Genomic DNA, 227,596 nt, shown 5'->3' on the forward strand with positions numbered 1-227,596 from the left:
CAATTTCGATCTGCCCATCATCGAATCTAACTGGAAAGTAGATCCTGTAGATGGTGCCACAACTGGACAATGGAATACCCAATGGCAGCACCATGGCGTTAGAGCGTCAAGAGGCGTAATCTCAATTCTAATCCCTTATTATCCACAAATTAAATTTTAACATTAAATCCGAGTAGAAAGGGAAGTAACGGTCATGCCACATAGGACGGAGCCTACGAAATTACTTCGTCCATCTAATAATTTATATTCTTTATCACTTCAGGTGCTATTATCTAAATAAAAAACCAATTAACGTAATTAATAATTTATTGTGATTTTACAAATTTAGCAATTCACTTACAAACTATAATATACAAAGAAATTTTAGTTACCACAGACTATTATTTACAAATATTTTTTATTAGTCAAGTCCGCATTCCATTATTATGATTATACCTATTATAAATGTTAACCCTTAAATGCTCATTGTCCCAAAATTGAAAATTGCATTAATTATTTTACTATTTTAATTTATCGATTTGATGGTTTTAATATTATATTAGTTGTATATTAAGGGAAGTGACTTAGCCATCGATCTTAGGTAAAGGATTGGTCTCCGCTGCGCTCCAACTAGATACCGCAGGCGTAGTCGCAAAGTGCGGGCAACTGCTAGAAGTATATGATAGGTAAGGTTCAAAAAAGAAAGGTTCTATCACTCGCCCAAAAGTTGTGAAAGAATACAACGACCATATGAGGAGTGTGTATCTCATGAATTCCTTTCTAGGCAGGTACGGAATATGGATGAAACGCGAAAGTGGTACATGCGCACAACGGCGCCTATTTCAGCCGTGAAGCAGTAAAGTTAGTGAAATTACTGGGCAAATGAGACTTGACAAAACTTATGTCTCAAGGTATTAGCGCAGTTGTAGTGCCGCTCAGAAGTTTTGGGTTTTTCAATAATCCTGAGCGGCGCTGCATTGTAATGGGCAGGGCGTAGGCCAACAGCTGTACATTCTGCTCGTCTCGTCCCTTAATGTCATTAAAAAAATGCACATATTTCATCACCTCCTTGATTTACTTTACTGCCATAAACGCCTGGGTTCTGTACATAGTTGCAATACCTACTGCAAAAAGGGTCATATACCAATTCTTGATTAATCTTGCAGCAGTCAGATTAGAAATAGCTGATAGTTTATGCAACTACGGTACTGTCAGACAACTTACAAAAGAGCGTCCCAGTAATAGGTGAATAGGGCGGAACCAGCTTCTTAAAAAAAGTGTGTGTACTTATGTTTGCACGCAAGAAGTTAAACTTCTTTTGCCTAACGAAGAAAAAATCATTAAAATGATTTATTCCTCGTGCTATTCTACGTTTTTAGAAAGAACAATTTTGTAAAAATCTTGCAAAGATGGCTTTGACAATTAATTATTAAATAATAAATACGGGTGTATAGGCTTAAACCCTTTGCCTGTCCTAATAATGGATGAAAAACCAAAAAAAAACGTCAAAAATTTTTAGGAACCAACTTCAACCTGTTACTTTTGTGTTACAGTGATGCGCGCGCATCTTAAAACTTCACTCTCATCATTTTTTCATTATGCGCCTAAAGAAGTATAACTTCATTAAAATGTTCTTGCCTCGTGTTCGCGTCCACCCGCGTTCTAGTGCATGACTTAGTGTTGCTACTTCCAATGAGCGTATAGCGTATAGAGCGACTTTGATCATTACTGGCACGAAATAAGGTGTCGATTTGAATGAATGTTTACTGTTATCTGTCAAGTTTAAACTAATTTATACGTACCTATATACAAGGCCGCTCGGACATTTTTGACGACCTTTTAATATTCGATTGTCTTGTATAAGTATAAATATTTTCGTAGAACATAATACTTAGGTATTCATATTGCATGTACCCACACAAGCCACAAATTATGATATAACCTATAACCACAGACACAGTTAATTAAAATGACAAACACTGACCCTTTGTATTAAAAAAATAACAACAAAAATATATAATTTATTTTTCAAACTACATTTTCTTGTAAAATTATATCACTAAAATCTAATATATATAATTATAACTGCATATTAGACATAAATTAAATCAAAGCGTTAGTTAACTGCATTCATACAGGTTATCACTTATTACACTTGGGAGTACACAGGTGTTCAAAAATGCTATCTAACCTTTAATCTTGGACGAATTAATTGCAGGACACGTTTCGAGGACCGGTTACTGAGCCTAATAGCCCCAGTAATAAAAATAGTATGACACGAGATTGGTGCACTTTTGTGTTAAAAAATGTGAATTGCCACATGTAAGTACAATTTCAACCCAATATATAAGCAATCTTTCGAAAAAATAAATAAAAGTTTATTTATCGCATATTTAAAAAGTATATGTACACAGTAACTTTTTATACTAACCCCCATACTAGGCGTTGCCTGTGTCGTGGGGGAAATAGTTAAATTAACAAAAAATATACAAGCGGCTAGTGACAACAAGCTGATTACTAAAACTTAACCAAAGAAATTAAGAAATAAACTCCAAGTAGTAACTAAACAAATATTAATTCTGTATTTGTATGAATACTTTCGTTTTCCATATTTAAGAATAAATGCTACAGTAAAAATAATATATCATATTTAGTTTTCAAAAATCTGCGTAAGCTGCGCGGCGCGGCGGCTCAAACGAATAAGGCGGGCGTTTATTATTAATACAAAACTTTCGTTTTTGCCGCCGCCCGCCCGCCCCTTCTCATGGTACATGAATGAAATGGGTGTGTGGGCAAAGAATAATTAAAATGGCTGCAGGCCAACTTTTTTTATGTCCTGATTTCCTGAAAATCAATATTTATTTGATACATGATACCAATATACGCCTTAAGATGTAGTACAGGATTTTTTTAAAGTCCTGTATAATTGCGTACGCTAGCACGGTATTTGTATCGAGAGTGCAATTTAGGTTGGATTATATGATTAGATTATTCACTTGTCATTTTTTATTCGTTATTTAGATTTGAAAGAGCGACATCTCTAGTTAATTTCCAAATATGCAAATATTGGACTTGAAAAGGTTATCAATTACTGTAAAGAAGATCCTGTAGATGTGATTTTAGACTTGGAATAACTTTACATCGGGTTTTTAAATAAGACAGCTTGGGTTGCGTGTAGTGCTTAATTCGTCCAAGACCATATCCCTGCGAAAGTTAGACCTACCCTCAAAATGAAAAAAGTGAACCCGACCAATCAGCTGACCTTCCCGATGATATTTCCCAAAATGAAACTGACACACAACAAAATGCCGACATATGTCACAATTTGATTGGCTGGATGAGTGGGGATTTGGTTTATCTCCCAGTGTTTCTGTTCCTCGTCTAACTCGTGGTGGACGTCTGACAGCGCTTTGGCCAATTCGGCGTCAGAATTTGCGCTGCTCTGGGCAGAGGCTGCGATAAGCTTCTTTAAGTCCCTTATTTGTGTTGCTATTGCATGCTCTTGGTGATGTATGTGCTCTGAAAATAGATAAAACATAAGCTGTGTTATTACAAAAGAGTTACACATGTGTTGAACACTCGTATTAGTAAAGTTATATCACAAATCTGTATCTTTCTGCTTTTTAGCGTTCAAAAATCTAATAATGCTTGTCTAAGTTGTATCTAACCGCTAGCGGATAGATTATATTCATTTTTAGATTTAGGTTATATGACAGATAGATGACAGCTGTCAAAAAATGCGTTCCGTTCCGTTCCTTTATTTGTTCCTGTATACTTCAGTTTATATTGTGCTTAGTGACATTTTAGTTAAACACAAGCTAAACACTGTTTCGTAATAGAAAAAGATAAACTCCATTTTAGACATCGTTATTGTTAGGTCACTCACGTTGTTATAGTTTGATCACTGTTTATCAAAACACGAGTCTAAGCCATTTTTTTTTGTAATAACATAGAAAAGGTGTTATTTTTTTTCAGTTTTACAGAAATGTAATCTATCTCCCTCTCCTTTGAACACTGATACAGTTACACAAATAAAACTGAAAGCAAAATTTTATGAACGATGCGGAACTCGAACATGCGACCTCTGGCGTTCCGTGCCAGTGCTTTGCCAACTGAGCCAACCGTTCGAGTGACGTATCGTTGATAAAATCTTGTATGCTTTGTTCAACTGATTAAGCCAAAATCTGAGAGTTCTGAGAGAGAAGAAGCGGCGCAAGAAACTCTCGTACACAATATTACGTAAACATGTACGTTGTTAAACACTTATCTGGTTCTCAATCTGCGTTAGTCAAATAAGTAGTTTTTGTGGTGTTAATAAATAAAAAAAAACATACTAACCTATAAGGCAAGACTGCTTACTGACGAGATTATTAATATTTTCCTGCATCAAACTTAAATTACTGGCAAGTTGTTCCTAAAACAAAAAAAAACACTTTAATATACAATATTTTTTTTCTAGTTCTTCTTTGTACTATCGACGAAATTGAATTGTGGCCCACTTAAATGTTATTTTCCTACAGTCATAATATACAAGTAGGTCGAAATTACCTTGAACATACATTTCCTAAGAAAATACATTTACTTACTACTCGGTTACATTATCTCTGGTCGATGACGTCACATCGTCGGTTTGTTACGGTGTGCAAAACAAGCATCACTAGGATATAATTATTAATAAATAAACTACGATTTAATTTTTCCGTATTATTTATTTATATAAAGGTGTTATGTTGTGATGCTGATTTTATTATTATAATGATGAAAAATCAATGAAAGAATCTGGGTCTTAACCAGTTTTACTTATAAAAAAAAAATATTTTTCTTGCAGCACTATTATAGTTACTGATCACCACCTACTGTCAATCCTTTTATACGAGTAACTTGTGGGTGAAGTAAAAAAAGAAGGAATCGGTGTCACCTTACATAACATACAGTGAAGCACCAAAACAAATCCGGTTAACGTGTAAATACATAGCCCTACTTATAAATACTAATACAAGCCGATCCGCAGCCATTATGAGATTTGCCATCGTCTGTGACAGATTAGTTTGCGTCGCAATAAAATATTTTAAAAATGCCGTTGTGAAAAAGTGTAAAAACAATAAGTATTATAAGTATTTGTGGCCATATAGGGAGAAAACTTCAAAAACAAAGCAGTGATAGCATGAAAATATCACGACATGTACCTAATGGTAATGAAGCTGCAAACCGTACTGATGCAACGGGACGAGTGTGAGGGGGTGAAAGGGGAACGGGAGGGGGCTTCACGTTCCATCAAGATTCAAAGATATTATGGTCGTGTAGTAACTGTTATAATTTTATTTGCCACTGACAGTCCACTGTTATACAATATTTTTCGTGCAAACATAAGTCTCTCAAAATATAGCATACATAGATATAATCTCAACTATAATGAAACGTGGATCACATTTTGTTCTTCAGTTGAGACCTTTAATACTTCTTCTTTAAGTCTACTTTTTACAATATTCTACCCCCTTAAATTCCCCGTCCTACCGTCCGTACGAAAGAGCGTACAGGTCACGACGCTTGCTGTCTTCGGCAGTCGAAGCAGCAGCCCCAGCACCAACTGACGTAACTTGGACATGAGAAGGAGCCAGAGTGTCGACGCAAGTCGGTTCCCACACCAGCGCCATTTCCTTCCCCGTGCCCAAAAGCCACCAGGGTCATTCCATCAGGACGCTTGCCATCGCGGTGGTTTTTTTATGGAAAAAGGAGGACACACCGCCTCCTATATTCTCTTGCAACACTAGAAGAAAAGCAAGACCTTTGCCGGCCCTTTAAATTGTACTCGGTTTTTTTGAATGTCGTATCGTTCCGGAAACACCGCACAAGGAAGCTCATTCCACAGCTTGTTTCACACGGAAGAAAGTACCTTGAAAACCGTACACATCCAGATAATAGGGATGATATTCTAATTTGCGGAGTATCGTGCGAAGGTGGAATTCGGCGGCAGGAATCAGGTGGAACAGCTCTTCGAAACACTGACCTGATAAGCATACTCAGTTTTCATAGCTGCCGTGATGTCCACACTGTTAGTGTTGCCACCGCCCGCTATTGAGTACAACACGCTCGCACTTCGCGCCATCTGTTGTTCCATCATCTCTCTAAACTCCGCCATCTTGAGTCTGTTGTTTATGGTCGAACCCGCTATACCCAGCACTGTGCCTGAAATAAAGCATATTTATTCACTTGTGTATGACTGGGGTCTGTATTTGTGTACTACAAAAAAACGTGCACGTTTTGCGTAAAATTTTTACATTAAAATTTCCTACCTAGGTATTTATTTCCTATATACTAAGTAGGTTTGATTATGTCGTGGCATACATTACTATCTGCAACTAATGTAGGTTTGACAACGAAATAATATTGATTTAATATTACGATAACATACCTATTTAGACTAAAGAAAATACTGAGCATACTTATAAGATGACCTTATATTAGGTGGGTACAGTTTTAGGTAAAGAAGTCAACCCTAATGTCGTCAGAAGAGGTAAGCGTCACGCGATAGAAAGAGAGCCAAATCATTTCACTTTGTTCATTCTATTCTATTCTTCCTACTGTTTTTTCTGTGTAAGTTATACCACAAGTATGCCAATGTCACGTTAAGGTAAACCACCAAGCTAAGAGTATTTGTTTACTAATTTTAATGGTAGTGATCGGTGCTAAAGATTGAAACAAGTTTTATTTTCTTATACCTGAAACAAATATACATGCTGTTAAGACTATAAAGGACATACACAAATTACTTAAACAATTACATATAAGTACTTAGTGATATTTACAACTTAATCTTATTTATTTTAATATATTTACACAAAATCTATACAAAAAAACTAGGGAGAGGAGACATTTAAAGGAAGTTGGGCGGGGAACTTCAGGAGGTATAAAATTGTATAAAGAAGGTTGCATTAAAGGGCAATTGAAGAATAAATGATCCACATTTCCTTCATCTAGACCACATTCACAAAGGGAATTGTCCCTAATTCTTAGTTTAGCTAAAAATACTGGAGTACAAGCATGATTAAAACGTAAACGACAAAGAGTTGATATCACTGACTTCTTGGGAATTTTAAATTTGGAGAACCAAGATTTCTGAGGAATTACAGGTTCTAGATCTCCATAAAATTTGCGTTTAGAGTTTTTGGAAACTTGCCATATGTTGGACCAACTCTCATGCATCTTGGGTTTCAGGATGGTAGAAAATTTTAGAATATTGGAGGGAACCTGTTGCAGTAGCTGACCTCGGACAGGCATCTGCATTTTCATTACCAAGGATGGCTGAATGACCTGGAATCCATGGTAAAACAATGTTAATATTGAGGTCGAGCATTCTTTCAAAGATTCTCTTATTTTAAGTATAATTGGAAACTGACTTTTTGACCTAAATGGATTTGATAGTATTGATTGACAGCAACTTTTGGAGTCTGAAAGAATAATAGAATTGTTCATGCCATGAGACTTAACAAACAAAATAGCTTCAACTATTTTGTTTGTTAAGTATGGCAATTGATTCCCCAGTGAAAACAGAAGTGATAGATGGGCAGCTGTAACTGAGTATAATTCTTGTTGAAGGAATCCATGCTGCAGCACAAACCGGACTCATGTGTGTTTTTGAAGCATCAGTGTAGATTTTATGCATGTATCAGACTACATTATCTGAGAAAAAGTTTTATTGGCTTCTATGGAAATTTATCTATGCCTAAGTTTAAAATTACAGATGATTGGAAAGTGAGTGCATTACAAGGCATCGTAAATAGAGGCAATTTAGAATATTGGAAGAGGGGGTTAGAGAGGTGGGAGAATAGTAAGTAACTGTGGAGAATGCAAGGTCTTTTGTCTTCAGAAATACTATTATTATTGTACAAAGCAAATAGTTGGTCAAATTTTTGAAGCAAGGGATGCCAACAACATTGAGAAAAAAATTATTAGCAAGAAATTGACGGCGAAGTGAAAGGGGAGGTTCCATACACTCTACTTGAATGGCATTAATGGATTTCATGGCTCCTAATATTATGTGTAAGCATTTAGCCTGAAACTTTGTCCATTTTATTCAGACCTGCTTTATTTCCTGGGATCAAGAACATAGTGCCGTAATCCATGTGGCTGTGAATGATTGCATTGTACAATAATTTTTGGGTAAAGGGGTGAGCTCCCCAACAGACACAAGATACAGAGCGCAGGATATTAATGTAATTCTCACATTTCTGTGACACATAATCAAAATACTTTATGCCTGATAATTTTTGATCTAACCGAACCCCCAGAAACTTAACATTGGTAGCAATTGTCTCCCGCCGCCATGTCAGTGCTCATGTAGTGTATTATTTACATGTTTCACCCACCCGTTTTGAGGTTAGAATTTTATTGGTTATTTTCTTGAAAACTGTGCAGTACCTTGTAATAAGAGTGGCAGTATTGTAATCGTGGACCAAAGCTCTAGCAACTACATCTTTTTTTAGCTTTAAATTCGTGCTAAGAGCTAAGTCTGTAAGCTGAGCTAAGTTTGGTAAAATTAAATGAGTCACCTAATATAGACGCGACGATGTACCAGTACTTGTTCCTCTCAGCATGAGCCCTTTCCCGCTCGTGGCCCAACTTCACAGCGGCGGACATCGTCGCGAATAGCTCCCTCTCTTCTCTCTCTGCTTTTGAGAAGAGGCTGCGTATCGCTCGCTCTTGTATTATCAGCTGTGAAAAATATACTATATATGCACCATATTATGCATATCAAATGAAAGGTTTTGCTGAGAAGACGACAAAAAACAATAAAAAACTAACTTTCTACCAAAGTTTTTAGAAGGTAGAACACACAAAATGTTTTTGAAGTTGTACTGTGTCTAAGTGTCTTTGGGCGTGTTATGAAAACATGATGAGAGTGAAATTTTAAGATGTGCATCACTGTAACAAAAATGTAACAGGTTGAAGGTGGTTCCTAAAATTAACTGATGTTTGCATCATCCATTATTTTTTTTTGGTTTCTTCATCCATTGTTAGGGCAGGCAAAGGGATCAAGCCCATAAGCCATTCTTTCTAAGATTTCTACAAAATTGTTCTAAAAATGTAGAATAGCATGAGGAATAAATCTTTTTAATGATTTTTGCTTTGTTAGGCCAAAGAAGTTTATCTTCTTGTGTGCATACATAAGTACACAGACACTTTAAAATTCCTGCCTACCATAGAATATTAATAGCACTACTATATAGAAGGATCACTCCCAAACAAAGGCACAAGTTTAGGTATAGAATATTTCCTACTGTCACAACACTTACGTAAAATTAAATCTTATATTGTGACTTGAGTGTTCACATTCTCTTGGACCTAAGCAGCTTCCAAATCAGTTTGCCCTAGCCGCTGATATAGAAAGGTTGGATGGTAAAATTTAAACATAAATCTAATTCACAAATAAAATTTTTAAAAACTAAATTTTATGAACTATGAGGAATTCGAACCCACGACCTCTGGCGTTCTGTGCCGGTGCTCTGACCAACTGAGCTAACCGTTTGAGTACCGCCTCGTTATAAAATTCTGTTTGCTTGGTCAATTTCCTAATACGTAAATATTGGGGTTGAGCAGGTTATCAACTGTAAAGTAGATCCTGTTGATGAAGTCACAACCTGAGAGTTGAACAAAGCAAACAGAATTTTATAACGAAGCTGTACTCGAACGGTTAGCTCAGTTGGTCAGAGTACCGGCACGGAACGCCGGAGGTCGTGGGTTCGAATCCCGCATCTCTCAATAAATTTAGTGTTTTTCAAATTTTATTTGTGTATTAATCCTAGAAGTGAGGAGTATCACTTTAAAAAAAAATAACATATTGTTTACAGAAATCGAATTGTATATATAAGTAATGTGTGTATAAATTCAATAAACAATCTTTAATTTTATCTTTTATGATTTACTTTTGATGTTTTAATCAAACAGTTAAAATTATAAATATATTATATATACCTTATGTTCCTCTGTACATAAATGAAGATATTTGTCATCGCCTTTCATAGTGTTCTGCATTTCTGCATGCAGTTCTTTAAGCCTGGACTCAATTGTTGCCAACTCCCGCCCGAGTTCACGCCTTCTATCCTGAGCACCCACAAACCTGTCCTGAACTGTTTATATTAGCATATTTGTGACAAGGCTTAGAAAATCTAATGAAACCAATCTAAAAGTGGGTGGAAAAGCATCTTTACAACCTATCATAAGTCATGGATCTGTAAAGATCAGAAGCTGCGCTAATATTAAGAGATGGGTAACTTTTTACTGTAAAAGCTGGGAGTTTTGTATATGTTCTTCTCCCCATGTGAAAGCCCCTTTACAAACTGATATAGCTTCACAATGTTTACCAAGTGTTGTTGCAATATGTTATGTTATTATCACTCCCTATGGTAATTAGAGGGGAATAAACAAGCAAATGGGTCACCCAATGTTAAGTGATCAACACCACCTACAATCTTCTACAACACAAGAGGATTCAAAGGAGTTTTGCCAGTCTTTTTTTACTCATAAGTATAGATTAAACAGTATCAGATGGAAATGGGTTCAGGCCACATTTCACTTTATGCAGATAATAGGTGGATAATTCGGGCATCTAGCATGGACCTGTTGACAAAAGGTGTCAAGGTAGACCCAAAAGATAATGGAAAGATGATATTGTGGTTGTTGCTGGAAATAACTGGCTTGAGGGAACAGGTGACGGAGAGAAATGGAGGAGGCTTTCACCCAGTAAGGTTCTAGGATTCCATAGAAAAAAAAAAGGGTTTTCTCTTAAATCTTCATTAATTCAAAGCTTCATTATTATTATAAGTATAGGATGAACAGTTTTGGTTGTGCTATTGCTACCTTCAATCAGGTGTCCCTCTGATTGAAGGCAACTATAGTGTATTCAAATTTAAATGTTTCCACTCACACAGTTGAGTTCAAATATGAGGAAAATAGCATGTGAATACCCATTCTATCTCATTTGAATGGGTAATAGTAAATAATCGAGTTAAGAGTATTGGTGACATACAAAGCAACATGGAAGTCTCATATCACATTATATTTGTAGCAGCAGTACAGATAATTAACCTATTTATAAGATTTTCTGTTACATATTATTAACTTAAAGTGTCATTATTTATTTTTTGTTTTATTGCATCATACATAAGAATCAAAAATAAAGTCAAACTATGTACTGCGTACTCTGATGATGATCAATCTAAGTCTGTGATAAAGAAGCTAACAGATGTTTTACTAACCTGAGCTTCCACAACAGTGTTTTGTATAGCCATTATCTCTTCAATACCTGTAAACTTCTCATATTTGGAGACTAATTCCTTCACTTTGGTCGTGATACTTTCATGCTTAAATTTTTCAGCAATCTCGGATACTTTATTAGCCGGCACATATTTGGTTAGGAGTTGATCCACCTTTTCTCTACTACTTGCATTTAATTGTGATATATGAATTTTGTCTTTCACCTGTTGGGCTATTTTCCGGAGGCGCTCAGCCATGATGTCATATTTTCAGTCGATGTATTATGTATCTATAGTTTTCAGTCTATTTGAAACGATTGAAATACATTGCAAATTGCGGATTCATCTTAACTTTCGGATAAAAATTAAAAATAACGTAATGTCAATTGTCAAAGTCATGCTAGAAATTAGAAATTTGACGTTATCTTAATTTTTTTTATTGCTTGAGATGGATGGACTGACAAGACAGGACTGGAATAATTTATTAGCAACTCGATTAAAATAAAATCTACCTAACCAAAGTAGGTACAAAGTGGAAGAAATTAAACGACTAAATATTATATTAGCCACTCAAAGAAAGTCTTGTATGCATTCATTAGGCATTCTCGATTCGAGTCGAATCTAATAGAATTATCTCGTTGTTTATAATGCAGTAAAAATTCAGTAAGCCAAAAAAAATGTATGAAGCGGAAATTTCCAGACATTAAATATTCTGCGATTGTTTTCTCATATTTTTTTTCTGTGAAATTCTGTTTTACTTTTTCAAGGTTTTATTTTACGACTTGATTCAGATATTTTTTAACTGAGTAACGTAGCGTTACCTCTGTCTGAATTTTTTTTTGTAAAATCTTCAAGTGCATTTGTTTCTATATCTGCAAAATTATGGAGAGCATAATTATCCGCCACTTCTTGGTATACCAAGAAGGTGACCAGCTGATCAACGACCGACAGTACGGCTTACGACATGGTCGGTCGGCAGGCGATCTTCTGGTATACAAAACACATAGATGGGAGGCGGCTATTGAAAGCATGGGGAAGGCCTGGCAGTTAGCCTAGATATAGCGAGAGCCTTTGATCGTGTATGGCACAAGGCGCTTCTCTCAAAACTTCTATCATTTGGGCTTCCCGAGAGCTTATACAAGTAGACCTCCAGCTTCGTCACTGGGCGCAGCATAAGGGTCGTTGTTGACGGTTATTGCTCGAACCCGGAGCCCGTGAACGCTGGAATGCCCCAAGGCTGTGTGCTATCTCCCACGCTGTTCCATCAGCATGTCAATGATATATTGGAAAACTCCGACATACGTTGTTATGCAGACGACAGCACTGGTGATGCCGTATGCACGGGCCATGCAGGTCTCTCTCAGGAAATCGTTGACCAGTGCCGGGAGAAACTTGTGTCTTCTATCGAGTCCTATCTTGAGAAGGTCGCGGAATAGGGTAAATTGAACATCAACAAACCAGAAGACTCAAGTTTGCGCGTTTACCACTAAAAAAACCCCATTTGTCGTATCACCGCTCTTCGACAACACTTCCCTTAAAGCCTCGCCTAGAATCGGAATACTGGGTCTCGAAATCTCGAGCAATTGCCAATTCCGTGGCCATCTGGAGGGCAAAGCCAAATTGGCTTCGAAGAAACTGGGCCCCATTAATAGAGCACAGCCATACTTCAAGCCGGCCCACACTCTAGCGCTCTACAAAGCGCAGGTCCGGCCACACATGGAGTATAGCTGTAATCTCTAGTCTGGCGCACCCCAATATCAGCTCGATCCATTTGACCGGGTGCAACGCAGAGCAGCTCCAATTGTCGAGAACCCAGTGCTCTGTGAACGTCTGGATCACTTAGCATTGCGTAGAGACGTCGCTTCATTGTGTGTCTCCTACCGTATTTATAACGGGGAGTGTGAGAGGTTTTTAACCTGATTCCTGTCGCCAAATTCCACCGTCGCACGACACGCCACAAGTTAGGATATAATCCCCCCCATCTGGATATGTGGCGGTCCTCCACAGTGCGGTTTCCAAGGAGCTTCCTTCCACGTACTACAAAGCTGTGGAATGAACTTCCTTGTGCGGTGTTTTCGGGATGATACGACATGGGTAAAGAAAGCGCTTATATCTTCCTTAAAGCCCGGCAACGCTCCTGTGAGTTCTCTGGTGTTGCAACAGAATGTGGGTGAATGCATTGATCACTTACATCAGGTGACCCATGCGCCCGTTTGTCCTCCTATTCCATAAAAAAAATATTATCTTTGTAATAAATAAATGATTTATAGTGTTTTCAGGATTTTTTAGACGTTTGCTACGTTCTTAATCAATAACAACGCTATATTGACATGTTCTAATAATGTAAGTTTTCAAAGTTAGGTGGTATACTTCTTTTGGTTAGTTAGGGAAAAACTAAAATTATCAGATGGAATTATTACGATGCGCGCGCACACCGTCATGCAAATTCGACACCCTGACGTAAGCTTGTAAAGTGGACGATTTGAAGACCATTTGTATCATACTTCAGTCTCTCGTAACTCATATGTAAATGTAGTGTTTAAATTCTCTTTGCTAATACATCATCATCATCTACTGAACCAATGGACGAGAATTAAATATTTTTCTTTCTTTTTTTTTAATGAAAATAAGGGACAAGACGAGCAGGACGTTCAGCTGATGGTAATTGATACGCCCTGCCCATTACAATGTAGTGCCGCTCAGGATTCTTGAAAAACCCCAAAAATTCTGAGTGGCACTACAACTGCGCTCGTCACCTTGAGACAAGATGTTAAGTCTCATTTGCCCAGTAATTTCACTAGCTACGTCGCCCTTCAGACCGAAACACAGTATTGCTTACACATTACTGCTTCACGGCAGAAATAGGCGCCGTTTTGGGACCCATAATCTAGCCGGCATCCTGTGCAAAGGAGCGTCCCACGGAGATATATAAGCTGAGAAGAGCATAATTTATGACTTTACAACTCAACTTTTAGTCATGATACTGCATTTTACAGTAGCAAAGTTATCATGTTTATATAAGTATACTTAGAATAGCTTTGCATTATAAAATCGTACAATAAAATTTATTATCTAACAGCCTGTGGGCGGTCGCTCCATTCCCAATCTGTGGTATGATTAAGTAAGTCTTTTTTTACAAGTAATCTTTACCACACAAACGTTATTTAACAATTCCTTTGAATTTCGTAAATACAATTATTTTTTAATATTTTCTGGAATCTTGTTGTAAAAGCATATACAACGCCCCACAAAATACTCGAGTAAGTTAAGTTTATTTTCTTCATGGTGTTTAATATTATGGTTATGAATTATTAGTGAGAGAGATTAATTTCTAACAAACTCACTTAAGTGCCTATGTACATACATAACATTATCAAGAATATATTGAGAGGCAACAGTCAAGATGTTTATTTCTTTAAACTTTTCTCTCAATGGTTCTTTAGTTACTCCTAGGTTATAAATAGCGCGAATAGCCCTCTTTTGTAGCACAAACATGGTATTGATATCGGCAGCATTGTCCCATAGCAATATACCATAGAACATAATATTATGCAAATAGCTAAAGTAAACTAGTCGCGCCGTTTCTACGTTTAATTGTCTTATTTTTTAAGTGCGTATACTGCAGAACTAAGTCTTTTAGCCAATCCTTCAATATGTACATCCCATTGTAATTTGGAATCCAGAGTATTGCAAGGAAATATAGCAGATTCTACCGGTAATATCACCTCTCCGTTTAAATAAAACTGATGAATAGTATGATACGTAAATAATGTGAATGATGGATCTCAAATGAATGTGGTGACTACTGAAATAACCATTGACAAGACAATAGGCAATGACGCCATTTTATGAAACAAGGGACGTCGTATAGATTATAGGGCTGTATTATTAACCTCGACAAATTGCTTATTAAACACACTTTCTCATCTGCGTACTGTTATATTTTTTTTTTCAGAAAATGCTGCAGGCTATTTACAAATTTTCACTTATAGATTATTACTGAAAATGGAACTGAAGATTTACTTTTCTTAATTAATTTAATTCTATTTTCCTTTAAGTATTTATTTTTATAAATATATCTTCTCAATAAATATAATTAAATATATTAAATATAATTGACTTGATAATTAGCCCTCACGCTTTCAAAATAAACACTACTTGACAATAAAACGTAGTTTCCAAGAGATAATTACAATTTGCCTTTTTATAATCATTATCCGTCTATGGATGGATATGACTTTTGAACTTGACCCAAGCTGAGTAGAAAATACACAGCAATTAAGTATAACACAACTGCATAACATAATGTAAATCGATTGAGTCTAACAAGCAGCGACAAACAGACCTGATCAAATAGAACAGACAGAAAGATTTTTTGCTATTTGATTTCAAATAGAACAACTCGAGGCAATTCGTAAACTAGTACCTACAGAGGGTACAGTGTTTCCAGTAACCCGTTTTGTTACGAGAATAGGATCGAAGCTACCTTATGTCAAAGAATAAATCTGTGCTCTGGTGCTAAAAAGGCCAATATCAATTTTTAACCGACTAAAAAGGAGGAGGTTCTCAATGCGTCGGTATTTTTATGTTTGTTACCTCAAAACTTTCGACTGGGTGAACCGATTTTGATAATTCTTTTTTTATTTGAAAGCTGGTACTTCCCGTATGGTACAATCTAACAATGGCATCTATGAGAAAACCATAAAAGTCTTAAATTTGCTATACGTATGTGGACGATAAATTTACGAATAACTCAATATCGAGCCAACCGATTTCGATGATTCTTTTTTTATTGGAAAGGATATACTTCAAAGTTTGGTTGGGTTCTGATTAAGGAATCCATGACAAAGTAACGGAACTCTTCAATTCTTAGGAGAATTAACGATCTTCGGCCGAATCTTTTTTAAGTCAATACTATGTCATCTACCGTAACGTAGTTATGGTCAAGTAATTGTCGTAGTCGAATATGATGATCAATGGAACTCCTTAACGACTTACAGAAAGGGTACTAAGTTTACAGTAACAAAATTGCAAAGCGCTTACGTTCGTTGCTGCATTGAACTTCAAATTCAGTAAAAATCAAAAAATAAAAAAATATCCCAATAAACAACCGACTTTAAAACACTATTCCAAAACAATAGATATAATATGCACTAAAAAGTATTAAAATAATTGCGTATCTTTATACAATCTAATTAATTACTTAATCTAATTCTAGTTACGATTATTGAAATTTTTGGAGTCGGTGTCAGCCAAGACAGGTTTGTAACTAGGTGAGATGTTCTGAGTCGTGAAGAGGCGAGAGGCGAGAGCGGGTCGTGGCGAAAGGACACCAATTCCAAAAATAACAATAATCTTAACTAGAATTAGATTAATTAATTAGATTGTATAAAAATACGCAATAATTTTTATACTTTTTAGTGCATATTATATTATAATTGGAATAGTGTTTTGAAGTCGGTTGTTTTTTGATAAATTTTTTTTTGCTCATAATAGTGACTTTTAATTAATAATTTTATTTGTAGATCACAATTACTAAATCGCGATTGAGACTTTATAATAGAAATGTATGTATTCACCCTTGGGAGCTGTTATTTTCTAGTGTTATAACAATTAGAGACACCAGTAAGAGGATTAATTGATAGTGACCATTTCAGCTCCAGACTACAGAAATAATAGTACAAGTGCTTATCCAAGTGTTTTCAGTTTTCTCAAGTGTTAATTCCGCCAATATTTGTCTTTTAAAGAATTCGACACGAGGCATCCTCAGGACATGTTGACTCGCCAAAATCGAGAAAGTCAGTCTCGTGCCAGATTTTTTAAAAGACAAATACTGGCGGAATTAACACTAAAGAAAACTCATAACATTTGGATAGATATAGTTTTCCGCAAAGTATGCTTAAAGTGCTTATGTCAAAAAAGTACATTTTGTATTCATGTATTAAAACAATTTTTTATTTTTTTAAAGTGTCTCACTCACTTCTAGGATTAAATACACAAGTTAAATTTGGAAACAAAATTTTTGAACGATGGGGTCTCCAACGCGCGACCTCTCGCGTTCCGTGCGAGCGTTCTTCCACTGAGCCAACCGTTTGAGTGACGTAACTTCATAAATCTTCATAATATTATGTCTATGTTCAACTATCAGGTTATGGCTTCATCTAGAGAATTTACAGTTGAAAAGCTGCTCAACCCCAATATTTGCATCTTAGGAAATTGAATTCATATATATTTTTATTATGAGAATTGTTATTTTTTTAAAGTAATAATCCTCACTTCTGGGATTCACACTCTCACAAGCCACAGCCTGATAAGAGTTCAAGTAATCAAAGTTCGATGAAAGAAGGTATTGGGGATCGCTCGCCCAGAGGTGAGAACAGTACTCCAACGATGGAACATTTCGGAGTAGCAAGTGAAAAACCATATTATGAACACGGACTAGTAAAAAAAGAAGGACTCTGCGCCGTGATATTAGCAAGTGAAGCACCGTTATGCTAGTGTGTGTGCGGTTACGGGGGATACTTGTTACACAACATTTTCTCCCTTAAATAATCATATATGGCCACAAATACTTATAAAGTATCGTTTTTACACTTTTTCACAACGCACGACGGCATTTATAAAATATTTAATTGAGACGCAAACTCATCTGTCACAGACGATGACAATTCTCATAATAGCCGCCTATCGGCCTGTAGTAGTGTAAGTGTGTGCGTGGGGCTATGTATTTACACGTTAATCGGCTTGTTTTGGTGCTACACTATTATGTAAGGTGACACGGAGTCCTTATTTTTTTACTAGTCCGTGATTATGAAATATGTTTTTGTGTAACCGAAAACCTTTCTAGAGTTCCCGAGAAAGCGTAATACTAAGTTGCTATACTTGTCCATTTTAAAGCAAACACATTAGAAAAAATCTGTAATCTTAAAAAATATGAAAATGTTTAATGCAGTAAGCTACACTTATGTTCGTACTCATCACCTTGAACTTGGCAGTCGCACAAGAGATAACTTATCTTCTGCTTGTATCAATCAACTATCACGTGTCTTCCGAGTGTTTCAATGCAGTTTCCTTTAGTTATATTAATAGCTTACTTACTATTTATACAAGTTAAAATTAACTCGAAATAGTATCGCCTGTGGAAGCTGTGAAAATATCAAGCCTCTTGATAAACGTAATCAAAAGATAAGGAATTAAGAAGATACATTAGTGGACTTTCCATACAAACTTTCTAGACTCTTTTCTTTTTGGTTTTTGGCTTTGGATCAAAATTATTTTCAAGTGTGGGCAGGGCTCATAATACGACGGACAGATGGCCGGTGGGGCAGTAGAGTCCTTGAATGGCGACCACGTACCGGAAGACGCAGTGTTGGTAGGCTAAACAAGATGGACACGATCTGCGGGCAACCTAAAATGAACTGTTTTGCTATTTCATCCCACGACGTCGTTAGAGCTATCCAATTTAGGTTGACATCAAATCAAGTTGCAAATTGAATCGCAATCTGTTTTAGTTCGTTGATGATTCGCACCACGAGGTAATATATCAACCAAAATTGTATAGCTTAAGTGTCAAAGTGAGCAAATCAAACAAAGTTGCTACTTTCTTAGCGGAAAGTGAATTGTGTTAATAACTTTTAAAAAATATTGAAAACATATATAAATCAAGGTATTTCAGTTGAATATTTTGTTTTTATGTGTCAATATGCAACTGTTGTGTAATGAGGGGTATTAAACATGAATGTGGGTTTATCTACACGAGGCGAAGCCGAGTGTAATAATAGTATCGTATGAGTGTTTTAATACCTAATTATCAGTATTATTATGCACTAGTTGCATACAAGAATTTATCTACACCCATAATATGAATCCTCTAAAAGATTCTGACACAGTTAGCTTACTGCTAACATTAAAACAGCCAGTTCTAATAGTAACCTTATATCATCCATTACTGATTATATACAAATAAATTAAGTATTAATGAAATAATTATTTATTTTAGTAGTTTTAGTAGGCATTTTGTGTAGTGCAATTATTAAAATGCACTTGAATATTATGTGCAGCGTTTAAAATATCCGGTGGTGTTCTGTCAAAACTTGAATCGCTCATATTTTCACGAAAAATGGCGGCGATTCGAATTATCTACTTTTTTTACGGCACGAGACGTTCTGGTAGTGTTGAACACGCGTAAACGAAAAAGTTATTTTTTTGAAATTCATACAGATACCACGCATCGAGCAAAAAGAATGTGGCTGTCTGTTGAAACTCTTTGCGCATGAAGGGATCGAAAAAAAAAACATAGGAGTGTTGTTATGAAATTCAGTACAACATTACAACAATCGTTTGGATGATGTAATGGTTATTAGGACTATGGGTGTTTTAATGTTGGCAATAAGCTAACTGTTTCAGAATCTTTAATAGAGGATTTAAAGCTTGGGTGTAGATAAAAATTATTACATAATAAACACAACAAGACGTATAACACGGGAACAATCGGATCCATTTGATTTGGAATTAATTCATCGCATATGGTTCGAGTTAGAGAGACAGACTTACGCAACGACTGTATAGCGTCATCTCTTCCCCACACCGCGGACCACAGACAAATTTCATTCGTTCATTCCTCCATAAGCGATTCAAACGCCTTTCTGTAATAGGCACGAATCTTAGCGATTCAGTGTAGGCACCATAACTGAATAGCTAATTAAAAGTTGATGGTAGGCCTTCTGGTCAAGATCGCCGGAATATATTGGATGAGGGCAGCGCAGAACCGATCGTCGTGGAGATCTTTGGGGGAGGCCTTCGTCCAGCAGTGGACGTCTTCCGGCTGATGATGATGATGAAGATCATTAACATCATTATCTGTGTTGATTTTTTTATTTTTTTTTTAATAGAGTACCTACTTCAAAAAGTGCTTAAAACGGCTTTATCTTATAGAATGCAAACAGAGGCCTTGTATACAAATCCGAAAGCAAATTGTTAAAAAATCAAAACTGTCCGATACAAAATATTTCCTACCCAATGACTTGTCAATATTGCAATCAGAGCTTCAAAGAGAGCCTTTTTATGCTATCACCCTGTTAAACCTATCTAAAAAAGGTTTTTGAATTGAAACTTCTTCAGAATCGTTGTGATTTCAAACCGGATGCAAAGAAAAAAACGACAGGTAAGAGACACAAATACAAAAATGTGTAGGATGAAGCCGGCAAAGAATGAGACAGAAATATGCATACTATTTTATTTTTATGTATGACGCGAGTAGGTATACCTTAATATATTCTTATGTAATACGCACGACTTATAACTGCATAGACACCAGGACAACATAAATATGGTAGCGGTGTTAGTAAAGTCTTTCATAGCGGTTGAAATCATGTGTCATTCTAGCAACATGTACCAGGACTTCATATGCAGTTTAGAGGTTCATGCAGGTTTCACTTCTGACATGTGTACTTTGTACACAAGCAATTTTTTTAAATAAATATCTTTGATTTCTCAATTACGATACACAGATAAATTCTCACAGTTCAAGTCTCAAGAACATATATTTTAGCCGCTCATGTCAAGGTAAATATGAAGTTACCAATAATAACTCAATGAAAGAGTGATTAGTTAGTATGTTCGCGTCATAAATAGTTATTATGATAAGGTATAAAGAGCCGAAATCATTAAAACGTATTATAATATAAATATGATTAGAAAAAACTGTTAAGATTTGAAAGAGCGACATCTCAAGTTATTTTTTGTATCATCATCATCAGCCGGAAGACGTTCACTGCTGGACAACATTGGTTCTCCTCCTACGTATCTCCTCATTTCTAATAATTTTAATAATAATTATATACTGATATATATTAAATACTCCGAACATAGCCCAATTGCCCTCTGAGAGAACATGAGCTTTTTATCAGGCCCATAGTTAGCGGCCACGTCTGCGTACCGTAAGTCATAACTGGCAACACACTGGTTGAAAACCTTCGTCTTCAGACACTGGTATTTGGGACGAGAAGATTTACGGAGCTTCCCGAACGCTGCCCATCCGAGTTGGATTCGACGAGTGACCTCATTCCCTCTTTTAATATTTTTTGTATACATAATCAAGTCAAGGATGTCACTTTAAAAAATAACAAAACTGTAGAAAAGGCGAAAGAGAATTATCTGCTGCAACCTGACACACTGAATTAATGTTAAGGCGCGGTCATACGTCAATATCCACAAAAATTGGTTTCTTAGTGAGTCGATTACAACATAACGCAATGAAAATATTCCGACGAAAAAAGTACAGTGCACGAAGAAGGACTTAACGAAAAATTTGAACCGAATAGAATATTAATATATAATTTGTAATATCAAATTACAAATTTGGAAGTTCGTATTCGAAAAATAAACTTTGGAGTCGAAAATCTCCGAATTTCTAGCTATAACGACATTCTTTTTTTAAAGAATTTAATAGAATTAGTACTTTTCTAAAACTTAAACCGAACAATTCAATATGTAAATTTTGAATAAACAAAAGAAAACCTGTAAAATAAATACCCATTTACAGCTTAGCCACATGATCAACACAAATATTGTACGGTTGGTTGTAGAGTTTACAATCCTAGTCAGTCCGCGCTTTATAATGATTGCGTTATTATAACAATAATGAAAAGACAGCTAGTGTTTGTCACTGTAGAACCACTGTGTACCAAAAAAACTGCCATGTGTGTAAATATATTTAATAAATTACCAAAAGAAATAAGAGAGAAGACAGTGTTAAATAGATTTAAATTATTAACGCTATTAAAAATATTGTTTTTACAGTTTAATACATGAAGTGGTAACTGGCACCAATACTATTTTTAATATTAAGTATACTTTTTTTATGATTATTTTTACTACATTATCTCTTAATATTATATATATATATATATATATATATATATATATATATATATATATATATATATATATATATATATATATATTATAATATTATAAAACGAAACCGCTAAAATATTTGCATGTCTGTCAAGACGAAACATGTGCCTACTCTTAAATTTGTAACAACTTTACTTGCGAAGGTTTCTGGCAAATGAAGAACTTACTTTGACTTTGTCCAACTCTGCGTAAACAAACGTAAAAAGCCTAATTCCGTTGTCCTTTCATCCCCTCGCGCCCGTCCTTTTGCGTCAGTACGGTTTGCAGTTTCATTACTGTTAGATACATTTTGTGATATTTTTGTGCTGTTTTGAAGTTTTCATAGTTACGTTCTTTTTAAGGAAAAGGAGGACAAACGAGCGTACGGGTCACCTGGTGTTAACTGATCACCGCCGCCTATATTCTCTTGCAACACCAGAAGAATCACAGGAGCGTTGCCGGCCTTTATGGAAGGTGTACGCGCTTTTTTTTTGATGGTACCCATGTCGTATCGTGGGGATGACATCCTAATATGTGGCGTGTCGTGCGAAGGTGGAATTCGGCGGTAGCAATCAGGGGTTTTAAACTTTTGTTGTTTACTGTACTTTCTGTTGTTCTGTGTCGTTATGATAGTACTGACAGAAATTTTAATAATATTTTTACTAAATCCACATTCTTTCATTGAATTTCATCATTATCTTAAATAATAATCAGTAACACAATACAACACCTTTACATCAATCTTTTTTTGTCCGCGATGGACTCCTAAACTAATGAACGGATTTTAATGGGGATTACTCCATGGAGTACAACTTGAGAGATATGGATAGTTTTATTTTCGATTTGGGACGCATAATTATTTTTATTTTCAATATCTGTTTTGTATGGAAATATTTTCTATGAGAGAATTTAGTGACGCAAGATTTGACAGTTCCGCTGTGAAACAATTAATGTTTTGAAATATTATTGGCAAATCTCTATAAAACAGTTTTTTTTTTATTATCTACAGAACAATGTCTGTCGGGGCAGATAGTTAATTATAAAATCGTTGGGATTCCGTTATTGGCAAAAAGTAAACGCTATTGCCAAAAGAAGAAAAAAAAAAAAAAAAAAATCATTGGGATGATTGTTTAACACCGGGTCCAAAGATAATAGAACCGGGTTGCAACTTTGTGTCACATTGAGGAATTTAACACTAATAAGAATAATGTTAACACGAGGAACAAACATAAACATGTTATGCCTACTACTCGGTTAAGTCGAGTTAGTAAGTCTTTTATTGGGCAATGTATATCTTTTTACAATATGATCCCAGAAAATGTACAAACGAATGTGTCACGAAATTTAAAAGAATTGTTAAAAAACGTCATTGTGGAAAAGGTGACTATAACATAAAAGATTTTCTTAATGATACCACTGACTGGAAATGAAGCGAGCACCCTCAGGCTCTTTAATTATAAATGTTTATTGTACGATATTACATTGAAATCCATATTTATTTAAGGCGCGGGCTGACTTAGATTGTAAACGCTACATCCAATAGTACATTATTTGTGTTGATCATGTGGCTAAGCTGCAAATGGGCATTTATTTTATTGGTTTTTTTTTGTTTATTTAAAATATACTTATTAAATTGAATAATTGTTCGGTTAAAGTTTTTGAAAAATACTAATTCTATTAAATTCGGCACTGCATTGTAATGAACAGGGCGTATCAATTACCATCAGCTGAACCTCCAGCTCATCTTGTCCCTTATTTTTATAAAAAAAAGTAGGTAATGCACTTTCCAACTATTTATATACTCCAGTAGGGTTACATTTCATAGGATTAGGTTTATCGATATCTTGCAATCGAAGAAGGTTCATCCCCTTTCCTGCCATCCACTGAACTTATCCCTGGGGATGTTGCAACTGCAACACCAGGGATGCGTCGGGATGCTCGACATCGTTAGTTTCCAAGTCCGTTGATCGTATCATTCTGTATTTTTTTTATGACAACAAGGCACGAGACTAGCAGGATGTTCAACTGATGGTAATTGATACGCCCTGCCCATTACATTGTAGTGACGCTCAGGATTCTTGAAAAGTCCAATAACTCTACGTGTCACTTTAACTGCGCTCGTCACCTTGAGACATAAGATGTTCAGTCTCATTTGCCCAGTAATTTTACTAGCTACAGCGCCCTTCAGACCGATACACAATAATGTTTACACATTACTGTTTCACGACAGAAAAAGGCGCCACTATATTATGGGTACCACACCCATAATCTAGCCGGCATCCTGTACAAAGGAGCCTCCCACTGGTAAATTCCATCCCATTGGTAAATTTCAATCTCATTCAGATCATCCATACATTTTTACTTTGTCAGCAGGCAGAACATCGTATCTTTACGGGAAATAACTGAACTTCGCCCCGTGGTCCTGCTAAAGAGAGAATACATGATCGTTACCCACGTGAGCTACCAACACAGGAGTAACTAAACCTTGCCTCCTTCTCCATTTAACTTCCAGAACTCCGAACTGGATGCTATATAGTCTCGCGATTGTCATCCACTGGCAACCCGTAGAACCGGGCAGAGTTTTCTATTGGCTCGCTAGCCATTAATAGCTATTGAATCGCTCCGGCTTCTGTTTTGCGCCATAATATGACAAATTCAAATATTTTTATTCAAAATATGACTCAAAATCACTTATTGAATATCAAAAACTACCATTAATTCAAAATGGTATGCCTCAGACCTGAACGGGCGCAAGAGACTCAGCGGGCTTTTTTTAAAAAAAAATAAAAATATGGATTTCAATGTAATATCGTACAATAAACACTTATAATTAAAGAGCCTGAGGGTGCTCGTTTCATTTCCAGTCAGTGGTATCATTAAGAAAATCGTTTATGTTATAGTCACCTTTTCCACACAAACGTTTTTTAACAATTCTTTTAAATTTCGTGACACATTCGTTGTACACTTTCTGGGATTATATTGTAAAAAATATACATTGCCCAATAAAAGACTTACTAACTCGACTTAAACGAGTAGTAGGCATAAAATGTTTATGTTTGTTCCTCGTGTTAACATTATGATTGTCAAAGTTTCTAGCTAATTCCTCAATGTGACACAAATTTACAACCCGGTTATAAATAAATAAATTTCGTTTATTTCAAAGATAATATACATTTTTTAGTGGTTGAGACTTCCCAGTAAGTTGTCTTAGGACACTGCCCCAAAAGATGCCACTTCGTGATGACCACGACCGCTCTGCCAAGAGTGTAATTATGTGTCGGAATTGCGTAAAACAATTACAGGACGAGGGCTCTCTCGTCTAGCTTCGAAGAAACTCATTGCCACTCTTTTAAATCAACATTTACAGCTGCATCGTTGTACAAAACATTCTAATTTAGTACAATATATTATGTAACGTGAACAACAAATATACTAAAATCATTTATACGCCTAGATAGACCATGACAGCTTTGAAAATGTCGACAAAAATTGACTTACTAACCTCTACTTTGAGCAATTCAGGCACACTAACACAAAGTGACATACAAATCGCGAGTGTAATACGTAGCTTGTCACGCACACTAAACTAATATTCCTGTTCAGTTTTTATCGGTTGTCTAACAGCAAGAGACTCTATCTAGACGTATAAATTATCTAAGACTCGAACGTCAAATAGGCAATGCTTAACACGAGTAAGTTAATCTAATACATATTACAAGTAATTAAAATATTCGATAAGTTCTTATATCGTATGTGTGCAAATATTTTTTTAATTAGGTGAAACATTCTTAAATTTGGTACAGCGATAGACTGGTGCTTGGGAAGGGACATACATTATAGGCTACATTTTATCCCGGAAATATCCATGGTTCTCCCGGGATTTGTGAAAAACCGAAATTCACGTATATCAGGTATAACTATTTACTATACCCATAGTAATTTTAATTTGCCATAGCAATCATCTTCGAAATAACATTCATATAACATATTATAGTTGGGAACGGGAGCGAGAACGGGAACCAGAACTGGAATAGGACATGAGATAATCTTCAATTTCAAACTTGCTTGTTCTTTTTAAAATCCCTTTTACGCGGATGAAGTCGCGGGCATCAGCTTGTATATACATATATCGTACGCGTCCAGTAGGCCTAAATGGAAAATATTCCATTTAGATTTTAGGCCTACAGAGCGCGTTACTATAAAAGCCAGCTAATTACTACTACTTAATTATTCCTGTTGCGAAGTTAGTGGGAAAATAGAAGGCAGAAGACATTATCGCTTCGATACACGCGGCCCTGGGTAATCAGATGAACGTCGCCTCAGCTTAAGGTTATACGCGTTTCGTAAGACGCGAGTTTGCGCGGGAAAGGCGCGCATTTTACGTGTCAAACGTCAAATTTGATTTATTTTTCAAGTGTTTCATTTGAGTGGACTTTAATTGTTTGTGATTATTGTTTTTGTCTATGGTAAGTTTATTTATGATTTTTAAAAGATTTTTAATTGATTTTTTTTATAACTTCAATTTATAATTATTTACATTTAACTGTAAAAATAAACACGCTTATCAGCTCACAATAATATAATGGAGCGGTTATTGACTTATTGTAAAGAAACACATTTAAATAAAAAACTATAAAATTGCATGTTATTATTGAGTTTTATCGTTAATTATAACGGCTATAAGACGTAATTAACTATCAATAAATAATAAATTATTAAGACTAGCTCAGTCTGAATTTCTGGATAATAGACAATCATATTAATTTTGTTTTATAAATAATTTTGATTATTAATAATTACTTTTAATAATATTCAACTGGGATTTATCCTTATAGTATTAGTTTCATAGAAATATTGATCATTTCTCTTCTGATAAGATTACATGGAAATTGCTTGCAGAATATTCATTAATATGTGTTAACTATTATTATGTTTGCTACTCATAGTCTAGACAAAGTCTCTTGCTGTTAACGAAAGCATGACAATAGGCCAGGTTTATTAATTTAGTGTGCATGACAATTAGGTACGTCTTACATCCGCGGTACGTATGCCACTTTGTTTAAGTGAGCGTGCGTTGCTGAAAATAGAGGTTAGCACTTCGCCGCTATTTTTTTCTGTCACGGCCCATCTAAAATCTAGATGTACAAATTATCTAAGATTTGACCTTATATGTTTCCTATCTACTGCACAAAAGATGGAAAAATTGTGCGCAAAATGTAAAGAAGTACCAGGATATTTTCGCCACTTTTCAACCGCACCATTTACAGATTCTGTATTTTACAAACTATTTAAAAGGTCATACAACAAAATTCATATAAAATTTTAGAAGAATTTAATAATTAAAATATTAAGTACTAACAAAAGAACCGGTGCGCTTCGCTTTTTTTGACAGTTAGGGACGAGACGAGCAGGAGGTTCAGCTGATGATAATTGATATGCCCTGCCCATTACAATGCAGAGCCACTCAGGATTCTTGAAAAACCTAAAAATTCTGAGCGGCACTACAATAATTGCGCTCGTCACCTTAAGACATAAGATGTTATGTCTCATTTGCCCAGTAATTTCACTAGCTACGGCGCCCTTCAGCCCGAAATTCAATAATGCTTACACATTACTGATTCACTGCAGAAATAGGCGCCGTTGTGGTACCCATAATCTAGCCAGCATCCTGTGCAAAGGAGCCTGGTAAATGCTCTAAGCCTCCCACTGGTAAAAACCACGCTTCACCTAGAGAAATGCATAATATATAAAATTTCGTACCAATAACAAAAATTTGATTTTTTTTTAACTTTAACTTTAATTATTACAGATTATATTACTTACTAAATAACTCTTTAATTTTTTTCTGTCTTTGTAATGAAATAAAAAATAATAATAAAACAAATAAAATTTGAAATAAGAAAATATAAAAAGTCACGAATCGAAATAAAAGCTAATCAATCTATCAAGTTTGATCAAATTGCATACAGTGTTCAAAATTTGTTTAAAATCGGTTCAGTAGTTTAGGACTTCATCGTGGACAAACAACGTGACACGTAATTTATATAATTATATTAAGATTAAATAAAAAATGTGTTTGTACGTTTGTACACGCGTCAGAAGTTATACTTTTTTTTGTAAAACACTTAAGTCGCAAAAGTGATAAAGTGATCGAAGAAAAACATTATATTTTTAAACAGTAAAAAGAAAAACAAGAAATGATAACAATCACTCAGTTTACAATAAACATTAAATTTAACAAGTTAAAAAAAAACAAGTTTAAAACTTGTAAACAATAAAAAGAGTACTTTCTGACAATTAAAAACAAATGCTTATAATAATTTGTTATATTTTTAATGCGATAGCCCTCACTTCTGGGATTTATTACACAAATACAGTTTGAAAATCAAATTTAATGAACGAAGCGGAATTCGAACCCGCGACCTCTAGCGTTCCGTGCGAGCGCTCTTTCCAACTGAGCCAACAGTTCGAATGACGTATCATTGATAAATCTTGTATGCTTTGTTCAACTCTCAGGTTGTGGCTTCATCTACAGAATCTACTTTACTGTTGATAACCTGCTCAACCCCAGTAATTAGATCTTAGGAAATTGACTTCAGATGTCGCTTTTGCAAATATAAACAATTTGTTATGTGTTTAAAGTGATAACCCTCATGAAAACACTTTAGAATGTAAAGAACCTTTTTTTCTGACTGTACAAGGAAATTCAAAATCAAGTTGAGAATTTACTGTAAATATACAAGTACTACTACAAATGCAAAAACGTCTCGAAAATAATTTACCTGTACCCGGTTACATTATCTATGGACCTGACGTCGATGACGTCACATCTTCGCTTTGGTACGGTGTGCAAAACAAGAGTCACTAAGATATTATTATTAATTAATAAACAGCGATTTATTTTTTCTGTATTATCATTGATGGAATGGTGTTGTGATGCCGATTATTATTATAATAATTAAAAACCAAAGAAATATCACTTATCACGGGGAGTGTTCCGAAGAGCTGTTTAACCTGATTCCTGCCGCCGAATCCCACCTTCGCACAACACGCCACAAGTTAGGATATCATCCTCACCATCTGGATGTGTGGCGATCCTCCACAGAGCGGTTTTCAAGGAAGGAAAGCTGTGGAATGAGCTGCCTTGTGCGGTGTTTCCGGGACGATACGACATGGGTACCTTCAAAAAAAGCGCGTACACCTTCCTTAAAGGCCGGCAACACTCCTGTGATTCCTCTGGTGTTGCAAGAAATTGTGGGCGGTGGTGATCACTTATCAACACGTGACCCGTACGCTTGTTTGTCCTCCTATTACATAAAAAAAAATAGTCTGGGTTAAGTACAAGAAGTAATTATTTTTCTATTATATATATGATCATATCTCTTATAGCGCCTCAGAACAACAGAAACTGCAGAATTAATAAGTTCTGCAGTTCTGTTTGTAGTTATTACTACAAAAGTCAAATCGTAACAATAAAAACTTCAAAAACAAAGCTATGATAACGCGAAAATATCACGACATGTACCTAAGGGTAATGAAACTGCAAACCGTACTGTCGTAACAGGGCGAGCGTGAGGGGGTGAACGGGGCACGTGAGGGGGCTTCAAGTTAAAGCGAGGTCCAGATATAGACTGCGTTTCCACCAGAGATGTGCGAGGGAAATGTGTCGTACGAGGATGTCTAGCTATGCTGTGAAAATGTGTGGAGGTTTCCACCAAAGCTGTGCGAGGAAAATGTGTTGTACGAGGATGTGAAGCGAAGCTGTGAAATGTGTCGACGGGGGGCGATGTAGTATTCTGACTGGTACAGTATATAGCAAACCACGCAACACAATACTCGCACACATCCCTCGCACACTTCCCTCTAACACATCCCTCGCTTGTTTTGTATGCGCAAAAATCTAGCTCCGCTGTGCCGTTTCCACCAAAACTGTGCTGACCGAGACAAGGTAAATGAAGCGATAGCATTGGCTCTTTACAAACACATCCCTCACTACGCATCCTCACACATCTCTGGTGGAAAAGCAGCAATAATGTGGGCAGATATAACATAACTCTAGATGCAGACATAGTACTTTTGCTGTTTATATCGTCGTCGCGGACGATGTTAGCGGTAAATGATAAAGCCAGTAAACAATAATGATAATAAACTCATTATAAGAAATGTTTAATAAACTATTAACTGTTTTTTACTCTTAAGGTTAATGAATCGTGTGGCCATTAATATATTTATAAATAACGCGGACAATCACAGAGACATAACACAATAGTCTATACCTATTATCGAACATTACAAACAATTTTTTTGTTTGAGTTGAAGCGATAGGGAATAAAATGCGCATGTTTTTGAAGTTAAACTTGTTTTGGCGCGTTACGGGAAAAATTATCAGAGTGAATTTAACAATGCGCGCGAACAACGCAAATTGGACACCCTGACGTTAGCTGCTGAACTAGACCATTTGTATCATACTTCAGCCACCAAGCCTCTTGTAACTCATATGTCTACTGAACCACAACGAATGGACGAGAATTAAATAATTTCAATTTATATATTATACAAGTTTATAAAAATAATTTAATGATTTTATATTACACTTTATATGCGGTATATTATTATTTTCATTGGTTGTGCCAATGCCATCTTTATTTAATTAATAGTAATAATATTGACACACTTTTTACACAAATTATCATGCCCCAAATTAGGCCTGTGTTATGGGTAATAATGGTAATGAATTTTCTATAACGTAAAATAGCAAGAGGATTAACTTTTTTAAGGGTTTTTGTTTCACCAAAGTGGTGGTGCTCCACGTGGTTTTCAAGGAGCTTTCTTCCACGTACTACAAAGCTGTGGAATGAGCTTCCTTGTGCGGTGTTTCCGGGACGATACGACATGGTTACCTTAAAAAAAGCGCGTACACCTTCCTTAAAGGCCGGCAACGCTCTTATGATTCCTCTGGTGTTGCAAGAGAATGTGGGCGGCGGTGATCACTTAACAGGTGACCTGTACGCTCGTTTGTCCTGCTATTCCATAAAACAAAAGATGAATACCTTCTTGCGTGCGTACACAAGTAAATACAATTTTTTATACATATAAGAGGGGCAAACGGGTATGAGGCTCACATGATGATAGGAGGTGGTGAAGCAACCGCCCACGCACATCCGCAAGAACAGAGGTCAAGAGAAGTGTTGCCGGCCTTTATAGTGGGGGTATGGTCTATACTCTATGCTCTAAATAATAAAAATCTCACAAAATACCTTTATTATATTATTTACGGTGTGTGTGGATTGATGCATCTACTCAGGGGCGTGCATTGGTTTTCTAGAAAGGTAGGTTGTGGCTTCATCTACAGTACCTACTTTACTGTTGAAAACCTGCTCAACCCCAATAATTGGTTAGTAAGAAATTGACTTGAGATGTCGCTGTTTCAAATCAAAACAATTTAAATTAAACTAAATCAACATTAACACTAGTGCTATATTTATTTCGGTTTTTATGCACGCCTAGAATCTACTGTACTCAATAACTCTTTTTTTTACGTATAAATTTAAATTTACTTTCTTGACTTACTCGTGTATTGGCAAGGCATTGAGTATATTTTGACGTTTGAGTATTTTGGTTAAATAATTTTACATAATATATTGTTAGTGAAATGATTTGAAAAATGGTGAAGCTGTTTTAGATCGTTTATACGTCTAGATAGACTATGACAGCTGTGAAGCTTAGAACTAACCTCTATTTTGAGCAATTCACGCACACTAACACAAAGTGTCATACAAATCGCGAGTGTAGGACGTAGCTTGTCACGCACACTAAACCAATATTCCTGGCCCGTTTTCATCGGTTGTCTAACAGCAAGAGACTCTATCTAGACATATATATTATATGAGGAAGCTGTAAGTGTTGATTTGAAAGAGTGGCACCGAGTTTCTTGCCAATTCTTTTGACACTTTCCGAGGTGGTGGTAAATATTAAAAGAAAAGAAAACTTTTGACATTAATATTAATAAGTGTCATTTCCTTGACGAACATCAATAAAGTGATTTTGATTTTATTTATGCTAAGCGGAGGATTTACAATAGGGGCAGTTGGGGCAAGTGCCCAGGGCGGCAAATTTATTAGGGTGGCAAAATTTTGAAAGTGAAAAAAATTTTTTTAGTCTTACCAAGATTGCTCAATATACTTAATTAATTCTTGAGTTATTTAATAATTTTTGGTTATAATAATGTTTCTGCAATAAATCAGTTATTTTAGTTTTCAAAAATAAAATATATAAACTATAAGTTCAAGTAAAATTCCAGTAGCGGATTTTTTTCCGGTGCCCAGGGGTGCCATTAAGTTTAAATCCAGCCCTGTTTATGCTTGACAGTTCCTAAGTCGTATCGGTTCAGGAAACCCGATATTAATTGATTCCACTTAATACACGGTTTGAGAATGCGAGACGTCAATATGTTGCGGTTGGAATTTCGTATTTTGACGTAATTTCCGGTGGTGGAATTCTACTGCTGGTGTTAACCCAAACGAATTCTCTGAACACTATTAAAATTATGTTATTATTAAAACTCTTGCTATGTACGAGTAATTAATATACAACATATTTATTTAATATTTATTGGGTACCTTAGAAAAAAGTGCGTACACCTTCCTTAAAGGCCGATAACGCTCCTATAATTCCTCTGGTGTTGCAAGAGAATGTGGGCGGCGGTGATCACTTAACACCAGGTGACTCGTACGCTCGGTTGTCCTCATTGTTCCATAAAAAAAAGTTTTTACATGATACCTGTTAGAAAGTATACAACTTTACAACTGAGACAACCGTTCGAGTGACGCAACAACGATAAATTTTGTATGATTTGTTCAACCCTCAGGTTGTGGCTTCATCTACAGGATCTACTTAACAGTTGATAACCTGCTCAACCCCAATATTTGCATATTAGGAAATTGACTTGAAATGTCGCTCTTGCATATTAATATGTATACATAAAATTTTAGTAATAACCTAACCTTTTCTCAAGTTAAACAATTTCAATGTTAAATAGTTCAACTTAGATTTAACTTCTCATTCAATCTAAGTTTCTTGCGCCCATTCTTCTCAGGTCTGAGGCAGTCTATATTGAATGGGTGGTAGTTTTTGACGTTCAATAAGTGATTTTAAATCCTATTTTGAATAAAAATATTTGAATTTGAATTGTTTCTTGTGAGACGCAGAAAGTTTTTTTAAGGCTATTTAAACTTTGATAATGTTATGCCCATTTTCGAAACGCACAGTCCGTAGTATTTTAAAGTACAACCAGGCCTGTCTCACTCCCCAGTCCCCGTATAGGTCGAATCTCGTATATATCGAAATCGTAAGTAAGCGCTGAGGCCTCTGCAGAGAGGCTATTCGATAAGGATGAACGTACGAGCTTTGTTCGTCACCTACTTCACTGGTGTGACCCAATGACGTTCTATATGTCATTGGTCTGACCGATCATTAACAAATGGACAGACATAAAAAAGCAAAGCATATAATTGCGATCCAAAGTTATTTTTTAAACCTTCTAAAAATGCTGTTTCAATCTAATTTATAGTGTTTATTATAATTATTATAATGAAATTACCATTTTTTTACTAAGTCGTGGTCTCCCAACACATGTATACTATCTGCAACTAATGTAGGTTTGACAAAGAATATTGATTTATAATAACGATTAGATACCTATTTATATTACAAATAGAACAGAACAGAACAAACTTAGTTATTTTTATAAGATGATCTTATACCAGGTAGGTACAGTTTTAGATAGAGAGGACAACACTAATGTCGTCAGAAGAGGTAAGAGTCACGCGATAGAAAGAGAGGCAACTTCTAGGTGAATTAATAACACTGTGCCATATTGTATAGCCGCAAGAGTCCTATTTCTTTAATTGTTTTTGCGGAGTGGGACTTCTGTACTTGTAGTATTGCATATTCTGTGGCACAAATTAACGTTTTTAATATTTATATGCTTGAAATACGATAAGTTTAAGAAATACGGACAAAATTAATTATTCTTGGCACACATTACACGGTGTTACGTTTTGCGCAATATCTAGTTATTATTTTTATCTTTTACTTAATACAATTTCAATGGCGGAAGTTTGGTTTGTACTTACATGCTATTGTAATGTTTTTTTTTGTTAAAAAACAGCGTTGTATAAGGCCTATAGATAGAAGCCGTATTTATTTATTACATCTTATAGCTCAAGTATAAGTTCGATATATTTATTTATGAAATCGAAATCACTTTATTCATGTAGGTCACGGAAATGACACTTATGCATGTCCAAAAAAATTCTTATTAAATTTACCGCTACTTCGTAAAGGGTTAATGCTAATGAGAAGAAGTAGCAACTCACTTGTCACTCTTTTAAATCAAAATTTACATTTTCATTGTCGTACAAATCATTTCAATTACAATATAATATGTAAAATGATGCAACAAATATACTCAAACGCCAAATAGTCAATGCCTATAACAGTGCCGCTCAGAATTCTTGAAAAACCCACAAATTCTGAGCGGCACTACAATTGCGCTATAAAATAGGATTCAAAATCACTTATTCAACGTCAAAAACTATCACCCATTGAAAATAGACTGCCTCAGACCTGAGAAGAACGGGCGCAAGAAACTCAGCGGGTTTCTTTTTAATAAAAATAAGGTTTAAAATGTTTAAAGAGCCTGAGCCGTTCAATTCCCACTCTGTGGTATCTGTGGCACCGGCACGGAACGCCGGAGGTGGTGCGTTCGAATCCCGCATCGTTCATAAAATTTGTACATTATCTGGGATCACGTTGTAAAAGCATATACATCGCCCAATAAAAGTCTTACTAACTCGACTTAAGTAGTAGGCAAATTAAAATAACAAATTTTTGTTTGTTCCTCGTGTTAACATTATGATTGTCACAGTTTCTATGCAAATGCTTATGACCATATACAACATAATCAAATATATATTGAAATGTAACAGTTAAAATGTTTCTCTCAATTTTTGTTCTTTAGGACCTAGGTTATAAATAGCGCGAATAGCCCTCTTCTGCAGCACAAAGATGTTATTAATATCAGCTACGCATAATAATATATAATAGGACATTATACTGTGCAAATAACTCAGCTTGAGACATAAAATATTAAGTCTCATTTGCCCAACATTGAAACACAATAGTACTTACACATTAATGCTTAACGGCACAAAATGGCGCCGTTGTGGTACCCTTATTCTAGCCCGCATACAACAAATAAACTTTTTGACGTTATACTTCTTTAGGTGCGTTATGAAAAAATTATGAGAGTGAATCACTGTAATACAAAAGTAACAGGATGAAGTTGGTTCCTAAAATTTTCTGACGTTTGCGTCATTCGTTATTTTTTTTGTTTCTTCGTCCATTATTAGGACAGGCAAAGGGTTCAAGCCCATACAGCCGTATTAATTATTGAATAATTAATTGTCAAAGCCATCAATGCAAGATTTTTACAAAATTTTTCTTTCTAAAAACGTAGAATAGCACGAGAAATAAATCATTTTATGATTTTTTGCTTCGTTAGGCCAAAGAAGTATAACTTCTTGCGTGCATACATGAGTACACACACACTTTTTTTTAAGTATTAAAGTTTATTCGACTTTGACTTATACATTTTACACAAATAAAATTTGAAAAACAAAATTTTATGAACGATGCGGGATTCGAACCCACGACCTCCGGCGTTCCGTGCCGGTGCCCTAACCAACTGAATTAACCGTTTGAAAAATTTTGTTTTTCAAATTTTATTTGAGTATTAATCCTAGAAGTGAGGGTTATCACTTTAAAAACAAACATAATGTTTATACATTTTATTCAAGAGTCTTCTTCGCTCTAACCAAAAGGTCGCTACAATAAAGGAAGTTAAAAAAGAAATCCACTGTGTTTTAGTAATTAGGAGTTTATTATTGGTATAAAACCTTCATTTATAGTTCGTCTCGCAGTAAATGGTTTTGTATTTTAGTTTGTTTGATGAACCTCTTCGATAAAGTCTCAAGATTATTAGCATTGACTACAACCTTGTCCGTCAGTCAGTAAGTGTTTAATAATAATGTTTTCGAATAATTGAATGTTATACTTTCAAGGGTATTGGATACTTACTCTTTGTACCACAAATTGTTAACTTCCGTACCTGAAAAAAAAAGAACCCAAGAGAATGAATTCCTGGTCCGGTAAATGTGCTACGTTCGAGAAAAGCAGTAGCGAAAAAATAAAAAGTCGCAACTTAATGACAGCGGGCCAAGTATACACAAATCAGACAAATAAAGCGTGTTTTTAATATAATTATACATGTGCGCTGTATATGCTTTAACAACATGATCCCAGAAAATGTACATGTGTTACGTAATTTAAAAGAATTTAAAAAGAACCATTGCGTGTCATTGTATTCAAAGCGTGGTCGAAACACAACTGAACGAAAACTCTGCCTAACAGACAAGTAGACAGTATTACTTCAGTCAATTTTTGAGCGATTCTAGTTGTTTATAATACGTAAACGATTTTCATCCACAATGTTTTAAGCACTCGCATTTTTCAGAAATCATTTGGCATCACTGATTTGAACCCAAGACCTTCCATCGTTATGGAGATAATTACCTCTCACCAACTCGTCATGACGGTTAAATTACGATTTAAGTGAATTAGGTCAAGTTTTTCCGCTTATTCTTATATTAAACGCCATCCGTTAAGTGAACGTGTAAGTGAGGACATCTAAATACAATATAAGTTAAAGATAAATCAACGACATTAACCATAATGATATGAAAATTTATTGAAGTAGGCGTTACTTTGCGGAAATCCATAATTATACAAATGATTTGAGTTTTCTTTAGTGTTAACTCCGCCAATATTTGTCTTTAAACAATTCGACACGTGTTTATAATAATATGATCCAGACGATAATTATAAAGAATAAAATAATTTTTATTTAGTCCCAGAAGTGAAAGTTTTCACTTTAAATCTAACAAATTGTCCTTGAGCTCCCAGACTTTGATGGGTCTCAGGACACGCAGGGATCGAAGGAAATGAATGCGCAGATGAACTTGCAACAGACTTGCAATAGGTGCCAAAAGCACTTAATTTGGCCCTGAACTCCTTTGTGGTTTTTTTAATGAAATAAAATATTAAGGGGTGAGACGAGCAGGACGTTCAGCTGATGGTAATTGATACGACTTACCCATTACTATGCAGTGCCGCTCAGGATTCTTGAAAAACCCAAATATTCTAAGCGGCAGTACAATTGCGACATAAGATGTTAAGTCTCATTTGCCCTGTAATTTCACTAGCTACGGCGCCCTTTAGACCGAAACACAGTAATGTTTAGGTACACATTACTGCTTCACGGCAGAAATAAACGCCGTTGTAGTACCCATAAACTAGCCGGCTTACTGTGCAAAGGAGCTTCCCACTGGTGTCCCAAGGAGTCTTGGTAAAGCAACTTCGACTCAAAATTATCATTAATTATAAAGTCTGGACCTACACTACGAGTTTTATCCATGCCAAATCCTTATTCTAGGTCTAAATAGAGAAAACTTACGTATTCTAATCAGAACACTGACGGGGCACTAAAATACCGTTACACATTCGCTCTGACTGGGGTCCTTTTATACGTTAACATAGCATCTCTTTGGGTAGTCCAATTCTTCAACCACTTGAGATATGTCAGTTCACTGCAAAAGATGTAATAAGATTCATGAAAAGAATTAATATTAGCAGTGAACTTTAGTTAACTGTGACTATCACAATAGATCACATTGGTCTCAGTGAAACAGGGCTGCACCGAACTGTACTAAATCCGCTTTACCAACCATAACCAAAGAGCTTCCAGATTCAATTTCCTGAAGCTTATAATATATGCAGAAAGTACATCCCTACCTCTCCCTCCCGTTCGGCTTAGAATTAGGGGTTGAACTTTCGATTGTAATCTGAAACCCTGTTGATAACAATGTTGATAACTTAGATTAAGGATTGGTCTCCGATGCGCTCCAACTAGACACCGCAGGCATTGTCGCAAACTGCGGCAACTTTTCTACTCCCAAATGAGCGAGGCATTCTCGGACAATGTGTGACGTTGACGTGCCACATGTTCTGTAAAACTTTGCTGATTGAAACTTAAATGCCAGGTTGCGCAGTAAAACTTTGTAAAAATAATACTACAAGAAATAAGAAAGACACTGGGATCATATATCATCAGTAAGTATTGTGTATTATTAATTTCGATGTAAAATAACACGAAGCATATGTTAAGAAATTTTAAAGATGCCATTGAGTGTCAAGATGCCACGCACACAAGCATTTAATAGTTGCCGCAATAAAGAATCTGTTGTTCTTAGGTAGGCAGTATCTAGTTTAAGCGCTGAGACCAATCCTAAATCTAAGGTTGGTAATTTTGAGAGAGCTTTGTTGACGAAGCCCGGCTTCGATTCAGTTAACGTTCTAGGTAAATGATAGGAGAATACCAATCTAGAGCAAAACTGGGATAGGATCGAACTTGACGTAAAAGATTTGGAAATTACACTGATTGCACTGGTCACGCCCTTAGCCAATGAGCAAGGTAACTGGCATGTATTAATGCCATAAGCAAATTTAACTCGGTGACTCGAGTACAATAACATACAAATCAAACGAAAAAAAAACATGTTGTTTTTATGTACTGTAACGAACATTTTCTCGCTTTGTCCAATAATATTTTTACGACTATCGTGTACGGAAGTACTACGCTTTTATTATCTGTTACCAGGGAATTCGTCGCATTTACCAGTGTAAAAATTTGTTGGTTTTCCAATGCTGCCACTTGCCTATATACAAAACATTCATATTTTTATGCAATGCGGGACGCATCGTTCATAAATTTTATTTTCAAATTTAATTTGTGTAATTAATCCCAGAAGGGAGGTGATGGTTATGACTTTAAAACATAACAAATTGCTCAGATTTGAAAGAGCGACATCTCAAGGCAATTTCCTAATATGCAAATATTGGGGTTGAGCGTGAAGTAGACCCTGTAGATGAAGCCGCAACCTGACAGTTGAACATAATTTAATTTGGGTCATATTTTTATTATAGTTGGCACAGTTGATAAGAGCGCTCGGACGGAACCCGAGAGCCGCCAATTTTGGTTAAAAATTACTATTATCGGAGATCTGTATACATTTCTAACCATTCCACTAAAAATATAAAAATATATATAAATATTAAGCGAAGTTTAGTTATATCTAACATGGGTGTACGTTATCAGGGCTATTTACCCTGAACTTAGGCTTACTACATTCACTGACGTCGATTCATTGTAGGGTGTCCATGAATTATTTAATTTGTTACAATAATTCTTCGTTCATTTATAACTGTGTACAAAAATATGTACCATTATTGAAGTAAAACTTCTTTAACTCTTGCGATTTGAGGGTAACTCAGATATTTAAAAAAAATACAATCAAACAATCATTTTACCGTTAGAATAAACGGTTTTAAAAAAGATATTTTAAATTGCTCAGTAATATATTATGAAAATCTCCAAGTATATTTGTTTATTTATAACTATTTTTGTATATGAAGTTTTCAGAAATTTTCTGACATGTGCTAATATTCAATTTCCTAGTATCAATTATTTTATTTAAAAAAAAAACATACCGCCAAATTGAGAACCTCCTCCTCCTTTTTTGAAGTCAGTTAATGAGTAAAAATTTTTAAAATGTGAAAGTGGTGTTAATGAATTTAATATATAAACATATTTATATTTATCTAATGATCAGTTAAATGTAAGGGCGTATTTTTATTTAATTTTTTATGGAATAGGAGGACAAACGAGCGTACGGGTCACCAAGTGTTAAGTGATCACCGCCGCCCATAATCTCTTGCAACACCAGAGGAATCACAGGAGCGTTGCCGGCCTTGTCGTATCGTCCCGAAAACAAGGAAGCTCATTCCACATTGCAGTACTGTAGTACGTGGAAGAAAGCTCTTTGAAAACCGCACTGTGGAAGACCGCCACACAACCAGATGGTGGGAATGATATCCTAACTTGTGGCGTGTCGTGCGAAGGTGGAATTCGGCGGCAGGAATCAGGTTAAACAGCTCTTCGGAACACTCCCCGTGATAAATGCATAAATTGTAGTCTGTTGCTGCTAGACAAACGATAAAAACAGGCCAGGTTTAATATTTTAGTGTGCGTGACAAGCTACGTCTTACACTCGCGATTTGTATGACACTTTGTGTTAGTGTGCGTGAATTGCTCAAAATAGAGGTTAGTTTTAGTATTCTATTTTTTTCGACGTTTTCACAGCTGTCTATCTAGACGTATAAATGATCAAAGCATAAACCAATGTCTTTATTTTGGGAAGAGAAAAGAGGAGTTCAACGAGCGTACTGGTCACCCGAACTGAGGTGATCACCGTATGATATTATATACAAATATACGTTATTATATTATATTTAATGAAATACATTAATTCTTCTTGTGTTTCAACTTTTTAAGAATAATTATTTACTAAATATATCTTAATATCTATAATAATTCCTAAAGTTAATTATTATTAAGTGTTACTTTAATCGCACGTAAAAATTACACGCACACACTCCTTTTAGTGAAGCTACATCAGTTCATAAAGGGGCTTTGCAATGGGGAGAAGAACTGCTAAGAAACTCCCTGCCCATCTTTGTTGATTGAGATCCAATTGATAGACTTACTCGTTTGCCCTGTCTGATAATAATATGGAAAAAAACTGTTAGACGTGAAACCTGCATTGTGCATGAACCTCTAAACTACATATGAAGTCCTGGTACATGTTGCTAGGTTGACGCATGATTTCAACGGCTATGAATGACATTACTATCACCGCTACCATATTTATGTTGTCGGTGTGAAGTAGTAATACATCCTGCGCATGACGTCAGAATATATTAAGGTATACTCGCGTCATACATAAGACAATCTCTTCTTCAACTATGATCGCCTGGTACCAAAACACTAAATAATGCTTCCTGTCTCATTTTCTCCTACGTTAAAAGTTACGAATTTATGTGTCAGTCTCTCTTTTTATTGTCGCTTTTTCGTTTCATCGACTTTCAAATCACAACGATGCTAAAGAAGTTTTCATTTCCAAAACCAAATACATATTTGTATTATAAGCCATAATGGTGTTTTGTTCGGGGCAATTTTATTAAGTGAAAACTTTTTGAACGCGTTGAGAGATTTTTGGTAGGAGAAAAATATATTGGTTCGCGTCACCGTTGACCCTACATGCTTTGACATACTATTATGAAAAACTTGCTGACCCAGCAAACGTTGTGTTGCCGATATTAAAATCGCGATACAAAAGTAACTGTTGATCGTAGATGGGTGAAAATTTGAAGATGTATGTATTTTTTAGATGCTGACTCATAATCAAACAAATTTAAAAAAAAATAAAAAAAAAATTTGGCGTGGACCACCCGTAACATTTAGGGAGATGAAAAATAGATGTTGTCCGATTCTCAGACCTACCCAATATGCACTCAAAATTTCATGAGAATCGGTCAAGCTATTTCGAAGGAGTTTAACTACAAACACCGCGACATGACAATTTTATATATTAGACTAGCTGACCCGACAGACGTTGTTCTGTATAGAATAAATAAAATAATGTTTTTATATGAATTTGTCAATAATATATCATAACATCAAAAATTATTTCGTAAAATATGCACCCAGCTGTCGTAATGAAATTGTTTCACAGCAGAACTGTCAAACGGTGCGTCAATAAATTCTCTCATAGAAATTATGTATGGACACATCAAAGGAAAAACAAAATTCTTGTTTTTATTTAATTTAGCAGCATTTTCCTATTTATTCACCTTTTAAACTTTCTCTGGACTTCCACAAATAATTCAAGACCAAAATTAGCCAAATCGGTCCAGCCGTTCTCGAGTTTTAGCGAGACTTACGAACAGCAATTCATTTTTATATATATAGATTTACTGCCGCTTTGTGTAATTCAATATAGTTCACGTCTCGCTTTTGGTGTTGAATAGGAACTTGCATTATTGCGTCTTCTTTCTATATCTATGGGTAGTAATTGTACTTCCCTACTAATATGATATAACCTAATAATGTGAGTTTGTTTGTTAAACTTATTTTTCGCTTTCACGCCTAAACCACCTAACCGGTTCTGATAAAATTAAGTACAGAGATAGACTAGAGCTTGAAAAAGACATAGAGGACCTATTATTGCAAAAAAAATGGAGGGATTGAAATAGGGGATCGCAGTTTGTATGAAAATTCGTCATTATCGAAGATAAAACCATGAAACTTTGTATTTAGGCACTTGGGAATAATTTATAATAATTTGTTCGAGCATTTTTGAAACTTACATGGGGTGAAATAGGAGATTAAAGTTCACATGGAAACTATTAAAGAGACTATCCACATTGACAAGGGATATGCACTGTATCATAGAAGAGCGCTGCCAGCAGCGGAAAGATCAGTTTGTGTGTGTATTATTTGAAAAGTATCCTATAAGATACAAAAAAATTGCCCAAAGTCACGTTAGTCACAAGTTAGTACTTAATAATATTTGAGTGGTGGTGGTTTGTTATCAATAAATTTTTATTCCTTTCTAATTCCTACAATTCCTAGATACTTATGTCACCTTACGTCATGTCATACTAAATCGAATCGAATACGAAATCGAATCTTCGGAGTCCGTTTTATTTTCGGCCTAAACCGAACCTTTTAAAGACATGTTAAAATCTATTGTTTACTGATAGTTTGCTTATTTTACCACTTAACAGACAGTTACAACTTAAAACGTGATAAATGAAATAAAAAATAATTGCTGTTAGTGTACTGCTTTTTACATAGCCTTGTCAATTTTAACTTAATAGCGGTAAGTTTTTAATTTGCATAAAAATAATTTGGAGGCTTTTTAAGGAAATAGCAAAAAGGTTAGTCGACATCACAGTAGACCGAAGATCTGGCAGCTATCTCGGACAAAAATAAGTCTAGCTATTCCAAGTAAAATTTGGATAGCTAGGCTTATCCGTTGACCGAAATAGCTGCCAGCGCTTGGATTTCCTAATGAGGAGTGTAGATATTAAAAAATTTATTGAATTAGGCGTTACTTTGCGGAAATCCATAATTATACAAATGATTTAAGTTTTCTGTAGTGTTAATTCCGCCAATATTTGTTTTTAAAACAATTCGACACGTGTTTCGCCTCTACACGATGCATCCTCAGGACGTGTTGTCTCGCCAAAATCTGGCACGAGACTCGTAAACAAATATTGGCGGAATTAACACTAATTAAAAGTTAAATCATTTGTAGCGTAGATAGTACTTTGTACATTCTCCGTTTCATTATAACAATAGGGCGCATATTTTACGAAGTAATTCTTGATGTTATGAAATATTATTTACAAAACAACATTTTATTCATTACTAGCTGACCCGGCAAACGTTGTTTTGCCATATAAATTAATTATTTTTAGAGTTAGTTTCTTGAACATTGCAACATTACTTTATTTTTCTAAAATAAAAGATTTTTTCTTAACTAAACGAAGCCTAAGGTACTCCTTATTACATCAGCTACCTGCCAATAAAAGTCCCGTCAAAATCGGTCCAGCTATTTCAGAACAACCAGACAGACAGAATTGTAAAAAAAAATATTTTTGTGTATATATACCGTATATATATTTATGGTGTGTGTGGATGATGCAGCTACTGTACTCAATAACTTTTGTATTAATTTACATTTACTTTTTTGACTTACTCGTTTAAGACATTGACTATTTGACGTTTGAGTGTGTCTGTTGCATAATTTTACATATTATATTGTAATTTGAAATTATTTGTAAATCGATGTACTTAAATGTAAATCTTGATATAAAAGAGTGGCAATGGGTATCTTGCTAATTCTTCTCATTAGCTCAACCCTTTACGAAGTAGCGGTAGATTCAATAAGAAATTTGTTTTCTTTGACATTCATAAGTGTCATTTCCGTGACCTACGTGAATAAACTGATTTTGATTTGATTTGATTTATTCAAATACATGTAGTAAAAAACACTCCCATTTTATTTATATGTATAGATGTACGGAACAACGTCTGTCGGGTTAGCTAGAATTAATTAATTTAAATATAAAACTAGCTTACCATTAGCTAACTGACCGGCTGAATGGAATATTGATTGCTCTAATATGACAAGGAAAACTATAAGCCGATTCAACGTTTAACTGTTTCATCAGATTCTTATAGAGGTCAGCTATTATTTTTAACACGACGATATATGGTGCGGTGTAATAGAGCACACTAATGCCAGTCATTAGTTATGAATCACGTAACAAAAGTAATCTACTTTTTAACCGACTTCCAAAAGGAGGAGGTGCTCAATTCGATCGGTATTTTTTTTTTCGTTTTTACACCGATTACTCTAAGAAATATAATCAGGTTTACGTAATTCTTCTTTAGTTCGATGCAAAATTGATGCCAATTGGTTCCATAAAAATTTTGACATAGTTTGGCCCAGTAGTTTTTATTTTATAATGATTTTTTTATGAAAATTTTTTTCTACCTGGATGATATAATTGTTTTTTGTGTACAGCTTTTTTAGGAGTTTTCATTCAGGTTAATTATATTATATTATTACTAGCTGACCCAGCAAACGTTGTATTGCCGATATTAAAATCGCGATACAAAAGTAACTGTTGATCGTAGATGGGTGAAAATTTGAAGTTCTATGTATTTTTTAATGCTGACTAATCATAATCAAACAAATTTAAAAAAAAATGTCAAAAACATTAAAAAAAAAATTGGCGTGGACCACCGTTAACATTTTGGGGGATGAAAAATAGATGTTGTCCGATTCTCAGACCTACCCAATATGCACTCAAAATTTCATGAGAATCGGTCAAGCCGTTTCGAAGGAGTTTAACTACAAACACCGCGACATGACAATTTTATATAATTATGTCTACCCATTAATGTACCAACCATCCTACTGTAAAATGTGACTTGCAATAAAATATTTTGATTTGATTTGATTTGATTTGATTTATATATTAGATTATTAACTGGCACTAAAAAGTAACAAGCCAAATTTAATAATAGGTATATTTAATAACTCGCCAAACTCTGGCACGAGACTCACTTCAATAAAATTAAACAGTGAGTTGAACTAACTCACCCCAACTTCAATAATATTTCTTTTAGAATTCTTTTTAATGTCATTTCTAATATGCTAGATACTATACTATATATACGATACTATACTACCGCTTTGGAAACAAATGGCGCTCTGAGAGAGAAGAAGCGGCGCATGAAGCTCTCCCAGCATTCTTTTTTTGTGCTCTTTTTAAGCAAATATACAATATTGTACTGTCATTACTATCGCTATAAAATAATCATAATCTAGTCCCAGGCTGTCGGATCACTTAGATATTCATCTGTAGAGTAGAAGGATTTACGACAGCATCACAGCCATTTTTTTTAGTAAAACAGTTAAATTTATTTATAGATAATGCCTGAACAGTGGATGGGACTATATTATAAAAGTGTATACATTTACTCTTAAAGCTATTATGTATCTTATGAAGCCTACTAAAATTAGTTAAAAGCAATCTCTTATTTCTAGTGTTAAAATAATGAAAATCACTAAAAAGGTATGGTATTGTGTGCTCATCAAGAAATTTGGTTAAAAACAAACTTAGGTTAGGTTATGTATACAATATAATTTTAATAGTTTTACACTGAGATAATTTATACATCTAAATAGACTGTGACAGCTGGAACTTGTCCGAAAAAAATAGCGGTGAACAGTTAACCTCTATTTTCAGCAACGGACTTACTCTAAAAGTGTCATACGAATCGTGATTATTATACGATTAGTAATGAACCTGGCCTGGTCAAATAGCTGTGACATAATTTCTATTTACGTTGCTAAAACAGGAATATAATTAGGACTAAGCCTATTAAATATTAAAATTAATTACAACATGGAGTATTGCTGTCATCTCCGGTCTGGCGCACCCCAGTATCAGCTCAATCCATTTGACCGCGTGCAACGCAGAGCTGCTCGAATTGTCGGGGACCCAGTGCTCTGTGAACGGCTGGATCACGTGGCGTTGCGTAGAGACGTCGCTTCATTGTGTGTCTTCTACCGCATTTATCACGGGGAGTGTTCCGAAGAGCTGTTTAACCTGATTCCTGCCGCCGAACTCCACCTTCGCACGACACGCCACATGTTACGATATCATCCTCACCATCTGGATGTGTGGCGGTCCTCCACAGTGCGGTTTTCTAGGAGCTTTCTTCCACGTACTACAAAGCTGTGGAATGAGCTTCTTTGTGCGGTGTTTCAGGGACGATACGACATGGATACCTTCAAACAAAGCGCGTACACCTTCCTTAAAGGCCGGCAACGCTCCTGTGATTCCTCTGGTGTTGCAAGAGATTGTGGGCGGCGGTGATCACTTAACAACAGGTGACCCGTACGCTCGTTTGTCCTCCTATTCCATAAAAAAAAAAAAAAACAACAAAACCAGTTAATGGTGATTTCGTGGTGATTTCCAATTCATTAACGTTTGTGTTAAGATTTGCTTTATTTTGAATTTGTAAGTTTAAATATCAATAACATAATATCTTCAAATAATCCTTAATGTGTTTTAAAAACTATTTCGCTACAATGATAACGTAAACAGTAATTATTATCTTAATATATATAAATTACGTGACACGTTGTTTGCGATGGACTCCTAAACTAATGAACGGATTTAAATGGGGATTACTTCATGGAGTGCAGTTTGGTCCAACTTGAGAGATAGGATAGTTTTTTTTTCGATTTGGGTTCATAATTATTTTTATTTTCAATATTTGTTTTGTATGAAAATATTTTCTATGAGAGAATTATGTGACGCACGGTTTGACAGTTCCGCTGTGAAACAATCATTTCATTATAACGACAGGGAGCATTTTTTAAGAAATAATTCTTGATGTTTTGAATTATTATTGGCAAATTCCTATAAAACAGTATTTTTTTATCATCTACAGAACAACGTCTGTCGGGTTAGCTTGTCTTAATATATATAAATTACGTGACACGTTGTTTGTCCGCGATGGACTCCTAAACTAATGAACGGATTTTAATTGGGATTACTTCATGGAGTGCAGTTTGGTCCAACTTGAGAGATAGGATACTTTTTATTTCGGTTTGGGACCCATAATTATTTTTATTTCCAATATTTGTTTTGTATATACATATTTTCTGCGAGAGAATTTAATGACGCACGGTTTGACAGTTCTGCTGTGAAACAATTTCAATATAACAAGAAGGAGCATACGTTACGAAATAATTCTTGATGTTATGAAAAATTATTGACAAATACATAAATAAAAATATTTTTTTATATCTACAGAACAACGTCTGTCGGGTCAGCTAGTATTAGTATAAAATTAAAAGTATGTATTCGTTTTTATTTGATTAAAACTGTATTTATAATAAAGACCAAACAACTATTCAAATCAAAATCACTTTTTCCATTCACTTTTGACATTCATAAGTGTCCATGGCCAGTTATGAATGTCAAAACTTTTTTTCTTTTGAGCTGTATAAATGACAAGAGTCTCATTGCCACCAATATTGCCACTCCATTAACGGCCGTTCCCTATATACTATCCACAGATAGAGATAAATTACTGCCGTATACTGTCAGTAATAAGCTGTCAACAATCTGAAGATGTCCCAATATACCCGATAAGTCATTCTTATCGCTTTATATTGGGACGCGTGTAAATTTGCATACAAACTTCTATAGCTGGTAAACTATACGCCGTCCCATTGACAGATAGCATGTAAGGATAAGGTGAGTTACGTCGATTAGTTTATTGGGACAGAAATGTCAACAATAGCTACGATTTTTATCTCAAGTAAGAGATAGACTGAATATTGGGAACGGCCGTAAATCAACATTTACAGCTTCATCGTTGTACAAATTGTTTGAAATACAATAGAAGTATATATAGCAACTGATGCATCAAAAATACGCAAACGTCAAATAGTAAATAGCTTTTTTTTTGAAACAATAAGGGACGAGACGAGCAGGACAGTCAGCTGATGATAATTGATACGCCCCGCCCATTACAATGTAGTGCCGCTCGGGATTCTTGAAAACCCCAAAAACTCTGAGCGGCACTAAGACTGCGCTCGTCACATATTTGCCCAGTAATTTCACTAGCTTCGGCGCCCTTCAGACTGAAACACAGTAATGTTTATATATTACTGCTTCACGGCAGAAATAGGCGCCGTAGTGATACCCATAATCTAGCCGGCATCCTGTGCAAAGGTGCATCCCTCTATTAAAACACGAGTAATTAAAAAAAACTTAAATTAATAAATAACAAAAACTCGAGTTATTGAGTACAGTAGATGCATCAATCATCACACACTGTGAATTAATTAAGGTATTTATATTAGCGATTATAGAAAAAGTATATTACATAACTTTTATTTTAAGAACATCCCTACTAATATTATAAATGTGAATGTAAGATTGTTTGTTACGCATTTACATTTACTGTTACTGAACCGATGTTGATGAAATTTGGAACAGCGATAGAGTTTGGGAAGGGACACAGGCTGCATTTTATCCCGGAAAACTCCATGGTTCCCGCGGGATGAAAAACTGAAATTCCCCTCGATGAGCTATAACTATACCTACAGTAGGCTTAGTTTTCCAATAGCAATCTTCCTCGAAATAACATTCATATAATATGTTGGGAAAGGGAGCGAAAACGGGAATCGGAACTGGAATAGGACATGAGATAATAGTAAAATTTATTGAAGTAGGGCGTAACTTTGCGGAAATCCATAATTATCCAAATAATATCATTTGTATATTATTCAAACAAAACAAATCTTAGAACTATACAATACTAGAACTACATAACTATCATTACAATATAAAGACATAATATCATGTCTCGTGCCAGAGTTTGGCGAGTCAACATCTTCTGAGGATGCCTCGTGTGAGGAGGCGAAACACGTGTCGAATTCTCTAAAGACAAATATTGGCTGAATTAACACGAAAGAAAACTCAAAACTTGGATCTGAGATAATTATCAGTTCCAAACTCGCTTATTATTTTTAAAACCCTTTATCTTCGCGGACGAAGTCGCGGGCATCTGCTAGTGCAATATACATATATTGATATGTACTATTCTAATTATGCGAGTACACCTCAAATCTGTCAGTAAATAGATTGGTTTCCGGGTGGGCTTCTACGAGGCGATTAAAACAATTTAATGACTCGCGCCGCACGTGCTCGTCGCATACTCAGGCAACGCAAGCAGATGATGATTTGTATTACGAGTGTAATAGTCAGGGATATACACTCAAATCAGCTCATTATTATAAATCTACACTAACATTATAAAGCTGCAGTGTTTGTTTGTTTGTTTGAACGCGCTAATCTCTGGTACTACTGGTCCGATTTGAATGATTCTTTCAGTGTTGGGTAGTCTATTTATCGAGGAAGGCTTGAAGAATGTTTTTTTTTTTCAAAATTAGGGATCCGTAATAAAATTGCTATTTTGTAACACAAGGTGTAAAATGGAAAACCTATTTTTGCGTGCGCTGCAAAAACTATTGACAATAGAACAAAATGATGTACAGGCTATAATATAGGCAATATTTTATTACTTATAAAACTATCGCGTGAATTATACTTTATATGGCAAAACAACGTTTGCCGGGTCAGCTAGTATCATATAAATCCATTAAACTGCATCTCTAGTAGTCTCTCCTTTGCACAGGATGCCGGCTAGATTATGGGTACGACAACGGCGCCTATTTCTGCCGTGAAGCAGTAATGTGTGTATCGGTTTGAAGGGCGCCATAGCTAGTGAAATTACTGGGCAAATGAGACTTAACATCTTATGTCTCAAGGTGACGAGCGTATTTGTAGTGCCACTCAGAATTTTTGGGTTTTTCAAGAATCCTGAGCGGCATTTCATTGTAATGGGCAGGGCGTATCAATTACCATCAGCTGAACGTTCTGCTCGTCTCGTCCCTTATTTTCATAAAAAAAATATTGAGGTTCTTGCTTGGTTGAGAGCCCGTCTAATTTGTACCCAAGGCAACCGATGAGATACACCGTTGGGTACAAGTACGGATTATAACCTATATATGAGATAGATTGGTGAGATGTCGCATTCGACAAAAAGCGTTTTGCGGGATTGAAGTCGGTTTCATTTTTCATCCCCATTGATAAACTAATTGGATGCTCATATAGAATTTAAGGTCATCCACGTTGATGAGACACTGATAATATTAAAGGTCCTAGGATTGCACCTTGATAAGCCCAGGTTGGGTATGAGAGGAGTTTGACCAATAAATACTAAGTCTCGCGGACTGGTTTCGATAGCGGAGATAGTCAGCCAAGAGATTAAGAAACTATGAACAGCAGCCTAGTAAAAATAACTATAACAATCAGGATGTCGTGTTTACCTTGTCGAAAGCTTTACGAAAATCGAAATAAAGCACGTCTTCTCGTAATCGCATATCTAATTGTGTTGATATGAATTCTGTTACTTTTAATAAATTGGAATTATTGACCTTCTGCATCTAAAATCTCACTGAGCATTATTAAGATGTTTGTCTACTTCAAATTAAATTAGTCTTTGTGCGAACATTTTCAAATATTTTAGCTGGTCAAGTTGGAAATCTTAAGTACAGGAGTAATGCGTTGTTTTCCATTGGAGAGGATAAGTACTGATATTTTGGAAAGATACATTTAAAAGCAATGCATTTCTTTAAGTCCTTTAAAAGGGAGGCTGGTCGGGTACGAAAGACGAAGAACAAGAAGATTTTAATGTATTGGTTTGTTTTATATTATCTTATATCCTAAAACGACTCTAAAAAGAGTGACGACTAAGTAGAATTATCATTCGCTTATCAGGTAAATGTACATTATGCGAGTATTATATCACTATAATGAGATAAAATCAACAGAAATTTTTAACTTTAAATTTAATATCCAAAATAAAAGTCCCCAACTGCATTTACACAATAAACGGCGTCTGATCATCAGACAGTTATCACTTTCCTCATATATATTTTAGGGAAGGTAAAGACCCTCCTCATGACGATACAACGAACAAGCGTAACACTATAACAAAAATTTTGCACTTCTAGATATAAGCACACCAAAAATTAATCATTTTAAGATGGCAATGATCTATGATTTAAGTGCTCAGTGAATGTATTAACCGTCTGATGTTTGTCTAGGCTTACGAATCCGCTTCTGTGTACAATTGACCTTACTTTGTGCTGAGTCATAGCACTTAAAGTTTTTAATAGGGTTGTCAATTGCAACACTTTAACTCCCTTATTCATAACAGTCTACTAACTTAAAGCATTGCTAATTCTCACTCTGTCTTCTTCTATTGACCTAAGTCAGAATGAGAAAAAACACCACTAAGCGGCTGTTTAAAGTTAGCGGACCATTATGAATAAGGGGTTAAGAGTGTAGCAAAGTAAACTACATGACTAGTTGGGGAAAATAGTACCAAAGTGAATTATTTAGCAATACCGTTAAATTATCGGTAGGTAGGTAGTTATAGGTAGTATAGTGTGAAGCGATATCTGGATTCGAGATATTTTGTTTACCGTCTACTGTCAGTACAAGTATGAGTTGCAAAAGCCTAGGGTTTGGCGAGGTGGAGCCACTGCTCAATTCCCCATTAGTTAGGAATTACTACGTCCGGTCCCTGCGTCAACTCGTGAACGGGTGCTGCTCGTGGTACCAGGTCGACCTGTTAGAGTTAATAAATCATTGTATTTGTTGAATGCAATTACTAGTTATGACAGTAATCACGACCATCATGCTCGCGAAGCATCCTTAGACTAACAATAAATACAAGGTCTAAAGGTTGATGCATCCAATACGATAATTTATATTTATACAGTTTATTCATTATTTTTTTTAAGAAATATTTTTTATATTCAAACACGATTCATATATTTAATGCAGCACTTTACAAACTAATTTGTTATGTATATTACAGCCATTGTAAAATACTATATTTGATTGAAATAAGTGGCCGTTCAGTATCTTGTATGTTTTTCTCGAGCTCAACTTTTTACGAATATAATTAGGGTAAAATCAGTAATTTAAATGAAATGAATAGCCACTATAAAGAATATTCAAAAGTGGTTAGTTTAAGCCTAATTAAATAAAGTTTATTTGAATTTGACATTGACTTTAGTGCTACCTATTTTATTGAATATAAACACCGATCATAACCGTTAAAAACTAGAATATTATTTATAATTAACGTACAAAAAAAACACTCCATAATCGAAGGCCTACCACAACCTGACATTGGCTAAATTGTGGTAACCCTTCCGCAAAAGCCACAATAAAAATAATAGAATAGATCTGTCCTTACTTCTTGATGAAGCTTCTCACGTTAGTTTGCAATTTGCATCATTAATATTAAAGCTACTTACGTTTTTGCAGTGTTAACTTCTTTTGCATGTTGTTTTGCACTTTTTATATGGGAAAAACTTAATGAAATGGCGTTATGGTTACACGAAAGAGACTGAAATCTATGAAGTAACTATAGCAGACAACACTTAGAATTAGTCAATACCTGGGGGTCTACTCTCTTCCTCTGAAACGAAACTTCGTAAACGAACGAAATTTAAACGAAGCTTCGGGAGTGACCCTACTCTATTTTGCTTTCGGACACATAGACGAAGTTCGGGAGAATAGACAATATTCGTGAACGAATGGTGAACGATTGGAATGAACATTATTTTAATCCAACTAATTTGAATAGTTCTATTTCATGCCAACGTTGGGTAGTAACTAATGACAACCAAATATATCTGTATTACAGACGCAATGTAAACATTTTATGGTATCCGGTTATTTAAGTCATGTACCATAACATAGTTATGGCCAAGTAATTGTCGTAGTCGAATATTATGATCAATGGGACTCCTTAACGACTTACAGTAAGGGTGCAATATGTGGCAGAATTTCTTACTGTCTGTAATCAAATTACGAAGCGCTTACGTTCATTGCTGCATTGAAAAATTTTGTATATCTACACATATTTAGCCAAATTGTTAGTTAGTGTACTTCAAATTCACTAAAAATCATAAAATAAAAAAATGACACCGACTCCAAAAATGAAAATAATCGTAACTTGAATTAAATTAATTAATTAGATTGTAAAAAAATACGCTATTATTTTATACTTTTTTAGTGCATATTATATATATTGTTTTGAAGTCGGTTGTTTTTTTGTTAAAAATTTTAAAATTGCTGTAAGTACCACTTCCACTTATATTCTGTAATTTCCTACAAACTCTTAAGTAGGGAATTTCACTAATATTAAATTGATTGCATCTTGATATTCTTCACGTAGAGCAGCCTCGATTAATAGCATTCTTGAAACCATTTAAGCAAATTTGCAACCAAATACACACAAACGAAAATCATTCTTGAAAAACATCTTTGGTTTCGTCAAATTGACGTTAAAATTCCGAACAAACAGCTGTCATCTTCATATTCGTTCGGAATGTAAATGAATTAGAGTAGGTTTATAAATTCGAAATGTCAAGCAATGACATTCGGGACGAAACTTCGAAACGAATGGAACCGTAGTAGGAAACATCCGAAACTTCAATCGAAACTTCGTTTTTCGTTGAATTAGAGTAGACCTCCTGCTTATACATATATGTCGTAGGTATATTGTCAAAGCCGTGATATTATAAATTCACTTAATTTAACACAGTGATAATATTATAATTTAACATTAGATTGTGCATCGACTTCATTCTTTACAATTTAACGGCCTGGTTTTAGTGACATTGCAATGCCATTGGACATCTGTCCGACGAGCTATGTGCACTGCCCTGCCTTCAGTTTCGCATTCGTTGGGGCTATGTCGGTGACTTTGTTCTTCTACAGATCCTCCTCACGTCCTTACACCGTGTTCATGAACTGGTGGTGCTGTTGCCACGGTGCCTCCAGTTCGGTTCTCATTTTAAGAATAGTTTATATTAGTATTGGCCTCTACAAAAGACACCTAATATTTTTTTCATTCAAAGTAGTAACAACACAGATTATAATTATAATACTTAGGTACACTATAATCCAAGAAAATAGAAATTTAATTCAAAACAACCGGTCCAAAACCCTCATAATATTACATCTGTTTATTTCAATCAAAGAATGAATTTAACAAATATGTGATATTAAGATCCTTAAAAATAAAGTTAAATATTGAATTTAATTAGATATTTAATAAAATAAAAATATAAGACATGGCGATCGGTTAAATTATCTGAAGTACGCATGACGACACGCATGTTGATAATTTGCTTGTTTTACAACGCGATATTATTGATTATCTATGATTTCTGAGGCTTATGTCATAGCAGGCCTCCATGACACCGACCGCGACGCGCGTTTTCGCGCGTTTAGCGAGACACTTGACCGTGAGGCTCAGAGACGCGGATAATGTACAAAATACTATCTTCACGCTTCAATAGGGCTACTGGAAACTGAAGTGCTGGCATGTATATCATTCAACGGTCCCTGCTTCCCCGTATGAATGTAATTATACTATTCTTTTCTTTATTGTTCACAATTAAAAGTATTACAGAGAAAATACATATAAAGTCACCCACAAGAAACCATGTAAGGTTTATCCGTGGGGACGAGATCGCTCTTAATTACTAACATTAGTATATTAAATTCTTATACTAATTATATTAACACGCCTTATAATATACATAATTACATTAAAAATTGGTTGGTTAATAAATACTTTGCCTTTTCCGGTTTTTTCTCAATACTTTCTAAAACGTTTGCTAAAGATATACATTGAAAATTACGTTTTAATTAAGTTTTCTCCTAAAACACAATTTTATGGCTACTCTACATACAGACTATAAAGTGGCTTTACGTGTTTCGGTTCGGTTCGAAGGCGCAACGAGAAATGTGTGTCATAACTGGATATTGCAAAACTCTTGTACACTTGCCGCTATCCTGCCTAACCATGTTTTAGTTTTTTTTTAAACGGTTATTGAACATAAGTAAAGCTTTGGATTTACTAGGTGTTTAATTCTGCTGATATTAATATCATTTTTAAGCTCTTTTCAGACTACGCTATACTATTGTAATATATAGTAGAGGAAAGGTACCAAATATGGAATACAGTAATATTTCTAAAACTTAGGTGTATGTTTGGAGCGAATTCTCCTATTCCTAGGCTGTGCAAGATGGTAAACATATATAGCGATTACATCGATATTAATTTCACGACTTCTGTCCATACAGTTCGTAAATTATTTGTATGTAATAATTATATTTTTTAGTTTTCTAATATATATAATAATCTTAAATAATAACAATTTAAAACCAAATCATTTAGCCATTATTACTTGTTAGCATATATTTTTTTTCGTCTTAAACTAATATTTACTTTGTGAAAATTATAAAAGCATGTAGTGAAATTGTTTGTTACATTAAGTACATTATATTTAGTCTGTATTATTAATATATAACGCATCAATGTAAACAAATGTTGGTATTTCTAAATAAATAAGTAAGCATCAAGAATAGACAATATGTTGTTACCCCTCCTGGTAACCTCGTTCGACGGCCAGCGCGCGAGCGGCGCGGCGTTCAGCGAACTAGATGCAAATGAGAGTAGGTACGTTACACTGTTGACGCAAATTCGATTGAATATTTAGTTAAGTTGTACGTAATTTTTTTCGTATTATTCTTAAATGAATATCGTAGAATCAGTTGTTGAGTATATAAGCAAGGTATGTAGTATTTAATTGGTATTGTTCTTTCACGAATATTTAAAAATAAAAAAAGTTACATTCATTTTCCTCCTACCATCATATTGTTCGTAATAGTATTCCATATTAAGACATCAACTATATTATATTAATATTTAGTATGTCATAAGTATGTTTTTACATTGGTGATTGATTAGTATTTATCTCTTTTGCAGTTTTTTATATTTGTAATTAACATTGCCCCACCAAAACCGAAAAGCATGGGACAGTCTCAATCAGAAAAATGCTTTTGAAGCCGCGAAAACCTAAACAATGGGTTATAAGAAAACTGCGCAAATCTAATAATAGTTAATCTCGGACTACCCTCTTTCTGTTTTGTCATACTAACGTACCAAATAAGGAATGGGCGTAAAACAATTTTAGAACCTGACATTGAATATATTTGTTACTATAATCAAGGGCGGATCCAGCTTTCGCGCCAGGAGGGGGTCACATAGTCGTGGTCAAGTCACGAATGTGTCTTTGCTTAAAAATATTTATTCTTTATTGTACACTTGAAAAACTTAACACATAATAATAATAACGTACATATTATTGCCATCTTCTCTTGAAGACATCCAGAGAAGCACTATCACGCACGAAATAAGGCTGCCTATTTATCTATACTAATATTATAAAGCTGCAGTGTTTGTTTGTTTGTTTGAACGCCCTAATCTCTGGCACTACTGGTCCGATCTGAATGATTCTTTCAGTGTTGAATAGTCCATTTATCGAGGAAGGCTATAGGCTATGTTTTCAAAATTAGGGATCCGTAATAAAATTGCTATTTTGTAACACAAGGTGTAAAATCGAAAACCTATTTATGCGTGCGCTGCAAAAACTATTGACAATAGAACAAAATGATGTACAGGCTGTTATAAAAGCAATATTTTATTACTTATAAAACTATCGCGTGAATTATACTTTATATGGCAAAACAACGTTTGCCGGGTCAGCTAGTATTCCATAACCGTGGTGAATGATTTGTCATAACGTTTGCCATCATACAAAGTTATTATATTAAATTAATTAATCCTGGATCCGCCGTTGAGTATAATCAACAAAAACAAACGAAAGACCGAGAAAACCAGTGTAGGAGTCTGGATTATGTTCTCATGAAGATCCACCAGATCTTTATCTAATGATAATAGTGACGATAAGCCCCCTGTTCTTCAACCTAAAGATCCCTTTCTGATGCCGAGTGCATGTACTGCTTTGGTTTTTTCAGCGAAGGCAAAAATGAAAAAGATTGGATTCAGTGCATTGCCTGTAGACACAATGATGCCATGTTCAAGCGTGAAAATGACAATGAAGCCTCCACCCTGAGGTTCCGGGGCAGAATATGCAGATTTTATTTGTGATTTTTGCTTGCAGGGTTAATTTTATTATTTTACTAGCTGACCCGACAGACGTTGTTCTGTATATAATAAATAAAATAATGTTTTTATATGAATTTGTCAATAATATATCATAACATCAAAAATTACTTCGTAAAATATGCACCCTGCTGTCGTAATGAAATTGTTTCACAGCAGAACTGTCAAACCGTGCGTCAATAAATTCTCTCATACAAATTATGTATGGACACATCGAAGGAAAAACAAATTTGTTGTTTTTATTTAATTTAGCAGCATTTTCCTATTTATGGAGTTCCAAAACAAATAATTCAAGACCAAAATTAGCCAAACGGTCCAGCCGATCTCGAGTTTTAGCGAGACTAACGAACAGCAATTCATTTATATATATATATATATATATACATAGATAGATTTTAATTAAAAAGACTTGATAGGGTCAAGTCTTATGGAATACCATATTCCAAAATATAACATTTGCAAATTCCACCGTGCGATGAATCAAAAAAAAAAGTGTGCGTCTCGGGATGTTCGACAAAAAGTGATAACTTAAAACTAAGTACCCATCCCTACTCTGTGATAATATTAAATAGAACAAGACTTTGTAGTCTTGTTCTATTTAATATTTTGATTTAATTAGATTTGAACTTAGTGAAAATGATTTATGTTAGTTGCTGCTGCTCACCACTGTCGCTGTTGCAATGTTCCTTACGGTAGTTTCATTCATAGAATGAGAACCACTAATCTCTACTATATACCACGTATAAATAACACAAAAAACGAACGAAATTATTTCGAAATGCAAAAATAAATCAGAGTATTGTACGTTCCTTCGCAGCCATTTGGATTATACGTCGAAATTGGTTCCATGGACGCTCGCGAGTGGCGCTTCAAATAGGCACAAAAAATTAGCTGTCAAAAATATGGAACAGCCTGTCCAGTGACATTTATACAGGACAGAGATGGGAGCTGTCTCTCTGTTAGGACGTAAGTATCCATCCATACTCTGTGGTTATGCTAATCTAAGTTGAACTATTTAATATATAAAATTATTAAACTTAAGAAAAGCTTAGCTTATTACTTAGATTTTATGAATATTATTAGGATTATGTAAGGAAATGATATTTATTAGTAAAATCTTTTATTGATTATAAAATATATTTTATTATTAGTTACAATTCTTGAATATGTACATTAGAATTTTGTGTATGTACATTATTAATATCATTATTTAATCCTGTAAAAATCCTGGCGCCGTAACGCGTTACGTTACAAAGCGGTTTACCCTCCCATATGAAGTTATCACTTTAACATGATGTTGAATAAGTCTTACTACAATAAAATTTATTACTATTTCTTAAATGTTAAAATTTATTTCCGTATGTGCTTCGTTCCGTAAAGTCACATTTGCCTGTTTTTCTAATTATGTTTATTTTTCTATCTCGGGAATTTCCAAATTACGGCGCACGTCTTAATATTACAAGTCCGGGCCTGAATGTATAATCAATACATTAAAAAACATGTTCAGTGTGATATTTGATATCCCATTAAATTTAAAATGTCAAATACAGAAGAAGTAATAGCCCATAACCCACTAAATATGAATAGAAATAAAGAAAAGAGACTGATGATAATGAATGGTATTTGCAAAATTATGCATTTATTTCCACTTAGATACTTTATACGTTTAGACAGAGCCTCTTGCTGTTAGGCAACGCATGACTACGGGTTTATTAGTTTAGTGTGCGTGACAGCTACTTTTTACACTCGCGATTCGTAAGTCACTTGGTTTAAGTATGCGTGCGTTGCTCAAAATAAAGGCTAACAGTTCACCGCTTTTTTTGAGGTGTTCACAACAGCTGTCACCGTCTATCTAGACGTATAAATCATCTAAGCGTTTACATTATACATCTAATTTATCATATGATAAGCATTGCATTTATCAATAGTAATCGCAGTTATATTACTTGCTTATAAAGTATAACAAACTAGGATGAAGTATCATCTGGATGTGACATGCTCGTACGTTTAATAAGAAGATGCCTAAGTAAAAATGAAATTTAGTGTAGTATGAAACGTGCAGTGATTTGACATTAGTTTGAAATAGAAATAATTACAGTATGGCGATTGGCGACGAAGTATAATCCGGCAAGTTTGAAAGCGAACAGTTGCTCAAAACGTAGTGGATTTCGGCTATCTCCGTTTTTGACAAGATTATAGCCGTCATCTGTCAATCTATCAATGACTGCACGTTTTGCACAATCGAGTAATCGCTTTTGTCTTAGAGAGTTTCACTAGGCAGTACAACATTGAATTGTTTCATGTACTTACATTGTTTTTCATTCAGCAATTTTTGAATACGTGTTCTGGCGTGGATTTAACGCAACAGACAGTAACATATCCGATACTTTGGCGTAGGTTTTTTTTATGAAATTGGAAGGCAAACGGGCGTATCTGATCGAACGTGACAACAAACCGCCCATAATCTCTTGCGACACCAGTGGAATCACTTACCACCAGAGCGTTGGCGGCCCTTTAGGAAACTGTACGCACATTTCTGAAGGTCCCATGTGGTGTCGACCTAGAAACTCATGGCTGAAGAGGAAAGAGAGATCATGGTGATCTTTTTTCTGATGGTAAGTACAATGTAGTGCCACGGGATTATTGCAAAAATTCTGAGTGGCACTACAATTGCACTCGTCACCTTGAGACATACGATGTTAAGTCTCATTTGCCCAGTAATCTCACTAGCTACGACGCCCTTCAGACCGAAACACGATAATGTTTACACATTACTGCTTCACGGCAGAAATAGGCGCCGTTGTGGTACCCATAATCTAGCTAGCATTTTGTGCAGACATAGAAAGAAAATAATCATTGAATCAAGTCTAAAAAGTATATTATGGTTATAGAAAGTTTTGTGCCCTACACTCTGCAGTAGGATGCTCTGAGTTGCAGAGGCTAGGTCCTTCCGAAGATAGCAAACTCACTAAAAACGGGTTAATGTCGTTAGTGTGTGTATGTGTGTAATATTAAATAATAACAATAGACTTACATATTTGTGGAAACATTTAAGTAGCCATCAATAATTTGTATTATTTCAAAAGTTTATCATTGTACAATGATAATATTTTCCCAAATAATTATAAAATAAATAAAAAATCAAGTACCTAGTCTAAACAAGCATTATGTTATTGTCACTTCCTTTGGTAAATAAATATATTTCTATTCTCTTTTTGATAATCGCCAAGAAGTTTGGCTGTTTTATGTGCTTCGAAATAGGTAAAGTACCAGGGGGCCTTCTAAAATCGATATTCGATAAATCGTTGCATTAGTCGTATCGAATCCTACTCTTAGTTACATCGTAATCAATGTCGAAAGGATGATTGAACTAACGAAACATTATTCGATATTATCGGTCCTAACCCTACTCTTAGTTGAAATTGTCAGAGACGAATATTCGAATTTCACAAATAATCAAACGTCACTTTTACGATAATCTCAACGACACCTTCTATGCTGTCGATGATATTATCGTTTCAAGTTGTATAGATATTTGCCATACAATATACATACTTAATAAATATTATTAAAAAAATAATATGTGATTTACTATTTACCAGGATTTTCTTATTATCAAGTAATGTAAGTCATTTTGTTGATCGCTTATGCGTCGAAAGTAATGCAAATGGCCGCCTGAGAACTAGGAAGTTGACGAGAAGGGTTGAGTTACTTTTTTTACATTTTATTATCCGCAATTTTTGTATTATTTATTCAATTTTAAATGGTCATATTATATTCATTACATATTTTTTTAATATTTACATTTTGTGTAAATGATACTAAATTGGTGGTGCAGAGTCTGGCATGGTCCTTAGCGCCTAAACAATGTTTTGACTTTTGACAATTAACAGCGACATAGCACAGATAATGTTTAGGTTTGAACATATTTCATTCACACTAACATCGTAAAAAAATCAAAATATTAGTCTATGGTAACGATAAACGATAAGGAATTCGAACATTTGTTAGAGTAGGATAGTTGCGATATATTCGGAGTATTATCGTATCATTCCGAATGTATCGTTGTCGATTTTGCGAGTAGACCTCCAGAGTGCCAGTAGATTAAGGTACCAATTCTATCAAATAGTGTAAAATATGAAATGCCGTTGAATAAAACTAGTTCCTAAGAGCTATTGACCTTGAGATAGACTCAATATCTACGAAAAGATTAAAAAAAATATTCGAGAATTGAAGTCACATTAAAATATTTTGTTTAATACGTAATAACAAGTTTAAGGATTAGGTTCTCCGTGGTAGCGATGGGTCGTTATGTCAATGTTTTTATTGAAATGAAAATTATTTGACGCGTTGGGAAATTTTTGGTAGGGGAAAACCTTATAATAACCTTGCCATAGCAATTTTCCTCGAAATAAGATTCATATAATAAATATGTTGGGAACGAGAGCGAAAACGGTAACCGGAACTGGAATAGGACATGAGATAATCTTCAATTCCATACTTGCTTATTATTTTTAAAAACCCTTTATCTACGCGGACGAGGTCGTGTGCATCAGCTAGTAAATATATATAAGAATACTGAACTATTTTCAGTACGGCGATATTGTGTATCTGGGGATTGGTTCAAACGTTTTGGATGACATTAACGACACGAGGGTTTTTAGGGGAGATAAAGCTATCTAACTGTAAAGCTATTTCATTACTTTGTAACATGTCATGTTGATTATGTCGTTACAAACGATGATGAGATATTAGATAAGAATTCAAATAACTTTCACATCAATCATGAGTTTATTATTATTATAAACTTATGTCTGTTTTTATAACGCCATTAAGTCGTCTCTTAGATAATAACACAGTTTTGCAATGAATGCAGGTGTAGATACTTATGGGAAAGAGGGGAGAATAGCACAGATTCAATGCAGCTTTTCCAACATTCATTGTTGATGATGTGGGACAGACGGCCTTTGGGTCAGTTAAGTCCCCGAATGGTGACCACGTACTAGAAGACGCAGTGTTGGTAGCCAACAAGATTTCAAATTCAAATTTAAATAATTTTATTCAAAATAGGAAATGGTATAACTTATTGAAAGTTAAGAAGTACCACCCATTTGAAACATTTGCCTCAGAACTGAATAGAACGGGCGAAAGCAACTTAGCGGGCTTTTTCATAAAAATATGGTTACAATATCGTACAATAAAACTTATTATTTAATAGCCTGAGGGCGGTCGCAAGATTCCCAATCTGTGGTATCATTAAGAAAGTTCTTCAAAATGCCCTAGGTTATAAGTAGCCCTTTTCTGCAGCAGTAATATTGTATTAATATCGGAAGCGTTGCCCTCCATAGGCTGCACTAAAAGTATCGGAAATGGAATATTTCCACTGTTCCTGTCATATTAAAATCTTTTTAATTGAAAACTCCTTGGTTTTAAAAATCGAATACCATTTATTTTTTTTCAAAAATATTCACGGTCTTGTCACAAGGTCTTCTCAAACTTATTTAGTCGTTGAGAAAATGGAATTGACTCGAGAAAATTTATTATTAAAGAGCGCTGATTTATTATGACTTTCGAAGTGGTTTAACACAAAAACAGTGTGTTGACCGGATGATTTCTGCATTTGGTGATGAAGCCCCATTCATAACCACAATTTATCGCTGGTTTTAATTTTCAGTGCCACCCACGTATAGCAATATACCATAGGACATAATACTATGAAAATAGTCGGGATATGATGGATGATTGTAACACAGGACCGATCGTCGTGGAGATCATTGGGGGAGGTCTTTGTCCAGCAGTGGACGTCTTACGGTTGAAGCGATGATGCATTCTTAGAATTTATACGTCTTGATAGAGTATTTTGCTGTTAGACAACCAATGAAAATAGGACAGGAATATTAGTTTAGTGTGACAAGCTACGTCTTACACTCGCGATTTGTATGACACTTTGTGTTAGTGTGCGTGCATTGCTCAAACGGAGGTAAGTTTTAAACACATTTTTTTCGCTGTCATAGTCCATCTAGACTTATAAATAATCAAACATGATGCATTGTTGCCTTATTCTAAGACAATAAAGTACTATAAACAATGCTTTTAGGAGCCATAGAGCATAGACTCAATTTTGAAAAGACTCAATAAAGTAGGTATTTGCTCTTAATTGTGCTCGTAGCTGTATAAATGGTAGATGAACGTAGAGGAGTTGAAAACATACATAATCATTCACGTCCATTAGTAATTAAAAATCACATAGACATATATATTTTCGCATGATTTTCTTTTTGGAACGAAGTTCCTTACGGCAGGCTTGGAGGAGATAGGGATTTTGCTGCGGGACCGAACTGAAAAAAATGTGATAGTAAAACCGTAAGAAAAAGTCGTGGAATAAAACCGTTAAATGAGACGTGCGCAGGCGCGACAGTCGTTTTTGTAATTATTTCTATTTCTATGTAATTTTATGTTGTCAAACAAAAATAAAGAGACATATTTTGTTATTTTAATTGATAATTTGGATTACGATTTTTTTTTATTTTACGTAATTTATTATTTTCTAAAATACTAAATTACCTAAATACTTACCTGTACTTAAATAAAAACTTATCTGCAAAATTTAAGAGAAAAATCAAGAAAACCTACATAAAATTGAACACGATTTTTTTTTTCGATTCTACATTAGCCGAAGGAACTTCGTTTCTACCTGGTGTCCCACGACACCACATCTTTTTTTATTTCCAAATAAATAAATGACGTGAGTTTTGGAATAAGTTATGAAACATTTAGAAACCAACTTCATCCTGTTATATTTCAATGTCGGTGTGTGAACCCAACTAAGAAGTAAACTCTCATAATTTTAAGTTTCTTATTTTTTTTACTGAATAGGAGGACAAACGAGCTTACGGGTCACCTGGTGTTAAGTGATCACCGCCGCCCACATTCTCTTGCAATACCTGAGGAATCACAGGAGCGTTGCCGGCCTTTAAGAAAGATGTACGCGCTGTTTTTGAAGCTAGATACCCATGTCGTATCGTCCCGGAAACACCGCACAAGGAAGCTCATTTAATTTAATATAACTTCAAAACTGTATACAACTATATAATATTTCCTGTTTAACAATTTACGATATAACTACTGATCGGAAAAACTGAACCAGATTAATAAACCTGTTACTTACTCAAGTTCCAGTTAAGTTGTTTGAGATATCTAAGGTGTAAGTAATAGATACATTTTTATGTCAAATGACTTAAGAACTTAATGCTCTTACTTGTCAGTCGATTAGGTAATCAACGGGTTTAGCAAGTTACATTTATGTTTTGATAAGGTTACCCAAACGACAAGGAATCTTTTGGGATAAATAATAATTGACAGTTGACGTAACCAGCAACAAACAGAAATTATCTATTTATTTACATGCGGCCACTGAGTATACAAGTTGAACGTTCTAACTCATTCATTGCCCATCGTTAATATAATCAGATTGAAACACTTAAGAAATTAATTCTAAATTAGGTAACCTTATGTAAGTTTATAAGATTTAGTTTTAATACCACGTTACTTTTAGTTTCCTACCAGTAAAAAGTTTTGCTTTTAATCTTATATATATATATATTTCTTGTGTGCGTGTGTATGTCACTGAACTCCTCCTAGACGGCTGGACCGATTCTAATAAAACTTTCTGTGTGTATTCAAAAGGATTCGAGAATGGTTTAGATTCACAATTGAACTACCTCCTAAACGGCTGGACCGATTTTGATGATTTTTTTGTGTGTTGCAGTGAATTTGAGATTGGTTTAGATTCTCAATTCCGTCGATATAATATAATTATCCTGCTCATGTGTATTTAAGTGGACTCCTCCCAACGGATGGACCGATTTTTCAAATTTAAGACGTGTGTCCGAAATTTCCGACAGGACAACGTCTGTTGGGTCCACTAGTTTATATATAATTATTTTTCGTGACGTCACAAAATGGCCCCACGGAAGACCAGCGTTGGTTTTCAAACCAGCAACATGCTGAGTTGGGACCATTTTTTGAATATATAAATAATATAAATGTTTCAGCTTTTTTGTTTTTCGCTTGGTTATCAATCTTAAGTTTATATTTATTTTTTATGTTATGTCTTTGTATACTACTTAATTATACGTTTCAAAATAAAAAAAAATCTTTTTTTCTTCTAGAATCGTATTAACACAGAGTAGAGATGGATACTTATAAGTGGTAAAGGGATCCGATCTATTTCAAGTAGAGGTGAAAGAAAGCATTTGAATATGGTGGGTAGAGGTAAAGAGAATCATCTGTGTATATGAAAAAGTGTCCGTCAAAATGTATTCAATTAGGGTGGCGCTACAGTTGCATCAGAGTAAATGTCAAAAGAAGCGCCAAATATAAAATAATACTTATCACTCTAGGTGCACTTTTCCCTGTAATAATCCTTCAAGGTTATTTTAACTACATTATTTTTTACAACGTAAGTTGTTGAAATTTTCATTAACTAACTACTTTAGTCAACAATATCATTAAATTTTTTAACTCAACATACTTCATTTCGTTTACAATTGCTACATTCACAATACTTCATACTTTACCCTGTGCCTACACCAGCGCTATTGTGGAAGCTTTTTGAACTGTTATTTACAGCATAAGCTGGAAGCTTTTTCAACTTTTCTCCCATGAGAGATTTAGTTTAATATGAAACGTGCAGTCACTTGACATTAGTTTGAAATAGTAGTAATTACAGTATCGAGATTGGCCACGAAGTATAATGCGGCTAAGTTTGAAAGCGAACAGTTGTTTAAAACGTAATGGATTTCGGCTATCTTCGATTTTTCCTAGATTCCCGTTTCATACAATCGAGTGGATCGCTTTTTTCTTAGAGAGTTTCGCTAGCCTGCCCTCCATACATTTGAAGCAAAATAATTCTTTTGACAGCGAATAGATTAGTTGTACTATAGAGTAGGTAAAAGTAGTATATTTACGTATTAACTATTACCAAAGTAAAACAGTGCCGAAGCTGTTTAGTATAGGGCGAAGGAGCTCCTTTTGATACATCGGTAGAAAGTAAAATAATCTCATAACCACAGAGGACATTTTAATTGAATTATTTGACGTTTGAGTATGTTTGTTGATCAATTTACATATCGTATTGTAATTGAAATGATTTGTAAAACGATGAAATGTAAGTCTTGATTTAAATGAGTGGCAACGAGTTTCTTGCTACTTCATCTCCTTAGCTCAAACGTTTACAAAGTAGCAGTAGATTCAATAAGATTAAATACTTTTAGATTTATTCATTATAACAACAGGGAGCATATTTTACGATATAATTATTGAGGTTACGAAATATTATTGACAAATTCATAAAAAAAGTATTTTATTTCTTATGTACAGAACAATCTCTGTCGAGTCAGCTAGTATAATATGTACATATAAGCGATCTCCACCTATATAATATATATATATATATCTGTGGCCTGGTGCTAAAAGGGCCAAAGTACGTTTTTGTATGAAACGAGATTGTAATGCCAGTTTATTGTAAAAGTATGATATTTTTTGTGCTAAAAGGGCGTTAGTGTATTAACAATCTTTCAAAAGTTACTATGTAAAAAAGGCCAATGTAGTGTGCGCTTTCATACAGTTAAATAAAAAAAATGATAAAAGGGCTGCAGTATACTTAAGCCGCTAAGAAAATAATGGTTATTGATATTGGCCCTATTAGCACCAGGCCACAGATATATATTTTTATAAAAATAAGGGACAAAACCAGCAGAACGTTCAGGTGATGGTATTTGATACGCCCTGCGCATTACAATGCAGTGTCGCTCAGGAAAATTCTGAGCGGCGCTACTCTCATTAGCCCAGTAATTTCAGTAGCTACGGAGCCTCCCAGACCGAAATACAATAATGCTTACACATCACTGTTTCACGGTAGAAGAAGGTGCCGTTGAGGCACCCATGATCTAAGCCAGCATCCGGTGCAAAGGAGCCTTCCACTGGTAGTATATATTGACTCATCACGATATCTCTGAAACCATAAGGCGTAGAGACTTGAAATTTTTTTGGAATGTTGAATATTCCTTTCGCCGAGTAGAGGTCAGCTAAGTTTTTAGGAAATTCCAACCACAAGAGTTTTTTACTATGAACAGAATAACGTCTGTGGGTTTGCTAGTCTTACTAATATCTTCCCTTTATTGGCGTGCGTCCGTGCAGAATGGGATGTCGCTATGCCAACTTAATGGTTGACAGGCTTGCCCTGTATGTTTCAGTCACGGACTAGTAAAAAAACAAGGACTCCGTGTCACCTTACATAACAGTGTAGCACCAAAACAAGCCGATTAACGTGTAAATACATAGGCCCAGGCATACACTTACACTACTACAGGCGGCCATTATGAGAATTGTCATCGTTGACAGTTCAGTTTGCTTCTCAATAAAATATATTGTGCATTGTGATAAAGTGTTTAAACGATACTATATAAGTATTTGTGGCCATATATGATTATTTAAGGGAGAAAAAATTGTGTAACTAGTATCCCCCGTAACCGCACACACACTAGCGTAACGGTGCTTGCTAATATCACGGCGCGGAGTCCTTCTTTTTTTACTCGTCCGTGGTTTCAGTATGACAACTCACTCTGTTAATGATTATTCTCATTTTAAACATTTTATTGAGATATAGTTGCGAATGCAACGGGCAACTACTAGTTTATTATAAAACATTAATTTGTCCTTCATTTCCATAAAAAATGCCTTCAAGAATTGTTTTAAAATCTGTTTTTCTTTCAGAATTGTAGATTCATGAACCAAGGTTAACAAACTTACGAAAGTTTGATAAAAAATGAATGCTATTAAGAAAATAAAAAACTTAATATCAGTGTGCAACCAGTTTTATATTTACCACGGTGTCATTGACCTACACAGCTGATCATATGTTGACCTTTCTCTTTAAGTTATGTGTTAATTTTTAGTTTATGTCTAGCTAACTTGTGTCTGCGACTTCGTCTACTTGGGTTTCCGTCTAGGCCTAGAGACAAAGAGATGGTGAAATATATGAGTAAGTAGGAAATAATATCATTTTCCGGGAAAAATTCTTGACCTATTTTTTTTTATTTTCTAAAAATAATCGACGGAACCCATTTAGGATCAATTTGTTGGCCATCCGTCTGTCTGTCCCTTTATCTTGAGAACGCGGGAAGGTAACGAGTAAAATTGAAATGATATACTAACCCCCTTATTCATAATGGTCCGCTAACTTTAAACAGCCGCTAAGGAGTGTTTTTTCTCATTCTGACTTAGGTCAATAGAAGAAGACAGAGTGAGAATTAGCAATGTAAAGCATTGCAAGTTAGCAGACTATTATGAATAAGGGGGAAAGTCTACAGTCTCTTGAAGCTGTGACAAAATCAAACTTCTGAGTTAACTTAAACATAAATAGTAATTTAAAAAAACTAAAAAACACGCTTTTTATAGAAAACCGAACTAAAAAAATACAAAATTTATTTTGAAATTTAAAATTAACATCAATTCCTGTCTTATAGACGATAGATAATTTTCTTTTTTTTTATTTATTTACAACACTTACGTCTAGCATTACAGGAATATTCCTAATGCGCCAGTGTAACATTCACCTTAAAAATAATGTAACATTTAAAATGAGCATTAATTAAAAAATAAAAAATATAGAGATACACTTACTCTTACAATATATAATACTTAAGAAACCTAATTTTATAATTATTATGTTCTACTATCATAACATATAGCCCACATTGCAAGCCTTGTGAGTTCACTCAGAGTGCAACAAAACAGGTCGATCCGTTCGGCCACGACGCGAAGTGTATCAAGTAGAGATGAAACGGATAGCAGTTTGGCCGGATACCGGATACCGGATATTCGGCCAACAATGTGGCCGAATAGCCGAATATCCGGCCGCCGGATATCTGGTGGAACTTAGCCGTTTGGTGTATCGCACACACAAACACAGACTTGCATAGGCGGCGCGCGAACGATCGAGTAGACTCGGTAAGATTCGGTTGAGAGAAGCGAAACCGCTTGCTAACTGAATAAAGCAAATAATTACTTAAAAATATGTATATATATTTATATAGTTTTTTTTTAATTCGGCCTGATGCCTATCCGGCCGAATAGTAGGTAGTTATCCGGTATTCGGCCGGATAGTATTAAGGCCGCCGGATATCGGATAGTTACCGGATATCCGTTTCATCTCTAGTATCAAGTGCGCGTACCAGCGGCCGGCGCCTTGTTGACCAAATTGGTGCGCCCGCGCAGCAACGCCAGCAGCCATAGACTGCCTACGCCTTCACCACTCGTACCGGTCCGGCACTTGAAGATTCACCTGCCCTAATACGTCCGCATTAAATATCTTGCCTCTTATTATTTTAAAAATATAAAGCATATAAATATCAAAAATCTTATTTTGCAAATTGAAAAATGTAATATTTTGATCAAATTAATGTATTGTCATCGGCCCTCGATAAATTTTGAACGAAATCTGGCCGGTTAAAGTGGGTCAAAATTCGCGCCCAATTGAATCGGTTACAAACAAACACACATTTAAGACACACAAAAAGATTTATGCGGCCATTTATGCCGCGAAAAATGTATATTTCGACGCTCTCAAGGGAATTTCAAGGGCAATAATAGATTCTGTCCCACCAGTTTACATTAATCATTAATATCATCTTTGTTAGATACACTGTAATTTGCATTTTGTATGGCTTTGCAATTCGTTATAAGTCCGGACTTTTTATTGATCGTTTAGATTTCGTTTCTCGTAAAGATTGAAGATTAAAAATGCCCATACCAATAAAAGGCAAAGTCTACAAAACTGCCGTTAGACCAGCACTCATGTACGGATCGGAATGCTGGCCGCTCAAAAAGCAGCAGGAACACAGGATGCATGTCGCTGAGATGAAAATGCTCAGATGGTCTGGTGGCATCACTCGCTGGGACAAAGTGAGGAATGAGCACATCCGCGGCACTTTTAGAGTTAGGCCAATCCCAGAAAAGCTGTTGGAGACTAGATTGAGGTGGTATGGACATGTCATGAGGCGTCCAAAAGATCATATGACCAAGAGAGTGCTTGATATTAACACCGGACGCGGAATTCCCCGATTAAAATGGAAATCTGTAATAGACAAAGATCTACAAAAAGCCCAAATACATCCGCAGACGACCCAGAACAGAACGTCCTGGCGAAGACTGATTAGGAGAGCCGACCCCAACTAAAATGGGATAGTGCGCGGATAAAGAAGAAGAAAAACTTGAAGATTTAATTGGCATATGTAGTTTTATTATAATATTCCATCTAATTAATAATAGAATCCGGACAAGTAAGAGTCTACAATTCCGGCTTAATCCAGAAGGATGGTAACCATATTCCTAACAATCATTTTTAACTTCAACTTAGATTTAATATAAAACCGCAAGTTTTAAGGGCGTATGTTTAAATGTTTGGTAATCTTTTATAAAAAAGCAATTAAATGCTGCATTTGGCATGTTTGTCGTTTACAAACATGTCGTTCACAAAATTTTAATAGGTGGGAGAAGACTTTATAGATTTAACTGGCATTGTTCCGTTGACTTAGAACTATAAAATTTGATAAGGAATACCGTCTCATACTACAACTATAGGGAAAGTGTGAAAACTATTACATTTGTAATAAAATCTTTAATAAAGTGTGTGTGTACTTATGTATGCACGCAAGAAGGTTTACTTCTTTAGCCTAACAAAGCAAAAATCCTTAAAATTTAATCCTCGTGCTATTTATCGTTTGTAGAAAGAACAATATTGTAAAAATCTTGCAAAGATGGCTTTGACAATAAATGATTAAATAACGAAAACGGCTGTACGGGCTTGAACCCTTTGCCTATTCTTATAATGGACGAAAACAGAAAAAAAAATAACGAAAGTTGCAAACGTCGGAAATTTTTCGGAACCAACTTCAACCTGTTACTTTTGTGATACAGTGATGCGCGCGCATCTTAAAAATTTCACTCTCATAATTTTTTCATAACGCGCCTAAAAAATAGGGTCTTTATGGAAGGATCAGTATGAAAGGGCTTCTTTGGCACAAGCTTAAACAGATTTTTATAATTTAATAGAACAAGACCTTTTCCTTTTATATGAGTATCGGTAACCTAATTATATAAACGGGCCCCGGAACGATCCCCTATTTCTGCCGTGAAGCTGTAATGTGTAAACATTACTGTGTTCCGGTGTAAACGGCGCCGTAGCTAGTGAAATTACTGGGCAAATGAGACTTGACAACTTATTGCGCAATTGTAGTGCCGCTCAGAATTTTTGGGGTTTTCAATAATCTTAAGCGGCGCTCTATTGTTATGGGCTGGGCGTATCAACTACCATCAGCTGAACGCCTTGCTCGTTGCATCCCTTATTTTAACATAACCCTTCCAAAAATATTTTTTTTCTTGTAAGCCCCATAGAATTTTTAAAAAATCTTTAAGAGACCCCGCAAACTGCAGACTTTTGATCGGTCGATAGTTTAGTTGGTTTCTTAATCAGTATCAAGATGTATGAGAGTGCGCACATTATAACGATTCGGTATTGGCCGACAAAAAAGTTTGATGACTACACGTTTGCCTTCAAACTGAAGCGTCAGCAAACTATCAGCCGACTTTTAAATCAGTACAGCGCTCTTCTAGACGCGCACACCACCGATTGTTTAGTCGGTCAGACTCATCAATAGCCGATTTAAAACTAATAGCGAATCTTCCCTAAAACTGTCGGCCGATAGTTGTTTAGTGTGCGCACTCATCACAGACCCAACTGTTTAGTCGGGCCAGTGTGCGCACTTAACAGCCGAACTCAACCAAACTATCGGCCGATCGAAAGTCTGCAGTTTGCGGGGTCTCTAAGAATCTAAATCATGAAATATTTTCCAATTTATTACACAACAAATATAGTTGTACAGCTTGAGCCCAAAAGTATATAGGATTTAGGCAATCTCCTTTTATGTTTAATAGTAATTATTTGTCATATTCATACAGAAACATGGCCACAGAGTTATGGAAGCGTCAGTGACCGTACTTTCATAGCCCTTATACGAATAGATGTTAGGTATCATTAGTATATATTTATATACCGAACGATAGAAAATTTAATCTTGTTCTAGTAATCTCTTATTGTTTTAGTATAAATAACTATTAATAGTTATCTTTATGAGGATGTCCATTTAATTAATATGACATTGTAAACAGTAATAACCATTTAGGTCCATATCTCTTTGCCTATACTCTGACCTCAGATAACTCAAGTCTCGTGTTTAATGGGTTTTATCATACAACACGAGCATAGTATTAGAACAGTGCTTTAACATACAAGAGTGCCCGAATCGACGCACGCACACATACAAACGATTTACAATCCTCAAAGCAATCTTCGAAAGACAAAACTATTGATTATTGGGTGCCACTTTGTGCGCCGCCGCCGTACCAGTCGGTCGCTGTTCGAGTTAAATTAGCCGCACCGCGCCGTCCGCGTTATAAATCTTGTTCCGTTCAGTATTCTTGAAAGACCCAAAAATTCTGAGCGGCAATACAATTTCGCTTTTCACCTTGAGACATAAGATGTTAAGTCTCATTTGCCCAGTAATTTCACTAGCTACGGCGCCCTTCAGACCGAAACGCTCCTTTGCACAGGAAGCAGGCTAGATTATGGGTACCACAACGGCGCCTATTTATGCTGTGAAGCAGTAATGTGTGAACAGTACTGTATTTCGGTACTTGCACTGCATTGTAATGTGCAGGGCGTATCAATTACCATCAGCTGAACGTCTTGATACTCTTGTCCCTTATTGTCTTCATTTTATAAGCTATATATTAACCCGAAAAATGAAAAGACTTTTTGGTGGTAGTCGGATTTGCAAAGTTAGCTGGAGAAACGTCGGACAAAAGGTTTCTTACGAATACTGACTTAAATAATGTGAGATATATGATTGCTTTGCAGCTTTGGAACACCAACTAATATTGTTACACTGGTAAATACGGACGAAGTCGCAGGTAACAGCACTAGCTGTACATACTAGTGTAATAAATACAAAAAATGGGTCCTTTAATCTAACGCTAAATTTAGTTTTGTATTTACTGAAATACAAAAGAAAAACTCTGCCTACACCCCTATTATGCAGTTTTCGTTCAGTTGTGCTTCGACCGCGCTTTGAATACAACGCCACGCAAATACAAAGTGTTCTGTGAAAAATTGTCCAATATCCAAACTTAAAAAGTATGGAGTGTCGTATTTTAGGTAAGTGCACCTTTAAATTAACAAAATTGTGTAACTTACTTGAAGTTTTTAATCATTTTGCTAAATAATTACATTTCAATTGATAAAACAAAATGTTCTTGCCTCTTGTTCGCGTCCACGCGTGTGACTTAGTACTACTTCTAATGAGCGTTTACAATAGACTTTGAACATTAGTGTCTTGAAATATGGTGTCCATTTTAATGAATGTTTTAATGTTATCTGTAAGTTAATATGTATGTATATACAACGCCGCTCGGACATTTTTTGACGTCCTTTTAGTAGGCGATTGGATAAAACTATAGATTGGTAGCGCTTTGTGATCTGAATCACACCTTTTTGTATGACGCAAGAGTCCCTATTTCTTTAATTGATTTTGCGGAGTGAGTCTTCCGTACTTCTACTATTATATATTCTTTGGTTCATCTCCAAACGTCACACAATGGGGTAACTGAAAGTTAGTATTGTGCTCATTAAAGTATGGACCTTATTGTAATTGAGTAGACTCCAGTTTTGGAAGACCAGTGAGTGACACACAGATTATCTAGTATTGTTTTTTTTTCTTTTGTATTTAAGATTAAGTTAATATTTGTTTTCATTAACTTGTTTTATTTGTAGAAATTTTAATTTGTAAGCAAATTTTATGAACGATGCGGGACTCGAACCTGCCACCTCCCGCGTTCCGCCCGAGCGCTCTTTCCAACTGAGCCAACTGTTCGAGTACGCATGGGTCGTAAATACGTAATTTCTATAATAATTAATCCTAGAAGTGAGGGATATCAGTTTAAAATAACAAATTGTTTATTTTGTTTGAATGTGGGTGGGGGTGGGTTTGAGTTTTACTTAGGAAATAAATTCATTTTCATTAAAGACATAAATTGATTTCTTTAGAATTCTTTTTGATGTCATTTGTAACATACTACCGCTTCGGAAACAAATGGAGCTCTGAGAGAGAAGAAGTGGCGCAAGAAACTGGCTGTCGGATCACTTAGATATTGCTTGATGAGCTGTGGAGTAGTAGGATTTACGTCGGAGCCATCTTTTAATAAAACATTTAAATTTATTTATGGATAATGCCTGAACAGTAGCTGGGACTTTATTATAAAAGTGTATACATTTACCTTTAGGGCTATCATGTATCTTATGAAGCCTATTCATACATTTCAAAGTCGACGGAGGTCGCTGTTTATAACAAGACGATGCCAACTAAAGCAAGTACGAAAATCTTGATGTAAATTCTTGTCGAATCGAATGTTTCGTAACTTAACCACATTGTATACATTTTAACCTTAAATATTTGTCAAGGCTTAACTTGCGGGTTACTTACCACATATGCACCAAGTTTATGTAACTTATTTAAACTTAAACGCATTTTTATGCTTGTATTTAAAAGTAATTTTAAGGTCGGTATTCTAGGAGTTTACATAAGTAATCGCTGATCGATTTTTTTTTTGTATTTTCATGCATTGACGTACAACCACGCTCAAAAATTGCCCGAAGCAAAACTCTGCCTACGCTTCTATTAGGCAGAGTTTTCATTCATAGACTTTTAGCATTACTGCCATGAAATAAGGTGCTAAATTGAATGAATATTTTAATGTTATCTGTATAAGTTAATTTATACGTATAATATACAACGTTGCTCGGACATTTTTTGACGACCTTTTAATATGCGATTGGGAATCTAGTTGTTTATAGAGTCATCGATCATATTCTTCTATTTATATAGATTACTAGCTGACCCAGCAAACGTTGTATTGGCAATACAATAAAAAATACAATTTAATAAAAAAAAAATAAGTCAGAGACTACACGATATGCATACATAACTTCATACACATCACTTCAGCCGTTTTGGAGGAGTTTGGTAACAAACACCGCGACACGAGGATTTTATATATAAGAGATAAATGGAAAGCTTACAAATAAAAACAATAAATAAAAAATATGTACATTATTGATTATTCACAAGTTGACAGAGATAGTTAAAAAATTGAGAAATCTAATTAATTTGAAAATTAAATATTATTGAGGGTACATTTAAATTGGATAATAAATCTTAATCCGTTTTTGATCACTAATTATTATACGATTTGCAAGCCCTTATGACGTAACGATTTTCCAAGTACCATCGACAAAAAATTATCCATAGGTCATGGACTTCTTTTAAAATCATAAAACGGATTTATATTTACACTATGGAGGGTAGAGGCTGTGGTAGAGGCAAGGAGAATCATCTGTGTATATGAAAAAGTGTCCGTCGAAATGCATTAAGTTAGGGTGGCGCTGCAGTCGCATCAGAGTAAATGTCAAAAGAAGCGCCAAATATAAGATAACTAGCCTTTCCCGCCCGTTTCGCTGAGCGAATTTTAAAAGGAAGGATAAATTTCGTATCGAATGGTGGTAGTTTCATGTCGATACGGTCAGTGGTTTAGGCGTGAAAGAGCCTCAAACAAAGACCATTATCATTATATATATATATATATATATATATAGAAGATAGATGTTAATCACTCTCGGTGCACGTTTCCATATAATATTTTTTAAGGTTATATTTATTACATTTTTTGTACAACGTAAGTTGTTGAAATTTTCAATAATTAACTACTTTAGTCGACTATAATATTATTTTATTTAACTCGGCATACTTCAATTCACAATTGCTACATTCAGCTTACTTCATACCATACCCTGTGCCTACACCAGCGCTATTGTGGAAGCTTTTTGAAATGTTATTTACTACATAAACTTTTATATATTTTCTCCCATATGACATGATTCTCCTTGCCTCTACCCTCTATAGATGGTAATTCTTTTAAAATAATAAAAACAGGTTTTTATTTGCACGAAAGAGATTGTATATTTGTTTCAGGTATAATAAGAAAATAAATCTGTTTTGATTCTGGGCACCATAATCACTAGTAAATTCGTTAACACCGGTCAAATGACACACTCTAAGCTTGTTGGTCTACTGAAACATGACATTGGCGAGTTGTGGTGCATCTCCCACAGAAGCCACTAGAAAGAATATAATAGTATGTTCAAGCGAATTTCGACCTACTTGTTTATTATGACTCTAGGGAAATTTTCAATTTTGTAGTTTTAATTTTAAAAGTTGTACTTTAATTTGTGTTTTAATGAGAAACAGCTACAATATCATTAGAATACAAAGGTAAATTTGGCCACTATATACAAGACCGTAATAGCTCAGATAGGACATTGGGTGATCCGGAAAGCAGAAGACCCCGGTTCGAATCCAGATGTAATATAAGTTTTGTTCATTATTAAATATCCGAGCAAGGCTCGGTCATCCGGATATTAAACAAATTAAGGGTTAAAACTTGATGAAGGAATGTTATGATGCCGTACGGCACACTCGGTTTTGGTGTATTAGGTAGAAAATTTATTGAAATAGGCGTAGGAAATCCATAATTATCCAAATGATTTGAGTTTCCTTGAGTGTTAATTCCGCCAATATTTGTCTTAGCAATTCGACACGTGTTTCACCTCTACATAAGCCATTCTCAGGACGTGTTGATTTGCCAAAATCTGGCACGGGTATTTTGGAAGGTTCAGAAAGTTTGGGTTTCTCAAATAGTTTCATTTCTTGCAAATTTAGCAACTCAGAGATGTCTTTTAATCAGCCTTTGTGTGTATAATTCTATATATTATAGTCTATTATTTTGCCATCAATGCGATCGCATTTTATTTAAGATAAAAAGCTGACCAGACAGACGCCGTTCTGTCAATAGAAAAAAAAAATTGTAAATATTCGGGAATAATGTTGTCTTAAGCCATTGGAAATGTGAAATAAATATTAACAACAATGTACTTCTGAATGATTTTATAATATTATGAAGTAAATAGTAATAAAATGATAAGGATTATTATCGTATTTGTGTAAACAGCTTTTACATAACCGCTTTATAACTGCAAATTTTTTAAAGTATTAAAATTGATATAGTTTGTTCTTCTTAAGAGCTGGACATATACCATCGCGGACTTTTCTGTAGATCTATTTAAGGTACACAATTCCACGATACATAATTTTCTTATATTTCAAAGGGTTTAGACAGAGCTTTTGTTGAAATCGCCCAGACGACTTATTTTTTCCGACACCTCCAACAAATATCGGTAATGTATACAAAAACCTAAAAAAATTATGTACTAACTCACTTAAGCCTTCCTCGAGAGCTGCGCTATCCATTGGTGAAAACAGCGTGAAAATCTGTGCAGTAGTTTTTAACCGACTTCAAAAAGGAGGAGGTTATCAATTCGATCGGTATTATTTTTATGTATGTACACCGATTACTCTGAGATTTATGATCTGATTTACGTAATTCTTTTTTCATTTGATGCGAAATAGATGCCATTTGGTAATAAAAATTTTACGTAGTTTGGCCCAGTAGTTTTCGTTTTATGAGCATTTCATTTATATGAAAATTTTCGTCTACCTGGATGACATAATTGTTTTCTGTGTACGGCTTTTTTTTGGAGTTTTCATTCAGGTTGATTGTATATTATAATTAATTGACACTAAAACGTAAAAAATAAAAAAACTACGTTTAAAAATACTATTAGTTAGTAGTATTTTATTAATATTAAAGGTAAAGGTTTGCATAAGAGGTGTAATTAAATAAAAATTTTAGTTATTAAATTGTAATGGTAAAGTAGTAGTGTGGTGATAAGGATGTTAATTATCTGCTAAAATATGTTAACTGATCTAAAATAGTTTGTTATAGTTGAAATTAATCACATTTAAATAATTTTATTACCTTATTTATAATAAATTAAACAGGATAAGTATTAGATTTAAAATGGTTAATTATGCTGTGGAACGTGTATAGTCTGTGATTCAAGTTTCTGACAGTTAAACCAGTCGTTTGATAAATTGTCTGTTGAATACATATTTCCGGTTGATTGGAATGTTATTTATCAACGAGGGTAGTACGAATTCTAATAAGGGTGAAATTTGTAGGCGAAGCTGAGAGCCTAAAACCACCCAATAACGGAATATAGTTAAGAATAATAATATTCTATATATTCATAAGCACATTGAGGAATTTGCTAGAAACTGTGACATTCATAATGTTTACACGAGGAACAAACATAAACTTGTTATGCCTACTTCTCGGTTAATTCGAGCCCAATAAATCTTTTATTGGGCGATGTATATTCTTCTACAATATGATCCCAGAAAATGTACAAAACAAATGTGTTACAAAATTTAAAACAATGTTAAAAAACGTTTGTGCGGGAAAGCTTACTATGAAATAAATTACATTTTTAATGATACCACTGACTTGGACTGGTCAATGGAGCGAAAGCCCTCAAGCTATTTAATTATAAATTTTATTGTACATTATTACGGCCCACAAAAGACTTACTAACTAGACTTAACAGTAGTAGTAGGCATAACAAGTTTATGTTTGTTCCTCGTGTTAACATTATGATTGGCAAATTAGAAAATTCGCTAATGTGCTTATAAACATACAGAACATTATCAAGAATATATTCAGATGCGACAGCAAGATGTTTATCTCTTTAAATTTTTGTAAATAATTCAATAATTCTCTTTTCAGAAACTAACATCAAAATGGCGTACGAGGTAAAAATCCCAACGATCAAGTTAGATGAAACTACACGTTCTACGTCGACGAGCGCAGTTCCAAGTCCGCGGGACTCATACAACAGCTTGATAACCAATAAGGTTGAGGGCGGCGAACACTCCGACAAATACGATCTAGGGAAGGCAAGAGAAAAGAAAGAGTGCAGGCGCTCCTGTTGCTGCAGTAAGTATTTGCTTATTTATCTAATTTAACAAGTAATAAGAAATATATTAAGGCGCGGACTGACTAGGATTGTAAACTCTACAACCAACCGTACAATATTTGTGTTGGTCATGTGGCTAACCTGCAAATGGGCATTTATTTTACAGATTTTCTTTTGTTTATTCAAAAGTTTAAATATTAAATTGAAAAATTGTTCGGTTTAAGTTTTACAAAAGTACTAATTCTATTAAATTCTTTAAAGAAAATAATGTTGTTATAGGTAAAAAGTCGGAGATTTTTGACTCCAAAGTTTATTTTTGGGAAGCAACTTCCAAATTTGTAATTTTATATCACAAATTATATATTAATATTCTATTCGGTTCGAATTTTTCTTTAAGTCCTTCTTTTTGTAATCTATTTTTACGTCGGAATATTTTCATTGCGTTATGTTGTAATCGACTCTCTAAGAAACTAATTTTTGTGGATATTGAGGTATGACCGCGCCTTAATATAATAATAATCCTTATTATAATAAAAAAACTTCTGGTCTCTTAGAGGGTACTGGAGAGCTCTAGCTATGCTCGGAGTTTTCCCTGCGAGATCGAATCAGGAATGAGGAGATTCGTAAGAGAAATGATTGTGAAACTGAAGTGGCAGTGAGCAGAGCACATAGCTCGATGGACAGATAGCCGTTGGGGCAGTAAAGTCCTCGAATGGCGACCACGTACCGGAAGACGTAGTGTTGGTAGACCCTCCACAAGATAGACCGACGATCTGGCAAAAAATACCGTTGATTGGTAACTATAGCTCTATTTGATTCCACGATACAGTCCCCGACTAGTGTGGCGATTCAATGAGAATCACATATAAGCTTGTAAAATGCTTAAACTTTTTTTTTTTTTATTATTTATTATTGAACCAACAGCACACAAAAATTAAACTAATAACAAAAATATTATGCGATGGCCGACTGCCAATTACAGGTTGACACTATTTATGGTATAACATTTAACGCTCTAATTAAACTATGATTAAATCAAAATAAAAAATAATTAACTAATAAATATAAAGGTGTGTATGAGTGTATGTGTGTATGAGTGTATGTGCGTATGAGTGTATGTGCGTATGAGTGTATGTGCGTATGAGTGTATGTGAGTATGAGTGTATGTGCGTATGAGTGTATGTGCGTATCAGTGTATGTGCGTATGAGTGTATGTGCGTATGAGTGTATGTGCGTATGAGTGTATGTGCGTATGAGTGTATGTGCGTATGTCTAACTTATTGTAATTTAATTAAAATGCATATGTAAAAAGATCGATTTAAATAAATTATTCTTATTCTTATTTTAATATAATAATAATAATAATAATAAAGCCATTTATTCCATATCTCTATAAAAAAGTGTACATTTGAAATATTGTTAGTTTTTCTTTTGTTAGTAATATTTGCTTAATGTAGATTTATTTTAGTATAATTGTTATTTAGTTACATTTTTAGATATGGATCCCAGATTGGGTAAAGGCCTCCTCCAACTTCAACCACAACTTTCTGTCAAGTGCTTGCTGCATCCATTCTTTTTCTGCTGATTGTGCTATGCCATCAGTCCACCGTTTTATTGGTCTTCCTACATTTCGTTTTCCTGATGTTGGCCCCTTCCAACGTGTTTATTTATTTTTATATTATTGCACCTCCAAAAAATCTTCAATATATTCGCTGAATAATATGAATAAAAAGCACTTATCACTTTTTCATGGAATCACCGCTGACCATATTTATTGCAACACGAGAGGAATCACAGTGGAGGAGCGTTGCCGGCCCTTTAGAACACTGTACGCACTTTTTTTGAAGGTACCCATGTCGTTGCGTCCCGGAAACACCGCACAAGGAAGCTCATTCCAAAGCTTGGTTGTATGTGGAAGAAAGTTCTTTGGAAAATTTAAAAAAAATACGGATTGCACTCCGGGCGTTTTGACAGAAGTGAAATCGTATTTTGGCGCGTTAGACATTTTTTAGATAGGTACTAGGGCTATTGAGTTATGAATTGTATTTAATTTATGAATTGTATTTTATTAATTACTAGCTGACCCAGAAAACGTTGTATTGCCATATAAAGAAATAAAAAATAGATGACGACCGATTCTCAGACCTACCCAATATTAAATCGTACATAAAATGTATCATAATATTACAATAATTATTATATTAGACAGTTAGAAAGATAATATTAAGATTCTTATTAGTTATTCATTTTAAACTATTCTTTCAATTAAATTTCAAACAACGGGGGACACATCAAAGAATGAACAAAATTGTTGTTTTTATTTAATTCCCAGCATTTTCATATTTATTCACCTTTTAAACCTTCTCTGGACTTCCAGAAATAATTCAAGGCCAAAATTTGCAAAATTCGTCCAGCCGTTCTCGAGTTTTAGCGAGACTAACGAACAGCAATTCATTTTTATATATAGACTAGCTGACCCGACAGACGTTGTTCTGTATATATATAAATAAAATTGTTTCACAGCAGAACTGTCAAATCGTGCGTCAATAAATTCTCTCATAGAAATTATGTATGGACACATCAAAGGAAAAACAAATTTGTTGTTTTTATTTAATTTAGTAGCATTTTCCAATGTATTCACCTTTTAAACCTTCTCTGGACTTCCACAAATAATTCAAGACCAAAATAACCCAAATCGGTTCAGCCGTTCTCGATTTTTAGCGAGACTAACGAACAGCATTTTTATATATAGATTAGAAACTTTAAAATACATTTAATATTCTTTTATGAATCATCGTTAAAAATTTCGACAACTCTTGTATAATCATCATTATCAATAAAATTATTATAATCTAAAATAGAAACTATAGGTTCATGGTAACTAAAATAGGAAACAAACATTTTTGATTCGAATTATATATAATAAATAGCTGACCCAGCAAACGTTGTATTGCCGATATTAAAATCGCGATACAAAAGTACCTGTTGATAGTAGATGGGTGAAAATTTGAAGTTGTATGTATTTTTTAATGCTGACTCATAATCAAACAAATTTAAAAGAAAGTGTCAAAAAATTAAAAAAAAAATTTCGTGTGAACCATCCTTATCATTTAGGGGGATGAAAAATAGATGATGTCCGATTCTCAGACCTACCATTGGGTAGGTTATATTGATGCACTCAAAATTTCATGAGAATCTGTCAAGCCGTTTCGGAGGAGTTCAATGTTTAACACCATGACACGAGAATTTTATATATTAGATAATATATCTACATTTTATTTATTTTAGACGAGTTCGCGATCTGCTATATGTACATGCATATATGCACACTCTATAGCTGCGTCTCGTAACGGTGTCGCGAGTTCAGAGATTTTATCTCATCTAAAAATATGCGTGCCGCACTAAAAGAAGTTTTCACTTCAAAATTATTTTGGTGTTTGAATATAGAACGCAGCAATATATTCGACCTCCTTGCGCATAGAAACTTCATGTGCAAATAAAACTCTACATCTAAACTCCTTGTACAAATAACTCAACAAGTACCTTCAAGTAGGTCAAGGTCAACTTACGAATGTCAAGTTTTCTTTTCTTTTTACATTTACCGCCACTTCGCAAACGTTTGAGCTTTAATGAGAAGAAGTGACAAGAAAATCATTGCAACATTTACAGATTTATCGTTTTACATATCATTTTCTCAATATTGTTAATATTGAGGGTATTTATAAATTATTTAGTTCAAATGTTGTCCATATTATGTCTTAGCACCAGAATGCTTATGCTTTTGTTTTGTTTTACATAATTTGTATATTAGTATGTAGTTTTAAGTTGTTTTCCTTTTCTTTTATACTAAGTATAACATTATGTATTCCGACGATCTTTTGTACACGTTAAAACTTGAATGAGATTATGTGTGTACAGAATAATGATATTTATATGTAATTTGTTAATATTAAATAAAATAAAAAAATAAAATTCAACTAAAATATATTATGTAAAGTGACGCATCAAAAATACTCAAACGTCAACTACTTAAAAGTAATGCCTTACTCCAAAATAAGTAGTATAAGTCAAAAAAGTAAATGAAAATTAATACGTAAAAATTTAGAGTTATTGATTACAGTATATGCATCAATTATCAATATACATATACTGTAAATAAATTAAGAATTTTGTGAGCATTTTATCGAATCATAACACTTAAATATTAACAAATCTTAAAACTTACACTTTCTCCAGTGAAGTTTCCGACAATTTATACGACACTTTTAGTTAAAAGGTAAGCAACGGTAAGATAAAAAAACACAAAACAAAAGTAATACAAATTAACAACTAATTATAAGCTATATAAGTTACACAACACTATACACGCCTATTATACAATACTATTATGAATTAGTTACAAATGAGTTAAGTATTCAGGAAAAAAATATAAGAATGGGGTTAAAAAAAATCAGTAATTATTTAAATTATCACAACCCAATGATCTGAAAACATTTAACTTTTCATGAAATATGTCAATATGACTATTATACACAAAATATAATTACTCTGATTATGAAACATGAAGCAGAGTTTGTGATCACCACAAGTAGTGCCCGTACACGAGAATGACGCATGGACTGGCCATCGCCTTCCTCATCCATATTTTAGGGAAGGGAACGACCCGTCCCCCGTCGCCGCCACTAGCAGTGACATTTAAGAGAGCATGACGAAGCCTGTTACGAGAACTCAACCAAAAAACAAAAAGGAATGTTAATTTTTTAGCATTATAAATACCGTTTCACAAGAAAACCATTTTTTTCTCGTAGTCGTGGTATAAAGTATTCACATTCAATTAAAATCATGAATTAATACCAAAATCCTAGCACTGGGCTATCAACCATTCAAATTGCTTAAAACATCATGTTAAAATTAATTCAAAATTGTGAAAATACTTGCATAACTCTCTACTATGTAGAGTTGGTAGCCTTACTTACCATGTTATGTTTAAAATTTATTCATTTGAGCAATCAAATGCTTAACATAAATCTGGTGCAACAAACTCAGCCAAGTAAAAAAATTATGTCAGTATGTTTTATGGATATTCTTTTTACAACATAATATATTGTTGACCATGTTACCGGTCATCTAAATTCTGAATAATTCGTCAGAAGTGTACTATACTTATTCTGGCCATAAATACTGTTACAATTTAAAATAAAAGAAAATATTACATTTGAATTTGGAATCTGTCATTTGTATATGATTGTTCATTGAGTTTTCTCATTTTGGCGCTAAAACATTGTACAATATTTTGCGATATTAAAATGTAGTTGGGTGATAAAAAGAACCGAATCACTGTGATTGCATCACACAATGAAGGTATGAAGCCAAATGCAATTTTTAAAACTCTCCATACGCTCGGTATTAGTAAAATGATTGTGTAACGGGCTATTAATAGGTACAATGGAGACCTCTTTTTGTGACAGAAAAAGATCTGGCCGTCCACGTAGTGTTCCTACGAAAAAGTTGGTTAAAGCAGTAAGGGAAAGAATTCGAAGAAATCCTGCCCGAAAGCAAATTAAGATTTTATCTCGGGATATGAGATAGCAGCTAGAATCATGTCGCGTATTTTAAAAGATAACTTAGGACTTGTAGCCTATAAGAGACGTACTGGTCATTTCTTAACTGATAATTAAAAAGGAATAGTAGGGTGGTAAAATCGAAACGACTAGTGAAGCGGTACGCAAGGGGAGGTCACAGAAAAATTTTGTTTACGCATGAGATTTTTTTTACAATTAAGCAACATTTTTACAAACAAAACTACCGTATTTAAATCTTTGATAGCTCTAAGGAAGCTTCCCAATTAGTCGGCAGAATGCAACGTGGGCACTATCCGACTTCAGTGACGGTTTGGTGGGATATTATTAGCACTCAAAAAAGTATCAAAACATCGGCACAAGTGTATCAAGATACCATTCTTGACTTGTCTTTGTTGGAAACGAACGTTTCGGACTTCATCAGAGCTGAAGACTGGCCGTCGCCTTGTCCCAATCTTAAACCGCTCGCGCTGGATTATGATTTATGGTCAGTTTTAGAGAGTACAGCTTGCCTTAAATTTGTAGTCCCTAAAACAATCCGTACGATTAGCAGTGAAGAATTTTCCCATGGAAAGAGTGCGTGCTTCTATTGATAACTGGACTCAACGTTTAAATGACTGTATTGCAGCAAATGGAGACCACTTCCAATAAACTTTTTATATTTTAAATTGTTTTATATTTATGTATTAAACTAACACACTGTATAAGCAATAGAAATATTTTTTCTTTGTTACAATATTTATGGCAAGACTATGTAAATACTCTTTAGGGTTACGTAGCACAAAATATTGGATAATTTATATTTACTTTTCGTGAAATATTGAAAAGTTGGCCGTTGAGTTTCTGGTTTGTTCTTCTCACAATCTCTTTCTTGTCTGTCCGTCTGTCTGTCAAGAGAATTTATCTCGGAAGCGCGTAGAGGCTTCGAGTTGAAATTACAACGATGTACTCAAGTGTACAATATCTTCAAGCTGTGAAAAAATCAAACTTCTAAGTTCAACTAAAAAAATGTACGGCCGTTTCTGCTGCAATAAATGTATATTTCGATACTCTCAAGGGAATCAAAATTTATAGGGTGTTCTCTGTTGACTTAGAAATATGAAATTTGGTAAATAATAACGTTTGAAAAGTAAATTTTATGAACAATGTGGGATTCGAACCCACGACCTCCGGTGTTCCGTACCGGTGCTCTAACCAACTGAGCTAACCGTTCGAGTACCACCTCGCTATAAAATTCTGTTTGCTTTGTTCAACTCTTAGGTTAAAATTTTGTTTTTCAAGTTTTATTTGTGTATTAGATCCTAGAAGTGAGGGTTATCACTTTAAAAATATAACATATTGATTAGATTTACAAGAGCGACATATCAAGTCAAATTGAGCAGGTTCTCAACTGTAAAGTAGATCCTGTATATGAAGCCACAACCTAAGAGTTGAACAAATCAAACAGAATTTTATAACGAGGCGGTACTCGAACGGTTAGCTCAGTTGGTTAGAGCACCGGCACGGAACGCCGGAGGTCGTGGGTTTGAATCCCGCATCGTTCATAAAATTTTGTTTTTCTAGTTTTATTTGTGCATTAATCCTAGAAGTGAGGGTTTCATTTTAAAAACATAACATATTGTTAAGTTATAACGTCTTTTATTACAATTATAGGGAAAAGTCTGAAAACCTATTTAAACATCTAAGTTGATGTTCAAGTTTTCACTTCTGCCGGCACTCCCGGAGTACAACCCATTATTTTTTGAAGTACAACTTCTTTAGGCGTGAGTTGGGGGTAACTCAGAATATTTTTCTGACGGAAGTAACGTTAGTACTTCCGGCAGAAAAAAGTCAATTGAAACAATTTTTAACCATTATAATTTGATGGTTTAAAAAAATGTTTTCAATTGCTCAGCAATATTTTCTGAAAATTCCCGTTTAAATACCTAATAAATAAAATTTCTCAGTCTGACGTTTGGGACATTCGTTAATTTTTCTGGTTTCGTCCCTGTCCGATGGACATGGCAAAAGGTTCGAGCTATTATATTGATATGTGTTATGTGTTAATTGAAGATTAAATTTTTATTATAACACATATCAATATAATAGCTCGAACCTTTTGCCATGTCCATCGGACAGGGACGAAACCAGAAAAATTAACGAATGTCCCAAACGTCAGACTGAGAAATTTTATTTATTAGGTATTTAAACGGGAATTTTCAGAAAATATTGCTGAGCAATTGAAAACATTTTTTTAAACCATCAAATTATAATGGTTAAAAATTGTTTCAATTGACTTTTTTCTGCCGGAAGTACTAACGTTACTTCCGTCAGAAAAATATTCTGAGTTACCCCCAACTCACGCCTAAAGAAGTTGTACTTCAAAAAATAATGGGTTGTACTCCGGGAGTGCCGGCAGAAGTGAAAACTTGAACATCAACTTAGATGTTTAAATAGGTTTTCAGACTTTTCCCTATAATTGTAATAAAAGACGTTATAACTTAACAATATGTTATGTTTTTAAAATGAAACCCTCACTTCTAGGATTAATGCACAAATAAAACTAGAAAAACAAAATTTTATGAACGATGCGGGATTCAAACCCACGACCTCCGGCGTTCCGTGCCGGTGCTCTAACCAACTGAGCTAACCGTTCGAGTACCGCCTCGTTATAAAATTCTGTTTGATTTGTTCAACTCTTAGGTTGTGGCTTCATATACAGGATCTACTTTACAGTTGAGAACCTGCTCAATTTGACTTGATATGTCGCTCTTGTAAATCTAATCAATATGTTATATTTTTAAAGTGATAACCCTCACTTCTAGGATCTAATACACAAATAAAACTTGAAAAACAAAATTTTAACCTAAGAGTTGAACAAAGCAAACAGAATTTTATAGCGAGGTGGTACTCGAACGGTTAGCTCAGTTGGTTAGAGCACCGGTACGGAACACCGGAGGTCGTGGGTTCGAATCCCACATTGTTCATAAAATTTACTTTTCAAACGTTATTATTTACCAAATTTCATATTTCTAAGTCAACAGAGAACACCCTATAAATTTTGATTCCCTTGAGAGTATCGAAATATACATTTATTGCAGCAGAAACGGCCGTACATTTTTTTAGTTGAACTTAGAAGTTTGATTTTTTCACAGCTTGAAGATATTGTACACTTGAGTACATCGTTGTAATTTCAACTCGAAGCCTCTACGCGCTTCCGAGATAAATTCTCTTGACAGACAGACGGACAGACAAGAAAGAGATTGTGAGAAGAACAAACCAGAAACTCAACGGCCAACTTTTCAATATTTCACGAAAAGTAAATATAAATTATCCAATATTTTGTGCTACGTAACCCTAAAGAGTATTTACATAGTCTTGCCATAAATATTGTAACAAAGAAAAAATATTTCTATTGCTTATACAGTGTGTTAGTTTAATACATAAATATAAAACAATTTAAAATATAAAAAGTTTATTGGAAGTGGTCTCCATTTGCTGCAATACAGTCATTTAAACGTTGAGTCCAGTTATCAATAGAAGCACGCAATCTTTCCATGGGAAAATTCTTCACTGCCAATCGTACGGATTGTTTTAGGGACTACAAATTTAAGGCAAGCTGTACTCTCTAAAACTGACCATAAATCATAATCCAGCAGATTGGGACAAGGCGACGGCCAGTCTTCAGCTCTGATGAAGTCCGAAACGTTCGTTTCCAACAAAGACAACTCAAGAATGGTATCTTGATACACTTGTGCCGATGTTTTGATACTTTTTTCACAAAAGTATGGCTCAGTCACTCCTTCATAGCTAATAATACCCCACCAAACCGTCACTGAAGTCGGATAGTGCCCACGTTGCATTCTGCCGACTAATTGGGAAGCTTCCTTAGAGCTATCAAAGATTTAAATACGGTAGTTTTGTTTGTAAAAATGTTGCTTGATTGTAAAAAAAAATCTCGTCCGTAAACAAAATTTTTCTGTGACCTCCCCTTGCGTACCGCTTCACTAGTTGTTTCGATTTTACCACCCTACTATTCCTTTTTAATTATCAGTTAAGAAATGACCAGTCCGTCTCTTATAGGCTACAAGTCCTAAGTTATCTTTTAAAATACGCGACATGATTCAAGTTTTTCTTTTCGGGCAGGATTTCTTCGAATTCTTTCCCTTACTGCTTTGACCAAATTTTTCGTAGGAACACTACGTGGACGGCCAGATCTTTTTCTATCACAAAAAGAGGTCTCCATTGTACCTATTAATAGCCCGTTACACAATCATTTTACTAATACCGAGCGTATGGAGAGTTTTAAAAATTGCATTTGGCTTCATACCTTCATTGTGTAATGCAATCACAGTGATTCGGTTCTTTTAATCACCCAACTACATTGTAATATCGCATAACATTGTACAATGTTTTAGCGCCAAAATGAGAAAACTCAATGAACAATCATATACAAATGACAGATTCCAAATTCAAATGTAATATTTTCTTTTATTTTATATTGTAACAGTATTTATGGCCAGAATAAGTATAGTACATTTCTGACGAATTATTCAGAATTTAGATGACCGGTAACAAGGTCAACAATATATTATGTTGTAAAAAGAATATCCATAAAACATACTGACATAATTTTTTTACTTGGCTGAGTTTGTTGCACCAGATTTATGTTAAGCATTTGATTGCTCAAATGAATAAATTTTAAACATAACATGGTAAGTAAGGCTACCAACTCTACATAGTAGAGAGTTATGCAAGTATTTTCACAATTTTGAATTAATTTGAACATGATGTTTTAAGCAATTTGAATGGTTGATAGCCCAGTGCTAGGATTTTGGTATTAATTCATGATTTTAATTTAATGTGAATACTTTATACCACGACTACGAGAAAAAAATGGTTTTCTTGTGAAACGGTATTTATAATGCTAAAAAATTAACATTCCTTTTTGTTTTTTGGTTGAGTTCTCGTAACAGGCTTCGTCATGCTCTCTTAAATGTCACTGCTAGTGGCGGCGACGGGGACGGGTCGTTCCCTTCCCTAAAATATGGATGAGGAAGGCGATGGATGGTTCATGCGTCATTCTCGTGTACTTGTGGTGATCACAAACTCTGCTTCATGTTTCATAATCAGAGTAATTATATTTTGTGTATAATAGTCATATTGCCATATTTCATGAAAAGTTAAATGTTTTCAGATCATTGGGTTGTGATAATTTAAATAATTACTGATTTTTTTTAACCCCATTCTTATATTTTTTTTCTGAATACTTAACTCATTTGTAACTAATTCATAATAGTATTGTATAATAGGCGTGTATAGTGTTGTGTAACTTATATAGCTTGTAATTAGTTGTTAATTTGTATTACTTTTGTTTTGTGTTTTTTTATCTTACCGTTGCTTACCTTTTAACTAAAAGTGTCGTATAAATTGTCGGAAACTTCACTGGAGAAAGTGTAAGTTTTAAGATATGTTAATATTTAAGTGTTATAATACTGTTTGTTTCCTATACATGAATAAATAAATAAATAAATATGATTCGATAAAATGCTCACAAAATTCTTAATTTATTTACAGTATATGTATATTGATAATTGATGCATATACTGTAATCAATAACTCTAAATTTTTACGTATTAATTTTCATTTACTTTTTTGACTTATACTACTTATTTTGGAGTAAGGCATTACTTTTAAGTAGTTGACGTTTGAGTATTTTTGATGCGTCACTTTACATAATATATTTTAGTTGAAATTTATTTTTTTATTTTATTTATTATTAACAAATTACATATAAATATCATTATTCTGTACACACATAATCTCATTCAAGTTTTAACGTGTACAAAAGATCGTCGGAATACATAATGTTATACTTAGTATAAAAGAAAAGGAAAACAACTTAAAACTACATACTAATATACAAATTATGTAAAACAAAACAAAAGCATAAGCATTTAGGTGCTAAGACATAATATGAACAACATTACAAACTAAATAATTTATAAATACCCTCAATATTAACAATATTGAGAAAATGATATGTAAAACGATAAATCTGTAAATGTTGATTTAAATAAATGAGTGGTAATGAGTTTCTTGTCACTTCTTCTCGTTAAAGCTCAAACGTTTGCGAAGTGGCGGTAAATGTAAAAAGAAAAGAAAACTTGACATTCGTAAGTTGACCTTGACCTACTTGAAGGTACTTGTTGAGTTATTTGTACAAGGAGTTTAGATGTAGAGTTTTATTTGCACATGAAGTTTCTTTGCGCAAGGAGGTCGAATATATTGCTGCGTTCTATATTCAAACACCAAAATAATTTTGAAGTGAAAACTTGTTTTAGTGCGGCACGCATATTTTAAGATGAGATAAAATCTCTGGACTCGCGACACCGTTACGAGACGCAGCTATAGAGTGTGCATATATGCATGCACATATAGCAGATCGCGAACTCGTCTAAAATAAATAAAATGTAGATATATTATCTAATATATAAAATTCTCGTGTCATGGTGTTAAACATTGAACTCCTCCGAAACGGCTTGACCGATTCTCATGAAATTTTGAGTGCATCAATATAACCTACCCAATGGTAGGTCTGAGAATCGGACATCATCTATTTTTCATCCCCCTAAATGATAAGGATGGTTCACACGAAATTTTTTTTTAATTTTTTGACACTTTCTTTTAAATTAGATTGATGAGTCAGCATTAAAAAATACATACAACTTCAAATTTTCACCCATCTACGATCAACAGTTACTTTTGTATCGCGATTTTAATATCGGCAATACAACGTTTGCTGGGTCAGCTAGTTATTATATACAGGGTGTCCCGTAATCAGTGGACCAACGGGATACCCGTGATAGGGGTGGTCATCATCTATCGAAAACACCAAATTTTACTGTTCTAGGGCCAGTAGTTCAAAAGATATGATTTTTTAAGCATTATTTTGAAAATTCTACCCTTATCAACACAAAAGTTGAAAAAAAATATTTTTTATTTTTATTTTGCCCTGTTTCTTAACTTAAGGTGGCTGAGGAAACATGTGTCTTCACAATTAAATCCATTTTTGTGAATAAATATTGCCAAATTAAAAATTAAAAACCAAAACATGCGCAAATATCAAATAACTAAATTTGCAACGTGATGTTTGAAGCAAGCTAGTGCAAAAAAAATGTATGACAGCCTTGCGGACCATTATTTAAAAAACATCTGCAGTTCATACTGATTCCAAAAAGGTATAATTAATCATTATTGTGAAACAATAAAAGACAATAATTATTTTAAATCAACATTAGATAGCAATTTCTTGGCGGAATTTACAATAAAACAAAAGTAAATAGTTAGAATTTTTTTATTTATTTCTTATAATAAATGTTCGAAATATCTTCCTCTTACTCTAAGGCATAGCCGGCATCTTCTTATAAAATTTCTTTTTAAACTTTTTAACGCCCTTTCATTATTTTTGACTTTTTCACTCACCACATTCAGTTTTTGTCTTAGCTGTCTTTCGTTATCGTTAACGGTTTCATATACGGATTCTTTAAAATATCCCCATAAAAAATAATCCAATGGATTAAGATCAGGTGATCGAGCTGGCCATGGGATTGTACCTCCTCGTCCAATCCACCTACTTGGGTAAGACTCGTTTAAATATTCCCTCACTTGTCTGCAATAATGAGCGGGTGCGCCATCATGCTGTAACCACATCCTCTCACATACCTCCTGTGGTACATTTGCTAATAAATTACTTAAGTCATTTCTTAAAAATTGCAAGTACCGAGCACCATTAAGCCTCGGTGGGAGCTCAAATGGACCAATAAGTTTACCATCTAAGATTCCAGCCCACAAATTGACTCCAAACTGGTGCTGGAATCTATCTTCTCGTACAATACGTGGATTCACAACAGCCCATTCATGTAAATTATGAATGTTAAACACTCCAACTCTTTTAAAACACGATTCATCGCTCCATAATATTGAATTGAAAAATAGTGGATCTTGTCGGCATCGGCGAAGCATCTCTGCACAAAAATCTATCCTCCGTTGATAATCAGCAGGTAATAGTGCCTGCACTCGTTGAATATGATAAGGGTATAAACTGTTTCTTTTTAAAATGCGATGTACTGTTGTTTTTGCTATACCAGTACGTCTTGAAATACGACGAACACTCGTAGAAGGTTCTTCTGTCACTTCGGCCAGTATTTGAAGTTCATCGACTCTTCTAGGTCTTCCCACGTTGTTTGCAGCTCCGGGAATTCTGCCTTCTAAATACGCGTTATTTACACGGAGAAAAATTCGATGATCCGGATAGCGGTCGCGATTAGGATAGCGCTCACGATACGTACGGGCTGCTTGCCGAGCGTTTGCATTACACAGACCGTAAATAAAATACATCTCAGCATATTCACGAGGAGTATAGGTATTAGGCATTTTATAAAATCCGGGCAAACAGTATCCAAATCACAAAGACAAACAAGGTCCAATTCAAGCGTCAGTCACCAAAAAAAAGAGTCGTAATGGTAGCGAAGTAAAAAACACGTGTGCAGCTACGAGCTATGAGCAAGTCTCTGATGAAACTAAGAATAATTTGAAAAATTAGGGTGTGGGGATCATAGGCGTCGGCCAATAGGACCCCGTAAACGAAAAAGGTACCTGAGCGAGAAAGAGATAGCATATTGTGTTATCTCTCTCTCGATAACAAAATAATTCTCAGAATAGATAGCGCTTAAATGTTTCTCGCAATTGGAGTCTAAAATTGGTTATTAAGTTATTTTTTTTGTAAAATGTAATATTGTTATACCTTTTTGGAATCAGTATGAACTGCAGATGTTTTTTAAATAATGGTCCGCAAGGCTGTCATACATTTTTTTTGCACTAGCTTGCTTCAAACATCACGTTGCAAATTTAGTTATTTGATATTTGCGCATGTTTTGGTTTTTAATTTTTAATTTGGCAATATTTATTCACAAAAATGGATTTAATTGTGAAGACACATGTTTCCTCAGCCACCTTAAGTTAAGAAACAGGGCAAAATAAAAATAAAAAATATTTTTTTTCAACTTTTGTGTTGATAAGGGTAGAATTTTCAAAATAATGCTTAAAAAATCATATCTTTTGAACTACTGGCCCTAGAACAGTAAAATTTGGTGTTTTCGAGAGATGATGACCACCCCTATCACGGGTATCCCGTTGGTCCACTGATTACGGGACACCCTGTATAAATATTTTTTGTCTTTCATCTTTTTAAGAATATCTGTTATATACTAGGTGTATCAGAGTAGGTGGGAAAAGGGCAAATGAAAAAAAAAACATTTGTCTATGAGCTATCAGATAAGCAAAAAAAAGTATATATGAAAAACTAATATATGTATCTGTTATTTATTCCCAAAGCTAATTATAAGGCGCGGACAGACTAGGATTGTAAACGTTACAACCAACCGTACAATATTTGTGTTGATCATGTGGCTAACCTGCAAATGGGCATTTATTTTACAGATTATCTTTTGTTTATTCAAAATTTACATATTAAATTGAAAAATTGTTCGGTTTAAGTTTTACAAAAGTACTAATTGTATTAAATTCTTTAAAAAATAGAATGTTGTTAAAGCTGAAAAGTCGGAGATTTTTGACTCCAAAGTTTATTTTTGGGAAGCAACTTCCAAATTTGTAATATGATATTACAAATTATATATTAATATTCTATTCGGTTCAAATTTTTCTTTAAGGCCTTCTTTGTGCACTGTATTTTTTTCGTCGGAATATTTTCATTGCGTTATGTTGTAATCGACTCTCTAAGAAACCAATTTTTGTTGATATTGAGGTCATACCTCATTATCAACAAAAACGCCTTAATAGGCATAAAAGGCGTTTATTTTCTCAAAATTAATTCCTTTAGAATTCTTTTTGATGTCATTTCTAATAACTGCTAGATACTACTACCGCTTCGGAAACGGAAGAAGCGGCGCAAGAAACTCTCCCAGCATTCTTTTTTTGCGCTCTTTTCAATAAAAATATAGAATATTGTACAGTAATTTCTGTCGCTATAAAATAATCACAATCTAGTCCCAGGCTGTCCGATCATTTAGGCATTCAGCAGTAGAGTAATAGGATTTACGACAGAGCCATTTTTTTATAAAACATTTAAATTTATTTATAGATAATGCCTGAACAGTGGCTGGGACTTTATTATAGAAGTGTATACATTTACCCTTAAAGCTATTGTGTATGTATCTTAAGTTTAACTTCAATCGCGCGTAAAGATTACACGCACACCCTTTTTTTTCTAATTGGCTTGTCAATGAATTGCATAATATCGAGGCGAGTAGATAATAAATAATAATGGAAAGGAAAACATTTCAATGTTAACTTTCGCAACCCTTCGTCGGTTTGAATATTAATTAAGTCAGTTATAACTTGCTAAGGTTAATCAGATTATCACATTAATATTATTAACTTGCGGTCTCCTCGACAGCAATCCAAGGCCTCACCTCTAGGCCTTTACGACGAGCAATTGCTAATTCGATTCCCATCAGTAATATTGCACATTCATATAACTTTCACTTTGAATTTATTATTTATGTAAATTTATTATTTTACCCGCATTTATCACGGGGAGTGTTCCTAAGAGCTGTTTCACCTGATTCCTGCCGCCGAATTCCACCTTCCCACGACACGCCACAAGTTAGGATATCATCCCCACCATCTGGATGTGTGGCGGTCCTCCACAGTGCGGTTTTCAAGGAACTTTCTTCCACGTACTACAAAAAAAGCGAGTACAACTTCCTTAAAGGCCGGTAACCATTTTTTTGTGAAAATAAGGGACAAGTCAAGCAGGACGTTCAGCTGATGGTAATTAATACGCCCTGCCCATTGTGCCGCTTAAGAATCTTGAAAAACCCCAATTCTGAGCGTCACTACAACTGCGCTCGTCACCATGAGACATAAGATGTTAAGTCTCATTTGCCCAGTAATTTCACTAGCTACGGCGCCCTTCAGACCGAAACACAGTAATGCTTACACATTACTGCTTCACGACAGAAATAGGCGCCGTTGTGGTACCCATAATCTAGCCGGCATCCTGTGCAAAGGAGCATCCCACTGGTAAACCCTTCTGTAATTCCTCTGGTGTTGCAAGAGAATGTTGGCGGCGGTGATCACTTAAAACCAGGTTACGGTAAGCTCGTTTGTCCTCCTTTTCCATAACAAAAAAAAATATTTTCTTTTTGATATCACATTGCTAGGTACTGTGACAATCGTAATGTTAAAACGAGGAACAAACATAAACTTGTTATGCCTACGAGTCGGGTAAGTCGAGTTAGTACGTCTTTAATTGGCCGCTCCGTATGCTTTTAAGTAAAATGTACAAAACAAATGTGTTATGAAATTTAGAATAATTGTTAAAAAACGTTTGTGTGGTTAAGGTTATTATAACATAAATTATTTTCTAAATGGCTCTTTAATTATAAATGTTTATTGTACGATATTACATTGTCATCCATATTTTATACAAAAAGAAATGCCCGCTGTTTCTTGCGCTCTTCTTCTCAGGTCTGAAGCACACTATTTTGAATTGGTGCTAGTTTTTGACGTTTAATAAGTGATTTTGAATGAAAATACTTAAATAAAATTTGAAAAACAATTTCTTTTACGAACGATGCGGGACTCGAACCCACGACCTCCGTGCCGGTGCTCTAACCAACTGAGCTTATCGTTCGAGTAACGCCTCGCTACAAAATCTTGTTTGTTTTTAAAATTTGAACAAACAAAATTTTATGAACGATGCGGGACTCGTTTTTCAAATTTTATTTGTGTATTAATCCTAGAAGTGAGGGATATCACTTTAAAAACATAACATATTGTGAAAATACTTGAATTTGATGATATATTTTAGTTTCTATGACAAAAAGGGACGAGACGAGGAGGACGTTAAGCTGATGATAACTGCCCATTACAATGTAGAGCCGCTCAGGATTCTTGAAAAACCTAAAAGTTCTGAGCGGCACTACGATTGCGCTCGTCACCATGAGACATAAGATGTTAAGTCTCATTTGCCCAGTAATTTCACTAGCTACGACGCCCTTCAGGCTGAAACACAAAATCTAAATCTTACATATTCCTGTACCCATAATCTAGCCAGCATCCTGTGCAAAGAAGCCTCCTACTGGTAAATGCTCTAAGTCGCCATCTGTTCTAGGACTTCCCTATCCTTTTTTTGCCCCCGGGAAGCACAAGGCAAAAAAGAAATTACGGACGTAATATTTATGCTTAATCTTGAAAAATGTTAGAGTTGGATCAGGGAAAGAACCTTCTCATATGTGTGACGTCAAACACCTGTTACTATGACGTCATTAAGATCGCGTCCACCGCACGGGGATTTCCAAACTGTTTCAATATAACCATAGATTTATGAGGATACATGAGTCGATATTTTTCCATAAAAACGTTGCTGACTTCTTCGTCATTGGGTTTTTAACCCCATAATCATTATTATTTTCAAATAAGATAAATAAGTTGTATCCTAACCCACTACCTGTACGTATCCTACTAGCCTTGTATCATGCAGGTTTAGCGCGCGTAAGTAGAACATCGCTACTGCTACTACTAATACAAGACTAGTAGGGAAGTTGTTCTACTTACTTAAGATAAGAGTCAGTTAATAGTCTAATCTTTTTAACCGGATGGACGACAAAGTAATGCAATAAGGATTCCCTTTTTTTCTTTTGAGGTACGGATCCCTAAAAGAGGGTAATCATCAGGAGGTGGTGGTAAGTCAAACGAACTCTTAATAGGAACTTCCTATTACCATTTTAAACATAGTCCCGGAGACACTGCACTAGGAAGCTCATTCCACAGCTTGGTTGAACGTGGAAGAAAGTTCTTGGAAGAACGCCACAAATCCAGATGGTGGAGGTGATATCGTAATTTGTGGCGTGTCGTACAAAGGTGGAAATCGGCGGCAGAAATCTTCGGAACACACCCCGTGATAAATGCGGTAGAAGACACAAAACTACATAGACACCAGGAGAACATAAATGGTAGCGGTGATAGAAATGTCTTTCATAGCAGTTGAAATCATGTGTCATCCTAGCAACATGTACCAGGACCTCATAAGCAGCTTAGAGGTTCATGCACAATGCACATCTTAAAATTATTGTACAAGTGCTCGCCAGTTGAGTGCCAGTGCCAGCCTCTGCGTCGTACCTCCACACGCGTTTTTGCCAAGGCAAACTCCCACAGTTTGCTTGTGTTTGTGCGCACATGCGTAGTACAAAGCTGAGAAAAGACATCACAACAACCGTGGTGTTTTCAATGTTTTGTACGGATTAAACGTTTGTAGAGAATTTTCATCATGTTTATAATAAAACTAGCTGACCCGACAGACGTTGTTCTGTATGTAATAAATAAAATAATTCGTAAAATATACACCCTGCTGTCGTAATGTAATTGTTTCACAGCAGAACTGTCAAACCGTGTGTCAATAAATTCTCTCATAGAAATTATGTATGGACACATCAAAGGAAAAACAAATTTGTTGTTTTTATTTAATTTAGCAGCATTTTCCTATTTATTCACCTTTTAAACCTTCTCTGGACTTCCATAAATAATTCAAGACCAAAATTAGCCAAATCGGTCCAGCCGTTCTCGAGTTTTAGCGAGACTAACGAACACCAATTCATTTTTATATATGTATATAGATTATTCATCATTTTTGAAGGTTTCACTTCTACCACGTGTGAATTGCACACGTGTTGATAAACCACCGTTTTTTTTATAAACTTACATTTAACATAAATATGTTTGGACTCTGGCTTTGGAGTATTTGTTCTTTATGAGGAACAATGCTAAAGTAATTTGTTATACCATAAACAATGGCGTGAGAACCCCGTACTTTAATGTCAATGGGGCGAATTTCAATGGAGACAATTTTGGCAAACAAGGTCATATGGACGGCATTGATAATAATTCGGTTACAGTATTGTCATTATTTTAATAAGTATAAGTGTAATTGTAAGGCGATTATACTGTAACTATTGTAGATATTAAAATGTTTAAAAGGAGAAAGCTGAAAGCTCATTGTGTCGTACAATAAGGATGTCACTTCGAACATCTGCTTTAAAATTTTGTACTTAGAAAAAAGTACACTGGCCTTCAAAAGTATCACACTTTTAAAATTGGGATAACGTTTTAAGTTCACAAGATATACTTTCGAAATAAAAAGGACTCCAAAGAGAATTTAATTTTGTACATAAAAACTTTATAGTCGGTAACCTTCTTTTAAGAATTGGCTGAAAAAAATACTTCAAAAGCAAAACCATTCCTTTTTCAAAGTGGACGTTTCCGAATTACAATTTTACCATTCACATTTTTCTTTCTGTTTTAAATTTTTTTCAAGATCGATGGGTCTTATTTTAAAAATTTATGCTAAAAAGCACATAACATTTATTTATCATGCCTATTTCAGTTGAAGAATGTGCTAGGATCATGGCTTTTCTGGAACTAGGCATCAGTATGCGTCGCACTGCAAGAATGGTGGATGTGACGGTACGAACGGTCCAGAAGGTAAAGCGAAGGTACGAAGAGACTGGACACCATCTGAGGAGACCTTGTAATGGCAAACCCAGGTGTACCAGTGCCCGAGAAGATCGTTATATTATTTCCACTGTGTTAAGAAATCGCCGCCAAAATGCAGTTGAAGTCCAGCAACAGCTACTTCAGACCCGGAGGGACTACATTAGTAACAGTACAGTGAGAAGAAGACTTGCTGAAGCAAATTTGAAACCCCGAAGACCAGCGAGTGGCCCAAAACTCGAGAGACAGCATCGAGTAGCGAGACTGCGATACGCCCGTGAACACATGCAGTGGGATGAAGAAGAATGGTCAAGAATTTTGTTTGCAGATGAGTCTCGATTCTCCCTTTACACTTCTGATGGAAGGCGAAGTGTTTACAGGCGACCTGGTGAGTGATACCTTCAAGCCTGGATCTCAGAAAGAGTCCAATACGGTGGAGGCAGTGTACATGTATGGGCTGGCATATCTTCAGAAGGTCGCACAGAGCTAGTAGCCATAGAAAATGGCACCCTCACTGGGCAAAGATATGATCAAGTGATTCTCAATGAGTATGCAGGGCCGTATTTAGCAAATATGGGTGATGGATCCATGCTGATGCATGGTAATGCCCGGCCACACACGGCTCATATCGTACAAGAGTATATTCAGGAGGTCGGTATCAGCGTAATGGCTTGGCCATCAAGAAGTGCTGATCTCAACCCGATTGAACACGCCTGGGAGGCTAGTCAGAACTCGCAGACCACCACCTACTACCCTCAGGGCACTAAAGCAGGCCCTGGTAGAAGAATGGGTTAATATTCCCCAACATCGGCTCCGAAACCTAGTGTTCAGTATGCCAAACCGGCTCGAAGCTGGCGAGAGAGCTCGAGGAGGCAATACCAGTTATTAAAAATTAAATAACATGTAATACATTTTAGTTGAATTTTTTTACACTAAACTAAAAATGTCTATTTTCATTGTTTTATCTTTTTTAAGTTAAAAATGTTACTAATGTATAATTTTAGTTTCTAAGAATTAAAGCCTATAAAATTTGCAACAAAACGTTTTTAATCTTAAATCTCTACCTTCTATAGTTAAGAAAAAAATTTAATTTGAAAAGTGTGATACTTACTTTTGCAGGCCAGTGTATTATTCAATTAAAGGATACTCTTATTACTTATACAAATAAGATTTGAAAAACAAAGTTTTATTAACGATTCGGGACTCGAACCCACGACATCCGGCGTTCCGTGCCGGTGCTCTAACCAACTGACCTAACCGTTCGAGTGACGTATCGTCATAAAATCTTGTATGCTTTGTTCAACTCTCAGGTTGTGGCTTCATCTACAGGATCTACTTTACAGTTGATAACCTGCTCAACCCCAATATTTGCATATTAAGATATTGACTTGAGATGTCGCTCTTGTAAATCTAAACAATTTGTTGTGTTTTTAAAGTGATAACCCTCACTTCTAGGATTCTTAGGTTACTAATTACTAGGCAGTTCCTGTGTCAGTACAAAGCAAAAATATCCTTATAAAATAAGAAAACTAAAACCTTTCTACTAATCTCGTCCTTCCGCCGCGACCCGCTCTCGCCTCCTCACGACTCCAGCACATCCCACCTATAACTATGTATGTAGTAACAAACCTATCTTGGATGACACCGACTCCAAAAATTACAATAATCGTAACTAGAATAAGATTTATTAATTAGATTGTATAAAAATACGCAATTATTTTTATACTTTTTAGTGCACATTATATCTATTGTTTTGGAATAGCGTTTTTGAAGGCGGTTGTTTTTTGTTAATTTTTTTATTTTATGATTTTTAGTGAATTTGAAGTGCACTTACTAACAATTTGTCTAAATATGTGTAGATATACAAAATTTTTCAATGCAGTAATGAATGTAAGTGCTTTGCAATATGATTACAGACAGTGTTCCGTTATTTTGTCATGGATTTCGTAATCAGAACCTAACCCAACTCTCACCAAACTATCTTTGAAGTATATCCTTTCGAATAAAAAAAGAACCATCGAAATCGGTTGGCGCGATATTGAGTTCCATGAGAATCTATGAGAAAACCATAAAACTCTTAAATTTTGCTATACATACGTAGGGCAAAGTGGGTGATAAATTTACGAATAACTCAATATCGCCCCAACCGATTTCGATGATTCTTTTTTTATTGAAAAGGATATACTTCAAAGATAGTTCGGTTAGGTTTTGATTACGGAATCCATGATAAAGAAACGGAACACTGTCTGAAAAATTTAGTATATTTACACATATTTAGACAAATTGTTAGTTAGTGTACTTTAAATTCACTAAAAATCATAAAATATTTTTTTTTTAACCAAAAAAACAAACGCCTTCAAAAAGACTATTCCAAAACAATAGATATAATGTGCACTAAATAGTATAAAAATAATTGCGTATTTTTATACAATCTAATTAATTAATCTTATTCTAGTTACGATTATTGTAATTTTTGGAGTCGGTGTCATGCAAGATAGGTTTGTTACTACATACATAGTTATAGGTGAGATGTGCTTGAGTCGTGAGGAGGTGAGAGGTGAGAGCGGGTCGCGGCAGAACGACACCGATTCCAAAAAAAAACAATGATCGTAACTAGAATTTGACTAATTAATTACATTGTATAAAAATACGCAATTATTATTATACTTTTTAGTGCACATTATATCTATTGTTTTGGAATAGTGTTTTGAAGGCGGTTGTTTTTTTGTTAAAAAATTTTTTTACACTAATTATCTTGCCCCAAGTTAGGCATAGCCTGTACTATGGGTACAAGACAATGGAAACAAACATTCATATTCATCATATAAATGTTTGCACTTACCGGGATTCGAACCCTGGATGCCTTAAGAATACAATGCAAATGCAATGCAATTACTAAATTCTAATTTTTGATTAAAGTTTATTTTCGGACTGATTCAGTTTATTTTTCTTATACGTCGTGGTCCCTGGCCAAGAAAAGGTTGGGAATCACTGATCTAGACGTATAAATCATCAACATAAAGCAGAACTCTCATAGACTGAATCATTTTCCACATTCGATATGAGAAAAATATGGAGAGTAAAACCTACTCATCAAATGGCATGACACGTTTTTGGTGCGCATAATTTCTCACGAACCTTTCACTTTCTTGTATTTTGAAGCTTTATTATATTATTGAAATTGATTTATTATTATACTTTCATAAAGTTAAGTGAAAATTCTATAAATTATGGAAGAAAGTGGTGTAAATAATAGTGCTGGAAAATCTGATAAGCACGTGGGTACTAAGTTACAATTCATATATTAATGTGACATGTATTGTATAATATATACCCATTTGTGCTTTGTATTTATTAAATATTAAATTATCAATATAGTTCACACAAATTTATATGAGCTATGCACATAATTAAATGTTAAATTCAATATGGAGAGTATATATAGCGCATTTCACGCCAAATAGACAATTTTTAACCTAACCTATTATTTTATTTTTTAATTAATATGATTTAATTAGCTTCTGCTGTATGTCTTTTTGAAACCGACTCCATTGGACTTGATTTTGTTTAGTACCTGTTCAAAGACAATCGTTTTTGAGGAGTAAACTCCAGTCGTGCGTCGGAGATGACACACACACTTTTTTTATTTTATTTTTAAACTTTTATTGAAGTGTAAATTATATATTGAAATTTATTTAATTCTCGTCTATTCGTTGTGGTTCAGTAGACATATGAGTTAGAAGAGGCTTGGTAGCTGAAGTATGATGCAAATGGTCTAGTTGACCAGCTAACGTCAGGGTGTCGAAATCGCGTGACGATGTACGCGTGTATCGTATAAATTCACTCTGAAATTATTCTCAAACGCGCCACAAGAACTACAACTTCGAAAACAAAACTAATAAAGATTCCTTACATAATCAATACCTACTCAATTATTCATGATAACTTATTAATAATTTATAACAAAATCTAAATAACTGGATCTCTATAGAAAACTATTGATAATTAACTATTTTTAAGCGTACTTCCTAGTACTTTTATTATTCTAAAAGTGTCATGTTGAATAGACGTCAATTTTAAAAGCTTGCCAAACTGGTACATATTTAATGACTGGTTTAAACAGTAAAGCAACGACAAAGCCGGTAGACAAAGACATATAATTTAGATTTGGCGCAAATTACGGCTTTGTGGGCGAGCCATAAGGTTTAAAATCAAATGAACATTAACGTGTTAAAAACGATATTAAAAACTACTATTTTTGCCGTTACATTTCTTTTGGGGTATTAGCAAAGAATATAATATATACAAGTACGGAAGTCGCACTTCGAAAAATCCATTAAAGAAATAGGGACTCTTGCGGTCATACAATAAGGTGTAATTCAGATCGCACAGCGCTACTAACCTATATTTTTATTCACCTAGAAGTTGCCTCTCTTTCTATCGCGTGACTCTCACCTCTTCTGACGACATTAGGGTTGATTTCTGTACCTACCTAGTAGAAGGTCATAGCTCAGTTTCTTTCTATAAATAATATAAATAGGTATGTAATCGTAATTATTAATCAATATTCTTTCGTTATCAAAGCAACATTAGTTGCAGATAGTAATGTATGCGTTGGAAGACCACTACATAGTCAAACCTACTTAGTATATAGGAAATAAATAGGTAGCTATCATTAATGGTTATTTCATTATAATAATAATCACTTTAAATTAGATTGTTCCAACGTCTTTAGGAAGCTTATATTAGGATCTTAATGATCTTTAATATGCTTTGCTTTATTTATGTTTCGCCGTTTTTTAAATATCGGTCGAACCGGTAAAGTAGGTAGTATTTTTAGTCGTAGTTATAGTAGTTCTAAACAATATGTTATGTTTTTTTTAAAGTGATAACCCTAACTTCTAGGATTAATACACAAATAAAACATGAAAAACAAAATTTTATGAACGATACGGGATTCGAACCCACGACCTCCGGCGTTCCGTGCCGGTGCTCTAACCAACTGAGCTAACCGTTCGAGTACCGCCTCGTTATGAAATTCTGTTTGCTTTGTTCAACTCTCAGGTTGTGGCTTAATCTACAGGATCTACTTTACAGTTGATAACCTGCTCAACCCCAATATTTGCATATTAGGAAATTGACTTGAGATGTCGCTTTTGTAAATCTAAACAATATGTTATGTTTTTTTTTAAAGTGATTCACGTGATTGAACCGTTCGAGTACCGCCTCGTTATAAAATTCTGTTTGATTTGTTCAACTCTCAGGTTGTGGCTTCATCTCATCTTCAGCACCGGCACGGAACGTCGGAGGTCGTGGGTTCGAATCCAGCATCGTTCATAAAATTTTATTTGTGTTATAGTAGTTGTTGAGTCCCTACTGACTGGCCTACTCTGTAGAGGCCGCCGCTCGTACTTACGATTTCAATACCTACGCGGGGTATGAGACAGGGCTGGCATTAGCGAATAATTATCAGAGTGAATTTTTACGTTGCGCACGCACACCTTATGTCCGGTTCCTTTAAATATTTTTTTTTTTGGAACGAAACGTGAAAGAAGTTCAGAGAGATCTGTCGGTAGGTACCTAAAAATACTATGCTCTTAATAGTGATTTTCATTATTATAACACTAGAAATAAGGGATTGCTTGTAATTCTAGTAGGCTTCATAAGATACATAATAGCTTTAAGGGTAAATGTATACACTTCTACAATAAAGTCCCAGCCACTGTTCAGGCATTATCTATAAATAAATTTAAATGTTTTATAAAAAAAAATGGCTCTGTCGTAAATCCTATTACTCCACTGCTGAATATCTAAATGATCGGACAGCCAGGGACTAGATTGTGATTATTTTATAGCGACTGTACAATATTGTATATTTTTATTGAAAAGAGCGCAAAAAAAAAGAATACTGGGAGAGTTTCTTGCGCCGCTTCTTCTCTCTCAGAGCGCCATTTGTTTCCGAAGCGGTAGTAGCATCTAGTAGTATAAGAAATGACATCAAAAAGAATTCTAAAGGAATCAATTTTGAGAAAATAAATGCCTTTTATGCCTTTTACTACCGACACTGGTAGGAAGTAAGGCAGACAAAAATGTTGTGATACGCAGAAAACTAAAAATGTTTGATCGGTAGTCGGATAGTCGTTCGTAGCTTTGATATGATGGCAGACGATTTTAACAGAGTGCTTGCGTTTTTGTGAGAGGAATGGATGAACGGTATTTGGATGTTTATTAATTGTTAGTTATTAAGTATTATTAGGAAAAAAATCCAGAAAAACGTTCCAAGCCACAATCATGTCGAAATTGAGTTGAGAACACATAACTGGTCACGTAATTCATATTAACGGACTGACAAACAAAAATCGCAGCCCTACTATCACTCTTTAAATGACATAATGACTCATTAGTCATACCCACATGTATGGAATACACTAATATTTATTAAACTTTAAACACGAATTCCTTAAAATGTGATGTTTGTGGCTTGGAACGTTTTTCAGAAACTACTTCCAATTATGTAATATGTTTAGTTTGTTTGTTTGTAATTAATTAGTTACTTTAATATTGTAATTGGCTCACGCCGTTTTATTAAAGTATAAAATAATAAATCCTAGGTCCTAAAAATTTAAAGAAATAAACATTTTGACTGTTGCTTCTTAATACATTTTTGATAATGTCCTGTATGTTCATAAGCACAGTGAGGAATTTTCTAGAAATTGTGACATTCTTAAAGTTAACACGAGGAACAAAACTTGCTATGCCTACTACTCGGTTGGGTCGTGTTAGTAAGTCTTTTGTTGGGCGATGTATATGCTTCTACAATATGATCCGAGAAAATGTACAAAACAAATGTGTTACGAAATTTAAAAGAATTTTAAAAAATGTTTGTGTGGGGAAGATTATTATAGCATATAATAAACGATTTTCTTAATGACGCCACGGACTGGGAATAAAGCGAACACCCTCAGGCTCTTTAACTATAAATGTTTATTGTACGATACGATATCACATTGTAATCCACATTTTATATTTAAAAAAAAAGCCCGCTGAGTTTCTTGCGCCCATTCTTCTCAGGTCTGAGGCAGTCTCTTTTGAATGGGTGGTAGTTTTTGACGTTCAATAAGTGATTTTAAATCCTATTTTGAATAAAAATATTTGAATTTGAATTTGAAAATAAAATACTTCGACGCTTCGTTTATTGTAGGATCCCGGCATTAGACAAATTTAGTCAAGACCATTCGTATCATACTTCAGCTACCAAGCCTCTTGTAACTTATATATTATACTGAACTACGACCATTGGACGAGAATTAAATAAAATTCAATATGTATCGGTTTTACTTAATTTATATACATACATAATAGCTTTAAGGGTAAATGTATACACTTCTATAATAAAGTCCCAGCCACTGTTCAGGCATTATCTATAAATAAATTTAAATGTTTTATAAAAAATGGCTCTGTCGTAAATCCTATTACTCCACTGCTGAATATCTAAATGATCGGACAGCCTGGGACTAGATTGTGATTATTTTATAGCGATAGAAATGACTGTACAATACTGTATATTTTTATTGAAAAGAGCGCAAAAAAAGAATGCTGGGAGAGTTTCTTGCGCCGCTTCTTCTCTCTCAGAGCGCCATTTGTTTCCGAAGCGGTAGTAGTATCTAGTAGTTATTAGAAATCACATCAAAAAGAATTCTAAAGAAATCAATTTTGAGAAAATAAATGCCTTTTTATGCCTTTTATAAAGAAATATGGTTTCTTTCTAATTGTATTAAATCATTTAATGGTATTTAATTACATGTTATTGAACTAAATTATGCGGTATAATAATATTATCATTTAATACCTTCTTTATTACTAGAGACCGGATTATATACTACAAAAAAATCCCAAAATATGCATGCAAGTAAAATAGCTAAAATATGCACGTAAATCCATAAAAAGGGCTAAAATATGCATACAATTAAACAGGAAAAAATAAAAAGTTATATTTTTAAATAATAAGTTATATTTTTAATAAAAAGTTATATTTTTAAATAATGTTATTTTTTTTTATAAAGGCTTGTACTGACAATCGTATTTGTGAAAAAAACTATTACACGATATACCTACTTAGGTAATAATGAAATTTAAGATTTACGTTTAAAAATATGTACTACTAAGTACTGTTCTAAATGTTCTGTAGACAAATTGTGTCTATGATCGCTTAGTAAATTTTTGTAAGCGAAAAAGGAGCGTTCTACGTCTACTAAGGTTCCTGGGGATAATTTAAATTTGGGTGCAATGTTTGGGCTTACTATGAAAAGCATCGAACGATGAGCGAGATCGAAAACATTCATAATATTTTTTTTTTCTAAAATATGCAACTACTACTGAAAAGGTACTGAATAATCCGGTCTCTATTTATTACAATTTTGTTTTATCTACAAATGTATAATAGCACGTTGAATAAAAATTTTCAAGGTTTTTGTTTTGTTAGAAAGGCATTTATTTTCTCAAAATTGATACCATTAGAATTATGTTTGATGCCACTTCTAACACTACCACCGCTTCGGAAACAAATGCCGCTCTGAGAGAGAATAACTACAGATTTTTATCTTTCTGTGGTAATTTATTATACAATCTACAGCCTATGTAACTTGCGGCATTAATATTGAAAGGCCCTACACTTTTCTTACGCTTCCTCGCTACGTTAGTGTGAATAAATAAAAAATTACGCTTAAATATTTCATATTTTATTACATCGCTGTATGTTCTAACATAGCAAGCTACCACAGACAATAGTTTTGCTATCACATTAGAGCAAGGAGATATAGATCCTATTAAGCAGCTAAATTTTTAATGTCCGCTCACAATCTATTAACAGTTTATAATCTCACTAGATTAATTACAATGAAACGGTTCGTACAATTTACCCGTGACAAAATACGTTGCTTAGAGCCGGTTTTAAATTTAACAGTTATTGAATGCTATTTCTGTTAATTCATCCGGAGTAATAACGTTGTGGGAGTTGATTTATAACACTTATTATACAGTAATAGGCTAAACACATGGCCGTACCAAATACGAACTGGTTTAGGCTATCATTGAGACTCGAAACGATACGAATGTACCTTCCAAGTTGAATCGTACTCACGTCTCCTGTAGTGGAAGGATGATTGTTCAAAATTTATACTGGAAGTAGGCGTTATACTGCCATATTAACTATCCAAACGTTATGAGTTTTCTTGAGTGTTACTTCCTACTATTTGTCTTCAAACAATTCGACGAGTGTTTCGCCTCTACACGAGGCATCCTCAGGAGATGTTGACTCACCAAACTCAGGCACGAGACTGATCTTGAATGTTAATTCCGCCAATATTTGTCTCCAAGCAATTGGACACGTGTTTTGCTTCTACAGAGGCATCCTCAGGAGATGTTGACTTGCAAAACTCTGGCACGAGACTCGATAAATATTGGCGAAATTATCGCTCAAGATAACTCGTAACAGTTGCGATTGTTCTTAAACATAAATAATAGTTAGAAAAAAATTATAAAACACGCTTTTAAAGAAACTGTTAATATTGTTTTCATCAGAAATATTAGTAAAAGTAGATTCATTTTGAAGATAACTTTAAATACACCACTTTTTTACGTTAAATTACATTTTATATTAGTTAAATCGCACTATTCGTAGTGTAAGCTTATTTAAAAATATTTTCTACTTTTTAGTTTGGTTTTTTAATAGCGTGTTTTTTAGCCTTTTTTAAATATCATTAATTTTGCTTTTTTCGTTTTAAAACAATGATAAATTTTTAGTAACGAATTAGCACGCGTCGAAGTATTTGGCACAAAAACTTGCGTAGTAAAACTTTGTAAAAGTAATAGTACAAGAAATAAGAAAGACACTGGGAACACATATCATTAGTAAATATTTTATATTTTATTAATTTCAATATAAAATAACACAAAGCGTATGTTACAAAATTTTAAAGGTGCCATTGAGTGTCAAGATGCCACGCACACAAGCATCTAATAGTTGCCGTAATAAAAAAGCTATTGTTCTTAGGTAGTCCGTAGTGCGTAGTTGGAGCGCAGCGGAGACCAACCCTTAATCTAACATGCTAATGAAGCTTTGTCACCTGATGTTAAGTGATCACCGCTGTCCACATTCTCTAGCAACACCAGAGAAAGCACAGGAGCGTTGCTGGCCTTTAAGGAAGGTGTGCGCGCTATTTTTTTGAAGTTACCCATGTCGTATCGTCCAGGAAACACCGCACAAGGAAGCTCATTCCACAGCTTCGTAGTACGAGGAAGAAAGCTCCTTGAAAACCGCACTGTGGAGGACCACCACACATCCAGATGGTGGGGATGATATCTTAACTTGTGGCGTGTCGTGCGAAGGTGGAATTCGGTGGCAGGAATCAGGTTCAAGGTTAAACAGTGTTTCCGCCGCACAAGGAAGCTAAGAGAAGCGTGTTAAAAATATGTCGTTTATGTGCTTAATTTCATGAGGTTCGGTGAAGGCATTACAAGCAATTCATTCACATTTATTATATTATTTTTATTATATTTCAGGCTCCGTGGGCCAGTCGGTGTGGGGAGTCCTTCTCATTGCAATATCTATTGGAGGTTTCATTGTCAGTCCCTTGGACATTTTGCTGTGGGAGAAACTCAACATGAGGGAAGGTAATATTGCTTGTTTGAGTATCCATTAATAACGTAAGGTCAAAGTCAAACTTGTATTTGCATAAACATGTTAGATTGATGATAAATATGTATTATAAAGTACATGTTTGCCATACTTATGACGTGCTACAAAATACATTTTACATTTCTAAATTAGTTACATTAATATTAGTGTTTAACAAATTATTGTTTTTTTTTTCATCTCAATAATCCAACACGTGTAAAGCCCAAACATAAACATTGAAGAATCTTGAGTGAGATCAGGGGTGGGGGGAGTTGAGGAATGGTACCTTTTTTATGATTTTACATTTAACTGATTATTCTTTGAACTTATTTGAAGATCGCCTGAAAATTGGTTCATTTATTTTAAGTAAACAATATATGTTTCTTAGATTAAGGATTGGTCTCCGCTGAGCTCCAACTAGATACCGCACTAACTATGAACAATAGCTTTTTTATTAAGGCAACTATTCGATGCTTGTGTGCGTGGCATCTTGACACTCAATGAAATCTTGCAAATTTTGTAATAGTGTTATTTTTCATAAAAATTTATAAAATACAAAATACTTGCTGGTGATATATGATCCTAGTGTCTTTCTTATATCTTTTAATATTTTTACTATTGTTTTTACAAAGTTTTAAAAAAAATTAAAAAAAAAAGTTTTAATAGGCAACCCGGCATTTTAGTTTCAATTATTAGCAAAGTTTAACAGATCATCTGGCACGTCAACGCCCAAGTGGGACTTACTTGCCGCACTTTGCGACTACGCCTGTGGTATCTAGTTGGAGCGCAGTGGAGATCAATCATATTTTTTTTTGACAGAACAGCGTCTGTCGGGTCCGCTAGTGTAAATAAATTCAAAAAATGGCAATCTGAATTGTCTCGTTTCAATTAATTTTATTGGCAATAATCGAATTAAGATTCAACATATAATTTTAATGGTCATTTTACTAATTTATAGCACGAATGTTATAAAAATGTTGTAATGTTTCATAACACTCTCAATGATGACTACGATCGCATTGGCGATGGTCAGTTTGTGAACGTTACAAGCATATTTTACACAAATAAAATTTGAAAAACAAAATTTTATGAACTATGATTCGAACCCACAGCCTCCGGCGTTCCGTTACGGTGCTCTAACCAACTGAGCTAACCGTTCGAGTACAGCCTCGTTATAAAATTCTGTTTGCTTTGTTCAACTCTCAGGTTTTGTTTGTGTATTAATCCTAAAAGTGAGGGTTATCACTTTAAAAACATAACATATTGTTAAGCATATTTTAGTTTTTTTTTTGTTTATGAAAATAAGGGACGTGACGAGCAGGACGTTCAGCTAATGGTAATTGATACACCCGCAATGCAGTGCCGCTATGGATCTTTGAAAAACCCAAAAATTCTGAGCGGCACTACATTTGCGCTCGTTACCTTGAGACATAAGATGTTAAGTCTCATTTGCCCAGTAATTTCACTAGCTATGGCGCCCTTCAGACCGAAACACAGTAAGTAATGTTTACATATTACTGCTTCACGGCAGAAATAGGCACCGTTGTGGTACCCATAATCTAGCCGGATTCCTGTGCAAAGGAGCCTCCCACTGGTGAAAATGAGAATATAATCATTTAGAGCGCTTTCGCACTACGTCCGATTCGTATCCGTGAAAACACGGTCCGAAGTAGTCGTAGAACTATTTCTATGGTAGTTTACGCACTGGATCCGGCTTCCGTCGTCCGAATTCTTTCCGTCAACCGTTAGAAATAGTTCTACGACTGCACCGGACCGTTTTTCACGGATGCGGATCGAAACGGAACACATCCGTTTATTGGGTACAAAGTATTTTATATGTAGTAAATGTAAAAAAAAAATCGAGTACCCACTCTGTTTAAGAAAAATTCTGTCAAGATTATACGAACAATAAACAAATAGAATCCCAATCCCATATTAAAAAGTCGTCGAAAATGTCTGAGGGGCGTTGTATATACGTTTACTCGTACGTTAGACAGATAACATTAAAACATTCATTCAAATTAACACCCTATTTTGTGGCAGTAATGTTCAAAGTCTATTTATTGTATATACTCATAAGAAGCTCTGACGCGAACACAAGCCAAGAACATTATGTTTTGGCAATTGAAATGTAATTATTAAGCAAAATGATTAAAAACATCAAGTTAGTTAAACAATTTTGTTTATTTAAAGTGGCACTTACCAGAAATACGACATTCCATTCTTTTTAAGAATGGATACGATGTTATTTGGACAGTTTTTCACTGAAAACTTTGTCATTGCGTGACGTTGCATTCAAAGCGCGGTCGAAACACAACGAAAACTCTGCCTAATAGACGCGTAGGCTGAGTATTGCCTACTGTGGTATTGCTTTAGACAATTGTTGAGCGTAATAATTGTTAGACTAGTTGTAACAACCCTGTTTGTCAACTACGTAAATTCTTTCGGCCTTTTGCCAAAAAACCATCAACATAAGGTCTCCGTAATCACCACTGACATTTCTATTTCCAGGTTTGCCTCCGTACGAATGGTGGTCGGACCCACCAGATGAACTATTGATGAGGATCTATATCTTCAACGTTACAAACCACGACAGATTCTTGAATGGACTTGATGCGAAGATCAACGTTGAGGAGATTGGTCCTATTGTTTATTTGTAAGTACATAGAATCACACAGGAAAATCTATACGAGTATATATAAAAATGAATTGCTGTTCGTTAGTCTCGCTAAAACTCGAGAACGGCTGGACCGATTTGGCTAATTTTTGTCTTGAATTATTTGTGGAAGTTCAGGGAAGGTTTAAAAGGTGAATAAATATTAAAATTCTCAGAAAAAAATAAATATAAACAAAATTTTTGTTCTTCCTTTGACGTGTCCCCCGTCGTTCAGAAATCAAATTGAAAGAATAATTTATAATAAATAACTAATTAGAATCTATATATCTTTCTATCTCTCAAGAGGTAAAAAATAAACTTAATTTTAGCTAATAGTTGGTAGATTAACTACGGTTGTTAAATATCTATCATATTATTTTTATGTAGATTGATAAATCTTAAGTTTTGTCACAAATTAATTTATGGACCATTAGAATCCATCTTTTATTTCGATCGATACTTAAGACAAAGAGTGCATCCTTCTATCTTTGTGAGTGACGATTCAATTCTTAAAAACAAAATTTTCTTTATTATATTCAGAATAACGTATGTCGGGTCAGCTAGTTTTGAATAAAAAAAATGCTCCGAGGCATTGACGTACTATAAACTAGACTCCCAATCGCCTATTAAGAGGTCGTCAAAAATGTCCGAGCGCCGTTGTATATACGTATACTTATACGTACGTTTAAGTTATACAGATAAAATTAAAACATTCATTTAAATTAACACCTTATTACGTAGCAGTAATGATCAAAGTCTATTGTATACGCTCATTAAAAGTTCGGACGCGAACACGAGGAGGCAAGGACATTATGTTTTAGCAATTGAAATGTAATTACTTAGCAAAATGATTAAAAACGTCTAGTTAGTTTAACAGTTTTGTTAATTTAAAGTGGTACTTACCTGAAATACGAAAATTCGACCTTTTTTAAGTTTGGATATGCTGTTATTAGGACAGTTTAACTTAATTTGACTTAAAATCTTATGCCACAAGGTGACGAGCGCAATTATAGTGCCGCTCAGAATTTTCGGGTTTTTCAAGAATCCTGAGCAGCACTTAATTGGTAGGGTGTATCAATTACCATCAGCTGAACGTCCTGCTCGTCTCGTCCCTTATTTTCATAAAAATAAATAATAAAAGTTTTTCACTGAATACTTTGTCATTGCGTGGCGTTGTATTCAAAGCGCGGTCGAAACACAACTGAATGTATACTCTACCTAATAGACGCGTAAGCAGAGTGTTGCTTCAGACAATTTTTGAGCGTGATTGTGAGTCTTGTTTTTTATTTTACGTGAATGAACCGAGGTTTTTTTGTTCTTACTTCTAGCTAGTTTTAGCTAGAGTGGTCGGAGATATAAGCATGCTCTAACAATTTAGTCAAAGAATACGTTACATCTGTCTGCCTCAACATTATCTCAACAACTCATATCAAAAGCAACAAAAGTACCTAATTACTAACTATTACTAATTGTATAACTAATATACTAATGATTAAAGTTTTCTTTAGTGTTAATTCCGCCAAAATTCGTATCGTGCCAGATTTTGGCGAGACAACACGTCCTGAGGATGAATGATGGATGAGGTGTAGAGCGAAACATGTGTCGAAGTGTTTAAAAACAAATATTGGCGGAATTAACACTAAAGAAAACTTAAATCATTTGTATAAACATGGATTTCCGCAAAGTATCTCCTACTTCAATAAATTTTCGTGTATAACTAATTATAGGTAAACACCACATACATTGATACAACGGAACAAACCGGCCCTAGATGACAGTTATGGCATACTTATATTAAATTGTTGTACAACGCGTAACTTTAACACAAATAATACACGGTAATAATGGTATTACCCGCCGCGATGGCAAGCGTCCTGATGGAATGACGCTGGTGGCTTGGACACGGGGAAGGGCGCTGGAGTGGGACGCGACTTGCGTCGACACTCTGGCTCCTTCTCATGTCCAAGTTACGTCAGTTGGTGCGGGGGCTGCTGCTTCGACTGCCGAAGACAGCAAGCGTTGCAAATATGTTGGTCTCAGTGAGTCATACATCTTTGTGCCGTTGACAGGCAGACACTTGGCCCGTGGGGCCAGAGGTGCGGAGAATGTTCAAAATACTATCTTCGCGCATCAATAAGGCTACTGGAAACCCAAGCGCTGGCAGCTATTTCGGTCAACGGATCAGCCTTGCTATCCAACGCGGTAATGCTGCCAGTATTCTTGGTACGCTTCCACGTAATGATAGTTTTAATTTTATATAGTCGTAGTATTGTAAATATAGCTATAAGATTTGTTTTGTTTGAATAATATATTATTGTAGAATAATACATGTAGGTATGTTATATATTTCAAATTAAATACAGCTTAGGTAATTAGTTATCAAAAAAAAACAATAATAAAATATACATCAGTATCTTTCCCGCATTGTTATGGGCAGGGCGTATCAATTACCATAAGCTGAACGTCCTGCTCGTCTCATCCCTTTTTTTTTCATAAAGAAAAATACCTCAATGACTTCAAAAGCTTTTTCATGTTATTACAGAGAGAAGTTACTGCATTCAAACGAGACATTTAATGAAAATAGCACATTATCGTACAAGGCGAGGAGGTTTCTTGTCTACCTTCCAGAGAAGAACACAATAAATCTGAACAGCACTATAGTTGTGCCGAACTTAGCACTCTTGGTAAGTAGATTTTCTTTTGAAGTACCTAAAACTTCTTATCCACTGACCTGTATAAATACCACTGTACAGGCTGTTCTATATTATGTTTGAGCAATTTTTTTGTACCTATTCGAAGCGCCACTCGCGACCGTCCGGAGAACTAATTTTGACGTAAAATACAAATGACTGCAAAGGAACGTACAATACTTTCGGTCGTTTTCCGTGTTATTTATACTTCAAGAATCAACGTAATAATATACACTTTTTTTTCTATCGATGTTTGTTTAGCTGAGGTTGTCATTACTGGTTTTAGTACCGCAGACTCTCGCTATATGGCCAACAGCGCTAAAATGGCGTTTATCAAACAGGCACAAAAGCACTTTGACAGCCGCCAGTCCAGCGTTACATTTTGCGCCATTTGGTAATGCCTTACGACACATATCATACTGCCTCTGTTATTAGCAGGCGACGTTGATGCTGCCCGTATTGTCACTTCAATAATAATATTGGGTTTATCTATTACTATCTGTTTATTATTTTAGATGATGCCGGCTTGATTATGGGTACCACAACGGCGCCTTTTTCTGCCGTGAAGCAGTAAAAATGCATACCATTATTGTGTTTCGGTTTGAAGGCTGCCATAGCTAGTGAAATTACTGAGCAGATGAGACTTAACATCTTATGTCTCAAGGTTCAAGATTATTGGGACTTTCAAGGATCCTGAGCGGCACTGCATTGTTATGGGCAGGTCGTGTCAATTACCATCAGCTAATCGTTCTGCTCGCCTCGTCGCATATTGTCATAAAAACACAATCCTTTTTTATAGCAAAAATAGTTATCGCTCCGAATTTTAATCCCGTCAATGACAATAACTTCAACATAATCTGATACGAATACAAGGTTAAGGCTTCCTGCAACATCGCTAATGTAACATTAAACATTCACTAAATTGCACTTAACACATTTTTTCACCTTGACATCAATATTGTTGTCAAGTATTATTGTTATTATGTTTCGCTCTTCTGTCTAAAGCTAACGTTTCACGGGCGTCCCATTGTCTGAGTGACTAAGAGATTGGATCCAAATGGATATACGTAATATCTCGACTTAAATGACGGGCGTGGGGCACGTTTCCGTTTCCGTTCCGTTGGTCGTGGTCATTTACAATGAGTTCCGATTTCAATGAGGTATTAGTGTATTTTAATGCTGTTTATTTGTTTTTTTATATAAGAGGGGGCAAACAGGCAAGAGGCTCACGTGATGGGGATTGGTGAGGCAAGCGTCTATGCACATCCGCAACAACAGGTGTCAAAAGTTGCCGGCCTTATAAGTGGGAGTATGCTCTTTTCTTGAAGTTCCCTAAGCCGTATCGGTTCGGGTAAATAGCAGCTGATAAGTAATTGATTCCACAAAGTGGCTGTGCGAGGCAAGTAATTCTTGCAAAACGCGTGGTTGTGGAATGCCTGCAGTCAACGTGATGCGGGTGGTATTTTGCATTTTGACGTAATGTCCGGTGGTGGAATTCCGAAAACCCGAACAGCTCCTCTGAGCACTACCCGTGATAAATCCGGTAGAAGATGCAGAGAGAACCCACATCTCTACGCAATGCCAAAGAATCAAGCCGATCGGCGATAGCTTAATTGGCGATGATTCGAGCCGCTCTTCATTTTATGCGGTCAAATGGAAGAAGCTGGTACTGGGGAGCACCCGCCCAGAGTGAACAGTACTCAATGTGAGGCCAAGTTTACGCTTTCAATTTGCGATTTGTGTACTTTCGTCTACATAACAATGAATACTGCTGATTTGCAGCATATCATTGATATGCAGAAGGAACTGTGTAGGGGATAGCACGAGTACTGTGTGATTTTTACGTGCAACTTTGCGCTTATTACTTTACGTGTACCAAAACAAATTTTATAGTTAGGATGATTTCAGTATATTTATCTGAAAGCTATTTAAATTATCTATAATACTAATTACAGTTAGTATGAAATTGTCGGTGTTGCATTCTGGCTACTTGTCATTAAAATGAAACCTCATTGGTGCGAGATATTAGGGTGAAATATTTTTAACTTTCTGTATTAAAAAAATGTACAACATTGGATTGTTAGGCTTTCATGATGAGTTATCCTCAGTGTTAAACTATGGAACGAGAGGTCGGTGTGTCAAGAGTTCCTAAGGAAGCCTTATGTATAGGCAAACCACATGTCAAAATGGTTTCCGTAGAGTTTTACGTTACGTATCGACGTGTGTATTCCCTTCTCTTCAATAACAAATCCCAGAAGCGTAGTTCTGATTCATCTGAAATTGACAAGAGATTGGGGGTTGCAGCGTCAGCTCTGACAAACGAATGGAGCTGCTCCTTATTATTTTAGTTAACCCGACGTTTCGAGACCTTTCCAGATAAGGTTTTCAGGGGGACCAAAAATATAAATAAATAAATATTATGTTTTTGTTGCAGGGCATAGCATCTCGTCTTTATGATGCAAATTACTTTATGAGAACCGGCTTCAAATTCCTGGCGAACTCACACGGGAGCACATTCTTCAATCAGATCAGTATATACCAATATTTATGGGACTACCAGGATTCAATATTGGAGACGACCAAAAGCTTAGCACCGAATATGGTGCCCACGACAAATATGGGGGTATTAAAAGGGGTAAGATAAAATGTAAAAAAAAATATTTTCTTAATGGTACCACCACCTTAGACTATGACAGCTGTTAAAACGCCGATAATAATATTTTATAGATAATAAGCCTTTAGAACAAAACTCTATTTTGGGCAATTCACGCACACTAACAAAAAGTATCATACAAATCGCGAGTGTAAGACGTAGCTTGACACGCACACTAACACAAAGTATCATACAAATCGCGAGTGTAAGACGTAGCTTGTCACGCACACTAACACAAAGTATCATACAAATCGCGAGTGTAAGACGTAGCTTGTCACGCACACTAACACAAAGTATCATACAAATCGCGAGTGTAAGACGTAGCTTGTCACGCACACTAACACAAAGTATCATACAAATCGCGAGTGTAAGACGTAGCTTGTCACGCACACTAACACAAAGTATCATACAAATCGCGAGTGTAAGACGTAGCTTGTCACGCACACTAACACAAAGTATCATACAAATCGCGAGTGTAAGACGTAGCTTGTCACGCACACTAACACAAAGTATCATACAAATCGCGAGTGTAAGACGTAGCTTGTCACGCACACTAACACAAAGTATCATACAAATCGCGAGTGTAAGACGTAGCTTGTCACGCACACTAACACAAAGTATCATACAAATCGCGAGTGTAAGACGTAGCTTGTCACGCACACTAACACAAAGTATCATACAAATCGCGAGTGTAAGACGTAGCTTGTCACGCACACTAACACAAAGTATCATACAAATCGCGAGTGTAAGACGTAGCTTGTCACGCACACTAACACAAAGTATCATACAAATCGCGAGTGTAAGACGTAGCTTGTCACGCACACTAACACAAAGTATCATACAAATCGCGAGTGTAAGACGTAGCTTGACACGCACACTAACACAAAGTATCATACAAATCGCGAGTGTAAGACGTAGCTTGTCACGCACACTAACACAAAGTATCATACAAATCGCGAGTGTAAGACGTAGCTTGACACGCACACTAACACAAAGTATCATACAAATTGCGAGTGTAAGACCTAAACCAATATGCCTGGCCTGTTTTAATCGGTTGTCTAACAGCAAGAGACTCTATCTAGATGTATTACGCGAAAATATTAGCGAACGCCCTGAGGCTATGTAATTATAAATGTTATTGTACGATAGATACTAGATACACTAACTATACTTTAGTTTAGAATAAAAAAAAGTCCGCTGAGTTTCTTGCGCCCGTTCTTCTCAGGTCTGAGGCACTCTATTTCGAATTTGACGTTTGATAAGTGATTTTAAATCCTATGAATATAAATATGTATAATGAAAATAGGCTAACTATATAGGCTAGCTATAGCATCGAATTTTACTCCTTTCTACACGAGCTCTTCACAGAGTACAGGATACAGGTGAATTCTTCTTCTTGTCCTTCTACCTACATACACAAACACGGCTGTCTTTCGAACCTCCATTAGCCATGGTTCTACCTACTCGACATCCATCATCCATCCACACCCTTAAATGGCGCCCTTTCACGAGCATGACGCTTTGACCAGCCATCGCCTCCCTCAATTACATAAGGAAACAAATAATAGCTCTTTTTTAAATTACAGATCTATGAAGGATTTGCCGATGACGTCACCGTTATGATGGGCCCAAAATATGGACACGAGAACTTCTTCAAAATTGTTCGATTCAACAACAGGGAGCAGTTAAAAGGTTATAACTTAGATGTACGTATTTACGCCTTTAATAATAATAATAATGATAAAAAAGTCTTCTATTTATAATATTACTAGCTGAACCGATAGACGCTGTACTGTCCAAAGAGTATAATAATATATAGGGAAATGAGAGCCCTCTCTACGCATTATGAGCTATCTACTTGAAAGCCGGCGCCATCTAGAGATTGGCCCCGAAAATAACTATATATAAGCTCGAAATTATAATATTCATTTTTAATGTTCTGACGCAATTAAACAACTAACTCTACTTTTTAATGTCGGTATTGCAATTTTTTACCATGTTGAAATTGCGCGTAGAGTTAGTTATCTAATTTTGTCACAACATAGAACATAAAGGATAGATTTAGTAATGTAAATATGCAAAATGGAACACGAGAGCTACATACATGCAAACGCTAGGCGTAGCCGCCATTTTATGACCAGCGGGCAGTGACACAAAGAAAAGTTGTTTCAAAGCGAGTGACAGCTGACAAAGCTTTCATTTTCGGGCCAACTAACAGATGGCACTACAGTCTTCTGAAAACGTCAATATAAGGCGTCTGTCCCACCCCAGGTATTGTCAATAGAAAAAAATAAGTAAGTATTCTTGAATCGCCGTCACTCGCCATCGGAACTAAAAAAACGTATTTCTGAATGATTTTATAATATGTCAGTAATAAACAGCTTTTTAATTACAGCTTTATAATTGCCAATTTTTAAAGTATTAAAATGGATATAGAATGTTATAAGAGAAAGACATATGCCATCGCAAATTTTCTGTAGACCTATATAATAATAATAATATTGACACACAATATCAAATTATCTTGCCCCAAACTTGGCATAGCCTCTACTATGGGTGCAAGACAACGATATATTTAATACAATATACTTTCTTAAACATACATAAATGCATATAAACATCCATGACTCGGAAACAAACATCCATATTCATCATATAAATGATTGCACGTACCGGGATTCGAACCTCTGGCTCAGTAGTCAGGGTCACTAACTATGCGGCTATATGGGTCGTCTTTATAAATAATATCTATCGTTAATAATAAAAGCCTTTTATTTATAATATTACTAGCTGACCCGACGGACGCTGTTCTGTCAATAGAAATTAAGATTGGTAATAATCTAAGATGTAAATATTCTTGAATAATTTAGTCTAACGCCAATCAATGTGTAATAGAAATTATTGAGTTAAAAATTAAACAAAAACGTTTTTCTGAATATGTAGTAATAAAATGATAAGGATTTAATATCGTATTTGTGTAAACAGCTTTTATATTACCGCTTTATAATTGTCAATTTTTAAAATATTAAAAATGGATATCCTTAAGAGATAGACATATGCCGTCGCGGACTTTTAAGTACTATATAAGATACACATTTCCATTTTACATTATTTTGTTATATCTCGAAGGGTTAAGACAGCGTTTTTGTTAAAAGCTCCCACACGCCTTATTTTTTCCGACATCTAATATCGTTAATTTATACAAAAATGTAAACAAAAACTTAACAAATTATATACTAAAACCTTCCTCGAGAAGCACGCTATCCATTGGTGAAAACAGTAGGAAAATTGGTGCAGTAGTTTTTGAGTTTATCGCGAACAGACAGACAGACAGACGCGGCAGAGGACCTAGCGATAATAATAGATTAGTTTTAACTTACTTCGTTGTATTTTGTTTGTTTTTTTTTTGTTGAATTAAACCAAGTGTTAGTTTAGTTAGTTTTATTGATTTCTTTTTAATGAGTGTAGCAGTACCTGGGATAAGCAACACTAATTAATATAAATGTATAATTCCTAACCTATAACGTAATACATAATAGAATTATAGATCGCAGAAATATACCTAAATCGTGCATACTAGACGTAATAGCGTTATTCAGACTGATTCGTTCTTTAAACTAAAAGAACATAAGTTATATAACGTGATATTAGCTCTGATAAGAATTAAGAATCATTTTATAATGCTGCACATCAAGTCATGGAATCGTGCAGATCTCTCTCACCCCTCAGTATCCAAAAAGGCGGTTTTTAGTCACGCAGTATTTCATCCGTGCACAGCTGTCACAGTCTTAGGGTTTTCAACCGAAGTCTAAATCATGTAGGCGTACAGGTACTCTATAATCTATAACACTAATAGAGTATGCTAAAATACACTTTTTTTCACAATTATTTTAAAAACCATGAAAAATTCTTATGTGCTGCACAAAGTACAAAAAAAATATATTTTTAAAATATAAATGATACTCTTTTTTGAAAGTCCCTACTTCCATTTACCTCCTTTGAAATCAGATATACTCTATTCTAACAAAATTTGGCGAACGTATTAAAATTTGAACGTATATAACAAGATGGCGATGAACACGTATCTATATACTATAGTATTTCAAATTTTCAGACATGCCCCGACCGTATCACAGGCGCAACAGAAGGAGTTATGTATCACCAGCGTATGAAGAAAACTGACGTGCTAAAATATTTGAGGAAAACTATATGTCGGACAATGTCTTTACATTTCGATGGTAAGTAAAGTGTACGGTCCCTCTACGGACAGCGTTGTCACAACAAGTAATAGTACAGTAGCGTAACTCAACGGTCTCCTTGAAATTTATATCTACGTCTGCTGTGCGCTAGGGTTGGTACATACATGGGTTGTACGGCGCGGCGCAGCTAATTGAGACATATAAATTCTATATTCGACATAATCATAAAAAGATACAATTTTCGACTTAACTATGGTGTGTATATTGTTTTAGGCCGAATAGGACACTTCATTAGCATTTTTTGCAGTTACAAAACGCAACACCGCTTTTGAGAAGGCCCCGAACCGTCAAACTCAGACACATTTAATATTTAATATAACTTTAAGAGAAAAAAGTATGTGTGTGTTATGTATGCACGCAAGAAGTTATACTTAACCTACAAAGCTTTACTTAACCTAACAAGGCAAAAATTCTTAAAATTATTTATTCCTCATTCTATTCTACGTTTGTAGAAAGAACAATATTGTAAAAATCTTGCAACGATGGCTTTGACAATTAATTATTAAATAACGAATACGGCTGTACGGGCTTGAACCCTTTGCCTATCCAAACAATGGACGAATTAACTAAAAAAATAACGAATGTCACAAACGTCAGAAAATTTTAGGAACCAACTTCACCTTTTGTGTTAACTACAGTGATGCATGCGCATCTTAAAATTTTACTCTCATCTACACTACGATAATTTAAACTTAAACAATTTAGACCATTTACTAATATTAAAATACTTAACATAAATTATAATAAATAGGAAGGAACGACTCGGGCAACCAACGACTAGTTCCTTTGATAGTTTAGTAAGAGTAACTCGGACAGCGACTAGCCTCTGCGCTTTACGGTGTGGCACTAAACAGTTATGTCCTCCCAAGATTGCTTAGAGGCCGTGTACATCGTGTGTATGTTTGCGTGCATCGCTTCGGGCGCTCTAGTATTAAGTTAAAGTACTGATCTATTACTGTTTTGTGGAGTCGTTGATAGAACAGCTGATATCAAGAATATATTTTTCACCTCTCCAGCACGAAAAGGGCGCTATTACTACGTGAAAACTCGCAGCAAAAACGCTTTTTGCTGCGAGCGTGAGGCAAAGTGATTAAAATTTCGAACCCTACGTGACCATACATCCGGGAATTACTCCGCGTTAAAAAAATAAACAATGCGATCCGGTGCGTTCCGAAACTCATTTTAGCTTAGCGTATTATCTCATTGTCACAATATGTTACTTATCGAAATTTAGATTTATAAATTTTACTATTGCCTTTTTGAAAGACTAATATTTAAAATAAATACTAGTAATAATATTTATAATAAACATTGTTAAATATTATCTTAATTGTTTCTCTTTTTTTTTAATAACCTATAACACTTTTATCGCTAGTCGAGGTGAAAAGTTGTATGTTTCACACGAGAGCAATTTTTTTTTTTTCAGTAGTCTATATTCTATTTATTTTATTATCTACTCTATATCTAGAATCACTCGCTACGGTCGTGATTCAATACTAGACTACTTCGCCATTTAAAGTCAGCACTCGCAGCAAAATATAACTTTGCTCACTTGTTGAACAAATAACTATTACTCACTTATGCACATCCAAAATCATAATTATGTTGTCTGCAAAGCTTGAAATTGGAAAAAAATCTAACTGCTTAAATTGTTATTGCCGGCTACATTATGGGTACCACAACGGCGCCTATTTCTGCCGTGAAGCAGTAATGTGTAAGCATTATTGTGTATCGGTCTGAATCGTATGTCTCAAGGTGATGAGCGCAATCATAGTGCCGCTCAGAATTTTTGGGTTTCTTAAGAATCTTGAGCCCTGCTGGACAGGGCGTATTACTATCAGCTGAACGTCCTGCTCGTCTCGTTCCTTACTGTCATAAAAGAAAATTGTGAATGCTGTTACAGAGGAACTGACCGTAGACAACGTGCCAGTGTACAGATTCAACTTGTCGGATGACGCATTCAACAGAATTAGAAATGGAACGGATTGTTACGACACCGTTCCGTCTTTACCAGACGGTGTAACGGACACGTCGAAATGTTTTGACGGTAAGTAATTGTATGAGATTAAGTGAACAGATATCGCACGAGTTGAATGCAGTGTTCAGTAATGCGATAGTGCTGTAACCTAATTATAATTGATGACGATAATCATGAGTGTGTCGATAAATTTAAACAATGTTCTGCCTTTCTTCAACACACATGTCTAAAACATTTTTCGTCACTTCTCGTGCTTGGGGATGAATTAAAACTCGTTTTTTTGGAACGAAACCTGATGGACTCTGATTAGTAATTATTCAAATAGCACCATCCTTCGCCACGATGGAATCGTTCAAAAGTTATAAGAGGTTTCATACATCAATACACACGCACACTCATACATATATAAAGACGTACGGACACAATCGCGGGAATAGTCAGGGCAGCTTCCTATACCTTAAACCGACCTTAACAACTTCCAAATAACTTCCAGAATTTTCGAAAATTTTCAATTATTTTAGCGGGGTGTTAAAAAATAACATGGGAACGCAACTTCAGTATTAACGCGATAACGGTAAACGACGACTACGGCACATCACTACACTGTAGACGCGCGAGGCGAGGTGTGCGAACAGCGCGGAGATACTCGCGCTCTTTTCCTCAGGCCCCGACTGCATTTAACTCGCGCACTGAGTATAGGTACTAACTATCTAAATAAACAGTACAGAAAGATGATTTTATTTATCTTTCATTGTGATGCAAATGGAACTCATAAATATAAGATCTATAAGGCACTTTACATATATACTATAGTGACGTGTCAAAATAGCTTGTACTATGGGTATGGGACAACGATATATTTACTTGAACATACATAAATACATATAAACAAACAAACAAACATTCATCATATAAATGTATGCACTTACCGGGATTCGAACCCGGGACCTCTAGCTATGAACGCAGATGACTAACAACTGGGCTATATTGTTGTCATTAATTATGTTTAGAACAATAAGAAAATAAAGACAGCGTGCGTTTATCACTTGCACGTAAATGGAAATGAATTGTCACTGTCAAAATGCGTCTCAATTAGGACGCTTTCAAATCACGCATTGTCCACACTAATGACATAATATCTGCTTCATTTTAACATATCTTAGCATTGTAGTCTGTAGTGATGATGTTTAATATTTCAGGAATACCTATGGTGGCGTCTTATCCACACTTTTACACCGGTTTGCCACACCGCAACAAATATGTAACAGGACTTAAGCCTGATAAGGAAAAACATAATTCATATGTTCTTGTGGAACCGGTAAGAATATCAACTAATGAGTAATATATGACGTTTAAGTATCATACCTCACTTTTTTGTCCGATCATAGATGATATAATGGTTGTTTATGTGGCTGTACAAAATGAAAAGCATCACGGGTAACATCACAAGAGTGTTTTAATGCCCAGTTATGTACAGTTACATACTCTTCTTTATCTACCCACACATCCAAAGAGGATGTAAATACTACGTAATAAGCTAACTGCCTAAGTAAAAATTGAAATTTAGTTTAGTATGAAACGTGCAATCATTTGACTTAAGTTTGAAATAGTCGTACTTAATTACAGTATCGCGATTAGGGACGAAGTTTAATCTGGCTAAGTTTAAAAGCGAACCGTTGCTTAAAACGTTGTGGTCTCCTTTTCTCACAAGATTATAGCCGTCATCTGTAAGTCCGTCAATGACTGCACGTTTCAAACAATCGAGTAAATAGTTTTTTTCTTAGAGAGTTTCGCTTGGCTGCACATATCATAAGCCTCTATGATGCATTCAGGAGCCGCATATATGTCTAGATAGACTAGGACAACTGTGAAAACGTCGAAAAAAGTCGGACAAGAGTTTTGATCTAACCTCTAATTTGAGCAATTCACGTACACTAACACAAAGTGTCATACAAATCGCGATTGTAACACGTTGTCACACACACTAAACTAAAATTTTTGGCCTGTTTTTATCGGTTGTTTAACCCCTCTTTTACAAGTTTTGTATAAAACTTGTTTTATACAAAACTTATAGAATACTTGTCAAAACATAATTATTAGTTTTTAACATGTATTGCAATTGTCAAAAACATTCTTGCGTTCACACTGTGTTGCCAACAAGTTTTTAAACAAGTATAAAACACATTTGCGTTCACACATAGATCTGAGACGTGTTTGATACAGTCTGATACATTGACAGCGTTCACACCATTATAAAACATACATGTTTAAAAGTAACAAGTAGATATTGTTAATATTATTGAAGTTTATGTATAATACTTATTTAAAACAAGTTTTATACTCTATCCATGCTTGGTGGATAAAGTTTTAAACATCGAAACTTTTATAATCTTCTCCCAAACATGAGTAGTGCATTAACTACATTTTGCCTTTGATATCTGATGCAAATACAAAGAAGAATATGAGTCACCAGTAACTAGAAATCTCAAAAAAAGCGCGTACCTACGCCTTCCTTCAAGGCCGGCAACGCTCCTGTGATTTCTCTGGTGTTGCAAGAGAATGTGTGCGGCGGTGACCAGGTGACCCGTGCGTAAGCTCGTTTGTCTTCCTTTTCCATTAAAAAATTATTGCCCAGCTGGAGTGATGGCACATACTGTGAATTCTGCTAAGAAAAGTATGGTGTAACTTTTTGTAGCAACTTCTCCAAATATACTGGTCTCATTCTAACATAATTTCTGAATCCACTTCCGTCTTATTTTCTTAAATCATTCAATAAGGAACGATAGGCCCCTTCTTGCTGTCGTCTCCTCAAAAATGATCGCGACCAGTACTTGCGTGGTTTTATGATGTACAAGTATACTGCACTCATGAAGCAAAGTTCCGCAGTATCTTCACTTTCTATTGTCTGTCCCAGTAGTCCTGACTTAGCTTCCGCACTGACGTGTCTTAAACAAGTTTAGTGACAAGCCTACAACAAGTATAAAATATGAGACCATATACATGTAGACAACTAATAGATGAAAAACAATTTCATTGGATAAGTTTCATACAAATATTGTCTACGACAAGTTTTATGTTGTTGTATTTTGAAAACATTGCATACAACGTGTATTTGTAATTTGCATGAAACTTGTCAACTACGTGTATAATACCTTGGTGTAAACGAAGGGTAACAGCAAGAGACTCTATCTAGACGTATAAATTATCTAATATGACCACCATAAATTTTAAACGGTAATGGCGCTAATGATAATTTTTCTGGCAGCTGTCATAGCTTTTTTTAATTCAGAGACAAACTAGAGTCGGCCCCAACTTGACAGTTTACGCAAACACTTACGGTAGAGATAAGAAAGTTAATTTCACCTTCGCACGACACGCCACAAGTTACGATATCATCCACACTATCTGGATGTGTGGCGGTCCTCCACAGTGCGGTTTTCAAGGAGCTTTCGTAATCGTACTACGAAGCTGTGGAATGAGCTTCCTTGTGCGGTGTTTCCGGGACGATACGACATGGGTACCTTCAAGAAAAGCGCGTACACTTTCCTTAAAGGCCGGCAACGCTCTTGTGATTCCTCTGGTGTTGCAGGAGAGTGTGGGCGGCGGTGATCACTTAGCACAAGGTGACCCGTACGCTCGTTTGTCCTCCTATCCCATAAAAAAAAATAGATAAGATAATCGTATCTTCCATACGTGCAAGATTTGTCAATTTTGTTAGAAAATTGACATTTCATTTTGCACTAAACGTCATCTCAACTAATATAAGAATAGAGGCCAATCGAATATCTGTATTTTCCAGAGATGTTCGAAATTTAAACGAAATAACATTATCGAAATCGATGAATATTATAATTTAGCAATAATAACATCGTCACAGATAAGAAATTTGTTCTAACAAAGCAGTCTATTTCTATCGTGGTCATAATGTGCGGTTCTTGAACGCACCATGGGGGGTTCATGATATTTGTGTACATAAAACCTTATTGTACTTTAGCGACTGCGTGTTTGTTCCTATGGCCCTGCGTGTAAAACCGTGCATCAATACATTCTCTCGTAGAAAATATATCCATACAAAACAAATATTGGAAATAAAAATAAAAATGGGTCCCAAATCGAAATAAATACTATCCTATCTCTCAAGTTGGACTAAACTGTACTACATGAAGTAATCCCCAAATTCGTTCATTAGTTTAGGAGTTCACTGAAAACAAACATCAGGACGCTGGATTTATATATATTAAGATTAAGATGATTTTTATGGTGTCTGTGGAATTTAATCTATGTCAGTATATTAAAGGTTCTACGTCGCTAACGCCTAATATAATGAACCATTGATAGCATATGTATATATGTATGTGTATAGACTAACCTTGCAAACTCAAAGTATTGGGGGAAACATTTTGAATTGGTTTGGAATCATACCTTTCGAAAGGGTGTCATTTCGTTTTATAATAGACGAGTCCTCACCCACATTAATTATTACTAATTCTGGAGTACTTCAGAGGTCTCGAAACTGTGCTATTTTCATAAATCATATACGTTTTTGCATAAAACCGTCCGAGTATTTATTATATGCTGATGAAAAGCAGATATATAAAATAATACAAAACGAAAGCGAGCAAGCATATTATACTTATTTTAAATAAAATCAAATATATGTTTTCAGTTAACCGGCACGCCATTCCGAGCTTTAGCCAGAATGCAATGTAACTTACGAGTACAGAATCTGTCTGTATTCCATGGCGACAATTATGATAAGTTCTCCGAGCTCATAATACCATTGACATGGATTGAATATGTAAGTATAAACATCACTGCTTTGTGTCCATGTTATCCTGTAGGGTCAATTCGCGTTAGTAAAATGTTTTCTACAAGTTATTCCCAAGTGGGATTACGTGTGTCTTCATTAGCATGGGAGCTTTAAAAAAAATAATCTGTACTACGGCCAACGAGACGAGGTAAAAAATGTAAACAAACGGACGGTTACTAAGTTACATTGTGAAAGCGAGCGATTATTATCACTGTCCCTATCACTCGTATGCAGTAATGGCGTCAGTTGGTCGACGATAGCTATTGTTGCGTGTTTCGTTGTACAGGATAGCAGCCACGCAGTTGTTAACATTTGGTCGCGTTGGAAGTGTTATGTATTTATTAGTTTCCGTATTTTCTTAACTTTTTGTTATTATTAATCCGTTACTGTTACTTTTTTTCGTTGATTTTTACTGTTATTGTAAGTAGTTGTTTATTTTAATTATGGAATCACAGTCTGGCAACCTTTGAAAGATAGCAATTCTTTTAAATATTCAAAGATATCGATAAAAATGTTTTGAACCCCTGAAACTATGTTTACATACTTTATATCGTCTCCTTGGTCTTAGTATAGTACCACCGAGACGGGACTAATACATTATAGACTTGGGCAATATTTTCCTATGGCAATGGTTTTTTGTTATAACGTTTTCATAGATTGAAATTCTATGGGTACAGATAAAATATATACACGTAAAATTTAAATACATTCTAAATGGAAGCACACACAGCTTAACTATAAACTATTTTTCTTTTTTTCAGAGTCAAGAAGGTCTACCAAATACCATACGCTATACGATTTACTTCATGGTAGTAATTCTACCACCTTTATCTACTATTTTACTTACTTTCACGTTAGTTCTAGGATTCTATTATGTAATAAAACAAGTATTTCGAGTCAAGAAAGATTTATTTAGATCTTTCCTATCATTGTATAAAGAAGAGGATGTATTATGTAAGAATAAAGTAATCGCGTATGAAACTGAATCGTTTTTGAAAGTGCCAAGTTAATTTCTTAATAAGCTTTAGATTAATTATTGTTTCTATTTATACTATGACTGTGCCATGAACGTGTATTATTTGATAGGTGGCCATAGATAAAGTTTAAACTCTAAAGATCAAATGATCACAAACAGAATTCATTGAAATTTGGCAATGAAATGTCACTGTCATGTCAAACTTTATCTATCCCAAATAATGTGCAGTCTGCGTATAGTGCGTATTGCATAGTGAACTCAACCTGACATTTGCTAAATTGTGATTGCCCTGCCTAAAAAGGCACCGCAACAATAGAAGGAATTAAAATTATTAAATGCAAAGTGCAGGCTGCAAAGGTGGCAGGGACCGAAATACAATAAACAGGAAATATTATTAATAAATATATATATTTACTAAAACAAGTAGGTTATTATAAAGTGCAAACTTCTTGCTTAGCATCCGAAAGACATTCTTCATGAAGTAGGGAATAACAAGTGCCAGACTGGTATTTTTTAACATTATATTTAATTTTATTAAAGTAACATTGCAACAATTTTGTTTCAATTAGGTATATTGCGGTGGATACTTTAATAGTAATTATATAGTGACTCGTAAACTAATAATTATTGAGATAAAAGAATTTGCCAATTGCCTGGCTATTATACTTTTGCTATTACGTGGTGGAACGACAAAACAGCTGTTGTATTCATAAACTTAGTATACTACCGTAATATACTTAGTTTGAGGTGAAAGAACTTAGGTGTAACGTCAGTTCTACCATTGTACCCAGAGAAAATGTATTTTTTTTTTTTCTGAAAAAAGAAATACCAACATCGTTTAAGAAATTACTGTGAGTACGCTCGTGCCGATTAAATCATTCAAATACTAAACGAAATTTATAGTACTTGTAAAATTAGTAGGTATTTATTATGCGTACAAATAATTACAACATATTTTTTGCTCACGCTCTCACAGTCATAGTATGCATGGAATATAGACAGAGAAATGAAATGGTAGTAAGACTGAATAGAACTTGTTGTGAATAATATTTTAAGTGCTTCCTTTTGAATTAATATTGTAGTAAATATAACATGGCTGAAAATAGTTGCACATTACCTAACTCATACAAATTGTGTAGGATTTGAAAAAGTTTAACTGAAGTTTAATTTAGTGGCAAATGTGGGGAGACAAGGAATTTGTAAAAAAAAATATTTAGATATATCGGTTTAGGGCTTCATTTTTAATTATAGTACCTAGTTATTACTATACGTTTTTTTAATGTAAAACTACGCCGAAAGCTTTTTTTTATATAAATGATGGGCAATTTAGGAAACGCTTTCAAATAAAGTGTCTCTTAAACCGAAATAAGCTAGGAATTTTTAGTAGTAAATTTTTATACTCAATAGGTTGTGCGAACACAATATTTAGATGTATTATTTTGGTTGACTTGATTTACTGGTTTATAAGTTGCTGATTAGTTATTACACTAAACTAACCACTGGTTCCTAAAAGCATCCTGTACGTTTAAATCTTAGATTGTTTATACGTCTAGATAGACTGTGACAGCTATGAAAACGTCGAAATATATCGATATAATAAAATCTATTTTGAGCAATGCAAATCGTAGACGTAGCTTTTCACGCACACTGAAGTAATAAACCTGTTTTCATTGTTGTCTAGCAGCAAGAGGCTCTATCTAGACATATAAATTAACTAAGGTTTAAATAGAGATATAATCAACGTGTCATATTTTTCTCACTATTTCTCTAAGTCTCAAATTACTACGGCTTAATAAGTCTATGACGATACTAACAGATTCAAAAATAGGTAAACTCCCTTCAAAGGCTGGCAATGTCGTTTATGAATTAAATAAATGACATAACTTGTGTTTAACAAATATAACTGTTAGTTATTTATGTTATATATCTACATAAACATACAATTGACTTACTTTCAACAGCTCTCTACGCGTACACATACTACCTACAGACTGCTTTTAGGGCCTAGTATTTAGTCTTGTCTCTAGAGAAATAAGTGACGACTTTGAAATATTTAAACTAGTATCTACTCAAGGTAAGCCCAGTGCAATAGGTTTCTAACGTAGATAGAAGATGGACACTAGATACGCTATCAACGTATGTAAATGAGATAGCAATAGTCTGTGACCTGTGTTATGTTTTTGTGTTTTTGTTCTGGACGATTTGTACAACGTAATAGACAACAACGTCCCATACTTTAATAATAACTGAATTCACATGAAATCACTCAAAAACGTAGGTATCAACAATCAGAATTTAAATTAAATAGTATTTTACAATGGCAACCATTGTTTGTTGGGAGCTGGTGAACTACGTCAAAACAAAAAAAATCGCATACGCGAAAGAGATAGCAGATAATGTAGTGTATCTCGCTTACTCTCAATACCAATCTAATTTATATGTATCTGTCACATTATTATTGTTATATTAGAGACGCATCTTCTATGTACGGTTTCTAAACATCAAAACGACAGTGACAGTCGTAAATCATAACAGCTCTGCCGGTGTACCTACCATGCATTGCTACTTTACAAATAATGTAATGAAAACTTGAAATGAATTGATAGCCTTCTAATTTTTTTTAATTAGTTAAAATACCTATCAAGTTACTGCATCAAATAATGTGATATATTTTATAGTGAGTAGTAGATATACTTTTAAGTAAATAAGTTTGTTACACGAGAATATAGGAATAATTTTTCGAACATCAACTGTTCTATTTAAGGTCCGGGCAAAGAATATTATGTAATGGTACCTACAAGTCCAGCTTGTTATGTTGGCTATAGTGGCATTAGTGTCACATGAAAAATAATAATGGGTTGAATTCCGGGAGTGCCGGCAGAGGTGAAATTTGAACATTAGCATTATGCATTTTTGAATATTTTGGAATTGCGCTATCGTTCCTACACAAAAATGATAATTTATATTAGATAAAAAATTTAACACTACAAAACTATCACAATTATTTTACATTAACAAGTTTATCTCTCAGAAAAATCAACTTTCATCCATAATTTCATCGACTGTCTTACGAATTCTCGTTCAAGCCACTTGTCCTGACGCTAGTTTAACATTTTATACCCAACCCAAGAAAAGTGCTCAACGCCGCTGAAAAAGTTTTCACTTCAACTGGTTGGACTTGGGAATTAGGTAGGTATTCGTTTGGGTCTGGTTAACTGGTTTGTATTTGCGAGCTACTGTGAAACTCGTATTCGGTACTAATGCCATATTTTAATTTTTACATATTATTAATGTAAATGAAATGCAATTACGGGGCAAATGAGACTTAACATCTTATGATTTAGAAATGACATCAAAAAGAATTCTAAAGGAATCAATTTTGGGAAAATAAATGCCTTTAAAGGTTGTAGTTGTAGTTTTTGCGTTTTACTAGAATTCTAGGAGCGAATCACTGCATTGTATGCGCATGGCGTATCAATTACCATCAGCTGAACGTCCAGCTCGTCTCGTCCATAAAAAAATGTAAGTAATGACAGCAAAAATTTTAGTAACTCGAAAGGTAATCGCTAAAATTCGTAAACAAGCGTAAATTCGTATTACATTTTGAATTTGAAACTCCCAACTAAACTAAATAAGGCGTGTTGGAAAGAACGCCCACTTTGTTTTGTAAGGATTTAATAATATGTGTAAAGATATTTCAATGAGACTTTATAGCTACATAGCTAAAATCTCTGATGTTGGTGAACTAACACGATATTATGATACAATAAGTATGTTATTATTATATACATTCCAAATTCCATTCGGTTTAATTTCCATTCTGCTCTACCATCATCGTAGTAGGTATGAAACATTAAATTTGATTCGATTCCAGTCCTAAATGAATTCGTTTTCGTTTATGAGATTTTGATAGTCGAATCGGAAAGCGAATGTGTGTGGCGACAATACAAAACATAATTAATGTGATGTGATGTAAATGAGGGTGTTTATAGCGTAATTTTGAATTCACTTATGTTGGTAGTACCTAGTTAAGATAGCTCAAATCTGTATGACAATGTAAATTGTAACTCGTTTCTTATATTATTTTAGTATATTAAGTATAAAATAGTCTATCTGTGATTGTTCCTAATTTTGTTAAGATTTGCTCACTTAAGGAAAAAATAAATCATTCGTATTATCATGTTCTTTCATTTGTTAAATACATTTACAAACATGTAACCATAATAACCAAAGAGAATATAATCACTATATTTGTAACAATAATTGCGAGAGCAGCACATTTTAATACTGACACATCACGTCAAAATGCGAAACTTCACCAGCACTACTCTGAATTCGCACTCGAAATAAACGTAGCCACAGTACAGTACATGTCTGTGCAGCAGACATGGGAAACGTTCTACTCACGATAATCACATAAAAATACCCTGTGCAACGGCGGCAGAGACGGCTGGTTGAAGTTACCAAGACCAGCTTTCGACAACGACCAGAACTTGCGAGTTCCATTCGGGTAACTGGATAGCTGCTCGCAGATTTTGACAACGTACTTCGATTTCGCACGGGCGGTTTGCCCCTTAAATAATCTGGAGGCACGGTTTTATTTCCTCTTTAGAATTTTGCAGTTCGGATCCTTTGAGCCCAGCGCCGAAACCCCAATTCGATATGCCTTTTTTTTCTGTCAGATGCTGCTTTAACTAACGCATCGAACCAGGGCTGTGATCTGCCACCGATCGGTACTACAGAGCTTGGTATAAAATTATCCATGCACTGTAGTATCACATAGCTACTGCAACGGCGCAGGCACCTGGATCAGTAGGTAGGATGCAAAAAAGGTACGCATCCTATCCCAATTTTCTAACTTGTTGTGTCAAACGGGGCGGGTCGCTGGTGGTCTGCGACGTAGGCGTCGGATAGGGACGATCCTGACCGGGCAATGGTCGGACGTTCCGAGAGGAGCGTCGACAGAGATCTGGTAACTATCGGGATGTGTACTCAGCAAAAGATCTAAGGAGGGCATGTGCCTGTCCACATCCGGGAGCCGCGTTGGCGACTCAACCAATTAGGAAAGAACATGCGATATAATTTTTAAATTATTTATTGATCGCGTGCGCCAATCATGAGCATATCGGTGATTAATATTATAAAGATTTTCCCCCAACCAAAAAGCGCCCAAAGCGACTAAAGTTTTCACTTCAAAAATCTACAAGATATCGTAAATATCGTGCATCTTTGGTTCAGGATACAGTATGGATATGTAAATTAATAAGCTTTCTTTCCTCATGAAGGAAAATGCTTCAGAGTGGGTGATATTCTTTTCTAACGCCGTATAAAATTTAGTAACGTTTGGATTGTCGGTAAGTCTCTTCTGACCAAAAAACTATTGTGTCCACGCTCCTATAAATATAGTGAAACACTTCTAGTACACACAGAGGTCGAAGTTTATTACTTTCGGTAAATAACTAATAATATTTTTTTTATCACTATTGCAGGTACTTTATTATTGTGAATATTTAGTCAAGTATATAATTATACTAACTATAAACCTACATTTGCATTCGTTTCTAAACCATAGAGAAATTAGAGAAAACACTACGTTCATTCTAAGCTTAGAATAATGACAATTCTATCCAAGATCGCGAAATGAATGACACATGTTAAGGCCAATTTACACTAGACGAGCGAATACTCATTCTATCGTCTTTTAGTGTAAACAAACGAAGAGCATTCGTTGTTTTATCTACGTTCGCAGATTCTATGGCACATTCTAAGAACGCCCGCTCGCTTGATGTAAACAGCACTAGAGAGTGCGAACAGTTGCCTAGAGCGTTCTTGCGTGTTCCGGGAGTGATCACGGCCGAATTCTAGTTCTTGGTTCTATTCGTTGGTTTTTTGGTGTAAACGCTATAGACGAGCTTTCGTTTATACTAGAATATCAAGAAAGAATGCTCTGGTTCGTTTAGTTTAAATGCACCTATATAATAACTCCCGTCATTGGAATGAATACTGCTTTTTATACACGATTACCGCATTTATTAGTGTTCCGAAGAGCTGTTTGACTTTGCCTGCCGCCGAATTCCACCTTCGCACGACACGCCACATATATCATCCCCACCATCTAGATGGGCGTCTGTATCCAGTTTTCAAGGAACTTTCTTCCACATTCAACCAAGTTGTGGAATGAGCTTCCTTGTGCGGTGTTTCCGGGACGATATGACTTGGGTACTTTCAAAAGAAGCGCATTTTAAAGGCTGGCAACACTCTTGATTGCTCTGGTGTTGCAAGAGAATGTGGGTGGTTGTAATCACTTTACATCAGATGATTCATACGCTTGTTTTTAAAGAGCTTTGTCAATTGAACCATTTAGACAGTAAAGTTTGAGGCAAGTTTTATGTGAACTTTGTATGAAATTGTATATCTTGGTATTTGGTAAAATAAAACTGCAAAGAAATAGAAATATTTACATTTTAATTCTTTGATTGCCACAACAATCAATGTTATGTTGCAATATTTAATATAATACACAAAAAACTTAAAAATAAAAACGAATTTAAATGTTGCAACACAACACAAAAATATTTACATCAGTCGATAAAAAAATCACTTAAAGAAAACTGTGTTCCTTAAAATATGCTTAACCTCATTTTAATATTTTAAAACTAAAACATCACCAATAGAGGGTGTGTATTAACACAAATTGTTAAAATTACTAAAAAGCCTACAGTTTTATGAAAAATATTAGCAACTTCGTCTGCGTAGATAAAGGGTTTTAAAAATAATAGGCAAGTTTGGAATTAAAGATAATCTCATGTCCTATTCAGTTCCGGTTCCCGTTTTCGCTCCTGTTCCAAACATATAATATGAATCTTTTTTCGAGGAAGATTGCTATGGGAAACTAAACCTACTATTGGTATAGTTATAGCTCATTCGACGTGAATTAAATTTAAGATTTTACTCAATTCCCGCGGGAATCAGGGGTTTTTTCCTGGATAAAATGTAGCATATGTCCTTTGCCAAGCTCTAGTCTATCGCCAAATTTCATTCATTCCGGAGCGAAAGCATAACAAACTTACATTCACATTTATAATATTAGTAGGCATAACAGCATCCTAAGCTGCCTATAAACATATAAAAGTTGTAGGTAATATGTAAGTCACAAAAACTTTATATAAAAAATGACTTGTTTGATCAATTGAACCGTAGGTATGTTAAGCCATTTGCATTAAAAGACTTTTATATACTAATTATATACTCAACTGTGGACAGTTTTAGGGGTCATTTTTGATGCAATTTTATCTTTTTTTGATTAAAAAAATTTTCATGCAATGATTTCCAATAAAAATAACAATGGCAAACAAAACACAGTAAAAAAAAATTAATTGTATAAACTCCATGCAATACAAGAAGACAAGAAACAAAACAATCATGGGTTTAATAGTGTCTAACAAATGTCAACTATTTGTATAACATACTATTATGCTGTTTACAGTCTCTGGCGTTGTTAGTATAACAAATTCTTACATCAAATACTCCACAATCATTAGACAAAGAAGACAATATATTATATCTACTTCCTCTGTGTTTATTTACAATTGATATTAAAGAGATAATTATATAATATCAAGACTATATTGCAACTATCTAACAACTAGCATTGTACTGACCCAGTTACTCCAAAATGTTCTAGTCCATGAGTAAAGGTAAAAGTATTGCACAGACTAACTTTAAATTGTCTGAGTATGTTTTTTTTATGACAGTAAGGGATGAAACAAGCAGACTGTTCAGCTGATGGTAATTGAAACACCCTACCCATTGCAATGCAGTGCCACTCAAGATTCTTGAAAAACTCAAAAATTATGAGTGGCTCTACAATTGCGCTTATATTGAATACCTTGAGACATAAGATATTGCCCACTAGTGTAATTCACTAGTAACGCGCCCTTCAGACCGAAACAACAATGCTTACACATTACTGCTTCATGTCAGATAAAGGTGCCGTTGTGTGTGGAACCCATAATCTAGGCGCCATCTTCTCCCTGGTACCATCATTCTTTATTTCCATTTAAATGCATGTGTTCTGACAAATTATCAACAGATTGTTGCAATAGTTTTGATATAATATTGTTAGTTAAGTTCCGCAAAGTAGCATACAATAATACTCTACAATTTGTTTGGCCTTCCTATGCACAAGTTCTAATCTTCGGCTATTTACAATAGTTGTGTACTATATATTACATCATAATTTAAAACATCATAAATGACAAAATGGCTGTGAAAACTGTAGTTTTTAAGTTATGACCACAAACAATACAAGACTAGAAATATGAACTATATAATTGATTTTGTTAAATCAAAGTTAAGCCAGATTCAAATGGTATTTTCTTTGATTAACGTGAGTTATACTGTTAAATAAAACACTTATTAAAAGATTAAAAAGCGAGGCAACAAATAGCACTACACTTCAAATCTTGACTCATTTCAACAGCAGTAACCCTGAAAATGTGCTCTGGAATGGTCACAAAACGTCGGTTAACTAATACACTAATATAAAAGTAACTTTAACACAAAATCGAATGTAACAACACAGTTACATATACACATATTTTAATCCTTTTAAAAGTGGTTTACTTAAACAGATGCTAAATAATGTGTCTGGATTTGTTGCGTTCTTCAACAGTGTGTTTTACAGGGTAAAAAGAAATTACAAAAGTTTCCGTTAGAGGGGAAATCTGCGCACAATTATACGAATGGGCCCAAACATGTAGAAGTATTTACACAAGTGGTATAAACATCCGTTAAGAAAATGTCAAAACAAATGAAATCATCATTACTCACAAGGGGCCTAGTTGGGGCTCGTTTACCTTATTCTATATCACCCAGGGTTTAGGTAACAAATCATGATGCTTGTCGTACCATATTTTATGGTTATGGTTTTTAAAGTGGCTTTAGTTAAGGGCAGCCCCGTTTCACTGAGACCAATGTGATCTTGTGTGATAACCACTGCTAGCTATAGCTAACTGCTAAGATTGATTCTTTTCATTGCTGTAAGCTGATTTGTCTCAAGTGATTGAACAGATCATATTTTAGTGGAGTTATATTATTTTGGAAACCGAAATATAATCCCTGCTAGACGAAAAAAGCATAAACCATCACCTTAGTGATGTCAGGTACATGTTATAAAGATACGCTTTAAAAATCTGTAAACTGATGATAAATATGTGAATGTTTTATCCCTGTTCAAACAACTACATATAATATTATCATAATATATTATATTTCCAGCCCTACATTGTTTGATCTTCATTATATAATTAGCACTTTCTAATATTAATTCACTGATGTATGTTAAGTACAGACTGCACAGTCTATGATTTATCTTTCTATAAAAAATACCTTAAGTGGGAATGGTATTTAGGTATGGTATTTATTTTCATTTATAAAAAACTTAATATGCCTAGTTGTAACAAAACAATGGTGCATGAAATTTAACATACTTAACACTTTTTGGATTACGTACATCTTGTTTGCTTTTATTTTTCATCTCAAAACAACTCTGTAAAATTTTGACGTTCTAAGATAATTAACACAGGTTATCTAATATTATAAAATATAATAAATTTATACGCTATCCATATTCTATATCTCACTCTTACTTAAAACAAACCAAACACATTTTCAATTTATTTGATTCCTAAAGGACCAAAAAAGGAACCATTTCATAGTTTTCAAATATCTCAATTAATTTATTATTTTTAACTATATTACCAGTACTTGGTACAGGAGCTAAAACCTTTTGCTAATTTAAAGTCAAACAATTGAACTATATTTACTCAATATTAATAACAAATTTCACATTAAAATATTAAATTTAGCCACTCCATTTTGTTCTTCAACATTGGCTTTAGTATTTCTGGAACGAAACAACTTTTGGGCCACGACCATATGAGTAATAAATACAAATGAAGAATGAATTTAGCCGCTACATGCATCAACGAGGTGAGGTATGAAGGAGTGTCACATTCCCATCTTGCCCATCATGATTGCTCTAGTACAAGTTACCGCTTGCTTGGTACTAACAAGTACCAGTAGGTATACTTTATGCATACAAAATTAGTTACACATATGGTTTTAATTTAAATTAGTACTGTTTTAGTTTAAATATAAGTACCCACTGTGCTGTAAATTGCTGTGTATCAACACCTTATAACAAGTCTTTTGTGACTAGATGTCGAGACATTTTTGTCGTTATTTAGCGGCAGAGAAGAGGGTTGACCCAGTAATAATAATTATAACCATGACAGGCTCAATACAATCTTAAGTTGTAGATGCAGAAAATCACAGTCTCTTTGCCATTATGCTCTGCTAATATACAAATAAAAATCTTTAAAATACCGTTCCGCATAATCTTTAGGTATTTCATGCTATTGAGATACAATTTAAAATTCCACTTCCCATTCATACATGTAAAATCTAATTTATAATTTTGGCATGGAAGAAATAAATGCACACAAACACAGACTAGTAACTCCACAATATCGACGTTTTGAACAAACAATGCATTAATATGTTACCTTATAGTCCAGACGATAACTTGGATAGATCACCATATCACACTACACTCATACAGTATCACTTGAGTATATTATTATTGTCACTATCACTTTCACAATCACAGGCTTCATTCGTGCGTGTAGAATATTAGCTGAGGGTTGGAGTCGTCTGGTGACATCTCCAGTTGTACAAACTGTGGCGTTGTCCTCGCTGAGTCGTAGTTGTTGATCGTGGAGCGGGAGAGAGAATTTCTTGATCTGGAATTAGAGAAAATAGCTTTTATCTATAACGGAATTATCGGTCGTTGCTTTCAATGCTGTGAATGGGTATGGTGGTGGGGCCTGGAACAACTCTGCCTTAGTCAGCTTACCATCATTTATTTAAAAAAAAAACAACTGACTTCAAACTTTTCCAAAACAATAAATATAATATTAATTAAAAAGTAAAAAAATAATTGCGTTTTTTATACAATTTAATTAATTAATGATATTCTAATACGAAAGTATTTAAGTGCGCGGAAGGCCCAACTAAAGACTCGGCAGGCATAGGATTGTGTGATGATGGAGTACTTACTTCGCTTTGGCATGGGTGAGTATGTGGGACTTGAGGTTCGTGCTCTGAGCGAACTTCTTGTTGCAACCATCGAAGGGACAGACGTACGGTCGGTCGCCGGTATGGATTCTGACATGCGTCCTAAAAATATAATACATAATAGGTATAATATATAATTTAACGAATCATATAGCCCAGTGGTCTGTGACTCTGCCTACGGTTCCGCGGATAACATGTGTAATAGTGTATCAATATTAATATAATACCCTTTATTACAACTAAATCTTATTTCATATATACATATATAATTTTAACATATTTATAAAAAAACAACATTATTATTATTACATATTTAAATTATTACTGCAGTACCCTCGTTAGATCGAAAATCTCTACAGCTCGAAAAAAAAAAACCGGACAAGTGCGAGACGGTCACGCCCACCGAGTATGCCAAAAGAGAAAAGGGTTGTTTTTTTTAAATCGTCGTCATATATTGAACATTATGAGTCATAAAAATAATTAAAATTTGTTTCAGCTTGTGCCAATGTTGCCCTTTCATAGGATACCCCACAGGACATGGTTAACTCAGTTCGAAATTTATTTATTTCAACGAAATCAGTAAATGATTAAGTAGATAATTTAAGAAGACATTTAAATCACCGCCATCAAATAGGTGACCGCGCCTGATGGTAACTTACGTATAATAAACATATCTTACGTATTAACGTAGAACTAGTGAAATTACTGGGCAAATGAGACTTAACATCTTATGTCTCAAGGTGACGAGCGCTCAGAATTTTTGGGTTTTTCAACAATCCTGAGGGGCACGACATTGTAATGGACAGGGCGTATCAATTATCATCCAATTACCACCTGAACGTCCTGCTCGTCTCGTCCCTTATCGTCATATACTAAATAAAATAAAATAAATTGCAATGAATGGATTATAAAAGGCTATTATTACAACTATACTAAGGCCAACGAGACAAGATAAAAAATATAAACAAACGGACGGTTACTGAGTTAAGTTGCGATAGCGAGCGATTATGATCTCTGTCCTTATCACTTGTATGTAGTAATGGCGTCAGTCGGTCGACGATTGCTGTTGTTGCGTGTTTCGTGTTGTTTTAAGTACCGCAGTTGTCAACAGTTGGTCCGCCATTTTGTAAACAAGTTTATTCCTGTGTGGATTCCGTTCGAAGTGATACGTATGTTTCCGTATTAACTGGGTCACCTGGTGTTAAGTGATCACTGCCACCCACATTCTCTTGCAACACCAGAGGAATCACAGGAGCGTTGCCGGCAATTACGAGGAACGTACTTTTCTTGAAGGAACCTATGTCGTGTCGTCCCGGAAACACCGCACAAGGAAGCTCATTCTACAGCTTTGTAGTATGTGGAAAAAAATCCTTGAAAACCGCACTGTTACTTTCTTCTTTTTTTGGTATTATTAATCCGTTAATATTAGTTTTCTTGTTGATTGTTGCTGTTAATGTGAGTAGTTGTTGAGTTTCAATTATGGAAACACTGCCTTGCAGCTCTATACAACGATTATACAACCTTTTCAATATTCAAAGATATTGATGAAAATGTTTTGAACCCCTGAAACTTTGTCTACATTTCTTATCTCGTCTTGGTTGCATTATTATTATAGACCACTGTTTCCCAAACATTGTTTGCCATAGCCCGGTTATTTTCACACTGCCCCTTTTTGACTCACTCAGTACTTACTTACCCAAGCAGGTGGTTACATTAGGTAAAATAAGTAGTGACATTAATTATTTATACCTTACGAATATTTACGATGCGTCGATCGATAGTAGGTAATATTTCTAACAAAAGGCGGGAATTTTGCGACCGGGTATTTTATTTTGATGGCCCGGTACCGAGTCATAACCTGGCAAATGGGAAACGCTGCTACAGACAATAGTGTACCTTAAATTGAAGTCCAGAGAGAATCTTTTTCCACAGCCCTCAAAGGTACACTGGAACGGCTTCTCCCCCGTGTGCACCAGCTGATGTCGTTTCAACTTTGAACTCTCTACAAACGCCTTGCCTATTAAATAAAGCTTAATTAGACTTAGTAATAGTATATTATGATACAAGCTATTAATACACGAGGCTGTGTAATCAGGCTGCAGTAATCGTTAATCAGCGGAGTGTCTAGTGAGCAAGGTGCTCACGAGTTTCATACGCACTCGCCATACAGACTTGCGAGAAAAAAAATATAATAGCTTCTTCATCGGCAATTTTTTTTCTACTCCAGTTCCAGTATTATAATAAATAGATCATTATATTTTTTTATTTTACTGAGAAAATATAAGCAAAACAATATTGTCCATTGTGATTGTTAGGAATACAACATCGATGCCTTGCAACAAAAACACACAAACTTTTATAAGTAATATTGAGGGTAGATGTGAAATAGCACGTACCGCATTCGGCGCACACATGCACCCTTGGGCCGTGCGTGTGTAAATGTTTTCGCATGGCGGAGTTGTCCCGGAACATCTTCATACAGCCCTTGTGCGGACAAGCTGAAACACATTTATTGGAATGCAATTGAAAAAATACCAGACAAGTGCGAGTCAGATGCGCCCACCGAGGGTTCCATACAAAAAAAATTAGATTTAACCAACTAAAGTTGTAGTAATGAGACGTTAAGTTTGTAACCAAAATTTTTGAAGGAAGCGGGACTCAAACCCGCGACCTCTCGGGTTCCGTCCGAGAATTTTTCTACTTTACAGTTGATAACCTGTTCAACCCCAATAATTGCATATTAGGAAATTGACTTGAGATGTCGCTCTTTCACATCTAAACATTTTTTATTGTTTTTAAAGTGTTTTGTTACTTGCCCACATTCTCTTGCAACACCAGATGAATCACAGGAGCGTAGCCGGCATTTAAGGAAGGTGTACGCACCATGTCGTATCGTCTCGGAAACACCGCACAAGGAAGCTCAATCCACAACTTTGTAACACTTGCAAGAAAGTTCATTGAAAACCCACACACTGCGAAGGTGGAATTCGGCGGAAGAAATCAGGTGATTCAGCTTTTCATAACACTCCCCATGATAAATGCCAGAAAACACACAATAAAGCGACATCTCTACGCAAGGCCAGGTTATCGAGCCGTTCACAGACCACTGGGTCCCCGACAATTCGTATTCGTATGGCCGTGCTCTATTTATGACGCTTTGCCCTCCAGATGACTGCCGAATTGGCAATGGGTATAATATATATATATATTATTTTCAATATTCAAAGACATTGATGAAAATGTTTTGAACCCCTGAAAATTTGTTTACATTCTTTATCACGTCTTGTTGGCCTTATTTATCAGTTATCCTCATAGGCCTCATCTTATATTTCAGTTTATTCACAGTATGTTGAAATTTATTGAGTCTGCTTTTTAACATACCTATCGTCCTATCTGATGATTCGGGCGAGGGCTTTTTCAATCTTATCTTGTGGCCGGGACGCGCGAACTCAGCTAGCTGTTTGGGGTCCGATAGATCTAGGCCTGAAAAAGAAAACAGGTATACATGTATATCAATAATATGCAAACGTTCTTTTTTGATATCTTTTGTACTTTTATCTTTTTATATTAAGTGTGTGACTGTAAGTGAGTGTTTTGTGAAATAAATGTTTTTCTTTCTTCCTTTCTTTCAAAGCTTAAATGTGCAATTCAGATCACACAGCGCTGCTAACCTACATATATATTCATCTAGAACTTGCCTCTCCATTGCGTGACTCTTACTTCTTCTGACGACGTTAGGGTTGTCTTCTTTAAAAATAATTTAATCTGAATATACAAATTAGATTTGTAACAATAATTAATGAACAATGCGGGACTCGAACCCTCGGGTTCCGTCCGAGCACTCTTCCACTGACCCAACCGTTCGAGTGATGCATGGATTGTAAAGCTTGGTATGCCTTGTTCGACCCTCAGGTTGTGGCTCCATCTACAGGATCTACTTGATATAAGAAATAAAATTGTTTTTTGGCAAAGTTGCATTTCTAATTTGGATCCTATTATACCATTATTTATAGTGTATTGGAAACACATTTTAAATTGCAAATTTATGAGTTATAGTGTCATAAGTTGACATAGTAACGAAGTTATAAAGTTGAAGTTTCAGTTACCTGGCATTGTGTCGGTTCCCAGCACCGCTTTCTTCCCAGACATGTATTCCGTGTAATCGGGATCAGGTTCTGGGTTCGATCCATCGTCTAAAATTGAATCACAATATATATGCCAAAAAAAATTGTAATACATACTTAAAATGATTTTTATTGCAAGCTAAGACCCAAAACTCTGCCTACGCATCTATTAGGCAGAGTATTCGTTTAGTTGTGTTTCGACCGCGCTTTGAATACAACGCCACGTAATGACAAAGCGTTCAGTGAAAAACTGTACAAATAACAGCATATCCAAACATAAAAAGATGGAGAGTAGTATTATCGTCGTTTAATTAATAAAATCATGCACCTTGACGTTTTTAATCATTTTGCTACATAATAACATTTCAATTGCTAAAACAATATGTTCTTGGCTCGTGTTCGCGTCAGAGCTTCCATGAGCGTATACAATAGACTTTGAACATTACGGTCACAAAATAAGGTATTAATTTCAATAAATGTTAATGCATATAATACAACAATAATATACAACGCCGCACGGACATTTTTGACAACACTCACTAAATAATTAAACTTAACTGAGAAACCAATTTAGAATTTTAAAAATAACCGTGTACAGATATTTTACTATATAGATATTTATTTTTGCCAACATGACGTCACTAAGATGGCGGACTGTCTCTGTCACAAAAATCACGCGGTTTATAACTAGAAACGCTCACCATCATCTTCGCCAGTTGCCCACATGGTAACAGAGAATTCCCCCTCCATTGTCTTTATCTGCACCTGCTTCTGTTCCCATCGTCTGGTCGTTCCTCTGTTTGTGTTGTTCTCCACCAAACCCATGGGAACCTCTCCTAAACAACAAAAACACAATTTCACATTTAAATACAGACAAAAGTAAGAAGTAAATTCGTTTCCAGCCTGTCTGTGTAGATATTTACTTACTCGCTATCAAGGAGTATTACTTTGTGGGGAGGATATTACCCTGTGCTTCTCCAAGGCATAAAATGAATAGGGAAGTCCAATGCGGTTTAGGGCATTCGGGAGTGGCTTCTTTTCACAGGATTCCGGCTAGATTATGGGTACCACAGCGGCGCCTATTTCTGCAGTGAAGCAGTAATGTGTGAGCATTATTATTTCGGTCTGAAGGGTGCCGTAGCTACTGAAATTAATGGGCAAATGATATTTAACATCTTATGTCTCATGGTGACGTGCGCAATTGTAGTACCACTCAGAATTTTTGGGTTTTTCAAGAATCCTAAGCGGCACCGCATTTTAATGGGCAGAATGTATCATTTACCATCAGTTCAACATCCTGCTCGTCTCATACGTCATAAAAAATACATCATAAAACACTCACCAATTGGCATCAGATGTTGTATGGTGGGTGTGGTATTGGTCTTTGGTCTGCCCCGCCCTCTGTTGCTGGAAAATGATTCAAAGATATTTATTTTACCCGTAGAACACAAAGAGCCACTTAGATATATAAACAAATATCGAAACTTATATATTTCTAATGAGTTCACCTATTGCAGTTCATGGCAAAATGTCCACTGGGAAAAGAGCTGCAATAAAAACCCAGCTCAAAATTCATAAGATTTTATTTTACAGGCTAGAATAACTATATCTATACATACAAATAAAATTTGAGTGCCTGTTTGTAACATTGAAATAACCTACTACATGTATATGAATATATATACGGTACTTACACCAAAATAACCACATTTTTTTTTTACAATTTTTGTCTGTCTGTTTGTTCCGGCTAATCTCTGAAATGGCTGGACCGATTTAGACGGTATTTTTAATGGCACGTAGCTGGTGTAACAAGGCGTAACTTAGACTACGTTTATTTTAGAACAATTCTTTTATATTAGAAAAATAAAGTAATGTTGCAATGTCCATGAATCGGTCTAACTCTTTATATGGCAAAACAACGTTTGCCGGGTCAGCTAGTTATACTATATTATAAGTGTAATTTTAGATGTGATTGCGACCGTGTAAAGTGACTCACTTATTACTCGTAGAGGCAGGTGTGAACACTGGCGTGTAACTAATTTCACTGTTGTTCAATACTTCCTCGCTAGCCATGCCCGGTAGTATTACTTCTTCGCTCCCAACTGCAATTTTGAAATCTGTCAGCATTGCCGACATGGTGCGCTTGAGAACATATTAATATGGAACCCAATTATATAATAACCTCTTCAAGATAAAAACAAAATAGTAGATTGTTAACCGAGGGTCGAAAGAATCAATTCCCGAGGTATATAGACGCCCGAGCGCAGCGAGGTCGGCTATAATCCGAGTATGAATTGATACTTTTACCCGTGTTAAACACTCTACTTTTCATTTCGAATATGAGGAAAATAAAACTAATTGTTTATCTAAGCACAGATTAGTATCCCGCCAATTTATATCGACTTTTTAAATTTCAAATATGGAACTTACCGCGTAGTTGTTGCGGTTTATTCCGCTCAAAGAATTTTGTGCTAAGTTCACACGGGCTGTTTAGAATGTCACATGGCCGCAGCATTTTTTTTAATTAGTTCTTTTTTCACATAAAACTCTTCACAGCAGTTCTATTTTTAAAGTTCATTCCTGCTCTTAGGTGGGAAGTAATTTGTATGAGTTTTTCCCTCTCTATAGAGGGAAGCAGCATTTTCCACCCAATAATCAGATCAAAACTTGGAAAGTAATGTTTACTTTCCGAGTATGAGTAATGAAAATAAATTTATTATCCTAAGCCAAACGGCGCCCTCTGATCCGCGCGCGGTACGGTGTAGATCGGCGTTCTGACAATGCGTATTATTTGACATGTAGCAATAGATTGCTTATAATTCGTTGTAGGCTATGTATGTATTATTAAAACAAGCTATAAGACCATGCAAAATAAAACGTCTTATAAACAAAATAAGGGTCAGAGCTTGGTGCGAGAGTTGGGTGCCGTACGGCACACTCGGTTTTGGTGTATCTGAAAAATCTAGTGCCCTGGGGATGGATGCCATTTTGGGAGGGATACTCGACCTTAACCGATTATTGGGCATCTTATGTAGTTGGAGCGATTACTATACAAAAAGCACTGAAACGGTCCAATCTACATATTCATTTTTGTATACTTAAATCTGATTAGTGAAAAAATAGTGGTAATAGCGCCTTTTTCTGCCGTGAAACAGACAGACAGGTAATGTGTAAGCATTATTGTGTTTCAGTCAGAAGGGCGCCGTAGCTAGTGAAATTACTGGGCAAATGCAACCTAAAATCTTGTCTCAAAATGACGAGCACAATTATTGCAGTGCTGCCCAGAATTTTCGGGTTCAGATTCAAAAATCCTAAGCATTGTAATGGGCAGGGCGTATCAATCACCATCAGCTGAACGTTCTGCTCGTGTCGTCCTTTATTGTCATAAAAAAAGTTGTTTTAATTTATTTTGTTTAAAATACGGCTTTGCATGTTTTTTGTTTCATAAACAACAATATATATGATATAAAGTTATATTCATTCTATCAATTTATGTTTCCTTATAAATTTCTAAATTAGTATAGGCGCGGTTAGATTGGTAGTATTAAAACCGATAAAATAGCTCGAATATATTTTGTTTACTCGAATTAAACAGAATGAGAGTAATAGAAAGTCACCTTCTTCCAAATGCTGCATCCCAATGACCTGTTCCTCCACTTCCTCGTATTGATCATCTGTGATGTACTCCTCGTATTGACCAGTCTCTATTTCTTCATACTGAAACACATAACTTCCAGCTCAAACATCCATTAGTACCTAAAGCGCTTAACGCTTACCACATTGCGCGGTTCGAGTGAAAAACCTAGGGGCATATCACTCGTCTCATATGACACACGTCTATCTCCTCTATCAAACTTTCATCTCACCTGGATTGCCCTGGAAGTTCTGATGTCACTAAGTCCCAATTAGATAGTACCTTCTGTGCGATCCCAGCGGATACTCTCAAGGGTGAACTGCTTGCGCTTCTCTTCCCCAAGAGATAGTCGCCTCAGTTGAAGGCTTAAAAAAAATTGCGGGGGCAAACGGACAAGTGTCTCGCAGGACATTAATTTTATATTTAATTTGTTGTTTTAAGGGCGGATACAACCAAACACGGTATTAAACGAGGATAACAATACGGGGATAATTTTACTCCTTTAATTTATCCGTTTTCCGTATTCTTCCGTTTTTCCAACGTCGGTGATGCATACAATATACAACAATTTATTATACTTTTTATGAAATAATTTATGTTATTTTTAATTTATATTAACACTGCGGATGTGCGTGTACGAAAATTGGACAGCAACACCTCTGCAGTGGCAGAGCATGCTCTAAACTCCGACACGTCGCATTATATTAGGGGTTCGATAGGGTGAAATTAATGGCTCGCTATAAAAACTTTGTGTCTCGTAAGCTGCTGGAAACCACAGAAATCGACCGTCGACCTAATTATTTTAATAGAGACAAGGGTTGAGCCTTGCCACCCACTTGGAAACCCATCTCGCAATAAGTCCCATTAGTGCCGATGGTCACGTAGCAGACATTGTAAGTACATTTTGTGCACCCGTGAACAAAAATAGTGACACAGTATCAGTGATACCGTGCTCGTCATCACTACCGGCGCACCCCGCGCCCAACGCCCTTTCCAGCCACGCTCTACGAGCACAAGTCCGCAGTAAGTGACGGGACGTTATCGCGAACCCACCACACTCACCCTGATGAAGAAACTCCGAATGGTCCGAAACTAGTCGGTACCCACACCGATAAATCGTGAGTAAACTACCGTATTAGTCAATAAGTTAAATAATTTAATTACATTTCAATTGCTAAAACAAAATACATCGCTGAGAAAATGTGTACACATTTTGCACCACAATCAATGAGCTTCTTATAAGCGTATACCTATTGTATATATATTTGAACATTACTGCCACCAAATAAGGTGCGTTTGACAACCTTTTATTAGGCGATTGTGTGTGTAGTCATATTAAGGCGAAGAGTAAGCAGAAAACACGCAAACATGGTGTTTTTAGACACGTTTTGTGGTGAAAGTATAGCATTTCGAGCTATGAACACTACTTAATCCTGTTACACATATCCTTAAGTCTTATTTGTAGGTTGCTAATGCTTGCTGTTGCGGTTATAGTTAACACTGCCGAGACTTTTTGAACTACCACATTTCTTTGAAGTTAAACAAGTTTTTTGGCAAGGCGTGACGCATTTTTTTTGGTACTTCTCTCAGAAAAGTTATTCTTATAGCTTGTACTTTTTTGTGTAGTTTAATTTATTCAGATTAGTAGTGAATAACAAGGATTGTAAGCATATAAACTGTTTTCCACGCAAGAATTTTGAAAATATTGGCTTTGTTACATAGATGGCGGGCCGGCGCAGCCGTGAACTCATATCGCTCAAGGTCACTGGCATTTAGTGTCGCCTTAAGATTGGGACCAAATAAAATACAGCCTTGATGATGTCAGAAACATTTGTTCTCAACCACCATACTACAGTTCTCAACCACACATAATATCTTTATTTATTTATTATATACAGACACTCTATCACATAATATTACATTATATTTGGTCCCTACACTAGGTGTAGCCTGTCCTGTAGGCAACCAATTTACATCCTAAGGTTAACAGTATGAACCGAAAGGTCAAGGTGTGTGTCTCTGGGTGTGTGTGGGTGGGTGGGTCTGAGTGAGTGTGAGTATCTGATTAATCATGTTACAACATTAATGTTATAACAACTCATTTTTTTTTTCTTTCCATTAGGGAACTTAAAAATATAGTTATTATAATGTTGCCCCACTCGCATTACACTCTAGCCTTAATTTAGGCTAGTAAATAAACTACTTTAACTTAAACTGCTAGATAGATGAAACTAAGAATGTTTCCATTAACACATTTCTTAATATCTCTATTAAGGTGAAGTCACTTTTGCAAATTTACAAACTAGTTTTATTTATGAAGTGACACTGAGTCTGGCTGAAAGGACCTTTTATGGTTATGGAAAATGTTATTATTAACAATCTGAAGAATCTATCTAGAATCAGATCTGTGCCCATTTTGGAATATTTTTCATAAAAACATGGTGGAGTCACTCCTGGTTACCAGTTCCAGCCATTTGTGTCTGTTTGCTTTTTATATTTAGTGTAATTCTCTAGCAAATCTGTAGAAACTGGCCTGACTTGCAGTATATTTATTTGCTTCAATATGTTACATTCAATATGTTTTAAATTTAAATGTTAAACAGAAAGCTTATAAGTAATAACAATTATATGAACATTAAAGATCCATAATGTTGGGAATTTTACTACTCTCATATACTCTAGGCACCGTAGAACCCAGACTTTGAGAATTAAATATTAATTATTTAAATAGATTTCCAATTCCCCAAGTCTATTGCTACCATAAACATTGGCAATGGAAATAATAATATTATAAAAAAATATTAAATTTCTTTATTAGGTACATCGGTAAGTAATCGGCAAAAATTTTCATACAAATAAAATAATAATAGTTTCTCTGTCTTATTTACCTTGACTCCAACATGGTCATCGCCATCAATTTCTACCATTCCCCCGTGAGTGCCAATCTCCACCTCGCACATTATCTCCTGGTTCATCATTATGAACCTGAAACAAATCAACTCTTAATCTAACATCATATCACTTCTACTTCTTATCCATCTAAGGATAGAAAACTTGTGACAGTTGATATTTTAATTATTATATAATATACAGTCTCTGTTTGATGACCTTAAGAAATATCCCTAATAAAGTTAAAATGATTTTTGATTTATAAAAGTGGTGGCAAACAAGCAGGAAGTGGTGAGGCCCATGGCATCTGCAACACCTTGACCCCTGGTGTTGCAGATGTCCATGGGCCTCACCATTTGACACCAGATGTGTTGCTGGCCTATAAAATATGCTCCTTTCTTGAAGCCGGAAATTTATTCCACTAAGTGGGTGTGTGAGGAAATATTTTTTTTGCAAAACACATGGTTGTGCAATACCAAATGTCAATGTGATGCGGGTGTTATTTAGCATTTTGCCTAATGCCCGGTGGTAACCTAAACAACTCATCTGAGCACTCCCCATAGTATATACAGTGGAAGATGCAAACTGAACCTACATCTCTAAACAACACCAAAGAATCAAGCCAATTGGAGATGATTCAAGCCACTCTTCGTTGTAAACGTCAAATGCAAGAAGGTACTGGGCAAAGCACACCCAGTGGTGAGTACAGTACTCCATGTGAGGCCGATTTGAACCTTGTATGGTTTCAGGCACTGGCTCAATCTGTGTGATGTACTGTCTCACCTTAGTCAGTACATCAAGCTTTTTAAAGACCTGTTTGACCTTCTTTCCCAAGTGACCACTAAACTGAATGTTGCTTGATATATCTATGCCGAGTACGCAAATACAGGCAGTGGTAGTTGTGGAGTGATCTTGAATTGAGGGGATTCAACAAAAGGAGGCTTTTTAGTGGTGAACGCTAACAAACAGAAGGTTTGAATTGGACTAAATTTCGGCCCCATTCCAAGACTGTGTGGCATAGTCTCGATTTCAGATGTTGTTCAGGTCCTCGTCAATGCTATCCCTTGACATGTAGGCATGGCCAGTGTAGGATGCGCACCCTGTGCTGTCATCAGCATATTAACGAACACTCCTGATCTTCAGCATGTCACTCATAAAGCTTTATCTTTATGAGAAAAAAAAGCAAAGAGACAACAAAGATTTACACTGTTCCCAAGATTTCCGAAAAAAAAATCTGAATCATACTGACATTTATTTAGTTTGAAACATAAGGTGTAATTTCTTATTGGCTCAGAAATTTCACACACAATTAATACACAATATAGCTAACACCTAGTACTTTACTGTCTCTGTTGTACCCAACTAGCTAGCATATTTTGCACAGAAGCTTCCCACTGGTATAAAAGCTAGAAATTGAAAAAAAAAAAAAAAATAAGGAATTCCTGCATGCTTGCAAGCCATATACAACTCAATCATAGGTGTACTCTAAAAGTTAAGACTAAAACACTGTGTTTCAAACCTGTTGTGGTAATATAAACAAAGACAAAAAACAAACAAAAAAAAAAGACAGGTCATTTCCCTTCCCTACAATATTGACACACTTTATACAAATTATCTTGCCCCAAATTAGGCATATATAGCCTGTGTTATGGGTTGCAAGACCACAGTATATTTAATACAATATACTTACTTAAACATACATTAATAAGTGTCATGCTTGTGAATTGATGCCACTTGTGGTGGCAGGATGATCCTTTTACCAGAGGATCTGGTAACAGGATCATCCGTTACTCGGCCTCATGTCTTTAAAAATTAAGGTATTATAATATTTTTATAATCGCTAATAAAATACTTGCAAAATTCCTTTATTTATTTATGGTGTGTTAATTGATACTGCACTCAATACTCTCTTGTTTTTACATATTAATTCAAATTAACTTTTTTTGACTTAATCATGCAAGGCATTGAGTATTTGATGTTTAAGTATTTATATGGCATCATCTTTTTGTTATATAATGTTTGCAAGATTGTATTGTAAAATTTTAAAGAAGTCATTTGTATGTTTTTCTATACTATTGAGGAATTAAACAATTAAGATATGATCTAACTGCAATCTACCTCTATTTTTAATTATTATCCCCAATTGAGCAGACAGGCCCCTAAAAGTTGATTGACACACATATTTTGGTCAATCACAGGAATCATGATCGCAGCTGACTGTACTGGCAGGTTGAAACTAATAATCATAGAAAAATAATACTAAGATTAATTTCCACATTGGTATGATCATGTGCAAGTGTTATATATTAAGTCATAGTAAAATCTTTCAAAGTTTATGCATAATTTTCAAAATAGCTGTCACCTTATCCTGATAAAAAATAATATTTTTCTTAATTTTTTTAGAGATTGTAATCAAAATGAATCATCCAAATATATATTATTTGTTTTGAAAAAAAACCAATGAGATGAAAAGTCATAGACTAAAAGAGCAAGCAAGCCTGAAGAATAAACTATTACAATTATTTTTATGGAATAGGAGGACAAACGAGTGTACAGGACACTTGGTGTTAAGTTATTACAATTTGTTAACTTGTCTATTATGTTACAGTTAAAAAAAAATTTATTGAATAATGTACAATTAAAAGTATATGTGAGTGTACCATAAAATTTAATTTACAATGTAGAGGATTCATTTAAATTCTTGATTGTCATTTTACTACTGCTGTCTTGTAGACTATTCTACTTAATATACTCAAGTTTTTTTAATACTTCTATTAAATTACAGTTATTTATTAAAGAAAAAAATATTAAAATTTTTGCAAAATAAGATTCAAATTTTTTATAGATACATAAAGATGCGCAAATGTAAAAGCTCTAACATTTTTATTACATAATAAAGTATTGCTTAGATTCATAATTAAATTATTTTATTAATGTTGTTCGTAGTATAGTATACTCAAAGATTTATGTAAGAACAATATAATTAATTATACTTATGCTAAACCAAATTTGCCGCACTTATACTGGTTTGTTTATTATGATAACGATGGGCGTATCATAGGATTGTATTCGAACTTATATCGCCCAGATTGTTCTTCGAATCATTGTGTACTGATGGACTTATTCATAATGATTGGCTTAATAACAACCAGATTATGAAAATCACTTAGATACATTTAAAAATATATATTTTTACACGATTACATACCGCTACATTGAATCGTTACCGGCCGGGTGAACGAATTATTTTTTTCAATACTTAATTAGCAAATTGACCACGCCAAGCCGTTAGACACTGAAACCACTGTCTATTGACCTTCGTATAGTCACCTATTTATGGCACGACTACCCGTAATATCATAAAAATTAAGAACTTCCCACAACAATATGTCAAAAAGTATGATTGTTTTTGATGGTTAATTTTTACCTTTATTTAGTTTTCAACAATAGCTGAACGGCCCCTGAAGCCAATTATGGACTGCTGCGTAGACAAGGGAATTTTCCAAACAATTTTCACAATAAACTACTATACACACTTCGGAGAAAAAAAGTTTGTTAAATTGCTATTGAAAATATTTGAAATTTACGCGAAAATGTTTATAAAATATGTCCGACTAAACATGGCGTCCAAAGATGTCCGACCAAATTCAATATGGCGAAACAAAATGGACGCCCGTTCCCTCCGCTGCCACTTGAAGAAAAAGCAACTTGCTTGGCAACACCAAAATTGTAAAAACAAATGTGAAAATTATTGCCAACTTTAAAAATATCACATTTTAACAATTTAATTTATGTGAACCTGAAAGTTATGAAGAATAGGTGTGATTTTTATACAAGAAAACTAAGTTTTGTTGGAATATGTCGAACCTACAGTAAATTCTACATACACAATTTAATACATATTCTACTTGACTTTTTGTCGTTCAGAGAAAACATCTAGTTTCAGGTGTAAAAATGTCATGATTGACATTTGACAATGTCATTAACATCTGATATTTAATTTCTTGGCGTAAGCGACGACGATTTTGGAAGTCGCAAATCGTTTTTTTCTGCCTGTGATTACTTAACCAAGTCGAATACAAGTTGTATTTTAAGAATAAAATTCCCTTAAAACACAAAATGGCAGTTAGACTGTTATCAAAAGTAAAAGTTATCCCCGAGCTACGAAATGCTGCTTGCGCCAGCTCGGCCGCTGCTCCAGCTACATTATCAGATTTTGATCTCCAACATAAGACTCCTGTGATTCGGAAGCAGAAGTTAATACCTAAGGCTCAATACGGTGGACGTCATGCTGTTACTATGCTCCCCGGTGGTGGAATTGGCCCGGAATGTATGGGTTACGTCAGAGAAATCTTCAAGTAAGTACAAAACCAATTCGATCGAGTAAATCATCACGTGAGCATCTACTACTGAGTGAAATTTAATCCAAGCAGCACAATTGCATCAAGACTAATAATTATAACATAAATCTGTCCTTATTCAAACTTAAATAAAAAAAACAAGAGTTTTTACATAAACACTGTTAGTGCACTTGCAACAATAAAATAATTTAACAATATTAAATTAAATTATTAGGTGCCTGCATAAAATTCATTTTTTGTGATACTTCTATAATTTTTATTGAATTGTCGGGTATTTCCAAACTGGTTTTGATGAATTAATGAAATTATACTTAATCTTTTAACTATGGAATAGATATTGGGACGCAGTTTTCATAATTTGATTATAAAAAAATCGGTATCCTTATTGATGTAGGTACAGACAAACCTGCCTACTACTAGCATTTACTCAAGCCATTCATAAATAACATCCAGAATTTACAGACTTATTATCTGACTAGACGGTTTTCATCCAAGCTTGTTAACCTAACCTAACACAATATATTTGTACATTAAAACAGGGTATGGAAAATTACAAGGATTTTAATAAACCTCTACGAGTGGCTGTAATTGCTTTCTGCAAGTCATTTGATATATCTGGAAAGTTTTACATCCATACTATTTTTTTTTATGGAATAGGAGGACAAACGAACGTATGGGTCACCTGGTGTTAAGTGAACACCGCCACACACGTTCTCCTGCAACACCAGAGGAATAAAATAATGTTGCCGGCCTTAAAGGAAGATGTACACGCTTTTTGCGAAGGTACCCATGTCATATCGTCCCGGAAACACCACACAAGGAAGCTCATTCCACAGCTTAGTAGTACGTGGAAGAAAGCTCCTTGGAAACGGCACTGTGGAGGACTGTCACACATCCAGATGGTGGGGATGATATCCTAACTTGTTGCGTGTCGTGCGAAGGTGGAATTTGGTGGCAGGAATCAGGTTAAACAGTAAATAGTTAATAGTACATACATACAATACTACATAGTAAATTAAAAAAATGACCTTATAGAAGGTACCTATATATATTTTATGAATTTTATAATTATGGGAAAAATTAGGAAAAAAAAACTAGGAATAGTTATTACTAGATACAAACATTAACTTGTTATGCTCAGTACTCTGTTTAGTTAGTAAGTCTTACTGGGCAGTGGAACTTAACAACTTTTTTAAGAATGCTATACCGTAGGCTAAACATGTATAGCATAGTTTTACTTTCGAGGTATAACATATAATATTGTATAATTTTAATTCTTTCTTCTTAGTCGGACACTCTTGTCAGAGTGGTCGTGGTTGCGCTGACGAGGTACATGGTGGAGTGTTCGGTGGGTCAACATCCTTTCTGAGGGTAGATCTCCTGGCGATGTGCTTCCATTTCTGACGGTTAGAGGCGTTGCGAGTACACTGGACTATGGTGGACTCAGTAGCCTTTGTGATGGCGTCTATCCAGCGGGTTGGCGATCGACCGCGTGCTCTCTTGCCTTCCACCTGGCCCTGAACTACCAGTCTCTCCATCGAGTTCTCATTTCTAGAGACGTGACCAAAGAACTTCAGTATTCTTAGTTGCACAATTGACGATAGTCTGTCTTTAATACGAAGCTCTTTGAGGATGGATACATTGGTGCGAAATGCCGTCCACGGGATCTTTAGGAGGCGTCTCCAGCACCACATCTCTAATGCATCGATTTTACAGCGGTCCTGCAGTCTCAGAGACCAAGTTTCGGCTCCATAGAGAAAGATTGGAAACACAAGGCATTTCATCAATCTGACTTTAGTCTTCTTGGTAATCCTCCTGTCCCTCCAAATCTTTCCCAGTTGTTCCACTGCAGACCTGGTGATGGCGCACCGTCGTCTGATCTCGTCGCCACATCCTCCAGTACTTGATATAGTAGAACCAAGATAAATATAGGTCTGAACCACTTCACAGTTGGCTACATAGGGTACGTTGGTTACAATTTGTTCGGCCCGGTCTACTATCATCACCTTCGTCTTGTCTCGGTTAATAATAAGTCCGAATTGGAGACTGGTACTTTCTAGACGGTTTAGAAAATTTTCCATATCTTCTCTAGTCTGTGCGAGAAGGGTAGTATCATCAGCGTATCTGAGGTTATTTATCACGCGTCCCCCAACAGATATTCCTTTGTTCCAATCTTCCAAGACAATGCGCATAATATACTCTGTGTATATGTTAAAGAGTAATGGCGATAAGATGCATCCTTGTCGTACACCGGCCTCAGTCTTGAATTCGCTTGAAAGGGTATCATCCACTCGTACCGCTGCAGTACCGTGCTCATACAACCTCCTCAATAGAACTATTAAATGGGATGGTACACCCATTTCCGCAAGTATCTTCCAAAGGTGTGTCCATATGACCGTGTCAAATGCTTTGCGAAAGTCCACAAAGCAGATGTAAAGGGTTGTATTGAATTCTCTGGCCTTCTCAATAATCTGACGCAGTATAAGAATTTGTTCCCGAGTGCCTCTTCCCTTAACAAATCCGGCTTGCTCGGGTGCAATCTGCCTTGAGAGGTAGGCCAACAGCCTTGTATTAATTATGTGGAGCATCACCTTACTTGCATGAGATATCAAGGATATGAGTCGGTAGTTGATGCATTTCTTGGTGGACCCTTTTTTGTGCAGTAGAATGAAAATTGATTTTGACCAATCGTCAGGCCATATTCCAGTCTCCCATATTTTACAGCAGATGGTATATAAAATATCAACTCCAGGTTCTCCCATCGCTTTGAGGACTTCTATTGGGATCTCATCACAACCTATGGCTTTATTGCATTTGAGGTCTGTAATTGCTGCTCGTACTTCATCCCGCATGATGTCGGGTTCATGGTCAAGTGTGTTGTGGGGAGAACATGTGAAGCTTAGTACCAAATTATTGGAAAATAATGATTGACAATATTCCTTCCACACATTCACGATATCCTTTATCTCCGTAACCGTATTCCCAGCGGAGTCCTCAACAGCCCACGTCTTAGGTTTAAATTGGCGTGTTATGTATCGCACCTTATCATGCAGATCTTTGGTTTGATATTTGTCGGAGTGCTGTTCCAGTTCATGACATATCTTACTCAGATGGTTATTGCGGTCACGTCGGCAAGCAGCTTGTATGATAGCTGACTTGGCATTTAGCTTCGTAATCTAGCACCACTGGCTTTAAGTTTTCGGCGCTCTTCAACTAAATGCCAGGTTTCTTCCGTCATCCAATGTTGTCATTTTGGTAAGACTGTTTTCGGTTGTGACTCAGCAATCGCCTCCACAATATATGTTTTTGCCGAGATCCACAAGTAGTTAAAGTCATTGTTTCCGATACCTGCTCTCCATGCGGCATGTCTGTTCTGTATCGAGGTGGTTAGTGACTTTCGATCTTTCACCTCCATTCTTCTAGCCATTTTAATACTATAATTTTAATTTTAATACTTAGATTAATTATATACATTATAGATATATTGGTGCGCCTGTGGACTTTGAAGTGGTGGACATTGATCCAACAATGGATAACGATGAAGATGTTCAATATGCAATCACAACAATTAAGAGGAATGGTGTGGGAATTAAGGTACGTTGATTCTTTGGGGTTCCAATCCAATGAAAAACATTTAGTGAGTTAGTCTAGCTGGACTGTTTTTGAATTTAATCCAATCTAGAGGGATTGGAGCATCGTGCATGTCCATTTGCCTTCTTACTCTAACCAGAAGGAGGCTGCTTTGCACAGGATGCCAGCTAGATTATGGATACTACAACGGCACCTTTTTATGCCATGACACAGTAATGTGTAAGCATTATTATGTTTTGGTTTGAAGGGCGCCATAGCTATTGAAATCACTTGGCAAATGAGCCTTAACGTCTTATGTCACATGGTGCCGAATGCAATCTCAGTGCCACTCAGAGTTTTTATGTTTTTCACGGATCCTGAGCTGCACTTCATTGTAATGGGCAGCCGGTATCAATTACCATCAGCTTAACGTCCTGCTCGTCTACTACCTTACTGTCATAAAAATAACGTTTCATGTTGGCGACGCGGACGCGAGGCACTGTGAACAACTGCTGAAATTCACTTCATTCGATACAGTCATAAAATTGTAGGATCTTTGCAGACGATGATTTCTTTGCACGCTGTTGTCGGGCATACAGCGATGTCTACAGACGCGCCGTGATAGCGTGTTTGTGTAGTTGTATCCACACACGTTTAGCTATTTTTATTAGATACTCTGTTATGTTATCTCTGGTCGGGTGCACCGGCGTGCAATGAAGAGCTGCTCGAATTATCACGGATTTCTGCCAAGAGTACAACACAAACCCTCAACATTACTGAAATATGAAGTTATTTCTACTGTAAGGGATGGCCGGGAGACCCTACTCGAACCGCTTAGGGATTCTCTGCCACTTAAATCCAATAGTCCTTGAGGACGGTAAATTTAGCTATTCCTCGATTTATTTATTTACATAGACTTATGAGGGTAAACGATGTATTGAATGCTATACAATACAATACATACAAAAATTCACTAGCAAAACAATTGTAGGTACTTCGCTTAGTAATAAACAAAGCTATTGTTATCTTAAAATAAAAATTCCGCCTTCGTAAGAAGTATTAATATTAAGAGGTAACATAGTATCACCTTATTAATGACTTAAGAGTATGTTTATAATAATAATACATAATAAATTTAATTGTAAGGCTAATAAAAAAAAACTATGTTTAAAAAACCGACTTCAAAAACGGAAAAGTATGAAATAACTAAAAAGTTAATCTTATACACCTCTTATGCAAACCTTTAATAAAGTACTATTATTTATATGTGCTACCTATTGATAGGTTTTAAGTCGGTGCCAAGCCCTAAACAAAATAAAACTTAATATTATAAACAGCTTACTTACTGTAATTATTATACAGGTTGTCTGGCAACGCGTGTCTGGCTTTCTCTACCTACTATTACATTTGGCTTGGCACTGACTTCAAAGCTATCAATATGTAGCACATACAAATAATAGTATTGTATTAATATTCAAGGTAAAGGTTTGCATAAGAGGTGTATAAGATTAACTTTTTAGTTATTTCATACTTTTCCGTTTTTGAAGTCGGTTTTTTAAACATAGTTTTTTTTTACTTTTTAGTATCTGTTAATAATAATATATAATCAACCTGAATGAAAACTCATAAAAAAGCCGTACACAAGACGCAATTATATCATTGAGATAGACAAAAAAATTAATAAAAAATGTTCATAAAATGAAAACTACTCGGACAAACTCTATAAAAATTTTATGGGACCAAATGGCATCTATTCTGCATCGAAGTATAGAAGAATTACGTAAATCGGATCATAAATCTCAGAGTAATTGGTGTTCATATATAAAATAATACAGATCGAATTGATAACCTCCTCCTTTTTGAAGTCGGTTAAAAATATAAAGGACATTCAATTTAAGAAAAAATAACATGAAAATGCGCTTACAAATTCATAAGATTTACATATAATTTTCCTCACATGTTGAATATTAGCATTAACTAAAAACCAATTATATTAAAACATTTCTATGATCCACTTGAATATAGTATATAGTACAATAATTTTACTATGATAACTCTATACATCATAACACTAAATGATATTTAACACTTGGGCAGTCAGGTGACCAACAGCCAGCTTATCCACCACCTTGGACTGCCCCAACAAGTAGTGTATAATAGCTGAGAGCAATTCCTTAACAGTCACCATTTTCGTCTACCAACTTAATAATATGATACTACCAACTCCATAATAAAGTGTCATTATTTTTGAATTGATTAGACTTTTATGTTCTGCAGGGTAACATCGAGACGAAAAGTGAGGCGGCATACGTCACATCAAGGAATGTAGCACTTCGGAATGAGTTGGACATGTATGCCTATGTGCTAAACTGCAAGTCCTTTGCTGGTGTACCGACAAGGCATAAGGACATCGATATTACTATCATTAGGTAAAAAAAAGATTATTTTGGACCAATGAAATTCAGCCATCGAAAGCAAGATTATAAGCAGATACCTTTGTTTTTGCCAATTTTTTTCCGAAATATTGTCGAGGCGATGGTCATCCTAACACCTGTTAGTAAGTGACACGGTCTGCCCATAATTTTATCCTTTGTTGAAAACTTTTGCCAATTTTTTTCGGAAATATTGCCGAAGCGATGGTCGCCTTAACATCTGCTAGTAAGTGACATGCTGTGCCCATAATTTTATCCTTTGTTGAAAACTTTTGCCATTTTTTTTTTGGAAATATTGAGGCGCAATAGTTGCCTTAACATCTGTTAATAAGTGACATGCTGTGCCCATAATTTTATCCTTTGTTGAAAACTTTTGCCAATTTTGTTTGGAAATATTGACGACGCGATGGTCGCCTTTAAATCTGTTAGTAAGTGACATGCTGTGCCCATAATTTTATCCTTTGTTGAAAACTTTTGCCAATTTTTTTCAATAGTAACTAATGGTCATCCTTACACTTGATACTTAGCTTAATGTAGTTTTTGAAAGACCCAAGAACTGAGCGGCATCACAATTGCCCACGTCACTTTGAGATATAAGAAGAAGAGATTTAATTTATTTTAGTTTGGCTCGTTTAAAATAACATTTACGGCATAGTATGTTACTATGCCGTTTCTAATAAAAAGTTTTTCAGTGTTTTAATAAATTCATTTTCATCATTTTTGCTTCGAATTTTGTTTGGCAGATTATATATTTTATATACAATACATAAGGACTCGATGTATGTAGTACTAAATTTGATTTTGGGAGGTTTAATTTATTTATATATCTTTCGGGATATCGACGGGGTTTATTTTCTTTCTTTGTGTAATTGTGTAGTGTCTCATTAGCACAGTGATTAATTAATAAACTAGCTACGGCGCCCTGCAAACTGAAACACAATTATGCTTGCACATGACTGCTTCATGACAGAAATAGGTAGAACTGTTACCTAGCTGATATCCTGAGCAAAGAAGCCTCCTATTGGTGAAAACATAGTCATGATACCAAATGGGTAAATCTACAGGCATCCTATTATTAAGACTCAGCTGTCACAGACATATGGACGGTTCGCTGAATCTTAGCCCCGATTTCACAAATGACACTACAAACTAAGTTTAATAAAACTCAGTTTTACTTAAACTAGTTCAAATGCCAGTTTTGATCTCGATTAAAGAGACAAAGCGCTTTCACCATTACATTATTGGCGCGTTCATGAAATCTTTCTTTACATTGCCACAATATAATATGTCAAAAAGCTGGAAAACCGTCATTGTTAAGTATGGACTATGGACAGTATAAAAATTCTTTATGTCAATGTTTCTATTCACTTTCGGTTATTTTTTAAAGTGATAATACTCCTGGCATAAAAATAATAGAGAAGTCCTACGCCCAAGTGTGTCGTAAAAGGCGTCCTAACGGGCATTTACCAGTGGGAGGCTTCTTTGCACAGGCTAGATTATTGGTACCACAACGGCGCCTACTTCAGCACATTATTGTGTTTCGGTCTGAAAGGCGCCTTACCTACTTAAATTACTGGGCAAATGAGACTTGACACCTTATGTCTCAAGGTGCCTTGCGCAATTGTAGTGCAGCTCAGAATTTTTGGGTTCTTCAAGAATCCTGAGCATTGCATTCAAATGGGCAGAGAGTATCAGTGACCATCAGTTGAACGTGCTCGTCTCGTCCCTTATTTTCATTAAAAAAATGTTTCAGGCAGAACACAGAAGGCGAGTACGCCATGTTGGAGCATGAGTCTGTCCGAGGGGTCATCGAGTCCATGAAGGTGGTGACTGCAAGTAACTCGGAGAGAGTAGCGCGGTACGCGTTCGAGTATGCCAAGAAGAACGGCAGGAAGAAGGTACACTCCTAACTGTTATTATCTCCTAGTAGCTAATACTTACTTCGGTTTGGTAAGGTTTGGTTAGAACAGTTAAAACAGAACCCAATTGTAGGCGTCCCCCCCCCCATTAACAAATTAGAGAGGGGGGAGGGTAGTTTTTTTTGTTTTTTCTTTAAAACTATGTGTTACGTTGTAATAAGAGTGGTAGCTCTTGAATCGCGGACCAAAGTTCTATTCATTAATATTGGTTAGTTAGAACAGTTAAAACAACGCACGAGCCGAGCGTAGCGTGCCGCGGCAGCGGCCGGCGAGAGCCAGTAACGAATTCTAGGCGTTTCCCTTTCTTTCCTCCCCATAAAAATGTCCCAATCCTTAGAAATATCATAATTTGAAGTTAGGTTATAATACTTATAATGCTTTTTTCTCTGGAACCGTACATTACCTTGTAATAAGAGTGGTAGCATTATAATCGTGGACTAAAACTCTATCAATTACAATATTTTTTACCTCATAATTTATGCTACGGGGTGCTAAGTTTTAACCTTTAAATGAGATAAATGTATTGGCCCAGAACCGCTACCCAGGAGATTCTATTAACTCTTTAGTAAATCCTTTTGTAATTGGAATACTTGATACAGAAATTTAGATGAGTACCGCATTGAATGGTGCGAAAATGTAATTTTCGAACAGCACAATCTATACAGGCTCCGCTAAATGCATATTTTGAGCTAGAGTTTTGAAGAAATATTTTTCTATTCCAGGTGACAACAGTACACAAAGCCAACATCATGAAGCTCTCTGACGGACTGTTTCTAGAAACTTCCAGACGAATGGCGAAGGAATACCCCGAAATAGAACACAACGATATGATCATTGACAACTGCTGTATGCAACTTGTTGCCAGGTATGCTTGGACTATAATTATTAATTTCTACTTAATATGGCTTTAAAAGTGTATCCAAGTGGCTACCATTGGCCCACTCCTACCGCTGCCTTTCAGCCAAATGCATTCATGGATACACTCTGAAAAGAGGTGCACTTAGGAGATATATAGTGGTTTTTAGGGTATTTATATTTATTTCATAATGGTATTGAACTAAACTCCAACACTTGTTAAACTACTATATTCCATGGATCCAATCTTAGAATAATAACGCTTAAAACGTGAGTAGGCCCAAGCGAAATGAAGCAGTTTCAATGTTATCGTTTATGACCACATACGTTTCCTGCCGCGTCAGTGTCATTCTGTCAACTTCCAGGACAATCAGTGCGCGAAATTTAATTGAAAAGTGACTTACTGTGGTACTCCTTCTCGAGGGTGCAGAGAACGAATTTGGGATCATTTTCTAAAACCAAGCGCAATTTTATGATTTCAACGATTTTAGTGCCATGTGGCACAACAATTTCCGAAAGATGCCTATAAGTAGTTTAGCATTAGGGTTATCATTGTAACCACCACGCATACGAAAAGCCCCGAAAGAATTTCTAACCACAGCCATCTTCGATTTAAAAAATGATCCCAAATTCGTTCTCTGCACGCTCGTGAACCTCGGATACGATATCCATATTGTTCAAATGATAATTTTGCACGGCGACCATCTTGTATTTCAAAAATGATCCCAAATTTGTTCTCTGCACCCTTAAAACCTCGGATATAGCTGGGAACGGCGACTCTATCATCTCGAGTTTCAAAAAACAACGGTTCTAAAAAACATCTTTACTTACACTTCAATTTATAGAATATAAATTTATACTTCTGATTAATCATCCTAGAAATATTCCAATTCCTCTAACATAAATTACTATTAATTTTATTACTGATCTAGGGAAATGTCTATTCACTTGCAACATTATTTGGCTCTCTGTGTGCGTGTTGGCGAATGTAAGTACGTGACGCTCACGCACACATTAATTATAGTGTTACTTCTATATTGACAGGAACTATGAATGAAACTATCGTTCTAAGCTATCTTGAAGCATAAGATTTTAAGTCTCATTTGCCTAGTAATTTCACTAGTTACAGCGCTCTTCAGACCGAAACACAATAATGCTTACATATTACTGTCTCACGGCAGAAATAGTCGCCGTTGTGGAACCCATAATCTAGGCGGCATCCTGCGCAAAGGAGTCTCCCCCTGGTATACTTACTATAACTGTTATATTTTCTTTCACTTTTCAGACCACACCAGTTCGACGTGATGCTGATGACTAATCTATACGGCTCCATTGTGTCCAATGTCGTCTGCGGTATCCTGGGTGGTGCCGGTCTTCTCTCCGGCAGGAACTACGGAGATCACTATGCTGTCTTCGAACCTGGCACTAGGAATACAGGTGAGAATTCAGATTCCTTATAATTAGTTTATTACTAACTGACTTTGACTCAACGCAATTTATACTTTACAAATAAAAATGAACTTGTCAAAAGGTATTGGCCAAGCTATTGATAATCTAGTATAAATTAGATAAGTTATAAACACTAAACATGTAATATATTTTTTGAAGTTTTTTTTTATAGAATAGGAGGACAAACGAGCGTACGGATCACCTGATGTAAAGTGATCACCGCCACCCACATTCTCTTGCAACACCAGAGGAATCACAAGAGTGGTGTACACGCTTTTTTTGAAGGTACCCATGTCGTAACGTTCCGGAAACACCGCACAAGGAAGCTCATTCCACAGCTTTGCTGTACGTGGAAGAAAGCTCCTTGAAAACCGCACTGTGGAGGACCGCCACACATCCAGATGGTGGAGATGATATCCTAACTTGTGGCGTGTCGTGCGAAGGTGGAAGTATATTAACATTTGGTGCGTGTAAAAAAAATTACGCATATTTTTCAAATTTTTTCTGGTTTACGATTACTGCAACCCACAGCCTCGTTTATATTGAGCAACTTTGCTTGCTGGTATCATAATATATTATTGTGACATTTGTGTCATGTGAGACCCACACTCGTGTTTGATGCCATTCTGCATTATGTACAGTGATATAAACTACTAGCTGACCCGGCAAACGTTGTTTTGCCATATAAAGTATAATTCACGCGATAGTTTTATAAGTAATAAAATATTGCCTATATTATAGCCTGTACATCATTTTGTTCTATTGTCAATAGTTTTTGCAGCGCACGCAAAAATAGGTTTTCGATTTTACACCTTGTGTTACAAAATAGCAATTTTATTACGGATCCCTAATTTTGAAAAAAAAAACATAGCCTATAGCCTTCCTCGATAAATGGATTACCCAACACTGAAAGAATCATTCAAATCGGACCAGTAGTACCAGAGATTAGCGCGTTCAAACAAACAAATAAACAAAAAACACTGCAGCTTTATAATATTAGTATAGATTATTATATCAAATAGCTATTAATTTATATTCCTAGAATGAAATGAATCTACTTAAATTTCAAATTCAAATATTTTTATTCAAAATAGGATATAAAATCACTTATTGAAAGTCAAAAACTACCACTCATTTCAAAATGTATGCCTCAGACCTGAGAAGAGCGGGCGCAACAAACGCAGCGGGCCTTATTTTTTTTTTTATATAAAAATATGGTTACAATGTAAAATCGTACAGTAAAATTTATTATTTAATAGCCTGTGGGCGGTCACTCAATTCCCAATCAGTGGTATCATTAAGAAAGTCATTTATGTTATAGTAACCTTTACCACACAATCGTTTTTTTAACAATTAATTTCGTAATACATTTGTTTTGATCATTATCTGGGAGCTTTTTAAATAACCATATATAAGATACAAGGCCCCACAAAAGACTTACTAACTCGAATTAGCCGAGTAGTAGATGTTATAAGTTTGTTTATGCCTGGTGTTAACATTTTGTTTATGACAGTTTCTAGCAAATTCACTTATGTGTCTCACTTTATGACTATCACTATGTAACTCCTTACCAATGGGCTCATAATCTTTTTACATTTTACAGGTACTGCCATTGCCGGCAAGAATGTTGCCAACCCCATAGCAATGATAAACGCTTCAATAGACATGCTTGAACACCTGGGACACCACTTCCACGCGGATCTGATCCGTAGAGCGCTGAACAAGACGGTCAACATTGATCGTATCCTCACCCCGGACGTCGGTGGAACCGCATCGAGTACAGAAGTTGTTGGTTCAATCATCGGTAACATTGGCAAGTGCTAGTTGGTCAATTTGATTGTGAACCGCTGTGTGACAAACGTCAATGTGTTTATTAAGCTCTCGTGTGATTATAATTACCCCTTAGCGTTTTAAACACAATGTTTTTACATACCCCAGAGTTAAACACAGACGGCCTTACAAATAAACCTGGTATAAATAACTGATGATAAACAAAGAAAATGCAAAATGTTTACATTATCGTTGACAACACTGTCAATATAATGATAATTCTGAAGTTTTCCCAATGACAAGCTGCCTTGCAAATAAACGCGGGAAACGTTATACGTCCGAACAAACCATTCGTAAGCAAAATGTCTATTTGTAAACATTTTACATATTCTTGGTTTATGCTTAGTTATAACTTTATGCCAATTTTATTTGTAAGGCAGTAAGATTCTTAATACCCCAGAATTAAACACAGAGATATTAAATACCCCAGAGTAATACACAGTGATTTTAAATACCCCAGAGTAAGACATGAGTGTTTCAAACAACCTCGGAGTACATAAAAACCATAGGGTGGGTTTAAAAGACCAAAATGTTTAAATACAAAGATCTATGAGTTAGTCAATTTTTATTTTGTTTTAATAAAAAAAATGGTTTACAAATAATTAATAATCAAAATAGGAGTTAAAATGCATAATAACCTATATTAATATCACCAATTATGTTTTGTCCTAATATACAAAAATTGCATCCCGGAGAAAGCTAGACACACCTCATTGATAAAATAACTTATGTTAAATATGACTATATCTTTAAAAAAATGCTAAATTTAATATTAGAAGAGTTTAATTTTCAAAGTTATTCAAAAATTAGAGGCTTGATTTCAGTTGCCCCAAAATTTACTCTATAATTGTAAAATATTACTATTTCTTCTTGATGACTAATTTACTTTTGGATTTTATCAAAAGATTCGCATTGTTAACATGAAAACTATGGTGGGTAACAAAACAGATTGTCGAATGATTTTGTTAATGCGGAATTTTAAAATATAATTATTTTGTTAATTGTAATCAATGACAATAAAGATCGCTCAAATATAAATATATTTAAGCAAATTGAAATATTTATTTAATAAAAGCAATATGGTACAAAAAATATTTGTTAAGTGAAAAGTGAATGACAATTCCTCCATACTCTAGTATGTTAGCGGAAAACGCATCGTTTCACTGATTACAAACATTTAATTTCGCTTGAAATAATATTTTTTTTTTACATTTTATTTATTAATAACTGAATAATATTATCAAACGAAAAAATATTTAGGATGTGGCGTATAGTTTCCAAAATATTAAGGTAAAGCTTAAAGCTGTGACGTCCATAAACTGCACTACGCGATACGCGCGTTTCGCGCCCTAGCTTATATTTAAGGCGACACTAAATGCCAGCGACCTTGAGCGATATGAGTTCACGGCTGCCGGCCCGCCATCTATGCAACAAAGCCAATATTTTCAAAATTCTTGCGTGGAAAACAGTTTATATGCGCACAATCCTCGTTATTCACTACTAATCTGAATAAATGAACCTACACAAAAAAGTACAAGCTATAAGAATAACTTTTCTGAGAGAAGTACCAAAAAAATGCGTCACGCCATGCCAAAAAACTTGTTTAACTTCAAAGAAAAGTGGTAGTTCAAAAAGGCTCGGCAGTGTTAACTATAACCAACAGCAAACATTAGCAACCTACAAATAAGACTTAAGGATATGTGTGACAGGATTAAGTAGTGTTCATAGCTCGAAATGCTATACTTTCACAAAACTTGTCTAAAAACACCATGTTTGCGTGTTTTCTGCTTACTCTTCACCTTAATGCTTCAAAACTAATTGACTTTACTAAAACAATTACATTTGTAGGCTTACGCTTATAGTTTCAAATTATTTGAGGTACGTCACATCTGTCAAACATTGAAACCAGGACTCGACAATACGGAGATAATTGTGGTGACAGTACTGCCCTGTACTAACTAACACTGCAGTCCACTTATATGTTAGCAACAAATGCTAATGAACTGTCCCTTTCGGCATAACACAATACACACACACCAGTGGGAGGCTCCTTTGCAGAGGATGCCGGCTAGATCATGGGTACCAAAACACATTTTTAAATTAAAATTGAAAACAATGATATAATTGGCAACAACTCGATAAATCTAGGTTATTATTTTAAATGTCAAAATCAAAAAGAAATTTCATCTAACAATCAAATTCGAGCACTTAGCAGGAAGTTCGAACACTCAACGCTAGAGAATGCTGTTACCAATCTCGTATATTTAGCGTCCTAAAAGCCTTGAAATCATTGGTCAATGCTACGGACGGAAATGCTGTCATTTGTCAATTAGTGGTTATTTATTACCTGTGACGTGGTTTAAGACGGCCATCTTGAACTGAACGGCTAGTATTTTATGTCTATTATCATGAAGGTTTGTAGAGTAAAACCTTTTTTCAAAATATTGCAATTGTCAACCCTATTACATAATGTATTGCGATTTCTTTACAATTTTTTGTAAACTAGATCTTATTTTAGGCCATTTTGTTTTTATAAACATTTGAGTTCTAGTATTATTTGTGTATTATTTATTTTAGTGTGTTAAGTGTTCATTAAAATGTTTATGTGAATTTGTTGTTTTATTTCTACCTAAAATAGAGAGATTCTTACAAGTACCGATAAAAGACTTTCGTACCAGAGATTATCAGTATCACTATATAAGTTTAGGTCAAAGAAATATATCTTATGAATGAACAGATCAAGTTACGTAATGGTGCTCCCACATTGCCGTTAGAAAATGTTTAATAACGTTAGTAAACATTTGTTAGCAAACATTTAATCACAAATAAATTTTCATGTTAGAAAATGTTTAGTAATGTTAGTAAAATGTGTTATCTTTTGTTTGTAAACATTTTATAAGGGTGATGGCGGGATAGGCGGTGCGGTGCGGTGGGGGTTAGAGTACGCAGGTCGCTGCGCGTGGTGTCTCGCTTGTCAGTTCCTTTGTGTCAGCGTGCATCGCTGTGCGTGTGTATTAGTGGTTGCGCGTGCGCCAAGCAATAAAATATGTCCGGTAATTGGAATAACGATGATGTTTACAAACTGATTGAAATGTTTCAAGCAAGAGAAGTACTATGGAACACGATGTCAGAGAGCTACAAAGACCGAAATAAAAAACACGATGCTTGGATGGAAATTGCCAGTGAATTTAATATGGATAAAAAAGTAATTGAAAAAAAGATTCGATCACTCGTAGGTCAATTTAACCGAGAATGTAAATCTAATAAATCTGGTGCAGGAGCTAATGAGTCAAGTAAATGGTTTGCATTTAAAAAACTCATGTTCCTTAAAGGCAAAAATATTCCAAGTTTAACTGTCGATGGAGGGTTGCAGGTGAGTTTTATTTTAACGTCTTTTAATAATATTTAGATGCCCAGTCCAAAAACCCTTCATTTGAAAAATATTCTGCGAATTCTTTTCTTATTTCTTTCCCATCATCTGTCAGGGATTCACATGCTTCAAGTGGTGTTAATTGCTGCTGTTCTAATCTCCATTGTCCATCGATACGTGTACCAGTTACTATGTCATCTCCATCATAGTATTGAGATGGAGCGTAAATCATGCTCGATTCAGTTTTTCTTATAAAATTATGCAGTAGCACGCATGTCATAATTAAAGTAGTAGTTTTTTCTGGATCTAATAATATTGTAGTTCGTAAAACTCTAAATCTGGCTGACAAAATCCCAAATGCGTTCTCTACTGTTCTCCTCGCACGACTCAGTCTATAACTGAAGATTCTTTCCTTAGAATTGCTATCCTGTGGTCCTGGAAAAGGTTTTAATAAGTGTTTTTGTAAAGGGAACGCATCATCTGTTACGAACACATAAGGAAGAGGTTTGTTTCTGCCTGGTAGTGAGCTGTCACTGGGTATTTTTAAACTATTGTCGTTAATTTTATTTCGAAATTTTGTGTTTGCGAAAACTCCGCCATCACTTATGCGTCCTTGGCAGCCAATATTCACGTACAGAAAGTTGTATTCTGCGTCCACTATCGCTAAAAGTACAACGCTGTAAAATCCTTTATAGTTGTAATATTCACTGCCGCTATCAATTGGCTTTTGTATGGCTACGTGCTTTCCATCGATACTTCCTAAGCAATTTGGGAAATTCCATTTTTCTTCAAATGAATTTGCCACGTGTAGCCACTCTTGAGGTGTTGTTGGTATCTGGAACAAAAATAGAAGATTAAGAAATAGGCGCGAAAAATAAATTTATAACTCGTTATTCTAACAAATTTTATTGGATATTTTTATTAAGTATGAAATATTAATAGAATACACTATAAAAAAATATGATTTCAGTTAAGGGTTGTTAAGTAATAGAAAAAGAAAATCGCGGTTATAGATTTTTTTACAATTTTAGCTAATTTGACGCGCCTATAACTTGAAATTATCGTTTAGTTCTATTCTTTCAGGGTAACGAAGAAAACAGAATTGCTTCAGAAAACACTCTCAGTTTGAACGAAACAGGAAATACTGTCACTGATGAAACTACGGGCACGCCTTTCGCCACCCCAAAACCATTTCGGAAAAGAAGACGGCCTGAAGTAGAACAAGATCCAACACAACAAGAAGCTGTAAATATTTTACAAAGAATGTACGAATCTAGAAAAAGCAGGGATGAAAATGACGCATTTGGAGAGTATGTCTCGATGAAACTGAAACAAATAAAAAACAGTCATGCTAAGAATACTGCTCAACATCACATTAACAATATTTTGTACAATGCGACAATGGGACAATATGATTTTCCAACAACCTTTACAGACCCAACCGCTAGTAGTTCCTGGGGATACAACTCTGAACCAAATCTATCCACTTTTTCGGAAAATAATGCTGACTGTAGCTCGAGAGGATACTACACCGCACCGAGTCCCTCGGCTTCATTTGAAACCAGTTCTTCGGATAACTCCAGGACACATACTCGTACCAGCGCAAGAACACAGAGTCCGTCTAATTTATCGGAATCAAGCCAAGATTCGACCCAATCATTAAACGATTTGTTGGAATCAATCAAAAATTAAAAAATACATGTTTGGTTTGTTAAGTATTAAAAAAATTATTAGTAAGGTAAGATAGGTACCTACCTAAAGTATGATTAGATTAGATCATATTAAAAGTAAATAAAAAAATAATTAAAAATGTTGTTTGACTTACCTGTATGTATTCCTTTAAAACCTCATTGAGAGCCTCGCACACTTCTGGTACGATAATAGATATCACTTGGTCTGACAACTTGAACACATTTCCAAGACTTTTATAACTGCTACCAGTTGCCAAAAATCTTAACGTTACCGCAAGTCTTTCCGTCACACTTACAGATTTTCTAAATGTAGTGTCTCGTTTGCCTATTTTTGCCCCAATTAAATTTTGTAGATATTCAAATTCGGAACTGTTCATTCTTATAAAATCTTTTAAGCAACCATCAATACCTAAATCCTTGAGATAGTCTGTGGCACTATATTTTCCTCTAGCTTTTAGCGTTTGGCGCATCCAATAAGAGCGCTTTTTCTTCTTTTTTAAACAAAAAATAAAAGCTATTCCAATGAGCAAATCTTCTTCCATTTTCGTGTAGACGTCCTCAGCCCTCAGAAGGCGAAACCAAACTGCGAGCCAATACTAGATGTTATAAAATGTTTAAACATTTTCCATCAATGTAGGAGCACTTATAACATGTAACAGTTTCTAACAAAGTGCAACAATTGTTAACATTTGTTAGTAAATGTTTTGGTGTTATAAAATGTTTACAAACATTTTATAACGGCAATGTGGGAGCACCATAAGAATGGTGCGCGAACATCAATTGTCAGTAAGTGCGAAAAAGACAGAACTTATCCTTTTCCCATACGAGAGGAAGTTGCCATAAAAAATTAGTAGGTAAAAAATGGGGTACTAGTCTAAAATCGTACTTTGGCTACTCTCCGATCTCCAGGATGGCGATGCGTTTAGCAGCTTATTAGTCTTTCTGGCACAGCCTGGGCTGTGGTATATGTAGATTAACTAACACGCACAATCAAGAGGCTTAGTGCGTAAATAATCCAGTCAAACTGAACTAAACTAAGTGTGGAACTGAACGAAGTTGTAAGAATCTCGTATTAATTATTTACAGCATCATCGTTTTACAAATTATACTATAACTAATGCAAAGAAAAATTTCTGCACGATTAAGTTAAAAAAATATTGCGTACATTAGATGTTTCTTTTTTTATATATGAGAGGGGGCAAACGGGCAAGAGGCTCACGGGATGAGGAGAGGTGAGGCAACCGCCCATGGACATCCGCAACAACAGGTGTGTCAAGAAATGCGTTGCCGGCCTTTAAGGTGGGAGTATGCTTTTTTCTTGAAGTTCCCTAAGTCGTATCTGTTCGGGAAGACCGCTGCCGGTAGTTGATTCCACAAAGTGGCTGTGCTAGGCAAGAAATTTCGAACAAAACGCGCGTTTGTGGAATGCCAGACGTCTACGTGATGCGGATGGTACTTTGCACGTAATGTCCGGTGGTGGAATTCGGCCGCTGGAATAAACCCGATCAGCTCCTCTGAGCACTCCCCGTGATAAATGCGGTAGAAGATGCAGAGAGAACCCACATCTCTACGCAATGCTAGAGTTTCTATCTGTTCAGTGTAAATAATTATGCCTATGTAATCATTGTATTACAGTAGTTTATGTGACTGTACATAATGAAGGCTATTAAACACGAGTGTGGGTTCGGCAAGTTTCCTAATATCATCAAGCGAGTGTATTAATGCCTAATTATGTACCTACAGTTACACACTCTACTTTATTTGCCCACATATCATTAACCAACCTACAGAAACTAAAAAAGCGATTCACTCGATTGTATGAAACGTGCAGTCATTGACGACATGTATAGCCGAGTGGTAAGCGATCCTACGTACTAAGCTAGAGGTCCCGGGCAGTTCGAATCCCGGGAGGTGCAAGCATTTACACGATGAATATGGATGTTTGTTTCCGAGTCATGGATGTTAATATGTATATTGTATTAAATATATCGTCTTGCAACCCATAACACAGGCTATATTTAGGCATAATTTACGGTGTGTGTGGATTGATGCATCTACTGTACCATGGCCTAGTATTATTGTTAATACAGTAGTAGTCGGCCGTGACTGTACTCAATAGCTCTTGTTTTTACGTATTAATTTACATTTTTTTTGAGTATTATTGCTGCACCACTTTACATATATTGTAACTGAAATGATTTGTGAGTGAGTGATTGCCACTTCTTCTTATTAAAGCTCGACCCTCAAAGGACCTTTCCTTTTCCTGCCTGAATAAGGTGATTTTGATTTGATTACCCTAAAGGATTGAGCTTTTGATTACTGTTAGTAAAAATATAATATTAATCACAAGTTTAAGCAGAATTGTCAAATTGTAAGTAGAGGTATTTGGTGAGTATTGCATGATATGTAGATTAGGATTATTTTATTGTTGTTTTTTGAGTTCTCGTAACAGGTTTCGTGCTGCTCGCTAAAATGTCACTGCTTGTGGCGGCGACATGGGACGGGTCGTCCTCTTCCCTAAAATATGGTTGAGGGAGGCGATGGCTGGCTCATGCGTCATGCTCGAGAACGGGCGCTGCTTGTGGTGGCAGGATGATCCTGTTGCCGGAGACTCGGTTTCAGATTCTTAAAAGTTATTGTGTTGTATATTTATGTATGGATATATACATATTTATTTATTTATAATCGCTTATAAAATGCTCACAGAATACCTTTATTGATTTATGGTATATGTGGATGATGCAGCTACTGTACTCAATAACTTTTGTTTTAAATTACATTTACTTTTTTGACTTACTCGTGTAAAACATTGACTATTTGACGTTTGAGTGTGTTTGTTGCATCATTTTACATATTATATTGTAATTGAAATGATTTGTAAATCTTGATATAAAAGAGTGGCAATGAGTTTCTTGCTTGCTTGTTCTCATTTGCTCAACCCTTTACGAAGTAGCGGTAGATTCAATAAGAAAAAAATTTTTTTTTTTGACATTCATTAGTGTCATTTCCGTGACCTACGTGAATAAACTGATTTTGATTTGATATATATGCCTAATTTGGGGCATGATAATTTGTGTAAAAGTGTGTCAATATTATTATTGTAATTTATTTATTATTATCTTGTAAACAAAGGGCATAGGTAGGCAAAATCAACTACGGTTTAAGCAACTATTCGCTTTCAACTTTAGCCGGATTATACTTCATGGCCAATCGCGATACTGTAATTACTACTATTTCAAACCTATGTCAAATCTCATAGAGTCAAAATAAGTGAGCGGCGGGTGTCTGAGAGGTGGCGCTAGTGTAGCGGTGTTAAGTGTGAGGCAAGTCGTGGAGGGATGAGGAGAGGAGAGGGGTGGCGAAGGATATATATATATATTATAATGCCTTGCTCGAGATTATTTCGCGACCTAGAGCTTCCGACGATAGCTCAACACTTTAAAGGGATCTCGCGACGCTTCTTTGACAAGGCGCCTAACCATCCCAACATCTTGGTTAGGAAGGCATGCGGGTACACCCCCCTTCACCATAGTCTCAACCCAATAAGACGTCCCAGACACGTCACGGTAGACCCGGATGACGACATCACCATCGCGAATGCGACACCCACACAAACACCGACACAGACACGCACACACCGCCTTCGCAGGCGTAGGCGCGGTCAACCACCGCAAACCACTGGCACTCGTCACTCTGACGATGGCCAGCGGCCCGCACCCTAGATACACCACACATTGTTTTGATACCCGACGATACGTTAGTCCTCGTCCTGTTATCGTTTCACTACACCCACTCACACACGGACTGACTGACGGACTGACATACACCACTTACACAATCACACTCCACAAACAGATACAAACACAAACATTTACACTACTTACATACATACATACAATCATAAACACATACATACACACTTACATACATTACACAAAACATCACCTAACTCGCCGGCGAGTGTGTTCTTCTCACCTTTTCATCTCTCTCCTTCCCACAAGCACACAGCCGGTCTGAGGTTCGAGTCTCCTTAGGAGACGCCCCGCGACTGTTGCGTAGTCTTTGCGGCCTCCACGGCCCACGTCCTACTTCGCTGTGAAAGCCAGGGCTGCTAACAGCACAGAGGAGGTTTTAGTCGGTATGGGGTGACACTCGAGTCCGACATATCACGCCCCGTTCCGGGGCGTAAATACGCAACAGAATTTCCTCAAAAAAAAATCGAGATTATTTAGATTATTCTGCAATTTTTAAGTGTTGTTAAATAATTCCTAGAGTGTAATAATAACTTAATAATTAAATTATTTTTATGTAATTAGAAAGAAATTATTATTTTTAAAACTTTTATTTAAATTGAAATGTATTAAATTCTCGTCCATTGGTTGTTGTTTAGCAGACATAATATGAGTTACTCTTAGGCTTGTTGACCAGCTTACGTCAGGGGTTTTCCTAACACGCCAGTAGATGGTATAACTTCAAAAATATATCAATTGTGTTTTTTATGTCACTTCAGAAAGCCCAAAGATTTATTGGACGTCTATTGTTAATAAGTTCGATAGGCTGCGTTAATGACTTCTGTATCAGGTGATCAGCCGTCTCGTTTGATTTCCTATTTGTTAAAAATAATACAGTAATGTACATGAGGTTTAGATACTTTAAAATAAAACAAACGCAAGGGTTAAAGATATATTGGTACAATGCTCCATATTGGATATGACAAATGCGCGCTCATCGCAAAACTAGACTAAACTACAAATCAAATAATTTAATACAAATAAAGTAAATGCGGCTATTACGATGTGTCATCTGTGATTTTGATGCCAGGGTGTTGGCAACACTGACAGCTGTCAAATCATGTCAGTCAGAAGAACTTAAATTTAAGAAGATCCAAATGTCAGATTTTAGCCTTAACCCTCTTCTATTCTATAACTTACCTACATGGTCAACTGAAATTATTAATTATAAAATATTCTATTTTGGTCTCTATAACCATTACTATATGTCAAATTCAGGCGGAAGTATTTCAGATAATATTTGATTGGGTTTTTAATTATTAAGAAATATTAACTGGGAAATGCATCATAATATATCTTTTCCTTAATAATTCATGCTTCGTATAATGTTCGATCATTTGGTAAACTTATAAATATTATTAGTGTTACTTAATAGGATAAGACTAAGAAAAAAAAACTTAAAATAGTAATGGCTTCATCCGACAACATAAAAAGCTGTGGGCGCCATTTTGAATATTACATTTACACTTATATGATATCATAAACTTAATTCTACTAAACTGTCAGTGTTGCCACAACGACTTCATAATTTGCCCAAATTAATGTCAAATTGTCCTTTAAGCTTTGTTCATTTTATTTAAATTTGGTCAAATTATAAATGAGGCACAAAAAAATCAGATTGAATCGCGAGATTACAGACATGGTCTAAGTCAAAATGAGTTGCATCCAAAAATATACGTACATTTGTAATAAGAATTGTTGCCAGACATATACAGTGAAGCCCTACAATGGCGACACCTAATGAACACGCGGGTACAACCGTTATCATAAAAAAATAAATCATAATTGATATTTTTAAATAAACAAATTATTTAGTTAAAAAACAAAATTTTAATCAACCTTCTGTGAGCGCTACACCCCTACGAGATCTAAACGGCTACGCCTGAGCGTGGGCCAAGTGGGTTTCAGTGCCTTAATAACACGCGGCTACTAGATTACTTACAGGATGTTCTGTAATATATATATTATGGAAATATTCCAATTCTTTAGTATATACAGGGTGGCCGAGAAGTTGACGTCCAAAGCTAAAGCATATTATTGGCCAATGTTCTGGGAAGTTTTTAAAAATAGTTAAAAGCCATAGGCTCCCCATTTTTTTTTGATACCTTAACATTTTCATGAATTTAGCTGGAGCAGTTATCTTGAACTTACGACTCAATTCTAAACTAGTTCCGCATTGTCTAAACTATTCATAGGTTCTTATGTGGTTATTGCAACTGTAGTTAATAATTATCAACAATAAAATCAACTAAAAGTGTTCAAAAAAATTAGAAAAAATTCCTAAACCACAATTAGGTGACAAAAACGGATAAATGGGGAAAAAATTTATTATCTCCTAAAATACACAAAATCGTAGAATATACATAGGGGTGATTCGGATACTCATCACCATGAGGCTTTCAAATTTTAGCTTTGGACGTCAACTTCTCGGCCTGTATATTATGGAAAATTGATTTACTTAAATAGCTCTACCATTGCGTTCATTGAATGTCGCTATTGTTACAAAATATTGTATATTGTAACGAAAATAAGAAGTAGTTATTTTTTTATACTTTTAGGTAACCATATTATTTATAGAGTTGTTTTGAGCATGTTACTAACGTATACATTTCAAGTTTTTACTTTCATAAAAATATTAATTCGATTTGTGTAATGTACTTTCATCTAAACTAAGAAATCCAAAATATACTTGGCGCATCATTTTAATTTAGACTAATTTAATCAACAAAGTACTTAATAAGAAATAAATAATTATATAAATAATTCAGTTAGAATAATTATTACAGTAAATAAATTCATTAATATGGCAAGACAAATAAATGCAGTGTACATTTAATTTAATAATATATTATCATACTTAAATTTGGCAATTTACAACGATATTATTAGCACCAATTTTGGCATTAATATTTTCACTAAAACAAAACGAAACTTCAAACGACTCCTGCCCGTATGACATATAAGACTATATTATGTAAGTTCTTATATAGTAAAAGTCTTAAAACAAAAAGATTCGGGCAGAGTCTGTTTGAAAATTTTTCTATCAAAGTAAAATTCTTAGCTTGGCTAAGCTGTAGTTAGGCTTCGATAAAATTCTTCGCTTTTTAGTGTACGGTACTGCAGTGCGCTTTATATACGGAAACTTTTAAACACTCAACTTTTCCGAAGTACATACCGTATAACTTCAGCATAACGCACGAAAACCAGCAGACAATCTATAGGAGCTCATTGTGACTAAAAATCATTTTATTATTTTCATTGCCAATGTTTATGGTAGCAGAAGACTTGGGGGATGGGATATCTATTTAATTAATAAATATTCAACTCTCGAAGTCTGGCTTCTACGGTGTCTAAAGATGACCAGCATTGAGAAGTAAAATTCCCCCCATTATACTGACTAGACCACCAGTTTGGTTCTTCGATGTTAGTATTATTATTACTTATAAGCTTTCTCTGAACTTTAAAATATTAAATATTAATATAAAAAAAAAATAAAAACAAGATGGCGCGTAACCGAAAATCGTGACGATTTGCTATAAAATATCTCCCATACGTCGAAAAAGAAGTTTCACTTCAAAAATGGCAGCGAGATGGCCCAAAGGTGGAAGCCCAATAAAATTATGTCGCACAACCAATCAGCGGAAGTGGCGATTATCCAAAATAAATATCGGAACCACCACAAAGCTTAACTTTGAGCGCGCGACTAAAGAGAGATAAAGTACCTAATCTAAAATAAAATACGATCAAACCTTTCACTATTACTATAATAAAAAAATATGTTTACCGAAACCAACAGTGTTTGTATAAATTATCTATGGTTCGAGCAATAGAGCGGAAACAAATATGAAGAGCACCCAATTCTTGAGTGGGAGCTGGGATAGATAAAAAAATCCGAACAATTTTATCGAAGCAGAACTATTATTACCCCTTGGGAGAAATCGTGCCTCAATTTGAATCACATTATTCCTATACGTGTTAGTGAATTAATTGCGTAACGAGATTACAACGACTACATTCAACAATCTGATATGCAATTTGAATTTCTATTCGTCAGCGTTGACCAATCAGATCTAAGCTTTCGAGCCGCCATGAATTCGTCAGCGCTGACCAATCAGAGCTAAGTTTTCCAGCCGCCATTGTAATGTAACAGCTATTCAAACCTGTGAAACTATCTTGATCTTGAGCACTAATATCAGAAATTCAAACGACGGACGTCTAAACAACGCGCAAACCAAAAATGTCAACCCGTTATAAGTGCAGAGTTTGACAGATGTCAAATGTAAAGAAATGTCTTGAAAGTTACTCTGGTGTCTTTTCTTTTTTACTATTTGAATTGTAATCCGTTCATATATTCGGCTATATCTGTGATTGTACATTACGGGACTAGAAGATTGGTATTCAAAGTTGCCTTTAGAAGTAAGTTTATACAGCTAGATAAACTTAACGAGTTAAATAAATAAATCTTTAAGTGTGACCAGGCAGTAATTACTTCGTAAGTATTATGATAAACAAAAACCTTGAACTGATATCGAAAGTACGTTAACTAATCAGTAAATTACATCAATAACTTTTTAAATTCAAACGAGAATCCAATATTTTGATATAAAACACTCCCATACATTTAGTATGAGATTAGTAGAAAGGTCATGATAATGATAACATGGACTTCGCTTCGAATACAAAATTTTGTACTAAGAAATATATATTATTCAATTAAAAGGTATTTTTATTACTTAATAAGGAAATTAAAACTTTTCTACTAATCCCATACAAAACGTTTAATATCAGAAACTGATTTAAAATAAGTTATTGATTTCATTTTAATGATGAGGTAATAATCTTTGAATATCAGTTTAAAGTATTTTGATGTTTGTAATAGTTTCGGAATAATAGCCTGGTCACACTTAACGATTGCAGCCTGTACAACTCGTTAAGTTCAAGTAACCAAGCATCATTTTAGATGATTTTACTAAACATCTGTAGTTATTAAACTTGCTTTTCTGTTTAATTTCATACATCCTGTATAGTGTTTGTGATTACAATCAAACTCACTAACACGCATATAATCTAAGCGACAATTCAATCATTAACACCAAAACGGCGCAAACGTGAAATTGCCAAATACTAAAATTAAAAAACATAAACAACAACCACTCACAGGGTCTATAATTAAATTCAATGGCATCAGAATCACAGACGTATATAAAAACGATAAAACTATCATATAAATCACATTTATAATAAAATTATATTTAAAAATCACAGGTGTGAGAACGCTTAAAACTATAAGGAATACAAAATGGCCGCGCACGAAAAGAAAATGGCGGACGGTGGTAAAACTCCCGCCATTTTCGTTCAAGCAGCACTCTCTGTCAATAAGGTAACCTATGGCATCGCACAGTCTAAAAGATCCCAGACAATTTGTTACTATAAATTCCCTATAGATTTGAACACATTTACGCTCGCCTATATCTAATGATGCCATAGTGTTGCTATTTGTAATAATAATACTGCAAACCAGCTGCCTTTTAGAGAGCCTAGAAATAAACACGCGAAATAATAGTACACAGAAATTAAGTCGTATATGCCGACTAACACAAGGTAACAAATCAGTACTTGAAAAAGCGGAAGAAATCATATGTGTGTGCGAATCACGCGCTAAAACTACACTAACACTTACACGAAAGGACAGATGCGCCGCGAGTGTCGACAAAATGGCGTCAAAACGCGTCAAAGACACGTAGAAACGCGTAAAATCACTAAAGAATTTATACGTATTCACAACCCAATATATTGGATTTAACCTGCTTAGCATATTTTTATCTTTGAGCAATACAGCCGAAGCCGTGGGAATGCTAGAGATTTCATTTGTACGTTGTGACCTTGTCAACATAATGTGAACGCGGACAAAATACTTTGTCACATTTTCACACAAATCTGACATTAAATAAATTAATACTGAAAAAATTGTACAAAAAACAGAAACTAAACAGAAGCCGAGCAAAAGACCGCTCGGTTGTGGCAAAGTTGCCAACTCTGACAGATTTTCACACAGTTTTGACACACTTTGACGAGATTTTGACACACTTTGACGCAGGCGCGTCACATCTACAGGGCACGAAGGATGAGGTACTAATAAGAGACAAGAGGACAAGGATTGAGCGGTACTTCGTTTAGTATCCGCTTTTTCACTGTACTGACATGGTTCTAAAGGTTAAGGGCAATGTTGTTTTTTGGGTTTCTTCAACTGCTCCTCTTCAGCGCCAGACTTCGGTACCTATATAAATATATTTGCATTTAGTAAATCATATTGAAATTGCCTTATAATTATTGCCATAAAAATTGTGACAAACAAACTTGATACGCCTACTACTCGGTTAAATCGATTTAGTAAGTCTTTTATTGGGCGATGTATATGCTTCTACAATATGATCCCAGACAATGTACAAAATAATTGTCTTACGAAATTTAAAAGATTTGTTAAAAAACATTTGTGTGGGAAAGGTTTCTATAGCATAAACGATTTTCTTAATGATACCACAGACTGGGAATGAAGCGAACACCCTCAGGCTCTCTAATTATAATGTTTATTGTACGATATAACATTGTAACCCATATTTTTATAAAAAAAAGCCCGCTGAGTTTCTTGCGCCCGTTCTTCTCAGGTCTGAGGCAGTCTATTTTGAATGGGTGGTAGTTTTTGACGTTTCAGTAAGTGATTTTGAATCCTATTTTGAATAGAAATATTTGAATTTGAATAAAAATAATTACGTTTGAATTTTGAACCTGATATTCTTACATAAATATTCATGTGGTTTTTCATTTTCGTGCCAATCAGTGTCAACTATTGGGTGATCACTAGAAGCAATTAGCTAGATTTAATGGCATTTCATTTATTTATCAGTTGGAACGAGATTTCGTATCGTATCAATATTAGTTGCGACACCAGGAGTCTCCCGGCGACCTTCACGAAAATCGTCACAGAGATCACACATCTGAATCTATGGCATCTTTCTTAAGCTAATATTATCTCGAGTTAAATTCCTTGCACTGCCGCCACACAATTGTCAAAACGATGCCTTAATGTAAAAACAAATAACAATCGCACAAACTAAGGGTATGTTCCGATATGCACTGCGACCACTGTAGAGGTTAACGCCAATTTAGTATACTGTGAAGCCGTTCCTTTATAGCCAGTTATATTGGTTACTCTTTAAAACGGAACGCAATCCCATATACTGTCAGCCACGATTTTTGACACAGCATTCAAATGAGTGTATTAAAGTTTTCTAGTTCATTAAAAAAAACTGTTGATGGAGTATTGTCAAATTAAAAATATTTGGGATTAAACTGTAGGTATTGTTTATAAAACGTTAGGCACTCGAGTGGTTTTGACTGATCACGTGATCAAAGTACTGCGAGTACCTTACCTCGAAAACGCCAGTGCTGACAGTAGAATATGGCGGCGATTTATGACGTCATATATTTCCCTAAGGTACTGCGGCAGTATACTGCCAGTCCATAACGGAACGAATTTTTCTACAGTGACTGTGCAGTGCTCGCAGTGCATATCAGAACATACCCTAAACCGTTACCACCTACTCGGAGTGTTCCAAGGTCAAATGCCACAATTGTTTTTGAAGAGTTGTATTAAAAATTGTCAGTACAGAAAGTTTTAGTATGGCCCACGTATTATCGAACATATTCATTATAACAGAATTATAATAAATTATCTCGCTAAAAATATACAAAAGTAAAGCACTGTGCAATTTTTTTTCTAATATTTGTTGTAAACAACACAATATTTGAAGTTAAATTAATAACAGCGTAATTAATTAACGCCAAAAAACACTACAGAATTACATGACAGGTAGTAGTAATATTAAACATGGTGTAACTTTACACTGAGTTTATTAACAAGGTATTGTATAGTACTAAACCTTTCAAAAGGTTTTTTAAACGCGACTTACGAAAATTACTTCTTGACGCTTTCAGAGGAAAAGGAATTCAATTCATTTTGATTTTAATACCAATACTTTAGTGGAAATGATTATTTAAATATATTTCCTCCTATGGGGACGTCCACAAATTACATGGTGCATGTAGGAAGCGAAAAAGAGCCAAATATCACCCAACTCACGTGGATTTCAAGGGGGGGATTTCGGCAAATTGTGAAGAGAAAAAATAATGAGAAAATGGTAATTAATCTTAAATTGAAATAATTAAGCATAAATATAATGCAATCGAGCACGGATAAAGCAATTTGCAAAAAAAAATCGCTCGAGTTTAGAGAGGGGGGAGATGTTTGCGAAAAATCTTACGACATCTCTCCAAGGAGCGAGAGGGGGCTAAAATAGAAAATTGCCTCAAGCTATTTATGGATTCCCGCCTTTGGCATTAAAATAATCAATCTATGGAAAATTATGGCGTTCCCTTTATACAAATAATGAAGTATTAGTATTTTTAGCCTTGTATTTTATGGTATGGATTTTAAGGCATAAGCGTTTTCTTTACTCTGAATTCTATTGAGATTGGCCGTTAGGCAAGCCTTTATGCCCATGTATGCCCTTAAAAAGATTGCATTTATAGTCCGCGACACGTACTTCCGAAAGCATACATACCTCAGTATATCGTTCCCCCTTCAGAGACACAATCTTATTATCCCTGTAGCGAACCATCTTCCTCGGCTCAATTTTTGGCGCCAACGGCTTATGCTCTTTAATTTCTGCGTCTTTATCCACGTAAGAATATCTGTGAAAAGACAAACATATTTTATGTTTAAAAAGACCATGGCCCAATCGTGCAGCAAATCTCTGCCTACGCGTCTATTAGGCAGAGTTTTCGTTCAGTTGTACTTTTACCGCGCTTTGAATACAACGCCACGCAATAACAAAGTGTTCAGTGAAAAACGACACCACACTTAAAAAGGATGGAGTCGGATAGGATAGGTCGTATTTCAGGTAAATGACACTTTAAATTAACAAAATTGTGTAACTAACATGAATTTCAGGACTTTAATTTATACTTGCCGTTTGCTTATTAAACGATGTTTTGATTTATGATAGCAGTGGTAACTTAGATTTGAATTAACTCCTATTTATTAAAATGTGCATGTAAAGAATGTATTTTGTTTGTTGCCCCCAATAAATAAATAAGTGTGAATTTTATAACTTATGAAAATAAAAACGTAAAATGCACTTTCATAGAAGGGAAGAACAAATGCCACCAGTCACGAGCACGGGGAATGGGGTAAAATATCCATAAAACTTGTTTGACGAGTTTTATGGATGGGCCCCTATATGATGTTGATGTAACGAGCTCACTTGAACTTGTACACGTACATTAAACATCTTTAATAAATTAATTCCACAGTACACTTAGATACTTTAAGATCTGAGCGACTATCTCGCACCGATGTTCTCACCAGACAGACTAAACTGTCGCCCTACCAACCTCCCCTCCACCCGATCACGTTTCGTGCGCACGTAACGAATATTCCCAACTACCTGCGATTTATATTTTCGAATTTCCAACTACCCTCGATTTTTATTTCAGAAGAAAATAATACCAGTATTGAATAGTAAAAATTATTCTATATTTGTAATACTAATTTAATAAAACCTGACCAGTGGGAGGATCCTTTGCACAAGATGCCGGCTAGGTTATGAGTACCACAACGGTGCCTATTTCTGCCGTGAAGCAGTAATGTGTGTGTAGCTAGTGAAATTACTGGGAAAATGAGACTTAGCATCTTATGTCTCAAAGTGACGAGCGCAATTGTAGTGCCGCTCCGAATTTTTGGGTTTTTCGATAATCCTGAACAGCAATGCATTGTAATGGTCAGGACGTATCAATTACCATCAGACTGAATGTCCTGCTCGTCTCGTCCCTTATTGTCATAAAAAAAACGTAGTATTATACACACCTTGCAATGATCCTGTTCTTGATCTCATGATCATCCACCAGTGGCTGCTTGGCTGCTGAGTGGAGGACAGTGGCTGAAAGCGACTGGCCTTGTTCGCGACGCAACAGCAGAGTCGCCGCCGCGCGTTCAGGGTCGCCATTTGCAATCGAGACGCAATGCTTTATCTGTTGCGACCATTTTAATATTATTTCTATACTCCTCTACTTTTATCTGTCATTTTTACAGCCACGATCACTAATATAAGAACTATATTGAGTCTTTGAAAAGTCTATGGGTTTAAAAGCATTGTTTACCGTACGTACTATAATGCCAAAATAGCACAGTTGTTTTGCATAAAATGCTATAGTGCAATTGTACAACTATAGCGATATATATACGACTTTATACCACATTAGATTCTTAATATTATGTATTCAAATAAATAAAAATATCAACCGACTCAGGTGAGCGAGAGCGGAATACTGAATGCTCAGGTCAGTTTGATCAGGTTAACAATCACAACATAATATCGTAATTGGGATGAAAATGTTTTTTTTTTTTAAAGCAACAAATTACAAGAAAATTCGTGCTTTTATTTTTATTTTTTTAGCTTTAAAAATGGCTGTAAATATTAAGGTCAAAGTACGCATTTTCGTTCGACAGCGTGATGACGTCATGATTTCTCTGCTAGCCGCCGGATGCGGGGATTCGTTCGCTGGCTGCTCGTTTACGCTTGAAGCATTATATTTTTATAACGCGCATATAGTGAGTGGCTAATAATCATCAAATTCAAATATTTTTATTCAAAATAGGATTCAAAATCACTTTTTTTTTATATTAACTGGCTCCGTCGACTGAATGTCAACGATTCGGCAAACGTCATGGTGGAGAGATTATTTAAAAGGAAATGAGAGCTGATTTAAAAGGAAATGATCGGTTGAAATAGCTGTGTTTTTTTTTTGTGAACTGAAGAACAGGCAACAAGAGTTAGTACGGTTAGTAATAAACACCATAATATTAACTACCTTGTTAGTATCTAATCTAAGTTTAAGGGAGAAATGTGTGAATGTAAGTGGGAATATGTGCCTAGTAGATGCGTAGAAAGTACAATTTAATATTATTGCGAGAAATAAATTTGTAAAGAATCTTTATGAAAGGGGAATGGCATAAAGTAAGAAGAAAAGAGATGTTGATGGGGCGAGGGATATCCTTCGGTAGAAGGTCAAATAAAGGAATTGACAATTTAGGGCAATAGAAAAAATAAAAATCACTTATTGAACGTCAAAAACTACCACTCATTCAACGAAGACAGACTCAGACATGAGAAGAACGGGCTCAAGAAACTCAGCAGGTCTTTTTTTATAAAAATATGTATTAAAATGTAATATCGTACAATAAACATTTATAATTAAAGACCCTGAGGGTGCGCTTTGTTCCCAGTTTGTGGAATCATCAAGAAAATCGTGTATATTATAGTAATCTTTCCCACACAAACGTTTTTAATAATTCTTTTGAATTTCGTAACACATTTGTTTTGTACATTTTCTGGGATCATATTGTAAAATCATGTACGTCGCCCAATAAAAGACTAACTAACTAGACTTAACCGAGTAGTAGGCATTACAAGTTTATGTTTGTTCCGCGTGTAATAATGTTATTATGATTGTCATAGTTTCTAGCAATAAAACAACTAATAATTAATAAGAATTACTGTATCGTGCTTCAGTTCCAGGCTACTCTCGAATTATATAAGAATTAGTTTCCTATTGTGGTATCTGAAAGGGCTATATTTCACCGGGACACGACGGTCGCGCAATCAGTCGCGCCACCATGCAGGCATAAAAGGCAAAGGCATTTATTTTCTCAAAATCGATTCCTTTAGAATTCTTTTTGATGTCATTTCGAATAGAATTCTTAGTGATACTCACTGCTCTAATACCTCTATTATTGTTATGATTGGGAGAAGAGGGAATTTAAATAAAAATGTTCTACAAAAATTATACAATGAGTTAAATAGTTTAAAAATAGAAAATCTTATAATATTCACACTGCCATTCATACAGGATTTGCCACAGGAAAACAAAGCAAGAGACAATTTGTATAATATGTTAACCCTATTGTCTCATTCAAATTATGTGACATATAATGGTAATTTATTATGTAGTAACATACACATAATTGACATAAATAATATAATTAATCATAAATGTAAAATGTTGACATTTGATAGGTTACACCTATCTAATTTTTATAAAAGACAGATAGCTAAATCGCTATCCTTTTATTTATTTTATAACTCAGCCAATTATTTGGCAACCCGGTCCCCTGCTTCTATTGAGCAGGTTAGTAAGTCGATTAGCACTGCTTCTATTGAGCAGTCTTATAGTTTAGTTTCTGGTTTGGAATATGTTCCAAATTATTTAAACTAGTCAATAAGACAATAGGGGACTCCTCTAGCAATATAAATATACAATGTACAAGTAATAGTAAACATAATAATTGTAAAGTCATAAACCTGATGCACCAAAATATGCAAGGATTGTTAGGTAAAGAACTGGAACTGGAGTTACTAATGAACCATGAAAATATTGATATCTAATGTCTTACTGAACACTGGCTTAGAAAATATGAGCTCATTTTTAACTCCAGTGGTCATCGGGTGGCAAGTGTGTTTAGCAGAGAAAATGCAACACGTGGCGGCTCTCTTATACTTATAAGTAAATCATTTAAATTCAAAGACCGTAAAGATATTGTGGGCCTCTCTGTTGAACGTACCATTGAAATAGCCTGTGCAGAGCTTGAGTGTGCCATTGTTGTAAGTATATACAGACCCCCCGATGCATTATATGAGTTATTTGAGAGTGTATTGGAGGAGGTTCTATCAAAATTATCAGAATCTAAGAAATATATTATGATTTGTGGTGACTTTAATATTAACTTATTAGAAAAATCCACCACAAGTATTAGATTCAAATCTTTGTTTAAATCATATAATTTATCAAATATTTTCTTAGAGCCTACTAGAGTAACCAGCACCTCTAAAAGCTGTATTGATAATATTTTTACTAATTATAAACCTATTTCTCAATCAATAATTAGTAAACTGAGCTCAGACCACTTTGGTCAAATAGCCTCTTTTAATATTGCAGGGAACAAATGTACTTCAACTAAAGAGTTTATGTTTGTTCCGGTAAACAATAGGCGAATGGAGAAATATAGAGGCAATGTTTCAGAAAAACTCTTAAACTTGTATTTGAATTATAACAGTACTCCAAATGAGATGTATGGTAAGTTATTTAAAATAATTAAAACAGAGTTTGCTTCTATATTTACTTCAAAGACAATCAACTCGGGTGGTCTCTTGTCATTTAACAATTGGGCAACAGCTGGTATTCATAGGAGCAGACAACGGTTATATGAGCTATATAGTGAGAGATCATCATGTAATCATGATGCATCTTTCCTTGTATATGTGAAAAATTATTCAAAATTATTTAAGAAAGTATGTTCTATTGCTAAGTCAATGCATATTAGAGAAATAATTTAAAATGCTTCAAATAAAATAAAAATGACTTGGAAAGTTATTAACTGGGAATCTGGAAGAGCGAAAGACTGCAAGTTTGAATATAATCTAATAATAAACAATACAAAAATCCACTCTGAGCAGGAAGTAGCTTCTGCTTTTGAGAATTTTTTTCTAAAATTCCAGTTTCCATCTCCAGCACCCTTGTCTCCTCCACCAGTGTTGCCGAGTCTTTTGGAAAATGTTAAGGAATGTAAACAAAATTTCAAATTCAGTGTTGTTAGCCCAGCAGAAATAATTAAAACTTTCAGATCCTTAGAAATGAAAAAAACTGCTGATATATGGGGCATATCTGTAAAAATAATAAGTTCTGTTATTGACGTCATAGCACCATATCTAGCACTAGTTTTTAATAGCTGTATTGAACATGGCGTGTTTCCTGACCTTCTGAAGTATATTAAAATTACACCAATATTTAAATCGGGACTCACTTCTGACCCGAATAACTATCGCCCTGTTTCGGTGTTGCCGACCCTTAGTAAAATTTTTGAAAAAATTATTTTAAGCCAAATGCTTACTCACTTTAACACTTATAAGTTACTTCATATAAAACAATTTGGCTTTACTAGGGGACGCTCGACTACGGATGCAGGTGTTGAACTCATCAGGAATATTTTTGAGGCCTGGGAGGAATCACAGAATGCACTTGGTATCTTCTGTGATTTATCTAAGGCTTTTGATTGTGTTCAACATTCAACGCTGGTCAGGAAGCTATGCCACTATGGTATAAGAGGATCTGCACTCGATCTTTTGATCTCATATTTAAATAATAGGATTCAGAGGGTCGAGGTGAATGGCAGGAGATCTCCTGGGACTCCTCTCGGTATGGGGGTACCACAAGGGTCTATTCTTGGACCCTTCCTCTTCCTGATGTACCTAACCTTGTAGAAAAAAAACACAAGGCGGTATTGTTTGCGGATGACACTTCACTTATATTCAAAGTGAAACGAAGCCAAGTTTTATATGACGAAGTAAACAAAGCTCTATCTGACATCGTTTTCTGGTTTAGCGCCAATAACTTATTGTTAAATAATCATAAAACCAAATATATTAAATTCACCGCGCCAGATGTCAAAAATGTAGATGCGAATATTTTATTAAATGGAGAGGTGGTAAAACCAGTGGAAACTGCTATATTTCTTGGCATTACTCTTGATTCCAAATTGCAGTGGGGCCCCCATATTGAAGGATTGGCGAATAGGCTTAGTTCTGCAGCATATGCGGTTAAGAAAATCAGACGGTTAACTGACATAGATACGGCGAGATTAGTATACTTTAGTTATTTTCATAGTATTATGTCCTATGGTATATTGTTATGGGGCAGTGCGGCCGATATTAATACTATCTTTGTGCTGCAGAAGAGGGCTATTCGCGCGATTTATAACCTAGGTCCTAAAGAATCATTAAGAGAAAAATTTAAAGAAATAAACATTTTGACTGTTGCTTCTCAATACATTTTTGATAATGTTTTGTATGTTCATAAGCACATTGAGGAATTCTATAGAAACTGTGACATTCATAATGTTAACACGAGGAACAAACATAAACTTGTTATGCCTACTACTCGGTTGGGTCGAGTTAGTAAGTTTTTTGTTGGGCGATGTATATGCTTCTACAATATGATCCCAGAAAATGTACAAAACAAATGTGTTACGAAATTTAAAAGAATTGTTACAAAACGTTTGTGTGGGAAAGGTTATTATAGCATAAACGATTTTCTTAATGACACCACGGACTGGGAATAAAGCGAACACCCTCAGGCTCTTTAATTATAAATGTTTATTGTACGATATTACATTGAAATCCATTTTTTATATATAAAAAAAAAGCCCGCTGAGTTTCTTGCGCCCATTCTTCTCAGGTCTGAGGCAGTCTCTTTTGAATGGGTGGTTTGGATTTTGACGTTCAATAAGTGATTATAAATCCTATTTTGAATAAAAATATTTGAATTTGAATATACTACATGGTGTCGGTAAGCTACCAAACTAAACATCATATAGGCACCAGAGTTATGACGCGTCCGAGCTGATCACGCCACCTAATTGGTCGCACAACCAGGCGGTCACCAGGTGGGTAACACTCCATAAAGCTACCACCAGCAACAGGTTGCGCCAAAAAGCAATCTTTAATAAGCGTTTATAGATTATAAGGATAGTTGTGGCTGACGGGAAGAAGACCTTTCAACATATGCCAGTACATCTTCTATTGCTGTCAAATACCCACCTCCATAGTACAGGTGTTGGGGAACATCTCAATAAGCATGTTGACCTGTTCGGAATACTCCTCCGTGTCCATGGGAGCACGACGCGTAGAGCATTCTGAACTTTCAGAGCTAGAATGTGACCTGCAAACGAACATGGTGTCTTCATAATTGAGGCCATGAGAACCAGACACGCTTTGAACATGTGTCACTTAATATATTTGTCATTGGGTTAGTACTTCATAAGAAATGTAGATGGCTCTGTTAAATGTTACGTTATATTATAAAACGCGCTATTAATATTTTTTCTTATTTTGTAAATTTAAAAAAAAATTACACTTGAGCAACAGCCGGCGTACCGCAGGGTAGCTGCTTGTCACCCCTTCCATAGGCTAAATACACAGATGATATCCCGCTCGAACCGATGGCAACTCTGGCGCTGTTTGCAGATGACGCGGCGGCGACTATCAGTAAACATGGGCAAAACCCAGGCGCTCGCGACCGGGAGTGTGCTCACAGGCCAGCATAGGTTGCAGCTAAACGGACAGGACATGCGTGGTCTCCGATGTTAAAGTACCTCGGGGTCACCATCGACCGCCGGCTTAACATGAACGAGCACGTCACGAACGTTGACAAACGTCGCGATGGCCTTACTTCGTCCAGCGCTCTCCTCAAGCCTCCCTGTGAGGGTGAAGGTCTTGGTGTACAAGACCCACCTACGCAGCCGGCTCACGTCCGCCGCGCCTGCATGGTACGCGCTCGTGAGCCAAACAAATCAGAAAAGGCTACAAACTGGCCCCTGACAGCCACCGCTACCCGCGCGAACTCGTGCGGGACGAGGATGAAGAGTGACGTGTTTGCGCCCGGCCCAGCTGATCGCCTATCTTCTTCTTCGGGGCTGATCGCCAGGGCCCGCGCAAACCGGCGACAACTCACCGGACATGACATCAGAGCTGAGGGAACAGGCGCTTCCTCAGCTCCAAAAGATAACCTAAACGGGGCGCAAAAGCTCCCCCCACACATGTTACTATTAATTTTAATAAAAAATTAAGAAGAGGACAGCAGGGAACAACGTTCCCCAATGACCCGCCCGTCTCCACGTGCAACGTGGGCACTGTCCGACTTCAATGATGGTTTGGTCATTGGTGGAGCATTAGCTATGAAGGTATGAAAGGTATCAAAACATCGACATAAGATCAAAATACCATTCTTGAAAAGTTAGTGAAACCCCTTAGCAACACCATGTTCAATAACCAAGAATAGTCCTTCCAGCAAGACTCGGCGCCGGGTCATAAAGCTCGGTCTACAATCTTGGTTGGAAACGAACATTTCGGATTTCATCAAAGCTGTCCGTCGTCTTGTCCAGATCTTAATCCGCTGGATTATGATTTATGGTCAGTTTTAGAGAGTACGGCTTGCTCTAAACGCCATAATAATTTGGAGTTCCTAAAGCAATCCGTACGATTGGCAGTGAAGAATGTTTTCATGGAAAGAGTGCGTGCTTCTATTGATAACTGGCCCTAACGTTTAAAGGACTGTATTGCAGCCAATGGAGATCAAATTATATTTAAAATTGTTTTATATTTATGTATTAGACTAACACACTGTAAAAGTAATAAATGTTATTTGCAACAGATTTTTTTTTTCTTTGTTTCAGTATTTATGGCATGCCTAGATATATATTAAATACTAGCTGACCCGACAGACGTTGTTCTGTTCATAATAACAAAAACTCTTGCGGATGGAATTTTGGAAAATCCGAAAATCTTAGCTGACCTCTACTCGGTGAAAAGAATATTCCTACCAAATTTCAAGTCTTTAGCTCTAATGGTTCCAGAGATATCGTGATGAGTGACTATATACGTGGAAATCTCTTATATATATATATATATAGATAATGTATATTTAGGATGAAATTATTTCAAAACTACTTACCGGCTAGCCTTCGTACCGGTCGGTAGAAGTTCGCTGATGTTCTGCAAAGTAAGACTTATCTTGTCGCTGCCAGCCGAATCATCTGCGATATAATGTTATAAAAGCTTAGAATATTGATTTTTAATACGAAGTGAATATGAATATACAAATTTTAATTTGCGACCGCGGCTCTCGGGTTCCGTCCGAGCACTCGTCCACTGAGCCAACTGTGCGAGTGACGCATCGACCGTAAAATCTTTGTATGTCTTGTTCAACTCTCAGGTTGTGGCTCCATCTACAGGATCTACTTTACAGTTGATAACCTGCTCAACACCAACAACTGCCTATTAGGAAATTAACTTAAGACCCGCATCATCTATACAAAAATTTGTATATTTAATCACAGAACTGCGGGATAGCACATAAAATATTTTATAAAAATATTTTTCATAATATGGACACTGAAAATCTTTTTAAGGTATAAAAAAACACACACTTCCAGACATACATTTAATAATTACTTAATATACATAATGATATGATGCATATATATCGCCCAAAAGGATTCCTAACTCGACTTAGACAAGTAGTAGGCATTATAAGTTTATGTCTGTTTGATGGTAAAATTATGGTTGTGAAAGTTTCTAGCAAATTCACTTATGCGCCTATGTACATAGCATTATCATAATATATTGAGAAGCAACAGTCAAAATGTTTATTGGAGTTCACTCCTTAAGAAACGATTTTCATATAAGGCGCCCGGTATGAGAAAAATATGGAGAGTAAAATCTACTCATCAAATGGGATAGTAACGTTTTTCTCATTTAAATAAAAACAGACTTTGTCTGCTTACAAATAAGGCAATAATTAGCATTGTATTTTCCTGTCGGCCACCTAGCGTTACTTTTGAAAATTATTTTATTTTGCAATAAGAAGTGTTGTCGCTAATGTACGTTAGTTTCCTAAAGTTTATTAGATGGCGTTGAGCTACGGACACCCCATCTAACTTCAAATTAAAAACAAATAACAGTCTACTGTTATTTGTTTTTAATTTGAAGTGACACTAGATGACGTTAACGTAATCTATTAAACGTCATCTAGTGTCACTTTCATAAACTATTTCGTATTTCCAAATCAAACACTGTATCTATCAAGTAATACGTCAACATAACGGATAATAGATGGCGCTGATCACAGATTTGTAATAATTAGGTACCTGACCATAAGAAAAACCACTATGAAATTATTTTATATTTTTAATATCTAATTTTTTTTTATTAATACGCTTTTATTAACTTCTGCTGTATGTCTGTTAGTAACCGTCTCCATTGGACTTGATTTTGTTTAGTACCTGTTCAACGACAATCGTTCTTGAGGAGTAAACTCCAGTCGTGCATCGAAGCTGACACACACACTTTTTTTTTCTTAAAATTTTGCTCTCAATGATTTTTAGGACCTATAAGTTTAATAGCGTTTTAATTCCGTTTTAATTAGCGCGAATAGCCCTCTTCTGCTGCACTAAGATGGCATTAATATCGGTAGAGTCTTAGTAATAGGATCCAGTATGTTACAGTTTCAGTGTGGAACAATAAATAAATTCTTACCATGAGCAGAGTTGCTATCACTCTCATCATGCTGAGAGACTTCGGCCTCTAGCTCCATCAGCCACGAGCACACCACACCCTCATCAATGTTTGCAAAGTCAGGAATGTATGCAGACATAAATTCAATAAAACCTAAAAATTCAAATTAATCAATATTTTATGTACAGTAGTTACTTCTCGGGTACTTGCTTTTCGAAGCAACTATTCGAGAAAGGCAAAGAATACAATAGAATATTTTATTGCTGTTTTGTAGATAACACCAAAGCTTACTACTTAAGTAGACTCACTGGAGCACGAGGTAATACAACAAGCCCTAAAAGATTTAGGAGTTCAGAACGAATATGCTAGAATACTGCGAAATATTTACACAAATAACAAAACAAAACTAAGACTGAAGAAAGTGGGTAACGCAATAAAACAGGAAAGAAGTGTGAAGCAGTAAAGGCCACAGCAGGTAGTACACGGTCAAGATTCGCTAGTGACGGAGAAGAAATGTGGGAGGTCTTTGTCCAAAGAGGCACATTGTCGGATGTCGAGGCAGAAGACTACTTTCAGCTTTAGTTTATATATTTTAGTTTTAATTTAAATTATAATTCTCTCTCCAATGTCCGTGGTCTGTTTCCAAAATATTTTCCAGTAAAATTGTTTATAGAATGGAGATATATATAATTAAATTTAACAACAGAGCAACTAGAACTTGTCGCAATAGACGCAAAAAAATCTATTACTAATTTATAGTATAACAATATAATAATAAAACACATCTAAACACATATTTTAGTTTATATATATATACTAGTGGACCCGAGAGACGTTGTCCTGTACACACTCCTTAAATTTGAAAAATCGGTCCAGCCGTTAGGAGGAGTTCACTAACATACACATGAGCAGGAGAATTATATTATATGGACAGAATTGAGAATCTAAACCAATCTCAAATTCACTGGAACACAAAACAAAATCATCAAAATCGGTCGTTAGTCGTTTAGGAGGTAGTTCAATTGTGAATCTAAACCATTCTCGAATTCACCTGAAGACACACAGAAAGTTTCATCAAATTTAGGAGGAGTTCTGTTACAACAGACGCACAAAAGAAATATATATTTTAGAAACACTGGCGCTCCACACTGTTCTATTACTTGTATTGTAATAAATTATATCAATCCATTCCTTTAATATTATTACAGAAGGTCTAATGTATATACATTATAAAATCTTATCTTGCCTAGTACCAAAACATTGGGTTTGGCTTTGGAAGACCATGGTGTGGTTTAGAATAGTGATTTTCAAACTGTTTAAGGCAAGAAACCCCATTTCCAAAATGAACAGATACCAGACCCTAATTGACTATGTGGATATCAGACCAGGGGTGTTACGGTTATTCACATGTGCATACATAGGCTGCACTAAAAGTATTGGGAATGGAATATTTGAACTGTTCCTGTCATATTAAAATCTTTTTAATTGAAAACTCCTTCGTTTTAAAAATCGAATAGCATTTATTTATTTAAAAAAAAGATTCTCGGTCTTGTCACAAGGTCTTGTCAAACTTGTATAGTCGTTGAAAAAATGGAATTGACTCGAGAAAATTCTAGAGTGATGATTTATTATGACTTTCGAAGTGGTTTAATACAAAAACAGTGTGTTGACCGGATGATTTCTGCATTTGCTGATGAAGCCCCATCCAAAACCACAATTTATCGCTGGTTTGTTGAATTTCTACGTGGACGTGTCAAGCTCAGTGATGATCCCCGTCAAGGTGGTCCAAAAACTGCAGTCAACCAAAGAAAACGTTGATGCTGTGCGTAAGCTGATTGAGGAAGATCGACATATGACATACCGCGAAATTCAGGCAACTTTAGACATTGGCATGAATCAAATACAAATAATCTTGCATGATCAATTAGATGTAAAAACGTTGTTTTCCCGATGTATACCGCATTTGCTCTGTGAAGAGCAAAATATGCTGTATACAACATCGTATCAGGTGACGAATCCTGGATATACGCGTACGAAATGAGTTAAAGCCAACAAAAATTGTTCGTTCACGGAGTGTTGCAAAAAAAATGGTGGCCACGTTTGTCTCCAAAAACCAGCCATGTTGCGACTATTCCTCTTGAGGGACAAAGAACGGTTAATGCAGAATGGTATACTAGCATTTGTTTACCACAGGTCGTTTCTGAATTCCGTAAAGAGAACTGCAACTGCCGCATCATCCTTCATCACCACAATGCGAGTTCTCACACCGCGCAGAGAACAAAAGAGTTTTTAGAGCAAGAAAAACATAGAATTATTAGACCATCATACATACAGCCCCGACCTAAGCCCTAATGATTTCTATACTTTCCCTAAAATAAAGAATAAATTGCGTGGTCTGAGATTTTCATCACCTGAAGAAGCTGTGGACGCCTACAAAACGTCCATTTTGGAGACCCCAACCTCCGAATGGAATGGTTGCTTCAAATATTGGTTCCATCGTATGGAAAAATGTGTCAATAAATACATTTTTAAATAGTAATGTTGTGTCACTTCCTTGATTCCCGAAATTTTCAGTGCCGCCCTCGTATGTGGAATATTCTTGAATGACTTGCAAAGGACTTGAAAAAGAAAGTGGGCGGGGCTAGATGGCTTGAGCGAGTTTCAAAGATAAAAGATGTGTTAAGTTTTTATGCTAATGATAATCACATTTGGAAATAATGGAATGCTGCCTTGAACTATTGAAACCTATCAAAGAAGCCACTCGTGAAATGAGCAGCTCTCCAGCACTCATATCATCTGTGATTTCTATCATTCAAATGCTTATGAAAAAACTTGACTAGCAAAAGCACCGGATACTGATGCTATTCGGTTGGCAGTCTTAGACCCTATTGCCACTGGTTCTCATAATATATCGTCGCTAAATTTTGAAAAAACTAAAAGAATGAGAATGGGAGCTGACTTTGATCTGGAACAAGGCATATCCGGTATAGGTATGAAGACTTGTTAAAAAGAGATCTTGCCATGATGTTAGATTCATTGAGTGAAGATGAAGGTGAAGGAGAACCTGACAACAGTAGCCCCGACGCCCTTCTCCAAAAGGAATTAGTCATTTATCGCAATAAAAAAAGATTGGATGAAAATCCACTTTTGGTGGAAGGTAATGGTGAATTTAAAACTCTCAACAAATTGGCACAAACATATTTTCACATCCACCAGCCAGTGCTCCCAGCGAACAACTGTTTAGTGGAGCTGGGTTAATATATGACCCACTCCGAAATAGCTTGGAGGCTGAGAAGGCTGCCATTTTATTATTTATCAAATATAATTCCCAGATTTTTTTATTTAATTACTGAAATTAGTTTCTCTATATTTTTTAAGTAAAAGTATTTAAATATATATTGTTTTTGTGTTTTATAAGTTTTTAAGTATGTGTTATTTTTTAAGTCTTGTAGGCTATAAGTATTAAATACAACTAAAAATTGTTTTAGCTTTGTTTGTTAGTACTTAATAAAAAAAAATAAAATTATTTTCATTTATTCATGGACTTAAAATTGAAATATCTTTAAAAAAATCCTGAAATCTGCATCTGCATTTACGGATGTGAACATTAATAATTTGCATCAGCATCAGTATCTATGGATTTCAAAATATTTGCATCCGCAACAACCCTGTATCAGACACTGATAACCTCATAGCCATAGTACCTCAAGAATGGTCTTGAGTTTTTTTTTGAAGCATAACATGCATCCTTGTAAAATATTAGTAATTTTTTATATTATTCAGTTTTTACATAACACAATTTATATGAGCTTCAAATAAGAACTTGTGATAATTATTACACCCTTAAAGTCAGTAATCTTTTACATTGACCCCTCGAAAACCCATTTCAATTCAAAGAGGTATATTGGCCACTTTGGGAATCCTTGATGAGAAAGATACTGATGCAAAGCAAGTTGCTGCAAGATTGAGATTAGTTGCACTACACGATCAACTGCCAAGCCGTTGCAGTTCACTACCCTCTGCAAATCCGGTAAATGTTACTGGGTGTGTCCTTGATTCAATTTTAATCTTAACTTTATATATAATATATATAGAATAATCCCAAAATGTGCAATCTTTTGCTTCTGTCCTTGTAAAGGAAGTGGAAAAATAAAGGATTAAAATATTTCACAATTATAAGTTACATAAACTGATTAATAATATAAGCTTAAAACAATTTATTTTTAATCCGTATCTTACCTGTCCCGTCCGAGCGCTCTTCTACAGAGCCAACCGTTCGAGTGACATATGGTTCGTAAATATGGGTATGTCTTGTACAACACTCAGAACCTGACAGTTGAACAAGACATACCAATATTTAAACATACCAATGGGTCGCGGGTTCAAGTCCCGCATCGATCATAAATTTTGGTTACAAATTTAATTTATTCCCTGAAGTGAGAAATACCTATCACTTTAAGAATAACAAATTGTATGTATCTTACCTTCAATATCGAAGCAAGAGTCCTGAGATGCTGATTCTATTATAGAAATAACATAAGAAAGGGCTATATCATCTATAACACTAATGTTAGCCGTAGGGATATTTTTCGTGATAAAATGAAACAAACTCTCCTTAATAAGGCTTTCCTGTTGCGCTATGGTACTCATTTTATTCGAAAAGAAAGTTGCTTTATTAATTAAACGAGTTAAAATGAACACTAACTACTTTTATCGTTACGGGTCGGTAAACAAGCTTATGAAAGCTTTAAATTACTAAAACTTAAACTTAAAATATATAGTTGCAGCTTATATTCTACAAATGTCTACTATTGCGTTGAATTAAATATATATATTGATTATTTCAACGAGAAAAACTGTACCCCTACGAAAAGCTAAGAAAATCAATATGTACAATGTTATTTTTTAAGTGTCAAAATGTCAATTTTGAAGTTTTCAATTTAGCCATAAAAGGCCTTTAAACTATTTACTCAGAGTAATAATTTTGCACAATCCATTCTGGCGATAAAAATTCTCATTATCTTTACACTCACAGTATCAAGATTGTTTTTATTCCAAATTTATAACTATAATTCAAAATACGTGCTTCATGTCTTTATTTCTTCAAATTCTCTCTTTTGTTTTGCTTTTTTACTTAAAACTTTTCTTACAATTATATATTAATATTCTAATATAATAGCTTATGAGAAAAAGTGGTTAAGATACTTTTTTGCGAAACTTTACATTTCAACTAACTGAATAACTACCATATCTACCTATTTATGGATTACCGATTATTAAGCCCTGAAAATTACTAGAATATCTAGGACACAGAAGCATATTATTGAAGCACTGGAAACTTAAAGGGCAAAAAGTAGAATACCAAATAAAGATTTATTAGAAAATCACTGCAGTAACAACAGTTGGATAGGACCCGTATTCTCAATAAAAATATTCTCAACGGCTTATAGTAATGTTACATTGAAACGTATATCGATAAGAGTATGGTATCAAAATTAATGAGATAAGTATATGCCACCAACGTTTTAAAGGCGATAATATTACTTTTCTCTGAAAGCAGCTTTAAGGTAGAGCTTTCCTGGCTTAGAGCCAAAATCTCCTTTTTATTGATGAAACCTTATGCAGTCTACCAATTACATCTATTTTAAAAGTTTTTACTTGGAAAACATTAAATTGAATTTTATGTAACTAGATAAACAACGTAAAAGGGTTACAGGGGTAAGAAATTGCCGTTTAAAAATTATAAAATATATATCAACAGGTTGTCGCTAAGCGGTTGGCTCAAAGATCAAATACATTTGCCTCTGTCTGTGGCCCTGCTACCGATAGCTCAACCCTTGGGAATGAATCCGCTGCCGGCGGCACTCCAAGTTAATAATATTTTGTTTTTGTATCTATCTAATAATATAACACATAGTTTTTATATTTTAAAAACTTAGATTTATGAAAGAAAATAAATACATATGAATAGAAATAACAAATGAAACAATATATTTCCTATTAATAGTAATGGTAGTTTTCCAATTACAGAGCATAATGCGACTCAGTGCGGCACAATGCCGAATTGTGCTGATGCTTAATTGGAACATGAATTACTTTTAAAATGCACTAGCAGAGTACGTGTATACTAGTTCAGTGTTGAAAAAAAATATTTCTAGAGTTAGCAATCTAATAAGAAAAAAGATGTTGTCTTCTTCATTTTGTTAAATATGTTCATTTCCACGAAAACATTTATAGTGTCTCCTTCATTAAATGATTCGATCAAGCCATTCGAGCAATGTTGACAAAAGTTTATTTTTGTTCAATAAATTTGTGTATACTTTAGAATTCTAAAATGAAATTATTGTATCCACATTTTAAATGTGGTATATAAAATGAAATAGTCAATGTTTTTACTTTCATTAGTTTTAGTTTTATATATTTAGAGCTTTGGTGACAAGACCATCAGCTCAAACCAACATACAATATTTATTATTAAGAATATTTAAATCATTTTTCGGTAAGTTTGTATCTTTATCCATACTTACATTTTTTTTACACAGTCTGAATTTCTATTTCTAAAAAAACTACGACGAATCGAAAGCTTGTAAAATTTTTTCAACAATAAACAATATTACTACCTATAGTAAATAAAATTTGGATCAATGCCAACTTATAGAAAAAACACACGTTAATTTTCTGCCACTGAGTTGGGATCTATTCTACGCATCACGCGAAAGCAGTACTTTTGAGAGTGCTCGATTGTGCGAAGCATTATTGTAGATGGAACACTCAATGTTGAGCATTATGCTGCATATTGCGCTCTACAATAGTGCTGTAATTGGAAAACAGTCAATATGACAACACCTAAGAAAACTGTCAAAGCTATTGCTATCTAAAAGGGGCACATGGGGCTACTTCTATAGTGTCAATATTCTATTCAAGTCAAGATTCCAATAATTTCCATAATTGTGTTGACATTAATTGACATTTGACAAATGACAAAGTTGTGACGTGTAATTTGTATCAAAATCTTTAAAGCTGTATTCGTCGTCACCGTATAACTTTTTAATAATATCTAAGGAAAACAAGAAAATGAGTGCATTTAAACGAGACAAGAAAGAAGAAGAAGACACAGGTGGTAACCCTTACCAAAACCTTGATAAAACCATCATTTTACAAGAGTCTCGCTATTTTAATGAGACACCAGTTAATCCCAGAAAATGTTGTCATATTTTGTCGAAAATTCTCTATTTACTCAACCAAGGCGAAAAATTGACTACACAAGAGGCTACAGACGCTTTTTTCGCGACTACTAAATTGTTTCAATCGAAAGATGTAATGCTTCGTAGGATGGTTTACTTGTGTATAAAGGAACTGAGTAAGATGGCTCAGGATGTAATCATAGTTACGTCTTCGTTGACGAAAGATATGACTGGTAAAGAGGATTTATACCGTGCAGCTGCTATACGGGCGCTATGCAGCATCACAGATAATACAATGCTTCAAGCAATTGAGAGATACATGAAACAGGCTATTGTTGATAAAAACCCTGCCGTTAGTTCTGCCGCCTTGGTGTCAGCATTACATTTATCCTCAACAGCGCCTGATCTAGTCAAACGATGGGCAAATGAGGCTCAGGTAAGCTTAACTTAAACAGTTATTTAAGATGGTAGGAGTAAGACAAACATTACCTGCTAAAACACAACATTTGTGACAACGCATGATACAATTGTTGCTTAGCACACCATTTGTGTTTAAAATGTGTTAAAACTCCTGTAGGTTGATTGATGTCTCACTCATTAGACCTTTCTAGGGCAGTTAAAGTGTTAATAATTATGTAGTATTGGAAATACCTACAACTTTTTTATATTTATTTTAACATTTGTAGGATTAGTCAATCTTATGTAATTTATACTGTTGCAAATTAAGTTTGACTATATTTGCTGGAACAGTCATTTGTGACATTATTTTAGTACACTTATTTGACAAATTATTAGGTCAGCAACACTCTTCTGAGCCTTTGACACTTCAACTCATGGTGATCATGTATCATCAGATGACCTGTATGTATGCTTGTTTTCCATAAAATAATTTTACAGTTTGGCATGTGTATAGTCATTGGTCTAAGACATAAATTCTCTACTGTTTTCATTAGATTATGTATGACGTTAAGTTAGTTATCAAGAGATAATCAGGCTCCATCAAGTAGATTCTCATTATTTAATGATTGACTCATCAAAGTTTTTTTCTCAGATCATTTATATGTCTAGAGATATATGACAGCTGTAAAAACATTGGAAAAAATTGAGCTTAGAGTTATAATCTCTATTATGAGCACTTCACACACACAACACAATGTGTCATACAAATTGAGAGTGGAGAGATAGCTTGTAACACAGATAAAAGTTTTAAACCTGGCCTGTCGTTATTGGTTGTCTAACAACAAAATCCGCTATCTAGACTGTAGCTGATATGTTAAATTTTCATATTGTGACTCTTAGATTAATTTTAGTGAGCACCAAATGATCTAAAAGTTTTTGTTATAGGTAACTGAGCTTCATTTTTCTTTTATTTATTAATTTACATCAATTTTTTTATTTTACTTGTGTAAAGAATTGAGTATTTGATGTTAAAGTATTTTTGTTGCATCACCTTACAAAATATATTGAATTGAAATTATTTTTAAATCATCATCATCTGCCGGAAGATGGCCACTGCTGGAAAAAGGCCTACCTCAAAGATTTCCATGACAATTGGCCCTGCACTGCCTCTCATCCAACATATTACAGCGATCTTGACCAGATCGTTGGTCAATCTTGTGGGGGGCCTACCAACACTGCGTCTTCCGGTATGTGGTTGCCATTTGAGGACTTTACTGCCCCAACGAACTCTGTCCGTCGAACAATTACAAATTTATTAAGAATTTATTTTTAAATAAGAAAATATAACTTGGACGGAGTTATATTTTCTTTAGCTATTATTAGCTTGCATCATGGGTGTGGCGGTATGAAGGGATAGAAAATAGGAAAGAGAAAATTTTTCCAGCAGATCAGACATGGAAGAGGGAATTTAAATGAACCCTCTTGAAGCTACTATTCAAAAGACTGACAGTTTGAATGTGACTAAAAGTCATGGCCAATTTTTGAAAATTAATTTAATGAATATGAACCGACAAAAAGCCGACAAATCACGGTTTTCTTCGCGCGTGGCTTGTAATACTCGTAGCGTGCGCGTGATATGCTCGATATGCGCGCATAAGGCTTTGCATATTACTATGGATGCGAGATCTGACGAAAATTTGTTCTGACGAGTACGTCCGAAATCCTCGTCAGAACAAGGCGTTTACACTGTGCGCGTTTTCTGTTATTTTGATAGTCAGTTCGTTTCTGCCGTCCAGCGAAGATGGACGACTTTGATGAATTTGATTTGACATCGATAAAGAAGGTCTTACTTCCGTTGATATTGCCGAGGTGGACTTTGAGTCCCTACACAATGTGCCAGTTTCACGGAGATATAACCACTACGGAAGATGCGCGAATGAGAATAGAGAAAACTTGAAAAAATATTTTGTTAGTCCAGCATGTGAATTTCCGTTTCAATACAACCTACTGTAATAATCTATAACTCTACAAGTCATGTTCTTAATAGATAAAATGTAAACATTAATTCTAATTGCTCATGTACCTAATTAATGTAAGCCCAACATCAAAATAAAAAATTGTACTTACTGCTAGCAACTTTCTCTCACTTTTGCCGAGAAATATCTCTGTTGTGATCATTTTTGTCTCTCATATCCTACAAACACCTGTTCTCGTACACGAGACTGATCAATTTATCGTTATCCATGGTGGAAACGAAATCACTCGAAATTCGCAGACGCAGGTCGTGCGAAAAAAATCAAACTCGTTTGAACGCTCGAGTGGTGCTGACGACGTCGTGCATGTTCTGACGCGTTCTTCGTTGCCAGAGTAAACACTGTCATTGGATACGCTTGTTGGAGGCGTTTGTTTCTTCTGACGAATCCGTCAGAACGAATTTTCGTCAGAACTCGCACCCATAGTAACCCTAGCCTAAGACGTCCAAACTATGAGAAATTGTTACCTTTCATGACACATTGCACGGCGAATTCTTCTCTTGCATGATACATTTCATGTTCAATTTCAGCAATATGTACGCACCAGTATGTCACTCAAATTATCACATTATTCAAATGTACACTTTTCTCCTCTCTCTTCTTTTTATCTTCTGAACGGCTTTAGATCCTGTAAATAGTCTAGTAGTCGTCAGCTAGCGTAGGCACTGGACACTTACTTCTTCCACGCCGCGCCGTAGCCATCAGAACTCGTAGGTGAATGAATGAACCCACCGAAGCGTGATAAAAACTTTGTTTTCTAAATGTATAATTTCTTTGTATGAAAATTCACTCAAATTTTTAGATATTTTTTTTTGATTACGGTTAAGTAGTTCTACCCGTGTGTTCATTTAATTGTCGCCATGGTAGCGACACTCTGTATAATAATAACTTTATATAATGCAAAAATATTCAATCCTTTATTTTTGTTACAGGAGGGCATTAATTCAGATAATGCAATGGTGTCCTATCACGCTTTAGGACTTGCAGCAGCCACTCGTCGAAACGACAAATTGTCCACCGTAAAATTAGTAACGCGACTGAGTAAATCTTCAATAAAATCTCCGTATGCTCTGTGCCTTCTTATCCGTTTAGCAGCTCAACTGGTAGAGGAAGATGACTCCGAAGCATCACAACCCTACATTGAGTTCATAGAATGCTGCCTACGTCATAAATCTGAAATGGTCATTTACGAAGCTGCACATGCTATTGTTAACTTACGAAAAGCTCTTAGAGATTTAGCTCCAGCTGTATCCGTGCTACAGTTGTTCTGCGGTTCTTCTAAGGCTTCTCTGCGCTTGGCTGGAGCTCGCACTTTGGCAAGGCTTACAGCAAAGCACCCTACAGCTGTTGCAGCTTGTGCCGTCGATTTGGAAAACCTTATCTCTGACCCCAACAGATCTGTAGCGACTTTAGCAGTGACTACTTTACTAGCTACCGGTGCTGAAAGCTCAATCGATAGACTAATGAAACAGATATCGAGTTTTGTGTCCGAAATATCTGACGAATTTAAAATTGTCGTTGTCAAAGCGATACGACGACTATGTACTAAGTTTCCACGTAAGCATCAAGCCTTGGCATCATTCCTCGCTGGAATGTTGAGAGATGAAGGCGGCTTAGAATATAAAGCCGCAATTGCCGACGCAATCATAGCTCTTGTTGAAGAAAACCCTGATGCTAAGGAAACTGGTCTAGCACACCTATGTGAGTTTATTGAGGATTGTGAGCATACAACCTTAGCTGTGCGTATATTACATTTACTTGGCCGTGAAGGACCAAAATCGCGTCAACCATCGCGGTATATCAGATTTATATATAACAGAGTTATCCTTGAATCTGGTCCTGTTAGAGCTGCTGCTGTATCGGCAGTTGCACAATTTGGAGCGCAAAGACCTGAGCTGTTGCCGAATATTAAAGTTCTACTTTCCCGCTGTGAATTGGATGATGAAGACGAAGTTCGCGACAGAGCAATTCTTTACAATGCCATTTTAGAAACTGGTGACGAGCAATTGATTAATGATTACATAATAAACGTACAGAAACCTAATCCAGTTTTATTAGAGAGAGCCTTACGAGACCACATTGAGGTCCGTCCGACTGAACCTTTCGATATAATGGCAGTACCAGCTGAAGAAGTGAAAGATACAAGCGAAGATATAGTTGAAGTGGAGGTCCGGAAGCCAGCAAAAGTTGCCATAGAAGAGATTTATGCTGAACAATTGGCAAGAGTGCCTGGCATTGAACAATTAGGACCACTGATACAGACAGTGTTCCCCATCGACTTAACTGAACCAGAAACAGAATACCGCGTGCGTTTGTTAAAACATATCTACGCCGGGCACGTTTGTCTTCAATTTGAATGCATCAATACTTTGAGCGACCAAATTCTGGAGGAGGTTTACGTTAGGTGTGAGCCTCCACAAGATTATGAAATTGTTACTATCGTTCCTTGCCCCAAGTTGGTTTACGATAAACCTGACAGTGTGTACCTTTTATTAAAATTTCCGTCTGCGTATTTTGATAGTTTGGGCACTTTTGTGAGTAAATTGGAGTTTGTTGTTCGTGATTGCGATCCTAACACAGGCGTACCAGATCCGGGGGAAGGCTATGCAGATTCTTATCCACTGGAAGATTTTGAAATTGGCGTATGTGATCAAATTAGGGCTAAAGCGGCAGCAGAAGACTGGGAGCGAGCTTGGGAAAAGGCTGAGGGATGTCCAGAAGCTATAGACACGTTTGCACTACCGCAGAACGACATCGATGAAGCGGCTAAAGCGGTTTGCAAGCATTTAGGTCTGCCGAGGAATGCAATAAGTGGTGAAGCAGTAAAGGAGGTTCGCGGATTTGCCAAATTCAGGAGTGGTGCTCCTGTACTGGTGCGAGCTAGGATCGCCCCTGGAAGCGGAGGGGTAACTATGCATTTGGCAGCCAGGTCTCCAAGGGAAGATTTGGCCCAACTTATTCTTGCTGCCGTAGGCTAGATGATTGGTGTAATTTAAATATAATATTATGTATAGATTTACAAGTATTTAACCGGAAATAAATATGTATTAAAATACTATGACGTTAAAATTATTTGTTTTAATACATCATAAATTCAGTTTTATCATGTTAAAGTTTAACTTCTACAATTTCAACCAAATATTAAACAGCGGTTTTTCTTTTTTTTATGAAAATAAGGGAAGAGGCTGGCAGGAAGTTCAGCTATTGGTTATTAATACGCCCTGCCCATTACAGACTGATCCCAAATCTCTACATAACGCCAAATAATCAATCAACCGATAGGAGATGATTAAAGCCGCTCTTCGTTGCATACGGTTAAATGCAAGAAGCTCTGGTACTGTGGTGAGAACATTACTCGATGTCAGGGCGAATAACGAATTTTGCGCCTTATATAGTTGCAAGTGATTTAAGCGAAGTTCTGTCGCACGTTACTGAGTTACACCAAGCTGTACTCTTCCAAGTGACCACAGAACTGAACGTCGCTCGATATATCGAAACCGAATATGCCTATACAAGCTGTAGCAGTTTGAGGAGTGATCTCGAATCGACGGCAAAGGGAGACTTCTAAGCGGTGAACGCACAAACTTTTATTGGATTTCAATTTTTTTTCTCTGCACCTTAGAAACGATATCTATATTGATGAAATAATAAATTTAGCGGCGACCATCTTTATATTATAAGTATTTTAATAAAAAGTGTGCTGGGAGAGTTTCTAGCGTAGTTTCTTCTTTCTCAGAGCGCATTTGTTTCCGAAGCGGTGGTAGTGCTAGAACTGTGAGGAGAAAACACGCAAACTAGGTGTTTTTAGGCAAGTTTTATGGTGAAAATATAGCATTTGGAGCTATAAACACTAATTTATCTTGTTAGACATACCCTTAAGCCTAATTCTTAAGTTGCCAATGCTTGCTGTTGGTTATAGTTAATACTCCAGAGTTATTTTTAACCACCATTTTTATTTACACTAAAACAAGCTGTTTTTCGGTATGACGCATTTGTTTAGTACACAACTCAGAAGAGGTATTCATAAAGCTTGTACTTTTATTGTGTACTTTCATTTATTAGGATTAGTAATCAATAACAAGAATTATAAGCACATAACTGTTTGTGCCTTACTTTTTGACATAAGTAAGAAAGTATTCGCTCGCAAAATATGATCAGGCGTTACATTTTTCATGCCTGTCATCATTCACATACTTCAATCAGCGTGATGGTGATATAATTACCTCTCATTTTGCTGTATCAGGCAGTGGTATACTATTGATTCTCTTTTGGTGTAAATAATAATAATAATGGGAAATAAGACTGGACGGAAACTTAGAAAATCAGTGAAGTTGTCCAGATAACGTAACTCAGTCCTTGCAAACGATGAAATGAAATGAAATTTTATTTGCAGCAAACATTGTACGTAAGATGTTAACATAAAATTATTGATAATCCAATATGTTTCGTCAAATGACATGCAAAATATGTTACAAAATTGTCTAAACACTACTGTTATACCGAAACATGTCGGATTTCACAATGCTATCATAAACATTTATAAAATTAAAATTTTAAGATATTATAATATGAGACGTAAATAACTTAATAATTCATTTAGTACCTATGTATAATATTAACAAATGTCATAAAAGTATATTAATTTACATATATTATTATCAAATAGACTAATTCATTTTGTATTGAAAAATTCATTTAAACTATAGAAGCACTTATTTATTCACCACTGATGCAGTCTTCTTTTAAAAACTTTGAAAGGTAAATCTTTAAATTCATTGGGCAATTTATTATATATTTTCACAGACATGCTGTAACAATTTCTACTAAAAGATGCAGTTCTACAGAAGGGCATTATGAGTTTATTTGGATACCTTGTGTTTAAAACCTTCTGGCTTTTGTTTGTATAGAAATCACACATGTTTTTGAACAAATAGGCTTATCTCATAAATGTATAGGCATGGCAGCGATAGAATTTTCAATTTTTGAAATAGCGGTCGACAAGAATCTAGGGGGCCGGCTCCACAAACCGCCCTGATATACTTTTTCTGTGCAATAAATAAATGCCCTATGCTCACCGAGTTGCCCCATATCACCAATCCATATCTTAAAGCTGAAACCACGAATGCATGATATGCCATTAGCGCTGTTTTTTCACCTATTTGTTTTTGATACGCGTTTGAGGACAAATACATGTTGGCTAATTTTTTTGCTAATTTTGTCAACTTGAAGGACAAGTTGCTGTCTAAAGTAATACCAAGAAAATTGTCAAGTTGTGCTTCTTTAATATTCTCATTATGATAATTAACATTAATATCTTTTCCTTTCCCATTCTTATTATAATACTGCATATACATTGTTTTTTTTATATTTACAGTCAGGTTATTTTCAGTAAGCCATTCAATTGTGTACTTTATTGTTTTATTAATTTCTATATCATATGTCAATTCATTGTTACATTTAATTACAATAGAGATGTCATCAGCAAAAAGTGTACAGTTATAAGTAGTAATGCTAGGTAAGTCGTTTATGTAGATTATGAATAGAAGTGGACCCAATATGCTTCCTTGTGGTACAACCTCTTGTTTTAAGTCTAAGTTCTGATCGATAAGGTATTACTTCTTGTTTATTATTTAATTTAGCAATTTCAACGTATTGAGTTCGGTTTGAAAGATAACTTTTAAGCCAGTCATTTGCTAGACCTCGAATACCGTATTGAGCGCATTTATCTAATAGTTTTTCATGACAAACATTGTCAAAAGCTTTGCTCATATAAAAAAATACTGATATTACTGGAATTTTTGTGTCCATGCATTCCGACATTTCTTTTATTAGCGAAAAACACGCTAAAGTTGTTGATTTTCCTCATTGGAAACCATTTTGTTACTCCAAAATGATATTATGCTTTGTTAAAAAAGATGTTAATCGCTTGTGCAGTATCTTTTCAAAAATTTTTGAGATAATAGGAATGAGTGTGATTGGTCGAGTTGTTAACATCCTTTTTATCTCCCGCTTTGAGTAAAGGTGTTACTTTTGACTTTTTTAAATTTGATGGGAACTTACCTTCTTGAAAATACAAGATGTAAAAAGATGACTCAAGAGATGCGTGATAGCATTGAGTAAGTACATAAGTACCTATTTTTACTAACATAATATACATAGTAATAATTGGCATTATGATTTAAGTAAAATGATATTAAAACCAACAACATTAAATATTTTGGCTAGCCTGTATGTTTATATTGATATAATCATGCATTTTCGTTTGATAAGAACACCAAATAACAAATATTTTCGAGTCTAATGTAGGTAACTATTAAACATTGCAGCGTAGTAAGGAAAGTTCGAATTTGACTTCAAAAAATACTTGAGATCTGATATTGGCATAGTTATAGGTACGTATAGCTCTACGTACGCAAGTAGTATGACCATGAGACTAATGTTTAGAATAAATATGTTTTATTTCAATGAAATAATTATGTTTTTTAGGGATTTACCAAATAACATAGATTCTCGAAGACAATGCAGAGACGTGGTGAGTATTTATATAATGTATACACTGTAATAATTTGACAGCGTTATTTAAACAGTCAGGATTAGAAAAAAAATACGGATTGCACTCCGGGAGTGCCAACTTCTGCTGGTTAAAGTTTTTACTTCTGTAAAAACTTTAATATTAACGTTGTGCATTTTTGAACATTTAGGAATGGGAATAATTTCGCACGAATTGATTTATTTATCAGTATAAAAGTACTAGCATTTATGTGGTTTAATTATATATATAATGAAAACGGTCTTTGTTTAAGGCTCAATCACGCCTAAACAACTAATCGTATCGACATGAAACTACCACCATTCGATGAAAAATTTATGACTACTTATTTCTTTATTGTTTCATTTATTTCCTTTTAAAATTCGCCCAGGGGGTGGGAACGGCTAGACAATCATAATTGTCTGTTAATTATAACTGTTGTTGGGTGACTCTGCGGCTGTGAGCTATAAATTTAACGGGACCAGCTGAAAAAATCTATTGAGCTACCGGCATTGAGGAGATTATCATTCAGTTGTGGAATTCGATTTGACTTGATATGATGGGCTGTTCCATCACAGCCTGAATGCAAAATGAATTTTACAGTACCTAGTCACCCATATAATATTGACTTTGAACCACGAAATAGTTTCTACAATAGAACATAATATTTCCTGTTTCTGGCATCTTTTATAATAGTGAAGATGTCGTTTAAAAGTCTGATTAGCTTTATTATTATTATATATATATATATATATATATAATATAATTATAAAAATACAATATTGATCTATTGCGCTATCGTCCACAAAAATGACAATATATATTAGGTAGGTACATAAAAGATTTAACACTTCGGAATTATTAAAACTATTTAACATTAAAAAATTTATGTCTCATAAAGATTAACTTTCATCCATTTTTTTAATGGAAAAGGAGGACCACCGCCGCCCACTTTCTCTTGCAACACCAGAGGAATAACAGGAGCGTTGCCGGCCTTTAACGAAGGTGTACCCTTTTTTTGAAGGTACTCATGTCATTTCGTTCCGGAAACACCTCACAAGGAAGTTCATTCCACAGCTTCGTAGTACGTGGAAGAAAGCTCCTTGAAAACCGCACTGTAGAGGACCGCCACATATCCAGATGGTGGGGATGATATCCTAACTTGTGGCGTGTCGTGCGAAGGTGGAATTCGGCGGCAGGAATCAGGTGAAACAGCACTTTGGAACACTCCCCGTGATGAATGTGGTAGAAGACACACAATGAAGCGATGTCTCTATGCATCGTCAAGTGATCAGGCCGTTCACAGAGGACTAGGTCCCCGACAATTCGAGCTGCTCTGCGTTGCACGCGGTCAAATGGATTGAGCTGATGCTGTGGTGCGCCAGACCAGAGATGACAGCAATACTCCATATGTGGCCGGGCCTACGCTTTGTACAGCGCTAGAATGTGGGCCGGCTTGAAGAATTGTCATGCTCTATCTATGACGCCCAGTTTTTTCGGAGCCAATTCGTGGCCACAGAATTGGCAATTGCTCGAGCTTTCGAGACCCAGAATTCCGATACTAGGCGAGGCTGTAGGGGAAGTATAGTCGAAGAGCGGTGGTACGACAAATAGGGTTTTTTTTTAGTGGTAAACGTGCAAATTTGAGTCTTCTGGGGGTCAAATTGGACAAGGTTCAAAGTGAGGTTCCTTCTCACTTGAGGACTCGATAGAAGACACAAGTTTCTCCCAGCACTGGTCGACGATTTCCCTCGAGCGACCCTCCGCATACCGCATCGCCCGTGCTGTAGTCTGCATAGCAATGTATATTGGAGGTGTCCAACATATCATTGATATGAAGAAGAAACAGTGTGCTAGATAGCACACTACCTTGGGGAACTCCAGCGTTCACGGGCCTAGGATTCGAGCATAACCTTCGACAACGACCTGTATGCTGGGCCCAGTGAGGAAGCTGGAGGTCCACTTGCATAAGATCTCAGGAAGCCCAAATGATGGAAGTTTTGCGAGAAGCGCCTTGTGCCATACACGATCAAAGGCCTTCGCTATATCCAGGTTAACTGCCAGGCCTTTGCTGGATCCGAACTGTTTCCTTATTTTTGGATCGGATGGACAAGGGCTGACTTCCATCAGTCAGGGACTATGCCTTTTGTGTATGAGTACCGGAATAAACGCGTTAGCGCCGGCGTCAACTCGGGGGCACATGTTCTAAGCACGATTGGAGAAATGCCATCCCGCCCGCTCGATTTCCTAACATCTAACGAAAACTGAGCTCGCCTAACACTTTTCTGTCTGAACTGTACTTCAGGTATAGAGCTCTGACACCGCAGGATGGTCGGCGGTGTTTTTCCGTTGTCGTCAAGGATCGAGGTGGAGGCAAAAAGATATAATATAAATAAAGATTTTTTAAGGACCTTTAAGAAGTTTCTTAAATGGTAAAATAGACTGTGGATTGCAATTGAAAGAAAATAAGGGCTAGTTTCAAATCTTAAATTAAAATGCAAAATGTGTTATGAAAAAAGTTTCATAACACATTTTGCAATGATACTGAAATTGATATAAATATAAATACAGTTGCGAATGCAGTAGCAATAGGATGTGGCAATACGCAATTAAATAAATTGTTAGCAGCAATGGATTTGCCCTAAATATCTTCTAACATATTTAACAAAAGAATGGACACAGTCAACAAAGTTTGGGAAAAAGAATTAGCTATTTGAATGAATGATTCTGCTATGGATGAATGGTATCCCACTTATTGACGTCATAGCAGATGGCTGTTGAGCCATCTGCTCTTTTTTTAAGTGACCCAATACCCCAACGGGTATAAGGTCACTTAAAAAAAACTCAACTCTATGAGGCACAGCTGCAGTAATTCGGAAAAGAACAGGAAATATTTTTTTATGTCTGTGAAAATATATAAAGCTGCACATGCGCCCAAGCTGCACGAAAATTATAGCACGAACGTTACAAAACTTATTCTGGAAAATATCGTAAATAAATATTGTTTTGTGGAGAACAATAATTATTTGGGAAATGTAATAATAACATTATTTTAAGGTACTTCGACTGGTATGGAGTCAACAATTTTAATTTAGAAGTGAAGAGAGTCACTCTATCTATTGCTTCCGGTTTCAGATGTCACTAACCGAACTCCGAAGCCAGCTTTAAGCAAGCCACCACGTCAGTTCGTCATTATTGCGTCGTTCTTCAATCCTAGATTCACTGAATAATTTTGAAAACTGTCGAGAAGTAAAGTAGAAAATGAACAATTATTCTTCAGGACTTCAGACGCCTAAAAAAACATAATAAAATTTTTATTGTAAAGTAAAATTTGTATATTATTACAATAAAAAATATAATCAGCAGCAGCCATCTTGGACGGAAGTCTTCAAATACGAAACAGCTGACCGGTGTCGGCCATTTTTGACTTCGAGGGCCTAAAATACGTAATTACGTAGAAGGATCTTTATAAATCACATCTACTTTATTGGGAGAGACAATGAGGGTTTTAGCAGATATTAGTACTAAAGCACTCATTGTCTCTATATAATATATCGCGAATATGAATACAATTATTTAATAAACGTATATAGGTATCAACGATACTTTATATCCCCGATAAGTGAAAATATATGATTGGAAGAAAGTTCAATTCACCTACTCGGGTGTATTCAGGCTCTCGGCTTCGTTCCATGCAACAAAACGGCACCATCTGCATCGTAGAAATAGCTGACACTATAACAATTATTCACATCAAGTACATTTCTCCCAAAGCATGCTGTAAACAAATTAAAAATAAAACTACATAATTTCTCGTATAGATTTATATTTCAGTTAAAATTTTAAAATATAACGAAGAATATCTTTATGGATTTATCTACAACGATTTTAAACACAACGCGAATGTCACAACTACTATTATTATCTTACAAAATCTATTCGGGTTCGCAAACAATACTTTGAATAAAATAATATTACACACGTAAAATCTTTAGACATTTTTTCGAATGGTAATAACGTAGGTAATTTACTACTAAGAAAAGTAATCGAGAAAACCTTGAATGACAAAATATAGGAATAATATTGCTTATGGACAGTGATAAAAATATATATCATTATATTGTTATTATTCCTACGCGTTTGTCAATATTTGGCTGAGAACTATATAGCGACTTTGCTCAGACTTTAGGTTCGTAGAACTTTTTTTTTATTACAATAAGGGACGAGACGAGCAGGCCGTTCAGCTGATGGTAATTGATATGCCATTACAATACAGTGCCGCTCAGAATTCTTGAAAAACACACAAAATCTGGGGGGCACTACGATTGCGCTCGTCACCTTGAGACATATACGGCGCCCTTCAGACCGAAACACAATAATGCTTACACATTACTGCTTCACGGCAGAAATAGGCGCCGCCGCCCATAATCTAGCCGGCATCATGTGCAGTGTAAGCTTAGCATAATAATTGTTGACTTCGTTTTCATTGACATTTGACAGCAGAAATTATACTGACCTTTTTTTTTCTTTGGCACTGCACAGTATGCGCATTCAGCCATATACTGAACTTAAGATACACATGTCTACTGTGACTTATGCCAAGACAGTCCAATGCAAAAGTGAAGTTCGCATTTCACACTCAGCAAAGTTTAACGCAAGTAAAGTCTCAGAAAAGATTAAGTACGGTCTATAGATCTCAGCCTTAGTCACCTCATAGTAAAGTCACAGACAGGCAGACACTTCAAAAGTATAATTTACATCATAGATTTTTAACTTAGCTCAGTAGTTTTCGCAGTATAACTGAACAAAAAAAACGGCTTTCCATTTATTAGTAGAGATAGATCTTAAATTAAGGATTGGTCTCCAATGCGCTTCAACTAGATACCGCACTACTTAAGATCAATAGCTTTTTTATTACGGCAACTATTAGATGCTTGTGTGAGTAGCATTTTGACACTCAATGACATCTTACAAATTTTGTAACATACGCTTCGTGTTATTATACATTGAAATTAATAAAATATAAAATACCTACTGATTATATTATGCGATCCCGGTGTCTTTCTTAATTGTTTTAGTATTATTTTTACAATGCTTTACTACGCAACCCGGCATTTTAGTTTCAATTATTAGCAAAGTTTAACAGTATCTGTGGCACGTCAACGTCACACATTGTTAGAGACTGGCTCCAGTACACCCACTTGGGCGTAGTATTACTTGGCGGTTGTTGTAGCGTAGCGGAGACCAATACTTAATCTAAGACTTATAATATACAGTTAACATTTATCTGACAGGTCGATAATGCGTGGCCAATTTTGATTTGACCTAGTATAGTAACTAGACTAATTGATAGCGCTCTCACTCCCATGAGAAAAAGAAAAACTTTTGCCGGTTTTTCAAGGCCAGCACACCCGGTGTGCTAAACAAACTTGACAGCGCTGCACAGATATTTTGTTTACTTTTATTTGCGTCTGTGAAAATAAGCTTTTATTGTTGTGAAACGTGTGGAATATCCACTATTTATTCAACATCAGTGACAATTTTAAGAAGAATCGAAGGAAATATGGTGCGATGTTGTGTTTTACGATTGAAAAGTGATAGTGAAAGAACATGTTATATTATGTACCTATATATTTAGGATATTATCTGTCTCATGTTGGCCACGCCAAACCGATGTCTAGTTACTATACTTGGTCTATGTTAGCTAGTTATAGTAATGCTAAGATGCTTATTTCAATAGCTGACTGTTGACAAAATAGATAGAAGATGAACAGTAGATTCGCTGTCAGCGTATGGATGTATAAGAAAGCAATATTCTGTGACGTGTATTATATTTTCATGGTTTCGTTCTGGACGATTTGTACAATGTTATCACTGACTTTTATTTAAATACCACTGGACAGGTTGATCCATATGTTTAACAGTAAATTTTTTGTGCCTATTTGAAGCGCCACTCGTGATCGTCCAGAGAACTAATTTTTTTTATGGAATAGGAGGACACACAAGCGTACGGGTCACCTTGTGTTAAGTGATCACAGCCGCCCACATTCTTTTGCCACACCAGAGGAGTCACAGCAGCGTTGCCGGCCTTTGAGGAAGGTGTACGCGCTTTTTTTGAAGGTACCCATGTCGTGTCGTCCCGGAAACACCGCACAAGGAAGCTCATTCCACAGCTTTGTAGTACGTGGAAGAATATCCTTGAAAACCGCACTGTGGAGGACCGCCACACATCCAGATGGTGGGGATGATATCCTAACTTGTGAACTAATTTTTACGTATAATACAAATGGCTGCGAAGGAACGTACAATACTCTGAAGTATTTTTTGCATTTTGAATTAATTTCGTTCGTTTTCCGTGTTATTTATACTTACTCCAGGAATCAACGTAATAAAGTACACAATATTTTTTTTTTGTAAATAGTTTCTCACCATCTATCGATATTTGCTGAGGTTGTCATCACTAGTTTTGGTACCGCAGACTCTCGCTACATGGCCAACAGCGCCAAAATGGCGAATATCAAACAGGCACAAAAGTACTTTGAAAGCTGCCAGTCCAGTGGTATATACAATATACATAATAGAGGTCAGTGAATGTGATAGACAACAACGTCCCATATTTTTTGTTGGGAGCCGATGGGATAGCAGATATTGTAGTGTATCTCGCTTACTCAGATGTGTCTCTGTCACATTATTATTGTTATTTGAGTGACGCATCTATTGTTAATCTTCTATCAACATGTGAATCAAAATTCGTTATATTTACAATATTCGCTTTCCTTTTCTATCTCTCTGTATCTCCGTTAGAGATTGTCTTCTCTCTCTCTCACACGCTTTGTTTATATGTACTATAGTATATTGTAAATCTATGGTTTCAACGTTCATGGGTTATAATATGCCGTTTGATATAACGGCGCCTTTATATTTACCATTAGCTCACGACACACCGTGTACAAAATATTAATTAATCTTGGATAATTTATACCTCTAGATAGAGCCTCTTACTGCTAGACAACCGATGAAAACAGGCCAGGTCTATTACTTTAGTGTGCGTGACAAGGTACGTCTTACACACGCGATTTGTATGTCACTTTGTGTTAATGTGCGTGCATTGCTCAAAACAGAGCTTAATTGTCAACTACAATTATTTTTGACGTATTCCCAGCTATAATAGTCTATCTAGACGTATAAATAATCCAAGAAATTAATATAACAAAATAATGTAAATAATTGAATTGAAAACTTCATAAAGCACACTGCATACTATCTTGTAGTTATTGAATAATACACACTGATCTGTTTAAATACCACTGGACAGGTTGTTCCATATTTTTGACAGGTAATTTTTAGTGCCTATTTGAAGCGCCACTCGCGAGCGTCCAGACAACTAATTTTGACGTATAAAATAAATGGCTGCGAGAGAAGCTTCAGATTACTCTAAAGTAATAACGCATTTTGAATTAATGTCGGTCGTTTTCTGTGTTATTTATACTTCAGGAATCAACGTAATAAAGTACACATTTTTTTTGTAAATAGTTTCCCACCATCTATCGATTTTTGCAGAGGTTGTAACTACTAGTTCTTGAACTACTAGTACTAGTCTGCGGTACTAGTACCGCAGACTCTCGATACATGGACAACAGCGCCAAAATGGCGAATATCAAACAGGCACCAAAGCACTTTGACAGCTGCCAGTCCAGTGGTAAATAGTATAGGTCAGTGATAATGTAGGATAATGTACAATAATGAAATAGCACACGTTCGGGTGAAGTCGGCTCAAATCGACTAGTTCACGAAGAGATCACGATCTCTTAGAGCAACCAGTATAACACACAATTCGTTATTTAAATGTAAATCTTACTTATGTACTAGGTACCTAATACTTTCTGAATATCGAATTAAAAAAATATTAGTATTAATTACCTAAGATAATTTATGCGTCTAGATGCACAGACCACATTTATTACTTTAGTGTGACCACATTTATTATTTAGATTTAATTTTATGATAGATTTGAAATATATAATTTTATGGTATGGTATGGTATTATGTAAGGTGATTTAAAAATATATTTGCATTTGTATAATATAATTAATTTATTACAATAAGATTAAAAATTGGACTCCGCTGCGCTCCAACTAGATAAGCGGCCTAAGAACAATAATTTTTTTTATTACGGCAACTATTAGATGCTTGTGTACGTGGCATCTTGACGCTCAATGGCATCTTTCAAATTTTGTAACATACGCTTTGTGTTATTTTATATTGAAATTAATAAAATACAAAATACTTACTGGTGATATGCGATCCCAGTGTCTTTCTTATTTCTAGTACTATTATTTTTACAAAGTCTTACTACGCAACCCGGCATTTTAGTTTCAATTATTTGCAAAGTTTGACAGAACATGTGGCACGTCTACGTCACACATTGTTCCACACTGGCACGGGTCCGCACACTTAGGCGCACTTAGTTGGAGCGAAGCGGACACCAATCCTTTATCTAAGTTACTACACAAGCAAATAAAAACAACGGTTCGTAGTAGGAACATTCGAGAGCAGAACATTAATGATTGAAAAAGCTACTAATTTGGTAGAATTTGGTAAATGAAAATTACATTATCACAGTTTAATTATAATTTAAGTTGTAAATAATATAGATTCTATTTAAAACTATTATATCATTTCAATAAGTAGTTACAAGCATATATTTTTAATGTCTTCTATTTATTTACACTTTGCACTCTTTAATAAAATATTTTACTGTGCGGGGATGCGATATGGTATGTGACTGAATATTATGATTTAGAACTTAACAAACTAGCCAGTAGGTACTATAATAAAATCAGTTTTTTAAGACTACATGTAGGCAATAGGTTGGCCGTCACGAAATATCGAACTAAAGATTATTATTACTGGATTTAGTACTTTATAGTTCTTATATTTTATCAGCGTATTATTGAGACATTGTTCAGTCCGTCAATTATAGTACGATTTGCTAAAGGCTAAAGAATATTGTTTCTATTATTTTTTTATGACAATAAGGGACAAGACGAGCAGGACGTTCAGATGATCGTAGTTGTTAAGGCCTGCCCATTACAATGCAGTACCGCTCAGGATTCTTGAAAAACCCAAAAATTCTGAGGGGCTCTACAACTGCGCAAATTTCACTAGCTACGGCACCCTTCAGACCGAACTACAGTGATGCTTACACATTACTGCTTCACGGCAGAAATAGGCGCCGTTGTGATACCCATAATCTAGCCGCATCCTGTGCAAAGGGTTTGATATTAAATACAATTTTTTCTTGCATAAAAGTCTCACTTTATACAAATAATTTATGGTACCAAAATATACCATTAACCTTAGATCATTTACACATCTAGATAGACTGTGACAGCTGTGAAAAGGTCGAAAAAAATATGTGATAACAGGGAACCGCTATTTTGAGCTATGCACGCACACTAACACAAAGTGACAATCAAAACGCGAGTGTAAGACGTAGCTTGTCATGCGCACTAAAGTAAAAAACCTAGCCTATTTTCATCGGTTGTCTAGCAGCTAGAAGCTCTATCTAGACGTAACAAAAATCTAAGCCAATAACAAATGAAGAAAATTAATGTTCTTTAATACACACGTAATAGTCTTTTAAAATGCCAATATAAAAATAATCATGACTAGATGGTTAATATGCCTAGAGGGTTAATATTGTATGTTTGAGATAAATTTTGGTATGGATCTCGTATCTCGGACTGTCACTATACAGAATATTCTTGAACTTACCAATTCCACTATTAATTAAAAAAAATCAGCAACAATCGATGTCATTTAGTATTTTCATTTATTTTGTTTGAATTACGTAAAAAAAAAGTTTCATACAATCGAGTGTATCGCTTTTTTCTTATGCTTTCGCAAGGCTGTAATATAATTTATTTAATTACATTAATTTTTTAAACTTTTGAATTTTGAATTTTATTCAAATCTGACAAGAGTATTTATTAGCTGTGATCTTTTCTGTATGCTACACCTATAGTTACTATGGGAGTAGATGTTGACACATTAACTTAAAAACTGGTAAAATTATACCTTAACGGACTTTTAAAATATTGCTTTTAACAATTATTGTGTTAGATCACGAATAAATGTTTCCATTTAAATCAATATAAATTAAAAGATATACTCTTACATTTAACAGTGTTCAAACAGTTATCGACCCGATTTTTGTTGCTTCAATTATGTTGAATAATTCTGTTGTGACGGTCCAAATCAATTAAAATCGCTCCAATATACGACAGTGATAGTATTTTCGCCAGTCCACCGATAAGGTGGGTTGATAACGAAAGTTATGATTGAAATGTCAAAAAGTGCGACGTCAAATAGTCGCAGCTTGTTCAGCGATAAGTTTGAAAAAAAAATGACGTATGCTAGAGTACATATAAATACGTTTAACATAATTATATAACTCATTTTTTGATTTCCATAGCCAAATGGCAAAAAACGGAACCCTTATAGATTCGTCATTTCTGTTTGTCCGTTACGGACGGACAAACAAAAATGACAGCCACTTTTTTCCGAAACTATAAGAACTATACTGTTGAAACTTGGTAAGTAGATGTATTCTGTGAACCGCATTAAGTTTCACACAAATATAGAAAAAAAAAACAATTAATTCTGGAGGTTTCAAAAATGATATTGAGGTTTTAATACAATTTTTTTCTGAACTGACTGAATAGTTTGCGCGAGAGACACTTCCAAAGTGGTAAATTGAGAGACCCCCCCCCCCCCCCCCCACGTAACTTCTAAAATGAGAGAATGATAATACTAAAAAATATATTTGATGTAAATTAGTATGCAAACTTCCACCGAAAATTGGTTAGTAAGAGATCTATTTTTTTTTTTTTAATACGTCATAAATAGTTACAAAGAACTACAACAACTTTTATAATATGTTACTGATACGGATGACGGATAGTACATAGAGCCCTTCATGCGCGAGTCCAACTCGCACTTGGCCGCTTTTTTAGTTATGCTTAAAAATATTGGTTGAAGTTATATGTGGAAAGACATCGAACATGTTCAATGTTGGCTTAAAGGACTTGTGTCCAAAGCCGTTAATAAATTAAAAAAAAACATATCCAGTGATACCGTATATTCAAATTATCTACTACATTCGAAGTTTGTTTAATTATTTTGGTATTTAATTTTTTATGTTAATAAGATGCATTATAACTCGTAATGTAATATGATATTGATATTTTTTTCAATGTAGTAATTTTTATTTTCACAAAAGTTATTTCTATTTCTTACTTCATCTAATTTTTTTTTATTTTTGTAGAAATTTTTAACTATTTAATATTTAGGGATCTATTTGGAATTACATTTGAAATGAGTTTGAGGAAATGAGTTATTAATTCTAATAATAACTTGGGTTAGTATTTTTAAAGAAGTCTTGAGACATAATATTCTAAATGTATAATAATTTTCCATGACCCTTGACAATGGTTTTTTATTTTTAAATTAGCCTGGCTATATGCCAGTATATTATGTGTAATATATTAAGTATTTATTAAATAATAATATAGCTTCGAAGTTCAAAGATTTCAATTTAATGTATGTATTCGATTATAGCTACATATTTTATTTTTAAATAGGTACCATTTCTTTGTGCCATTCTTAATAACCAGTGCATTTTATTACAACATCAATAATAATATATTTTATGGATTGACTTACTTCACTAAGCATAATATATAATTTGGCAGTAATAGCTTGTTATGGGACTATATAGAATGTTTAAACTATACAAACATAAGAGAAAAAATATTGCAACCAATTTCAAAGGATATTCTGCCATCTGCTATCACAGACAAAAATCTAATAATGGCAAATTTGAATCTTAAAGTGCTACTTTCACTAAACAGTACAAATATCACTGGACAGGCTGTTCCATATGTTTGACACCAAATTTTTTGTGCCGATTTGAAACGCCACTCTCGAGCGTCCAGAATACTAATTTTGACATATAATACAAATAGCTGCGAAGGAACGTACAATACTCTGAAGTATTTCTGCATTTTGAATTAATTTCGTTCGTTTTCCGTGTTATTTATACTTCAAGAATCAACGTAAAGTACACAATTTTTTTTTTGTAAATAGTTTCCCACAATCAATGTTGTCCACTAGATTGTCATCACTAGTTTTAGTAACGCAGATTCTCGCTACATGGCCAACAGTGCCAAAATGGCGAATATCAAACAGGCACAAAAATACTTTGACAGCCGCCAGTCCTGTGGTATATAGTAGAGGCATAGGTAGAGGTCAGTGGCTACATTTGAATTTGGCAGATGTTTGTCAATAAACAATGGATCACTGTCTTTAGAAATAGAACTACATGATGTTATATAAAGATAAATAAATATAGTGCGCACTAGATGAATGCTTTGACAAGTTTTTATATTAGTTTTTCGCAATAATTCTAAAAAGCAAGTTCACTCTGATTAGATGAAAATAACAAACTTTATTCTATTAACTGTGATAGGGAAATTATTTCATAAACTGGCAACATTAACAGCTACTTCCGCGCTACTTGTAGGCATTATCTAGCTTGCACTTTACCATTTAAATAATAGATTCACCATTTTGACTTTTTGAAAAATTCGTTAGAGATACTTACTTTCATAATTTTGAAATGCAAAGATAGTACAATAATAATTCTTTAAGATACTTGCCTTTAAAACTTAAATTGGATTAAAATTAAATTTTAATTTTAATTTATTGTATTGGTTTACCAATGGCCTTTTTTTCTTTACTATGACTAGTTCGAGTAAGTATGTGGGTTTTTTGACATATCTATCACAACGCCATAAAATATAGTCCCTAAAAAACACTTACAAAATAATATAATACTATTTTTAAATTATTTTTCAATATGGCACATGCTGACAAATAAAGATTCTTACTTCTATTTTATCTTACAGATAAATCTTTTGATAAACGATCTTTGGTCTATTCACGGTATCTATTGGTAATAGTAATAACAGACTTAACTTTTTTCGTATATCTCTTAATAAATACTTGAACAGGTACCAAAAAAGATTAAATAAATTTATTTCTATAGCATTACTTTAGGTACGTTAAAATAATTTTTCTTCTTCATTTAATTTACAATTATAATGTTTGAGTTTGGTATATATTTATAAATAAATATTTTGTTTCATACATAAATAATGCATTTATTTCATAATCATATTATTTTTAATAACAAGAGATATTATAGAAATTTCTATAGCCATTTGTTGTTGTGTATTATTAGTAGAATTATTTAAGTCGAATTCTACAAATACCAATAAGTAAACTATATATATTTTTGCAATTTTTATATTATGTTTATTTGAAAATGAATATTGTTTTTCAATGATTTCATATTAGGATATGTTTGAAACTTTATGACAACAGCTCTGGGCTTCAAATACATATGTTAATATTAGATAAATTTTAATTCTTAATTTAAAAAATAAATCTATCACTACGCAACAAATATCACGATAGGTATAAGCGAATAAATTTAATATAAAAATTCAATTTGTATAGATAAAACTTTTAATATAATTTACACAACATTCAAATGAGAAAATAAAGCGTTTGAATAGAAACAGCGTTTCTACCAATTTAGTAGAAAATTCTTAGAGGCAAAGTCTTCAAGACTGGCAATAATTTACGATGTTTACATCGCAGAGTTTTTACATGAAATTTAGTAGTCCTTTTAGTACTCCTACTGTTTTTAATTCAACACATTTATCCAGATCGGATTTATATTATGCACGGTTGTTTTTTGATATCTTACAGAGGTATTCGATTTATTTAGGTTTTATATTATGCGGATTTTAATATTTGAATATTCTCCATCAAGCAAATAATATTTATGTTATATAAAATACTAGTATGTAACCTGGCGAAAGTTGTTTTGCCATATAAATTAAGTAATCCGCACCCGCTCATTGTATGAATAGTATTATATTTAATGAAATGTCAAATGAACCTAGTCTCCTGATGTTTGTTCCCTGTGAACTCCTAAACTAATGAACAGATTTTAATGGGGATTACATCAGTGCAGCTTAGTCCAACTTGAGAGATAGGATAGTTTTTATTTCCATTTGGGACCCATAGTTATTTTTTATGGAAATAATATCCAATATTTGTTTTGTATGGACATTCTCTATCAGAGAATTTACTCACACACAGTTTGACAGTTCTGCGGCGAGTCAATTTCATAAAACAACAGGGAAATAATTCTTGATGCTACGAAATATTATTGACGAATTCATAAAAAAGAATATTTTATTTAATACATACAGAACAAAGTCTGCCGGGTCAGCTTGTTACATATTAAAACCTTCCAAACACGCTGCATCTAATGGTATAAGTATTATTCCGATCGGTTCAGTAGTTTTCGCAGTATAACCGAAAGACAAAAACGGCTTTACTTTTATTAGTATACATTGCCCCTAAGAATTTTTTGTATACACACTTAATTTTGTATTCATAATATTGCTGTTTCATTGATCGCACAGAATCCAAATTTACTTCAAGAGTTATTGTGACTCCAATTTACTATCTAGAATAAGTAAAACACCTTATATCCTTCAATCACTATTACATAGCCTTTTTATCACAATATAAAACAACATGAATTTGTACTCGATTGGGGAAAAATTGGTAATGGACTTGGCAACTCAATAGCTGTCAGTGTCAATTTATTTTTGGTCTATGAAATGTAGAAGAATATTTATAGCCTGTTGGTGTTTTCAGTATTTTAATTTTGTTTTACCATTACGTATCATAGTATTTAATTTAGTTTATCAAAGAGGATGTAAATACTACGTTATAAAAGACGGGACTACATAAGTAAAAATTGAAATTTAGTAAAGTATGAAACGTGCTGTGATTTGACATAAGTTTGAAATACTAATTAAA

The 227,596-nt window shown here is 35.1% G+C and overlaps 8 protein-coding genes across 10 annotated transcripts; 4 read left to right on the forward strand and 4 right to left on the reverse strand.

The window, feature by feature from the left end:
* Window positions 1–288: 288 nt before the first annotated feature.
* On the reverse strand, window positions 289–11,601 carry LOC126974730 (mitochondrial potassium channel-like). The gene is made up of 6 exons (XM_050822338.1): window positions 11,235–11,601; window positions 9,952–10,101; window positions 8,529–8,691; window positions 5,987–6,165; window positions 4,318–4,393; window positions 289–3,498 (listed from the first exon to the last, which is right to left on the reverse strand). Exons 1-6 carry the CDS (start codon window positions 11,487–11,489, stop codon window positions 3,233–3,235), a joined length of 1,089 nt encoding a protein of 362 aa, XP_050678295.1. The 5' UTR covers window positions 11,490–11,601; the 3' UTR covers window positions 289–3,232.
* Window positions 11,602–26,445: 14,844 nt separating this feature from the next.
* Window positions 26,446–134,423, forward strand: LOC126974717 (lysosome membrane protein 2-like). The gene is made up of 12 exons (XM_050822309.1): window positions 26,446–26,593; window positions 79,228–79,437; window positions 110,110–110,220; window positions 112,736–112,880; window positions 115,423–115,564; window positions 118,005–118,205; window positions 119,810–119,929; window positions 122,338–122,461; window positions 124,386–124,529; window positions 125,660–125,778; window positions 129,127–129,258; window positions 130,032–134,423. The coding sequence occupies exons 2-12, from the start codon at window positions 79,242–79,244 to the stop codon at window positions 130,278–130,280; spliced, it is 1,683 nt and encodes a 560-aa protein (XP_050678266.1). The 5' UTR covers window positions 26,446–26,593; window positions 79,228–79,241; the 3' UTR covers window positions 130,281–134,423.
* Window positions 134,424–136,691: 2,268 nt separating this feature from the next.
* LOC126974726 (transcriptional repressor protein YY1-like) lies at window positions 136,692–155,714 on the reverse strand. Of its 3 annotated transcripts, none has more exons than XM_050822332.1 (12): window positions 155,460–155,714; window positions 152,032–152,128; window positions 149,127–149,226; window positions 147,506–147,611; window positions 146,852–146,916; window positions 146,211–146,345; window positions 145,492–145,578; window positions 144,767–144,868; window positions 143,782–143,883; window positions 143,282–143,402; window positions 141,368–141,487; window positions 136,692–141,051 (listed from the first exon to the last, which is right to left on the reverse strand). In XM_050822332.1, exons 2-12 carry the CDS (start codon window positions 152,119–152,121, stop codon window positions 140,922–140,924), a joined length of 1,158 nt encoding a protein of 385 aa, XP_050678289.1. In that variant the 5' UTR covers window positions 152,122–152,128; window positions 155,460–155,714; the 3' UTR covers window positions 136,692–140,921. The 3 variants fall into 3 exon arrangements, with proteins under 3 accessions (XP_050678289.1, XP_050678287.1, XP_050678288.1); XM_050822330.1 differs by having other exon boundaries at window positions 147,506–147,626; XM_050822331.1 differs by lacking the exon at window positions 155,460–155,714 and adding an exon at window positions 155,241–155,390 and having other exon boundaries at window positions 147,506–147,626.
* Window positions 155,715–156,031: 317 nt separating this feature from the next.
* Window positions 156,032–171,058, forward strand: LOC126974728 (isocitrate dehydrogenase [NAD] subunit gamma, mitochondrial-like). The gene is made up of 7 exons (XM_050822336.1): window positions 156,032–156,390; window positions 159,873–159,987; window positions 162,241–162,392; window positions 164,149–164,293; window positions 165,037–165,179; window positions 166,455–166,606; window positions 168,222–171,058. The coding sequence occupies exons 1-7, from the start codon at window positions 156,152–156,154 to the stop codon at window positions 168,440–168,442; spliced, it is 1,167 nt and encodes a 388-aa protein (XP_050678293.1). The 5' UTR covers window positions 156,032–156,151; the 3' UTR covers window positions 168,443–171,058.
* Window positions 171,059–171,201: 143 nt separating this feature from the next.
* On the forward strand, window positions 171,202–173,628 carry LOC126974735 (uncharacterized). The gene is made up of 2 exons (XM_050822346.1): window positions 171,202–171,821; window positions 172,902–173,628. The coding sequence occupies exons 1-2, from the start codon at window positions 171,495–171,497 to the stop codon at window positions 173,508–173,510; spliced, it is 936 nt and encodes a 311-aa protein (XP_050678303.1). The 5' UTR covers window positions 171,202–171,494; the 3' UTR covers window positions 173,511–173,628.
* On the reverse strand, window positions 171,614–174,266 carry LOC126974725 (putative nuclease HARBI1). Its single transcript, XM_050822329.1, has 2 exons — window positions 173,644–174,266; window positions 171,614–172,653 (listed from the first exon to the last, which is right to left on the reverse strand). Exons 1-2 carry the CDS (start codon window positions 174,049–174,051, stop codon window positions 171,844–171,846), a joined length of 1,218 nt encoding a protein of 405 aa, XP_050678286.1. The 5' UTR covers window positions 174,052–174,266; the 3' UTR covers window positions 171,614–171,843.
* Window positions 174,267–178,179: 3,913 nt separating this feature from the next.
* On the reverse strand, window positions 178,180–201,344 carry LOC126974737 (CUE domain-containing protein 2). Its single transcript, XM_050822348.1, has 7 exons — window positions 200,969–201,344; window positions 196,506–196,637; window positions 194,923–195,004; window positions 193,011–193,131; window positions 187,226–187,389; window positions 185,922–186,051; window positions 178,180–183,577 (listed from the first exon to the last, which is right to left on the reverse strand). Exons 1-7 carry the CDS (start codon window positions 201,132–201,134, stop codon window positions 183,515–183,517), a joined length of 858 nt encoding a protein of 285 aa, XP_050678305.1. The 5' UTR covers window positions 201,135–201,344; the 3' UTR covers window positions 178,180–183,514.
* A 2,130-nt stretch (window positions 201,345–203,474) lies between these two features.
* Window positions 203,475–209,169, forward strand: LOC126974709 (coatomer subunit gamma). The gene is made up of 2 exons (XM_050822295.1): window positions 203,475–204,104; window positions 207,033–209,169. Exons 1-2 carry the CDS (start codon window positions 203,559–203,561, stop codon window positions 209,076–209,078), a joined length of 2,592 nt encoding a protein of 863 aa, XP_050678252.1. The 5' UTR covers window positions 203,475–203,558; the 3' UTR covers window positions 209,079–209,169.
* The last annotated feature ends 18,427 nt before the right edge of the window (window positions 209,170–227,596 follow it).

The sequence above is a fragment of the Leptidea sinapis genome, chromosome 33 (genome assembly GCF_905404315.1).
Source record: "Leptidea sinapis chromosome 33, ilLepSina1.1, whole genome shotgun sequence".
In the NCBI taxonomy this organism is placed as follows: Eukaryota; Metazoa; Arthropoda; class Insecta; order Lepidoptera; family Pieridae; genus Leptidea; species Leptidea sinapis.

Coding starts and splice junctions, on each gene's coding strand:
- LOC126974735 (XM_050822346.1), top strand. CDS start 171,495: ATGTCCGGTAATTGGAATAACGATGATGTTTACAAACTGATTGAAATG. Junction 171,822..172,901: donor CTGTCGATGGAGGGTTGCAG/GTGAGTTTTATT, acceptor CTATTCTTTCAG/GGTAACGAAGAAAACAGAAT.
- LOC126974717 (XM_050822309.1), top strand. CDS start 79,242: ATGGCGTACGAGGTAAAAATCCCAACGATCAAGTTAGATGAAACTACA. Junction 112,881..115,422: donor ATTGGTCCTATTGTTTATTT/GTAAGTACATAG, acceptor ATGTTATTACAG/AGAGAAGTTACTGCATTCAA. Junction 122,462..124,385: donor AATGTCTTTACATTTCGATG/GTAAGTAAAGTG, acceptor ATGCTGTTACAG/AGGAACTGACCGTAGACAAC.
- LOC126974730 (XM_050822338.1), bottom strand. CDS start 11,489: ATGGCTGAGCGCCTCCGGAAAATAGCCCAACAGGTGAAAGACAAAATT. Junction 6,166..8,528: donor CATCGTCGCGTCTATATTAG/GTGACTCATTTA, acceptor GCTTTATTTCAG/GCACAGTGCTGGGTATAGCG. Junction 4,394..5,986: donor AAACTGAGTATGCTTATCAG/GTCAGTGTTTCG, acceptor TTTTTGTTTTAG/GAACAACTTGCCAGTAATTT.
- LOC126974737 (XM_050822348.1), bottom strand. CDS start 201,134: ATGAGTACCATAGCGCAACAGGAAAGCCTTATTAAGGAGAGTTTGTTT. Junction 193,132..194,922: donor ACCGGTACGAAGGCTAGCCG/GTAAGTAGTTTT, acceptor GTTCGTTTGCAG/GTCACATTCTAGCTCTGAAA. Junction 183,578..185,921: donor AGGGGGAACGATATACTGAG/GTATGTATGCTT, acceptor ATATTTATATAG/GTACCGAAGTCTGGCGCTGA.
- LOC126974726 (XM_050822330.1), bottom strand. CDS start 152,121: ATGATGAACCAGGAGATAATGTGCGAGGTGGAGATTGGCACTCACGGG. Junction 144,869..145,491: donor GGGAACCGACACAATGCCAG/GTAACTGAAACT, acceptor TTTCTTTTTCAG/GCCTAGATCTATCGGACCCC. Junction 143,884..144,766: donor ATCATCAGATAGGACGATAG/GTATGTTAAAAA, acceptor AATGTGTTTCAG/CTTGTCCGCACAAGGGCTGT.
- LOC126974709 (XM_050822295.1), top strand. CDS start 203,559: ATGAGTGCATTTAAACGAGACAAGAAAGAAGAAGAAGACACAGGTGGT. Junction 204,105..207,032: donor GATGGGCAAATGAGGCTCAG/GTAAGCTTAACT, acceptor TTTTTGTTACAG/GAGGGCATTAATTCAGATAA.
- LOC126974728 (XM_050822336.1), top strand. CDS start 156,152: ATGGCAGTTAGACTGTTATCAAAAGTAAAAGTTATCCCCGAGCTACGA. Junction 159,988..162,240: donor GGAATGGTGTGGGAATTAAG/GTACGTTGATTC, acceptor TATGTTCTGCAG/GGTAACATCGAGACGAAAAG. Junction 166,607..168,221: donor ACCTGGCACTAGGAATACAG/GTGAGAATTCAG, acceptor TACATTTTACAG/GTACTGCCATTGCCGGCAAG.
- LOC126974725 (XM_050822329.1), bottom strand. CDS start 174,051: ATGGAAGAAGATTTGCTCATTGGAATAGCTTTTATTTTTTGTTTAAAA. Junction 172,654..173,643: donor TTTTAAAGGAATACATACAG/GTAAGTCAAACA, acceptor TTTTTGTTCCAG/ATACCAACAACACCTCAAGA.